The 206,341-nt window shown below is 45.5% G+C and overlaps 8 protein-coding genes across 19 annotated transcripts; 4 read left to right on the top strand and 4 right to left on the bottom strand.

Annotated features, from left to right (window-relative positions):
- Nucleotides 1-5,792: 5,792 nt before the first annotated feature.
- Nucleotides 5,793-8,372, top strand: HASPIN (histone H3 associated protein kinase). Its single transcript, XM_009903362.2, has one exon. It carries the CDS (start codon nucleotides 5,793-5,795, stop codon nucleotides 8,370-8,372), a length of 2,580 nt encoding a protein of 859 aa, XP_009901664.2.
- An 18,085-nt stretch (nucleotides 8,373-26,457) lies between these two features.
- On the bottom strand, nucleotides 26,458-39,660 carry LOC104302735 (transient receptor potential cation channel subfamily V member 2). 5 transcript variants are annotated; one of them, XM_054166625.1, is made up of 17 exons: nucleotides 39,328-39,660; nucleotides 38,566-38,684; nucleotides 37,353-37,648; nucleotides 36,580-36,713; nucleotides 35,349-35,501; nucleotides 34,598-34,738; nucleotides 33,827-34,125; nucleotides 33,109-33,285; nucleotides 32,544-32,702; nucleotides 32,324-32,419; nucleotides 31,717-31,787; nucleotides 30,723-30,888; nucleotides 29,854-29,920; nucleotides 29,459-29,766; nucleotides 28,665-28,783; nucleotides 27,833-27,927; nucleotides 26,458-27,079 (listed from the first exon to the last, which is right to left on the bottom strand). In XM_054166625.1, the coding sequence occupies exons 3-17, from the start codon at nucleotides 37,589-37,591 to the stop codon at nucleotides 26,949-26,951; spliced, it is 2,355 nt and encodes a 784-aa protein (XP_054022600.1). In that variant the 5' UTR covers nucleotides 37,592-37,648; nucleotides 38,566-38,684; nucleotides 39,328-39,660; the 3' UTR covers nucleotides 26,458-26,948. The 5 variants fall into 5 exon arrangements, with proteins under 5 accessions (XP_054022600.1, XP_009901574.1, XP_054022602.1 ...); XM_009903272.2 differs by lacking the exon at nucleotides 38,566-38,684; XM_054166627.1 differs by lacking the exon at nucleotides 38,566-38,684 and having other exon boundaries at nucleotides 39,473-39,660.
- A 5,627-nt stretch (nucleotides 39,661-45,287) lies between these two features.
- On the bottom strand, nucleotides 45,288-49,485 carry UBB (ubiquitin B). Of its 2 annotated transcripts, none has more exons than XM_009903268.2 (2): nucleotides 49,252-49,485; nucleotides 45,288-47,053 (listed from the first exon to the last, which is right to left on the bottom strand). In XM_009903268.2, exons 1-2 carry the CDS (start codon nucleotides 49,468-49,470, stop codon nucleotides 45,446-45,448), a joined length of 1,827 nt encoding a protein of 608 aa, XP_009901570.2. In that variant the 5' UTR covers nucleotides 49,471-49,485; the 3' UTR covers nucleotides 45,288-45,445. The 2 variants fall into 2 exon arrangements, with proteins under 2 accessions (XP_009901570.2, XP_054022463.1); XM_054166488.1 differs by lacking the exon at nucleotides 49,252-49,485 and adding an exon at nucleotides 49,060-49,121.
- A 5,899-nt stretch (nucleotides 49,486-55,384) lies between these two features.
- On the top strand, nucleotides 55,385-58,625 carry CENPV (centromere protein V). Its single transcript, XM_009903363.2, has 5 exons — nucleotides 55,385-55,656; nucleotides 56,568-56,666; nucleotides 57,493-57,562; nucleotides 57,947-58,061; nucleotides 58,349-58,625. Exons 1-5 carry the CDS (start codon nucleotides 55,409-55,411, stop codon nucleotides 58,471-58,473), a joined length of 657 nt encoding a protein of 218 aa, XP_009901665.2. The 5' UTR covers nucleotides 55,385-55,408; the 3' UTR covers nucleotides 58,474-58,625.
- Nucleotides 58,626-59,440: 815 nt separating this feature from the next.
- On the bottom strand, nucleotides 59,441-121,355 carry PIGL (phosphatidylinositol glycan anchor biosynthesis class L). The gene is made up of 8 exons (XM_054167005.1): nucleotides 120,923-121,355; nucleotides 119,040-119,576; nucleotides 114,461-114,560; nucleotides 79,959-80,049; nucleotides 74,051-74,118; nucleotides 66,179-66,210; nucleotides 61,353-61,486; nucleotides 59,441-60,243 (listed from the first exon to the last, which is right to left on the bottom strand). The coding sequence occupies exons 1-8, from the start codon at nucleotides 121,353-121,355 to the stop codon at nucleotides 60,145-60,147; spliced, it is 1,494 nt and encodes a 497-aa protein (XP_054022980.1). The 3' UTR covers nucleotides 59,441-60,144.
- Nucleotides 121,356-121,637: 282 nt separating this feature from the next.
- On the top strand, nucleotides 121,638-183,899 carry NCOR1 (nuclear receptor corepressor 1). Of its 5 annotated transcripts, none has more exons than XM_054167071.1 (47): nucleotides 121,638-121,756; nucleotides 135,820-135,997; nucleotides 136,441-136,580; nucleotides 138,798-138,993; nucleotides 141,035-141,217; nucleotides 143,109-143,222; nucleotides 144,685-144,741; nucleotides 145,181-145,233; nucleotides 146,722-146,788; nucleotides 147,490-147,662; nucleotides 148,963-149,053; nucleotides 149,589-149,767; nucleotides 150,348-150,402; nucleotides 151,183-151,284; nucleotides 157,481-157,611; nucleotides 158,108-158,325; nucleotides 159,941-160,003; nucleotides 160,711-160,850; nucleotides 161,564-161,690; nucleotides 162,216-162,768; nucleotides 163,476-163,605; nucleotides 163,895-164,090; nucleotides 166,005-166,178; nucleotides 167,071-167,231; nucleotides 167,533-167,653; nucleotides 167,744-167,845; nucleotides 168,351-168,448; nucleotides 169,552-169,720; nucleotides 170,266-170,406; nucleotides 171,482-171,565; nucleotides 172,088-172,344; nucleotides 173,209-173,569; nucleotides 174,103-174,327; nucleotides 175,092-175,301; nucleotides 175,465-175,614; nucleotides 176,147-176,320; nucleotides 176,750-176,915; nucleotides 177,186-177,682; nucleotides 178,083-178,211; nucleotides 178,821-178,978; nucleotides 179,223-179,446; nucleotides 179,883-180,020; nucleotides 180,328-180,470; nucleotides 181,018-181,071; nucleotides 182,194-182,382; nucleotides 182,916-183,098; nucleotides 183,670-183,899. In XM_054167071.1, exons 2-47 carry the CDS (start codon nucleotides 135,890-135,892, stop codon nucleotides 183,855-183,857), a joined length of 7,572 nt encoding a protein of 2,523 aa, XP_054023046.1. In that variant the 5' UTR covers nucleotides 121,638-121,756; nucleotides 135,820-135,889; the 3' UTR covers nucleotides 183,858-183,899. The 5 variants fall into 5 exon arrangements, with proteins under 5 accessions (XP_054023046.1, XP_054023044.1, XP_054023045.1 ...); XM_054167069.1 differs by having other exon boundaries at nucleotides 182,161-182,382; XM_054167070.1 differs by having other exon boundaries at nucleotides 121,640-121,688; nucleotides 182,161-182,382.
- A 3,978-nt stretch (nucleotides 183,900-187,877) lies between these two features.
- TTC19 (tetratricopeptide repeat domain 19) lies at nucleotides 187,878-191,826 on the bottom strand. Of its 3 annotated transcripts, none has more exons than XM_054166254.1 (10): nucleotides 191,590-191,826; nucleotides 191,446-191,519; nucleotides 191,243-191,353; nucleotides 190,978-191,016; nucleotides 190,409-190,465; nucleotides 190,083-190,144; nucleotides 189,425-189,519; nucleotides 189,073-189,227; nucleotides 188,630-188,792; nucleotides 187,878-188,164 (listed from the first exon to the last, which is right to left on the bottom strand). In XM_054166254.1, the coding sequence occupies exons 1-10, from the start codon at nucleotides 191,789-191,791 to the stop codon at nucleotides 188,034-188,036; spliced, it is 1,089 nt and encodes a 362-aa protein (XP_054022229.1). In that variant the 5' UTR covers nucleotides 191,792-191,826; the 3' UTR covers nucleotides 187,878-188,033. The 3 variants fall into 3 exon arrangements, with proteins under 3 accessions (XP_054022229.1, XP_054022227.1, XP_054022230.1); XM_054166252.1 differs by having other exon boundaries at nucleotides 187,878-188,167; nucleotides 191,590-191,822; XM_054166255.1 differs by lacking the exon at nucleotides 190,978-191,016 and having other exon boundaries at nucleotides 187,878-188,167; nucleotides 191,590-191,823.
- Nucleotides 191,827-191,844: 18 nt separating this feature from the next.
- ZSWIM7 (zinc finger SWIM-type containing 7) lies at nucleotides 191,845-205,035 on the top strand. Its single transcript, XM_054166256.1, has 6 exons — nucleotides 191,845-191,897; nucleotides 192,323-192,420; nucleotides 194,732-194,753; nucleotides 198,531-198,633; nucleotides 202,887-202,991; nucleotides 203,547-205,035. The coding sequence occupies exons 2-6, from the start codon at nucleotides 192,345-192,347 to the stop codon at nucleotides 203,661-203,663; spliced, it is 423 nt and encodes a 140-aa protein (XP_054022231.1). The 5' UTR covers nucleotides 191,845-191,897; nucleotides 192,323-192,344; the 3' UTR covers nucleotides 203,664-205,035.
- Nucleotides 205,036-206,341: the final 1,306 nt, after the last annotated feature.

The raw sequence follows: 206,341 nt of genomic DNA, 5'->3' as shown, positions 1-206,341 counted from the left end.
GATTTCTCCCCTGGCACCAAGGCTCTCTCTTTTTTGTTATTCCTGACATGTTACACCTACACTTAATCCCTCACACTGTTCACAGTTAGTGTCTTCTCATTACTCACACACAGTCACAGGACACATCCCTGTCTGCCCAGATTGCTCATCTGCATTTCCCCCACCTGTCAGTAGCTCTTCGGTGTTAAGCTGAACTCAGCCCAGTCATAAGCCCATAAATGCCACACAGAGGGACTGTGGACTCTAAACTTTAGCTCCTTGCTCTGACACAGTGGCATTTGAAACACAGCAAGGTCATGTCCCTCTCTGGCACTGTAGCACCGAAGTATTTCAGTATCATCCAAGAGAAAGCAAGTGTCTTCCAGGCAGCAGCACACAGCCCTGGCCAGGACAGACTGCCGGAGGTGCCCATTTCAGACACCTGTCCTGGTCAATTCCAGTTCCAAACAGCCACCCCCAGTGATCCCCACTCCACCCTTTCCTGATCTCAGTGCAACAGAAAGCACCAGCTCCCAAATGCATGGCTGCTGACTCAGAAGATGCTGAGACATTCCCAAAGCACTGGAAATGCTCTTGCAGCAAATGCCTGAGTGCTGCAGATGCATCATCCTTTAGAATTAGGCACCAGACCAGCTACTGAAATAGAAAGGAGACAAGGAGCAGAGGATGTAAATAGGAGGTAAAGGCTTTTGGCAAGGAAATGAACAGTGGAAGAGGCAGAGGTCAGCTCTCTCCATTAGTGCTTTTTCTCACAGTGTCATACTTGTAAGGCAGCATCTAAGAGACCAAGGGGAAGAGCTGGACAAGTTGAAAGAAGTTGCTTTTAGACCTCAGATTGTACACGTGGAAATCAGTATTTGTGCTCCTAAGCAGCACTGCTGCACAGCCAGCCACAATGCTGTTAGAGAAAATACTCAGTTGTTTGGGGGTTTTTTTGTCTAGAAAGGGAATCTGTGAAAAAAGTCTTTCTGTTGTTACCCACAGGAGCATCCAAACCTGTCTGTAAGAGCAAGAGAGGAAGCATGCTGAAGTCCCACAATTTATTCTCTGACTCAGTTCATCATTTCCAGGAGGGCTATTTTCAGCCTTTGAATGAGTTCCAGGTTGCTCCCTCAAGCCCTGAATCTCCTGTACAGGGTACACAAGGTCTTCTTGTCATCAGCCAAGGTTTATCCACTTCCCTCCCTAAACCTAAGAAGTGAAAGTGCCTGAGGAAGGGGACCAGAGAGGAAAGAAAAATGCTGCACATCTAATGAAACAAATCCCTCATGCCCTATTTTGTGAGAGCTGGCACTGAAACAGGTAACAGCAATGAAATTAAAAGGCACATAAAGCACTGCTAAGAGACTGAGTGCAATGGGAGCTGGCACAGTAGCCTCACACAGTGCTGGACCACAACATTTTCACCTTCTGAAGGCAGCCAATAAAAACATCACTGGGGACTGTGAGACCAAAGTCTGAGAGCTGGACAGGGCTATGTTAACCTCAGTGTTCACATGAACCTCTGACTCAAAGGTGAAACCCTGCTCTTGAATAAACCTGACAGATCAGTTTTCTACTTCTTTGTCAGCATTTATCATTCCTGGTCTGGAAAGACATGAAACTGGTCCTGGGTGGATAGCTCTGTCACAGCTTACCTTGCTGTAAGGGCTGAGGAGACACCTCCCTCCTCTTCCTTCACCCTCCTCACTTAGCTGGAAAGAGGCCTCCACCCTTCCCTCCCTAGAATTCCCAATTGGGAACTCTTTCCAGCCACAGGAAAACGTTCATGCTTCCCTAGAGGTGAAGGCTTCATGAACAACACCTGGCAGCTGACTTTGCCTGGGCTCTGTGGGCTGGGGATGCTCTAAGCCACCGGTGAGAGATGGATGTGTCCCAGCTGTGCCACACAGACATAGTGGAGCCAGTTTAGCCAAGCTGGCAGACAGTCCAAGCAGCCTTCTTGCAGCAGCACAGCTCCATTCCAGCTTGCTCATCCTGTTATAATAAGAGAGGAAATTTCTCTTTTGAGCTGCAATCCAATTAGCCTCCAAATTAAGCCACCCCAATGGGCTCTCAAGCCCAGCAAAGCACTTCATGGCTCCTTATCTGATGCTTTTACGTCAGCACCTTGCACTTAATAATGAAGAACTACTTATGTCCTTTTCCTGATTAGCCTTCCAGAGCAGCAGACTTCCACTTCACATTCTCCTGCTAACCACCAGGCTACCACACCCCCCCAGTTCAACACACAAACCCATCAGCTTCTGAACATGCCAAGGGAACTAAAGCCTAAGGCTTGTGAACCTTCCTGGCATATGAAAGACATAAGCAGCTGGTATCAGCCCTGCTTAAAATAGCATCTCAAAAGGCATCCTGGCCTAGCTTCAAGGATACAATTAAAAAGCTATCTCAGATACATCAGCTCTTGTCAGTCACCACCCACCTTCATGCCCCACTCTCCTTGGTCAGATCATGGCAAAAATAGCCAAAATCTACCTGCCCAGGCCAAGCTCACCCACCAGAAACTTACATCCAAACCTGGAGTGAGGAAGCCAAACCAGGACTCAGAGCTGAGGCAGCTGATGGATGATCAGCAGCAGTAAATGGGTAGTGAACAAACATCTGTTCTTGCTCTCCTGGGCTACCAGCAGCACTGAGAGGTGTCTCTCCTAAGCAGAGCAACTCAAGGGCAGAAAAACAGATCCCACCAGCTTAATGAGCAGAGCTGGGAGAACAGACCTGGATGGAAAGGAGCCTAGGATACCATCCACACCAGTCTCTATCTCCTACTCAAGAGCAGAGATCTTCTCTCCTGCAAGAAGCTGTGGGTCTGCAGACACTCTGCCACCTCTGATCAGGAATGAGCCTTAACAGCTCAGAGGCCTCTGGCATATCCGCAGCAGCTTCTCTGTCTGTGACACCTGGACCCCAGACAGCCTGCCAACACGTTAGCCTGGCTGGGGTCAGATGCTTAAGGACTCTGAATGAGCCCTGTGCAGATCTTCTGTCATGCAGGGAGCTGGCATAACTGTGACCCTGCCAGAGAGCACAAAAGTCAGGGCCACACAGCCAGGCCACAGATATTGACAAGGCTTTCTGCACAGGGGATTTGATTCAAAATGCAGACTGCAAATAAATTTAGAAGCAGACACAGCAAGGCTTCCATGGAAACAGCACAGAATCTCAGCTGTGGTTTGGATGACTCTGAGGCTTGGCAGTCTTGACTAATCCCTTAAGTGCCATCCAATTACTGCAAATGTGTTTGGCATCTCCTACAGCAATTGCAAAGAATTAAATGGTCAGATGGCACTCATCGGAAATTACAAATCTCAGAACCCTGTAATGCATCTGAGGAAAAGAAAAAGCATCTAAAAAGGAAAATAGCATTACTCACTGCAAGAGCTGACCTCCTTCAGAGCCATAAGGGACAAGGAAAGGCAGCCAACTGATGAGGAAAACTTAATTCAGAGAAGAAACTAGGGGGGTGGGGGGGAAGGAAAGGAGAGGATAACAAGATGGGCTCCAGGAGATGAGCTTGGTCAGCCTTGAGAAGAGAAAACTCTCCTTGCAACTCCTTATTCTTAGCACAGGCTTCTACAGTTAACACTCCTTCCTGGAGGAAAGTAATGGGAAACCTACCAACAGCTCTTCTGTGCCCAGACTTGCCAAGTATGATCTGGCTGTAGGGATGCCCAGGTGCTTCAGTACAGGTAGGACTTCAGTGTGAAATGGAGGAGGTCTGGGAAAGAGGATGGGCAGCAAGAGCACAGCCACTGGGGAGACCCAAGATCCAGAGTGCTAGAGCTCTACCAGGGAATAAGAATGGTTCTGCATCTTAGCCAGACTTTGGCTCTGCCAAAGAGACACTCTCTCTTTTTTTTTTCCAAACACATGGGGAAGGAATAGAGAGCTTTCTGCTTTGGCCAGCTTAGTCTTCAGGAGGTACCTTCTTGCTCCATCAGAATTCTATGGTTTCTTTTGAAAAAGCCACATGGAGGGAAAATAAATAAAAGAACTTTTTGAGCCTTTGTGCATGCATTAGTTTTCTTAGAACAATGCAAAAGGTACATTTCACCTTTTTCCTTCTCATGGTTGCAGTAAATGAATGAGTGAATGCAGGATGAGGCGTTTACAAGATGCAGAGGTGTGGTGCTGAGGGATATGGTTCAGCACCAGACTGAGTAGAGTTAGATTATGGTAGGACTTATTGATCTTAAAGGTCTTTCCCAACAGAAACAATTCTATGATTCTATGCAACCCAGGTATGTCTCCTGGCAGAGCTGTAAGCTGGAAGGCCTGTGCTGTTCAGAGCTCTTCAGAACGTCTAGAAACACTTCCAAGTGCTCAAATGTTCTGCAAAGCACTTCAATACTGGGCTTGAGAGGTTACACTGCAACAATCAGAACAGCTTAAAATGCCCAGCCGAGTTTTGCAGCAGCAGCAAGCTGCAGATGTCCTTCACTGAATGTCTATCAGTTTTATACTTGGAGAAACATCAGAAGAACTTTAAAATATCTAACAAAAGATGTCTGTTTTGTTGTGTGTGCATCAATGGTACCCACTTCCCAGAGGAGCAGAGCAACCAGTGCCAGCAAGAGAAGTCCACCAACACAGCTTCCTGTGGTAACAGGCAAGAGATCAACCACTTCACCTTTCAGAAAGGCAAGAGTAATCTGGAACAGAACTGAGGCCAACTCAGCATATACTGAAGCTGTTATTTTATCAGCTTTTATCCTATAATCAAAACATGATTTTACTAAATTCAGCGGCAGAACATCCAGAATGGAGCTCTGGGAACTTGCTTGGTTCTCTAGATTCAGCAACAACCTCTGGATGCCTCACTTGTTCCTGCTCCAAGAGTAGGACCAAGCCTTCACGATGCTAACACATCAGTGTTATGATTCTCCTCTTTCAGGCCCAGATACAGTTCTCTGCTGAAGGTGATTTTTCCAGGGACCAGCAGAACAGTTCTGCTTTTTAAGAACCATGGAGAAAAACAAAGGAACAAAATGTCAGTTGCTTTTCAGGGGGAAAAAAAAAAGGTTGCAAAAGCAATCCCTTACTCAGACTGTAAGAAACACCCTGAACTGTGCTGCCACCAAGCTGTGTCTTGTGCTTATAACCTCCCAGTCCTGTTGAATGAATTTTATCAATGACCTAAGCGAGACGATTGAGTAACCCCTCGGTGAATTTGCAGATGACCAAATGGGGTGGAAATGTTGATCTGCTCAAAGGTAGGAAGGCCCTGCAGAGGGATCTGGCCAGGCTGGGTTGACAAGCCAAGGAGAGTCGTGTGAGGTTCAACAAGGTCAAGCTTTGGGTCCCGCACTTGGGTCACAACAACCCCAGGAACGCACCAGGCTTGGAGCAGAGTGCCTGCAAAGGACCCGGGGGTGTTGTTTGACAGCTGGCTGAAGACGATCCAGCAGTGTGCCCAGGCGGCCAAGAAAGCAAACAGCATCCCGGCCTGGATCAGGAACAGCGCGGCCAGCAGGGTGGGGCCTGGGGCGCCCGCGGGCCTGCGCCTCCACCCCGGCACCAGCCGGTGCCAGCACCGCTCACCGCCGGTTCTCCGCCGCCGGAGCACTCCCAGAGGCCCTGCAGCAGGTCCCGGCTGACCCGGCCCCGCGGCCCCCCCTCAAGCACAGCCCCGCTGGCACCGGCACGGCGCGGGGCGGCGCCTGGCGGCGGGGCCGCTCCCCACACCGCCTCCCGTTCCTCAGCGCAGCTATCGCGAGATTTCGTTTGAACGGTGGCGGGAGGCAGGCGCCGCTCTCTTCGGTGGGCCCTGGCCCGAGCCGGCCGCCGCGATGCCGCTCCAGTCTCGCCAGCTCCGCACCTACTCGCGGCGCGGCGGGTACCTCCGCCTGCTGCCGCCTCCCGACCAGTGGGTTTCGCCGCCTCTGGACCGTAAACGGTTCTTCAGCTCCACCTCGGCCAGCTCCAGCACCGCCTCGGCCGGATCCAGCGTCTTCTCGGCCTCCTCAGAAGACTCCGACTTCTCGCCGCCCAAAAAGTACCACCGCCAAGCACGGGGTAAGCTCCCAGCCCACTCCATGCGCCTACGGACCCGCCGCCGCGGCGGCACAACGGAGAAGGAGAACCGCCCGCCAGAGCCGGCGGCCGCGGCCTGCCCCTCGCCCCTTCTCTTGCCCTCCCCGCGCCGCGCCGCCCGCCCCCAGAGGCCCTACAGAGAGCAGCGCCCCCTGCTGTGCAGCACCCCGCACTGCTCGTCCGCGCTCCGCCAGTCCCGATCGGCCAAGCTCGGCTCCCCGGTTCTGCTCGGCACCACCGCGGAGAGCGGCTCGGGGCTGGACTACAGCCTGGAGCTCTACTCCCCGTCGTGCAAGCAGAGCCCCGCCTTGACCGGCAGCGCCCAGCGCTCGCTGGAGCCACCTCATGGAGACTCGAAGCAGGTACCGCTGCCGGCGGAGGCTGACAGCGTGAGGAAGCAGGAGACTGGAGCTGCCCTGCCAGAAAGCAAAGGCAGGAGCCCTAAGACAAGCCCGGTGTTGCAAAAATCCGACAGGATTCTGAGGTCATCAGTAGAGGGTTGCTGCCAGGCGCAATCTCCCTTGTCCCCACAGGAAGGCACAAGCAGTGTTCAAGCAGAGCCATCTCCCTCTCCCATTACCAGGGAGCCACGGCACTCAACTTGGAATAAGAGTGTCACTTCCGAGGAAAGCTGTGAGGATGTAAAGAGAGATCCAACTCCAGGAAGTCTCAGCTGTCAGGGAGGCCAAATCAATAACTTGTGTATGCCAGTGGTGGTGTTGGACCCTCAAGAAGTGTCAGCATGGCTGTCAAGCAGGAAGCTCCGCAAAAAGGCAGGTGTTCAACCTGCCTGCCAGCAGCCAGGATCTCCTGTGGGCCTTCAAGGAATTATGGATAACAGCTATGGAGGTACCAAAATTGTTCCTGGAGGGGGAAGTACCTGCAGGAAAGCTTGCATCAGTGGCTTCAGTGCCAGACGCTGGGGAAGGGGGAAAATAAGGCTCCGGCCAAAGAGGAGGAAAAATAAGAGACTGCAGCAGCCTAATAACTCATTTCTCAGCTCACAAATGAGGAAAAAAGGGATGAAGAAGAGTGCTCTGGAGTTGTCTGTAGAGATGACTAACAATGACAATTCACTCCTCAATAACTCTTACAGCTGGCGTAGAATTCGAGCCTCTTTGTCCTTCCACAAGAAGATGGTTAACAGAGAAGAGATTTCCTACAACAGCATCCCTAGTACCCCTGCTGTGAAATCCCAGCTTGCAGAGCACCAGACAAACCTATCTGCTGCTACAACTCACTGCTCAGTTTGGTCTACTTCCTCCATGCTACTGCTGGCTCCTACAACTTGCTGTTCTGACCTGGAGCTAACAGATGCAGAGAAGGTGTTTGGGGAGTGCCAGCAGGAGGGGCCTATCACCTTTGAGGAATGCATTCCTTTAGATAAAATGAAAGAATGCAAGAAAATTGGGGAAGGGGTGTTTGGAGAGGTCTTCCAGATTGAGAGTGAAAGAGGCCCTGCAGCCTTGAAAATAATTCCCATTGAGGGGTCTGAAAGGGTGAATGGTGAAGTTCAGAAGAGCTTTGGGGAGATTCTGCCTGAGATAATCATTTCAAAAGAGCTCAGTCTTTTGTCTGAGGAGTCTGTGAATAGGACTTTCGGGTTCATCAGCTTGTACTCTGTGCACTGTGTCCAAGGGGCTTATCCTAAGTACCTCCTGGAAGCCTGGGACAAGTACCACAAAGCAGCAGGATCCGAAAACGATCGGCCGGATTTCTTTGGGGACGAGCAGCTCTTTATGGTTCTGGAGTTTGAGTTTGGAGGCAGAGACTTGGAGCACATGAGAAAGAGCCTTAATTCGGTGCTCGCAGCAAAAAGCATTTTGCACCAGGTCACTGCTTCCCTGGCTGTGGCAGAACAGGAGCTGTGCTTTGAGCACAGAGACTTGCACTGGGGGAACGTGCTGGTAAAGCAGACGGCTGCCAAAGAGCTCAGTTATGTGTTGAATGGGGTGAGGTGCACGATCCCCACGGCAGGGGTTCACGTCAACATCATAGATTATACCTTGTCCCGGCTGGAGAAGGATGGGCTGACTGTGTTTTGTGACCTTTCCACCGAAGAAGAACTCTTTCAAGGCACGGGGGACTACCAGTTTGATATCTACAGACAAATGAAAGCAGAAAACTCCAACTGCTGGACTGCCTATCACCCACACAGCAATGTCCTCTGGCTGCACTACTTGTCAGGTAAACTTTTGAAAGACATGACCTACAAGAAAACCAAATTATCCCCTCCCATGAAGAAATTGAAGAAGCAGCTCCTTCAGTTCCACGGAGAACTTCTGACCTTTGAGTCTGCCAATGATGTTTTACAGAACAGCAGCTTCTTCCAGTGAGCAAGGGAGTGCAATGTCTCCAAGGACACAGTCACTGATGCTGCCTTTCTCCTTTGCTGTTTTTTATGTATGATCTTAATAAATGTTGGCACAAGGAAGAAGTGTTGTTGGCTACCAGCATGTAGGATGTGCTATTGAAAATGGCTAGATACATGAAAAACAGAGCCTTCTGGTTTTAGTTGTTTCCAGGTGATGTGGGGAAAGAGAGAGTTGGTGTTTGAGAAGAGCTCAATAATTGAGTTTTTACCTGTTTTAGATTATTAGAAGTGTTTTTCTGGCTATATTGTCTGTCTTGTGGATTCAATAAGGAAAAACAGTGAGGACAAAGGTAAATGCTGTTGTCCCAGTTAGGGGCAGAGGGGAAAACCCCATCTTTTGACTTGAGATTTAAAACTGAACCTGGAATGATGCTACAAAATGCAAAGTTTCTGTAGCTTAGGTTTGAAAAACTCAACTCTGCAATAATACATTTTGGATTTTTTGGTGGGCTTTTTTTTTTCCCCCCCTCTCAAGGGCCAGTGAAGAGGTGTGCAATTATTGGGGTAAAAAAGGAAAAGTACCTGTGTTCCTGCTGTATTTTGGATTGTGGTTATGTTGTGACCTTGTATCCTGACAGGAACCCAAATCTGGAGCTTGATAGTAGCCTTGAAGGGATTTTCTCCATTTATCTGCAAAAGACAATGCAGAAGATAAAACATGCTCCTCAGCCCTGATTGCAGGTGCATCAGAGGTCCTAGTTTTGAAGCTATTCTTACATTAAAACTGAAGTCTTTGTCTTCAAGAAGCCAACCACTAGCATCCATGTACATTAAAGAATCTGGTCTAAAGAGAATGATAAAGCAAACTGCAGTGAAAAGAAATGCATACTAATCTTAAAGCACTAATGCTTTATATCCACCAATGCAGCTGCTGCATGGAGGGGGTAGCACCATCAGGCTTGTCCTAACTGGAATACTGTCTGCAGATGCATCTCTGAACCTATCTTGAAGTCTGCTTCTTAGAAGCTAAGCAGTTAGAGACCCCAGGTACCCCCCTGCCCATGATACGGTTTCATTGTTCTCTCTTCCAGACTCTTTCTGGCTAATGCCACAGAAAGTGACTTGGCAGCCTGCAGTGCTTGGAAATGGCAAGGTGGAAATTGTGTTGGAATCCTACCAAGCATCCTTTCAGTCTTCTTTTTTTTTTACCCCTCTAATTGCCCAAACTGATGCAATATAATTGAATTTTCTGAAAACTTATGCCTTCTTTGTTGTCCTTACCACATATCTGACATCAAGGATGTGCTCTTCAGCCAGAGTGGTGCTATTTTCATTAATGCTTGAAGTGGATGAGACAACATTATCTGCCTGCCCTGGTCCTTTATTTCTGGGGTTTGGGAACTGCCAGTGTTGGGCTGTACAAGAGGGATGGAAGCAGCAGCAGTAAGAGAGCAACTCTAGTTCTGTGTAACCTGTGACTGATACACAGGATGGACAGAGGAGGAATTCTGGTGTTTCCTTTCTAACCCACAGTGTAGTTTGTGGAGAAAACAGCAGCCCTCACTTGCTGATATTCATGCTGATTGCAGGCTTATTTTGGAACATGCTTTCAGCTAATTGCCAAATCACTGCAAACTTTGCCTGTTTGGAGGGAAGAGAAACGCACAACAAAATATTGATTACTCTGTAAATACAGCAAAATACTGCTTACCTTGTAAATACTCTTTAACTCATCAGGCTACTGTTAAAACAGGACAGCTAATGTATTTCCTGCTCAACATTTCCTTCTGGGGAAACTGGACATGAAGTGAAGTGCAGGAATATGAAAATTCTCTCTGGCCTTGAAAATGCAGAGCAGCCATAAGCTGAATTAGAACAAGTAGCATCTCTGGCCCAGTTGAAAAGATAGAGGGGCAAGAGCAGCTACTCAAAGTATCATTTAGAGGTAGGGGGGAAAAGTGGAAATAATGATTTCTACTCACAGCTGTCTTCTTGAGTACTGGATGGCCACTTCTGCAGTTAGAGGATAAGACTGTAGAAGTTCATGGTGTTGGTTGGCCACACTGCACAGCAGGAGGGAATGGCTGCCAACAGAACAGGAATGCTCTTTAATGTTGAATAAAAACAGACTGAGAAATTCAACTCTGTGTCTGCTCTCATAAAACCAATTAGGCACAAATAGCCCAATAAAAGCTTTAGAGTCTTAAATCAGATAAAGGCAGTATTCAGGCTCTAGTCCTAACAGCTGTAATGCTCCTTCCCTTACTTCAAGATTTATTTAGGTAGTAAATTAATAGGAGTCTGGGCTGGGTTTTCTTTCAGCAGTCTGCTGCTAGATGAAGGGTTGTTCTACAGCCTTACCTTAACAGCCACCTTCTTAACATGAAGGGGGTTTAGGACAGTTGAAGACCATAGCTGTCATGTCCTCTGTTCATCAGTGAAACATTCATGGTCACCTGTGTAGTGTGTCCCACCACTAGTTCACTTCTAGAAGCAGACAGAAAAATGAGCTGAGTGGTGTGTCATTCCTAAGGGCTGTTATTAAATAAGAGGCCTGAAGCATCCTGCTTCTGGTAATTACTGCCTCCAAATGCTTTCACACTGAGGATAATGGCAATAGTTCAATTAATTATTTAGTACTTTTTTAGGGTGTGTAGGGAAAAGTTTAATTCTTAATTTCAAAGGCAGTCCAAACTTCAAGTATCATTTTATCATTTCTGATTTACATCAAGATGGACTTTGAAGATTGTTGCACTTGATTAGCTCCTCAGTGACTCTGCAGGGTCAATTCTTACAAAGAAGTGATGCCTTCTCTTTTGTCTAAGGCTTGTAAACTCTGCAGCTCCATGCTGTAGTGCCATGCTGTGCATCAGCCTGAAACAAATCCCTGTGCCCACATGCCAGAACTGATTTGGGGATGGCTACAGGTGCTTAGACCTTGGTCTTTCCTCTGAGATTTCCTAGAGCAGCACAGCAGTGCCCATATGGGCACAGTTGCAGCACTGAATGGATGTGATGGGATGGAAAGGATGAATGGGATGGAAAGGAAAGTCAACAAGGGGACAGCAAATCTTGTCAGAGTGTGACTAATTCACTTTAGGCACAAAGATGGCATTTTGTATGAATGCTAAATGCAAAATCTGGACAATACAACTACTGTGACTCACTGACTCTGACTTGTCAGAGTTAACTGAGCAGTACAGATGGTCTTGTTGCAGTCCTTGAAAGGCAACTGAAAGCAAAGACAGATCAATGCAGATTTTAACAGTCCTGATATTCCTAAGGTAACAGAATCAGCACATCTTTACATACACATTCTCTGAACCCCCAGATTTCCATGACCTCAGTTAGAAGTTGGAAATAAGAGACTCTCTGGTGATAAGTTAGTCTTAAATTGATGTTTTGCAATGTAAGTCCCAGGGGAAAGTCTTCCAGCATCAACCTGAGAAAGTCTTCACTGGGGACAAGGTCTTGTACAAGAAATGCCTGCTGTTCAACCCTGGATTGCCACAGGGCAACAGTATTAATTTCTTTGTCAGAGGTGATACCTTTTTCTTGAATAAATCTGTCCACATGCTGTGCCATCTCCCAGGCACTCTGTCCTGGAGAGATGAGGCTACTTGCTTTAGTAATACTTTTATTCACCAATAAAAATCTGTTTGTGGCTGATGTTTCTGGTGAAGTTCAATGCTAATTAATGATTAGAAGTTGGCTGCCTGAGAACTAAGCAATGTTGACCAACGCTCAAGAATCTCATGAATTATTGTCAGGAAATAAATGCACCATCAACATCATCATCCCTAAGAGTACTGCAGCTATCATCATTAGTGTCCATTACTGCTCAGGGCTCAATGTTGTCCTCTGTTTCATGGACAGCTAATTAAATATTGAATTGTGGTCAAGACTCCTACTGAGTGGCAAAAAAAAAGGCAAGCTGCCTCTTAACAGAGCTTTATGGATTTTTTTTTGTTTCAGAAGCTGTGACTTGGATTTCTGGCTAAGTGTGGAAATAAAAGATGGATTGGAGTGTAGGCATCCTGCTGCTAAACTACAAGGGTGGAGACAGCTTAGTAGCCATCAGTAGACCAAAAGCTTGTCAAGTGTTTTGGGGTCTTCTTTTGGTATCATTTTATACATTTGGCTCCCATGACATCCCCCTGGATAATGTTTGGTGATTGAATTGCAGGCCATGAAAAACAATTTCCTTATGTTTGCTTTAGTCCTGTAGAGCTTCATGACTCTGGGATTCTAGGATTAGAAACACTTTACATAGGCATGAAAGGAGGAGTTTGATTTGTAGCAATGCAAACCAGAATGGCAGATGACACATCTCTAGATGACATGCTCAGCAAAGCTAACAGTGAGAAGCCCCCACCCCACTGGGCTATTTTTGCATTTCAAGACAGACAGGAGCACCATGCAGGTCCTGTTAAAAAATCCTAGCCCCTCAGCCCTTCTTTCTGTAGCAAGTCACAGAATCACAGCATGTTTGGGCTTGGAAGGGACCTCCAGAGATCATCCAAGTCCAATCCCCCTGCCAAAGCAGGATCACCCAGGGCAGGTCATACAGGAACACATCCAGGCAGGTTTTGAAAGTCTCCAGAGAAGACTCCACAACCTCTCTGGGCAGCCTGCTCCAGTGTTCCATCACCCTCACCATGAAGAAGTTTCTCCTCATGTTGAAGTGGAACTTCCTGTGTTCCAGTTTGTATCTGTTGTCCCTTGTCCTGTCACTGGGCACCACCAAGAAGAGCCTGGACTTTCATCTTGACACCCACCCCTCTGATATTTAGAGACATTGATAAGATCTGCCCAGCATCACCTCCCAGAGTGTAAAGCTGCAGCTCAGAGCACATTCCCTGCTGACCAGGAGCTTTCCACTTGTGGTGTTCTGGTCTTCAAACTGAACTCTGCCTTTTGCCATTTTCACATCTAAGTCCACCCTGAAGAGAAGGTACAGCTGGGAAAACCCTGCAAGAGTTTCCAAGTCCTCTGTGAGCTGTACCAGAAACTACTCAGTGCCAAGTTTCTGAGGCCAGCTTAGGGCTATAGATTTCAGTCTGATCACAATTCCCATTCACCACCTTGCTGAGACACTGGCAAAGCTGAGGTCACATCAAAACACAGTTCTGCAGTAACAATGCTGCTGTTATGGAAAACTAAGATTCTCTCAGGGCTGAATCTCATGCTGCTGAGACAGTGGACAGCTGGTCTCGAGCTGGTCAGCGAGGGACAGGTAAGGAACAGAATCAAATAGGGATTTTTGAACTGAAACATCACAGGCAAAATGGTTTCAGAAAGCCTGGCAGCAAGAACAAGACCTGCTGAGTGTTTCCATTGTATTCCACCTGGACCAGGCTGGCCCATTTACAGAAGTTCTAGTTTCTGCTGGGAACACTCAGAAAACACAAAATCCCAAGAGTCTGAAGGCACAGAGAGCCAAAATATGCCAGTGGGGCTGGAGTATCAGAATTAAACATGGTGTTTATGTTTCCATTAGATCAACACATTATCAAGTGGTCCAAATTCTCTCTTTATCTACTGCTTGTTTTCAAATACAAAGCCAAAATCAAATCTGTCTTAGCCTTTGTGAAGTGCATGGGTCACTCAGCTACCAGCTGTCTGACTGGAAATGAAATATGCTTTGGAAGAAAAGGATATTCTTTTTGGTTTTGGTCTAAATGACCTAGATCATCAGTGCTGAATTGCAGACATCAGGATCCTCTTAGGCCTAGAGCTCTGTTAATCAGTTCCCATTCACTATCTCATACCGCTTCGAAGTTTAAGACCTACAAAGGCAAAAGCTTTTGCAACTTGAGCTAAAGGCTTTACACTTTGTATCCTTTCTAGCATGGGGAAAGATTTTTTTTCTATGTCACTCTGATGCCAAATTAAAAATAGAACCACTACAGAGTACTTGGAACACAGATTCTATCTTTGTCTTTGAAGCATTTCCCCAGCACACCAAAAAATAGCACTTAGCACTTACCAGAGCAAGACCACGTTCTCCAATCATCCTATGGTAATATCTTGGAGACCAGCATTAGTGAAATCAAAACCACCAGCAATGGATTGTCCAAAACACTGGAGTCCTGAAGAGATTTCAGAGGCTTTTAACTCTCTGAAATGGGAAGAAACATCAACAAATATGGGCCAGGATCTCTCTCCTGTCCTTGGGGAAATATACTTTCCATGAGGCTGCTGTGAGGATGACTCTGTAATGCTCCTGAGATGGAAAATACTGGCTCTTAACTTGCTGTGATGGAGGCCTTGCAAAAGGCTGTGCTGTTCTATAGGCAGCACCTGAATCCAGCTCCTCTGCCTAAGCAGACAGGTGAATAATTACAGTAAAGGAGCAGATCTGCTGCAGAAACCTGTGGAGTCACATAAGAAATCTGATGCCTGCAGATTTCTCAACCATCAGTGCAAACGAAATGTGGAAGTCCTCCCTCCCAGCCTCTTGCTACAAAAGCACAAAGTTTTCCCTCTCTCCAGGAGGGAGCCGATTCCCAACAAGACACCTTGAGAGAAAGAGCTCCTGATCTTGCCTTTATCACCACTAAAGATGTAAATGCTGCCAAAAGAAGAACCACTTGAAAGCTGACCTTCAAGGGGAGCTCCAACTGCAGTATCTTCATATCCATCCCTATTGATGTGTCCAGTGCTGGCCACAGTAAAACCAAACCTTGCAAAAGGAGAGGTCACCTCCACAGTCAAGTGCTTTTTCAAGGTGAAAGAGCCAGTCTGAAAAACATCCAAGAATCACAGAATGGCTTAGGTTGGGAGAAAGGAAATCTGTTTATAACATGTAGCATGAGTAGCTTCTAAATGAATTAATAAATTAATAAATCTCACTACACACCTAACAGTACTTAAAGGTGAGCAATAAAGCCCTAAACACTACAGTAAGAACTTCAAGATAAAAGTTGACTCTTGGAGCAGAAGTTTGATCTTTCTGCATGGAGAGCATGCAAATTCTCACTCAGAAGCAGTGCCTCTGGACACGGCACTTGGATGGATCTGATCCCCCTCAGCCTGCCATGGCGGAAACCATCGCCCATCTCCTCCTGGCTTTTGCAGGGATGAGCCACAAGAGGGCGCCCTGATGTGGAGTCTAACGTCCCCAGCCTTGCTGCCTGCTTCCAGCCATCCCGTGCGCGCCCTGAGCACGTCTCAGCCGTGCATCAGAGGGTTGTCTGCTGTTCTGTCAAAGCTCACTTCAGATGCAAACCGATGTGATTAACTTACACCCTGTATATAGTGTAACACAGATCCTGCAGCTAGGCCTGGAAAACACTGGGGTTTCTGCAAGTCCCAGGAAGCAAAGTTTGAGCAGCTCCCCGTGTGCAGGTTTATTGCAAGCACTGCACAGAGCACCGCTTGGCAGAGCAAGGTCTGCCCTGACAGACCGCCTGTGTGCAGGCAGGAGGCAGGATTTGATCCCCCTGGGATAAAGGTACACCTCAGGTACAGAAGGGTTTTACTGCCTTTAGTTATTTCTCTTTTGTATTCTAACGGCTCAGGCAGGCTGAAGCCAGCAGTCCTCTACCATACAGGGAGAGCACATCCAGTGAGCACAAAGGAGGAATGTTTTATTTGTCACAAGTTAGGCATGGTTGGAAAATCCCCAACATGGAGTGTTTACGCTACCAGTGTTTTTACCTCTGTCTCCAGGAGATAGACGTAAACCCTTCCCTCTTCCCCCTGCATGTGAAAAAAAAGGGAGCTCCAGCTAGGAGAAGATCTGTCACCCCATCATGGTTCACATCAAGAGGGCAGAGCTCAGCTCCAAAATAAGATCCAACCTGTGCTCCAGAAAAAGACAAGCAGCTCTTTCACTGGAATTCTCTATATATAGCTTTGTAGAATTAGTGTCCTTTGCAGCGGCAAGGCAATTTTTAGAACAAAACATCAGATATCTACTTATATGTGGATCATTTCTTATTATTTATTTCATTACAGCCATCCTCGGGGACAGCTCCTGTAACCACTTTAGCAGAAACAAAACCATTCTTCAACATCTTGACAGAGGGAAAAGAATACCACAGTCAACGACCTCCTTCCCCCTGCGCCAGGAGAACAGGACATAAATAGAGCACACCCCACTTCACCAGAATTTTCCCAGTCTTTTTCCACATTTCATGGTTTCTTCTGCTGTTCCCAAAGCAGTAGGAAGTGAACAAAGACTCTGTAATCCACATCTGGCTACATCAGATGTTTGTGTAAGGCTCTACATGTGTCTGGAGGAGAAAATACCCGTCCTGAGCTGGCTGCTCCTGGGTGGGTGAAGCACAGTGCCCCTTCTCCTGGCAGGGTTTGTTCTAGGTGGCCATCCTGAAACACCAACACCTTCCCTGTTGTGCTGTGCCATGAAGTTCCAGCCATGCACAAAGCTCCATATTCTGTGTGGACCACTGCCACACTGCACCCTGCTGCATTCACACAAGAAGCAGAAGTAGGATACGTGCTCAGCACCATACCCTATACCTCAAGGACAAAGCCCACAGGGTTTGATCTGAGACAAAGACCTACCTGCTCAATGAGATCCAGGGATTCCCACCATGTCTAGGTGCTGTGGCCCATGGTTTTGGTTACAGAGCCTCTCATAACAATATTGATTAGGAAACAGCAAGTAACTTTTGTGACAGAAGAGCCAGCAGAGCTGAGGGTTTCCCCTCTCAGCAGCTTGCAGTGTAACTGCTCTGGAAAATATGCTTGAACTCTTGATGACATCTCTTAGCCTTTGTCACAATTCCTGAGTGGTCTTCCAACATACACACCATTTTCTTTTCAGTTATTATGTCTTCAAGCTGGAAGGTTTATTACCCTCCACAGAAGTGAAGAAAACACTGTAGAGAAACAAACAAACAAACAGAGATCTGTTATGAGACTTCTGTATCAGGGAGGTAATGGGAGAAGGTTTATCTTGACACAATCCACAGCACCTGGTAAGACTTTACCACCAAGGCTACAGCTGGGAGATACAGGGCTCATGAGGCTACAGAGCACTGGGGTGAATAAGCAGGGCTTTATTTGTCACCAAGCCAAGAACAGTATTGATTCACAAGCCATTTCTTTTCCAGGCACTACAACAAGTGAAATATTCCTCCTTATCAGCTCTCCTCATTGCAAGGATTCTTACAGAGTGGAACCAGATGGCATGTGTTAACAGAATAATGCCATGAGGAACCATAACTCAGAGGAGAAAACAAATCCTATTTTCCTCCAAATGAGGAGACAGGGAATGCTTTCAGCAGAATTTCTCTCCCTGCTAGAGAAAATATTGAAAATCCAGTAAGATGCTGCTGGAGGTGGCCCTCTTCAGCTGAATGCTGAAGCAGAACTGCAGTCAGGTTGCCAGCTGATCACAGAGAGGGGTAAGCTGACCACCTAGGTAACTGCATTGTGCATTTTTGACTACTTCTTTAGACTCATTCAGGAAACCATCTGTGGCAGTCACCTCTAACTTCCTGCAGCGCTTCTGGGGCCCACTGCTTGCTGATGAACTCCCCCATCTAGAGAGAAAACTCACCAGACAGAGGCTGATTGAACATGTGGCACAATGAGGCAGAGTCCTTTGGCAGTGCAGCGCAAAAGGACCATCTGTGTGCCAGGGTGGCCACCCACCCATTCTCACAATGTCTCTTAATTAGCTGGATTCCAGTGTGGCTTTCAGCTGAAGCAGCACTTTTTTCTCTCCTACAAATCCCCACCCTTCCCATTATCAGAATAGTGAATCCAGGAAAGATGTCCTAGACCGAGGAAGAGATCTGGAAGTGACTTGCCCATAAAATGCTGAAGATAAAGGGAGGCTGGAAGTGCAGTGAGAAAGTCCAACCACCAAACTAGGAAATGGCTGCACTGCTGCATGAAATGGAGACTGCTCTTTACAGAGTTTCTGCTCAGGGGGTAGAGAAGTTTCTCTTTAACTCTGAAACTTAAAATACTCTGTCTGCCACACAGCCTGGGCAATCTGCTCAGCATGATATAGGTTATCTCTATAGCAACCGCTTGTGGTTGGCTTCTGTTCACCAGCCTAGCCACCCATTTCTCTTCCCTTAGAGACCCAATAGTCAGCATACAGCAGTTTCCAGCTCTTTATGGGCTTCAGACAAAGCTGACAACATAGCTCTTGACAGCTGGTGGGTGCCATGGCTGCTGCAGCCCCAGAAATGATGCTGAATGTCAGCAAGTACTGCAAAACCCTGGCCTCTTGGTTCTGCCATCTGGTTAAATGAACAACATCCCTTCTGTCCAGTGCCACAGCCTAGCAGTGGGTGAGGGGAGAAGCATTATGAAGAATCACAGGCTGACAAGGTACATCTCACACCAGTGAAGCTCAAACACCACTCATCAGCCCCTGAGAACCAAGGAACAATTCCGGGTCCCCAACAAAGGAATCCATACTAATAGTTGTAGAAAGTGAGAAGCTAAATGTCCTCGGGCCACACACATTCAGAAAGACCTGGGAAGGCTGTTTATGTTTTTCTTTCTTCTGTTCCTTACATGGTTGTGTTCCCATCTGAGTGCTGAAGAACTGTGGGCCACAACAAAGAGGTTGTGTGTGGTGTGATCCATGTCTTGCCAGTGTCAGCACTAAAGCTGCTCAAGGACTTGACCACTGAAAACAAATAAATGAGGGAGTGCAGACTTTAATCTGTAGAGTCACAGTCAACAGCCACCCCTGAGCTCTGCCTACCACAACAGCAGCAGCACTTGGGAGGAGGGAAGATGTCAAGCTATGGAGATTTCACTGATTTCAATTAACAGAGGATTTGCTTGCCCAGCCTAATGAAAAGTAAAGTAACACAAGTCCTGCTGTTCTGTTGTGGAAGTCCATCCTGGCTATCACAAAACATTGTCACTAGCTGAAGCTCACCAGCCTGTGCTTAGGCAGGAGAGGAAACAAAACTCCAGGGCTTGTGCAAGTGGTGTGTCACTTCGGGGTGGCACCAGTGGATTTGCTGCTTGTGAAGCTGGTACTCAACAGATCAGGACACTGAGCCCCATTAGATTAAAGAAGCAGCAGTTTAGGTAGCAGCAGGGATTGTTCCCTCCAGTAGCAGCACTGACCTGGTAAGAAGAGGAGAACATGGAATATGTGGGATGGTAACCAAAAGCTCAAAGCTTGGCAGCGAGGGAGACAAATGTGACGGATGCTCTGTTGAGGATGCAGCTTTGCTACAAGTCTAATAACTTCTCAAAATTGATATAAAACAGCCACTAAAAAAAAAAAAAGAAAGAAAAAGGAAAAACTTCTACTCATCACTCCCAGAGCTGCAACTGAATTGGCATCCCAAAGGTTAATTCTTCATTTTTCCCAGGGGTGCACTTGCTGCTTAAAGGAAGCCCCCACAAAAACAGGGCCTGAGATTGGTCTTCTAGCTGTGGAAAGACTCTGTGGCAAGCCAGCCCTTATTGCTGTTCACACCTCAGCTCTTGATTTCTGTATATGTGTTAACACTTCAGTAAAAGCACAAGCTGGGAAGATAAATATACTTGAATGTAAGTGACAGACTGCAAATGTCACAGAGTAGGCTGCACGAAAGGCAAGTGACTATGACAAATGCTGTAAATCCAGGCACTGAGCTGTGCTCTACTGCATCACCAAACCTCTGACAACCAAATTATGAGTTTAACAACTTCACACTGATCTCAGGAGCAAGCCCAAGTGACTCCAATCACAAACTTTGTCTCTCTTGGAAACCAGAACAACAAAACAAGTACAAAATCTTAATCTTATGAGTTACTCCAACCTAAGATCCTTGCTCAGAGTGCCCAGAGTCCAACTTCAGAAGCTGCTAGGTTGAGTCTGTGTCTAAGCACAGAGTCTAGCATTTTTAATATAACCTCTGATGTACTAACAGGAGGTCAAATTCTGCCCTTGTTCCACCCAGAATATTTCCTGACTCTAATTTTTAATGCAATCAATTCCATGTCATGTCCCAGCCTGGCTTGGAAATACTACAACTGGAGCAATGACAGGAAACATGCAAACAGTGTGAGCTTTTGGTCTTTGCTTCTGACTCCTGAAATGTGTCATGCCCCAAGCACAAGGGATGGAGCCTTTGCAGAGTGCAGGCAGCACTGCCTTGCTTTGCAAATCCCAGTTTCCCACTTAAAATGGCCAAATTCACTCAGAGATGCTCTGTGTCTCTCCAGTGTATCTGGCTTACCATAATACATATTTATAATGGCTTCCAGCAAACTCCCTTTGAAACAAAACCAGAATTTCAGATATGTCCAAACAAGCTCCCTGGAAAATTCAGCTGGTTTGGAAGTGAGGGACAGTTCTCAAGCAGGCAGCAAAAAGGCAAGATGCTGGGCAGGGACCTAACCTCGCTCAGGCGCTTGCCCTGGGAACCAGAGGATGCTCAACCCTGCCAGAGTTCCGCTGCTGCCATCCTGCAAAGCCCAGTTAGCTCAACTTTTTGCTCCTGGCTCCCTTCTCACAAGGATTTCCAACAGAGATGACTCAGAGTGCACTTTAGTTATTGAAATTAAGTGCACTCTACTTATACTGAGAGGAGAAATAAACCAAATGGTGTCGAGTAGCCAACAGCCAACCCTATGGGTAAATGCCCTGTTGAGTTCAGATGCTCAGCACAGATCTGCTAGATTCATTCTGAGCATAATCCAGGTCTGCCAGGTCAGCCAGCTACATTTAACTGCACTGCCACTCTCATCAGTGAAACCCACAAAAGCTCTACCGAAGCACAGAAGGAGAGGAGCCTGCATCAAGGATTCCACCTCAGTTCTGCATGAGCCAAATCAAGAGCCATCCAGATTTGGCAAAAATATCAGTAACTCCTGTGGGCATACCTCATTTATTTAGTATTTATTGTTGTCATGTATGTGTTTACAAAGCTGGGGGTTACTCAGTGGCACGACAAACCCGAGAACCGAGATAGAAGCAGAAGTAAGACATCGTCATACATCATGCACAAGTCAAAACCAAATAAGGCAAACAGCAGAGCATAAATCTTGCTGCTAAGCCTAAAACCCCAGCACAGCAAGCTGCAGAGAACTTTGATGGACACCTCATTAAAAGAACAACATTCATAACAATTTCCCCCCCAAACACACTGGAAGCACAAAGCCTGTCAGTGTGTGAGGCTGATCAGGGCGTGAACACCTCAGGGGTAATGCTCTTCCCATGCAGCTGGAGTGAGCACATGGAGCACTGAGTCATTTGAAAGGGGAACCAGGCAAACAGAAATTCTATCATGTGGAATCAAAGTAGCATTTATTTGTAGATACATGGAATAGTTTGGGTTGGAAGGGACCCCATATATCATCCAGTTCCAACCCCCCTGCCATGGGCAGGGCACCTCCCACTAGACCAGGTTGCTCAAGGCTCAAGCCAAGGTGGGTTTGAAATGATGCTAGAAAGGGAAGAACATAAAAGAACCTGACCTGCATTCTACTATCCCCTAACTAGGAGCAAACAGATAAACAAATAGCAAATACAAAAAGCCAAATGCAGCTTGTCACTTTGTGCTTGGGAGTACTTTTGGATTTTCTGGGGGAGTCATTTCACCTGGCAGCCACTTGCCTCCTCCTAAGGTTGAAAACCAAAACTCTCCACACACACAAAGAAAGTAAACCACGAATTTCTCTGAAAGAGTGGGGGAAAAAACAAGCCACATTGCAGACTAAGGATTTCCACACCATCCTGAACTTTCTACATTAAGCAATCTCCAGGAATGATTTTATTTCCAGTCTACAGCTTTTATCTTCTAATATATGTATACAGAGAGCAAAGACTCACTCCTCAGGAAGAGCAGCTACAGCAGCAATCTCATCACTCCCAGCTTCAAGGTGAAGGAAGGAGGAGGACTGGAGGAACCAGGCAAAAGCTGCTCTCTTCCTCTGATAATTCCCCAGGTCTGCACATCTCTCTGTTTGCTGAGACAAAGTGACTCTGCTGTGCATTCCCTAGCTGAGGTTTCAAGGTGAGCACTATGACATTTCAATCAAACTGCAGCTTCAAAGACCTACTGAAAGCTAAACTCTTGCTACTGAAAGGCTTTTTTTAGCAGTGTGTCCATTTCTGTCCATCAACACCTTTAGTGCACCAAGAGCAACAGGAGCTGGCTGGAAAAGCCACTAGGGCCTGAGTTTGCACTGTCCACATTGTCCTTTCGTGCTTGCTCCGTGGACATGGCACATCACACTGAGATGTGCAAACAGCGTGACTCACAGCAACTCACAGCAGGGATTTGAGAGAGATGTCAGCTCTCAGATGCTCCTCATAGTAATGTTTTTATGCAAGAGGTTCTCCTCCTGCCCTCACACACAGGCACACAGAGCACTTGGTGTTCCCCTTTTACTTTGTGCATTGCTGGTGTCAGAAACATTGACATTTTGTGGCAGAATGCCCTGGGTATGTTCAGGGATTCTGCACGTCTCTTCTCCCCTCCACCAACAACTCTTTGGTTTCTGTTGATCCCTTGTTTCTCTGGAATGTTGACCCTAGTCTGGGCCAGCCTAGCACAGGATTACTCCCACATAGTTCATGCTATCAGAGTGCTGTGTAGCAAGTACTCTTTGGATGCAGTGTGGTGTTGTTACAAGTGCTAAATGAGGTGAAATAGCAAATGCTGAGCAATCAGAAGAGTTAATTGCACAGAGAATCCTTCTGGAAGGCGGTGGGGGGAGAGAGAAAGCCATTCCAGAGATGTGATTCTCTGCCTAGAAGTGTCAGTTCCCCAGGCATTCTCAGAAAAGAGTGCAACAAATTACAGACACTTCCTAGCTGCCTGAAACTCGCTTCTTTTAGAGCGTCCCTGTGTTTAACAACACTTGAGAACCATCCTCACAGTCCAGAAGTGGTGTAGCACACCACATATCATGAATTCAAGCTGGAGGGGGGGGGGGGGGAAATTATGTCAAAAGAGGAAGTGAAGAAAGCTGTCATCACACTCAGATTCTACTAACAGTTGGGTGCCAGCCATGAAGCAGCCGCCACAGCCACACCTTACCGAGGCTTTGCGTGGTCCTGTCTGGCCCCACTGCTATTTGAGATGCTGAAGCAGATGTGAGGCTGCAAAGTGGAACAGTTTTATTTTTAAATGCCTTTCTTTCCCCTCAATTTTATATTCATTTGAGTCCCAAAGGGAAAAGAAAAAAAGAAAAAAAAGGAAAGACAAAAGAGGAATCTGATAATACCACAAAGAAGCAGCAAGCTGATGGCTAGCCCCAGAACAGTCCAGCTGAGAAATCTGTTGTCTGGCTGGCTTCAGAAATAGCTCTTTGCAGCTTGTGTGGACTTACATAAAGCATCTGTTCTTTGTCTGAGCCCTTTTGCTTGTCACATTTCAAAGACTCCTTTTGCTAGCTGCAGAGGCAGTGGAAAGTATGCTCAGTTGCAAGTGGGGTCACAAAGAGATGAAGAGAGTTCCCAGGGAATCAAGAGAGACACAGACACACTTCTCATGCTGCCTTCAGCCTCAGAGCATGCTTTGAACAAAGCAGAAGGGAAAAGAACCACCACAATAAAGTGTGCAAAGCATTCAGCAAACAAGAGAGTCTTGCTTCCACCTACAGCCATGATGAAAATGGCCTTGGAGGGGATCTGGAACCACACAAACCAGACATGAAGTTTCTTTTAAGAGAACTGCACAGGTAAGTGGTGAGATAGATCACTGTGCAGCAGGAAGCATTTGGAGGCCAGCAGAGAGGCCACAGGGAGCAATAGCCAAGCAAAGTGTGCTTGAGTAGAGGAGTTTGGAAGCAACAAGGTCTGTATTCATCTCCCAACCCTAATAGGAGCCAAGCAGCTTTGACCCAGCCACAGAGAGGAGGGTTTGAGCATCCATAACACTGCATGGGAAGCAACCAGAACTGCTGCTGTCTTTTCTTCATGGCATGGCTGGGCCTTCAGAGTCTCTGTGGCTCATACTTACAGAGCAGGTAGAGGACAGAAATTGCAGCTGTTCCTTCACTGCCAGTTGTGAGAGGTTTCTGTTCTCTCAGATGAGAGCCCTGCAAAGCCAATCTGCACAGGGTGGGTTCACTTACAGGTGGGTTTACCTGTCACAAGAGGTTCTTGAGTAAATGACTGAAGTGTTCCTTGACAAAACATTAGGATAGTAAGAGTGGATCCCAAAAGTCCTGTTGGGCCTTCAAAGCTATGAACCAGCACCAAAATCTTTTCTCTTGTAAGGAACTGCAGACATCCCTCAGAATAAACCCCAGACCAATGTCCTCTTTGTGACGTGACCAAAATGAGAAGTGGCTCAGATGGGGACACCAAAGGGGAGCTTTGCCTGCATTAAGAGTACAGAAACCTGGGAGGTTACTGCTACAAATCTCCATGGTGCTGACTCACCTCTCACTGCACAGAGGTTTTAACTCTTCAAAAATCTCCAGTTCTCCATAGCACATCAAAGACCTGTCCAACAGCATGGGCACTTCTAAACCTTCTGACCAACCTGACATATCTGTTTGCTGCACGTGCCTGGCCCTGTCTGGTGTCCATCATCCTTTGCTCGTGAGCTTAAAGAGGACTGGAGGTCTGTGCCGTGACTGTGAAGCACCAGGAATGCCACAGCCCTGCTTTACAGCAGACAGGAGATGTTTAAGAACATTTTTTGATGCAGATCAAAAGATAAAACTAATACTGCAAGCTTAAGAGAGGGATTTAAAGAGAAGCAGGTTCAAGGAATGGCTTGAGGCATGTTATCTTGAATGCAAGCTGTCACAGCTATCAAAAACACTTCTGGAAAGCCAGATTTCTCTTTTGCTGGGTATTCCAGGCAGGGATGGCAGATCTGACTCTGCACTTCCTGAGAATCTCAGTGTCCCTACCACAGCAAAGCACCAAGCACAGCAATAGATTACCATATGCCAGATGATCCCTTTGTGCAATATGAGCACCTTGCCAAATCTTGGGAACACTTAGGACAAAGCCATAGATGGAAAAAGCAGCTGAAGGCTTCACAAAGCAGGAAAACAGCAGAAGCTGGAGTGAGAAAAGTTAATTACAATTCAAAGACCCAGTGCAGAGAGGCTGCAGAGGAATTATCCAGCACAGGGGAAGAACCTGTCTGAAGTGACAGGGAATAAGTTTTAAAAGCAGAGCTGTTGCTGCCAGCCATGTGCATGCAGTAGGCAACAGGACTAAGATGATTGTCTCCAAAAGACAAACCTCCCAGCTTCACCTGCTCAGAGCAGAAATGACAGACAGGAGATCTTGAGTTGCAGAATTTATCCTACTGAAGGAAAGGTGCTGCCAACATAGTATCATAGTATCATAATATCAGTCAGGGTTGGAGGGGTCCACAAGGATCATCTAGTTCCAACCCCCCTGCCATGGGCAGGGACACCCCACACTACATCTGTAGCTTGCAGTTTGCTCAGGGTTGTCCCTCACCATTCCCTGCATGCAAGCTGCACCCAGTGCACCATCAGCTGTTACATTTTCAGATGTGGCTGCATAGACTGACATGAGGTCATGAAAAAGCAAAGAGTTAACTTGTACAGCAGTGAGGTCAGCACAGTGCTGGGTGAAATATAATCAGGAATGTGATCTTATATTCCACACTGACCACATCTCTCCCTTTTTGAGGGAGGCTGAAGCTCTGAAAAATATATCCAAGGATGAAGATTTTCAATTAAGTAAACTTGAGGCATTGGCAGTTCAGAGAAATGCTGCATGTTATTATTTTTAAGGAAGGGCTGAAAGGGAGACAGCTCATTTTTATCTTCTTTCCACAAAGGTCAAAGAATGCTCCCTACCCTGCCTGAGGCAGTGTGCACATCACACAAAGCAATGAGCTCCTTGCAATTGTTTACAGCAAGACAGGATGATGCCCACTAAGGCTGACAGGAAACATTAAGCACATTTTGCCCCATCTGCCTCTCAGAAGCCACCTGCAGGATTCTGCTGCTCTTCCCTACAAAGTAACCTGTGAGAGGCAGATGCTTCAGAAGTTCACCACGTGAAGTTACAGGTGGAGGAAATGCCCATCACTAATGTGCTCTTAAGCAAATGTGCCCATTGTGTAAATGACTTCATTGCAACAGTGTAAAATGGGAATTCTGAGGGGGGCTAAACACTCAGCACTGCAGCTGCTGACAGACTCGGTGTGGCTCTTGAAGACTGTTTGTCCACTCCCATCACTCACTGATGTGTTTTGCACAGAAGCCAACTCCATCCTTACCAACTTTTGATGCCTCTACAACACTCTTTATTCCAAGCATTCCAGTGCAGTCTCTTGTGACAAAAGCAACACAGGATGACCCATTCTTAGCTGAATCACTCCATCTTTTGCTTCTCTATGGCAAGCAGCATTGTTTCTGTACAGCTCAAAGCACTGCCTTCTCAAAGACCACTCCCCACTGCCCCTGGGATCTTGCTCCTGTACCTTTAGACATACTAATAAGAAAGTGTCAGGCAGAGAAAGTTGAGTAAAAATAATTTCTTCAGAGGAAATTAAGGATTAAAGTGCATGAAAATATTTAAAGCCACAGGCTGAACCACAGTCTTCAATGAAATGCACTTTAATACTGATAATGCCTTCAAGTCTTCCAGCTGCTATAGGAAGAACTACTCCTTGGAAGATGGAAGCAAGACTGCAATTCAGAAAACCTGCTAAAGACTTCTGGTTTTTCCCTCTAGAGGCATCATCTCAGTTGCTGACAGCTGGGACTGCAATAGTGACTGCTCCTCTGAGGCAGCTGATCTCAGTTGTTTCTGTGGCATCCGTTTCCATGATCTCGTCTCTACAGCAGGAGACAGAAAAACAGCAGCCCTCTGTCAGCAGGAAGCTGACAAAGGGATTCAGTTTTCAGAAGGGTGCAGGTTTTGGGAAAACCCAAGATACAGCAGATAGTATTTCAAGTGTTGCAACTTTCCCACTCCTACAAAACTCCCAGCTAGGATAAACCTATGCTGAAGAACTGGAGGCTGTGGTTAAAGTTGATGAAGCTTCTGCCCAAGCTCTGCCAGGCTGACAAAACAGTTCTCCATTTTCCACAGAGTTGCTTCCCAGGTGTAACAAGGGAAGCAAACACAATTCCCTTAGGCAGGATCTGACAAAGCTGCCAGTGCCCTGGTTGTGCTAGCAAAGCCCTGAGATTTCAAGACTTGCAGTATGAGTTGGCCTCAATTTCACTTTTCCTAGAAAAGCCACCAAGCACTTGGGCTGCTGGGTCCCTGGGAAGCACAGCCCTGGCTTTTCTCAGCAGCTTTTCCTGCCCATTTCTACCAGAGGTAAGTGGGAATAGCATCTCCTTCATTCTCATCAGTGGTTTCCAAACTCTGACCAAGTCCATACCTACTCTGGTTGTTTGTTTTCTCAGCTCACAAGTGCTGCTGTTACCACTGAGGGATGCTGTGTGGAAGCAATTTCATCTGCAAGTTGGCCTGCTTGAAATTTCTGCTATCCAAAGCACAGCAACATGCCAAGAGTAGTTGCTGAGCAGGAAGCTAAAAGGATCCTGACTATCTTTTTCCATCTCCATTATTTAATTTACCTTCTGGATTTATGTCTGAATCATTGGTGTTTCCAGGCTCTTCCTTAAGAACTCCCACATCCTTTGCCCAGTTTGTCCACTTAATTTCTTCTACTCTGGAGAGACAAAATGGAACAAACACTGATGCACAGAGCACAGCATTTCAGGCCATACCTCGCTGTCCTGCAGCATGCCAACCCAGCTCATCCTGCCAACACAACCCTAATGCTCTGGCTGCAGCAACAACATCCTACAGAGCTTTTCTTTGAGTACAGATTTTCAGTGGTCTAAGTATCTTCTCCTCCTGCACATTGTGTGCTGGCTTCTGGTTTTTGTTTTGAAATACTTCAGTTCCTCCCAGAGAACAGGCTCCTAGGTTCTACTTTCTAACATCTTGGAGTTACAGAAGTGATGCCTGCAGCTGGGTTCATTGGCTGGAGAAAGGTTCACCTGCTCTCCTAGCCCCTGTATGTGAGGAGGGGTGCTGCTTCCTCATGCTGCATGTTCTTGAGCATAGCAGCCACCAGCCTGCATCCCTCCCACCACAGCCTGCTCTGGGCACAGCTACATTGGCAGCAGCAAAGAAGGCATCACTGCAGACATCCTGGCACCATAGCCACTTGCACAGGTGTGGGTTGAACAGGACATCTTTTGGTGACAGCATGTCTTGGTGACAATGCCAGTGGCTCAGCCAGTTGCAGTCACCAACCAATCTGCATGTACCCAGGCACACGCAGTTGAGTCACTCTGTTGAGTCACTGCTGAAATTCCTTGGGGTGGTGCAGGGTTACCACCTTGTGAATTCTGGGATTACTAGGTTGGAGCATAAGGGGCAATGGTACCTCCCCCTTACCTGAAACACCACCTCTCATCTTTCTTATTGAGGCCCACTGAAACCAAGCAGCCAGATCTCCTCTTCCCACCTTGGCGCCACAGCCAAGCCTTCTCTATTTCTAGAATAGCAATAGCCCTCTGAAAGAAGAAGCCCATGTCAGGGAGAAAACAAAGCACACACAGCCCAGCCCCTCTGGATTAAATCTGCCCCAGACAGAAACTACTTAGACTTAGGAAATCATGTTGGAACCTAACCTCAAAGTGCTCCTTAGTTTAATAGCACCAATCACTAACCCTCTCAGGTTCCTTATGCATGTGGATCTGGACTGGCTGGTGGCCATGCAAACAGCATCAGTTTTAATAACATCTGAAAATGATGTCAGGATTCACCCCCCAGAGTGGCAAATTTATGTAAAAGAGAAGTGTACAGCTGAGGCTTAGGTTCAAGACAGGCACTCTCTTCTCTGATTAGGACAAGAGGAAATGGCCTCAAGTTGTACTAGGGGAGGTTTAGATTGTACATCAGGAAACAGCTCTTTATTGAAAGGGTGGAACATTGGAACAGGCTGCCCAGGGAAGTGGTGGAGTCACCATCCCTGAAGGTGTTCAAAAAACACATAGGCATGGCACTTTGGGATATGATTTAGTGGGCACAGTGGTGTTGGGTTGGTGGTTGGCCTTGATCTTGGATGTCTTTTCTAACCTTAATGATTCTGTGTTATGAGACTCACTTAGGAGTCTGGGCCATGACCCTGTAAGACTCAGGTAGGAGTCTGGGCCATAACCTAACTGCTGAGCATCTCCATTCCTCACCTGCAGCTTCCAGACACTTTTGCTGTCACCAGAAATGTCTGTGACAGTCTCATTCATCAGCGCGATCAGCATGTTGAGCAGAAGGATGTAAGTGAAGGTCACAAAGAGAAGCAGCAGGAACGTGACAAAGTATCTGAATCTGGTGTGCTCCTGGAAATCCAGGTCACCCATCCCAATGGTGATCTTGAAGAGCTCCAGGGAGACACTCAGCAGCCCACCATACATAGCATGGCTGCCAGAGCTCTCCAGATGAGCAAGTGACTTGTTGTGAGAGACCGAAGGAGCATCCCCCATCAGGGTAACCAGAGCTAGGAGAAAGACAGGATTTGAATCTTCCTCAGAAAAATGCAATTCTTGCAGCCCAGCCTACAATACAATGCTGAGCAGGCCCTTACCTGCAGCAAAGCCAAAGAGGAAGATCATATAAACCAGGAGGAAACGCAGCAGATCTCTCAGGATAATCTGAAACACAGAGGATGAGGAGGAGCTGCCATTCTTTGTCTCACATGAAATCACCAGGAGGATCTCCTGTCATACACATCATAAACCAACCCCCAGCAACAGTATTGAAATGAAGCTGGAATATGCTTTTATCCAGCTTCTTAAACTACTAATATATATGGCAGGGGGGCTGGAACTAGGTGATCCTTGTGGTCCCTTCCAACCCTGACTGATTCTATGATTCTATGTTAAATTGCCTCCTCAGGTAAGTAACATCATTGGTATCTTAATCTGAGACTACTACAAGAACCAGTTTGACATTATGTCTGTATGAATAGGCTCTTGGAAAGAAATAAATATCATCATAAATAGTAGTAGGGCTGGTTTTAAATTGTTTCATCACACCTATCTCCTTCTTTTCCACCTCCATTGGGTTTCACACAAGTGGTGATCAGAATTCTTCCCTGGCGCCTCATTTCACCTCTGCTTTGTCTTGGCTTTCTAGGCCCAGACTCCTCTATGGGCTTGGAAACACAACAACAGAACTGGCACTGATTTTGACTTCCAGATTTGAGTTGGTTTATGACAAACAGGTGTCAGCTGCTGTCACCTGCTGTATTCAAGGACAGCAAACTAGTGGTGTGCCACAACTGCACTTCCTTGAAGACACTGATCTAACATCCTTCTGCAATGTCTTTGCTTCCAGAGTCAGCACATCGATTCCATTTATGGTTTTCACTGTCTTCAGAGAATAAACTGCAGGACTTCTGTCGTTTCCTCACACCCAAAAGCTTTTCATACAAAGTTTGATCCAAGTACTAACCTTCTGTATCATGACACTGTAGATGCCAGTGCGCTGGAAGCCCCGGGTGTAGTACAGCGTGTTCACCCACCCCAAAAGCAGGGAGACCACCATCACCACCAAGTAGTTTTCTGAACTTGCACCATACAGGACCGCTGACAGCAGCAATGAGAAAGCCTGGATGAAGCTGGAGAGAGATAGAATGAGTGACACAGTGCCTCACCTCATCAAAAAGGCCCATTTGCAGATCTGTTTTGCTTTGCAAGGACAAGCGAAGACATTTTACGAGGCTACACGGAGCATATAAAGCAGCAGTTAATCAGACACAGTTTATATAAGCAAATCCTGCTGTAACCAGACACACAAATTGCTGCAGCTTTGTTATGAACAGATTCATCTCACAGCATGGAAACTCTGAGCTGCTTGATGTAACTCACCTAAACTGGTATTACATGGAAAAAATGTTAGCACTTAGGAACACGTGCACACACACAGACATGCACACACACAGACATGCACACACACAGAGACATGCACACAGACACACACACACATGCACAGACACACACATGCATACGCACATAGGCATGCACACAGACATGCACACAGACATGCACACACATGGATCTCTACACACTTCCCCTCAGCAAACTGAGTTCTTGTTTTCCTCTCAACCAGTTCTGAGCCACAGTGGCAGCATGACTAAGAACCTGAGCTCCTTTTCTAACAAGCACATGTTCTTAACTGTGGCATGATTGAGGGTCTGACCTTCACTGTATCCTGCTACAAATCCAAGGACAGACCCTACCCAGCAAACCCAACACAGGGCTAGGACAATATGCAGCAGGTAGGAGAAGCGAGCAGGGAAGGGATGGAAAGAGGAGACAGTGGCAGGGAATCAATCTTTCCTTTCCTGCTCACCACCTCTCTAGCAGTGTTAGGGCAACTTAGCTGCACATAGAGGAGAACCAATTTCACCCATGCTTTGATTGTGTAAAAAGCTCTGGAGACATACATCAAGATCTCAATGCAGCTGTCAGAACACATGGTCTTCAGGGACTGGCGTCTCCGCCGCAAGTACAGACTCTGATAGAGAGAAATCAATGGTAGCCATTCATCAAAACCCAGGGTGTGCCAGAGACTGATTCCTGCCCAGCATAGCCTATTGCTCAGGGGAAAGATTTGCTCCATAAGCTCCTCTTCATGCTTTAATTTTTAAGATCCCAAATTTCAGCCAGCCATCCTTCCAAGATGAAAAAAGGGCCTTAGTTATAATGGGCAAGAATAAACAAAGGCTGAATCATGGCTCAGCCCCATGTCTTTATTAATAGACTGCATTAAATGCCAAGGATGCATTTCAGTACCATAAATCACAGAAGTCTCCCTTAATCATTTGCTGTTGTGAATCTGTTCCTCCTCTTGCCCAGCAACCTAGGCTTGTGCCACCCCCCTGTCACTGCAAGGTCCCGCTGACATTCTCAGTGTCTTAGAGCAGGATTCCCTCCTGTCATCCACTCATGTACATCCTAAGGTCAGGAGAACTGAATTTGTTGCCTCCATGTCAGTGATAGTTTCCTTTTATTCCCTTTCTTAAAATAGAACTAGACAAGAGATCCCCATACCTGAGCAAAGATTAGATAAATGCCTCCCAGCAAGATAATGATCAGTCCAGAGACCCACAGGAAGCCTCCAGCTGTGAACTCCACTGGAAACGAAGGCTGCAAAATACAAGCAGAAAACCCAAATTCACTGTTAGACAGGCAGTGATGAGAACCACCCTGCACCTTTTCAACTCAGCTCCATCCATTCAGGCCTTCCCAGATAAAAGAAGGCTGGCCCTACCTTGACCCGTAAGGGTTGATAGTAGGCAATGGCTGTAAAGATGATCATGAATGACAAGTATGAGACAAAACTGAAGTAGAATCTCTTGGAAGCAAATGTTTCCCATTTTTGCTGAAGCAGTTTGTTCAGTGGCTCCAAAACCACCATCTTGTAGCGATTCTATGGAAAAACAAACAATAAAAACTGTGCCTGTGTGTCAAGCAGAGTGCAGATTCACCAGAGCACTCTCTTTGTCAGGGTTGGAGTCCAGTGGGGTGATTGCTAAGGGTTGATTCAGTCAGGCCTTTCAGCATGAAACAAATCAACCATCCCATAAGAAGCTATTTCTGCTTGGTTTCCTCATGGAATTTGGACACACCCAGGTAAGAACAACAAAAGGATGAGAAATTTCTCTCCTGTTGTCAGAGGCTATAAACAATAAGCTATGCAAATGCTTCCATCATGCTCTTCTCCTCCAGAACAGTCAGGCGAAACACCGCTTTCCTGATTTGCATAATTGCACAGCAACACTACAGAAAGGCAGAAAGAAATGCTGCTGTCTCTGACTTCTAGTAAAAGCACTCACTGGTGTGTCACTGCTGTATGCCAGAATCTCCAGCACAGAGTTCTCCTCAAAGCTGTCTATAGAGGACAAGTCATAGAGAGAGACATGGATGGGTCCATAGGTCCATTCCGTGAACTTGCGCGACAGGTGCCTGTACGCTGGCTCCTTGATCTCTCTTTGGATGATGTGCCTGAAGATCTGCAGAGAAACCAGAAAGATGTGGATGTGATGAAGGTGTAGGGTGACACAAGCACACCCAAATCACAATCTAGCAGAAGACATTTGGCTTTCTGCATTATGCACTTCAACACAGCCAAACACCAGACCATCTGGCTAAAAAGAGGCAACTGAACTACATTTTGTATCAGCAGTTTCAGGAATAGAACCAGTTTTGGTCCAGACCAGCTGTCTTGGCTGTGGGAACACTAACTGGAATGGCCTGGAGAAGGCCTTCTTTATTGTCTCTTGTAGTGCTGCCACTATCAGCAGCACTACTAAGGGTTGGGTGCAAGATTACAGAACACAGAACTAACCAGGTTGGAAAAGACCTTTGAGATCATCGAGTCCAACCTATCACCCAACACCATCTAATCAACTAAACCATGGCACCAAGTGCCTCATCCAGGCTCTTTTTAAACACTTCCACTCCTTTGTCAAACCCCATTGCTATGATGAGAATATACACTACAGTCTTCCTTGTTTCTCAGTGACCCCAGGGACCCCCTCCAGTTGTCTTTACCTCCACTTTGCCTGTCTTGGCCGCGAGCTGCAGCGGATTTAAGCCATCATAATTCACTATCTCCTCCAGTTTACAGGCTGGGTCAACCTTCACGCCTGCCTTCAAGATCTCAACGTATGTTGTGCTCACAAACTTGGTGTTCTCCTCAGTGTCATCTGCAATCATCACCAGGGCGTGGAGGACTGTGTTGCCCTGTGTATCCTGCTCCTGGATCCTGGCTTTCTGGTGGGGATTGTTTAGAAGGTATTCCACCACATCAAACTGGTTGGTACAAGCAGCCAAAGAGAGGGGGAGTTCACCTGAAGAGATTAGGACAGTATTTGGAGGGGAAGCAGAAGGGGGTGGAAGAGAATTACAGGGAGAAAAAGAAAGCAATTCTTGGGAAAGGTATTTAGCCCACAATTTTACCACAAAGTATTTCTCAGTGTCTCTACACTCAGAACGTGTTTTGCAGTAAGCAATTACTCCTTGCTTGTGAGGGCAGCTGAAACACTTTCCAAGACCCCTAACTGAGCTCAACTAACCAAGTATTTGTGGATGAAGCCCCTCAGATGAGGTTAAATACATAAACCCAAAGATGATGGCAAATGCTCACTGAGCACCCTAGTCTGTGAAAGGATGTTGCCCTTCAAATAAGTTAAGAGCCTGATTACAGTACAGTGGAGATGGCAAAACACACACAGAGAGGGGTAAACCCAGCTGAGAGTTAGTGGCATAACACAGTAGTAAGGCAATAAAAAAAGCAAAGGAAGATGTTCCACACTGACTCACCAAAATAAAAGTAAACTCCTTCTTTCTTCTTCCTGAAGAATTCCCCATGGGCTCTGGCATGGACATCAGCTCCATTCTCTACTAGAATTTTCACTAAATCCAGGCTCCTTTTCTCTATGGCAATATGGAGTGCTGTCTGGCCTGGGGAGACAGGCAAAACCCGTCACTCAGTGCCGCTACCAGAGAGGACAGGCAAAGGACTCTGCGATCACTGTAGGCTTTGCAGAGCACTCCTGCAGTCTCTCTCAGTGCTGGGCAGGGAGTGGGTGGCAACTGATGACTTTCCACAACTTTCAGTGGCAAAGCACCTTGCAAACACTGAGTCACAAAACAAGGCTCAAGACTATCAGAAATTGAACACAAGACCAGGCAATTACCCCTGCCTGGCTCAAAGCATCTCTGAGAGGATAAAGACAACTGCTATTAAAAAATAACCCAAACAGCAGAAGTCATTCTTTAATAGCAATATACTATTGCTTTGTCACTTTTAGACATGCTTTTTAAGCTTTCCTGAGCAAACCCTCTCATATTCTTGGCTCATTAAATATGTATAATTTTGGTTTCAAAGTTGCAGAAGTGTGTTAATTCAAGGCTGAAGAAGATGAAGTACCATAATCAGCAATAAAGGGTGAGTAGGCTGTTACTGTAAGTGCACCAGAGCTCTAGATCTAGATCTTCTCCCTTATACCTGCACATTTCACTTGTCTAATGGGGAAGCTGCTCTAACACAGTATCAGAACAGAAAGCTTACCTCCATAGTCACAGTCAGAGCATGACACGTTGACAAGTGGCCTGGGATTCTGTGTCTTTCGGTCTATTTCCAGCAGAAGTGGGATTGTGTCATTCTTCCCATTTTTTAAGTTCAACAGGGCTTTCATTAAGCAGGTCTTGCCAGTCTTTGCATCTAGTGGAAAAAGAGTATTGAGGGTGCTGTGATGCTACAGGCTGGGGTCAGAGTGGCTGGAGAGCTGCCAAACAGAGAGGGCCCTGGGGGTGCTGATTGACACCTGCCTAAACATGAGCCAGCAGTGTGCCCAGGTGGCCAAGAGGGCCAATGGCATCCTGGCCTGTATTAGGAATAGTGTGGCCAGCAGGAGCAGGGAGGTCATTGTGCCTCTGTGCTCTGCATTGGTTAGGCCACACCTTGAGTACTGTGTCCAGTTCTGGGCCCCTCAGTTTAAGAAGGACATCGAGACACTTGAACGTGTCCAGAGAAGGGCAACAAGGCTGGGGAGAGGCCTTGAGCACAGCCCTGTGAGGAGAGGCTGAAGGAGCTGGGATTGTTTAGCCTGGAAAAGAGAAGGATCAGGGGTGACCTCATTGCCCTCTACAACTACCTGAAAGGTGGTTGTAGACAGGAAGGGGTTGGTCTCTTCTCCCAGGCAACCAGCACCAGAACAAGAGGACACAGTCTCAAGCTGTGCCAGGGGAGGTTTAGACTCAAAGTGAGGAAAAAGTTCTTCACTGAGCGAGTCATTCGTCATTGGGATGTGCTGCCCAGGGAGGTGGTGGAGTTGCCATCCCTGGAGGTGTTCAAGGGGAGATTGGATGTGGCACTTGGTGCCATGGTCTAGTCATGAGGTCTGTTGGGACAGGTTGGACTTGATGATCCTTGGGGTCTCTTCCAACCTTAGTTATACTGTGATGCTGTGATACTATTGGACTCGATGATCCTCGAGGTCTCTTCCAACCTTAGTGATACTGTGATACTTTGCACACATCCGTACTACCTGCTTAAGAAACTAACTGTCACAATAATGATTTTAAAGGTCTTTCTTACTTTTAGCCTGTAATAGAGGCAAAAGCCTTAGGGTGTATATAATTATATCAGATAATCCACAGGTGGACACTAGGAAAATAAAAGGATGGGCCAGAATGCTGGAGAAAGCAAAGAACCATGGGCAGGTTGCTCTGCTTCCCTCCTGCATTAACAAACACTGCTTCTGCTAAACCTGTCCATAGAGTGCTGAGCAGGAATCTACCTGTGTACTCAGAATTGGTGAGAAATTTGGAGGTCCTCCTTAGGTACTCAAGTAAACCATCCAGTGCCTCGGGGCTGCCCCTGGAGACTGCGCTGAAGAGCCTGTCCCTGTCAAAGCGGTTTGGGTCCTTTTGGCTACGGAAGAAATGCAAAGCGTTAAGAAGTTCTGGAGAGTGGATGTCAAGAGTGTGCAATAAGTTCCAGTGGGGCAGCATAAAGAAAGGAAGGAAACAGAAATGTTTGTCAGAAAAAAACCCTCAAGACTTTTATTTTGAGTCAAGGGAAAAATAGAGACAGTAATTTCCCAGAGTCCTCTTATGTGTCTGCTCTTTCCATCAGCTGGAGCTCTTCCCAGATCCAGTCTGATGTGTACCCCTGGAACGTATCCAGAGCACAAAGACAGAGAAGCCCAAGATAGCTGCAGGACCAGAGTCAGTCCCATCACATGGTGTAAAGCACTCCATGAGCTGGTTTACACCCCACCCTGGCAAAAACAGTTTGGTTGTGCAGTGCTAAGCTGCTCTTACACACAACTTTGCTTCTTCAGTGTTAATTCAGACATACCCACCACACACAACACACCCTATACACACACCTCCCATGGAAAGAGCTAACACACCTCCTTTCTGCTTTCAGTCACCACCCAACACGTCTGTAATAGTCCTACATGGCCACTTTTAGTCTAAACTTTGTAAAGTCCATAGGTCCCCACCAGCAGGATCAGAACAGGGCAACAGGGATCACACCTCTGACAAATAACCAACAGTTACTTACTTGCTGATGAGTCCTGGCCGATAGTTCAGATTGATCTTGACTTTAGGAGAAAAGTCACTGCTCTCCTTCTGATAAGGTGTCTCCAAGGGTCGTGTCTCTCCTTTCTTTCCATGTCCTGATCTTTCTTCCTTTTTACTAGACTCAGGTTTATCCTCCTGGATACTGTCATCTGTTTCCAGCAACCCCATCAACCTGTTCCTCTGGCCTGGGCTGGGCTGCCCATTTGTGAAGTTAGCCATTTCTAGTAGAGATGGTTTTGCAGACCACCAAAGATGTTCCCCACTGGGAGACTAAACCTGCAAGGGAGAGGAAGAATCTCCATAGTTTGTTCACAAACGTAGGATGTGTTTGGTGTGACACAGAGAGGAAACTGTTTCCAGCTCCAACGTTCCTGCAGTTGACTGTGGCTTCCTTGAGAGAGGTTCAATAAAACTCTGTGCAGCAGGAGTGTTTGAATAAAGGATCAAGGCCTTAAATAAGAAGTTCAGAAGCAGTTCATGAAATACAGGCAACTTGTCTGCAGAACATCTGAAGCCCCTTTGTGAGATGACCTCACCTGTTGGCAGCAGCACAGGTTCCTTACATAAAAGGCAAAGAAAGTGGATCTTTAAGAGGCTATGATCATTGTTCTTGTCTCAGTGCAGCAAGCACAGGCTACCCACCAAGTGGCCAAAAAGATAAGACTAACTGCAGGCCACCTTTGGAACCGTGATAAGTTTGTTCATGTCCTCTGTTAGTAAGCATTATGCTGCTTCTGCAGGGAAAACACATCCACCGACTATGTTCCCCTGCTGCACTCTCACATTTCATCCAGGGGCAAAATGTGTGGCATCTCCCCAGTGTTTGGAGCTGTTGGTCATCTATGTGAGCACAGCCTTTGAACTTCCAGCTCCACAGCCCAGGCAAACACACACCCCAGCTGCCATGTGGACACTCACAGCCCTCAGAGCCTGAACAAGGCACAGCTCTCCCAAGAGCAAATCTGGATGCAGATCTGCATCAGTATTCATCAGTATTCACCAGAGCACCCAGCCAGCCCACTTCTCTCATCTGATCTCTCCTGTGTTCCTTTCTTACTCTCTTCGAGACTTCTTTCCATATCTGCCCGGATGCATCTCAGATCCACACCCAATCCAGATATCTGTATCCAGCACACAACTGCAGACTCACACACAGTTTGTGAGGCAGCAAGGGCACAGCCATGATTACCAACCTGAGGCAGAGCTTTTTAAAATAACTCCATCTTATTCACATGCACTCCCTCCAAATGGTTAACAGGTTTGCTCTGAAGAGAAATCTCCCTTTGCTGGGACTACAGCCAGACTCCATAGCCTGTACCAGCAGAGAGGTAAATTGACAAAGTGTAAGAATTCTGCCTTAGATTGGGATGCAGAGAAACCTTTCCAGGCAGAAAACAGCCAGGAAACCTCTTCCTGCAGCTCACAGCAAGAAACCCAAGGGCTGCTTTCAAAACGAACCATTATGATAATTCAGCCATTCAGTTTAGTCTACATTCTAAAGGCAAACATTCCTCTGCAGACACAGGCACACACCCTGTAATCCCCTTCCAGGCTTATTTCCTCCCCCAAAACACTTACTGGTACATCTGCCGATCCTTTACAGGGCTATTTGTACTTCCACAATAGTTTGTTCCTCCTTGTCTGTCTTCCTTTCCCCAAAATCATTTCTCAGCTGCAGTTTCCATCTCTCCACAGCGCTGAGAGACTTACTTGCTGTCAGCCTCGTGCAGACAGCCCCTCTGGTTTAAAAGCAAAACGGTCTTACAAAAAGGACCCTAAAACCTGCACACCCACTCTGTGTGCCCCTAGCAAACACAGAGAGCACTCTCTGCCAGCTCAACTTCGTGTCTCTACTCAAGAACTGAGTTGTTTCTTCCTGTGACTCTCCCAAGCCGTTTTGAGTAGCGCAGCACAGAAAAGCCCTGCTGTCAAAAGAGGAAGAGCTCAGCACTTACCCCAAGTTGCTGCAAGCTCCACCCAAGAACCGATCTGACAAGGAGTCCCAACAGATCTTTCAGAAGGCAAATAACCTCTCAGTAGAAACCAAGTCAAATACCAACAAGCACCAACAAGCATGAAAGCAGACCCCAAATTATTTACATCCATGGGTGGGAGTCCTCTTCTTCTGCAGAGAAGATCACACTCATAGTAGCAGCCTGTTCATGGCACAACGTTGCACTCCTAGTTGGTGGTGGTCCATGAGAGAATCCAGAAGCGATTCCTGTGAGAAGGAATAACCACAGATTATTGTTATTTACTCAACTGTACAGTTTTTTTGCAAAGTGAAGAAAGGCTTGCACAGGAAATGACTAGATAGATTTCTCAGTAAAAGAGAGAGCCAATGAGTGCAGTGCTCTTATATGGGAAAGCTGGCTGGCTACTGCAAATTCATAATGCTTAACCCCTGCCTGCACAGATAGAGGCAACATCTCATGGCCTCCCACAACAGTTCACTCACACCTCAAGGGAGGCAGCTGATGTGACCCTGACAGGGCTAGAGCCCGTGGTTGAGTTGTGAGGTTTGTCACAAGGCTCCCTCCCTTTGCCCCGGGAGAATCAGGCACTCACGGAAACATCTGCAGTCAACTGTTGCTGTGGGAAGCCAGCTCTCCTCACACAGCTTCACACAGCCAGCTAGGAGGCAGTGCAAAATGTGTGGGACAACAAACTAACCGGAACATTACCTTACAATGTCAACTGCTCATCACAAACACAAAGCAGCCTCAGTTGCAAAACATTTAGGCCACTGGTTGCTTGATTTGCCAACAGTGCCCATTTCATAATGGGCTGGTTCTCCAAGGGGGTGCAAGTCTTGGAGAGGCTGCTTTGGGGAGCCATCCCTAACAACTGACTGTCATTGAGAACATGCACACACACTAACATCACTTACCACTCACAAAACAGGACACCAGGAAACAGGACATCAGCTCACACCAAGCGTCTTAGTTCTTTCTCTTCCACTCCTGACAGAACTGAGGCCTGAGGAGGCAGCATGATCCATTATTTCCCACAGCATCTCTGCAAGATAACATCCAGCACCCATGGTCTCAACAGCCTTCTCCAGCACAAAGCCATTTCTGTCATCCAGAGAACCTAACAAAATCAGAAAGAGCTCTCCTAGTTGACAGCTTGATAGCAGGGACACATTCCATGAGAAATCTCAGATGTTTAGTTAACCATTGGTCCATAAACATCATGAAGGGGTGTCACATCATGACACACTGAACTCTAGCACACTGAACTTCTTCCAAACCTACCAGGAGCCAAAAGAGAGCTTAAAGCAATCCCCATCTGACAGGACCGCAGGATGATGTGAGGCTTCCTGGAATGTGATCGTCACCCATAGAAACATTCCCAGATGGCTTCTACTTTGAGTCAGATGCAGGCTGTGAGATGACCTTCCTATAAATACACCCATTAAATGGCAGGCTGCCTTTTCCTCTTTCATGGTTTTGCATGAGATCACAAACTCATTTCTCACATTCTTATGTTTCAAAATTAAGCTGATCCAGGAACAACACCAAGCTTCTTATTCTTTCCAGGTGTAATGATTTAGCAGGAGCCACAGAACAGCCTACAAACATCTGGAGAGAAATGTAAGACTAGATCTCATCTCTCCTGTCCTTCATCCCAACCTCACACTGATTTGCTTTGCTTTGGTTGTGTTCACTGAATTTGCTGTGGTATGACAGACGCAGACTCAGGCCCAGCAGCTTAGCTCAGATTTGCAGGTTAAATCCTCTTAGGCTTTCCCCCCAGCTTTCATGGGAGCCAGCCCCACCACTCTAGCCATGGAATGAAATCAGCCAGCAGAACTGCATCATAACAGAGCTCCTTCTGAACATCTGGTTTCAATAGCTTACACAGAGGAAGGAGAATGTGCAGCTTGCTGGGAAAGGAACTGCTGCCAGCTGAGAGGTCACCACAGCAAAAGAGAAACACAGAGCTGCTGGGGGAGCACACTGGTATGTGCACACACATGCGCACACGCGTTGCAGCGCACACCAGGGTAAGCACTTGTGCTTCCATCACAGAGAAAGGAGCAGCAAGGCAGGAAAAGGACACAAGAATATGCCCAGATGTGCATTTCCAGTGACAGCACACTGAGGGCAGTGCCAGGATCATGTCACTGCTGTGCACTCGCCAGCTGAGCTGGCTGTGATGCTTAACAAGCATCTTGCCACCCAAACTCAAAACCCTCACAGCCACCCAAAGCAGCATGCAGGGAGAATAAAACCAGCAATTTAATTTCACCTTTCTGCCAGCCTGAGTTTTCAAAAGAAACACGTGATCCTCTTGCTTTTTCATGTGTCTCATGGTGCTAAGCTTCTCTTTATGTGGAAACCTTAAATCGGGGAAGAGAGAAGTCCAACTCTGGTCTATGAAGTGAAATTGAAGTCAAATCATTGAATGATATTATCAAATTTATCCATAATTATGATTATACACGAAGCAGCACAGTCATTGATGGCAGAAAAAGCAGTGACTGAAACCTGCTTAAACAGAAGGCAAAAGGAAGCATGAGGAAGATGGCATTTGGAAAAGACTGACAGAAACACATTTCCTTAAATACATATTCTCTCTTCACTGAAGTGCCCATTTTTACCAAGTACTGAAAAACATAACAGTCTTATGATTAATATCCTGTTTCTCTGTGCTGTAAGTGGAAGATCAAAGCCACTTACACGTGTCTGTAATTAAATTAGAGCATTGATCCGCTCCAAGGAGCAGCAGCTCAAAATCATCTTTGCAGGAGGGAAGCCTGTAATAAGAGCATGCAAGGGTGACCCATTAAAATTCTCTCCAAACCAACAGGTCAGGCCCCAGAAAAGCCACGTGGTTAAGAAAAAACACAAATATTCTAACTCCTTGTCTGATAGCCCTGGGGGCTCAATTAATTTTCATGACTATTTCTGCAGCTACTAGTCCTACATCACAGTATTTAAAGGCTCCTATCTACATACTTCTCAGACCTTTGAAGGAACGATCCAGCTCTCTTATTCCTTAAATGGAAGTCTCTGTCGACTTGATGTCTTTCCCTTTCTGCCGGATTACAGCCTGAAGGAATGCTCCACTGACAATCAAAGAGCAGCAAGATAGGAAACCCAGCGGTCATGGTAGAAAAAAACGCTTCTGTGGACAAACAGTGACATCCAGCGGCCAGGAAATAAACCTGAATTCCTGCTGCCTACGAAAACATCCTCGATAGGAAATGCTTCAAAACCCAGCAGGGCTGCAAGCGAATCCTTGTGAGAATTGCAGCCGTTCACTCACTCACTCACTCTAGCAAAACAGCTAAGAGAAACTTGTCCAATTTAAAAATTCCAAGTAAGGCTGGGTTTGATGATGGAACTGATGTTCCATAAATATGAAACTGGGTAGCCAAGCAGCTGTGATCACAGCTGCCATGTGATGCCTTGGGAATTGGTGACAGATTGCAAAAAACCCTAAAGTATTCCCACAGTTTCACTGCTTTAACCCTCACTTTCCCTCTCTGATTATGTCTGGGGGCAGTGGCTAATGGAGCAAAACATTAAATATATCCAAAGTTAGTGCACTGGTTTAAGCTGACTGGCCCAAATAGGAGGGACAAGGGATGGAGGATGGGGCTACGCCCCTACCAGTGGCACAGAGCACCAGAGCAGGCTGGATTGTTATGGTCTACACCATGCTCACTGCAGGGCAGGAAAGGGTTGGCCAGAGTTTATGGGGCTTGTAATACATTCTGTACCTCATAAAGTTTCCTGTTCTGGGGGGTTTTCTAGTGTTCCTTCCCCAGATGGGGATGCCCACAGACCCGAGAGTCAAGCCACTTAAGAACATCACAACAACCAGCAGGTGGATCAAGCTGCTAAGATTCAAGTGGTTCAGGTGGATCAGGGCCAGCAACATAAAAGTGAATTATTTTTGCCCTGGTGGGCCAATGATACCTTAGGCCATGAAGGAAGAGATGTGACATGCAGATGGGCCTGAGACTGAGGGGTGGTCTTAACTATGGTCACTGTAGCACAGGTTGTCCGTAAGTGTGAAATGTCTGCTGCAACCAAACAGGCCAAGTGGGTAAAGCTGCAACATAAACATGGGGAAGCCTGGCAGCTTAGTTCCATCACCGCCATCAACCTGCCAAGGCAAACTGTGTGCTTACAGTGGTAGAAAGCGACCACTGGATGGCTTGAAACATACCCAGTGCCCCATGCCACTGCTCAGAACACCATCCTGAGCCTTGAAAAACAAGTCCTATGGCGACATAGCACCAAGGAAAGAATTGAGTCAGATAATGGCACTCACCTTCAAAACAGCTTTATAGACACTTGGGCCAAGGTGCACAACATTGAGTGGGTGTATCACACCCCCTATCATGCACCAGCTGCTGAGAAGGTCAAACAACAGCCTACTAAAAACATCCTGAAAGCAATGGGAGGAGGAGTTTAAAAACTGGGATGCACATCTAGCACAAGCCACTTGGCTGGCTAACACCAGTGGATCTACTAATCAAGCTGTCCTTGCCCAGCCCAAACCACCATGCACTGCAGAAGGCAGTAAAAGATTTTCTGTGGTACATATGAACACCTAGGGAGAAAGGTCTGGGTTAGCCATGCTTCAGGGCAAGGCAAACCCACCTGTGGATTGATTTTGCCTGGGGACATGAATGTACTCGGTGGGTAATGCAGGATGGAGTTTGTGTGCCACCAGGTGCTCTCACTTGGGGCGAGGACAGTAAATAATATTGCACGACTTTGAGTGCTGCTGAGCTTGACTTAGTATAGAATAAGGGGTGGAGAACATACTGGTTTAAGCTGAGTGGCCCCACTACAGGGGATGGAGGGACAGGGCTGCTGCCCATACAGTGGTATGGAGCAGGCTGGATCCTATGCTCTAAACCATGCTGTGTGACAGGAAAAGGGGTTGGCTGGGGTGGTTTCCTGTTCCAGGTTTTCCCTTCATCTAATCTGTATCCCTGCACAAGAGTAGGAAATTGTCCTGATCTCAACCAACACTATTTTTTTCCCAGCTTCTTTCCTCCTTTCTCAGGAGGGAGGACAAAACCTCCATTGTAACTGGACTGCCAGGACTCAGCTGACACCTGAGTTAGAACCAGGCATCACAGCTACACATCAAGGCTGTTTAAAAAGTTAAGCAGCTGTCAAACCTGAACGACTACATCCACCTATTAAGCCCCACCACACACACAGCTGACACGCCTCCTCTTCAGGCAGGTTTCCTGAACCCACCCATTGATGACACCCAGGCTTCAGTGGGAAGGCCCCAGCTGTTGGCACCAACTGTGGAAAAAGAGCTCCCCAATTTAAGGCAGTTTTCACTACAGCCCCTGTTTAGGTGCAGTTATCCTACTCATACCTGCATCACCAGGCCTCCACCCATCCATGCCCACTTGTCCCCAACACAGTGTACCCACCCAGACCCTCAACAACCCCTCCAGTAGAATTCATTAGGACAGCAGCTCACTGACTTCACTACAGAGTTGCTCCTCTCTGCATACACAGCCCCTTGAAAGCACCCTGAAGGTGCTTTTAAGTGAAGACCATCACCTTATGGTAGCCAACACTATCCCCACTGACCTCAGGACCAGGAGACTCCCTTAATGCTCAAGTTGAGAAGTTGCAGCAAAGCCCACACCACTGGACTGACAATCCCACCTCCCATTGCTCAGCTTGGGGCTTTCTGGGGTTCTATTAAGAGAACATATTATCCTTCCTAGAATAGAGCAGTAATAAAAGTCAAGGAAGAAATCACAGGGTATTAGTGCTTAAATTAAGACTTTAATCCAGATTTGTTTCATCCACAACAGCCTCATAACGCATGCAAAGAGGCTTAAAATGCAATAGAAGAAGCCCAAGTAATCACATCACTTAAACAGCTTTACTACTTCAAACTGAGAGAGACCAAGCACAGGTTGTGATGTGCAACAGAAAACTTTATTAGCATTTCAACAGAGCTGGTCAGCAGCTGCTCCAGCTTGCAGTAACCTGGCATTTAACTTAAGACATCAAAGAGCTACAGTGCAAACACAAGTGCTGGCGGCATTCTTCTTCTCAAGCAAGACACAGCAACTTAACAGCCACCCCTGAGGCGCAGGACAAGGTGGAGAGTGGACTCCTTCTGGATGTTGTAGTCGGAAAGGGTGCGACCATCCTCCAGCTGCTTGCCAGCAAAGATCAGCCTCTGCTGATCTGGGGGAATGCCTTCCTTGTCCTGGATCTTGGCCTTCACATTCTCAATGGTGTCACTGGGCTCCACCTCCAGGGTGATGGTCTTGCCTGTGAGGGTCTTCACAAAGATCTGCATGCCCCCTCTCAGACGCAGGACAAGGTGGAGAGTGGACTCCTTCTGGATGTTGTAGTCAGAGAGGGTGCGACCATCTTCCAGCTGCTTGCCAGCAAAGATCAGCCTCTGCTGATCTGGGGGAATGCCTTCCTTGTCCTGGATCTTGGCCTTCACATTTTCAATGGTGTCACTGGGCTCCACCTCCAGGGTGATGGTCTTGCCAGTCAGGGTCTTCACAAAGATCTGCATGCCCCCTCTCAGACGCAGCACAAGATGCAGGGTGGACTCCTTCTGGATGTTGTAGTCAGAGAGGGTGCGACCATCCTCCAGCTGCTTGCCAGCAAAGATCAGCCTCTGCTGATCTGGGGGAATGCCTTCCTTGTCCTGAATCTTGGCCTTCACATTCTCAATGGTGTCACTGGGCTCCACCTCCAGAGTGATGGTCTTGCCAGTCAGGGTCTTCACAAAGATCTGCATGCCACCCCTGAGGCGCAGGACAAGGTGGAGAGTAGACTCCTTCTGGATGTTGTAGTCAGAGAGGGTGCGACCATCCTCCAGCTGCTTGCCAGCAAAGATCAGCCTCTGCTGATCTGGGGGAATACCTTCCTTGTCCTGGATCTTGGCCTTCACATTCTCGATGGTGTCACTGGGCTCCACCTCCAGAGTGATGGTCTTGCCTGTGAGGGTCTTCACAAAGATCTGCATGCCACCCCTGAGACGCAGGACAAGGTGGAGAGTGGACTCCTTCTGGATGTTGTAGTCGGAAAGGGTGCGACCATCCTCCAGCTGCTTGCCAGCAAAGATCAGCCTCTGCTGATCTGGGGGAATGCCTTCCTTGTCCTGGATCTTGGCCTTCACATTCTCGATGGTGTCACTGGGCTCCACCTCCAGGGTGATGGTCTTGCCTGTGAGGGTCTTCACAAAGATCTGCATGCCACCTCTCAGACGCAGGACAAGGTGGAGAGTGGACTCCTTCTGGATGTTGTAGTCGGAAAGGGTGCGACCATCTTCCAGCTGCTTGCCAGCAAAGATCAGCCTCTGCTGATCTGGGGGAATGCCTTCCTTGTCCTGGATCTTGGCCTTCACATTTTCAATGGTGTCACTGGGCTCCACCTCCAGGGTAATGGTCTTGCCAGTCAGGGTCTTCACAAAGATCTGCATGCCACCTCTCAGACGCAGGACAAGGTGGAGAGTGGACTCCTTCTGGATGTTGTAGTCAGAGAGGGTGCGACCATCTTCCAGCTGCTTGCCAGCAAAGATCAGCCTCTGCTGATCTGGGGGAATGCCTTCCTTGTCCTGAATCTTGGCCTTCACATTCTCAATGGTGTCACTGGGCTCCACCTCCAGGGTGATGGTCTTGCCAGTCAGGGTCTTCACAAAGATCTGCATGTTGATCTGCAAAACATACAAAGCTTTCAGCTTTAACTGCTTATTGATATATAATTTGTATCAGTTTCTCAAGCAACCTCTTTTTATGCCTCCTGACATTACCTCTCACTAGCCAGTGCCCAGACCACAAACCCCGCCCCCCCCAACTGCAGCCTCTCTTCCACCCAACTGACAATGGGCTTCCTAGTGGCCAGCCGCAGCAATGACAGCAGTACAATTCTGCTGTCACAGCCAGTGACTCAGCAACCTGCTTCTGGGGAAAACAGGCACAGCCTCTGACACTTGTCGTCTTCCCCTCCCACCTCAGTTCTCAAGATCACAATTCACAGATCCTGCACAATTCCTCTCTGACCCCCCTCTCCAAAACAGAAGTCTCCAGCCATTCATTCATCTAGATCTTCCAGCCCAGAACTCTCTCCCCGCCTTCCAACCACCTGCACGCTCCCATTGCTTTGCATCTCTTTGTTGCTCCTCAGCAGTCTCCTCCCTGTTCCACTAGCGACATCAACTGACAGCCCCGCCCACGTTTATGCACTTCCTGCCAAACAAGCCCCAGCCTCAACAGCAAACGCATCCATCTGCTCCCAATAGAGTCCCAAGTAGATCAGTTAAAGACAACTATATCCCTCCTCCACATCCATCCACATCCTCAGACAATTCCAGACTAAGGGTCTGAGGTCCCACACTAGGGCTCCGAAAATGCTTCTGCTGTTTCACAACAGTGATCTGCTACTAGAATCTACTCTGGGAGATAGGTGGACACGGATGTAAGCAGTGGAAGTGATTAGAAAGTTACACTCTGGAAGGGGAAAAGGGAACAGTTTTTCTAGGCTGGAATGTGGAGTTGATGCTTCTCTAGCAGTACTTGGGGAAGAGGGTAGGAAGGCAAAGGGAAAAAAAAAATCGTGGTGAGGCTTTTTACTCTGAACTAAGTCACTCAAGGCAAAAAAAAAAAATCAACCTGCTTCCTAAGGAGGAGAGTGCGTTACGAAGAAGGTGGCTGGCTGCTGAGTCACTTCCCGAGTTAACCACCGGGAAGTCCTGCGGCAGCCTGGCAGGAGGGCGGAGACTGCGGTGGGTCCATCCCACTGCCGCAGTGCTGGGGGGGAGGGGGGATGGGGGCGTCTGTGAGCTGCTCAGAAACAATGTGACTCATCGTAGAAAACCATGGAATACCGAGCCTCAGTCTCAGCGAGTCAAGGGAGGGGGAATGGTTGTAGAAATGACAGCATTAAGAACGTGAAAGCCAAGATACAGAACAAAAAAGGCTTTCCCCCCCCATCAGCAGAGCCTGGGAGCCTGGTATCTGCTGGAAAGCAGCTGCAAGATGGTCGCACCCCGTCTGGCTACAACAACCAGGAGCCGAGCCTCCATCTTGTGCTGCGCCCGAGGGTGCCACCATCTTTCAGAGGAGCTGCACACTAAAGTACGAAACACGCCAAGTTCCAGCTTCGGCTGCTGAGTCACGTACGACCTTGCGCGGTTTATAAATGAAGGGATTACTGCTGCTATTTCTCGTTTTGTAAATAAACGCCAGCTGCAATCTTTATTTTCGCATTGTTTACGTTTTCCACGGCCATTCTCCACCTCTTAACTCGCTTCACTTCTTTTTGAGGCTCCGCATTCTATGGGTCGCCCGTACCTCTCACCAGCCCAGACCCCCGTCCCCGCTGCAGCACTGCGGCGCTGGGGGGCGTCGCCGCAGCCTCCCCCCCTGGCCAACTGCGACACGAACGCGGAGCTGCTTCCCCCAGGCAGGGACTCAGCAACCCTCTTCTGGGGCAGGCAAGCGCAGCCTCCGCGATCGCAACGCTGCGTCCTTTTCCTAAGGGCAGAACGTCCTCTCCCCGCCCGCCTCGTCGGTGTACGCCGAGCCCCTACGCAACCCTTTCTCGCCGTCTCCCAACAAACAACACCACCACCTGCCCAGCGCCCACCCGCGCCCTGCCACCCAGAAACACTGCTGGGCTTTCCCCTTCCAGCCCCCTGAGAGCCCCCGCTGCTCAACTCACGTCCTTCGGCCCTGCGCGTTGCGGATCAAAAAGTCTCCAACGTTTCTACGCCAGCAGAAATCCACCGAGAGAGGCAGCCCCAGCCCTATTTATGCGGTCCCGCGCAGGCTGACCCCGCCCCCGTGACGTAACGTGTCCGTCCGCCTCGCAAAGTAGTTCCAAGTAAAAGATTACAGTTACGCGAATACTCGCCTTTCTCCCTCTCCACTCGCTCTTCCACGGAGCAGAAGGGTCCTGGCGTCTTAGCGTGGGATCGCAGACCCTAAAAATTCTGGAACTCTCTGACGGTGCGGATGGATCTGGAAGTGCGTTAGTGCGGTTACTAGAAAGATCGGGAAGCCCAGCATTGATTGGTGCAGCCGTAAGAAGGGCGGATGTTGATTGGCTGATGAGGGGGAGAAGGCGGAGCATGGCGGAGAGGACGGCTGTGAGGAAAACTCTGGAAGATTCGGTGCTGCTCGGCGCTGATTGGTGCGCGGTGAGGTCAGCGCTGTTGCTAGGGGGGAGCCTCCTTGCGCAGGCAGATTGCTGCGGGGAGGGCTTGTGCGCGTGCGCACTGCGGCGGCAGGCGAAGGTTGGGGGGGCGTAGCGGGGAGGGGAGGGTAGCGGGGAGGGGAGGGTAGCGGTGGGGGGGGGGGGGGGAGACGCACCCCGACCCTATGCATATGAGGGTGACGGTGGGGCTCGGGCACTGCTTGTAGCCTCTGAGCCCCAGGTGATGCCTGACAGCCTGGCACGAGCTAGAGTACCCCGGAGCGGCAGCGATTACCCTCGGTGCCAGCTCGTCGCTGACCCACATGGGTACTGGTGTGCCTGCCTGACCCCCTGCCCTGGGGCGGCCCGAGGCGCTTATGGCAGAGCCTGCAGTCGTCTGCAGGGTTAGTCCTGGCCTGTGTGCAGAAGCCGGGAAGCACAGACCCGAGTTGGCAGAGCTGGAAAGAGATGCCCTTTAGAAAGTGGGCAGGCACTGGTGACTGGTGTGTCACGTTTGCTGCAGGCCCTGGGCGTGCAGCCCATTTCCTGAGCCGCCCTCTGAGCCAATTTCAGCCAGCTGAATTATTTAACGCGAGGCTGAAAAACAACCTCCCTGAACTGCTGATGTTTGAAATTCAAATACCTGTTTACTTGCTTTCAGAAGAGGAAGCTTTGATCAGGTTACAGAGCAGCTTCCTTCTGAGAAGTGCTGCAGAGTTGTGCTTTGTGTTAATTAAACTTTCATTATACTTTCTAGACAGGCTCTTAGCTCACGGATTAATTTAATTCTGTTAATCTGCAGTCACCATCTACAGGCCCATACAGAGCCTACCTCTTATTTGAAGAAGGTGGGCTGAATACAGAGGACTAAACTACCTCTTTCCCTGCCCCTTGCCATTTTCTGTGTGTTAAACTCATGCTCTGAATGTGACACGCTTCACATCTGCACAGATCCTTTATACTACTCCAGTGATAATCATTACCAACTTGAAAGGTGTTTCTTTTAAAAGTCAGAATGCAGTGTTTATGTATTTTGGGCCAGATTCTGTCTCATTGTCACACATCATTTGTGCAGAACTGTCCCCCAAGCTGAAGGTGATGGCCTTGTCACTTCATTTGTCTCAATTTCTGCTTCACCTCAGAATTTGGAAATTATTTGATACAGATCTGTTTATCCTTAGATGGTGTGGTAGCTGCTGTGGTTGTACAGAGCAGATGTGTTTAGCATATATGCTGGTCTTTCTCCAGCAGCTCTTGGTGGAAAAGAACCATCAAGCAGCTGACTGTCAACTGTATATAAATAAATGCAAAGCTGAGAAAAAACAGGAATCTGTCTTGTGACTGGCCTGGTGTGCAGGTGGCTCCAGCCCTTGCCAGGGCACGGGGCCTGCGGTTGGGAACACTTACTTCTTTCCAAGTGGTTTCAAAAGTAGGTCACTGGGCAGTAGTACAAAGCAACCTACTTTTAGAAGAGACGAATCTGGGGTCAGAGAAATGTTTCCAACAGATCTGTACCTTCTCGAACACAAGCTGGGTCTATGCTTTATCCACACTGATGTCCCAGCAACTGCATGTCATTTCTACATGAGCAGTGTCAAATGAAACAATCTGCTTACCCTCAGTGCAAAGGGTTTAACCCGAGACAGCCACTCAGGCAGTTTGTGTACCAAGTTCAGTACTGCCCCTTTGTTCAGATAAAAACAGGGCTGCTAGCCAGAGGGAATCAACAATGTATGTTCCTATCTCATAACACTGCTCACACCTACCTCAGGACTGTCTCACTGCTTATGACACAATTATGTTTACCTGTGTACAGTTGTAGAGATAAACATTTCCTTCTGCAGCCTGTAACACTGCAACCAGGCTAAAGCTCCAGCCACGAGACAGAGCTGTGGCATGTTACTGCTTGTCCTTGTACTGCCAAGCTCAAGGGTTGCAAAAATAGTCACAGTTTAAAGTACTGTGAGATTGGCTGTGATATCATGAGATTACCAAAAAAAGACAACTATCTTGAGGTTTGGTTTTTTTAAAGCCTTATGCTAAAAATACCTTAAGTAAGCACCATGTTTAATAAGCTACCAACCTCAGGAGCTGAAAGCTTAAGAAAAACAAATAGATACCCAGATCTGTAGCCAAAAGAGGAAAATGAGCAATACTCCTTTGTCTCCCTGCTTGTGTGAAGCATATTTTGATCTCTGTGGACACAAGGGACACACCTTTAAGGTCTGTGCTGCCACAATAAACAGGTCTGGGCACGTCTGTCTCTGTAGGTCTAAATGACCTAGAGGAACATGTAGCACTTTGCTGTGCTTCTGATGGAAGGAAGGAGACTTCTAAAGGGCATTTTATAAAGATGCCATCAGCCTGCAATGACAGGTTTGTGCCTGCACATTCTGCCAGTGAAAGCAACAATTAATAACTAGGTCTTAGTCTAAAAATTACTTCTCTGCATCTTTTCAGTCTGCCTCCTGCCTGCGAGTCTTCTGGATGCGATCCAAGCTGCACTGCAGTGAAGGAGCTCTCTTTGTTCACCACCTCTCTGCTGTGTCTGAGCCTGTTTAGCACGTGGTTTCTGGGGTGAGGTTTTTCAGCAGAACAGCAAAGCAGCACCTTGAAAAGCAGAAAGATAGCAGAAATAAGTCTAAAAACGCTGTTAACCATTGTTAAATGTTTTTCAAGAGAACCTTTCCAACAGTGACCAACACCAAATACTGTCACGGCCATTCAGGACAGCCTTCATTCCTTGGCCAGAGGTGATACCTCCTGTGTTTCCAGATCCAGCTTGGATCCCTTGGTGGTGAGGACAATGTCTAGAATGCTTCACCCTCCACAACAGCAACAGTAAAATCCAAGTGCTGACATTTTTCTCCCCTGCACAGACTTTGTGGTTTTAACTACCTTAGTTCTTTTAAGAGTGGTGTTAGCTGTACACTACTTCTAGTGTCATGCTTATGAGATGAAAAGCATCCACAGTTCCTAATTCCCTTTGACCCACAAACATGTAGCTGCTGAGTGCTGCTTTTGCGATGAAAATGTCCTTAACAGACACATTCTCGGTGCGGGCTGCAAGCCAGGGCTGCAGAGCTGAGTCATTGTTATGCAAACAGAGCTGAGATGGCACAAAAGCCACCTTTGTACTGTAACATTGAAACACATCAGCTGTTGAACTTTGAGTATCACAAGACACCTAAACAAACACAAGGAAGCTGATTTACTGGACTTTTTGTCTTGCTGATCCCCTCCTTCTGAATACTTCCTCCTTCTCTATTTTGTCTCAGAAGCTCAAGAGCAAAAACATTCTTCATCAAGCTATTGGTTTCTGCTGAAGCCTGGCAAACATTGCATCAGATTTGGAAGTAATGTACCGGTGAAAGCTGTCAACTCTGCAGTGGGAAACGCCTGCTGGCCAGGTGCTGGCAGTGCAGCAGGCAACCATAGAAAGGCAGGCTTGCAAACCAGAATGCCAGCGAAATTTATCATCAGTCACCATGAAGCTCTCAGATTGGCCATTTGTGTGTCTCAGTTTTGAGCTTGAAGAGTCTTTCATAATAAAATAGGAAATAAATGAAAAAGGAGCAACATTTTCTTTATCCTTCTGAAACCAACCTGCATTTATCTTTATCCTGAATGCCACAGGGGAACAGAATTTAGCTTCTCAAAATGATTTCTACATTTAAATTATGCTGAAGTAATTGTGGAGGGGCACAGAGAGTGATGGATTTGCAGATTTCCATGGGCTGCCTATTTCACTTTGCTCACTGGAACTGCTTTTTAGAATAGAATAGAATAGAATAGGTTAGAATAGAATAGAATAGAATGGAATAGACCAGGTTGGAAGAGACCTTCAAGATCATCATGTCCAACCTATCATCCAACACCACCTAATCAACTAAACCATGCAACCAAGCATCCTATCAAGTCTCCTCCTGAACACCTCCAATGATGGTGACTCCACCACCTCCCCTGGCAGCCCATTCCAATGGGCAATCTCTCTCTCTGCGTAGAACCTCTTCCTAACCTCCAGCCTAAACCTCCCCTGGCACAGCCTGAGACTGTGTCCTCTTGTTCTGGTGCTGGTTGCCTGGGAGACGAGACCAACCTTTGCCTATCTACAACCTCCCTCAAGGTAGTTGTAGAGAGCAATAAGGTCACCCCTGAGTCTCCTCCTCTCCAGGCTAAGCAACCCCAGCTCCCTCAGTCTCTCCTCATAGGGCTTGTGTTCCAAACCCCTCACCAACTTTGTTGCCCTTCTCTGGACACGTTCCACGTTCTCTGGACACGTTTTGAGAGTGTATGAGTGCTAGTGTCTCCTGTCTTGTGGAGGGGAGGTTATTTGTGAGAACTAATCACTAACAAGCTCCTAAAATACATCCCTGTTTTTAGCTTAGTGCAGTAACTGTTTTTAGAAGAGAACAGACCATGTAGGCTGAACCCTGCAACTGCTGCTGGCTGTACCCCACACTGAAGACATGTGAATCCATGCTGCAAACTGCACAGGCTCAGTTTCAGGTCACAATCTCCAGTTTCACCTGAGTGACTTTTCCTCCCAAAATATATGGTGACTAACACAAAATCTAGTGTGACTAAAGGCCTGGGAGTGGCTGTGATCAGGAGCTACAGATGAACATGCTGGCATGGGCCAGAATTCATCACACAGAGTGTATTAAAAAGGCTCCATTAGGATGAGTAACCAGTACAAAGGTCCACATGAAAAATAACAGGAAATTGTAACTCAGTGCCCTTTCCAGAGTCTTCTCCAGAGGCACTGAGCTACAGGATTGTTATGCAAGTTCTGGTATGTGCCATCTCAGGAAGCAGCCCACACACTGTAGTCACATGTGTTAAAAGCTGTTTTCCAGACCAGAGCGTGCTGATAGCAGTTTCATCACTGTCTTGCTGCTTTGCTGTATTCCTGGATGAGGCATGGCCCTTTGGTGCCTCTTCTACCCAACAGGCTGTCAGCTCACTTGTTTACATCTTCCCCTAGTCCCCTGCTTTAACTCCTGTTTAAAATACAAATTCTTGATTATAATTCAGACAAAATAAATCTCCAATCTCCAGTCCTGCAACACTGGGCACAAAGAGTCATCCTTGGAGTGATTTTATCTCAGTCAAATGTGAGCTGGACACCTACAAATTGTGTATTTCTCCCCTGGACTGAATAGTTCTACTTGAAAAACAGCATTGTCTTTCAGATGTCCAAGAATAAGCTTTTTAAAGCTATTTACCATGAGGGGTGATTTCACCTTCTCCTAGCTTTGGGGTTTGTTTTTATTGCGTGGGTTTTTTGTTGTTGTTTGTTTGGGCTTTTTGTTTGGTTGGGTTTTTTGTTTGGTTTTGTTTTCAAAGGTATGTAGTGTGTTGTTTGTTTTCCTCTGTAGGGGTAGGTGCACCCCTGAAGGTGCATCCTGATACACTGTAGTGTTGTTGAACAGCAATCTTGTTTCTCAGGGCGGGTGCATAGCAGAGATGTGAAACAATAAACTTCTAATAGCAGCACCTCGGGTCCGCACAGCACCTTGCCATCCTTGAATGCGTGCGGAGTGATCGGATAATAATTAAAGCAAAGCCCTCACGCTAATGCCGGTGGCTGGCTGGCATGTTTGTCGTCACACGGAACTTCACACGACAGAGGCGAGCCAGCCTCCCCTGGGGACAAGTGGCCAAACAGCCTAGGGCGGGAATTTTGCCTGCGCTACAGTTCTGCTCACCCCGGTTCCCCGTCACGGCTGCCAGACGGGGCCCATGCCGGCAGCGGGGTGTCCTTTGTGGCTCTGCTGTTAACCTTCGGCCGGGCCACCCCCGGGCCACCTGAGCGCCGCCGCGACATTACGGCGCCCCCTGGCGGACACGGCGCAGCACGGCTCGGCGGCGCATGGGGCGAGCTACGGCGGGCAGCGCACGGCGGTCCCGGCGGGGCAGCCCGGCCGCCAGCAGCTCCCCCACGGGCCGGGGGCGCCGGAGCCGACCAAAGAAGGCAGGCGGAGCCCCGGCCGGGCCGGGGGTTCAGGCACAGCCTGCCGGCCCCTTCGACCTAGGGGCGCAGAGCGAGCGCTGGGCCGCCTTCCAGGAGCGGCACCGGCTGAGCTGCGAGGAGGCGGCGCGGCTGCTGCTGGACGCCTAGTGAGTAGCGGGGCCGAGGCGGATCTGCCCCGGGCAGAGCGCTGTCGTGTTGGCAGCGCTCTTACAGCAGCACACACGGGCTTCTGGAGAGCTGCAGAGAACTGGAGGGTGGGGAATGTCCCCTGCATGCACCACGGAGAAAGTGGCTTTCTATGCTAAAGCTTCCTGTGGTTTCGGGCTCTCCCATCAAAAACGCCTTTGGGGGCATCGCACGGGACCTGTGAGGCGCAGCTGCTAAATCTCCACTCATTTTCTGTGCGCTTTCTTTCTAGAGCACAGCACATCATCACGGGGCTGTAATACGTGACTGTCCTTGGGAATGAAAATCTGAAAGGAAAAGGTTTTTCCTCTGCATTTGGCATTTGACCGAGCATGGTGATTCTGCCCCGTTACTACGGAGGCGTCCTGGGGGAGAGGGAGAAGCACAGGCTCTGAAATTCCTTGATCATGAAGTTCCTTGGCAATTACAACACAAAATAAAATGCAATCCAAAAATAATGGAGAAGTCACTTGTCCCTGCTTTCCCCAGGTTTTAAATGGAGGATATTTTTTGGTGGGGAAACGGGGGGAAAATTCCATTCCCAGATCCAATATGGCTGGCTGGTTCTATGGACTGTTATAGCCTGGCTCTGCACTTCGACCTGGGCTGTGGCAGGGGAGTTTATGTTCCCTATTGCATGAGGAATGTACTTGAACTGCTACTCATCTTTCCTTTTCACCATTGTAATGAAACCAGAGGACAAAAGCCAATCTCTACCTCACTCTGGCACATTTTAGTAAAATACATTTCAGTGGACACATTCTCTGGTGTTCTGCAATTGCTCAAAGCAGAACTGAATCATGCAGCACACAGCCTTACTGTTCTAAACCCCTGTATGACCACAAAACCTCTCTGTTGTTTGTCTCTGCAGCGAATACAGAGGTTTAGTCAAACACACAGGAGGCTGTCACTGCGGAGCTGTCCGCTTTGAGGTGTGGGCTTCAGCAGATCTGCATGTTTTTAACTGCAAGTGAGTTGGTTTATTCCCTATCCTCATAGATGAATGTAAACTTGTATGTTTTTGCAGTCTGTACCTTAGAGCTAAAAGAAGATGCTACAACTGCAGAGCATCCTCTGAGCTGTCTCTGTAGGGTATAATTACGTTCTGATCCAGTATGGGAACCTGTGCTGGCGATTTCAGAGGCTGCTTCTTTGGGCAGGATATCAGGTCTCACATCTGTGCTCACACAGAGACTGTCAGGAGAGATCTGATGAGTACAGGTGCTCAGGCATCTGCTTTATGTTTCCTCTGTGTGCAGTGTGCTCAAAGCACATGAGTCCTTTTTAAAGTTGATCTTCTCAGTGACCACTACATCTCTCACCACTTGTGCTTCAAACTACAGCACTGTGTGATTTCAGCAGTGTCCCCTCTTTGCCTGCAACTAGTTTGCTTCTAGCTGATGGCTAAACTTCTGAACCTTAACTTTCTTGTTTGCAAAGTGATTAATGTTGGCAAAACTGGCAAAGTCTGGTCTGAAAGATGACATTAATTTCTTAAGGCAACAGTTTGTACTTTTTATGTCTGTTGAGAGCTGCATATGTGAAGAAAAAAATGGCAGTGTATGTTGTAGGAGAATCCTGTATCAGTATGCCTGCAGGGTCACTCTGTTCCATGGGTGCTTACCCAACCACCACTGATACCACAACTCCCCTCTTGCTGCTTACCTCTGCAATGCTAGCCAGGAGCCATTTCAGCTGTCAGTAGAATTTCTGTTATCAAGAGTTCCATGCTGGATCTCATGGCTGTACTACAACTTGTCCACTGTGTCTCAAAAGGCCTGCTTTTTCTTTCACAGTTGCAGCATTTGCACAAAGAAACAGAACAGACATTTCATTGTCCCAGCGTCGCGTTTCAAGCTGCTGAAGGTAGAGTGAGAACGCAGTAAGAGCATGGCCGTGGCCATGAGCAGAATAATCCAGTGTTACCCTCAGAGATGCAAGTGGCAGCTGGCTTTCTGTCCTATATTTGTCTGGTTGGGGGAGACAGCTGAATTTAATGCCCTCTGGTGAATTTTAGGCTGTGGGTGTCTTAGTGAGCTGCCATTAGAGCTCTGTGCAGTTCTCAGGCTTGACTGGGGTGGACCTGTGTGCAGCGGGGTTCAGAGAAGGAGCATGAATGCAGAACTCTCCATCTCCAGGACAGGCATGAAGATGCTATTTTAAATTTTACATTTCTTAGCCACAGACCCATAGGAAGGAATTAACACATCTGTTTGTGTGGAAAACTGACACTGCTTTTCATTTGCTTAGGGTGCTGAGAATTTGACAACGTACACCTTCAACACACATCGTGCCCAGCACACCTTCTGCAAGACCTGTGGTGTGCAGAGCTTTTATACTCCTCGTTCTAATCCAGATGGCTATGGTAGGTAGAAAGTGGTAACCAAAGTTAAGCACCAAGCAAACCCTGGATGCTAAGAGTTTGTTCAAAAAAGTGCTAAACATCTGAACCTGTACCTCCTTCCTAAGAAACAGTCCAACCTATGAAGCAGGGGCTTCTGTCCATGACAGGTTTCTCATTGAGGCTCCTCAATCTCACAGCAATAGCTGGAGTGAGCATTTACCATGCCCTGAGATGCCCCATCCAGAGTGGTGCAGGCATTTCCCCCATGTTCTGAAAAGCAGGTTTCAAAGTCCTGTGTCTTCCCTCAGGGATAGCCCCCCACTGTCTGGATGATGGCACCGTGCAGACCGTCGTCACAGAGGATATCAATGGCAAGGAATGGGAGAAGGCAGTGAAGGAACATAAGACTATCAGAGACATGTCAAAACCCTGATACACCCTTCCAGCAGCTGACCTTGGAGCACTGCCATGGAACTGCAGTCTGGGCTTTCCTGGGTGAGGGCTGGCAAAATCAGTATCTGTTATATCTGTTCTCTGTTTCTTAAATAAATCTATGCTGTCTGTCTCTTCATTTGTGACTTCAAGTTTTCAAACTACTTCTGTTCCATAAACCACCCCAGGGCTGCTATTTTGGTCCTTTGCCCTTAGCTGTGCCAAAGTATATATCACAGTAAACAGAGCAAAGTACAAAAAAAAGCCAACCCAACAACAAACCTAACCTTTGCTTCTCTGGGTATTTCCTGTGTTCCAAGTCTGGCTTATAAAACTGTCCTGTGAGACAAATCTCTTGCTTAGAAAAGAACATGAATTTACTCTGGTTTTTCTGCATTGACTTCAATGAATTGACCATGGATTTGAAGTTGAAGGGGATTTGAATGGGCTTAGCAGGCTCAAGTTCAGTAAAGATTTACATGGGTGCTTAGCAGTGTGCAGCAGAGGGGCCACTGAAGTTATTCATGTGTTTTGCTTAAGCCTGGGCTTGCTCATGGTCTTAAGGCGGAGCAGACTTATGCTTAGGTGCTGACTCATGGCCAGGGAACTGAGTTCAACACTGCCATACTCTGTTATTGGCACAGACTCCACTGCCACCAGGAACTGGACTGTGGTCTTCAGAAGGAGGATGTGCTCACAGCAGCACATCAGGATCTGGCAGTCTGAGCTCTGATCTTGATGATGCAGTGTAGAGCCAGGAAAGATGAGAGTGCAAAGGTCTACAGAAATGTTGAGTATTGCTGACTTAGCTCCACTGTGACCTCACAGAAACCCAAATCACTAGAAAAATCTCTGTACAGCTAAGAAATTAAACCCTTGAAAGCTGCTTCACTTACCTCTAACATAAAGGGAGAGGATCTTTAACTCTTGCCTTTTACATAAGTGGAACAGCTTTTGAAACATCTCTTGCAATTTTTATCTCCACGTGTTCTATAAAAGATCTAGTGACAGTCTGGGTCTCTTGCAGCTCATTCTTATGTTCTGTGGAGGCACTTGTGAGTTGATCTGGAGCCCCACATTCTGAAGCAGGAAGAAATGCTCATGTTTCATAAGGGATGCTCTACAAAGGTGGAGCCTGCAACATGACATGCATGAAAGAAGCAGCAGCAAAGATCTGTGCAGTCAGAGAAATTTGTGTGATGTTTTATTCATAAGCTTTGGCTTTTTAAAGTTCTGACTAAGACAGGTCTTGTGGTTCTGGTTTTATCTGAGGAGAGAGCATGATCTTTGAAAAGTTATTCCTGATACCTGGATCTTACAAAAGCACCAAGAGATAGTTGCCAAGCACTCCTCACAGCTGTATCCTCCTGGGGAAAACCAGTTTGTGGCATTCTCTAATGCAGAATATTCCTGCATTTGCCTCCTTGTCAGGTTTATTTAGATTTCTTACCCTGTTGAGACAACAGAACAGCTCCCTGCTCATCTCATTGCATCAGGCAGCAAGATACTCGGAAGGAAGTTCATGCAGCCTGGGTTTTGTGGTCTGAAAGAATGGCACACCAAGAGAATCCTGTCCTCTTAAACACATAGCAGGTGTGTTTTCTTTAGTCCTGGGCATGGCAGTCTTTTTCTGCTTGTTCTTTTACTCTTGAAGTTGTGAGTGGCATCTCTTTCACAGAAGTTGGAGTGAATTGATGACCATGTAACGTGAGAAAAGCAGATAGATGTGGCGGAACCAGAGGAGCTGGCTGCCATGACACCACATGGCTCTCTAGAAGGAAAAAGAGTTGAGAAAGCATTAAAAGAACCTTCCAGACCGAATGTGAAGGCAGTTTCCTAGGCCTCCTGTGATGTTCAGTGCCAGTTTGTAGGGAAGCCTGTTTTCAGTGCACAGGGAAGAAGCAGTAGGAAGCAGAAGGCTGCCTGTGCTATGGGACCAAGGGGCAAGGGGAGGCCTATGTGCCCCTTGGTCACTTGGTGGTGTGCTGCCTAATGTTCACAGGGGTCCTGCCAGAAAGGACATTGTCAGGCAAGGGCTATGGCACTTTCTTTGTCACACATGACTCCTCCTCCCTGCGTGATCTCACACCTGGGTGCTCACATGCTGGGGCAGCAGAAACTTGATAGGTGTGCATCTGAGAACACTTTGCACGCTGCTTCCGATCATACATCGCCAGCTGAAACTGCATCTATTTATAGTGCACAGGCTCAGAGAGGTCAGGTTTCAGAAACAACACCCACAGGGCACTAACACCTCCTTTATCAGAGCACTTTCCATACCTAACTCTTATCTTTCAGCAGCCTCAAAAGCAGGAAAGTTTTGTAATCTGTGGATTAACCAGGGCTGTTTGCTGGGCAAATACTGCCATGGAATGGCAGCTAAGCAGATCTGCTATCTGAACCTGGGGACTGAACGCTTCTCATGCAGCAAAACAGGCTAAAAAATACACAATAGAGAAGGGAACTCATAAAGAGCTTTGGATCACAGGCTCAGAAGCTGTCCCCATCTTTAGTTAGAGCTGTGATTGAAGGACTCTGTTCCCAGCAGGCAGTCACACCATTCTTTTGACAGGTCCCACCATATGTTCTGAATATTTGTTGGATCCAGCCTGCTCTGAAATCCACCCCGGACACAGTGCAGAATTCAGTGCCCTGTGACTACTGAAGATCTGTGAGCTGTGCAGCCCTTTCCTGCTGTCCACACAGCACAGGAAGCAACCCATCTTGTCCATTCATGTTTTACAAATCACTCATGAGTGCCACTCACAATCCACGGGTGTAATTAGTTCTCAAGTTTTCTGTGAATATGACACTGTGACTAAAATCTTCCCAGTGGTGATGAGCTATTCAAACAGCTTAAGCAGGCACCATGCATCTCACCTTGGCTTGTTCTGTCTCCTCCTCTGTGAGTATGAAGAGGGCATCTCCAGGCAGGAGGTAGGAAATGGGCACATCCAGGATGGAGAGGTACTTCCGGAAGAGATTTACCGATTGAAGCACAAACACGTGGCACCCTAGAGAAAGGACAAATAGTTCTTGAAGGTGCCCATCCCTCCAGGCTCAGCAGGTCAGGGCAGGCTCCCCTGTAGTGCTGGTGATGAGAATCCTTTTTGTTCTAAAGGGGAGCAGCATCTACTCATGCTTCCACCAGGATCTTTGTGCCCAGCGCACATCTATGACCATTTGTAGTGGTTCTTGTTCTGTGTGTAGCCTGTGCAAAGCAAACACTGAGATGAGCAGGGAGCTGCTCTGTTGTCTCAACAGGGTAAGAATACCACAGGGGTTTGGGTTTTTTGCTTGTAATTTAAGTTATTCTTATGCAGTTAGACTCAAAAGGCACAGATGGCTCTCTGAATGCTGGCACAGTATCTTATAATGGAAATTTAAAACAGCAGTCTCTGCTTCAGCTACAGAAATGAAATTTCCTCTTTCCACTCCAATTCTTAGCTACAGAAAAAATATTTACAGGATTCAGGGATGGCTATGTCAAATATTAACTCAGGCAGGCAGTTACACTGTAACAGAGTTCCAGAATTCCCTGCTCAGATGTTTGTGAGGAAGCAGATGAAGGTAATGTGTAAAAAGATTCTACTGGTGTAGAACTTTTTCTCTGTTTTAAAGAGCCCCTGAAACTCTAAAGTTAATTGCTTTTTTCTTTACCATGGCTAAATTGTCTTCACTGATGAGCTCACAGCTACTGATGGTTCCATTAAGAGCCTCTGGCTCTCACAGGAGCTGCTTTGGGATTTCTCAGGGCTTGGAAGCTGCTGTGATTATGCTCCACACTTCAGACATTGTGTTAAAGTTTGACAGAAGAGCCCAAGGTCACAGTTTACAGAAGTGGTCAGATATGCAATTAGGTTTACAATGAGATTTTCTTCAGTGTGCCCTTAAACAGTGAAATTATCCAAGGGAGCCAAAGAGCAGGACAGGGCAGCCCTGATGGACACCCCCCAGCAAATAGAATAGAATAGAACAGAATAGACTAGAATCCATCTCCAGGATCTTTCAATTCCTTTCAAGAGAAGGATGTACAATTTGTTCCAACTTTTCAGTAGCCTTTTCCAATCACAAAAGCAAAACTGGGAACTTCAGTATTACAGACTCCAGGGCCACACTGCCCATCCAGCTCTCCTCTGCATTGACCCTGGGACACAGTTCCCCAGCAGGGTGGACAGAGCATTCGAAGGAGCTGCTTTCTCCTGCTGTAGGCAGCAATGAGCAGGGTTAGAGACCTCAAGAGAAATCACTGGCACCTCCATTCAGACAAAGGCTGACACGAGTCTCTGCCGTGCCAGGAGCCGGAGGAAAAGCCCTCCTGAAGCTCAGGGCCACCTGCTGCAGGCGCGGCCTGCCAGGAGCTGCCAGCAGATGGCGGTGTCCCACCAGCTGCCGAGGGAGCCGCGACTCACGGCCGCTTCCTGCCCGCACTGCCGTGCCCAGGCTGCCCAGGTGAGGGTCACTCTTGACAGCTCTCTGCCTTGGAGCCCCTCCTGCCTTCACTGTGTCAGCACCGTGTCCCTGATCCGTCCTACTCCATCCAAGCCTGGCAAGGTCACCGTACCCGGCCCTGCAGAGCAGCAGCTGTGCGATGCCATCTGGAAGGAGCAAGGGCTCTGCCAAGCACCCTGCAGCGTGTCCCTCAGCTGTGTGGGCATGCAGACAGCTGTGTGACCAGCATGGCCTGTGCCACCTCCTGATGCCAGCCTGAGCTGAGCCCCAGCCTCGCTCACGCTGCACCCTGACAAGTGACAGACAGCTCAGCTTGTTATGGCAAGGGCTGCTCTGCAGTGACAAGCGTGCAGCTGCACTCACAAGTGCCCTGACAGTTCTTTTACTCCCACTAAAGATATCTCTTGTTTCTAAGTAGCAAATCTGGAAGCAAGCTCGTGATGTGCCATGAGCAGGGGAACCACTTTTCCCCCTTCCCTGCAGAAATCCTCAAGGCTGCTCAGAAAGGCAGAAAGTTAGTACAGTGCTGGACTAGGGCAGAGCAGAGGAAAGGAGCTGACCTGGGTCCCCTTGCTCTTGCAGTCAGCATTCCCACTGGCCACCTGTTTGCTTTTCAGTGCTTACTGGGGAGGACAGGGCCAGAGCAAACATTAGGCAACAGGTTTTCCCTTTCCTGGATGGTTGTTAATGGACCCTGGCAATGCCACGTGAATTCCTGCTCACAGTGATGGGAACAGAGGCTGCTGTAAGGTCACCCACCACCATCTCTGAAGCCTGGGCTGCTCTGCCAACAAAATGTGCTCTCCCTCTCCTCATTGCTTTTTCTCTAAGAAATCTGAATTCATGCAGCAGTGATGCCCTTTTATTCCCCAAAGCTCAGCAGTAAGAGCTCAAAGCAATTGTGATTTCAGTATTGATCAGTCTGACCTCCTGGGTCAGATCAGGCAAGGCAATGACACTCAAGCCTCACAAAATGGAGGGCACTCTAAGAGTCCTCTGTGTTAGTGACCTGACAAGGATCTCCACCTGCTGACAGCAAAGGCTGCTCCACATGGAAACATGAGATGAGATGAAGCAGGGAAGGAATGTACAGTCCTGGGAGAGATGGAAAAGGGTTCAGAGAAACAGGCTGCTCCCTGCCAGGCAGGGTGGGAGAAGTGCTACCATTGATGAGTCTACTCCTGTGACACCAGCAGGTGAAGCTTTTCCGAGCCTGTTGTGACTGTGACCTGGGCAGGATGGGATTAACAGTGTAATACAAGCTCTCTGGGCTGGCAGAAAGGGCAAGATCAATATAGCCACTGGATTAGACCTAGAATAGAAGGGCATGGAGCCCGCAGCCTGTTCAGCTTGGCTTTCTACTTCCACACCACTTATGCAGCAAGTATGCCCAGCATGAGAAGATGATTAGCAGATCTATAGGTGCTAAAAGCTTGCACTGCTCCTGACAGACAGTAGCACACCAGCTCGTTGGGAAGAGCACTGGTTAGAGCTGGCTGTAAGGGCGGACAGATGTCCAGCCACTGTCTCAGCTTCCAGAAGCAAGCCTGCGTGTGCCTGGAGAGCTTGATAACACAGTATAAAAAGCCTGTTGTGTTTGTGCTGGCTAAAGGCATTAGAAAGCAAAGCAGGATATTTAGGGTGCTCATTTGCATACCACTGAGGCAGTGCAAGGCTTAGCTGGTTTTTGCTTTTGCAGGGAGCTTTTCTGTGGATTCCCTGATCACGTGGGCTTACACAGGTTCACCCACAAATAGCTGCCTCTCACCCAGAGGAGAGCAGCACATTGCCATGGCCTGAACGTGCCTTTCAGCTCTGTCCAGACAGCCTCAGTCCCAGCACCACTCTTGTTTCACTAAGCCCCTCTGATGCACAGCCCTGCATGCCTGCCAGATCGAATTATAAATCCTGGGAATTTCAATGAGACTGGAACTATATTTGGAAAGGCTTAGCGTAAGCAGCAGCATGGGAGCTCCCCGTTCCTTTGGTGTTTGTAGGTCACGTCAGATGTGATGTAATCAGAGCAGGAAGGCTTTCACATAGCTTCAGGAGTCTCTTGATGCTGCCAGAAAAATGGAAATGTTGTCCATATGTAGGTCTGTTTCACACCTGAACCAGCCTGAGGCACAGCCCACATTCAGGACCACGGTGTGGCTAAGAAAGCTGCACGGTCAGCACAGGAAGGTGCTTCAGTCTAGACAAGGCCTGACATCTAGCAGTGACATCTACCACTGCAGTCCTTGTTCTTTCTCTGTACTGCACACAGCACACACAGAGCTCTGCTGCATCCCAAAGCTGAACAAAGAGAAGGTCCTAGGAAAGAAGCTGGGAGTGGTACTCCTCTTTCATAGACAAGGGAATTGAGGAGACTAGACACAGAACTCAGGGCATTTGGCCATCTTAGCTCATGCTCTCTCCATCAAATCTTGGTCTGCAACTTGCTGCTAGCAGGGAATTAAAACTGACTTGCTGTGACACATTCAAAGCCTACAATGATTTAGGAATTAGCATTAAAGAAACCCAGTCTGGATAACTGTGGAGTGAGCAGGAGCTTGACTGGGTGGGCCTGGTTTAGCCACTTTCCTATGCTCTGTCCAAGCAGACAGCAGCTTTGTGCTTAAACTAGTTCTACAGACTTGCTAGAGATAAAGGCTCCAGATCTACTCTGGGACAGCAGCTAGAAAATGGGGTCAGGAGCACCCTGCCTCTGTACTTTGCTTCTTTCTTTTCCCTACCTGTACAGAGCAAAAGAAACACACACATACCCCCACCCCTTCCCCAAACAATTTGTTGTGCCAGTGCAGATTTCAGATAGCTTTCCCATACTGACCACATTTTGGTGGAAGCCTAGCTTGGTGCATGCGAGCATGGCTGAGCTGGGAATGGTTTCTGTGGCCCTTTTCACAAAGATGAAGACAAATAAAAGGGAAAAAAGACTTGTAAGTCAAATGTGACTATAAACTCTGTGACTGAACTGAGAGACCTGGAAGTATCACCTACATTCACACAAGACAGCAAGGGGCATAGGCCAGCCACTGAATTGCCACTCAGACAGCACAACCCCAAAGGACAGAAAAGTGACTGTGGAGAAGCCTGAGCTAGTAAAAAATGGAGATAAAAAGGGCAAGGAAGAGTTCAGCTGCAGGTTTCGTTTGCATTGCAAATAGAGGTGAGTTAGGCAGACAAACCCTGGACAGAGCATTCACATAAAGCATTGCCTAATGCCTGCAGGTCTGGGTGCCCAATGTGCCTACCTTCAGGTAACTTCCTCTCGGAGTGCAGGTACCTGTGAAAGGAGAGAGACAAGAGGGTGAGGTGTTCACATCCTGGATTTACAGCTATAAACACTGCTCACTCAATCAACCCTTCTCTCTTCACACACACATTAGCAAAGGCTAATCAGGGGCTGATGCCGGCTGTGCAGGTCAGGCAGAGCCTCATTCCTCACACAGTTCTGCCATTACTTTCCTCATCCTGGCTGTTTGGGCACAGCAGAAATCAGCTCCACAAATCCAACTTGCTCTCAAACCTTCACATTGCACTAAGAGAGAGTGCCAAAGGCTATTCACCTGGAAGAGCACTGGCTCTTTAAAGCCTTGTGTCTGCTGACCAGGGACATTGCCTCAGCAGCAGCTCCTGTTTAGGGACCAGCTTCTTGCTTTCTAACCTATGCTGTCACTGGGACATGCGAGAAGCTGCTTTGACTTTTTGCTCACTAAGACTTTGATCCCTTCATGACTTCGTCCTGGGAATTCTCTGTAGCAAAAATGTGTCCCCTGGAAACAGATTGAGGGGACCAGTGCAGGAGGTGTGAACAGTGATGATCCTCCCCATCAAGAAGCAAAAGCAAATGATCCTGATATGGTGAAGGCATTAGAGGGTATTAGCTTCAATTCCTTTCTAATTCTCTTGTGGTTTTTTTCTGCTCTAGCCTGTGGCTTATGACCTCAGAGCATTTATGCTCACATCACCATTTGTTTTGCCTCCAGATTTGGCCCACCACAGGGATGGGAGGAAGCAGGTTTCCAGCAGATGGCACTCAGAGCTGTCCCACGCTCAGGCTTGCTCTCCCATAAGAGAAAAAAAAAATCTAAACAATGGAACATTTGCCAAAAGGAAAGGGAAAAAAAAAGGAAAAGTTATTTAACCCTGTGTAATATTGAAAGAGATTGTTATCATCATATAGTGGTGTATTTAAGGAGGGACAATGTGCCAGTTCATGTGTAAATCGACCAGGATAAAACATCCATTCTATGTAAACTGTTATGTTTCTCCAGTCACTTTCAAACTGGGATTATCTCTGGCTGTTGGTTAAGTTCAAGGAAAAGGATTAGCTACACAGGCATAGACAAAATAGGAAGCAGGGAGTAATGAATACCCAAAGCAATTCAAAGCAAAAGTCAAGCCAGAAATGCAGGTCATGGCAGAACTCAAACAGCAATCAGAAGACAGATGACTGAAACAGATTCTCCTGCCGGTGGTCTCCTCTTCTCCAGAGCCAAAGATCTGCAAGCAGTACCATTTTCTACTAGACAATGACCCTGTCACACTGACTTGGCCACCTTCTACCCCACCACTGTTCTGACAGAGATTGTTAAACATTACATTGTAAACATTACCAGCATTTTTTTCAGGGGTGGTTGGGCTAGGGAGGTTTAAGTATCTCCATTAATGTCTGCTCTGCTCTTCTGCCAGAAGCTTCTACACCCACCACTAGAATCTGGCCACCCAAAGAAGTGATTCAGCACTTGGTAAAGCTAGCAGGGTGGGAAGTTCTTGAAACAAGCTTAGATAAAGCAGTGAGTGGTTGTGAAATTTGGCTAACTAACCCAAGTCCTAGGATCTGCTCTGGGTGTGCTGCCCCTCCATAGGGGAACCTTCAAAGCACTGACAGCAAATCAAAGAATGTGAAGAGCTGCTCCAAGACTGAACTAAGAATAACCATTCCTGGGCACGAGAAACAGAAGCAAGGAGAGATCCAGTTCAGATGGAAACGTTCCAGCAGAAGCACAGAGCATCTCCAGCAGGGAAGGAGTTTGTGCCTGTGTGAAGGTTCAGGAAGATACAGACCACGTTTTGGTTACTGACAGCTCCTCAAGGCTGCTGCCAGGCAGACCTGAGGCCGATCTGGAAGAACAGGCATGAAGAAATGGCTTCTTTCCTCATCCTTTTTGTCCTGAGCCAAATGCTTCAGTACTCTGCAAGGCTCAGTGCAGAGCTATGGGAATGGGCTCCACCCAGCTGTAATGCTGCAGAGGAATTGCAGCCCTGCTCATTTGTGTTTCTCAGGCAGGAGATGCCAATGAACTGTGGTTGCAGAGAGAGAGAGAGAGAAACATAAAACTCTACCTCCTGCACACGTTAATAAATCTAGCTAATCCTCTCCCCAAAATCAATCCTCTCACTCCCATCTCCACCCTGCTGGGGCTGTCTCTGTGGGACTCTTCCAAGTAGGGGAGAGGTTGCAGTTCTCTGTTGTTGCCATTTTGGGAATGTTGTTTTATAGATTGGACGTGCTGTGGTTTGGGTGAAATGAAAGAGTTTGGCATACAATCTCAAGAAGTCAAACACAAACAGGCTCTTTTTCAGGAGCTTTTCCCATGTGTTTTGGTTGTTGGTTTTTTGTTTTGTTTCCCAGAAAGACTTTTTATAAATTCCTTTTAAGCACAAAGTGATCTAAGGTGGCTTGTTCCCACCCACCAAGTGCCAGGGGACAGCCGATTACAGGGCACATCTCACAGCACCCTCTTTATTATGCCTGGGGTAGGTTCAGATCCACACTTGAAGGAGAGTGAGACTCTCTGCAATGGAGAACTACAAAATGCTGTGAGACACCTGAGGGCATCCACCATTTATTTCTGCAGTGCAAGGCCTCAGCTCTTCCCTCAGAGACCTGCTGCTTTGAAAGCTACTGCTGTCATAGCTATCAGCTACATCTGCTCAGCCGAAAAACTGATGTGGTCCAACAGCCCTCCTCCTGCAAACTGCTAGACTGAGCTAGGTCCCCAATTCCCTGTCTTTATCCAGTGATCCTCAAGGAAAGACGTCAGCAAAGTGAGCAGGATAGCACCTAGGAGGCATTGACCACTGATACTTCCCAACAAGCCAAGATGGAGCTGAAACTTCAATCTTGGGGAACACAGAACTCCTCTGGAGTGGAAGTAGGACTGAGGCCCTGGTGGGTGGATTACATCTTTGGTGATGTTCTGTTTGGTGAGAAATTGTTCACTGACATCAATGACCTCACTCTCCAAACAGCCTCCTGTGCCAAAGGCAAAACCCTTCACTGAACTGTCTGTGCTGGCTGCTGTGGAGCACCTGGGAAATACAATTCTGAAGAGCATGGCAAAGAGTGGAGGTCTTAAAGATGAGTTGGGGCTCCATTTAGGATCCTAACCTCTAATCTGCCCAATTAATCTGATGAAACAGATGTGAAGGAGGAAGAACAACCAGTCTCCTAGGAACCACACAGACATTAGAAGGATAGACTTGCCAGATGTTGAATGTTTGCTATCTGGAATGCCTCCTCCCTCTCTTAACTGGACTTTCTGGCTCCATTTCCATGCACCCTGAACTACACCACATAGCAACATGCAGTCTGTGAAACACTGCTCAGGCACACTCTGCACTCACATGGATTGCAGTGGCAAAAGATGGCTCTGCCAGTCAGAACAAAAGGTGTCAGTTCAGAGATCTTCCAGCTGACAGAGCTGCTCTGAGGCTCTCTGCTTTGGTCTCTGTATTGTCTGGGAGAGGAATGTGCAGTGTCACTGCTCCACTCATGCTCCTACCAGCCCAGTGGTACTGGGAAGGACATTCCTTGGGGCTGTTCCATTGGAAAAAAAAGGCCAGAACTTCTTTAGGGGGGAATCCCTGCAATGCTGATGCCCAGTGCTCAACTTTATCCTAACATCTCTCAACAGTATCATGGAAGGGCACTGGGATGAAGGAACTTAGTCAAATTAAGGAAGGAGAGAGCAGGGGTGAAGCAGTGAGATAGAATCTAGGACAACATACCCAGCTATGGGATATATGCCCAGCATGGGGCAGAGTCCTCTGCAGGGTAGTCTCAAAGGGTAAACAGACAGGGCCAATTCTGTCTTGACCTTATGGGAGCAGCCTGGGTGAAATCACAACATTCCTAAGTTCCCCCTGGGACATTTAAGATCAGTAAAGCAGAACATCAGAAGTGAGCTGGACTGTGAAAGAAGAAGCTGAGATGTAAGACACCAAAACCTGTTATTTCTTCAACACTCTTCATTTTGCAGGGAACCTGGAACTCCAGCAGGGACTAAATAATCCCAAACATACACATCAGTGACACAGGAAATCCTGGTCCAAGATGGAGCAAATAATAACTAGTTTGGAAAAAAGGATTTTCTGGGGAAGGGCAAAGGAAAGACAAACCAGCACCCTGCTTTAAAAACATAAATGAGATGCCACTCATTTGAAGTGCACAGGCTACAGCTGCTGGGAAGGACTCAGAGTCCCATTCCAGCCCCACATTTAAGAAGGCACCAGATAAAAATGGTAGATGGGATACCATCCATTGTCATCAAGCCAAGCATCTCCAAACCAGCTTCCTCCCTGCTCAATACATCCTTAAAGATCTGTCCTGGGAAATACAATACAAGCAGAACTGTGCTTTGTGGGGATTTAATGCAGTTGGTGGCTTTTGAGAACTGTACCCACTGAGGCTGTGGGATTTGGCTGAACAAAGCACTGTTCATTGTTTCAGTACACTTACTTGAGACTGGCATTTAATCAATCCTCCTCTTTCAGGGAGCCTCAGTGCACCCCTTCTGTCCCAGGGCATTCCTAAATGGGGCATTCAGTAGTCAGGCTGTGACATCTAAGTGCAGCAAGGCATTGGTGGCACTCAAGGTACACCAGAATCAACTCAAGAGAGAGAAAGCACCACGCTCCCAAATATTACCTCTGCAGAGTCTCATTTACAACCTACCACCGAGTTGGTGAATGTTAAGAAACATCCTGCAGGACTGAGAGGTGTTTTTCCAAATGGAATTGATGAGAATAGGCTCAGCTAATGATTCTTTGATGTAGCTTTTTATATGGCATCATTGATATAAGTTTTATGGATGCAGTTGCTATAACAACATAATGCACAGTGGTTAAATATAGCAGCTCCTATTTTCCACTCAGTTTGCTCTGCCCTAAGCAGACAAGGACTATTTTTTTTTTCTGTGGTAGGTGGGATGAAATGCATTTGATAGTCCTCTGGAGAAAAGAAGTGGTTCAGTCCTTCCTCCCCCTCAACAGAGACCATTCCTCTCCACCCTAAGCAAGCAAGCAAACAACAAAGCCAGCAGCCCCCTATCTGCCAGGCTGCTGGGCAAGAGGCCTTGTTTAAAATCAAAATGCAGAATGACTCATGCCAAACCAAACCCCCTCGACATTACAGGTGATCACAGTGCAAACACTGCCATTTCAAAGTGCAGGAGAGAGGTTCTCAGATATTCCTGTCAGACAGTATTTACCACGCTCGATACTGCAGTGCCTGGGGACTGCCCACACACTGAGAGGGGAGTGAAGTGACCCCCATGTCACACCAGGCCTGCTTTTCCATGTGGATACATGTAAAGGATCCAGCTTCTCTTGGCCCCAGGGAAAGCTTCTGTTTTGGGGGATAAGAGAGGATGATGCTGCCAAATGAAGGTGATGGGGAAAGAAATAGAGCTACAAAGGATTGCCTCCAGCCCTCCCTTCCTTGCTGCCGTGGGATTTTCTTGGATTTGGGTTGGTTTGGGTTTGTTGGTTTGTATTTTTTTTCCATCTGGAAGCCAGAACTGAAATACTCCCAGAGGAGACTGAAATCAAATAGCAATTTGTGTCCTCTCCCATCCTGTTTTTTCTTATTTTTCCCTTGTAGAAGAACAAACCCACCCTGAAACCTTGGCATTGCACAGTTCCTCCCAGAGCTGAAGCCTAGACACATAGCAGCAGCTGGACTCCCTGCAAGCTGTCAGGAAGAAGGTTGCTGCAAGGAGAAGAGCACATTTCTTCTGAACAGTTCCCACTCCTTTGAACAAAACCTCTGCTCCAGACACTAGAAAGAAAATGTATGCCCTTAGCAGATAAGACTGAGGCCCTGCTCAGCTATGGCCATTCTCTGACCTGTTTTGTTCCTTCAGGATGTTCAATAATTTGCATCTCTTGAAGCAAGGAGCTGTGGATGGGTCACACAGCCTGTTCTACCCCTACTCTTCCAGAAAACAATCTTTTAGGTGGTGGGCACAAGTCTATCTCCTACAGACTGGGAGCATCCAAACCAGCTGAGGATCCCAGCACCAGCCCTCTGCTTCATCCTTTCCACTTACAGCCAGAGTGAAGGCAGAACCCTGCAGACCTCGTGTAAAGATGGTTAATAAATACATTGCACATGATAGCTGGAGAGGAGCTCCTTTGCCTTTTCCTTGCCATGCAGGCCTGGGGCCCCAGGGGCAGTGCAAAGCCCTGCTGCAGGGAGGTACGTGAGCAGGCTCAGCCTGTGCTCCCGGCGCTGCCAGTGTGTGAGAACTCGTCGGGGCACAGGCAATCAGGAGTGATGCACTCATGCTCTACTTCCTCCATGACATGAACTGAGAAACAATGAGGGCAAGCCACTAAAAATAAACTTAACCTTTCAGTGGCCACAGCATCACTCCTGCCACATGCAGATGACTAGGCCACCATGCTTATTTCTGCTGATTCAGGACTGGAAGAGAGACAAGACACAAACCAACCCTCAGCTAATGAAAGGTGTTCACAGTCTGCTGTCCCTATCAGTAGCTATCTCATCAGCCTGGAACAATGTCCTGCTGTAGGCTAAGGACTAATGCAAAGGTTCAAGAGGCTTGCAGATAATGAATACTTCCTAGTAACATACTCTGAGACAAGAACATCCCTACTGCCCATGCAGGGAACCTAAAGCATGAAGGTGGGAAGTGATTTCTGCACAGTCACAAAGTGAGACTGGGTAGAGCTGGGATCAAAATCGAGTTTTCCTTCCCTTTCTCATACATAACTCTGCTAGTAGCTTGTTTTCCCTGTATCTCTTCAGGATGTAGGAGCACACCCAACAATCTGCCCTCCATTCCTATTTGCAGGAATTGCAAATTGAGCAAACAGAGATCCAGGCAGCTGGAAGCTCTCTGGTTCCTCTGTGGCCATGGTGTGAGCATCGGTCAGCCCACTCTGCTCCTCACTCACTGCTCAAAGAACTGTGCCCAAAGCATTTCCCTGCTTAGCCCAAACAAACTCGGTTTGCTTTAACTCCACCCCCTTCCCTTCTCTTGTGCTGTTTCAAAGGCTGCTGGGAAAAGCCATGATCCCCTCTAACACTGAATTCCAGCCATCAGACAGCATCAAAGCCTTTCAGCATCTTCCCAGAGGAGCTCAGTAGGTCACAGCATAGATTCTGTGGCACTGCAGCTTTCTCTGGGCAAGTGAGAAAGGCAAATCCCTGTGATGTTGCTAGCAAGGGGAGCCAGAGTTATTTGAATTGCACAGATGATTCAGAAAACAAGTGTGGGTGCTAAAAATACAAAAAACACTTGCAAAGAGTTCTTCCCATGCCTGGGAAAGGCAGGGGCAGCTCTGAAGGAGATCTCTCTAGGACACTATGAGGTCTGAATGAGCAGAGGGTTAAAACAAAATACAGTACCTGTGTTGCCAGCAAGATTTGGGTTATTTCAATACAAGGGATTTTTGTCTTTCAGCCTTCCCACATCTCAGTACAGAGACAGAGGTACTCAGAATGTGAAGAAGAACAAAGTGGTGAAGGCACAAATTGACTTAGGAAGACTGGTAAATAGGGACAGCTCCAGTGGAAGAGCAACATCCTTGGGGTAGAAGTAAATTCAAATACATGGACAGGGTGGCAACATCCTCTGGAACTTCCCAAAATCCATCCACCACTAGCTCAGGCATCAACTGTTCACACACTCACCTCAAACCAGAAGTGAAAAGTGGTCTGTGGCATATTTTAGTGAAGGACAGGAAGAGCAAAGAGGGCCCACTGCAAGGGACACTGGCAAAGCATCAGCTCTTGGTTTTCCTTACACACAAGTCCATGTTCACTCTAAGACCACAGTGAGGCATTCAGTGAAGCATGCAGGACACTGTACCTTAAAGCAGTGTAAAGAGAAACGTGGTTAGCATGACCGCTCACTCCTCCTGCATCAAAGGTTACCACCTGCAATGACAGCACAGAATAGAAATCATGTTGAAGAAGGAGACTGTGCAGTTACCAGCTTTGACATCTAACACAGCACTGTCCAGCCCACTGTATCTGAAGAGTTGTTTTTGTGTTGCACAATGAAGCCTTGTGTGTGAACCCATGCTACAGAAACACAACTAAACAAACAAGGCACACTGGAACTAGATGACTACACAGTCCAACAGCCTGAGCAACAGACAGATGACAAATAGAATGTTCCCACTGGCAGGATGCACTTGTTACTTATTACTGGACCAAAAGGTTACTTTCAGAGTTCAGAGAGATTCTGTTGCAAACTTGTCCCTGACCCAAGAGGTCCAGCTCTGTGAATCACCCTCTCCTGCACGTGAGAATGCACTCGAATGGCCATGACTACAGGGCAAGACTGCAGTTTGTTGTACTGTGAATCAGCACACACTGCTTTAAGCAAGACCATCATGCACTACAGTGCTGATTGTAACAAGGCTTTGTCACAGGATAACATGGTGATAAAATAATCTGATAGGAGCACAAGCCTTTTAAAGAATCAGCTGTCTGCATTGCTTGTACAACCACAGAATGGTTTAGGTTGGAAAGGACCTCAAAGATCAGCCAGTTCCAACCCCCCTGCCATGGGTAGGGACGCCTTCCACCAGACCAGGTTGCTCCAGGCCTCACCCAGCCTGGCCTTTTTCACTGATTGAGAAGATCATATTGTTTATTACCACTCTGCAGGGAGAAATGGAAACTTCACAATGTGGAAGCAATGTGTGAACATAGCACAAGTCAACATCCACAGCACAGAATACCCTTGGCTCCCTGCCCTCAGACCCAGGGTGCCAAGGGTGAAGGATCCACCCTAGGGGCTCCCTGCACAGTACTGAAAAGGCAAAGACCAAGTGGCAGTGTGAAGTGTAGAGCTGACAGCGTATGCTGCTGGTAGGCTTTCCAGAGGGTCAAAGTGACAGTCCTTGGACAGTCTGAAGTCAGAGTTTTACCCTAGGAGAGCTCTCCACAGCTCCCTTCCCTATGACCAGGAAGAAATTCTAGCCTCCCTACATTCAGTCAGTGTGTGCTTCCTTGCCAGCCTTTCTCTCCTCAGGGAAGGCAATGCTGCTGCCTTGCTTACTCACCACAGCTCCATTCTCAAAGTCTGGTTTATATGCAGGGCCTGCAATACTGAGTTAAAGATCAAGGGAAGATCAAAAGCCACCCTGCCGCTCCTGAAACTTGCTACTCCCCCCTCCAACAGGAGAGGCCCTCTCAAACACAAGGGATATTGTGTAAAGAGGGAGAGGAAACACAGTGATAAGAAACACATCCAAACCCACCAGCTCCAGACAGGGCTGCTTACAAACCCATCCACCCAGTGCAAGTCCACAGTTAGACTTTCCACTTTGCCCAGTGATTGTAATAATGCTGCCACCAAGCAGCAGGGCTGTTCATTGCTGGCAGGAAGTGCTGGGACACAGATTGGTTTCCTTCAGGCTCCAAGAGGCATTTTCTGGTCTACCCCTATTTCATAAGGAGAAAAATGATGTCTTTGGCTGCTTCTGCTGTACATCAGCATTAGCTGAGAGGCTCTGACTGCATGGCCTGGCATGGTGCTAAGCCTTCCCTCAGGGTATCAGCTTTTTGAATAGCTCATCTGGCAAAGACATTATTAAATGCTGTACAGCTCAGGGACTGAGGACAGCACCCTGTATTTTACAGATAAGAGAAAACACTCTCTGAAGTCACTTCTGCCTCGAGTGTGCCCCCCCTCACTGCAGGCACAATGAGTTCCTGTGCAGGTGAATAACTGTGTGAGTGAGTCTGCTCAGGGCTGGGCTTGCAGTAAAACTTTTCACTAAATGGGGACAGAGACAGGATTTGCCTCTCCTGGCTGGTGGTTAACTTTCCTGTATCCTGTACAGACACAACATTTGTAAGACTACTATTGCCCTGCTGTCCACTGTAGCTGAAATTACTCCATGGACTCTGAAGTCTTTGAACACACAGAAGTACAGCTGCATTACTCTTGTTTCCCTAGGAAACCAAGCTCAAAACCCCAGGTGAGCCACAATACACATCTTTCCTTCTGTGGAAGCTACAAGAGAACCAACTAGAAGAGCAAGGTAAGAGACTGGAGTGAGCAGGCCAAGTGTTGTGTGGCCAAAACTGGCTCAGGCCACCTGTGGGAGCACAAGGCTGGGTTAGGAAATAGTCTTGACGTGGAAATTATCTGTTCAGAAACACTTTTGGAGGTGAGCAGAAACTGCTGCTCTTAGTGCTGCTGGGCTTGTGTAAGATCTGAACTAATTAAAGAGGCTGCATGGAGTTAATTTCCAGTCTAATTTACTGCGAGGACATTCCCACCTGACAGTCCTGTCTCTTCAAATCTGCACACAGGATTCCCAGAGGATCTGCACTGCTGGCCTGGCCACAGTGGCATCCACTTTTCTGCAACAACCTTTGAAATATTTGCTCTTCACCTTTAGAGATCCCTCCCAGCACACAGGCTGGCTCTGACACGGCAGTGGCGTCCAACCTCTCCAGCAGCTCCTAGGTCTGTTGTCTAAACAGGGCACTGACTTCACAGCATCACTGCAGTGCTCAAGGCCTAAAGCAGGCAGTGATCCCATGGAAATAGATTCCTCTGGCTTCAGGGATTCCTTTCATTGATAGCAAATCAGAGTCAATGCTGAAGGTGCTCTCACACTGGAGCATTTGCTTCCTCCATGTGGTGCAGCTAGCTGGAATGCTTGCTGTTAACACACAACCTGAACTGGGCTGGTGATGAAATCAAGCAAATAATCAGGGCAGGATGAGAAAACCTGAACATCTTGAAACTGTCTGGGTTAAAAACAGGCTTAGCCAGTTCTGGGAGCAAAAGGCTGGGATAGGAAACATACTTGATGTGGAAATTATTGCTCAATGAAATCTTCAGGGCAAGAGGGAGTTCCCTCCCCACACCTGTTCTGAAATGGGAGCTGCTGCCATTGGTGTTGCTGGGTTTTCTTCTGGGTGACCTTGGTATTCAGGAAATGGAGTTTTCACTAGTGGAAGCCAGAGCAACAGCCAAGACAAACAGGTCCAGAAATCCCTTCAGGAGGGATGAGAGCACAGAGGAAATTACTCCATTACAAGCAGAAGATAAAACTTGTGAGAGGTCTGGAGTCCACACTCCCCCTACACCCCATGTGCACTGGAGATAAAAACCACTGAGAGCTGTGGGGCTCCCTCACTCTGGTGTCATCCAGTGCTTCAGACAGAGCACACATCTGCTCAAGTAGCCTGGTGGGGATAAAAAAGTCTTCTTTAAGAAGGGCCATCCCATAAAATGCCATAGTGAGCAACTCCATTTCTCTGAGCATCATTTCACAGGCTGAATCCTGATCTTGGTCCTGCATCTGCCCTGAGCACAGTCTGAATGTCACCTCCCAAGCCAAGCTCTGCTATCGCCAAACCTGAGATCCTGAAGAATAGGATTTCATACCCCAGAGCCTGCCTGGGGATCACACAATACTGTGCAACTTATTTTTTCACATGCCAAATACTTTCTAAGCTGGATGGAGACAGGCTAGCCTTGGCTGCCTGTCCCAGCTACACTGGCTTTTGCTTGGAAATCCAGCAGGCAGGAAATCATTTCCAAAGTCTATAAATTAGTTTTGGCTTTGAGCACACCAAACCATTAATTTCTGTGTCTGCACTATTTAATGTAGAGCTTAGATGAAATATGTCCTTGTAGCTCTCAAAATGATTGGGTTACTCATGGACTTTCAGAGCAGTTGAGGAAATGAGTGACTATGCAATGGAACAACACTACACATAACATGGTGTAGCTCCTTGCCATGCAATCCTTCCTTTCAGACACGTTAAGACTTGCAGGCTGCTTCTCCACTGCCAGAGGACACACATGCTCTGTAACTGCAAGATACCATTGTCCATGCTGTGACTCCTGGGAGACCCTTCCCAGTGGAACAGCTAGAACAATACATGTCTTCCAATCATGTTAACTCCACTGGCTCAGCTCGTTGTGTTTGAAGCTTACATTTTGACAAGGCTCTTGGAACCTGTCAACTCAGTTAGATCAGTTTCAACACTCCTGAAAAATGGACTCAGTTTACTTGCAAGGCAAGGCCATCATCTTAGGATGCTCCCAAAGTGGCTAACAGATGGCAAGCTCTGAAGCTTCAGAATGCAGAATGTTTGACACAAGTAATTCGGCGCTCGCCTCCCCCTTGCTGGCAGCCCGGCTCTGCTCCTAAACGAACATCTGTGTCATTACTTGGGGCACTTAAAACTATTTAGCTCACAGAGCACTTCATTACCCCCATCCCTGAGAAGCTGCTTCAGTCACTGTTGGTACTGCTGATGGTTCTGCTACAGCAGTTTGTCCTCCCTGGGCTGTGCCCAGCGTTCCATGTGACTCCAGCTGCACCCCACAGCTGCAGCATGGCGGGAGGCTCCCTGTGACTCTGCACTTTATCCTCCAGCTCCTGCTGTGTTACTGCAGGCTCCTGCCTCCCCCAGCTTGAGTGCAATTTTCTCTGAGGCTAAGATCTAACCCATTCTAACCATCTAGAGGAGTTTCAACATCTCTGCTGGGATTCTGGTGCACTTGTCTTAGTGCCCAGGAGAGTCACAAACATGCAATACAAATCCTCTTGTGTCAGGAGCTTTCAGATTAGATTAAAACCTAACTATTCATGGGGCCAAAAGGCACAAAGGGAGCCCAGGAAAACTGCATTTGTCTCTGTGCACAGCAATGAATTTCATGGAAAATTAGCCTCAGAATCAATACAAAGTTGGATGCATGATGCTGGGTTTTGTGCTCATGGGGCTTTCATGCTACAGGAGATGTTTCTTGTTCTGTGAACTGCTGAAAGACTTGAAGAGTTTTGTGATTTTGCTGCTAATCAGTGTGTGACAGTGACATGCCTGATCACAGCAAGGTTCAGCAGAGAAGAACAGAACACAACCTTTTCCTTCCTTAGGCCCTTATTCCTGTTCTGTGGGAAAAAAACCCCAAACTACCCAGTGCTAGGAAGCCTCCATGGTTTAATATTCTTCATTCCTGACCTATAACCCTGCTAATCCAGCTCTCGAACACTTGCCTGCCAACGTACTTCAAATCTAAGCCTAAATCCCAGATGGGCTCTCTCCATCAATGAAGCCTAGCAACAGGGGCAAAATGCTTGCTTTAAAATGTAGAACACATTTGAGGAGTTAGTAAAGAAAAATTCCTCCACAGTTCATTTCTCAATGGGAAGCAAAGAAAGCTCTCCAGAGAGGAAAGCTACATCCAACCTACACCATCCTCCTTTGCCATAGTTTTCAGAGGAGCAACTTCTATTTGCTCTGAACTTCCAGCAGTTGTTTAAAGCTTTTGAAAGGGGATCAGAATGACCACATCTCACCTGTCAAAGACACAGAAGCTGCACAAATACTCACAAAATGCAAAATGCAAAACTGCCTTCAGTTATCATTTTAGACCTTCTAATTCAGCTGGGCTTCCTCACAGAGTCTTCTGCAATTAATGAACCCCAAGATCTGCTACAGTGAAACCTACTGGTTTGCAGGTCTTAACCAATTGGAAGCTCTTACTTCAGTGAAGGTTGGTGACATTACAACCCTAAGATCTGGCTAGAGAAATGAATAAAAAGCTAAAGCAAATATTGCCAAGTGAGTACATATACTCTCCCCCTGTCCTGGACTATTTTACACAGACTCCAGAAGCAAAATCCTGGCTTTAATGACTTCACAGACAGCTTCCAGAGGGTAGGAAAAAGCCTAGGGACACTAGCTCAAAAACAATGTGGAAATGGCTTAGGCTGTAGAAAGTTTCACATTACCAGGTTGATGTTATTGGCTTCTATATGCTTCAGCACAAAGGTGGCGAGGAGCTGCGTGTCCCATTCAACAGCAGGATCATCTGGAAGCTCCCTGGAAAGGGGAAGTGCAATTAGTCACTTCACTGCTGAGAACTCTGTAAAGACCATGCTAGAAAAGAGAGACCTCCTTCTTGGAGAATGAAATCAAGATAACTTTATTTACCATATAAACCCACTGATCCTTACTTAAGAGTCTTACAAGCTCTTATATTGGAGGGTCGAAGGAGAAACAGCAAATCCAACACCCTCCTCATAGATTTGCCAAGATCTCCTGGTTTTCCTACCATTAGGGCAGATTTTTTGACTGCTTTACTTCAAGCATCACCTACTTTGTTCAATAAGTCTTATTCTCTATTCATCCCAATAAAATTTCCTTCTTTATTTGAAACCCCTTTGAAATCACATTTCCCTGACTTTCCAGTCATCATCTACTGGTGAATTACCACTGAAAGGTACCAGAAGCAAACTCATTTAGACAGGAATAACCCATGAACCTCTACCAGAGAACAATACAGCCATCATTACATTGCATGATTTTGATAGTAGTTCTTCATCTGTTTATTTTGTGCTTTGCATACCAACTGGGTATGCCAAGCATACTGCAGCTGAATACTCTGCCTGGGTGTTTTAGATTGCAGGCTTCTAGGGGCAGGGACCATGAGCCAAATGCAAAATAACACCAGACAGCCAAGAGAATGATTCCATATTTACACAACTGAGAGCTGAATGTGGCCCCCCCACACCCCCCAGTCATTATCTCTGAATGATGCCAAGAAAATATTGCTTGCCAAGTTAGAAAGGTTATTAGTGACAACACGATAACTCACAGCTGCTAAAGACCAATAATGACATGTTCAACTGGTCTTATTCTCAGACCTTTTCCCTCCTCTGATTGTCTGATAATTGCTGTGAGGTGGTTTAGCAGAGCAGTGGCTACACAGCCTTCTCACATGGACACAGGGGTTTGGATCTGAACTGATCCAGCTGTTTGCTGCAGAGAGCAGGAGTGCTACCTCCCGACACTCCTCGGGCCTTGCTGACTCCCCAGCCAGCAGGATGATAACATCTGCAACAGAACAACAGGCAAATGTCTTCTTGGCACACTCCAAAATAAAGCTCAGCCTGGGTCTTCATGAGAGGTCTTCTGACCACAAATTTTCCCACTGCTGTTGACAGCAGTAGTAGCAGAAGGAAGGGCCTGAAGTATAAACTGACCATTAGCATTCTACTGGCTGTGGTACACACTCCTGCTCTGCACAGGCCAAAAGAAAAGTGCTGTTAGAAACCCCAGCAACAAGGGAAGGCGTTTCCACCTCGGGATATTCCCTGGAGCAGGATTACCAACAACAGACATTTCTGCTGCTGCTTGCAATTCCCTCTTGTACAGACAGCATCTTTGCCTGATGTATACAAGAAATCTGAATGTCATCAGAGGAAAGATTCTTTGGTACATGCGGTGCCTGTCTCATCAACTCAACAAACCTGCAGCTCATCTGCTCAAGAGAAAAACTTTCACATCTCATGCTTGAAGAAGAGATGGCCCTGCTGACCGTGAAGCTATGACAAGTCCCACCATGTCACAGCAAGCCTTCAAGAAGCACATTTCAAAAATAGGCTTCAGCTAAAACATCCCAAGCAACATGCACACTGAGCAGAGTCCAAGTGCAAGCCTCACGGTGCTTCAGCTGTTCAGATGGCACCTTTGAGGTTGTGTCAAGGCTTAATCTGATAACAGTAAAGCAATAAATGAGTATACAAAGGACACAATGCAAATACCATTTCCCTTTTGGGGCAGGGGTGAAAGGGAGCTGTGGAGGAAGTGAGGAGTCCCATTAAAACAGAACCTGGGCTCCAACAGCGAGAGGTCAGGGAAAAAAAAGTAGGGCTTGGAATTTATGATGTCCAGGAGGCTTTGGTGTCATAGCCACTGCACTCAGCTTTATTGGGCTGTCTCCAAAAAGGCTGCCGGGTAGTAGAGCAGGTTTTAACTAGTTTAGACAGATAAAGATCACCCTCCTTCAATGGAAATGAACAGCTGGAGGCAACGGTTTAGAATCCCTGGAAACAAAACAATCTGAAGGCATGAGCAAATTAACTCCATGAACACTGAACTGATTAAGCAGGATTATTCTGCAAAAAAAATTCTGCTTCTACACCCTGACTCCTGCTCATGGAGAACTCCAGTAAGGAAAAGGAATTCTTGTTGTCAGGCACCAAAGAGAGAGAAACTGATCTGGCCAAACAAGATGCAAAGGTACACAAGCACATTCGTACCTCATTAACAGCCACCCTGGCCCACTGAAGCCCATTCTGCAAACAAGAAGTGACACACAGGTTAAATGACCTGCCCAAAGTCAGCCAGAGAAGTCAGCAGCAGAACTGGCAACACATAAATCCAGATCACTCCAGGAAATTACTTTTTTTTTTCTTTGGTTGGTTTGTATAACACTTTGTAAGAGTCCAAAATTGAAACATTCCCCTGACAGTAAGGACCCCACCGACAGCATGAGTCCAAAAAACTTCTGCCTGTGCTCTGAATATGAATCACTGGGTCCAGGCAAGGATGAAGGTGACTCAAAAAACCAAGTATCCACCATACAGCAATGTACACAAGACATGTTCTCACAGGAGGTCTCTACACACCCTAGGAACTCTCTAGGGCCATTCAGAGTTTGAAAACTGCTGTCGTGCACAAAATCATCTCTTCAGTACAAAATATTTTTCCCTCTGATCAGAAACCAGTCCTCACCAAACCTGGTTAAGTTCCCTGGCTTGCAGCACTACTGCAATAAGTTGAATGGACTTTTTTTATCTTCAGGCCTTTGTGTCACAAACATTTAGCACTTAAATGGTTAACTCCACATTGTCTTTCTGGCTGAGGCTGATAATGCCTCCCAGCTCAAGGTCGAAGGGCTGAGATAAAGGACTCCAAAGGAGCGAAAATTAGCACATTCCCTGGAGCAGACTGGAGCTCATCCCAGGAGACAGGGTTCCCCACCCACTCTCTCCATCCTCTGCCCCAGAGAGCTCCTCGTTGCTGCTGTCAGTCACTGGGACAGATCGTGATATAAATCCTGCACTGGAGGCCTCCCAGGTCACACTGCTGGAGGGCGTTGGTGGGAAGGGTACAGGGGTTTGGTCACTTGGCCTCATTTCCACCAAACTATTAAGAGTCTGGAAGTGATGTTTATGGGCATTCCACATGGCTGATACTGACTGCAGGTGGCTACTTGGATGAGGCCAAGCTGACCATGGAAAAACAGGGAAATGCACAGAGAAAGATTAAAAAGAATAATAATTAAACCAATGGAATAGAGCTCCAGAAGTGTTGCTTTGCCAGCTACGTTCAATGAAAGCCACACTCTGCACTGAGCAGGGAATGTACAGCTGTGCTGAGGGATCCATAGAGGACAGAAAGAGCAGAAGAGAGAGAAATGGAGAATTATGGTGCTGCAGAATGGAGTAGTGTCTGTCTCTGCTCATGGATTTCAGCAGGACCAATCATGAGAAACAGCTTGTTTTGAAAAGCAAAACCTGGACTGTTCTATTCACCTATCCACTGCTGGTAGTGAGAACCAGACAGGAGTCCTGCTTTTCTCTAGCTCACCTCCTTGTTTCCTCCTTACCAAGCTGAGCAGACAGAGCAGACACTGGCATCTCCAGCTCCTCATCCAGTGTTTCATAGGGAGAAGATGGTAGATGTCCTGCATATCCTGGCTGAGGCACCAGAGAGCTACGAGGGGGCACAACAAATCACATCAGCAGTTAACCCAAAATTCGACCTTGTGTAGCTCTTGCCCAGCAATCTTACAGGTGGCTGCAGGAGAGAAATGTCAGCAATCACTGCCTGATGCCAGCTCCTCTCCAGGCCTCCTCCTCCTGCCTGCTGCTGGCTGTGGAGCATGACTCCTCTGATGCCTCAGCCTTGGCCATTCCAGCAGTGCCTGTAACGCTATCCCTGCCAGCAGCCTGGACATTTTGCAGGGTCGTCTTTCTAGGAACATTTGTGCTCAAGATAGCTAGGTTCCTGTTGGTTGGAAGGCCTCTTTTGGCCAAGACAGAGATTTAACAACCTTCACAGATATATACTGCCAAGTTACACCTCTCTTACATGATATACTACTCAATCCCTGTCCAATTTTCCACTGCTCATCTCCCACAGCTCTTTTAACGACAGCCAGTGCATTTGTGTACAATCATCCTTCAAAGCCTTCCGGGGAATTTATGCTGCTTGTGAACTAAGCTCTCATGCTTGCTCTGAAGGTTAGGTTTAAACAGCTAGTCTGTGTGATGTCCATGTGGCTTTAACAAACAGCAAACAGGCTGTCCTATGTGGGACAACTGGCCTTTACAATAACCTTGAGATCTGTCCCTCCTGACATCTGTTGAATTGGGCAATCCTCAGTCCCTGGGAGCATGATGAAGCAGTGCCCCTGGTTTTGTGGCTGTTACCTTGATGGACACCAAGCAAGCAACCTCTCTGCCTTGGCAGGAAGCCTTTATAGGTGGCAACAGGGTGGAGAGTGGCAATAGGGTTCCTTCTAGAAGCTGTTTAGGTCTCCATTAATACATTCTGAGACATGGGAGCAAAACTTTCAAGGTAGTAATGTGATTTTCCATTCCACTACACACCAAAAGAGCCAAGATGAAAGAGCTTTCCCATTTCTTACTGCCCTTTTATCCTGCAGCATGACCTTCATCAATCCAAGCCTAGGGACCAGGAAACATTTTTGCCTAACTTCTCTTCCTTATCCCTCCTCTCCCCAGTGAAGGATTTTACATTAAATCAGCACAGAGGTGGGTAGATTGATGGTGGATTATTACATAGGAAACAGGTGACCTGCCAAGCACTAGGTTCCCAGCTGAGAATAATGACCACAATGTGTTTGTTGGAACAAAGGATGCCCTTTGTATAAAGTTAACTGTATGAAATGAACATCTGGGCAATTGAAACTGGATCAAGAAGGCAAAGATCCCCCAGAACAAAATGACGTGAGCGCACGGTTAGCGGAGCGGCCACGTGATGCCCGGCGGCAGGCGCTGACCTTTGCATCACAGCCACTGAAAAAAGCTCTGTCAACAGAAACCCTTGCCTGCTCTCGAAAGGAGAGCAGAGAATTTTTATTTTTGAGATGCTGCTGAGATAAGGTAAGACAGGTTAGCCCTAGATCTTGAAGCAGAGCCTCTAAATCCTTACCTCAATAACTATTTATAAACGTCTCTTCCTATAACGGCCAGTTGCAGACCGGAGGGCAATGTTTCAGTCAGGCTGCATGTTGAGTCTCGGATTCAAGCGAAAAAAGCCCACTCAGACAAATGATCAGCAGCTTGCAACATCATGTTATACAGAGAACAGATGCTGTGTGCTTATTGGAATGTAACAATCTCCAATTTAGAAGAGAAACGGACTAAACCAGGATGGTAGCTGTCAAATAAAAAGCCACCTACGACAGAGAAGCTCGAGCTGCAATTTTTACAGCAGCAGCTTCCTCCCTCTCCTCATAGTAAAGAAAGCCAAATTATTCTGAAATTTGTATTTTAAGGCAGGAAATGAGAATCACAGGGTTTGGTGTAGGTAGAGGGTAAAGGAAGTGGTGAAAATGTCAATGACTGGAGAATTAAAAATAAAATAATGCTTCCAATATCTCATAAAGGAAAAAAGCAGAATGGCCGTAAGCCTCTTCTCCCATCCCTAACTCCTCTAGGTGTGTACATTTAAGCCTCCTTTATGCAAATTTCAAAGGTAAATTAACTAAGTTTGGATGCCAGCTAAGTGCTGATGTCACTGGTGTGACCATACCAGGCTGAAGTCATGCATAAAGGGAAAGAACACAGAGACAGACAGCAGACTTGCTTCGGCTTGCTCCAAAGTCCAGGCAGACTGCTTGCTTCTTCACCGAGCTGTGTGAAAACACAGAGCACCTCTGACAGATAATGTTCCAAGTACCTCCAAAACTCCCCAAGGTAAATGGTAATTAAGTCTCTAGGGAACAAACCTTCTGACTTGTGCGTGATCCTGTGTTTCTGTTTTGAGAAATAAGCATCCTTTGGGTTTAAATTCGGAGGAATTATTACAGAACACAGGATTGGTTGTTTGCAAAGACCTACCCAAATGTCCCTGTGCTCATTTTTTTTTCCTCTCCTTTTTTTAAATGAATAATTGATGATTTCTCAGCAGAGTTTAATGCCTATTCAGAGAGATGACACAATTGCTTATCATAATTTGAAATCTGGTATTCATTTGACGTCTGTGCCTCAGCGCCGTGTTGATAAATTACAGCACAAAGCTCTGCAGGAACAAGTTCATATTCAACATCTTTGAACAAAAACAAATGATGGTACCTTTCAAGAGCAGAAATGCACAGCAACTGCAGTGGGTAAAGCTGGTTTTAAAAAGTAACTTTAACAAACCACTTTGGAGGGGGCATCAGGCTCTGCTGTGTAAGACAGGAAACCAAACTCAGCTAATTCTGCACAGATCACTGATTCAGTCACAGCTTTCCCCTCTTCTGCTCTTCATGCCAGCAAAATGGAAATAATTATGTGTTCACACCTGCACAAAGAAGCTTGAGATCCTTCTAAGAAAAGCATTAAGTCTGTTCTCTGATTTCTAGATCGAAATCTAAAGCACATGTCTTGGCAGTGCTGGGTACTGGGAACCCCACAAAATTGTCCTTTACTCCCCGCATTTCCATCCCATGGAGTACTAAAACAAGTTCAACACGTTAGTCCTGACTTGGAAGTCTGGGCCAAAATACAAAAGACTGCATAAAAGCTCCAAAATGATGAATATGGTGAACTGTTCTGCCCATATGGTGCAGAGGAGCTCTGCAACAGGGATAATGTCTTCCCAAGCAGTTAGATCTTCCTTAGGGGCTGGTGCCAAGCAGTGATTGATTCCAAAACCAAGCATCATCCCTCCCAAATCAAGTGTCATCTCCAACTGCTTTGCTTTCAGCTGCAAACACCAAATGCTCCTTGGAACATAACCTGTTTAGCAGACACACAGCAATATTAGAGTTTTAAATTCCCCAGACTCTCCAGAGCACGAAGAAAGCTGAGACATCTAGGCCAAATGTTATCTTAACAATGGAGACCCTGTTTGCCAAGCCACATGACAGAGGGTTGGGTGTGTTACCTGCTGGGGACCTTGCTTTGGTCACATAGTGGCCAGGTGTCACCCTGCAACACCACAGCTAAGGAACATGATTTCTTTTCAAGTGACACTGGCAGAGAGTATTTCCAGCATCTGTCTACAGCTCCTTGTCCCATCCTTGGTCTCACACACAGCAAATCACACCTGTGGCTGACATGCACTTAGTACACAGCACTGCCCAACACTGTCTTGTAAACATGAGGAGAAACAAGACCTGGGATTGTCACATGCAAGTGTGACACTCCATGTGTGACACTCATGTTATCACTGTGCTGCTGGAACACACTCAGGAACTCATGTGAAGAACACATCAGAACCTGTGTAGTCATCATCCCTGACCCATCAGCAGAGAAGGCAATAGGCACCAAGTACCTTGCTGTCATGCAGAGCTTTGAATTCAGCTGCCAGAGGGAGGAGGGGCCTCTAGTGCATTTGCTCTAACCCATGCTGAGAAGCCTGAGCTTCAGTTGAAGCAGAGGTCTGCAGTGGGGTGTTTGCAAGAACTATGCAGTGCTGTGGAGTGTTTCTGGATCCCTGGTGAGACCAGGAGCAGCAAAACAAGTTCAAGCCCCTAAAGAGAATTCTTTAAATAACAAAGCAGTCCCCCCTTTCAACCCCAAGCTGGGTGCTACTTTTTACTTCCAACTGTCATTTATGTTTGAGATGCACTCATTTTGCACATCCACTATCTGCCAAGCCAAGGCCAGTTACAGCCTTTGTCCCTGACAGCCATTATGTGACCAGAATATACTAAGTGCCTGTCAGCTGAATGGGGCCCACAGATCTCACATGAGTGACCCATTTTCAATCAGCCACCATTTAGCCTGTTTCCAGCACAACCAGCAGTTTGCAGCACTACAGACTGCCAGCAGGGACTTGCCAAGTGCTGGGCAAGAAGCCTCCCTTTCATTTTATAGAAGCTGGACTTCTGTGTGATCTGTTGGGGGCCATTAACAGAGTTCACTGAAAACAGCAGTCAGAGGCCAGATTTAGTAGTCTCATGAGATTTGGGGCTGCCATGCAGAATAATGAGTCAGCAGTTCCTCCTCTGGCCCATTGACATGTGGTTTGGGCAGCAGACAATAGTTCAGTGTGAAATGAAGTCAGTTCCACTCACATGGAAGGTATGCAGGAAAGTAGACCATTAAAGTCCTTACCTACCTCAGGAAAATGAAAATGCACCAACCTTTTGCTGAGTATCTGCTGACAAAGTGCACTTCTGGTATTTGTCCCAGCTGACTGACAAAGACCAAATCTATCAGCAACATCTGGCAATGTCATCTGCAGATTTCTAATACAAGAAACATCTTCAGACACACCACTGCTGGAGCACAATGCTGGGCAGACTTATACATGGAGCAGCACTTCAAGGCCAAGGTGTTTGATGGAAATGCTCAGTGGAGAGCCTGAACAGTGCATATGGCCTGTAGCAGTTGGTGGCCCATGAGAATTTTGCTCAACATTCCTGGAACAATCTGCTCTTGTCTGTCTGAGTTCTCAGAGGAGGGATAAACTGACCTGAAACCCAAAAAGGTGGACTTGCCTCTACAAACACCCAGCTCCTTGGCCTCACTCCCTACTGTGGGATGTCTCTGGCCTCTCTGATATTTCTGACAGGAGTAGGGGAAGGACATAGACCATGTTTCTCCAAAAGCACCATCTGTACTATAAGGAATGAGCATCATTAGGCCTGTAGGAAATGATTGGGCAGGTCCCAGAGCAGCACAGAGCACTGCTTGCTGCCTCATTGTTATTGCTGGCTTTGCCACAGTGCCCAGGAATTCATCTGGGGCCTGACAGTGAGTCCCTCTGAGTGAGAACAGCAAGCCCAGCAACCCTACAATCCAAATTCATGTTTTAAAACTGAAATACAAATCACCAGCAAAACCAGGTCTCTGAGGAGCAAACCACAGGACTTCACTCCTCCCTTCCTCATTTCTTTTGTTTTGTAAAATGCTTTGAAAAAAAAGGAAAAAAAAAAATGAACAGTGAAGCAGGGCAGGGCTTGGGAGGGGCTGCATTAACCCATGCACCAAGTGAGCCATGTCCAACCAACCTGAGGCCTGGCAGCACTGGTTCAAGAAGGCCCAAGTTTCAGTTTCAAACTGCTGGGCAGGGGGTCTCACTCACCTGGCAGAAAAGCAGCAAGCAGACAGGTGGAAGGGGAACACAGTGTGGTGGAAGGGGAACACAGTGTGGTGGAAGGGGAACACAGTGTGATGGAAGGGGAACACAGTGTGGTGGAAGGGGAACACAGTGTGGTCTTTCCTAGCTAGGGTTTTACTACACTACTAGAACATGAAGCTCCCAACACACATTGTAACATGACCAGGACTCCACAGTGCAAAGGGTACAAACCCAATGACTGAAACACCACAACCTGTATCTGCCAACTAAACCTAGTGCTACTTCATCCCAACCTAAATATTGAATGTGCTGCTGGAATGATAAATACACCACATCATACAGGCAAGACCTGCAGTTCTGACTCTGGCCCAGAGAAGTCATTCAGAACTTTGCCACTGACTTAATGGCATGGGTCAGACCCTCAAAGAGAAGGACAACCAAAAGCATAATCACTCCTACCAAAGAGAAAGATCTTGGTCTGTTCCACATCACAAACTGCAGACAGATTGCTCAGGAGAAAGCTTGATGCCAAATGAGTGCCTCAGCCATTTTAATTAATCATCTAGGAAGAAAAAGCACAGAATAGTTACTTCATGGACATTTATTTCTCATGCCAAAACTCATGGAAATGAAGAAGCAACTTCAGCAGAGATCTCAAGAGGATGGTGAAGTGATTCCAAATGCAGCTTCCCATATCATAGCATTCCAGCTTCCCTGTACCAATTCCATCCAAAATGAGGTTTCCTAACAACTCAGCTTCCTACAACCATCTCCTACAACCCATCTGACCTACACAGTGTTATGGGAGTGGTACATCTGGGAGCCATGGTGTATAACCCTGTCTAATGCTGAGGTTCTGATGCCCTGAGCTCTCTAGCTGGGTGCAGATTTTATTACTACCATCAAAACACTTCCTTTTGTAAGGCAGCTTGTATCACCAAGTTGAACACCTATCTTCACCATGAACTTGGTCCCACAGATTTTACTGACATGCAAAGTATCTTCTCATGCAAACAACGCTCTTGCAGGCACTGTCTTGCCAGCCCCACTCACGTGAGTGCCCCAATTACATGATTACATGAGCAAGCTCTAGGCCAGGCCCTGCTCCGGCTCCGCAGCTGCTGAAAACCCGCAGCACTCCCACAGCAGCCCTGCCAGGAACCACCTTTGGAACTCCATCTGCAGCAGCTAAGTAGGACGCAGCAGTAACAGAGGAGCCCAAACGCAACGACCTTTATTGCTGAGCCCTCCTCTCCTCCGTGCTCCGAGCTCCTGGAGCATTATGCAATGGCTTTGCTATAGCAACAGCCGGGGTGCTCGGCAGTAACCCCGGCGCTGCCGCAGGCCCTGATGCAGCCACTGAACTTTGGCCCACTGGTGAGCCTCCCACTCCCGCAGCGCTGCCGGCCTGTTTACACTGCTCACATGACGGGGGAGAGGGAGGCTCCTGGCAGCCCACAGCATCCAGCCGGATTTCTAGGACCAGGCCAAGACTGCCAAAGGCTGGAAGCGATTAACTCTTGCGAGCAGGGGCTACGCGCTCCGGCTGCCGCCTGCCATGGCCCAGGAGCCGCCGCTCTGGTGGTGTGAGTGGTGCTCCACCTTCCCCGCACCCCTGCGGGAAGCAGAGCAGGACTAAGACACTCAGAAAAGGTGGGGGTGAGGAAATCAATAAGCCTTACAGAAGGAAACTATCTTTTTTTTTTGTCTTAATGAGTGGCAGGTGAGTGAGGATAATGAACTGGAGCTGGGAACATAATAACCTCATCGGGAGCTGCGTGCTGTGAATTGCATGTACCTGGGATACAGGAGGGTGCACAAAACTCCTCCAGTGGCACAGAGCTGTGTTGGTGTAGCATTCCATGGGCTTTGGAGCACCTCACAAGTCCCAAGGGCACAGGAGTACCTTGGAGATGGGGAAGATGTGCTCTACAGGTGCCTTGCTAAAATGGTTACTTAACCTTACAGCACAATCCTGTAGGAAGCAGCTGCAGATCATCAACCTGCAGCCATACCATCGCTGGTGAGCAGGACTAGTAATACCTCAGCACTTCTACAGCATTTATGTCCACCCATTAACAGATGTTCATTAACTAACCCCACTGTGAGGCTGGTATGGGGAAGCAGGCAAGTAATAACCTCCACATTTTATAATGAGACAATTAAGAGCTCAGGTAACTCTCCCTAGAGAGCCCGAGGCAACAGCACTGAGTCAGGGGCAGAGCCTGGAATGGAGCATGTGAGCTCCCGGCACGGCTGCAGCCCAGCGCTACATCACCCACACTCGCTCCAGAAATACATTTTATTGCCTGGGGCAAATAACAACACATTTTTCAACAGGCCTCTTAGAGGTGCTCTGCAGAGCCTCATATATCCCTGGGTACTTGGACTGTGCAGAAAACACGCTAGCAGTTGCAAATTATCCACCATTTCACCAGCATCATAGGAGCTGCTTAAAACACCTCACAAAACCTGTCCACGGCCAAAGTGTTGACCTCTGCATCATCTAATTGGACTGCACTGGTATGACACAGCCCTGGGTGACTGTTTCTGTCAATATTCTTGGCTGCTTTTCCTTATGTACTTGTTACTTAGGAGTGGTCTACATAAACTCAGTCTTACCCTAAAATATTGCATTCTCCAGTAATCCCTCGTTATTCCCAGTAAGAGGTTGTGTGAATTTATGTTCTTTGCTATGAAGACAAGTTCCTTGCAACAAGAATGGACCCTGCAGATACAGCACTGAAAAGCAGGTATGCCTTGGTACCAGAACTAAATTCCCTTGGACAGCTTCACCCACACTTATACCTGCATCCAAATGGAAATGTTTCATACAAAACATGGAAAGGGAATTTGTTATGGCTGCCTGAAAACCCAAGCACTGAAATTAAATCAGTCTCATTTTTGTAGAAACAGGATCACTGCAGTAAACTGTTCCTGGCCCCTTACTGGTCAGACCAGATGAGTTCTCAGGTGTTTGTATGTGAGCTCTCCATCCAGAACCTTGACCTATTAGCACAAGTTCTGTAGACCCCTCACCTTCTCTTCCCCACAGACTAAACCTCTGTCTGCCAGTGTTTTAGCTTGCAATGTTAAACACTGTCTTCTCCAAGGCAAATGATAAACCAGCCTTGGCAGCCCATCATGTGGCTGCTTGCAATAGTAAGAGAAATGCTGAGTATTTGGCTTATGAAACAGAAATACAGGAAGAAAATATTTGTAACAATGCTACTGTTTAAATAAGAGACCATAATTTATTACAGATGTGACCCTTCCTTCCAAAATGAAGGGTTTAAATCTTGCTGATGCTATGTAATGACATGAAGTAGGATGGACTTAATGAAGAATACATCCAACCTAAAATTGTGAACTGCCCCCTTTTATCCCCTGTTATTTTGTACCCCAAAATAAGCACAAATTATGCTGCTTTCAAGCACTGTTTGCCAAACTTTTCAGTGCTCAGAAGATTAAATTCTTTATTTACAGGAAAACATTCATCCTTCATCTGAAACCAGACTGGAGACTTAATGCACTTAATGACATTCAGTTAAATATTAACTGTTAAAGAAGACAGAAGTCACAGTCACAACTGTAGAGAATGCAGAAGGCATGTGCAAGGATAAGGCTCTGTGAGGAATGGGATTATTTAATGCAAACAGTAATTGCAGAGAAGCAGACTGCAGCACTGAAAGCTGACAGCACTGCAGTGCCTGCACAAGGAGGCTGCAGGTACAATGGGAGAGCCAGTGCGTGACTTGTTAGACTAGGGGGCATGACTTGGCATGGGACTGCGATCAAATTGTTTCCATTTAATGCTTCAGTTGGCACAGAAGGATCAGATAACAAAATATTCATCCCAAATCCTATTTGAGTTTCTAAAAGAGTACTTCAGCTTCCTGCACAGCAGGAAATTTTTTATTTATTTTTTTTTTTCCCCTTTAACCAAGACTGACTGAAGAAGCTACAGGAGGCAAAAGATGCTCAATGATGTCCAGCAAAGCCTTTATTTCCCTTGGTCCTCATCTCTCACGCAATAAAACAGAGACTATGGGTCATAAACCACCACCCACATTTGCAAAATCTAGTGTGCCTTTGGAAAAAAGGGTGAATAAGTGACAAATGAAAGCAGACATCTCCTATTTGCTTCATCAAGTTCTCTGATCTCCTTTTAAAAAAGCTGGTGTTGCATCACCAAAACAGCTACATTGCCTACACAACAAATTACCTAAAGAGCTCAAAATTGGCTTCACTATCTCCAACCAAGAGCAGCAGTAAAATTCCATAAGCAAACTAGTAAATCCCAGCCCACTGCTCTGACATAATGAGTATCTTTTGCACAGTTTGAGTCATTAGAATGAAAAGCCCTATCTATTTTCTGTCAGTATTGCTTACCTCCTCCTTCTATTCCTAGCTGTTGTGTGTTGGGAATTCTGGATTGCTGGCACTCTCTGTTGGTGGGATGAGCTCTCTTAAACAAAATGCCTCTTTGGTGGTGGGGTTACAGTAAATATTGTCCCAAACCACCAACTGTCCCTTTAAGGAATTTCTTATTTTCAATAGTTTGCTCTAATCTGAAGCACTGCACCCACCAACCTCTGATTCAAGTTCACACTGGAACTGAAAAACTTTGTAATTTGATGTATCCTGATTGAACTAAGGCCAATGGGAATAAAGCCATTTAGCTTTCATGTGAACTCAAAAGAAGAAAGGCTTCTTTGGCAATATAATTACAGAGCACAGATCTTCTAAGAGGAAATGAACTAGAGGGATTTATATGATTAGATTTCCGTCCCCCCCCCCCTTTCCTTTTCAATGATTGCTAAGGCTCTCCTTCACTCATCCCTTCCAGTCCCAGCATAGAATAAGGAAATTCTTAGCAGGCAGAAAGTAGGACTCTTAGAGGTGTCTCAGTGGGACACTGTTACAGGGTGGACTGGGTCAAGGAATTTTTCATGAGGCCCACCACACTTCTTTACCTACCAGCAGCCTTAACATCTCCCTGAAACTGATCTAAGAAGTAAGTCATGCCTGTAGCCTCTTACTAATGGTTTCTTTTTGTGGCAGGCAACACTCTGGGTTGTGGCAGGCAATACTAAAGGGCAGTGGCTAGTTTACTTAGTTGTCTTGGTAACGTTGTGGTTGACCCAGGTTGACCAGGTCAGTGTGACTTAATCATCATAAGCAGAAGGAAACAGCAGCAACAAGTGGCAGAGCTAATTAATGTAGGTTCCTTCCCTAAATGGACTTTCTCAACCTTGTGGCTCACGTTCACAACCTTTGGCCTGCCTAAGCATTCAAACAATGTGACTGTGTAGATACCTGTGGCAACAAAGATACCTGCAGCTATTTATTATGTCCCATGGAGCTGTATATATTTATTACCCACACACTCTGTATGATTCACAAGAAGCACTCAGGTTATAAACACCCAGGATCTCTGCTGATGGGCTGTTAGTTACAAGGTACAATGTAAAGTGCATGTTTTACCTATTAAGTGTTTAAAGCTATTTACCTTAAAGCCTGTCTTTCTCTCCCTACAACAATGCAGCTGCAGATATCAACTGAGACACTAAAACAAATGGTCCCATGATGTAATCCTAAGAGAGCTGGAGGAAGGGCATTTTCAGCAAGAACCCTGACAGCAGAATCTGCTTCTCTTTAAGTCTGACTGGTTCTCCTAGGAGAAGCAGTATGACAGAATGTTTTGCAGAAGATTTGTATTTATATGCATGGCTGTCAGTCCAAAATCTTGCTCCTTGTCCTTATAATAATTACAGGGAATGCTCAGTGGAGATGTTTTCTAAACTGAAATAAACAGAATCAATACAGACTTGAGTTAACTGCACTGTCACACTGCATGAATAAAACACATCCGTGGATGCTCTTGGCTAGTATTCAAGAGGGATTTGGTCATTGTTATTGCTATGCAAGCTGCATTTTAAATGGTGTGCAAGCAGTTTAAAAAGCTCATTTCTGTCTTTCATCTACTATTGTTACCAGTGACTCTTAGGATTCCTCAAACAGGAAGAGTTGTGTATTTCCCTCTGTCACACAGCACAAAGGGTGAAAAAGAAACATATCAGAAAACAGGTATGTACAGCTGTAAAACCATAACACTGTGCAGGGATCTAGGGGACAGATACATAAAAATTACTCAATATTTAGAAGTAAACTTCAAACCATCTGCATTTCTTGTATGTAATTCTCCACCACCAGACCATCCTTTTTTTCATGCTACCTAATGAACTGCTACAGTAAAACAGACTCCTGGACCTTCAATTGGTTTTGCAGTTTACATATCCTTGAGAGGATCTCACAAAATGATTGCCAAACTTCTGAAGATGGCAACTTCCTTTATCACCCCAAACAGACAAAGGTTGTTTCAGTTCACTACTAAGGCACTGAAGCATGTACAGGTCTCATCTGATTACGAGAGCCTGTAACGCCCCGAGGCAGTAGAGACTGTCAACACAGCTGTCCCTGTGTGCTAAGACAAATGTCCTGCTGGGCAATCCCTGAATCAGAATGGAAACACATCTTCTGAAAAGGATTAGGGGTAAGGACAAGGACTGTAAATAGGCCAGGGAGCCAGGAAAGTTTATAAGGTATTATTAGAGGAGCTTCTATCGAGCTACTAGAAAGTATTCTGACCTCAGTGCTGTTTTGCAAATCCAACTATTCTTCAGCATTTTATTCCTCTTGTCACGTGCAGCTAGCAGAAGTATATCTAGATTAACATCTTCTGAGCCCATCTTGCTTTATACACACAAGCCCACACAGAACGTGCAAAAAGCTCTCAAAGAAGGGAGGTGCAGTGATCTGCAGGCTGACGGCATCACGAGCTCCTGAAGCAAAGCAGCCCTGCTGCCTCAGCACGGAGCAGCTCTCACCCGCATCCACCCAGCCCAGTGGCACAGCCTCTGCTAACACAGCAGAGCGGCTCAGGGGACCCCCAGAAGTGATCCCTGCCCCCCCTCCTTCTCCTCCCAGTGAGGACAATCCTTCCAGAATTTCTCACTGTCTGTGCTGAGTAAGAAATGAATCAGGAATGCTGTAATGGAAATGTGCCACTCCATCAGATCCTTCATCGAAACATCTCCGACTCCTCTCTAAACTCATGACCCAGCAGCCACCTTGTCCTCCCTCTGAGGAGTGACAGATATTATGGCCATCAGTGTATGGGGATAACATGGCATGGAGAGCACAGAAAAACTGCAGGCACTGGCAAAAAAATTCTGATCCTTACCAGAGCTCTGCTTAGAGAATTGTCTCTGCAGCAGAAGCAAACTGGAGCAATCCATCTCAGTCTTTGTAGCCACTGAGCATGACCATCTCCTGAATATAAATCCTGAGGGTTAAACATTCCCAAATAAATTACTGTTCATGCAGATCACTTTAAGGCCAAACTAATCTGGGCTACACTCTTCCAGTTCTGCAGGTTTGCTTCTCTAAACTCTCTTGATTTTTTTTTTCCTTTTTAATGAATTTTCTGGTCATCTGTGGCTTAGAACATGATTGATTCAGTGGGTTTCTACCCCCACAAAGTCACAAAAATGATGAATCTTCTCCTGCATAATACTTTATTGCTTCCTCTATCCATGCTTTTGGTATTTTAATCATAACTAGAGGCTCAGACACTCACATCTTAGCATGTATGAAATACTGGATAAGCCAAAAAAAAAAACCATTTTAAGTTGAAGGCTTGCCCAGAAGTCTAATCTCTTATCACAGACATCTGAAATTTCCTTTTGCTCTGAGTCACTGATGAAAAATTTACTTCATGGAACATCTGAAGAGGGAATTTGTCAAAAAATAAAAAATAAAGAAAAAAGGGGGGGGGGAAAAGGAAAAACAGCCATATAAATCAGGATCTCTCAAACATTTTCTGTTGCTGTGTCTTGTCTCTCTCAATTAGGCTGCTGAAATGGCCAGTGATGGTTTCTGACATTCCAGCAGCGGCTGCCTTACAGGCAGACTCAGACACGGAGCGGGAAGGGCCCGAGGCAGCAATGATCCCTGGCCATGCTGCTTCTCACTTGCAACACATCCACAGATGCTGGGATCAATCTAGCAGTACATAAACAGGGGGAAAAAAAAAAATCCTACCTAGCTCTGTCAGCCCTGCAGGACAGGTTGATTTCAACCCACCCATTTTAAATAAGTGATTTAATTATTTCTGGAACAGCACCATAGCTAAGCAGAGAATTTAATTTGTACAGCTTATTGCATTAACCAGCATGGAGTGATGTATTTTTCCTCACTAAATTAATTTTTATTCATGGTTTGTGCAGCTTGGAACTGAGATGGAAGCTGGAGCTCAAAGAGATGGGAACAGTATTTCATAAGTGCATTCTAACATTAGAATTTCTGGAAGTGTATGGAAAAGCTGACAAAACCAGAACATGAAAACCTAGCAGATCCAGTCAACAAAGAACTAATAGCTGTAGTTCAGGAGATAGAGCAGTTGTTTTTGGATCACATGTGCTCTTCAGGCATCTAAAATATTAGTAGAACAGACTTTCACAGCTATTTTTATTCACAGACCACAAGAGGAGAAAAAGCTTTCCTCCTTCCTTCAGTTTTGAATGAGCTTCTCAACTCCCAGTTACCTACTTTCTGAATTAGGTAAGGCAAGACAGCTAAAATGGAGTCATTCACTCTAAAAAAAAAGTCCACTGCTTAGTCAGAGACTCCATCAATTCAGTGGGTTACTTCCTCTTAAATACTGGCAGGAAAAAGCATTCTGCCTGCCCCTTTGATTTCATGTCAGTTATCCTATTAGGCAACTCGAAGCTCAGTTCTTAGTACAGATGGTCATAAATGTATATTAAATCACAATGGTTTATTTGAAACCATTTAACATAATAAAATATTAATAATTGCAATAATTTTTTATCCATCCTGCTCCAGAGGCTTTTGCTTTTGCAGTGGAAAAATCAGGCTTGCCAGCTAATTAATTCTTATGATTGACTGTAGTTATTATCATTGCCATAGATTTTCAAAGCCAGCAGGGACCACTGTGGTGATTATTCTCATATGAGATGCTATGTAACAGCTCCACAGACTTCATCCAACAAATCTCTTCCCCATGTTGATCCTCCTGTATCACTCTCAAGTCACGTCATGGATAAAACAAAGAGCTCAAGCACCTTGATCATCCATTACTAGGCCTGTTTTCTACACCTTTCCTCATTCCAGTGATTGCTTCCCAAGTATTTTCCAAACACCAACATCTTTTTGGAGATGTAGATTTTATAGCAAGATGCTAAACTAGATCAAGAGACACTATAACGATACATGAAGAGGCAGTAACCTCTCCTTACTTGTATCTGTTATTCCCTTGTTCACAGAGTCTCTGTGTCACAGCTATGGCACTGGGAGCTGGTGCTTAACTGGCTACCTGCAGCTACTCCTTTAGAGGTTTGTGTCATTTCATATGTCTGGGAATGCTTCAGTGAGGAGTGTTTAGCTAAGAATGAATGTCTTTGACTATAAATGGCTATCTACAGTTGTCAATACGGCCACTTTCCCATAATAGCTTTTCCTATTGATGCCTCACTAGGCTGCTGATAGATTCCCACTTCCAAAATCCAGGCAACACAAACTCACAGGTGAAGAGATCTGTTCAAGTGACAGAGTGCTAGGCTTGCCTTAAAACAAAGGAACCTTGGCTCCTGTTTCCAGTTGAGTACACTGCCTCAAGCAAACGAGTGTGTGAAGAACACACTGCCTCAAGCAAACGAGTGTGAGAAGAACACACTGCCTCAAGCAAACGAGTGTGTGAAGAACACACTGCCTCAAACAAGTGTGTGAAGAACACACTGCCTCAAACAAATGAGTGTGTAAAGAACACACTGCCTCAAACAAACGAGTGTGTAAAGACACACTGCCTCAAACAAATGAGTGTGTAAAGAACACACTGCCTCAAACGAGTGTGTGAAGAACACACTGCCTCAAGCAAACGTGTGTGTGAAGAACACACTGCCTCAAGCAAACGAGTGTGTGAAGAACACACTGCCTCAAGCAAACGTGTGAAGAACACACTGCCTCAAACAAACGAGTGTGTGAAGAACACACTGCCTCAAGCAAACGTGTGAAGAACACACTGCCTCAAACAAACGAGTGTGTGAAGAACACACTGCCTCAAGCAAACGAGTGTGTGAAGAACACACTGCCTCAAACAAATGAATGTGTAAAGAACACACTGCCTCAAGCAAGTAACTGTGCAATAATCAGTTCAGCTTCTTGATCTGTCTTGGTGCAGACAAAGAAGAGAAACAGCACAAAGATGCAGCAACAGCAAACTGGAGCAGTACCTACTGCAGCCATAATGTTCACGTTTTACTGGTACAATAAAGAACTGATAGCTTGTGTTTGCCCTCAGGTTCTGCTGAGAGGGCAAAAAGAGCCTTTGGCCATTACCATTCCACTACTGAACCCAAGCATGTGAACCCACTCCTGGATTCACTGTTTGTCCTTGAGCTGGTGTGGGCTGCATTTGGCACTCTGCTTTTAGATCAATATATAACCCAAGTGTAATCTTATCTGGCAGGAACAGGGATACTGGGGGAGGGGAAGGAACAGCCTCTAGAGGTGAGGAGAGCAGCTCTTCTAAATGTTAATGGGTTAAGAATAGAAAGGTCAAATGCCTGCCTTATCAGAAGGCCCCATGTGCAAACAGGCACCAAGCTGCAGCAACCAGAGCACAAGCTGGGTATAAATGTCAGGAGTTGGTTACTGTAGCTGTGAACACCAAAAGCAGAATGGTGGGACTGGGAAACTTCCCAAGACACTTCTGGTTAATACAGGTCACTGGGAAAGTCCAACTGCAAGACTGGCTGGAGGTTACTGGAGTACTACAGCTGCTGTGGAGCCAGGGCTCACTTGTGAGCTGTGTGAAGGCCCCAGCAAGGGTACTGCAGAAGGACACTCCTAGTGTCAACAGAATGAGCCACTGTGGGAGCGGGTATTGAATATGTTGTGTACCAAACATCCTGTGCTGGCAGAGCACTGCTCCAGGTTGCTCTAGTGAGAGCACATCCATTCTCCTTCAATAAGGATATAGGAGGATGGAGTCAAGAAGTCCTTATTTACCTTCCTGTAGATAAAGTGGGCACCAAGCAGGGCAGAATGTGTGAGGGCTCTGTATAGCAGGTCTTGACTGCTCTACAGCATCTCTTTCAGCATAATGCATAAAGGATTGGAATGGAATGAGAGAGAAGGCAGCACAGCAAAAATACCTCTCCCTTAAATACTAATATATTTTTAGCCCTGTTCTAATTAATCTTCTTACTGGCATTCAAGGAAAGAGGCCAAAAGTTGTATCACATTGGACAGTAATCTTCTTGCAGATACAAGCAATCCATTTGAAGCAACAACAAAGTGTGCAGGCATGCACCAGTGTGTAGAGTTACTCTGCTGTGAGTAACACTGTGTGGGACCTGTCTGCTGCTTACCAGTGTCTCAGTCTGGCACCTTTTGCCTGCAGTGAATTGTCAATAAAACTAATCAACCACCTGAGCCCCATTGTCAGAAAAGATGGGCAGTGTGCAGGCATGTTTAACAAGATTGCTGTTCCCTTTTTCCTGGTACAGGGATTGCCCCAGGAGATGGCTACCTGCATTTGGGCAGCAGATACAGGATAGCTCCCTGGCACAGTTCCCTCCTTCCTGCAGAACAAAGAGCACCATTGTTGTCAGCCTGCTCCCTGCTGTAAACAACTATCAAAGGATAGGGTTAATTACTGGTTAAAGCACTAAGAAGGAATAATAACTCCAAATAAAGCAAGACTAAATATATTTTATCCCACAAAATGGATGAACAGGGTTTGTGCTCATAGCTCAGAGATGATATTCTAACCATTAAATAGCTACTTTAATTGGTAAAGATAGGGTTACATTTAGAAAGCAAAAAAAGGAATGCACTGTATGAAGCCCTTGCTTTCTGAAAGATTATTTTAGTGCAGTGCCTTCCTGTTTGTTCTACAGTGACAGCTCTGCAGTAACTGCACTGGCCTCTAACCCCACAGAAGGGGGCTCTGAAATCTGCAGGCTGCAGCCTTTCTGCCGCAGAGCTCCCAAGCGGGCACAAACGGCCGATTCCCTGCACCAGCCCTTCCTCGGCATCTGCTCATCCCGCTGTCCTCCGCCAGCATCTGTTCATTGGCCACCGCACAGGCACCGCTCTGCATCGCCAACCTCGTCTGCAGCCTAGAAGCTCTCCAGTTCATTCATTTAGAAGAGCACAGATACACTGCAGCAGACATTTTTTCATACACATGGCAATGCTGAGTGCTATTTATAGCTGCTGTTTCAGCCTAGAAGCTACTGCATTTCCAGTGACAGCTCCAGTATGCTAATGATCTGTGATGTTCTCTGAACTCTGGTGAGGAAGAAAAAGCCCTTCTGAAAACGTAGGCTTTCACTCTTCTTATTCACATCACGACTGACGAAGCTTATTTATCCTACGAGCCACATCCCAAACTCTTCACATGACTGACAGAGATACAATACACATTCTGGAGAGCCACTATGGGAGGGATGGAGAGAGCCTTAGCCGTCTCATTTCCTGAGTGAAGAGCTTAATTCAACTTACTGCCCAACACAACCCAAGGCTCCCAGCCACACAGGGATGGTTTCTGCGCCGCTATGCATTCGAATGAAATAATTTGTCCTTGCTGAGTGAGGCCATGGAGACTCTCCTCCAAGCCCTTCTGTTTCATTGTGTAGCAGGCACTTTTCAAAACGCTGCCTCAGCTGGGGTGTTTATTGTGTGTACGTGTCTGCCTGCTGCAAATCCTCCCCATGCTCTCACTCTGACATGCCCTGTCATTTTCTTGGCTCTCGGTCAGAGATGCCAACAGTGCAAGAGCACAAGGGTGTTACAGAAACACCAACTTTACCATGTTCAGATTTCAAAAGATGATTATATGAGCACATTTATTGCAACTGAAACTCTTGAAAGATCCAAAGGCATTAGGCAACTAAAATGTGGAGCCTAACACAACATCAAATGCAAGTTCAGAGGAGACCATATGCAATTTTCTGACCTGTATTATTTCAATGCTGTCATCACTTTGAGGCATTTGATATGCTGCAATTTGGTTTAAACCCAAGAATGGCATTTGAATTTCTACCACAATAAACTTTCCCCACAGACTTTGCATTTTCATTACCCTGTCCATGTAAGCCACAGGGATATTTTTCCTCCCTAAATGCCCAATCTGCAAGGAATGGTTGTGAAACTCCATTATTTCCAGGAATTGCTGGCAACCTGCTGCTGTCTGTTCTTGTCAGTCTTGCCTGCATTTCCCTTGTTCAGCTTTGAAAGTCAAACTTGTTTTGCAAAAATGTCTTGATGACAGAACTGAATAAAGACGAGAGCAGGACTGAATGAGATGGTTTTGTTAGGCTGTAAAGCGACTCACCTTAAAGCCTATAAAACAACAAGAGTATAAAACTGGAAATAAAGTCTCAGCCTTAAAATCCTCTTGCTCAAACCATTACCAATGGCCTTTCTGTGCTCCATCTCCCTTACCTGATCCCTACAACTGAAACAAAGTAGATTCTTCTAAAGTTGAAAGTACTTGTCTTTTCATTACCCAGTAAAGTCTAAATCATCTGTTACAAAAGGCAGCCTGAATTCTCCAATGTGCATGGTGTCTGCCACAATTTGGTCTTCACCAGGCAGAGGTAAAGAGCACAGACATCCATTCTCAGTTGCCCAGGAAAGAATGCACTGCAGGGTATATGGAAAACAAAGCTGGAAGGTGTGAAAAAGACTCTGGATTATTCAAATCTTCTATCAGTCATGACGGTTCAAAAGTTATAATGCAAAACTCCCCATCTGAAGGTTATCTGCAGGACCACAATGTGATTGCAGTCACATGTGGCTGCAGCACCAGAGAAACCAAGAGAATTGCCCCAAATTTACTTTAGCTTGCCCAAGATGAGAATCTGACCACGTCCAAACAAAACCCTAACAACACTGCAGGCTATAAGAGCAACCATCAGTGGCTGGAGTGTAACATCCATGAAGATATCTGTGATTCTGATACACTTCAGTGACTGACAAGATTCCAGCCCTATTGTTCCTCCTCTCCAAAATGCCTTGGACTTCAGTCCCCGTTCCTGAGGCACTCCTGACAGCTCTGAAAACATACCTGACACTCAGAACTGGCTGAACTTCTTCAGCTAAGTATTCTCTTGCATTCAATTTGGGAAAGCCATAAGGTATGGAGCGATGGCTGAGGCCTGCTCTCTGGGAAGAGGAAGTCAACCATACACAATGTCAACCAAGTTCATTCCTAAATGCAAACCACATTGGGCTGTGGAGCACGATAATAAAAACCTGCTGACCTAGTTTCCTGCAGAACAAAATCCTCTGTCCTCTCTCCTCCTGTGCCAAACCTAAATCAGATCTCCTTAGGAGAAATAAATTAACCCTTTGACTAGCAAGGAAAACTCTAATAATGATCCTTAGCACTTGGGCAGCATTTCACACCATGAGAGTAGTATGGAAACAGTAATTGGTCCATCCCCACAGCTCTGCAAAAAGGCAGGATTATTAGAGGATGAAAGTAAAACACAAAGGATCTCACAGATCTTAGCAGAGTTCAATAGGGAACTTAAAATTTATTTGCTTCCAAAGGATTCTGAGGTATGAAGCTCTGAGCTTTAACCACTTTGCTTGACAACCTCTCTGCATTTTACTCTATGCAAATACAAAACTTTCATTCATGATGTGGCAAAAAAATAACAGCACAGCTCAGCCTTTTGAACAACTGCATCAAACCACTCAAGAAAAGACTATTGTTCTTCCCAAATTTTGCAATGTCAACTTGCAGTCCATTTCTGGTAGATGAGAGCTGATTGTATTTGCTCCAAGTGTTTGGCAGAAGTAATCACTTCTAATGGCTTCACTTCCTCAGTGATGCAACGTTTCATTTGAAGGGATGCCTGGGGGAACTTCAGAACGGACACAGACTGCAAAAATAACAGGGCATGTCTCAACAAACTCAGCCAAGAAAATCCAAATGGGAATTCTCTTGCTGTAGGATGCTTCAAAAGGCAGCCTTGGATCATGCTGCAGAGCAGCACCCCACTGCAGTCTGTTAGAAGCATCTGGGGAGCCTCAGATTCTAGACTGCTGAGAATGCCTTTGCTGGTTCGCACTCCTACAGTCAGCTGGAGGAGCTTTCAATCATCTGTCAAACAGGGGTTTATTAATGGAAAGAGTGGAGATAACAAATGCTGTCCCTCACTGCCATACAGCTTTGCAAGCAGTCTTTTAGTGTGAAGTGGCCGAAGTGCAGCCTGCAAGTGGAATTGCTAACAAAGCTCTGTGCTGCGGCCAGAGCTTTCACCACTGTTATCAGATGAAGACCCTGCAATGCACTGCTCCCTTAGGAACTGAGAGAGATTTGTCAGCATCCAGACAGTACTCCAGGACCTGAAACCTCTCCATCACCACGTGCTCCATTGGCATCTGTCTCACAGGGTGCAGTACCTAAGTTACTGACAAGCTACCAAATCGAGACCTCTGTAGAGCAGAAGCGGTGAGGCTCTGCTACACAAAGCAGCGTAGCTCAGAACTGCCATGGGTGAGAAAACTGCAAGAGGAAAAAGGTAACAGAGAGAGGCATGCCAGTGCCACTGCTTCACTTGTGAAGAAGCTACAGGCTCTATCACTTTGTCGATCTGCAGGGAAGCTGTTAAGAGGGTACAGGCTTACAGGGCAAAGACAGCACTTAGCACAGTGCACCCTTCAGGGAGATGAAAGTGAAGAACAGAGAACCTGGGTTGGATAGCACTGCAGAGGCCATCTTAACCATGTCTGTTCTCTGGATGCTGCATCTTCACAGGTAAACTCCATAAAAGCTGCTGTTCCAGCTTTGAAATGAGGAAGACAAAAGACTGAGTTCTCACAGACTTATTACTACCATTGGTCAGGGTTAGAAATGTGATGATGGAAAAAGAGCATCTTATTCATCATATCTGGTCCCTGAGGGGTTATGAGTTGTATATGCTTACTTTATTGACACAACCATGTTTTAACTTCTATTGTCTTGCAGAGGAAGAGCAGGCTGAATTCAATTCTGGCTCACACATCATCTACAATTCTAGCCAAATCCCAGCCACACAACTTTTATTACTGGGAGGATGTCAGAGGCAAAAGACACAGCTGGATATTCAGATCCCAGACTGAGTTTTGCTGTGTTGGCAGTCAGACAAACCAGCTTTTGATTTGTATGTAAACAGAGCCAATCTGAACTAGAAGGTCATTAAGAGAAAACACATTTTACACAACAGCCATTGTACAGTTGCTTTTCCAACTTTCCCCATACTAGCTTTTTTTTTTTTTAAAAACAAGACTTTGTCTTCTCATGTTGAGTGTCTCAACAGTTTCTGCTCCCACTGAAGCCAGGGGCCAACCCCCAGTGACTTTGATGGGACCAGAAGATGGAAGGAGAAGGAAGGGGAGGAAGGAGAAGGAAGGGGAGGAAGGAGAAGGAAGGGGAGGAAGGAGAAGGAAGGGGAGGAAGGAGAAGGAAGGGGAGGAAGGAGAAGGAAGGGGAGGAAGGAGAAGGAAGGGGAGGAAGGAGAAGGAAGGGGAGGAAGGAGAAGGAAGGGGAGGAAGGAGAAGGAAGGGGAGGAAGGAGAAGGAAGGGGAGGAAGGAGAAGGAAGGGGAGGAAGGAGAAGGAAGGGGAGGAAGGAGAAGGAAGGGGAGGAAGGAGAAGGAAGGGGAGGAAGGAGAAGGAAGGGGAGGAAGGAGAAGGAAGGGGAGGAAGGAGAAGGAAGGGGAGGAAGGAGAAGGAAGGGGAGGAAGGAGAAGGAAGGGGAGGAAGGAGAAGGAAGGGGAGGAAGGAGAAGGAAGGGGAGGAAGGAAGACTGTCCAAGATTCTACAGCTCCAATTCTACCACCTATGTGGAAGAACTGGGAGAATTGGGTTGATGTAGACCCAAAACACATGTTCTATAAAACCCACAAAATTTGCAAGTCTACACCCTCACAAAAATTCCATGGAGGTTTTACAATGTCTGCAGTCCAAACATGGCTATACTTCAATCAACAGGAAAGCAACCAAGTTCCTTTTATGACTCAGGAGTGATGATCACAGTCAGTACTTCCCCGCTCTCCCCCACCCCTAACCCCCTCCCCCCCATTCTGACATTGTCTTCTATAAATGAGTCAGAAGGGTCCCCACTGAACACCCAGCAATTATTGCAGGGAGAGGCAAATTCTTGGGAATTTCCCTCATCCCATGGTCCTGTCTCAAAGGCCCCAAGGACATCTTATTTCTGTAGCTCCTCAACTCAACCCTTCGAGTCTGCCACAGAAGGGGATGCGTCCCACTCACCCCTCAAGCACCACAGGCACTGCTTTCTACAGTCTCTTACTAGCTGGCAGCACAGGAGATGCCTTCTGACTCCTCAAGAAATGAGGATTATATTGCTGGCATTCAACAAGGCAGCAGCATATCATGGCATTTAAAGTGGTCCAACAGCCTCTGACACTGTGCCTTGTAATTGGAAACATCCTGTCCTTAATGAGCTTAATAAAGGCCTTGCTCCCAAGGCTCAGCTATTGATTATTCCATAAATTTTCTAATGGCTGTCTGAACTAGCTGTTAGATGAAGGGAACAGGAATAAACCAACAGCTGGTTCTAATGTCATGAGACTCCTGCACCCACTGAAACTTCTTGTCTTCCAGAAACTGAGGCAAACTGGGGGAAGTTACTGCAATTATCTCCAACCAAAGTGTGAGTACAGGTACACACTACCTGCAGGAGCTACCTAGTACACCTAGGATCCTGGCTTTTAGGACAACCAGGAATTGATGTAATTGCCCTTCTCTAGACTGAATCCCAAAGGGGAGTTTGACCTAGAGAGGCTGCAAATTCCCTTACTCTGTTTTCTTGTGCAGTAATTGCCAAGCAAGCAGAAAATGCAAGTCCATTGCAGATGGATGATGCTCCCAAAGCCGTGTCTTAGCCTCAGATCTCACAGCTTTATTTTAACTGAGCCACTCAACATCTCCTACTGCAGCTACAACTAAAATAAGACTCCACACAAAGAAACCACACAGCTCTTGAGAACAAGGCATTAACGCCCAAGCCATTACTGGGAGAAGGCTTTTAAAAGTGCTCCCAGTAGAAACAGGAATGTATTTTCCCTGAGTAAGCTGGGAGGAATGCAGATTCAGAAGCTTAAACTGATTCCCTGCTAGATTTCTTCTGTTTGTTCCTCCCCTTCAATTAACTTACAGTGACTGTTTGATAAAACTCTTTCTCTTTAAGGAGAAGAGTTGACCATTTTCTCTTCCTGCATAAAAGACATCAGTTTAGAGCAAGGCCTTTGCAGCTGCAGGTTAAAACGAGTGACTGGCAGAGATGTTGCTGAGCTATCAAAGCAGGAAACCTTCCAGGGGCAAAGAAGGGATGCCTGTCATTCTCCATTAGCTCCTCAGGGTGTCTGCTGGCAAAACATACTGCATTGTTCCAGTGTCTAACTGGCAAAATAAGTAGGTGGTTGTATTTTGTCAGGTTGAAAAGGGGACTCTTGGGTCTAACTGGTGAAAACAGCTCTAATCTAATGCCTGTATCTCTCCATAGCTACTAGAATTGTGACAAAAGTCCATTCAGAACATTCTAATACCAAACCCTGATTTTCATCCTGGAAACCAGCAAACCCAAAGACATTTCCTTCTGCATGGTCACAAGCGGTCTAGTTACAGAACCGCTCCAGTCAGCTTATCTGTTTGTGTTACCAGGAGACAGCAAAGCTGGGACAGGCACCACCCACAAATTCAGGATGGGTCACTGAAGCTTGCTTTGCTCCAAAGAAGATGTCTGTCTTTAACATCTGTGTGGGATTTTTAAAAGCCACTAATGAAAGAGCAGTAAAAAGCATTTCTGAGGGCATGGACTAAGAAATAACAACACACACCCCCCAAATTTTAGTGGATTTTCCTGTTCTGGTGTCTTCAGCCCAAGCCAGTTTCCCAGACTCCTTCCTTTTCTTGCTATCAACTTACCAATACTGATGTTTTTTTAAGTTGAATCAAACTTTCATCAGCTCCAGGGGATGGCTGGGATCCTTATTCTCATCTTTCATGTTTTGAGATCAGTATTTCATAGTTTTTATTCTGCTAAAATAATTTTGAGCCTTGAAAGGCTAAATCTTGGTGCTCAGTATTTTGATTTGATTTCCATCAAGACATTTTGTCCTTTAGCAGTACTCCTCCACTTCCCTCTGTATTTTTTCAGAGCCTTTGGCTTCTCTGGCCAGACTCTTGCTCTTAATCAAACCCTGCTGTGACTTCACTGAAGTGGTTTGACAGGTCTCTGTTGACATCTGAAGGAGAATCTTTGCATGTTTTGAAAAGGACCATTGCTCATTGCTCTGCAGAGGTAATCTGGGGGACATGCCCCTTTAGCACTGAAAGGATCATTTTCCCCTTCACCACAGACCCTTCCCCCTTTTTGTACAGCAAGGAAGTTAATTATGCTGGAAAGCTGAGAAAGGACCTGGTTCACAGAAGCCCCAGGGGGGAAAAAAAAAAAAGGGCAGATTTCCTTATTGAGGAAAATATCTGACTCAGGACAAAACAGCTAAACCTAACTTACTGCAACACAAGCCTTTGTTGCAGAAAGCAGCTTTTCCTGGAGGGCAGGGAGAAATCTCAATCCCCAGAAGAATTTCCTCTTAAATTATTGCATAGAGCAACACTTATAAAAGCAGAAGACAGAAGGCAGACTTTGATATAATCCCTTTTATAAGTGTTCTAATGTCCTAGAATACCAGCAGGAGCTGCCATGTGGTAAGCACTGTGGAAAAGTTACCTGTTTGTTTAGACATGTGAATGAAAATAGGTGGCCAAATATTTTGCTGTCTTCTCAGAGAGGCAAGAATTTCAGCTTCAAGATTTATACTACACAGAAGTGAAAATCTGACTACAGTGATTACATAAACACCAGGATACTGACAAAGGTTTCAAGACTTCTTGTGTTAGTATTCAGGATGGTTCTAAGTATTCCAAAGATGTTAGACTGATTTCCCTGTGTCACACACTGACTGTGTGAGCAGTTTGCAGCTAAGGGTTTCTGGTCCCACAGATGTCATTCTTGCCTAAAGAAAGTTCTGCAAAACCAATAAAGACCCTTACAGCAGTGCTGGGATAAGTGAGATGAGGAGAATCCCACCACTCTCTACTGAAACATGCAGCTCTTCTCAAATAAAGCATGGCAGCAGCTGTCATCAGCACATAGATCTGCTCTTTAGAATTAGCAATAAAATAAAATACCAAACTAGAACAGAACCAGGAACTCAGGGAGACAAAATGTAACTAACTGCCACAAGTATTTCAGCAGATTTAAAACTATTAAATACTCATACCAAAGTATGAAAGATGAGAGCAGGGAAAGCAGAAAACCCAGGGAATGTATCACCCAACTGATCAGGAGCACTAACATAAATAAATCTTTAAGTATTCCATTCACTAAGATGGCAGAGGTCTGTCAATGAGTGAGTCAGAAACTGGTAGGAAATCACTGAAAGCTTTGCCACCAGCCTTGACTGAGGCTTTTATCTCTGCACTTCCCTTGGTGCCCTCAGTTTGAGGCAAGCTTTCTTGCAGCACACATTCTCACTTCGTGCTTGCATCTCCAGCTTTCCTGCACTAAGCACCCTGCACTCAAATCAATAAAGCCATCACTGAACCATCTAACTACAGTCAAACCAAAGTGGAGCAGTGGGATTTACTTCTCAGCTGTTTGTGTAGGTGTTTCTGACTTCCAATACAAAGGTTCCCATTTCCAGGGACACGGTTCATTCTCTGAAGGGTCTGAGCGGGTTTGTGTCATTCTGATCATCACAAGCAGACACACACGGATGATTTATTCAAGGATATATTTTTCCCATGACATTACAAACTCACTTCTCTGCCATGGGGAGCTCATGGAAGGAAGTTAGTCAGGAGTTAAACATGAGGAAGTGCAATAAGCCTATTTACCTTCTAGGGTGAAAAACCAAGCCCAACAGCAAACAATTATTATACAGGGGGGAAAAAAAAACAAACCCAAACACCTGAGTTTGAGCCTCTCTGCAGCCTCATAAAAGCCTTGCATCTAGCCTACGATTCTGCATGGGCAGATGACCTCTCTCCTGAGCATTGTCTAATCAGAGCCCTTTTGGACTTCAGTGAAATCATAATAATAATAAAAAAGAGAATGGAGAGCAATTTCCATGGAAACTTGGAAACAGATGTAACATTATTTGCAGCAAGCCTTTTGTACTGTGAATGGAAAATTTTCCAGTTTACACAAATCTTGGCCATTATTTTCTTTGCAGTGCAAACTTGGGCCAAGTATTTTCTGTCGTATTAATGATGCAAATAGTCAGCTTTACTTTCTGCCCATTAAAACCTTCCACAAAAGCTTCAGAAACTGCAGCAAAATGCCTGATATTTATCTTTCCATGAACCCAAACTAGATATTAGAGTAATTTGGGCTTCTTTTTCGCTTGTTCTGCTCAGAAAGTGAAAAGAGCTTAGAAAACATCTCCTGTTTATATGTAATGTTTCAGACTAGCAGACAGGCAAAGCATTGGCAGATGTGCCCAGTGTTAATGGGAACTAACTCTTCATATTAGATTCTAACTCCTGGTTTCCTCCATACCATGAGAGGCATTTTTCTAGCTCAGGAGCATCTATTCACAGACTCTTTATTTACAGGGAGCTCTCTTAGCTATAAGTAAAGTCCCAATATTTACAAGTCCAAAACCATGGCAATGACTTGTGACCTGATAACTGATTTTAGAGATGAAACTGTAACATTTTTCTCCCTTAAAAGCAGCTGTTCAGTTGAGGCAGTGTTGGAGAGATGGTCATTACATGTCAGCTCATGGGGACACCTCTGCAAATCTGGTTCCTGACCTGTGCTATTCACAAGTAGGAAGAGCCCAGTGCTCTAATTTAAAACCAGGCTGTCTGCATGTCCATCTGCCCACCTACAGTAACAGGGTGCTGCACTCCTGGACATGCCCTCTACAGCAAAGAACTTTTCTGCAGGGGATTTGTGTGGACCTCAGATCTCTAGGACTGCAATGCAGGTACAGTTTGGGGGCCTACTTGTGCACAAGGCCTGAGTTGTCTTTAACTGAGGCAACAAACAGCAGCAAACACCTGCGGAAGGATCAGTGCAGAAGAGTTGTCTGGTGGAGAGTGAACTTGTCCTGCCCTAGGAATTCTGGGTGTGCTTGAGAGAGTCATTGTTTGAGGCAAGGGACTGCTTAATCAGGATTTGGTCTCTAACAGAGATTTCATCACAGGCTGACTGACTGAAGCTTTCTCTTTACAAGTTCACAAGCAATTCAAAATGTCATGTTGATTTTCTACCTGCCCAGCCCAGTGAGATTAAAGAGCAAGTCAATCACCTTGCTTTTCAGATGCATTTCCTCTTGTACATCATGAAAATTCTACTCACTCACTTGTAGATCATGCAAAGAAAGAGGAAGCAGCATGACTCAGCTCCACACTACAATGGTTGGAACAGATCCAGACCTAGCAATCCTTTGGGATTTCCTTACCAAAATACAAGTCTGCAGCTTGGGTAATGTAAAGCATCCAGTGTCTGTGTAAGAAATGTTGGGTGGGCAGTGTGCCAGCTGCAGTCCTTAAGCAATATGCTTAGTTCTTTACTTTCTTGGAGAATTATCTTTCGAAGAGTTAGCAAGGGAACTAAAAAAGTCAAAGGCTCTACAGTACCTACAGAAGACAAAATGCTGAAGAGGAACAGCCTCCTGCACTGTATTCTGTAGACTTCAATTTGCATAGAAATCCAGCAGCAGATAATGTATTTATTCAGCAAGTTTCACATCATGCCATACTGGCAAATATTTTTGTATCATCAGTAAATTACAGGAGGAGTAAATTACAGGAAAACTACTGACCCTGAGGAATCCAGGAACTTTGAGGAAGTTTCAAGAAGCTTGAGCCCTAGTGCTTTGTCTAAACTGCTGAAAAATAGTACCCTAAAATTTATCTACCCTGAAGCTTCAGTCTCCTCTAGAATTTAATCCTGATCCTCACCACTTTGCTAACACCTGACCCACAGATGTTTTTCATAAAGAGCACCCACATGGTGAATTATTGCAGGGTAAACAGTGCATGTGAACACATTTCACTGGGTAAATAACTCTCAGCAAAATTCAGCCTGAACTTTGGTTCAGTTCACTCCCTGGATGCACAGCAGACAATTTGATGGTTCTCTCACAGCAATCTCACCTCACAGATACTGACCTCAAATCTAAACTTGTTTCTTAGCACAATGTTGTAGATCCTAGTCCCAGAGCTCTGGGTGATGAATCTGTCTTTTCAGGCACTACATTCACTGGGGGAAATCACCCATAAGTCATTATTTACATAAATATGTGTAATACTGGTAATGAAAGTAACAAAGAGGCTTGATGCAAGCTGCTTCTCTGAACTGGCCCTCATCTTCACAGTATCACCAAGGTTGGAAGAGACCTCAAAGATCATCAAGTCCAACCTGTCACCACAGACCTCATGACTCGACCATGGCACCAAGTGCCACATCCAATCCCCTCTGGAACACCTGAAGGGACAGTGACTCCAGCACCTCCCTGGGCAGTACATTCCAATAGTTAACAACTCTCTCTGTGAAGAACTTTCTCCTCACCTCCAGCCTAAACTTTCCCTGGCGCAGCTTGAGACTGTGTCCTCTCGTTCTGGTGCTGATTGCCTGAGAGAAGAGACCAACTCCCTCCTGGCTTGTAGCCTCCCTCCTTCAAGTAGTTGTAGACAGCAATTCAGAAAGCATTTCTCTGGCCTGTGTACATGGGGGATGACTGAGAAGTATGGGGAAACTTGCATCACACACTAACCAGCTTTATACTGCATTAGAGGATGAAAGGTGAGCAGGCTTTTGGGCTCAGTTAATTTCAAAAGATGGTTCACTGGGTAGATTTTATGCCTAGCAAAGCTTAGCTGCTTTGTTCCTTATTCCTCCTCAAAATGTTTTGGGCATTGTCATATGATTGTACTACAAAGCTTAAAAGTTATCCAAAACCAGTTCATGTGAAGCGAACAGAAACATCTCTTTTCATGCCAAAGGAAAAACAACTCCTATGCTGTTTTCCTAAGTGAGCTGAAAACTTGGAGAGAAACCTAAAGCTAAAAAAAAAGAGAAGCAAAGAACTCAAGAAGATTCATGTTCTGGACTGTGGTTTCTGCTGCCTTAGCTCAAGGGAAAATATGTTCATGGGAAAAGGGCCTGCCTGAAGTCAGGTTTTTATTTCAACTCTGGCTTTTCTAATTGGCATGGCTCTAAATTAGTATGTTGCCATGAAAGTGATTTCTTCATAAACAAAAATACTCTTTATGGATTAGATGACAGCTGTTTAAAATCAAACAATCACTTGTACCATGTTTCTTAGCAATCAGCATCCAGTTTGGCTCCTATCAACCCTGGGTAGACAGCGATGAGGCGACTTAAAGGAGGCCTTTACAATGTTACTTCGGAGTTGTGCTGATTCAAATTGCTACATCACCTTCCCAGAAATGAGTTCCTAAATTAATCCCAAAGCAAGTGCATCTTTATCTTCTATCTTTGTATCTACACACAGCCAAAGAAAACAGCATGATGCCTTTGAAAACCAGAAACCTAGTATGGCTTCATTTAAGAGACTCAGTTACTGTCAAGCCATTATGGACTGTCTTTAATACTTCTGTCTTTAGCCAAGAGTAACCAGAGTATAACAGAATTCCAGACTAACCTTGTGAAGACCAGCTTACAGACAAACCTGCCACAGTTAATTCAGAGAATTTGTAACTGTAACACTGCAACAAGGGTAACAAAATGTGATCACGCTGCCCAGACACAAAATGCTGACCCCCAGCAAGCACAGCTAACATCAGACTAAAGGCTGAACCAATACACCTTGACTTAGGGATGATCATCCCCATTCCTCACTGCAATTGTCTTCTACATTAATGAGATTTACATTAACAGGTAGCAAAAATATCTAATTTGGTCTTTTTTTCTGAGATTCCTCAAGACTTTTTAGAATGATACAACAAGCTTTCACTGAACTGGAAAGCAGACTTCACCCCCTGTTTAAAACTTCAATGCAATTCTGTTGCAAACGAAACCCAGTTACCGGTGGTCGATGACTGTGACAGCAGAAGCAGGAATCCCCAGAACAGAACAACTCTGCTCCAGTTCCTTCTTACGAACCTCGCCTTGATTGTAGTAATTTCCTGAAAACAGCAAGCACAGCAACACCTCTAACTTAGTGTGGGAACAATTCCTCTTTTCTGCATCAGCATCACATACTGAATAAAGGGACAGCACTTACGTGGCAAGGGGCTAACTCCATAGTTTTATCTGAGAAACACCTGACTTACCACAGTAAAACTTGGAGGCAAAGTCCTGCCCACCTTGACCACATTCCTCATATTTATGCACCAAGTGTGGCTTGCAGCTGTTCATGAGCTGCTTTGGCAAGGACATCGGAAATCACCGTGTCTGATCAGATCAGTGGCCCAAAAAGTCCAGGACCCTCACCCTAAAACTCCCCAAAGTCAAATGCTTCTGCTAAAGACACAGGAGATCTTCCAAATTCTGAAATAACCTGCTTGGGAAACTTTCAACAACCTGTTTGATTGGCAGATGTCTTATTCCTTGTCACACTACAATTTCCAGCTCTTCTGGGCTTTTAGTTTGTGCTTTTTGTTTAACTTTGGTATATGCCTAATCCACTTCTGGACACTGCTTAAGTTTTTAGCAAAGTTTAATATATCTTTGGGTGCATTCCACAGGCCAGCCATGCTTTGTGGGGAGTAAAAAGGGGGTGGGAGGTCTTCTAATGTGTACATGTGGACAAACTGCTTCCACGTTATCTGGATGGACGTCACTAATATACCACAAAACAATTGAGCAAGACCTTCTCATAAACACAGGAGAAACTGCCTCTGCAGTGAGGTGACTGAAAGTTTACCATTGGCAAATTCCCAGGGTGTCTCTGTGGAAGAGGTTAGGGAAATCTGAGTTCACTTTTGAAAAGCCACAATATTCACAACAAATCAGTGATAATTAATCTCCTTAGGAAAGGCCAAAGAGTCTCCTTCCCTATTAGATGCCTTTAACTCCCTCCTGTACTCTAAGCAGCACAAGACCCACAGAGCCAAGCTGAACAGCAAGTCTTAAGTACTCAGAACTGTTGAGATAAAACATGGAAAGCCTGTCACATGGTGTATTCATTAAGGGATTAAAGTTTATAGCATAGCCTGGGCCACTTGTAATGAGCAGTAGCTGTCGTAACACTATGACACTGCAAGAGAATACGGTGACAGAACTAAAAGGACTTGAAGAAACAATCAATTCCATCATGATTTTTCAGAAGTCTGCATCACTCATAGAGGAAATTCAGGCACCAGCTAATACACCAAACTTGCAAAGAGCTTGTAGAACCAAAAGAAATCTAATTTAGATAAGGCATTTGGGGAAAGTTGTGGCAGACTGAAATCAACAACTAGCAGGGCAAAGGGAGTCTTTATCTTGAAACACTGCTTCTTTCTTCAATGAATTATTTTCCTCTTGCCCTGACACTCTCTTATTTTTCCTTGGCATCAGCCATGCAAAGTCCCTGCCAGAGCTGTGATGGCCCCTGTCAGAACAAGGCCCTGCACAGGGCAGTACTTTCCACCCAATTTTAACTCTGAAGCAATAAAATGAAAAAAATAAATAAAAATACAGCTAAGTATGAATGTATGATTCAAGTCTGTAGTCAGCTGTCTTGAATTACACTAGAACTTTTTATTGTTGTGGGTGTGAGTCATCTAAATCTAGCCTTTCTCCCCAGCAATGTTGCAATCACTAGCAAGCTTTGTAAAATTTGCAGAGAGAGAAAAAGAGTAACCAGAAAAAAAATGAATCTGCCTTCTTGCAGGCTGTGAGTGAATGGTTTGGGGAGACTGTAACGATTAGCTGTGGGTTTGCTGAGGAACACATCAGCTTGGCAGTCTGCAGCTGAGATTATATGTTCCAGCTTCAGCAAAAATGAATTTACCCAGTGGATTATGACCTGAGCACTGTGGGACTTAGTCCAGATGGACTTTTTTGCAAAGCCTTCACCTACGCTAGCGTTTTAAGGTTGCAAAGCAGTGCCACAGCTGACTGCAGGTGATGCTTCATCCAAACAGTACCACTCTTCCCAAAATGCCTAACTTCCACTGAACTCAAAGGGACAGATCTATGTTCCACAGCTTGAAAAATGTGTCAGGACATCAGGAATATGCAAATGCTAACAAGAAAAAAATACCGAGAAGCTATTGAGAGCAAAACCAGCTGAACAGTGGATGCTGTTGGACCTCATCCATGGAGCACTCACAATAGAGTCAGCTACTACACAGAGCAAAGCACATTTATACTGAGTTATTATTTCAGTTGAAGATTATTCAGTGGGTAAAAGCCTGGTTGGCTTTTTTTTCCCCCCAGTGCTGCAATGCTAATTCATTTGGAAGTCATTGTGACTGACATCTGAAAACTGCAAGTATGATGGTTTGTCAAGTAATGATTTTGTCTCAGCATTACAATTTGCAGAGTCTTTGATCAACTCTCTTGTCATCATCAGTCACACAAACAATAGCAGGATGAACCATCTGAACCTCCCAAAAGACTAATAAGGGGCACAGAAAAATCTATCAGCTCAGTGACTGTGCTCTATATAGGCTGCTAGTTCTGCTAGAAAGATGTGCAAGAGAGTAGAAAGAAGGCAGCGTAAAACACACTGAATGTGTCATGCCACTGAGTCAGGAGGAAAGAAAAAAGTTAACACAGCACTCCTTTGGAAAGTTCTCCAGCTGTAGGGGTGTATTGGTCCCCAGATCTGAAATGTCAGAGTTGCACTTCAGTACTCTCTCCATAGCTGTGGAAAACCCAACTGGCATCCACTGACCTTTGTCCCTCAGAAAAGTCAACGGAAAGCTTGGCACTAAATCTTGAATGGGAGGTACAGACTGACCAGTAAAGCCATCACACCACCAGACCTCAACAATAGCTTAATCCTCATCTTCTCACCTACATGGCTTGTTTTGACAGAGAGCTTTGGGAACAAAGAACAGAAAAGTTGGCAGTAAACCAGCTGGAGCTTTCAAAACCACACAGGGCCCTTGCCCAAATATAAGTAGCTATCGGTGGAAGGTGTGTTCGGATATTCCTCCCAACACAAAACCCAGTAAGGATCTTTAGTTTTCACTGCAGGCTCCTGAATTCTGGTATAGCAGTATGATCTGAAAGATCAGTTAGAATGAGGTAGTCTCCTAAGGAAAAACAGCTGAACAATGCAGTAACTAAGGGGGAATCAGTTCTGCAGGAAAATAAATAAATCTGGAGCTTCAGTAGATCATATGAAGAGCACAAGCCTGTCATGTGCTGTGGAAAAATCTTGTGCTGTGCAAACAGTGGAGCTTGTGTGAATCTTTACATTCTATTCAACCCCATAAAGGCCTTGGTGGGAATAGTGCTTCCAGTTTTTTGACCACTGAGCTTCAAAAGAGATGGGAACCAACTGAAAAAGTCCAAAGAAGAGCTATGAGAATGCTCAGAGGTTTATAAAACATGATCTATGAGGAAGATTGCATAAAACAGGGTTGTTTAGTCTGGAGAAGATAAGACAGATAAGTCCTAAAATACGCAAGAGGCTGCTACAAGGGGATACTTTGATTTCCACATTCATGGCAGATAGGAAAAATAAACAAACCCAACGGTCCAGGAAAAAAGCCATTTGAAGAAAGGCTAATGCAGCACTGCCACAGACCACACAGGCTGAGGAACCTCCCCGGAGGTTCTGAAGAACAAACTAGACATCTGTCTGCAGCAAATGAAGACACGTTGATGATGCCTTCAGGTCAACTGATGGCCAACATGACCTCGGGTTCCCTTCAGGCTTGTTTTTCCATGACTGGATTGTTATGCAACTGTTATTTTTAGATGTGTTACAGCAAATGTGTCATGATGACATTAAAACTGGATCATCTAAGCAAGTACTCAAGAGATGGCAGAATTACAAGAAGATGCCAACAGGCCATGCTGAACAGCGGTTTTACAGCTTGCTGAGGCTCCTGCGCAGTTGGAAGTACCTTGGTGCTGCAACAGGAGATAGGATTGTGAAACCTCTGTGCAAGGGAGATTTGGCTACTGCAACTCTGCAGGAAGCAACACTTAGAGCAAAGCTGCCCATGCACTGCAGCTCTCTGGAGAGCAGAGATGTTCCAGCTAAGTGCCAGGACCCAAACCATGACATCAAGCTACCCATGGAAGGCACAGCACCACTGCACAGGTATTGCTCAGCGGTGCGATGCTGTCATGGTAGTACAGGCCTGGGAGGCCCTGTTCAGCATATTGTAATGGTTAGCCTCGATGATCTTAAAGGTCTTTTCCAACCAAAACGATTCCGATTCTGCACAGCAATGGCATCATGCGTGGCACCACGGTGGCATCACACGAGACGCCACAGCTGAGCAGGGTCATCCCACAACACAGCCACCGCTCGCTGCTCCGAGGCACCGACACGTCACCACAGCCCGGAGTTCACGTCACAGCGTGAGGCCACACACTGGAAGGCATCATGGTGGCATTCCTACGACGTCACGGGAGGGAAGCCCGCCTCCAGGGGCGGCCGCGACGGCAGCTCGGGGTTTTGTGCCCCGCAGTTCCCGTTGCGTCCCCTCTCTCACCTGAGGAGCAGCACAGCAGAGCCGCGGGAACGCCAGCCCTGCGCAAGCCAAGCACCGTGGGGGCGAAGAACATCGCTTCGTCATCAGGGTGCGCCGTCACCAGCAAGGCGCGGCCGCCACCCGCCCGCGCGGCCGCCGCCACTGCCCTTCCGCCCAGAGAGGCGCGAACCCCGTCCGACGCGTAACGGCGCCGCAGGCAGCGCGAGCCTCCGAGCAGCAGCGCCAGCAGCAGCGCCAGCGCCGCCGGCCCCCAGGCCCACGGCTCCGCTGCCATAGCGACCGGCGCCGCGTGCGCGCCGCGCTGCTCCGGCAGGAAACGGCAGCGCGCCAGCAAGGTTCCGGGCCACCAAAGGGCCTCCCCCACTACCACCCCTTCCCTCTCTTCCCCGCCCCGGGGCGGGGCCACTCGGCTGGTGTCGCGGAAACGTGCCGCGGCTCTGCTGCTCCAGGGCTGCCCAGGAGGAGGGGCATACCGGGTGGCATCCCGCCGCGCTGCCCTCGCCAGGCCTGGCAGGGTCTCAGGCAGGGAGCGATTGCCTGCGGACAGGGTTTGAACGGTAGCCGTGCCCCTGGGGAGAGTTCGTCGTTGCCCGGGCCCTGCAGCGCACCAACCGAGCCGCTGCTACATTAAGAAATAATAACAAATAGTGACAAAACCTAAGCTTTCCAGCGTGTAGTACCTGTTATCCCTGCGCTGTGCTGCTGTGGAAGAGACGCGGGTTAAGGGAGACATCAGAAGCAGGGCAAGAGGTGCTTATCTTCAGAGGTGTTCTGCTATCTGCAGATCTTCGTCTATCCCCGTATGGCTGCAGGGAAAAAAAACGTTTGGATGTGTCTTAGAAGTGAAATCAACCTTTGGAGAAGGCTGCAGAGCAAAAGGAGACAGGAAGTAGTGTAATAACCATGAAAAAGACCATGGGATATGGGATGCTTTGGAAATTTTGCTTTTCAAGATTCAGGCAGTATTTGGGCAGATATTTCAGGCAACATGGAAGACAAACATTAAGTCAGAGCATCGTCCATTTTCTGGAGAAGAGAACCATCACCTGTCCATGATCTGAGTGTCCCTCCAGCTGTCCTTACAGATCATCTGGGACACGAGTTGCCTGTACTTTCCCTGTCAGTGACCCAGCAGCTCACTGGCAAGTGCTGCACCAGATGTAATCCCCCACTCTCTCCATCATTAAAAAAGAGGCACCATGATGGAGTATGTTAGTTGCGTAGGTTAAGAACAAAATGGTGAAAACAGCTCAGAGGAATTCAGTACTGGAAAAGCAGCTAAGACCTCACAAGATGCATGCCTGACTTGTCTTCACAGATTTTCACTTAAACACTTTAACTTCCGGGTGAAGAGATAGTCACTGGCATGTGCTGGGATTAAAGACCATGAATGTTTCACCTGGAGGTGTGTCATGTCACCTTAACACAGCACTTTGTTAACAGAGTGGAACTTGGCTACTGTAATAGCTACAGATTTAGCAAAATACATGTTTTCTAAGTAACTCTGTTTGCTACAGTGTAAGCCCCTGCGTTTTCAAGCTGAATAAACCACTCTGTGGGCACATATCCACAAATGCGGGATGTAACTTCTCGTGTTTATTGAGAATTTTAACAAGGAGATCATTTAATCTTACTAAATTGTATCTCTCTCCCCCCCCCCCCCCCCTCCGCCCTTTAACCAGGTAAGGGACAAATTTGTGGTCTTAGCACATCTGGAATTACGTATCTGCAGGTAAACCACCATGCAGATCTCACTGAAAAAAAATCAGGGAACAATTCGTACTCTTCATGTGGTAGAAGGAATAAAAAGACATTGGAAACCGCAACTGGATGATCTTTAAGGGTCCTTTCCAACCCAAACCACTCCATGTTAAACTTCTCACATTTTTCGGAAGTCATTCGTCGCCAGAGGCAGAGCCACGACGTCACTGACAGCGCGGGAATCTGACGGGCTCCAGCGGAGGTGCCGCAGCCTGCGGGGGGCGGGAAGGGCACGGCGGGGGCCGGGCACCCTCTGGGCGATGTTCCGCACTTGGGACGGCTTCCCGCCCCCCGGCTCCGAGCCGCCCGCATGGCCGTGTCCCGCTGCGTCCGCCGGTGCCCCCCGCGCCCCCCTGCCGGCCCGTTATCAGTTATTATAAATTTACATCGGTTCGCCCGTATTGTGGCGGGGTAGAGGAAGGCGCCGCGGCTCTCCCGTTCCTCTCCTTTCAGTAGAATGACCGGGAGAAGGGCCGGGCCAGGCCCACCGGCAGCGGCTGCCAGCGGTGACGGGACCCCTCGCCTCAGTGCCGCCGCGCCCCGCACTCGCCTCATGGCGGCCGCCCCCGCCCCCCGTGAGCCCCCTCATCGGGGAAGGAGGAGGGAACCCTTCCCCGCCGCACCGGCCAACGGGTCCTGGAAGGAGCATAGCAGCTCGGCCTCTCAACGCCGGGCCCGCCCGCGGCCTTTCACGAGCTGGCGCAGCCTGGCTAGTTGGGCACAGCGGTATGGCAGGAGGAGAGGGCGAGCTCCCGCGGCCGCTACAAACCACCGAGCCGCGGCGTTGCCGTTTGTACAGCAGCTGCCAGGACCTGGCGAGAGGGGGTGGAGCCCACCGAGCCGGGGGAGGGGAGGCAAGATGGCGGTGGCGGTGGCGCTGAGGTTGAGGTGAGACGCTGCGACCGTCCAGCCCCATCAGAACCTGCCGCCCGGCCCGCCCCAGCGCCGCGCCGTCGGTAAGGGCAGGGGGCCCGGCGGGGCGGCGCGGGTGGACGGCGCGGCCCGAGGGGGCAACGGGGCCTACTGCCTCCGCTGTGAGGAGGAGGGGGAAGAGGCGGGGGCCCCGGCCATCCCTTCCTCCTCCCTCCTCACCGGGGAGAGAGCCGCTCTCGTTCTCGGGGGGAGGGCGCTGGAGTTGTGGGGGGGTCCTTGGAGGAACCGTCGGGGCTGGGGGAGGTGGGTGGGTTAGGTGTGGGCTAGGGCGGGGGGTGCCCGGTGCCCGCAGGGCTTTTCCTCCATTGAAGCTGTTTGTGTGCGGGAAGGTCCGGTGGGGCGGGAGGGGGGGGGGGGGGAGGCGGCGTGGGAGATGGCCCTTGCAGGGAAGTTTCAGGAGAAATCCCAGAGAATCGCTGTGTTGGGTGTTGATTCCTGTCTTGTAGGTAGGAGAAGTGCAAGTTAAAAATAAATAAATAAATAAATAAAAATTAAAAGGGGCCAGTTCTGCCAAACCGGCCGCTCGGCCAGGAGCGCGTCAGTCCCGGCCCTGTGCCACTTTCCGAGCTCCCGTGTCCGAGGGACACCGCTGCCGCCGGCTCCACGTTGAGGTTTGTCGGTGGCAGGGTGCTGTTGGTGATGCTGACACTGAATTATTCATATAGGACCTGTAAACATCCCCAGCTTCTGTCATCTCTGAGCTGCTGGAGGGCACAATGGAAGTGGCTTTTTCTAGAATTGTTCTGACTTGATGGTAAAGAACTTTGTACTTGCTGATTGCTTTTGTACTTCAAAAACGTGGGGGTATCAAGTCGGTTGCAGTTAGACGAGGTTCTAGGTGGGCTGATGAATTGTTAGTGTTAGACAGGCTCAAGTAAGGAGCAAGCTAGTAGTACGAACAATCTGTTGTCCAAAACCTTTTTGTTTCATGGGTATGGTCTTCAGTGTATTAGTTACCTTTTTATAACTGTAAATAATGTTATAATCTCAGAATAATCATTAATAAAGGCCAACTTATTACACTGAGAAGGGGAAGATTACACGGAGAAGGGGATGTCTAGTTCTGCAGAGTTGGTTTTGTGGCAGAATTCTTGTATTATGCAGTGTTTTTAGATAGAGCACTATAGTTAAGAACTGATAGAGCTCAAGTAGTGACTTTTATTCTAGGCTGTATGATTTGGGGGGGGGGGAACCCAGTGTTATTTTAAAGAATATTACTGTTGTGGTAAGTAGGATGTCCATGGGCACAGCCTAAGTTCCAGAGTCAGTAAACATATAGCATTGTGTCACTGCACATGAGGACTGTGCAGATCTGTTGCGATTGTGCACTGGAATTTTATTCTGCAGAATGTTGTTATTCCTGATTAACTAAACAACCTTGACATTTGGAAAGGAAGTGTGTAATATTTGAAGTGGATTTCGCGTTAGCTGGAATCTCGTGTCTTGTGTTGGGGGATGAAAAACCTTGCAGATCCCAGGGATTCAAAAGTTCAGAGGAAACAAGCCAGCGACAGTGACCCTTTTTATGGAAGTTAATTTTTTCCTTTGTGATACAGTATAGGCTGCTGAGGAGGAAAAAAGAGTTTTCATGTGCTTTATGTGCAGTATAAGTTTCCTCTTCAAAATATGTATTGGTCACTAAAATACCTAAACTTCATATTCAAACTTGGGAAGGAGCAGTATTTTACATCTTCTCTCTAAGAGTTTTATCTAATGTGCATTTTCTCATGTGTGGAGAGAATATTACAAGTGTTCTCTTCCAAAAGAGCTGCTTCTCTCTAGCTTGTTAGTTATTGTGTGAATCATTTAAAGGTAACTCTCCAGATTGAAATTACATACACAGAATCCAAGCATATTAACTTTTCTACATTGTACTGCTGCTGATTTATGTCAAATATAATTTATCTCCTACAGCCACTTGTTTCAGTTGTTCTTTTGGGACATACATGGTTTTCATTGTGATCTAATGGGGTTTGAAAGATGCTTAAAAACTGCAGTAAAAGTAGGGACAGACTCCAAAGCTTCCTTTCAGTTTCCCCCCTGTAGTCCCTTTTCATTTTTCTAGTGGTTCTCTACCTGCATCTTCTAAGTTACTTCATTTCTCAGTTACAGCATGAGTAGTGAGAGATGCTTGCAGGAAAGGGAAGCTTCAACTACTGCTAAATACATAAATAACTGGAAAATAATTTGTATGAGAGAAATTTGTTTTCCCCTCTATTATGTTCTTAATATTGTCATTTAAGTTACTCTTTCAGAGCTCTCAGCCAGAATTTTTGGTCCCCTTCTTTTATGCTTGCCTGCAAAATGAATGTTTTCTTGCATGATCAGAAATGCTCTTTGGATTTCTAGTGTGTGTAGCTGCTTAAATTGAAGGGTTTAACAATTACTTGAGCTGGAAGGGATCTGTGCCTCGTGCAGGTGCACTGTAACACAGTACTATCTTGAGAACAGACTAGTAACCAGACAGTGGTTTCATAATGCAAACAAACGTTTCCTGGATGCCAGTCTTGAACTCTTCAAGTCATTTATGTTCTTTAGTCAAATCTGAATTCATATTTCAGATAACGAGCTATTCACTGAACATGTTGCCTTGTCTCTACTGTAAGTGTTCCAGATAAGCATTCTGACCTGTGCAGGACTGCTGTCTCTAAATATTTACTTTGTGCTATTTCTAAATTATGCAAATAGCCAGGAACATGCTGAATAAATCTTCCATTTTAGCTTCTCTATCCTTCAGTGGTTCTCCATCTAGTCATGATGATTTGTGATGTTCCCTTTCTCTTCTGTGCTAGTTCAGTGTTTATCCACCATCTGTTAAATGACTACCACAGTCTGGGCCTACTGGGGCTTAAGTTTAGTGAGTTGGTGTTCACACAGAAAGCTCCTTCTTACCTTGGAGCTATGTTTCCTCCCAGCATCCTAAGAGAGATTTCTGTGTCCTTGAATAGCTTCATGTCTAAACTACTCCTGTAATGTTGCCACTCCCAGACTGATATGATAATGCAGTTTTTTCTTCAGGCTTCTTGGTCTGTGTGGTTTTTGAAGTCAGTGCCTTCACCTGCTCATAACTACAAACAGTGTCACAAAACAAAGATGCTGCATTGGTACAAAGATGCTTCAGTAATCTCTGCAAACTCCTATTGTTTGTAACTCTCAGCAGTAAAAAAATGTCAGAAATGAATTTTTGATGCAGACAGATTGCCTGCACAAACTGTTGACCAGGACTGAAAAATTCTGTGCATGTTGCATGAGGAGTCTTGGGTAAAACTGAAAATGAAAATGCATTCACAAAGATGGCAAGGGAAAGAACACCTATAAATGAAAAAGGGTGAGCTAAAATCTATTTAAACTAACAGGATGTTTCATCTCTCCTCTTGTGCCACGCATTCACTTGTGCCTTATGCTGTGCTGCAGGGAAAGGGCACTTGGCTCATTCTCTTTGTAGCCTTCATGAAGTCAGAGGCACACTTGTCCCACTGAGGGTCGAAAACAGCCACAGGAGCTTTCCCTGGCTGCAGGGCACAAGCCACATGGTCTGTGTGAAACATCTGGGTTGTCACTGGTGGATTCCTGGGCAGAAACTGGGGATGTTTTGAAAAGCAGGTGCTCTCCTAAATGGCTTAAAACACAGTCACGTTCCGAGGAAGATGTCTAACAAATGTGAATGCAAATCAGCTAGGAAATGTGCCGAGTCCTGTCCTGCTTGTCAGTGTTAGAAAGTGAAGCCCCTGCAAGTTCATTACAAGTTCAAGTGCTGTTCAGCAAAGTAGATAGGTGTATTATTACGGTTCAGCTGTACTCTTCACCTCATTAGGAGTCGTTTTGGGGAAAAAAGAAAGAGGAGGAATTAGCTTGAATGAAAAAGACAAGTTGTTCGTACTTGCTTATCCACTGTAGAGTTTTATCTCGGGTTCATAGTCTTCAACCCTTCTTTCTGTTTTTAAGCTCTCTGCAATGCTGGACTGGCAGAGAAGGGGTCTTTGAAGGTGGGAATTCTTCCATGTGGCCACTGTAATTTCAGCCTTCTAGGAATGTTGTTCCCCAAACTTTTCTTAATGAATGTGGTCACTTACCTGTTCTATCAGAGCCATTATTTGAACAGGTGCCAGTATTTCGCTATGGTCTCAAAGGTCAAACTTGGGCATTTCTAGAACCTTGAAGTTGTGTGTTTTTTTCACAGCTATCAAAGTTTACTTCCACCACTCATAGTTAAGATCTCTTCCACTCTTTACCTTTTTTTCCATGACCTAGAGGCCGTTGTGAGTCTTGGAGTTATATTTTCATATCTTGTGGCATCGCCTGTGAAGTACAACAGCTCAAACTTAATCCTAAATGTAGTAACCATAAACTTGGTTTCCAGAAGGCCATGGGGCATTTCCTGTGGATTATCTGAATGGACCTAGGCCTTGCTTTTAGACAACACAATTTCATTTTAACCTTCTTGGGAGTTTTAGCTAAAATCTAAACTTGCTTTTATCAGAACACAGTGAACTGAGGATAGTGATGGGGCTGCTACCTAGTTTGTCCTGGACCCCTCTTTGTAGTATGAGGTTTCTGTTACAATACATCATAGTTTGTGCAGCTATGGGTTTAGTCAGTATGGATTAGTCAAGTTGTATTTCCTTTTCCAAACCTAAGCTGCTTTAAAAAGCTGCCACTACAGATATGCTTTCAATCACAAATGAACTACAAGAGGAGGCTGGAATCTTAAAACTGTGGTCACAATTTTTCTTGCTTGTTAGATGATGTGAAAAGCATTTTTTTTTCCCTGCAGACAGATTAGCAGTGGAGGAATACATTCATGCACAGTAGCTGTTTTTAAAGTGCTTGTGCTTTGAATGCAGGGGGGAGAAGCCAAAATTGTACTGAAAGAATATTTTATGCATAGTGTATGATAGAGATGAAATTTGAGATCATCATGGATGGAATGGGAAGAGATAGGTGAATTTAAGTAAACCTCAATGAGTTGTTGGACACTGATTCCTGAGTGAGGATGACTAGCTGAGGAAGGTTGTCCTAGTTCTTATTCCTGCTGTTTATGTAGCATCTCTTCAACTTCTTGCATGTTACAGAATGTTACATTGGAGGATGCTGGAGCTGATTTCAAAGTTTTGTGGGTGAAGCTTGAATGCTGTAGTTGATGTTTCACAACCAGTTGAATTACCCCTATGGCAGGGATGGGGCCCTTCAGAAGGGGTAAGATAGATGTATGGAGTTTGGGAACTGCTTCAGATCTCAGAAGAAAAGCTGTCTCCCCTTGTGAGAGACCTTATCTGTGCAGTGTTTGGACTCTGTAAGGTTTGATTTAAACATTCAGTTCTGTGGATTTGATTTCTGGTCTTCAGCACATGAAAATCTTTTGTGATGTACATTAGCTGCATGTTATTGGCTATGTTGAGACATAGCCAATAACAAGAGCTGTGGTGTGCCTGAAAAACCCAAGCATGCTTTGAATGTCTGTAGGAAATAAACTATCTACTTTTCTATAGTGCACTTATAAATCCAGAATTCTTGGAACGTTTTTACCCTTCTTTGGTTGAAATCATTGCTCATTTCCTTAGTCAAGGAAGTGTCTACATCCTTGATTTCCATTTCTGAATGGAGAACTTCCTCCTGCCTGTTTTGGATAGCTTTGGTGTTATTTTGACCCTCCTTGGCAGAAGACAGCTGTGTAGGCTCCATCACCAAGTGCTATTCCTCAATGAAAACCCAGAAGAGGAGGGTTCCTCCCTCAGGGATTCTCTGTACCCCAGTGTGTCATCCTGCTAGCTGGTGAGTGGATGCTGAAAATCTGTTCTCTAATTTCAAATGTATGTGCTCAGCACCCCTTTGATTTTTTGAGAAGCAAGGAGGCAGCTGATTAGAAACTTCCACAGACGTTAATGTAGTCTTTAGGTTTTGCTGTTGTGAAAAGAATGATAGACCATATAATAGAGCAAAGCTGTGTATGGCCTGGGTCTTGATATCATGTATTAGCAACTTTTCTTTACCCTCATAAATTACAGGAGAGATTAAAATAGAATTTCCTGGAGACGAGTATCTTGTCAGCTGAATTTGATCAACCCCATTTTGGTAGAGCACAAATTCTATTTGTATTTGTAGTTACCTAGCAGGAGAGAGAGAGAGAGAGAGAGAAACTGTTATTTAAAGATGAGGTATAACAGTGTGATCCTGAGATTTGGCAGCAGTTTGGTTGTAAATTACACATGTGAGTATGCAAAGGTGAATACCTTTTGGAATGGCAACAAAAATCCTTGTAAAGTACTCCTTTAATACTTAGCTTTCAGTACATTAAATGTGATTGCTTAAAGGAGTTGGTAGTCTTTTAATGGGAAACGTTTTTCGGTTGACATTCAAAGTAGAAAATCCCATTTTATTTTTTTTCTTTAATCTTATCTTCATGCAGATGGAAGAGTCTTGCTGCTCCAGAGTGAATGTGACATCTTGAATTGCCAGCTGTAATGCTGCTTGGTTTCTGTCACTTCCCTAATTGGCCGAATCAAAATATACTGTGCACGTAGCACATGGCAGACATTGTGTGGCATAAGTGTGAGTTCATGCTTTGGACATTCAGAAACAAGATGTTGTTGTACACTAGTGCAAATTTCAGGGGGTGGAAATGGTCAAATTCAGATGCTTAGGCTTTCCCTGGCATCTTTTCAAACACCTCCTTTGCTTGATTCATATGGCCTTAATAATTAATGGAGAGAATGTTAATGAGTGTTATGAGTAAACCACAACCGTATAGATGTTAATTTTTATTCTCTTCCCCTGTATTTCTAGCAGGGGTAGAAATAGCAATTTTTCCATCAGTAGCCTTGTGAGTAGAGGGAGTGCAACTACAGGGGATGAAAATTCTCAGTGATTTATAGTGTATCTTAAATGTCTGTCATGGAAGAAAAGACATTTGCACAAGCAGAATTCTCATGGAAAATTCAGCAGTTGCTCTCAAGTTGGAGAAAATATGTTACTGTTTCTTTGCATTCTATGCCCATCCGCTTTGGACTGCAAGCTTCAGGTTATTCTACAACATAAAACTGCGTGGAAAAAGATTAAAGAAAGTATGGAAGAGATCCTGAGCTTTGAGGGTGATGTCTGTGCTCTGCAAAAGCGGGCAGCACAGTGTTCTGGAACGTGTTTAAACAGCTGTTGCTTAAATTGTCTTTAATTTCACTGCTGACCTATTAACAATTTTTTGCTTGTAGCATGCAAAGAATCTTTTGCCTTTTAGGGGTATGCCCAACAGATTTTCATGCTTCTAAGCACACCTGTAAGATGGACTAGTCTAGCTGAAATACATTTCCTCCAATTCTCACTTTAAAGCACAGAATCATCTTAAATCTGCTCAGGTATCAACCTTTGGATAGGTTCTTAAATGAAACCCCTGTAACTTTTAGGATGGTCCTGTCTAATGATCCTGTAGCTAATTTTCTCACCATCTCATTCCACAATACTTTGCAGAACTTTGTATACTTGGAGGCTTAACACAGAACAGTTTGAACCCAAATTTACTTGCTTTGCTTCTCCATTTTTCATTGTTTTGTCCTCAATGTCTGTCATATGACTATGCTGATAGTTGACATGAAGGCAGTGACTGAATGACTACTGAAGCTCTTGAATTGTTCAGTGCTTTTGTAGGTAAGACTTCTAGACTGTTAAGTCAGTCCTAGCTTGTAATGGTATCATGAGTACCCTGAGCAGTGGAGTTTTAGATGGCAAGTCACACTTAGCCTTTCACTCTATGGTAGTTTGAGTAAATAACTTTTTATATGGACGTTGGACTCATTAACCTGTTCCAAAAAGTCTGTCAGAAATGGCCATTTTAATATTTTTGTGTGTGAGATTTATCCCCAAGATGCAAATTTGATGTTTTTGCTTGAGTGTTTGACCAGGTTTACGATGATTTGGCGAGTAAAAATACCAGTGGGAAGAGCTGTTTTGCACGTTTAGCAATATACTTGAAGGGCTTTGCATGTGTGACTCCCAACTTGGGATTTTGTGTTACTCTGTCAGCTGGAGGAGTGTTGTGTCTTGAAGGTACAGACACAGATCTGTAATTCAGGAAATCTAATTATTGTTAATAGCTTGGTCCTCAAATGCAACCTGGTTGGGTTCCTTTTTTCTTCTTCTTGAGGTGGTTTCATTACCTTCTATAAAGTAAATTCACAGAAAGAATTATTGACAAGTATTGTTACCACACTTTGGCTAAAGCCTTTCTAACCACTGCTGAAACAGTCCCTTCACAATGCATTTTCTCACCAGAGTAAACTTGCAATAAATATCCCTGAATTAATTCTGTGACTCATTGGAGATGCCCTGGGTAAGGCAGAGCCTTCCTCGTTCTGCCGCAGGGTAGTTACATCAGAGCTCAATTTACTAAGGCTGCTGATTCAAAAGCAAAGTCCCCCAACTCTGTGGAAGCCTTCTCTGGCTGTAATCTAATTCTTTGTGCTCCTGATATCACACTCGGTTTTCTCCAAAACAAGAGGAGGAAAATTCCCCAAAGGATGTGGAATTTGATTAGCAAAGGTTGGTTAAGTACTTCAAGATGGCATGGAAGTTACTCCAAATGCAGGAGTGTTAGCTTTTGGGGTGCATGGGAAGAAAAGTGGAGCCTGTCCGTGGGACTGGCCTTTCATTCATAGAGGTGAATGTGAGAGCAGGAGACGGAGTGTTCCAGCAACAGGACTGTGGCTCCACAAGCAGCGAGGAGGTGACCCCGCAGTCTGTCTGCCCTCTTGACCCCTTCCCTTCTGCTGGCGTAAACATTTGTGTGGCCACGCGTTGAAGGGTTTGGGGGAACTGGCCTGCTAAAAATAGTCACAGTTTTTAACCTGCTGTGTTCTCCTGAGTGAAGAGCTGCCTTTCTCAGGCACTGCTAGCTTCTGCCTGCTAAAAGTGCTGCAAGACTCGAGTCTTGCTTCCGATTCCGTCATTGACTATTTCCTGGGTAGTCTTTGCTTGATTTCTTAACCTGTGAGTCATTTTCCCATGTGTCTGCTGAAGACAGTGTGGACTTCTGCTTCTTTCTGAAGCATTTTGAGATCTGAGGAGCCAGAAATAATTGTTCAAATTGCCGTTGCCTGGTGGAAACCAAATCTGGGCTTGCACTGTGACTGTTGCCATTATAATAGCCAGTTCCAAATGATTTGTGACTTACTCAGAATTCCCCACATCTGACAAATGTAAGTGCAAACAGTAGCTTTTAAGGGGAGCTCTGAATTGGATCTCTCCAGTAGTTGGAGCTAGCCAAAGGGAAAAATATTGTGATACCTTTAAAAATAAACATTGTTAACTCATTTCCTTGCCTGAGAAGCTCAAATTAACACAGGGCCAAGTTTCTCTTCACAGTTCCTGAAACTGTTACTCTTGTCTGCTCTTTCTCAACTACCTTCAGGTTTAACAGTTTCTTTAGGTCTTTGTTTCAACTTCTGTAATTTCTGATTTTTGTTGTTGTTGTTTTAAATATTATCCATTTAACACTCCCAGCTTTCCCCATCCCTTGTGTGTTTCGCCAGAGTCTGGGGAGCATCAGTGAAGTGGGACACTATACAGAGCAGACAGGACTCTGAAACACAAACCAAGAATTACTGCTTTCTGCCCCTTCTAATTGTCAGCATTCAGTGAGACAGACAATTTGCCAGCCTGGTTGGCAGCTGTATGAAAGTATTCATGACCTAACTTTATCTTTCTGAGACATTTAGGGCAGAATTCCAAAGTCTGTAACAGTTCTTGTAAATGTTTATATCGGAAACCTCTGAAATGTGCAGAATAATATGAAAAGGTATGAAAATACTTGTCTGAAAAATAGAATCTTGCTGTCATTGACTGAGCAGAGTTGGAAGCTGATTTCCTGCATTGTAATTTGTCAAGGACACTGAAAATGAAGTTGAGCAGCCTCTGTTCTGGCAGAGAAGAAGGAACCGGTGGAAGGATTGGACAGGAGAACAGAATTGATGGCAAAGAGCTTTAAAGGAGGATTCTGAGTGGATTTGGGTAGAGCAAGATGAAGTTTGTCAACTAATGGAAGGATACAGCAGTGGGGAAAGCCCAGATGAGGTTGTTTGCAGTCTAGGCACACAAGTAACAATTTTACCTGAAAAGATTGCCACATTTAAACATAAACCCAACCTATGGAACTTGGAGAGGTTAACAGCAGGAAGCTGACATTACCCTCACTGACCAAGAAACAGATTGAAGAATAATCTGTGTCTGCTGGGTGCTTGTGAGCAGATGCTGGAGAGAGAGGCAAATGCTTTTAGATGAAAGGTCAGAAGGTTGCCTGCAGAGAAATAAGAGTTGGAGTCAAATACTCGCATCCACAGTTGCAGAACTGAAGCTGAGTATATGTGTCCACAGCTGCAGAATGAAGGTGGGAAGACAGGGAGCAATGAGCAGATTATCAGTGGTAATTCTGATGGCAAATAATGGCAAAAACTCCTCCCCCCCAAAAAATGACAGAGTGTAAACAAGCTCTTACTATAGGAGACTGGGAGATAAGATGGGCTCTGCATGGCATCTGGAGAGGTAAAATTAGGAGAGTGCGCAGGCACATGTAAGTGTCTGTAATGAGAACAGGAGGCTTAGCAGGAGGGGAAATGGTACTTCAATGTCATTTTCCATATTACTGTTCCACAGTGTTGATTTTGTCTTGAAAGAAATTGGATCCTGGGCAGAATCTCCATTCTTCAGTTCCCTCTAACCTTGTGATTGCCCATATTTAACCGTGTATTTTCCTTTACTGTTACCACCCTTGTCTCTTCTCCCTGTTGTGTCAGTTCCCTCTGGGAGCAAGATGAATGTACCCCCATCAGTGATAGCTTCATTTTTGCTTTGCTCTCTTCACTTCCCACCTCTCTTACTGACCCAGTTATAACCTCTCTTAATACCTCTGTGCTGTTTCTGTTGCCTCCTTCTGTTGGCAGCTTTGCTTTGTTTCACTTCTAAAAGACGTTGGTGCCACAAACATGACCATACTTGCAGTTAAGACTGAGCATTTTCATGTGCATTATGTAAAACATGTAGGTTATGAGACAGAGAGTTTGAGTTAATGCTGTTGGATGGTTGAAGGATGTTCATGCTTGTGTGCTATGCTTCCCTCCTCCCCCCTAAGCTTCCACTTCCAGCGCAGAATTTGGAGAGATGGTCAGGACCTCTCAGTGCTGTTGGTTGTGAGAGTTTCTTGTATGAATGAAGACTTGAGGCCTAACAGTCCTAACACAAACTAACCATGTGTACACTGAAATTCTTGTGAATGGACAAACAGCCTCTCTAGCCTTGTACAACGTAAGTGCAACTGAACTTTCAGCACCCAGATCAATGATCAACTTCAGGTTTGACTGACTACTGGGAAAATAAGGATAGAAACTGCAAAGAACTTTGAATCATGCAGTAGTTGGCCTATATTTGTGTGTGATTTTTCATGTCCCTTCTGCATCCCTGTATTCTTCAGATATACCTGACTGTGGTTATGGAAGAGAGTGAGAACAGGATGAGTGTTTAGGGATACTTTCCCAGAGCCTGGTGTGCATTTCTGGCTCCCTGTGCCTCAAAATGGATATCACAGTTGTAGAGAAGGTTTGGAAGTGGTTGACAAGAAACAGCCAAGTAGACTGGAATTCTTCATTGTAGAAAAGATACAGCTGAAGGGATATGCTAAGAGTCTAGAGAATCACGTGTGCAGTGGGGGAAAAGAGAATGTGAAATAGATGTTTGGTTTATTCTAATCTGAACATTGGAGATACCAAAGGAAGGAAAGTGTCCAGAGTGAACAAAACCTGATGGTTTCTCATGGGAAACACCACAGAACTGTAGAAGTTTCTGTAGCAAGCAGTTGTGAATACTGAGAGTTTATACCAGCATAGAAAACAGCTGGAAGAGAGAACCATTAAAAATCTTGACCAGAAAGGCTCTGCCTCAAGGAATCCCTGAGCCACAAGCTGTGTTTTGGGGAGCCACTGGCAGGCTGGAGAGTTTGTTTTGGGGAGCCACTGGCAGGCTGGAGAGTTTGTTGGTAGAGTACTGGTATGTGCTGCCTAAATGCCTGCTGCTGGCCATGGTCAGTCTCAGCATATTGGGCTAAAGGAGCTTTGTTCAGATCCAGTATTACTGTCTTTATTCCTCAGAGAAGTTTTTAAGGTGTAGCAGACATAAAATCCAATTAGTTATCTTCCACATATTTATGAAGGCTGAGTATGGAGCTGCAGGGGAAGCACAAAGTAGGGCATTGGTTCATCAAAGATTTGTACTTCTGTAACCTGAAATAGTTTGAGCATCCTTATACCATGGAGCCAGTTGTTCAGGCTGTGATGGGGGGGAGGAGTTACCACATTTGGCTGAGCTGACAGCTCTATGCCATAGTTTCACGTGGAGCTTCACAGAAACTGAGAGAGATCAGAAGTTTTCTTTTTGCTGTAGCTGGGACCTAGATACACATTTAGAGTGTACAGGTACTGTAGCCTGCAACTGTCACTAGCTAAAGCTGCTTGCTTTCTGACACTGCTGCTTGATTCAGTGTAAAGCATGTGAGTCAGACCTATTAGACCATCACAGAGTTGGTAAAAGATGTACTCTAACGAATGCTGTATGAATGATGAAGTGTAATAAATGTTAATGGTGAAGAACTCATCACTTGGATATGAATTGTAGGTAGTATAATAATATAGATGCTATAAAGCACCCAACTGGTGATCTGTAGTATTGCTTTGAAAGAGAAACTCTTTTTGTCTGAAAATCAGGTTTTAAGAGGTCAATCTAAATTTGTCTCATTATTCTGGTAGTCCAATGTGTAAAGTTTGCTTTGTTTGATGGAGAGGTGGGGGAGAAAGAGCCCCAACCAGAAGAATAATGAAATGTCTGAGAAACTTCAAGATCTGTTTGTATAGCTTGCTGAGTTTGATCCTTTCCTGAGCTGTTTTTGTCTATTGACTGTTAATGGAAAATGCAGTTCAGAAGTGTAACTTTACATGTGATGTTTGTGAAAGGCTGCAGATTAATGTGCTTTGAAATAAAGCCATCTAGGCAGGGATCAGCAGTTACTTTATGTGAAGGTCTGCTATGTCTGCTAGGCTCTGGACCAGCGGTTGAGAATGTGCCACAGGTCTGATAAAATTCTGTATTTAACACATAGGCTCCAAGGGTTACATCTTTTGGGCCATCAGACAGAGAGATATTTTGCATTTAAAATAAATGCCTTGCTCTTTTGGGTACAGCCATAATTTACCTCTCAAAGCACTGATGGGCACAGTGTCTGGGCACAGCATTTAGTGGATGTCTTCTGATCTTCAGGAGCCTGGACTGTGTTAGTGAACTTGTCTGGATTTCTTCAGTATTTAAAATCTTCCCCAGATCACTGCTTTTCAGTGTTCACTGTTGAGCTGGAGAATACAATAGAGGCAAAGTAGTCATCAAATGGCACCTATGCAGGATTGTTTTAAAGCTTCATAGTATGTTCAGTTTCTGGCATCCACCCTATAAGAGACAAACTTTGCCATCAGTTGAAAGTGTTGGGTTTTTGTTTCTTTGCGACTGCCTTTTTTACTAACTACTTCTGTAAAGCTATTGTTAGATGGTAATAAGTATTCTAGGACCTGACTAATACACTGTGCTTAAATGAGCCGTAGGTGGGATTGAGTAAAAAGCCCTAAGATTACCTGAATCTGAAAGTAAGAAACAGTTCACAGGATCCAAGAGCTCTCTGGAAGAAATTAAAGTGAACTTCATGTTGTGTTAAAGAAGTTTACTGCAAACAAAAGAGTCCATCTATAGACTACTGGAAGCTCTCTAACATTTCTTTTGAGTGACCTACTTTTCCTTTTCAAATCCTCCTGCTTCAACTGGGAGGCTGGTACAGCGATGTACTCCAACAATATAATCCTCAAATCTTTGTGTAGACAATGCTGACATGTCTCATTTTGAGCCCATTTAAGACCCGTTAACATGCTTCAGACTAGAGTCACCTATTAAATAAATACATCAGGAAAAAGCTTTTACTGGTAATGGTTGTTTTGCTTAGGTGACTATGGCTGTAATGTATTGTGAGTACATCTGGTACTTCAGTGCTTATCAGCGATCTTTTTTCCTTTAGGCGGTTTCCTGGAAACATGATTGCTTGCTGGTCTTGATCTCACAGCTTTGTGAAGACTTCTTCTCTGATAATGTCAAGTTCAGGCTACCCTCCTAACCAAGGAGCATTCAGCACAGAACAGAGTCGTTATCCTACTCACTCTGTCCAGTACACCTTCCCCAGCACCCGGCACCAGCAGGTAAGGAGACACCGGGGTTGCAAATCTAGCAAGAGTACAGTTCAAGCGTTAGCTGTGCCAAAGGGGCTTGTTTGGGCATTTTGGTTTGTCTTTCAATTTGTTGGCTGGTTTTGGTTTGTTTCTAAGTCTTTGTAATACAAGTCATTCACATCTGCAAACAGTGGAGTTGCAGACCCATATGCCCTGCTGAGAAATGCTGCCAGTATTGCGTAGCTAAATAGTTGTGGGGTGGTTTGGTTTGTCCTCTTTTATTTGGTCCTCTTCTGTTTTGGTTTGGTTTTTTCCTTCCTCTTCCTGTTACTTTTATTCTCCTCCTTTTTTCCCCCTCTGATCTAGTCTTGGTATTTAATATCTTTGGAAATGATCATTCCATGACACTGAACACTTTTGATTCTTTCTTCTGTAGCTTTGCCCTTGCTAACACAGAAGTGTCTTTCATTTAGGAGTTTGCAGTCCCTGATTACCGCTCGTCTCACCTGGAGGTCAGTCAGGCAACACAGCTCCTGCAGCAGCAGCAGCAACAGCAGCAGCAGCTTCGGCGCAGGCCTTCCCTGCTTTCTGAATTCCACCCAGGCTCCGACAGGTGAGGGTGCTGCTTTTGAAGTCTGTGAACATAAGTCTTCTACAAGTTTGTGCTTTCTGTGAAGTTAGTTTGGACTTCTGAATAGGAAGGTTTTGGAGTTTTCACAGTTTGAGTACTTGACTGCATTGATGGGTGCTCCGTTGTCCTAGGTGTCCTCTACTGCATATAAGTGGTGTAGCTATCCTGTAATTCCTCAGCCCCTTAGGCTTAACTAATGTGTTTGTTTCACAGACAGGAAGAGATAGTTTGCTTCACTTTTCCCACACCTCCCTTAACAATTCCTTCAGTAAGCTTCTGAGAATCCATATTGTCTACATCTGAGAACCCAAAGTTTGCATATTGCAAAGTTTTTAATGCTGTTAAAGCTCAAAGTGTGTAAAGTTTGTACTTTTTTGATAATTTCATCTTGCTGAGTACAAGCAACAAGTGCAAGAGTCGTTAGAGTGTGAATATTACCTTTCATATTTCCCAGAGTAGGTTTGTTCAACAGATGGCATCTGTGTGGCTGAGCAAGTAAGAAATGACAGAGCTAATTGGGTATTTTGAGTTGTAAGAATTGTGGAACAGTGAAATGTGGCACAGAATGGACTTCTAGGCACAGAGGACTAAATCAGAGTGTATGCTGCTTTTGGCAAGACACTTGACAGCTTCATATCATTTATTCTAAATACTCTTTTTGTCAGTCTCATATGCCATTCCTGTCTCTGTAAGCAGATGCAACTGATCTGGGTCCAGCAGGTTAACTGAGGACAAGTCCAGTGGACAACTAGAGTGAATCATATGTAGGAACTTGGTTTCAGATTGGGTATGCCTCACTTCTCAGTGGAGTGGTTTCCTTCACAGTGGATAGTGATGAATGTTCAAATGTGTGTTAGTATTGCTCTAAGGCTGATAGGTTCAAGATATTTTTCACAGTATCATCAAGGTTGGAAGAGACTCAAAAATCTTCGATTTCAGACGGTATTAAGCTTTCATTTGACCTGAATATTATTAGATGGACTCTGAACCCCACATTTAGAAACAGAAACCCCACTACAGACCAGAACAAGATAATTGGACTCCAGTAAATTAGCAGGAAAATGCTTCTGTTTAGGGAAAAGATTACTAGATGATTTATGTGCCTCAGTTCCTTCGGGTATTTGGATACTGTTGTGTAGTTGTAAGCAAGTGTTATTGCTTGTAACCACCTCTGTTTTTTCTTAGACTCTTAGTAAGAGTATTTGCTAGGAGCAACTTTATGTGCTGGATTACTGCTAGCAGTTTATTTTGGCTATAACTGAGGTACCTGGTTCTGAACAAATAGCAGTGATGAATGCTAAGTAAATACTGGGCTACCTTAAAATCTCATTAGAATATTCCCAGAAATAACTTGATGATAGTGAAATCTGGGGCTTTTGCACATTGCCTTCATCTTGTGTCACCAAACTGTCAGTGAGGCCGAGAGTCATCGTGGCTTTTAGAGCTCTCAAAGCTTCAGTTTATAGCGGAAGTCAATCCCCGCTCTGCGCTGTACATTTGTAAAAGCTCATTCAGTAGTGCTGGCAAAATGCAGGAAGCTACTGTCATCTCCTCAGTGACACTTCATAGGAAGATGTTGAAGCATATGAGGCTTTTTTATGGACATCCTGTGCATTTCACTGTGAAGAAGCTGGTGACACTGTTCCTTTGCACTTCTCTGAGGAGGAGGAGTTTTTACGTGACTCATGTATTGAATCAATGACTGTTGCTGTCATACAGTGGCATTTTAGTGGAGATCAACTTCCAAATAGACTCATGGCTCATTTCAAGCAATCTGTCTGTATTTCAAGATTATTTGACTGCATAAATGAAATGATGGAGCTGCTGTGGCCATCTGTGTTCAGTGGAATATAGAACTGTATTTATCTCGTGGATTGTATTTGTTTATTATTTGAATCAGAGCTTTGATTTGAACATCATTGTAGCAGTGGTAAGTTTCCTTAAAGGTTTGTATTTAAACAGGGTCTCTTGAAATTCAAGCTAACTTTCTCTTTTTGAATGGATTTAAATTGTGTTGTTGAAGATGATACTTAAATACCTAGGTCTGCCTCACTGTTTAGTAGGAGCCTCACTAAATTGCACCTCTTGGATATTTGTAAAGGGTTAAAGCACACCAAATAGTTTGATTGCATTGAATATGTGTAGGTTTACTGTATGGAAAAATGTGTATTTTAATAGTTTGTCTCTTCTGTATTTTAGGCCTCAGGAAAGGAGAACTGGATATGAACAACAATTTCATCCAGGTCCATCTCAGACAGATCATGATTCTCTGGAATCTAAGCGACCACGTCTTGAACAAGTCTCTGATTCCCATTTTCAGCGTGTCAGTGCAGCTACTGTTTTGCCTTTAGTACATCCTCTGCAGGAAGGGTTGAGATCTGCAGATATTAAGAAGGTAAAGCCATTTTCTATTATGATGCTGAAGGTGTAACTTCCAGTGTTGTGTTGAACTGATCTTTTTTGCTTTTCCTGCTAGGTGTTTTGTTTTATTCATTCTTTAACCCCAGAAAGTTACTTTTGCACGTGACCACAAACTGGCCACAAGTCAGTGTTGCACTTTTGTAAAAGGAAGCTGAATCTGCCTCAAACACAGTAAAGAGATGGGAGTCCTGAGTTCCTACCACACTCTTATGTTACTAAAACCTCAGCTGCGAAGTGATTATAGTATAGTGCCTGAAATATTTTGCTGTTCAGTTGAAAGCTGCTGGCAAATGCTTGCAAGGCCATTTTTGTTCTGTAGTTAATATTTGTAATGAATGGTCAAAGTACTCCCTGCCGCCCCCTTTCCCTTCTAAGCATTCAAAATGAATCTGCTTATTTACAGAACACTAATTACACTTGTCACTGTCTCATTTGGGCTAAATGTAGGACAATCTAGTTTGGTGTGGATGTTTTGCATTGTAGATACTGAATATTGATTAGAGCGATTTGTGTAGAGCAGACAAAAGTCTCTTAAACGAGTATTTCATACCTTCCCTCGTGTACCCACGCAAGCACACCAGCCTCCACACCAAAAGGTGGTGCTAACAGGTGTGACTTCTGAAGGTGAGCATTCAGGTCTCTAAACTCAGGTCACTTAAAGACAAAAGAGTTAATAGGTACCAGATTTTTATAAAGTTGATTACTTGCCTTCTGCCTGCCTCTCCTTTCGTCATGTGAATAAAGTGTGAGGTACAGTACAATTATGATAGCATGGGATTTCTTAGTAACTTACTCCATGGCATAGCAAAAGTAAGATCGAAGGGGGTTGGAGAAGCCAAGCTAAGACAGGCTTGCATGCAGCTGAATTTTTATCTAGGTGCTACATATAGAAATGTGCTGTCTCAATTTAGAAATGCAGCCTAGTGTTATGTGGAGGAGAAGTAGCATTCAGGGACATCATCAGATTAGTTTGCAGAGGGATGTGTTACTGAGCTAGTGTTTGACAGCCAGGTAGTCATGGAGCATGATGGTCTGAGGACATAAATACTTGGTACAACAGTGCTGATGTTAGAACAGGAGGCATGTTGAAATATGTTGATTGGAAACAAACAAAAGACAAGAAAATCAAAGGCAAATGAAAGTGATCTGTCCTTTCCTAAGTCATCATTTCTCTTATGTTCCCTACACAACTAACTCTAGATGTACTTTATCAGGCTGTTCGTAGTTATCTTCAAGAATCTCATCAGTATGTGTGCAGACTATTGAGGATTTCCTTTCAAGTAACCTTTCCTTTAAAGATAAAAGATACTGCTTAGAATTATGGCAATATTTTTTTTTTAAAGGGAGGTGTTTTGATCTTATTTTGGTTTCAAGGTAAACACTGAAGTCTGCTGTGAATTTTAAAGGTGGACTTTGAAATGACAGTATCATAATTAGCTGAGATAGTCGGGGTTATTCAGCCTGGAGGAGGAAGGGCTCTGAGCAGCCTTCGAGTATTTGAAGAGGGCTGCAGGAGAGCTGGAGAGGGGCTTTTTACACAGGTATGGAGTGACAGAATGAGGGATAATGGCTTCAAACTGGAAGTAGCTCAGTTTAGATTAGACATTAGGAAGAAATTCTTCTCCATGAAGGTGGTGAGGATCTGGAACGTTTTGCCCAGAAATGCTGTGGAGGCTTCAGCCCTGGAGGTGTTCAAGGCCAGGTTGGGTGGGGGCTTGAGCAACCTGGTCTAGTAGGAGGTGTCTTTGTCCATGGCTGGAGAGTGGAACTAGGTGATTTTTAAGGTCCCTTTTGACCCAGACCATTCTATGATTCTATGAATGGGCTGTCAGTTAATTTACAATTATTTAGAGCATTAATAAACTCAAATGTTTAACTTAGCTCCTCCACAGAGGTGTAGATAACTGGAAGTTCTGTTTAATTAATGCCTGTTAGTTTGATTACTGAACGCTCATTCACGTCGTACCAAGACGACTGATTTCTCTCAATCTCCTGCCCTCTTGTTCCCATGAAAGGACCCAGCTTTTGGAGGGAAGCATGAGGGACCATCTTCTCCAATTTCTGGTCAGCCTTGTGGGGAGGACCAAAATGCTTCACCATCAAAGCTGTCAAAGGAAGAACTGATCCAGAGCATGGACCGTGTGGATCGTGAGATCGCGAAAGTCGAACAGCAAATCCTCAAACTGAAGAAAAAGCAAGTAAGCACAGCAGGCACTGCTGCTGTTATCTGCCAGGGAAAAAAAGATGTGGGAAAACTTCATTTGGTGGTGGTGAATTTGTTTTGGTTATGTGAACCAAAAGAACAAGTTTAAAAGGGAAGGTCGTGATTCCCTAGAGTGTTTGACTGGCTTGGACATCACATAGTTGTAAACGTTTTGCAGACAGGAGGAGGCCACACAGGAGCACCAACAGGAGATGGCTTTGTGCTTTAAACTTCTGTTAAGTGACTCGTGAAACAAGGGCACTGTGACTGTAATTTCAGCTTTAAAGATGACTGCTGGACAAGAGGAGGCTCTCATCTTTCTTCTTTCACAGTCTGTGCAAGGGGAGAATCCCTTGCGTGTGTCTTCACAACCAGAGCTTGTGCACAAGTCCCTGGATCATCTGCATTCACAAGGGCAGGAGGTCCTTAGCAGGAGCTAAGGTCAGCCTCAGGGAAAGTGGAGGAGGAGTGCAAGTAAACAGAGCAGAGAAATAAAGGAGGAAATTGCACTCTTTTTTTGAGTACAATCCTGGCTATGCTTTGCATCAGAGCTGCACTTCAGCCATTGGAAGCAAAGGAAGTGTTTGCTGGCAGTAGCTGTTGCCTTCCCAGTAGCTGTTGTGGCCAACTAAACCCACCCTTCAATCTAGGCATCTGTTACTCATTGGCAAAAACAAAATCCTTGTCTCTTTTTCCTTTTGTGACATTCAAAGATCCAGATAGAAGCAAGTGTCAGCTTTATGTTTGTTTTTTGGTGGAAACACTTCAGGAAATGAGAGTTAGAGTCTATAGGATTTGTGAACTTGTAGGTCCGGGATAACAAACGGACAACTCTCTGGGGCAGCGTGGAGTTTTGGTTTGGAAGCATTTGATTCCATCAGAATTGTAGTGATCTGTAAAGTGCCCTTGAGCAGAAAACCAAAGAAGGATGTCATTGAGTACCTGGCTGTGTGTTAATGATGCTTATCTTTTCGTGTCTTTGTTCACTTTTCCACACAATCAGCAAGTACTCTGCATGTTGGCTATGAAGGTTCATTTATGCATATTTCTGCTCTGGTCTGACTTTAAAAACAACACAGAATTGCTGTTGCCTGCAGTAATTGAGCATGTTTATCATGGCACCCTGCAAAAATTCTACATTTGGAATTCTTGTGCAGCAATACAGCACATTACAGCCAGTAACAAGAGAGGATGGATCCCTAGCATCAAAAGTTCTTTGTTGTGTGTTTGTGGCAGGCATGGATGAAGGATGTTTAGAATTGGAAAGTGAAGATGTTGCTGAACTAGATGTTTTTTTGATGTGAAAGGGAATAACAGCAGTGTAGTAGCTAGGGAAATATTACAGGGTGGTGTGGTTTTTGTGCTGTTGGTATTTTTTTACTTGTAACAACCTGGAACTGCAAGATGTGGAGTGGTTTATTTCTGCTATGAAGTACCTTTAGAGTGCTGCTGTCTGTGGAGCGTTAGAAGGACTTCTGTACCCTTTTAAAGAATAAGACAATAATAGTGACACTTGGGTATCTACAGTGTAGGAAGGCAGCTCTGTGAGAAGGCAGGTGTGATGGAACTGTTCTCCAAAGTGACTATTTTCTTTAAATAGTGATAAATGACAATGTGACAGTGGCTGCAAATGCCAGGCTGAAACAAGTCTGAATCGATGCAGGTGAGTCTTGTAAACAGTGAATTTGTTTTACCAGTAGTACAAAAAAGAGTCTTGTTATCATCCCTGTTGGTGTTCAAACCATTCCATTCATTCCCTGTCAGTTAAAAGGAGGCATAGCAGGCAGTGCTAACAGTTGATCAGATGCATATTTTATCTCTGGTGACTAATTACTGGTAAGGGGAGCATGGTGCGGATGGCTGATTTTCTTTCTTTCGTCTCTTAGCAACAACTTGAAGAAGAAGCTGCTAAGCCTCCAGAGCCAGAGAGGCCTGTCTCCCCTCCTCCAGTGGAACAGAAACACCGCAGTATTGTCCAAATTATTTATGATGAAAATCGGGTAAGCTGCTCCTCAGTTGGTGAGGGGAGCTGTGAACCTGGCCCCATGTCCTCACAGAGGTGATCCAAGAGCTGGAGCACCTCTGCTGTCAGAGTAGGCTGAGGGAGCTGGGATTGTTCAGCCTAGAGAAGAGAAGACTCTGGGGACACCTTGGAGCTGCCTTCCAATAATGTGAAGGGAACCTACAGGAAGGCTAGAGAGGGACCCCCATAAGGGTGTCTAGCAACAGGACGAGGGAGAGTGGCTTTAAGCTGAGAGAGAGTAGGTTTAGAATGGATCTTAGGAAGAAGTTCTTCAGTAAGAAGGTGGTGAGACTGCATTAGGCTGCCCAGGGAGGCTGTGGATGCTCCCTTCCTAGAGGTGTTCAAGGCCAGGTTGGATGAGCCACCAAGTCTAGTTGAGAGATGTCCCTGCCCATGGCAGGGAGGCTGGAATAGATGACCTCTAAGGTCCTTTCTAACCTAAGCTATTCTATGATCTTCCAGCTGCTTCTGTCTGTGTAGCTGTTTATATCCTTTGTAGAAGTGGAATTACTAAGCTTGATGCATTAAAAAAATGTTTAGGACTTGGTTTGAATTCTCACATCAGGAATCATATGTACTGTGGAGTGGCAGTATAGGGCTAGAGTTCAATTTCAAGTGTTTTGAGACCAGAAAAACCATTCTAGCAGGGCACTACTGTAACATTTCCTTGGTATGTAATTATTTTGTGCAGCTGTGAGTTCCAAAGAATTTCTCAAGATTGAAATTACATGGAAAGATGTTTGAACACTTTCTAATAATAACTGCCTTATGGACTAGCTTCTCCTATATTTTTCTTTGCAGATGTTTAAGGGCTAGTATGTATAATGATTGGAGGGAAAGAAGCAAATTTGAACTAGTCTGTTGAATCACTTCAGGAAGCTTTGTCTGCTGACAAAGGGCTTTGGAAGATTGTACAGGCTCAAAGTGAATTTGTGAAAGCCAGATGTCCTTGCACTGCTGCCTGCTTTAGGGTCAGAATTGGTTTGGGGTCTTTGCCTAGTGTGAGGGAGGGAGGAGCTTTGACATACTTTATGTGTCTGTGTACACATTGATTCATAGTCCCTGACTTGGCAATTGGAGAAGTTTAGTCTATTAATCCCATTTAATTAAGCTAGCTACACTTGGCTTACTGAACACCTTTCTTCCTCTTATTATTTGCTGTATTTAATAAGAGCATGGGATTTTTTGAACTGCAGAGATCAGTTCCTGCTTTTATCCTCTATCACCTTCCAAACATGGAGATTAGAGTGGTAACTACATAATTCAAGTACAGGTTTCCTGATTTGCTGAGGCAGTTTTGCAGCAGTAGGTTAAAAAGGATGCAGTATGGTCAGCCAGGGGTTTAAACACCAGTGAGCATAAGTGAGAGAGCTCAGATATGCTTTTGACACTAGCTTCAGCTGATTTACTTAGACTGTACCAAAAAATCTTCTTTGCAGAAAAAAGCAGAAGAAGCTCACAAGATTTTTGAAGGTCTTGGTCCAAAAGTTGAACTGGTAAGTTGTGGGTTTGAGTTGTTTTGGTTTTCTGGCTTGCTTTTGTTCTATTTTCTGTGTTGCCAGTTGCTGTAATTCTGTTGTGGTAAACAGATGTAGTTCAGTGTTTATGTATAAAAGAAGTGTGTGGTGAAGTGGGGCTTGAGTGAGCTGAGTGGTCACTTAATTCTAATTTTTAAAGTAGATTTGAATCTGTGTGAGAGAACAGTTTGAAATCTGGGGAGGGTAAAAATGAAGTCCTGTTACATACCTAAGTAGTTTTAATGATCTAATTTTACATAATGAAATCTGTGCTTTATCATGAGTATCTTCCAGTCCCTTCAGATTGAGTGCACTGTTGGCAGAATACTAAAATACTGTTAAAGATATTGCATTTTACTTCTGGAATTACATGCACTGGAAAATACTAAAAGTGTGCCTTTCTAATCCAAAATTGTAGCCACTTTACAACCAGCCATCAGACACGAAGGTCTACCATGAAAACATCAAAACGTGAGTGCTTTAATACCTTCTCATCGTGCCATTAGGAAAGACATTGAGGTCCTGGAGTGTGTCCAGAGAAGAGCAGTGAGGCTGGTGAGGAGTTTGGAGGGCATGGCATAGGAGGAGTGGCTGAGGGAGCTGGAGATCTTTAGTCTAGAGAAGAAAAGGCTCAAGGGAGATCTTACTGCTCTCTACATCTGCCTGAAAGGAGGTTGGATCAGTGAGGCTGGTGTTGGTCTCTTCTCCCAAGTAACCAGGGATAGATGAGAGGAAGTGGGATTAGGTTGTGCCAGAGGAGGCTTAGATTGGACATTAAGAAATACTTCTTTAGTGAGAGAGTGGTAAGGTGTTAGAGCAGGTTGCCCAGAGAGGTGGTGGAGTCACCAACCCTGGAGGTGTTCCAAGAAGTGTGTGGATGTGGTGCTTCAGGGCATGGTTTGATGGTCATTGTAGTTGGGTTACAGTTGAACTTGAGTCTTCTCCAGCCTTAGTGATTCTATGGTTCTGTGATTTAAGGGATTTGGACTTAAACATTTGCTCAAATTTTTCATTGCTGTGATTTCCACATAGGATTTGTGCACTTAAACATTAATTAGAAGGTTCCAGTCCATGCAACTTTCCAATTCCTATGTTGTAGAGCAGTGCTGCAAGACATGAGTTAGATGTACTAAAGGCAGAGGGAAAACAGAGCTTTTCATCTTAACTTAAAGACAGGAATAGCTCTCAAAACTGGTAACACTTGTGTTTTGAAAAGTCTAAAATACCAGATTTGGCCTAGATCTGTCTAGTGAGCACTTCCTCAGTGGATGAAGTGTTTCAAAAGTTGCTGCTGTCAATAAACCACAGGAGGATTATTTTTGAAATTATTTTTTCATTATCTGTTAGTTACTGACTTAAGCCAGGTACTCATCTTGTGTCCTGGGCTATGAACAGAGTTACTGCACGCTGCACTTTGGGCAATCCAAATTCGGGGATTTGAAAGAAGCTGGCTGGATGGGCTGAGGCCAAGTGTATGACGTTAAACGAGGCCAAGTGCCAGGTCCTGCACTTTGGTCACAAAAGTCCCATGCAATGCTACAGGCTCAGGGAAGAGTGGTTGGAAAGCTGCCTGGCAGAGAGGGATCTGGGGGTGCTGGTTGACAGCTGACTGAACATGAGCCAGCAGTGTGCTCAGGTAGCCAAGAAGATCAACAGCCAAATACGATCATTTCAGCACATCTCTCCTGTGGCGAAGGACAGCACCTAGCTTGAAACTGGAAGCTTTTGTGTCTCAGTTGCCTATTCCAGCCATCTTCAAGAATCTGGGCTGCAGTACAGTGTTAGATGATTGTTTCATGAAGAATTTTCCCCTCTGTTTTCCACGCTTGAAAGTAACCTTTTTCATAATAAGAATCTGACATCTAAGATCCATATGGGCTTTGAGTTGTTTGAAGTCCTCAATTCTCAGCTAGTCTTATTTTAATTATTTTTTTTTTCCTTCCTAATTTTGTTTTCCAGAAACCAAGTGATGAGAAAAAAGCTAATACTGTTCTTTAAAAGAAGAAACCATGCAAGGAAACAACGGGTAATGCTCACACAGCTTTGTAAACAGAGCACACGGTTGCTTTGCTGTCTGGATCCCAGACCTTGCATTCCCAAATGTGTCATTAGGAAAATAAGATCTTAAGCCATTATTCTGTTGACTTACTGGAAAATAAACTGCAGGTTTATGACTGTGGTTTGTTGAGTATTTGACTGACTACCACCTGAAATACAATAAGGAAAAAGATTCTTTTTTCTTTCTTTCTTGCCTTTTCTGAAAGTGTATGAATGTAAGGCAGACAGTGAAAATCCTTAACTGTCATGACTGGCCTGTCTCTGAGTTTTTCCTCTTGTTTAGTAGCTGTAGTATCTGGGAAACAATAATAAAATGAGGCAGATCTCTGATTTTTGAAGCCTGACAGCATTTTTAATCAAACTTGTGTATGCTGGATGCTAGTAATTAACTTCGTGCTTCTCTTGCCTGCCGTTGTAGCAGGAAAGGCTCTTTTGGGTGGTGTCTGAAAGCTCAGACAAAGCAACAAAATAGTGTGTAATAGTCCAAATTTACACTTACATAGGCACTTCCTCACCTTCCCTCTGCTGAGAGTTTGATAGATGCTGTCTTCCAAACAGAGCCACTAACGCAGGAAAAATGTGTCTGTTGATCCTGGGAGCCCACCCATGTTCTGTGTACTGATGGCTCAGTGTATTCTTAGTTCAAGGTTTACTTTTGGAATTTAACAGGAACAGAAAATCTGCCAACGTTATGATCAGCTGATGGAGGCATGGGAGAAAAAAGTTGACAGGATAGAAAATAATCCACGCAGGAAAGCTAAGGAGAGCAAAACAAGAGAGTACTATGAAAAACAGTTTCCCGAAATCCGGAAGCAAAGAGAGCAGCAAGAACGATTCCAAAGGTATCGACGTGGACCTGAAGTATTCCTACCAAAACCAATCTCTTAAGACTGGAGTTTTAAAATTCTTGATAATAAAATGGGCTCAGCTTAACCTCTAAGTTGTATATTCATCACTTCTTAAAGGAGCAGATTAGTGTATCATACAATCTAAAGTCAAATGTTCTTTCATCTCATGGCATCGAGCTCAAGTTTCACTTCACATCCTAAGGATCTTCATGACTGTTCTTGGAACTGTCCTTGGGTGGCCCCTGTCTTACGCCTCCCCCTTTCCTATCACTCCCTATCAGCTTTGTCAGCAGTGCGAGCCTCATCAGCTTGGTGACCTCTTGGGCTGCTTTCATGACGTTCAAATTGTTCCTTTCCTGTCCTCCTTTTTAGATGTGCCATCAAGCCCCATATTTTCCACAAGAAATACAGAAAATGGGCTAATGAGCAGCAGCTAGTTAGGTTGTGATGCTTGATGAGACTCAGTTAAGCTGCTCAAATGCACAAAAAGGTTTGTGGAGTTGGTCTTAAGATAATTGGAGCATCAGCTTCACATAAGCCTGGGCCTCCACCTTAATTTATACTCAGTATTTTCCTGTCACTGGTGTCTGTGTTACTCCTGTTTCATGATCCTTATATTCATTAGCCTACACACTCAAAAAGCATTTGACTCCTTTAATTAACAATTTGAGTGATCTTTTGTTGTACTTGCCACATAGTTTTATTCCAGATATTACTGCTTTTTGAAGTCTGCAAGCTATGACAATTAAATCCTTATTATTTAAATTGAATCTATCAGACATTTGTTAAATGAGAACTGTACAAAAAGGTCTTAAAAGGAATGAAGTGCAATTCATTTGAGAGTTCACTTTATCTACAGTACTACAGTGCTACAGTGCTTGAAGTCAGAATCAGGTCAGGTTTGATGCAGGTGTGTAGAAATCTGTTTATCTAATGTTTAAAATAATTGTAATGCACCTTTGAGAGTTAAAGCCCCAGAAAAATGTCATCTTTTTACCTTTCTAACCATCTGTCTAAATCACCTTGCTTCCTAAACCATAGGAAATCAGATAGCTTGCAATATGTCATGGGGGCTGCAAGGTCTGGCTTTGTGGAATCAAGAAATGAGGACAAGAAAGTAACCTTAGAATGGGAAGAGCACTCCTAGCTATAAGGAGCTTTTACTTTAAGAATTGCAGCAGTAATTGGTAATAGCATTTTAAGGGAGGTTGAGGTTGTCATTGTTGCATACAAAATCTGAAAGTAAGCTTTTTTTCACTTTATCCTTACAACTTCTGTTTCTCCCTGTTTCTAGAGTTGGCCAAAGAGGGGCTGGACTTTCAGCAACTATTGCTAGAAGTGAACATGAGATTTCTGAAATCATCGATGGGCTTTCGGAGCAGGAGGTGAGGCTGTTGTCTGTATTTTGCTAGAGAGGCACAGCAAATGACTCAATATCTTTTGTCTGGGCAGTGAAAGCTCTCTTTCAGAGCTTTGTTTTCTTGATAAGAGAAACCATTTGGGGCTGGTTTGAAAGAATCCGTGTGAAGTTTGGCTTGAAACAGGTCTTACAAATACTTCTAAGGGTTATGCTTCCTAATTGTATCTGTCCTAGATTTTTCTCATGTGTCTGTGTTCATTGCAAGCTTGCCACAACCTAGTTTTTCACAGCTCTAACAAACATAGGAAAACTCTGCCTTTCAAAATCCCTGCTCCATTTTAGGTTTTCCTTGTTTGTGGCACTGTTTGCTTGGTTGTCTAATTGTTCCTTGGGATAGTGACAACTTCCAGAAGAGTTAAGCGGCCAAAAAAAAAAAGAAGCTTCAGACTGTGAATGTATACTGTGGTGGAGCTTTAAGGAATTGTGTCATGCAAGAACTGTAAAATCAGTAGCAACTTTTTGTATTCTTTACTTTTTTTCCTTTTATTCTTTGCCTGTAGAATAATGAAAAGCAAATGCGTCAGCTCTCTGTCATTCCTCCCATGATGTTTGATGCAGAACAAAGACGAGTGAAGTTTATTAACATGAATGGTCTGATGGAGGATCCCATGAAAGTTTATAAAGACAGACAGTTCATGAATGTCTGGACCGACCATGAGAAAGAGATTTTTAAGGAAAAGTAATGAGCTTTCTTATCTTTCATTTGTATGACATTGCAAATGGCAGTTGAAACACCTGACCCCACAGTAAACATCAGTGACAGGGGGAGTGCTGAAGCCCTTGTGCAGTGCTGTTCGATAATGTTCCTAGCTGGATAAACGAAACATTGCAGAAGAAGGCCTCCATTTGAGGCCTTGAGCAGTTGAGTCTAGTGGAGAGGTGTCCTTGCCCATGGCAGGGAGGTTGGAGTAGATGATCTCTAAGGTCCCTTCCAGCCTAAGCCATTCTAGGATTCTGTGATTCAGCTGAGTAGGCTTGCATGCATTTATTCCTTAGAGAAGAAATGCTCTCCAAAGTACTTTAGTTCCATGCTAAGATTAAGATGAGAAGAGTAGCTTTGTGTTGTCACGATAACAATTAAGAGCTATGTTTTAAGCACAAAGTTCTAAGATTGTATCATTTGAGAAGTGAGCTTTGTAGACTAATTCCAGTTGTATAAATGATGAGTTTGCTGATGGAACACATTGTTTGGAACACTGCTTTGCTTGTTTGACCATGAATTATGTTCTTAAACTTAAATAATTTCTGGTTTATAAAAGGTTTGTCCAACATCCCAAGAACTTTGGTCTAATTGCTTCCTACTTGGAACGAAAGGTAAGATCTTCTTTAATGTAAGTAGAGCCTAGGGTGGGATCCCTAAGTTTCCAAATGTAAGTCCTTTATCCCAGCATCATTTTCTCTTCCTGGGGAAAAAAAAAAAAGAGTCCCAACATAAAAAATAATTCCTGCTTTGACAGGTTTTTGTAATACTTGATCAGTGACACAATCACTGATCACTGTGTGCAGACATCTTAAAAGTTAGTGACGTGGTGCTGTTGACAGCAGTCAAAGAAAATAGCACAGCCTTTAGGTTTGACTTTGGTTTCTTTTTGAAGCAGGTAAGCTTCTTTAACTACCTCACTGCTTAGATAAGGGCATAATTGGCTCTGCTGAGCCACTGTGCTAACTGTCTTGCCACCACCTTTCAAGTCAGTGAGATCCCACTGCTGGCTGAATTACTCTTTAGAAGTGGCTTTGCAGAACTGATGTAAGAAGTAACAGAATTAGGATTTGGTTAAGCCTTACAAGAGAATCTTGAATATATACAGCTATTATGATAAACAGAAACTTTCAAAGTTGCAAGCTGTCTGGTACAGATGAAATTATGCAGACTGAAGTAGCTGAGGGATGTTATAAATACATCAGCCTTGTGTTTAATGCTGCAATTTTATGCGTAGTTGTGTTGTTGTATTTGTGTGTGAATTCACTTCCCTGCTGAGCAAACAAATCCAGAGGGGCTGAGTAGTTTTAAGTGTCGAGAGAAATTAAATACTGAAAACACAGGTTTTTGTAGGAGTAAAACCTAATTATTTTCTATTTGCTTTTCCACTGCAGAATGTTCCTGACTGTGTATTATATTATTATTTGACCAAGAAAAATGAAAATTATAAAGCCCTTGTACGAAGGAATTACGGCAAACGCAGGGGAAGAAACCAGGTAGCTTGCATGTATTAATCAGTTGGATATTGTTGGTTTATTGTTTCATATTTACAGCTGTCTTACTGTCCCATGTAGCAAGCATGAGGAGGGGAGGGAAAGGAAAAATAATCATATTTCCTTTACTGCATTTTTGCCCTTTCAATAATCCTGACCACGAGGGTGTTCGCGGTTACTTTGGTTATAATTCTGTGGGATCTCTTCTTCCTTTGCACATTTGTGACTTTTTATTTCTCCTGTGACAGTTATATTTTATTTGAGGACTCTTCCATAGATACTGAAGTTGGCTCCATTATTAAATCCTATGGTGGAGCCAACAGAAATTAGGTTTAGCATGTGACTTGCAGTGGAAAGTATATAATCGCTTCCTAAGGTCAGTGTTTGTCAAAAAAGCAGAACTTAATAGTGATCTTCATTGGGTGGTCAAACTCAAAGTCAAAGTGGAGCTTCATAGCAAGAAAGAAGAGGCCAATTTAATGCATGCAAATAAAAAAATCTGCTGATTCAGGAAGTATTCTTTGGGAAGTTTTGGAAGTCTTTTTTGGGGGGGAAAAGAAGAGCTTATTATATACAGAATCATATAAATACATTTGCTAGGCTACCAAGGTGAATGTGGGTGTTGGAAAGCAAAGCAAATAATAAATAAACTTTAGACTTTTCTCTTCCAAGAAAGCAGGAGGAGTGCTGTGCATGCACTGAACACATTCCCTGCTCTTCCCATGCTGATTTCCTCTCGCATCTGTCAGGATTTAGGAAGTACTGAAAATAGAACGAAGCATATGTCAGTGAGGAGGTTAGGAAAGAAGGTCATGTATGAAATAAAGAATGTGAACAGGGTACTGGATGGAACAACCAAGCCTGCAAGTAGCTTGAGTTTGTATCCTTAGTGTTAACTTAAAAGCTGGAAACTAGTACAGATACAATGTGCTGAAAAAATTCTCAGTGCTTGCCTGGAACCAAAGATTGATGGGGGTGGGAGGGGAAGGTCCTCTTGAATACAAGGGCTTTTAGTGTTAGGATGAGAGGGAATGGATTGAAGCTTGAGGAGGGGAGATTTAGACAGGAGGTTTACAGTGAGAGGGTGGTGAGACACTGGAACAGATTGCCCAGAGAAGTTGTGGATGCCTCTTTTTTGGAGGTGTTCAAGCTCAGGCTGGATGGACCCTTGGACAGCCTGGTATAGTGGAAGGTGTCCCTGCCTATGGCAGGGAGGTTGAACTAGATGATCTTTAAGGTCCCTTCCAACCCAAACCATTCCATGAATCTATGAATTCAGGGTTTTAGAAATCCACAGACCTTAAAGTGTGAAGAGTTGGGGGTTATTTGGTTTATTCATATTTCAGCAGTGATGTTAAAGAGAAAATTGTTGAGACTTTGAGGCATTGTGACTGCACAAATCTGTGCTAAATCACAAGCTAGCAAGTTAAGTAAATACTGCCCTTCAGGATATGTGAATCCTCTTGTCAAGACATAAATTGTTTGCTTTCCTTAGGTAATGGATATAAACTAGGAAGATTTTAATTGCAGCCCTGTATGCAAGAACATTTGTGGACTTAGCTCACTATAAAAGGAATCCCAAGGTGCTCTGCCTGATGTTGTAACTGCTCCTCTGAATACTGATTTATATGTGAATAACTCAGTATGTGAATAACTCAGTATGTGAATTGAAACACTGAAGGTGCTGTCATTGTTCATTCGACTCAAATTACTTGCTTTGTGGATTTTAGCAGAGTTTTAGGTCTTAATTGCTAGTTAGTGATCTGCTGTAGTTCTTGATATGGATCAACAAACTTTGGGCAGCTGCTAGAGAGGATTCAGTCCTCTATTAAGGGTGTAGCTGTCAGACTTTGTAGATCTGAACAATATTGAAGTGTACTTGCAAACTAAAGGGAAAGCTCTAAACTCTCTAAATGGGGAGATTTATGATTTCTGGAAGTTTATGTTGAGAAGGATTGTGGTTGGTGTGTTTAGTAAAGCTGTAGTAAAGAATGACATGGTACTGAAAATCCTATTTCTTATATTTATTAAGGATTAATTAGCAACACCTCTAACAGGTAGTGAAAAACGAACTTGAGAGTGTTGAACTGCCTTGCTTGCCAGAACTTTTATCTTACAGTTGCAGAATGCAGTTCAGCCTCCTTCTCCCTCCCTCTCCCCAGCTTTGTTTGAAGCTGATATTTTTCTTATCTCCCAGTAGCAACCTGAAACTTCCTCGCTGATTGGCAAACACAGGTCCTGTAAGATTTATGACGTGCTCTGAGGTGTGTGTATGCCAAGAACAGGTGCTTCAGCTTAAACTCTTAATAGTTCATATATTTTTGTAAATTAGAAGGCAAGCAAGTGGGAATATTGCAGTGGAGAAGATATTAATCACTGTAATGATGCTGAAATCCTTCAGAGAATGTAGCGAGTAGAGAGCTTGACTCAGGTTTCAGTGTGGGGGCTTTTACTTTAAAGAAGCCGAATGCTAGATGAAGGCATGTCAAGTTGAGAGGTACAGGGCTTATTACATTCTGGTACATTTTTATCCTCGGATCTAGAAAGGTCTTGTTATAAAATGCTACCTAAACAGAATGCTCCTCAGAGGCAGCCACCCCAGTGTGTCATAAAGCGTGACTTCGCAGATGAAAAGCAAGTTTTTAACATAGCATTTGAAGAACTCATGGCTATTGATGCTTTCACATGGGTGATAGAGAGTCCCTTAAATAACTCCTCAACGGGAGGAGGTTTTGCAGTGGGCGGTGAGGGGCGCTCTGTGGTGTGGCTGCGGGGTCAGCAGAGCCGTGTGCGGTGGCGGCAGGTGGCAGCGGCCGGTGATCTGACTAGACAGAAATTCCCTCTATGGCTGTGGCGGCCAATCAAGCCCAGAGCGCTGGGGATTACCTCTGGTGACTCCGGTGAGATTAGAAGGTTGTATGTGAGATGGGCAACTCTGCTGTAGGCAGCTTAAGTGACAGAATGACACAATTTCCTGGAATAAACACGTTGCTGGGTCAGGCAGGCTCTGCTGAAGGGGCCGTGTGATGTCGGTGCTGGTGTGGGGTTTGTCCTTTTGAATCGTACCCTGAGTTAAAGCCCATCCCATTGCCTGGACAGTAAAAGTTTTACTCAACAGATGAATGTGCAGGTACGTCGCTGACCGAAGCTTCAGCTGTTTTAAGGTTTGTGTTTTAACCTGCACTTGACCTATTGATTGTGCATGTGAAATAAAATCACTCTTAAAATAGAGGAGAGCCCTGTTATTTACAACGGGTAATGTTAAGTTTGCCAGGCAAAAAAAGAAGAAAAAGAGAAGGATTTTCAGTAAATAGATTAGATGTAAAATACAGGGTTTATTTATTTTCATTTTTTACTTCTTTCTTCCTCTTCTTCTGAAAATGTATTTTGTTAACTTCTTGCTTTTTGAGGCTACTCTACCTAGCACGGTGGAACTAATTTCTCTGCCATCTTGCCTGAAGGAAGTTTTTGCATAGCCACATAATGCCAGCGTTTTACATGCTAACAATTTGCAGCAAGATGATAGTGATTAGTGTTTGGGTTTTCTGCTCCAGTTCACCTTACTGAAATGTCAAAAACAAGCCCTTTTTGTGCCTAGATTTCCACTTTCAGTTTTGTCAGTGAAACAGTGACACCTGCTGCTGCATTTATAGGAAGGTCGGTTCCTCTGGGGTGCGGGGGGGAAGTCTGTTTGGAGGAATTTTTCAGTGGACTGTAAAATCTGAGTTAATGAAGTCTTAGAACAGCAGTTTTGTAGTTCCCTGTCCTTGTCTTACCAAGAATTGCCCGGTCTGCTTTGGGCATTTGTTTGAAGGGCAGCTTTATGTATCAATATTACATGAACTTTGCTTGCTGAAGTTGACTTGCAGAGGCTGATCCCAGTGAGGAACAACCAGTAAGGTTGATTCTGCACGAACTGAATTTGAGTGGAGGCTGTCTGGGTGTTGTGGCTCTGCTGAATGGGTGCCTGCTTTGACAGGGGTGGTTTGTTTAACCCATTCGAGCCCCTTCAGTCTAAACTCCCGGCAGTGGTTCTCTCTGGCCATATCCAACTCTCCACCCTCTCTTACATTCGTAGTTTCTTATCAAAACATATTTAAGGCAGAACTTAAACTCTAATCAATCATTTTAAATAAATGAATGTCTTTTCAGAGAGGAGGAAGAGAGCTCTTTCTTCCTCCTTGCTCTCCTCTTGCCTTTAACAGGAGTCCTGCCTGCTGTAACCTCACCGGCAACCTCAGGCTTTCTTTTCTCATTCTTGTCTGGTGTCTAGCACAGAGGGCTTGGATTTTCTGTGGCGCTCAGAAGATCCTCGGCACAGATACTACAAGATTGATGTGGGTTGCTGGCTTTTGTGGCCCATCAGGAGAATTCATTCATTTGCTGGTGGTTTCTGGGAATCTGGGGAGTGGGTTATTAAGTGGCAGGCAACTGCTGCTTGATATTTTAGCCTGGAAGGGAAGGAATTTGCAGATGAACTGTGGACATCGAAATGCAGCAGTGCTGGAAAGAGCTGTTTTGGCCATGGGCAGATATTCATTGTGGGTGGCAAACCCCAATATTTAGGGAGCTACATATATTTAGGGAGGTTAACAACACTGAAAATTAAGTAAATATTTTTTGGAGGTCCATTTAATAGATTAATTTTTTCCCCCCTAATACTTCCTTTATTTTTTTCCCTGTATGAGCAGTGCTATTTTTCTAATGCTTTCTTAAAACATCACAGGACATTGCCCTTCCAACCCACACCATTCTATGATTTCTCTAATGTTTTGCCACCTCTAACAGTAAAATGAGACAGGGAATGCCAAAGCTTTTTTTTTTGTGTGAGTGTGAAATAAAGAACAGCAAAAACAATGCCACAATTTTTTTTCTTACATGTTCTATATTATTAGTTTCATCGTTTGCTTATTTAGTTACTCAGTTCAGCAGCTGTAGGGAACCATGTTGCTAATTCTGTAATTCACATTAAGTAACAAAAATCTCTTCCTTTAACTCCTGTCTGAAGCAGATTGTATCTTCTGGAAAGTTTAAATCAAGTTTATGTGCTTTCTAAATCTTTGCATCTGGATTGCTTTGAAAGGCAAAGAGTGAGAGTCCCTTAATGGGGAATGCAGAAGTAGTGTTTTGTGCTGTCTTCCTTAGGGTAATCATGGGTGATGGTAATTACTTTATGAATGCTTAGTGTGCTTGTAAAACTCATCTCAGTAAAGACTGCAGTTTACACAAAGAAGGAAAGATTCTAGACTGGAGTTTCCCTTCTGTAAATTCACTGCAAACACAAATCTAATATACCTGAGCCAGGTTTGGGTTGGGGTGGGGGTTGTTTTTTGAACAATTATATTTCTAAATGACTATCCAGAGTTTTGAGAAGGTGACTTAAGGTTGGTCACAACTTTTGTGCTACAAGGTCTCTGCTTCCCAGTTGTAAGCTCTCATATTTCACTGGTTTAAAATGGACTGTGTTAAAAATAACACTGGAGAGGACCGGCACCGCTACTACACAAGATGTTGGCCAGACCTCTCTGAGCACTCCTAAAACTGAGCTGTGCATTAAAATGGAGCTGTATATGTGTGTGTACATTGTCATCTCTCTGCTCATGCTGCAACAGCTGCCACCTCCACTGACTTTGTAAGACAAAATGCCATAGCTGAACGGGGCAGCTGACCAGGAAAAATGTAAGAGAAAATAAACTGGGAGGTTTGAGGAGGTAGAGCTAATAATACAGAAACTGCACAGTAAGTTCATGGCAGGGAATGATGCTTGCCATGGTGTTTGCTGAGATTTCAGGGTACAGATAGGAATTAGAGTTTTTAGCAGAGGCACTTTCATAGAATGGTTTGGGTTGGAAGGGACCTTAAAGATCATCCAGGTCCAACCACCTCACCATGGGCAGGGACACCTTCCACTAGACCAGGCTGCTCAAGGCCTCATCCAGCCTGGCTTTGAACCCCTCCATGGAAGGGGCATCCACGACCTCCTTGGGCAACCTGTTCCAGTGTCTCACCACCCTCACTGTAAAGAATTTCTTTTTAATATCCAATCTAAATCTCCCCTGTTCTGTTGACCACTGTGCAGTGACTGTAACTTATTACCAAAAGGGAGATAAGGCAGCTGCCAGTGTTTGTGCTGCTCAGAGCGCAAGTTGCTGCAGCTTTGGTCAGTTTGTTCTAATGTGCAAATGCAATTTCATTTCAGCAACAAATTGCTCGTCCTTCTCAAGAGGAAAAAGTAGAAGAAAAGGTAGAAGAGGAAAAAGCAGAAAAAGCAGAGAAAAAAGAAGAGGAGAAGAAAGATGAGGAGGAAAAGGATGAGAAGGAAGAATCTAAGTAAGTAAATGTCCTGAAAATGCATTAATTCACCCTGGATTGCAGGTTTATGCAAATATCAGAACAGGATTTGCATTAGCCTGGCAGGGAAATCTGGACTGAAACCTGTTTCTATTTAGGTTGGGGTTTGTGCATTTAAACCAATTTTTTGGACATCTGTCTTGCTGGAAAGCTGCTGGGAAAAGCATGGCCTTTTTTTTCCCCTCATATAATAATTTTCATATCTTGTGAGTTTGGGGTGGTTTTTTTTTTTCATATGTTCTATCACAGTGCTCATATTTCCTTTGAAGCTGATAGTATCATGTACCTATGTGAATTCTCCAGCAGCTCTAAATCATGGGCAGTAAGTGAATTCTGTTTCACTAAAGGTGTTTTTTGGGTTTGTGGAAGTTGTTTATTGTTGGGTTTTGGGGGGGAGGTTTGCATTGACATCCGGGAATATCTGCCCATAATGGCTATTTGAAAGTGACTAAATTATGTTTTTAACTGCTCTCAGAGAGAATACCAAAGAAAAGGACAAAACTGAAGTTGCACCAGAGGAAACAGAGGAAAGGGAGCAGGCCACTCCTAGGGGCCGAAAAACTGCCAATAGCCAAGGTCGTCGTAAGGGCAGAATCACCAGATCAATGACAAATGAAGCTGCACAAGCAAATGCTGCTGCAGCTGCAGCCACTGAAGAACCACCCCCACCTCTTCCACCCCCACCAGAACCTTGTGAGTAGCATTTATAGGACGCTTGGGGACCCAGCTGGTCGCAGTCTCTTCACTGACACAAGGCTGTTCTGTAGGTGCAGTGCACTTTGGGTTTTTTTCCTGTTTAGAATTGCACCTTTATTCTTAGGCCTGCTTAGAATTTTGTGTGGTACTGTTAAACTTCACAAGTGTAACTTCATGACTGCTCTATGTGTGATCAGCTAACACTGTTAGAAACATGATGGTGGGGGGGAGCGGATAAAAAAGGGAGTTGAGCCTTTCTGTGACTGCATTTTCTCTCTTTGCAAGGTTAATGTAGAGATCCACATGCCTTTCGCTCAGATTGACTTACAGGTTATAGCTCAGAGAGGTTATTGTTAAATAAGCAGGCATGATACTTGAGCACTTCGGAGAGTTTCATAATCTGAAATAGATCCTGGCAAGTTGTTTTTCTTGTGGTTGTTTCTGCATTAGATGGCAAGAGACCTCTTAAAGTGTTGATTTCCTGCAAGGATGGTTAAAAGAGACATCACTCTATGCATTTCTGAAAAGGCTGGTGCAGAAATACTAGCAAACAGAATACTTTGTGGGTAGTAAATAATTATCCAGGATGGCAGGGAAGGGGTTTTTTTTTCTTTCTTTTTTTTTTTTTCTCACAGTGCTGTGGCAAAGTTTATTGCTCTGAGATCTTAAATAGGACCTTTACAGGCAGCTGCTGTTCTAGAATTTGTAGCAACCCTTTTGCTGCTCAGATATTCTGCATATCCTAAAGAACAGAGTAGCTGAGCAAATTAGTTCTAGCTTGCTCAGACAGCAGTGGTGGGGTTTTGTTGGCAGCTAGAAAAAGGCAATAGTGGGGTGTGCTTTGAGGGGGTTTTGACTGATTCTCTAGAAAACCCAAACCAGCTTTTCAGTGGATCAGACACCTTATAGTGTCCTGCTTTTATTGTTTGTTCATGGAAGCTGTTGAGGGGTCCATGTTGCATGCTGTGCAGAATGGTAGGTTTTATGAAGAGGAAATGGAGGCTGCTGCAGCTTAACGCTGTTCAGAAATTTAATCAGAATGATATCAAATCCAAGGAAGTGAATTAAAAGTATTTTGTATTGACTTATATTTAGCTTCCTGCTTGTCTATACTTACTGGTCTTTTGTGTTCTTTTATTTTTCTCTGTTTGTCCCGTAGGAGACTCAGTGAATACAAGAATAGTAGATTTCTTGATACCCACTACCCACTAAATAACCACTTCAGTCCTTTCCACAGCAGTCAGTGACATAAGATGGAACTAGCTTATAGCATGTTGGATTGCTGCTTTTAGTAGTTGATGGTAATTATTGACAGTTTAAATAAAATTTTAGTGATAAATACATCTAAGTTACTTCAAAGCCTTCCCTGGCAGATAATTACAGTTTTGTAGGCAGAATAGTTTGAACAATTGGCTCTGCTGAGTTTGTGGTGGTTTCTACTATAGCTCTAACTTGGTGTAATGGAGATTGACTACTTCCCACTGACAAGAGCAGCTTTCCCAAGTCACTTGAACAAGCCCTAATGTAAATAGATTAGTTGACTGTGGGATGCATGATTGGTGCCATAACAGTGACTCTTGGTCTTTGATTAGTGTCTTTGTTTCTCTTCCAGCTTCTGCAGAGCCAGTGGAGACATCTCGCTGGACAGAAGAAGAAATGGAAGTTGCTAAGAAAGGTAAACTTTGTGAAACTTTGGAGTTAATTTGTGAATACTTGTGCTTACAAAATTCCAGTACTGAATTCCTGAGCAGGAGTGCTGGGGTTAGTTGCAGCACTACCTTGAATGAACCATTTGAAATTTACTGTTGGTTTATTCGTTATTTAAGGAGTGGGTGGGGGTGAAGGAAGGCAAGAAGCATCTTTAACAGATAAAATAATACTTTTTTTGAGATTTATCCTGACTTTTGTGATATGGGCTGCAGTTGTTTGATGTTGTACTTGGTCCATAGAAGTCTGTGAAGCAGATGTGAAGGTGTATATGTCACATGTAAAATACCCAAAGTAATGCATTAGAAAAAAATCCTTTTGTATAAGACATTCTTTTCTTAGGAAAATTAATGTGGTTTATAACTTGTCTATTCATTTGGCAGATGCTGTTACCTGTAAATTTCATGCATAAAAGCAGCATTTTAGCAGGTATTACATACTAGCAACAGCAAAGAGTAGACTTTAAAGGCTTCATAAGCAGACATTGAGGTTAACACAGCTTTTTTTCCCCCACCTCCATAAGTAGTTCTCAACTGCAGTGTCATAGGAGAGTTCTCTTAAGGACAGCAGGACTTCTGTTTCTTACCTTGCCATAGGCATTGCTGTCCATTTCTTTGGGTTTGGGTAGCTGAATTATTTACCATAGTAAATATTGGTTCTTGTGTGTTTGAACAGGACTGGTGGAACACGGCCGGAACTGGGCAGCGATTGCCAAAATGGTTGGGACGAAAAGCGAAGCTCAGTGTAAGAACTTCTACTTCAACTACAAAAGGAGACACAATCTGGACAGCCTCCTCCAACAGCACAAACAGAAGGTAAGTGGATATTGGGGCACTGGATAATTTGCAGAGGAGAGCTTGGCATCTTTCTGAAGTCATTCATCACACTTCATTAAGACTGTTTTGCAGTTTCCTTTTGTACTTGTTTGTATGTTGTGACATAAATCTAGAAGAGGCGACTGATGCTCACTGACCTGTGATACTAATCACTTCTTGCTTTAAAATGCAATAGAAAATTGCCTACCAGATAGAATATTCAAGCCTGAAGAATTCTTTAATGCTCTGAAAACCATGTTCCTAATCAGGACACCAGCAATTGCTATTGAAGTTCAGGTCATTGCCGTAGAACTGTTACGTCGAAACACAATAAGCACAAAGCTCCAAAAAAAAATCAAAGCCAGGAACTGAAAGTTTTGGGGCATCTAAAGTAGAATCCCGAGTACAAATTCTTTAAGCTGTGGTGTTATCTTAGTCTTCTCTCACTTAAGTGAGGAGAATCAGCGCCTGTGTTTGCTGCAGTAGTTCCGTTGTTCCCCCAACGTATCTTGAGACAGTTCCCAAACTTACTTTTAATCACCAGCAGTGAAAGCTGGCCTGAAGTTGAAAGAGTGTGCCCTTGTGAATGAATCTGTGCTCAGCAGAGATTCTCTGTCTTTTATTTCAACCTTGGATTGGTGAAAGAGCATGCACATAAAAGGAAATAAGACTTGCAAGTTTTCAGTCTGGTGTAAATGCTGTGTCTTTGTCAGTCTTCACGAAGGCCCCGTGAGGAGCGAGATGTGTCGCAGTGTGAGAGTGTAGCCTCGACCGTGTCAGCTCAGGAGGATGAAGATATTGAAGCATCTAATGAAGAAGAGAATCCAGAAGACAGTGAAGGTAACTTTTCTGGGAAGGGAAGTCATCTGTGCACAGAAAGGGACCTATGTTTTGTGCCTGTTGTATGCTCAGAAAGAATGGCAGCTCCCAAAGGAGGTAAATTAGAACTGCTAACTTAGAGCATGTCCATCGGATGGCACTGATTTTTCATGTCATATCAGTGTTTTGCCACTTCTGCCAGTGATGTCTCTAAAAACTGTTAATTTAAATCATTAAAGCTGCACCTTATGTACTGTGAATGTTGACTCTAACCTTCTACTAAAGCTGCATCCTATATGGCCGTACCAAGTGTCTGACATATGGACAGGAGTATACTGGGCTGGCTGTTTAAGATCAGAGCTATTTAAGTGGTCCTACTGCTGTGATTCCAGTCTCCCTCCTTAACCTGTGTCTGATTGCTCTCCCTTCAGGGCAATTGTCTTGTTCTGTCAGATGCATTTGATTATTCTAAAGAAGCAGTTCATTGAAGACTGGTTAGATTTTATTAGCATTGAACCTTTATGCCAAACTTTTTTTTTGCCCCAGGTGCTGAAAATAGTTCTGATACAGAAAGTGCTCCATCTCCAACTCCAGCAGAACCTGCTAAACCAGCTGAAGAAACTCCACCTGAGACTGCTGCTCCAAAAGTAACCACTGAGGCAACAGCAGAACAAGAATCTACCGTTAAACCTGCACCCAGCACACCTCCCTCAACAGCCCAAAGTGTGTCAACAGCTGAAAGTCAGGCCCCTGAGCCACAGGTTAAGGAAGAAATAAATAATGAAGCAGAAGAGCCTATGGAGGTTGACAGTAGAAGCCATCCAGTTGAAGCTAAGCCTGTGATTACTCTTCCAGTGCATACCAAAGTAGAACCTGTAGAGACTGAGATGAGGCTACCAGAGAACATTCAAGTGAAAATAGAGAGTGATGCCAAAGAGAGAGAGATGGAGAAACCCAAGGAGAAGTCTGAACCTGAGGAAATGGACTATAGCTTGTCACAACAAGTTAATACAGCAAGACAAGAGTCCCATTCAGATAATGATTCAAGTGCCACCTGCAGCGCTGATGAAGAAGTTGATGGAGAACCTGACAGACAAGGGTGAGTTTAATTGTTCAGCATCCCACCTATGTTTGGGGTATGGCTGATACCACTGATGGTAACTGAAGTCTTTTCAGTGTGCTGGTGGTGCAGTTCCTGTGTAACCATAGCACAGCATCAGTGGCAGTGCTCCCTCCCTCTCAGTGGGCTTAATATACATGTGGTACGAAGGAGAGATGTTAAATGTCAAAAGTATCCAGTGTCATGGTTCTGCATGTGGACTCCAGAAGGGTGCAGCTGATAATGTTTCTCCACTCTCTTCCCTCTTAGACACTCTTTCCACATCACAAATACATTAGCCCTCTATTGTCTACTGCTGTTTATTTATTCCCCATGGATTAAATCTATCAAATGCTTCTTATTTATCCTTTTGCAAAGCATTCTTTATAAAGAAGGTTCTGTTCTTGCATGTAGAGACTGCATGCAAACACTTCTGGTTCTGGAGATTATGAACACATTTTATTTCTGTGTGTTACCAAAATACAGCAGCATCTGTTGCTTGTTGGACCAGATGTGCTGTGGGCCCAAACACAACATGATTCTGATTTTTCAGCTCTTTGTCCAGAGTGTTTCATTGCGGTGTGTGTTTGGTTTTTTTCTGCAACTGGGAGGCAGACTCTTACCTGTGAATATAAAAAAAAAAAAAAAGTAGTTTATACTTGGTCTTTTTGATGATGTTTTTCTCTTCCTTATATCTCTTTTTGCAGTATCTTCAGCAGGGAGTCAAAGCCCTCACTGTTAAATCCCCCTGGATCAATACTGGTATCATCCACGATAAAGCAAGGGCAGATGGACCTGCAACAGCTTCACCACCGAGCTGCTGTCATTCCACCTATGGTATGGGCTGTTACTGTGATATTTGAAGGAGTATCTGTTGTCTCTAAAACTAGTTGCAGTACTAAAGCAGTAAAAAAAAAATCATGACACAAAGACATTTCTCATTTGCTTTGTTGTCACACTTTTGAGGAGGAAAGTAAGTTAAGTACAAACGAACAACTAATAGCTTAGAAACAGGCACGAGCCATTAAAACAACTGTAGACTGCAGCGGAGACACTGAACATGACAGTTGCTTCAGCAGGTATCTGTGTGGATGTCCCTGATGTTAAAGCCTTCCCATCCTTGCAGGTTTCTTGCAGTCCCTGCACTGTCCCTGTGGGCACACCAGTGAGTGGCTATGCGCTCTATCAGCGGCACATCAAAGCGATGCACGAGTCAGCGCTGCTGGAGGAGCAACGCCAGAGGCAAGAGCAGCTGGATATGGAGTATCGAAGTGCTGTGAGCCCTTGTGGCACTTCCAAGAGCCCTAGTGTTGAGTGGGAAGGTAGGCATGTTGTGGAAATAACCCTGCACTCTTATCGCAGAATGCTAGGGGTTGGAAAGGACCTCGAAAGATAGCCAGTCCAACCCCTCTGCCAGAGCAGGACCACCTAGAGCAGATCACACAGCAACATGTCCAGGAAGGTGCTGAAAGTATCCAGTGAAGGAGACTCCACAACCTCCCTGGGCAGGTTGTTCAGTGCTGTTGTGTTACACTCTTGCTTCATTTGAGAATGAAAAATTTACTCTATTAATCATTAACTATTGTTTTCTGATTGCACTTGATTGAAGCAACCTAGAGAGCTTGAAGTCTACTATAGCAATCTTGCTGCAGCTTCAGTGTTGGAGACCTTGTAGCCTCCTTGGAGAAGTCAGAAAAGCTGGCCAAAAATGAGTTGTTGCTACAGGCCCAGTTCTGTACTAAGTGTGTAACTTCTACCTCAGCTTCCTTTGCTAGAAAAGGAGTAGGTCCACAAACTGTGTTGTAACAGGGAAATAAACTGAGTGAGATGAACGTGCTGGGTGTTACAGTGTTAGAGAAACTATCCCTGCTTCACAGTTCTGCATTTTTAGATCTTAGATTCTTGTGTGTTGTTTCTCTTGCCTCATCAGTATTAACAACATGAACTGTCAAGTTCTTTGAAACCCAAGTGTTCTGTATTTAATATGCATAACAATTTTAATGGTGTTAGGAAAATGCTTCAACTTAATTACTTCTACCCAAAGTAAAATTAAAGGCACACAACCATTTTTTTTCTGCCTGTTAAAATAATGGAAAGGGAGCTTGTAGATTTGTGCAGGGGAGGGTAAGATTGAGGGAGGGGGTCTTGGAAGTTGCTTCTTGAGGTGGAAAGTTTGGAGTTGCTTAAAAGTACCATTAACTGAAATGCTACCTGAAATAACTCTTGGCATTGGCAGTACTGTGTCCTGAAGTGTGGGAAAGCTCTGGGGTGAACTGTGCCAGCAGACATGAATGTGGTTGTTGAGGCAGACAGAGAGGGAGTCATAACGTGGTCAATGTAAATGGGTTCTGCAAGCCTGGACATCTTAATTTGAAAACCAGAAGGGGCTGAGATGTCACCAGATCATTACAGCAGCTACTTCCTAAGATATACTGTGCACACAAAGCTTGTCCACCCACAGCTGTGTGCAGCAGGGAGCCTGCAGACTGGTTCAAAGCCTTGTATTGCATGTATCAGAACACTGCCTGTGTTGTGGGGCACCTTGCCACAATAAAGGACCTGTTGTTAAATTGGTTGATGGTAACCTTGATAATACCATGAAATAAAGTAGTAGAAGTTCCTTTAGAAAGCTATTATGGGATGAATAGAGCCATCTTTCTTTGACTGTGGAGGCTAAAGATACAACTTTGCAGCTGCACTAGACTTGTTCTGGCTTGTAATTTTGAATGCTTAAACTGTCCATTGCCAAAGAAAAGGAATTTCTGAAGTTCTGGTGCTGGATTTTTAATGTTCTGAATTTGATAAGAATTTATTTCTCCTTTAAACACCAGTGATGGGTATTGGTATTTGAAATTTGATTTGTAACTGCTCTGGCTAAGCAAACAAGGAAGGGAGGGTGGGACTGGCAGTTAAGTCTGGCTGAACTTGCTTGTAAACCTGGCTGATGCACAGGTTTTGGAGAGGAGTCTTCTTTAAATGAAATTTTTGTCAATAGTAGACCCTTAAAGGACCTAAGGGATCCAAGACACTGTTTTTCACATAGAGAAAGTATGAGGAAGCTTTGCACAGCTTGGATAAGAACAAATTATAGCTGTACTGTTTAACTGAAATGTTTAGACCTGCTGAGTACCTCTGGCATTGGAGCAGGCCCTTTGTTAAAACTGATGCTATAAACTAGACCTCTTGACTCCCAATTTCTAATCCAGGGTTCTTTCTGATAACTTCAACCTCCCCAGGAAAACCAGTGGCCTACATGCCTTATGCCGAGGTCAAGCGAGCAATAGAACAGGAAGCACAGGTGCAGAACACAGCAACAAGGTCAGCATCACCATACAGGCTGTCTCCAAGAGAAGTCAATAAAGCCTCTCCCCAGCCTGATCTGAATGCAGCTCGCTATAGTGTCCCACCAGGTAAATATTTGTTTACATATCATAGCAATATTGCTCTTTCCTTGGGAGCTGGACTGCTCTGACTTGATGCAAGATCAAATTATTCTCTAAATGCTTCATGAATTAAGAGAAGAAATTGAAAAGGTTTTCTGTGTGTGCATGTAAATAGATGCTCAGGTATTTTTCTAGCTCCTATGAGGTTGGTTGTTTTTTGGTTTTTTTCCCTTGTTGCTGCCTCAACTGCATAATAGAATGATCTGAAAAATGTTAGAACAGCACAGGGACAAAGTCTTCAAGAGGTTTTCAGCTTAATACAAATGCCATCATGTTTATGGGTGGCCTTTCCTCTGAAGGGGGAAGCTGAGGAAAAAAGCAAAGCTATTGCTATCCTGGACATTAGTTTCTGACTGGTGTTGATTCATGTTATAGGCTGAATGTTTTATAAAACAGGGAAATAGCTGGTAAATGTTAATTCTGAAACTGGGATTATTTCTTTTTCCTCCAGAGTATAATGTCAAGCTAAGAAATGACAAAATCAGGGAAGCTCAGGTTATTCTTGACTCAGCTGTATTCCATTTAAAGAATAAGATCTTTCTTTAAAAATTGATTGTACTCTGGGCTGCTGGTTTTAAAAGCTTAGTTATCAGAGGCTGAAATTCTACTGAGCAGCTTTTGTCATTGCTTTTTGGACTTTGATGCCAGGTTAGATATTCTCTGGTTGGTTTCTCTGCATAAGTTCCATGTGGACATAGTGAATTTCAGAGTTGTAAATACAGGTGGATTTTGGCTATTGTGAGGCAATTCCCATCAGAACTTGTCAGAAGAACTATGTTGCTTCTGTTCTTCCTGTCTCTCTAACAACTAGTAGAGCTGAAAAGTGCTGTCGTGTGTAATGCACAATTTCCCCCCCAAGTTCTCCAGCCAGCACCTCACCAAGTAATAACCAACATACCCGAAGGAGTCCGCCTGCCAACAACCAGACCCACCAGACCACCACCACCACTCATTCCGTCCTCCAAAACAAGTGTGCCATCAGAAAAACCTTCCTTCATCATGGGAGGCTCAATCTCACAAGTAAGAGAACTGTTCTTTGAAAAATCTGTGCTTCCATCAGCTCTTTGCCCTTTCACCAACCTTTAGTGTCTTGTACTCAGTTATGTGTTCACATTTTAGATCTGTACATGCCACGTAAAAGTCCAGGAGTTACAGGTGCCTTAGAAAATAGCACACTCTTGCTATCCTGCATTTTGATCCTTCATGGTGGTGGACTGTAGCATTGTAAGACAGATCATAGCAGTATTAGCACCCTTCTTTAAACACAGATGTGAAGCTTCACTCCAGACAACTAATGCGTAATATATATTTGTTGTTTCAGGGAACACCTGGCACTTACTTAACATCCCACAGTCAAGCTTCCTACACCCAAGAAACTGCAAAGCCATCAGTGGGTTCTATATCTCTTGGACTGCCAAGGCAGCAGGAGTCAGCCAAATCTGGTAAGAAAAGAAAAGCTGACATGTTTTGTATGGAAGACTATTTAATTAAACTCATAAAAGAAACCCAAACCTTTTTCTTCTTCTGAATAGCTTCCCTGCCCTATATCAAGCAAGAAGAATTCTCTCCCAGAAGCCAGAATTCCCAGCCTGAGGGACTCCTGGTCAGGGCACAACATGAAAGTGTGGTTCGAGGTAAGGAAAGTCAGATTGATTCATACAGCTTGAGAAACTTTGTCAGAGCAGACAGAGAATGAACTTCTACAGCTCAGCCTGCTGAAGAGTTATTCTTAAGTATTCTGTGGTTAAGCTGCTCCCCACTTTCGGAGGTGCCTTTGTAGCTAGCTCCTCCTGTCTGGCCAATTTGAAAACATTTGTTTCAAGGCATGCCCATCTCAAAAAGGATTTGTTCACTAGAGCATAGGCAGAGCAGTACAGGTGAAATCTCCAAATATGTCAAAAGGAAAGAAACTAAATACCACAGGTTCATGATTCCACATGCTGTAAAAGGCATTTAGTCTGTAAAAGGCTATGCTAAAAGAGGATATGGTTTAACTGCCTCCCATGGGTGCTGTTAAACTGAAGTTTTCCCTGTATTTTAGTGTAAACTCACAGTTCTCTCTAGGGTTTTTAATGATTTCAAATAGAGGAGCCATTTTTTAAATTCTCATATTTATCAGGATGTCTTATTTCAAATCAGGTACCGCAACAATACAGGAGGGAAGTATAACACGAGGAACTCCAACCAGTAAAGTTTCTGTTGAGACCATTCCTTCTTTGAGAGGCTCCATAACTCAGGTACCTTTTTTCCCCTTACCAAAGAGGCTGTAGCAAAGCAGCACATCTAAACTATCACTATGAATGTCTTTGTGTGTCTGAAAAAGTAAATTAATATGACAGAGTAGGAATCACCTTGAAAGAAGCAATTCTAGCACAACCAGGTGCTCAAATCCCGCTACTGAAGTCAGCATTACCATGGTTTCATAGAATGGTTTAGGTTGGAAGGGGCACCCTCAGGATCATTCAGTTCCACCCCCCCTGCCATGGGCAGGGACACCTTCCATTAGATCAGGTTGCTTAAGGCTTCATCCAGCCTGCTCTTGAACACCTCCAGGGAGGGGGCATCTATGACCTTGTTCCAGTGTCTCACCACCCTCACTGTAAAGAATTTCTTTCTAATACCCAGTCTAAATCTTCCCTCTTCAGGCTTAAGCCATTTCTTCTCATCCTATCACTACAAGCCCTTGCAAAAAGTCCTTTCCCAGCATGTATAGGAGTCTTTAAACTTCTTAAAATCCCTAGGGCCTTTGGCATACCAAACTGAAGGTTTATCAGCACCTTCCATGGAAACAGCATCACATCTGATTAAAACATCAAACTCTCCCATAACCAGTCTTGCACAAATGATGTCTGAAGTCAAAGAGGTCACTTAAGCCCTTATAATTTTTTTTAATGCTGCTGGTTTGGTGGGTGTGGGATCTGTAGTTACAGAGAGCAGTGGGTACAATTCTCCTTTGAGAAGAGCAGGTTTCATTCCTTTTGATAGCAATAAAATCTAAAGGCACCATTGTGTGGTATATGCTAGCTTCCCACATGCTGTTGTGGGGTAGGTGTTCTAGGTCATGAATACTTTTGTAATATTCTTGTCCTTCTCTCAATATTTTTTTTAAACAAGATATCAACTTGCCTACAAATAATTTTACTAATATTTAGATGAACTATCTAGTAACAGAGGCAGAAGTGTAAGCCACACTGCGTGAGGCAGTCATTGGTGTTTTCGGCCTAAATGGCGTAGCGGGGGTTGGGGTTTTTTCTGCTGTTTTGGGTTTTCTCCCCTTTCACTGCTCCCTTCTCTCTTCCACACAGATGGTTTGAATTGTATTTGCTTGGTTTCAATGCAGGGTACACCAGCTCTGTCCCAGTCTGGCATAGCAGCTGACGCCTTGCTGAAGGGAACCATCACCAGGCTGGCTACGGAAGACAGCAGCCCGGAGAAGTGCCGAGAGGAAGCTTCAGCCAAAGGCCACGTTATTTATGAAGGCAAAAGTGGGCACATTTTATCTTATGATGGTGAGTATGTGTATTTTCTACATGATCAAAGTCAAGGCTTCAGCAGGCTCTGCTTTTTCATTCCTAGCTGAATTATGTCTGCTTCAGTGGAGAGGTGTTAACCTCAGTCACTGGGGTGCCATCTGGGAGAGCAATTGACCTGTGTATGTTGTTGAGGGTATGAGAATTAATGTGATCCAGAACTTGTGCTTGTGTTCTGAAGAGTCTTCTGTACTGAAAAATAGTTTTACTATTTCATTTCTGTGCCATTTCTTTTCAGTTTCTCATGGAATATTTTGAGTTGAAAGGTTAAACAAGCAAGCTTAAAATGATCTCTATTAAAATCAACATGAACTTCCATTGAATTACTGATAAATAACTGAACAAAAAAGTTCTTAACAGCCCATAAAAGGCCTTTTTAAAGAGGAGATTCAGTGTTACAATGTTGTGCTGAAGTTCTGCTGCAAAACTGTTAATGATCTGTGGTCTCATTAAAAGTAATGCTCAACTGTCTTCTTTTTGTATTGGCCACATTTCCTAACCACACTCTTGTAAATTTTTGCCAGCTATTAAAAATGTTCGTGAAGGAACAAGGAGTCCAAGAACTGCTCATGAAATTAGTTTAAAGAGAAGTTATGATACAATGGAAGGAAATATAAAGCAAGGGATGTCAATGCGGGAGTCTCCGGTGTCTGCGCCACTGGAAGGTAAAACCAGATGGCTCTAAGGTGTTTTGTGTTTTATCTAAACCTTCTGCATTGGTATCAGATGATTTAGAATTATTTTATGGAGCAGACTAAAAGATAAATTGGATTTAAATCTCACACTGCTAACCAAATCCATGTAATAATCGCTACAGTCAAAGCATGCTGGAGCTATGGCTGCAGTAGGTAGTAGATTGCCTTTTGTTTGCTGGTGTGTTACCCTCAGTGTTCAGCTAACACTTACTCCTCTCAGTTGATCTGAGACGTGTAACTGACTCTTCATGGTCCCAGCCTGTTGTCCAGAGCTCAGACACCACTGAGTCATACTCCCTGGGCAAACCCATTAGTGAAACACGGGTCTCGGCCATGGCATGGTAACTTGGTAACACATCAGCGTGACCTTTTGCATTCCTGCAATAAACCTCATTAATTATGTCGAGCAGAGGACTTGCACAGCTGCTGTATCCTGCTTCAGGGCATCCCTGAGGTTATTTTCATTTAATAAACTGTAATAAAAGTAAGCCTGCAGAGGTCAAGTCAGGACAGTCTGTAACTTTTCTGATTGGATTTTAAAAATACAAACACAAGAAAATGTTTCATGCCTGAACCATGGAGTCCAGAGGAGGCCAGAAAGATGATCCAAGGGCTGGAGCACCTCTGCTGTGAAGGAGCTGGGGTTGTTCAGCCTAGAGAAGAGAAGGCGCCAGGGGGATCTTACACCTGCCTTCCAAATACCCAAAGGGAACCTACAGGAAGGCTGGAGAGAGACTTTTCATAAGGGAGTCTGCTTTAGGAACAGGAGTTAAGGTTACTTATTGAAACTCCCTTGTGTTTTTCTAACTATGTTAAAACTTGTGAGAGTGCAATAGCATGAAAACTTGAACTGGAAGAGGTTTTTTTAGGCCAGGGTGGTGTTTATGACATGTTGATACAATGCCTAGCACACTGAGGTTAGGCCCTGTGGGCCCTGCTGTGATTCAGATACTATCTGTAATATGTTTAAGGAAGGTGGGGGGGGAGGGTTGGTTTTAGTTGCACACTTGTTTAATTCTCTAAATGCTGCTCACTTTAATTTTAGGTTTAATATGCCGTGCACTGCCTAGGGGTAGCCCACATGCTGAACTTAAAGAGAGAACAGTGTTGTCTGGCTCTATAATGCAAGGTAAAGCATTGCAAGGATAAAAGGCAAACATTTATGACATCCTCAAAGGCCTGCATTTCTGAACCTTAAAACTTTTACTCTGGTTGTGTTAAAGGTAGAACTTCCTTTATCAAACAGGTTTTAAGAGCTTAAATCAGCAGCTTTCTGATATGCTGTGTACAAAGCTAGTGTGTAAACACTGTGTTTTACTTTCTTGGGGGGAAATAGACTGGGTTTTAGTATGTACACTTGGTAATTAGCACTGTGTTGTTTTTAGTGAACACTCCCAGTTCCTCAGACCTCTGAAATATGCTATTGCTTTTATTTCAGCATTAGAAGGCACTTGGGATGCTTTCAGTAATACATAAAATGTTTGTTCAGTATTAGTTTTGTTCTGATTTGTTTTTTAGTCTTCAGAATGTGTTATTATAGACTATAGCAAACCAAAGTCCCACTATTATGGCATGTAGCTAGTTACTTATGAAAAAAAGAGACTCTGAGTCATGCTTACTGATCTTAATAATGACTTTCTTACTGTAAAAGGCACACCAAGAGCAACAGCTGAAAGTTTTGAAGAAGGCTTGAAGTACCCTAAGCAAATTAAGAGAGAGTCACCTCCCATAAGGACATTTGAAGGAGCCATTACTAAGGGGAAACCATATGATGGAGTCACTACCATAAAAGAAATGGGTCGTTCCATCCATGAGATCCCAAGACAGGACCTGTTGAGCCAGGAGAGTCGCAAGACTCCGGAAATGGTGCAGACGAGCAGGCCGATCATAGAAGGCTCCATATCTCAGGTAAGTACAAGAAGCACAGCTAGGCTTTCCTGCAGCACCTTCCAGACTCAGGAGTGAATCAGGTCAGGATATCTGAATGATGACAGGTGGAGCAGTGCAAGGTCCTGCATCTGGGTCAGGCCAGTCCCAGGCACAGATCCAGGCTGGGTGCAGAGTGGGTTGAGAGTAGCTCTGAAGAGCTGTTGGAGTGAGTCCAGAGGAGGGCCGCAAAGATGATCCAAGGGCTGGAGCACCTCTGGTATGAGGACAGGCTTAAGGAGCTGGGGTTGTTCAGCCTAGAGAAGAGAAGACTCCAGGAGGATCTTACAGCTGTCTTCCAATATCTGAAGGGATCCTACAGGAAGGCTGAGGAGGGACTTTTCATAAGGGTGTCTAGCAATAGAGCAAGGAGGAATGATTTGAAGCTGAGAGAGAGTAGGTTTATACTGGCTCTTAGGAAGCTCTTCAGTAAGAGGGTGGTGAGACTCTGCAATAGGCTGCCCAGGGAGGTTGTAGGTGCCTACTCCCTTAGGAGTATTGAAGACCAAGTTAGATGAGGCCTTGAGCAGCCAAGTCTACTTTAGACTTATCCCTGCCCATGGCAGGGAGGTTGGAGTAGATGATCTCTAAGGTCCCTTCCAACCTAAGCCATTTTACAATTCTGTGACTTTGGCAGCTTTCTTGAAATATTTTATGTGTAATATTACTTCAGCTGTAGAGTGCAAGCAAGTGTGAAACAACTGACAGGTACCAGCCATCAAGATCCAGTTGTATTTCTGTGCTAATGGGACACAAGTGATGAGCTGTGGTATCGGCCATGTGAGTTCTTTAGCAGAATAGAAGTGCTGGCAGGTTAACTTTACTTGACTTTTTTCTCCTTTCCAGGGCACACCCATAAAATATGAAAGCAATTCTGGCCAGTCTGCCATCAAACACAATGTAAAATCTTTAATCACTGGACCAAGTAAGCTACCCCGTGGAATGCCTCAGCTGGAAATGGTGCCAGAAAACGTGAAGGTGGTGGAGCGAGGAAAATACGAAGATGTGAAGACCGGGGATGCCGTGCGTTCCCGGCACACCTCAGTAGTCAGCTCTGGTCCCTCTGTTCTCAGGTCAACTCTTCATGAAACTCCCAAATCACAGCTGAGCCCTGGGATTTATGATGATACCAATGCTCGGAGGACACCTGTGAACTATCAGAGTCCGATGTCCAGGAGCTCGCCTATGATGAATAGAGTTAGTGAGGGTATGTTTCTCCTATCCAGACTAAGACAAGAACTTGGAATCATTTCATCTTAAACTCACTTTTAAACTGGTTTCTGTAATCTGTTCTACTTTCTTTTATTCTAATGACTTCTCTCAATGTGGAGGGTGGCTGGAAGGGATTTTAGAAGGCTGTATGTTGTTCGTAGAGATAAGAAAACTAAACCCTACCCTGTTGTAACCTGGAGTTGGGAAGGAATTCAGTCTCAACTTGGGTTTGATTGTGGATCACATTTCAAGTGTTACTTGCAAGGGTAATAGTTTAAGGGCAGAAGCTCTCCCTGAGTTACAGAGGTATCTAGATGAGGAGACAATATGATGAAGTGCAAGAAATACCAGTTTTAGTGTTTAGATTTTTCAGCAGAAATAGTTTGTGATATAAAATATTGTCTGTAATTTATTGGATCAGATTGCAGAGTTCCCTAGAACATTCCATGGGAGCCAGTGTATGCTTAGAGGGGAAGTCTCCATTGAACAATCTGCATCTTACTGATTTGAGTTTTGTATTGGTTTTAGCTGGAATATCTTCTGGGAAGCCAGCAAATCATGAAAGGAAAAACACACTGACCCCAACACAGAGGGAGAGTGTGCCAGCAAAATCTCCAGTCCCAGGAGTTGATCCTGTAGTGACTCACAGTCCCTTTGACCCTCATCACAGAGGAGCAACTCCTGAAGTCTATAGGAGCCACCTCCCTCCTCATTTAGATCCTGCCATGCCATTTCACAGGGCTCTGGATCCTGGTAAATATGTTTGTGTTATTGTTTTGGTTTAGTATCAGAAATAATGTATGCTTTGCTCAGAAGAGAGACCTTTGAAAGGTAATTTTCAATGGCCAGAGATGATTTATAAGAGGTAATGTTGTGGTTTGATTTCAGTGTAGTGAGGAGTTCAGTGTCTAACCAGGGAACTTAGTAAAATATTATTGTATAATACTGTGACTTGCTTTTAAAAGCTGCCAAATTGCTTCTGCTTTGGTAAAGAAAAAAAAAAGGCAGAATTTTTAGATAAGCATTTGTGAAATACATGAAAAGCTTTCAGAAAAGCTATGCAAGGAAGGATGTGAAAGATGCTGTAGAATTAGTGTAATCAGGACCCCTCTCTTCAGGACTATGATTCATTCTCACTGAGGGATTATCAGGTTCTCCCTGGTGATGTTCAGTACAGCAGATTTCCTTTTAACCTGTTCGTCAGTCCACTTCAGTGTGGTATTTTAACCTTCTGTAGGTAATTCAGCTCTTTACATCTTCAGAACTTCAGGATTTACATTTTTAATCAAATCTCTTCTCCAGTACATGTCTCCAGTCTGGATTACTTGGCTTTTTGTGTCCACATACAGTGCATAAATTAATAATTGGTATTAAAATGTTAATTTAATACATTTGGCACTAGCTAGAGAGACTTGACAGCTCTTCTCTCTGAGGCTCTATAAACATCTGAATCTTCCATTTGATATCACTCATACTGCTTCCTCAATCTGATTGATGTTTCCCTCCTTCACCCTCAGCTGCTGCTGCTTACCTGTTCCAAAGGCAGCTCTCGCCCACCCCAGGCTACCCCAGCCAGTATCAGCTTTATGCGATGGAGAACACGCGGCAGACAATCCTCAATGACTACATTACCTCACAGCAGATGCAAGTCAATTTACGGCCTGATGTAACCAGAGGATTATCTCCCAGAGAGCAAACTTTAGCTCTCCCATATGCAGGAGCAAGAGGTATGCCTGCATTCCCTGGAATATAATATAAAGCACTTGCTTTATTCTGGTGTTTTTTTCCACTAAGCACTTGCTGCTGACCATTATCAATGAACCAGATACAATGTGTGGACCATGAGTTTGTCCTTGAACGGCCGGTCTTACAAGTGTCATCTCCTAACAGGCATTATTGACCTGAACAACATGGCTCCCACTATCTTAGTGCCTCATCCTGGAGGAACAAGCACACCACCCATGGAGAGAATCACCTACATCCCTGGTACCCAGCTTACGTTCCCTCCCAGGCCTTACAATCCTGCTTCTCTGTCACCAGGTAAGAGCTGTTGTGATTTGATGATGTCTTTAACTGTCTGCTGTGCTGAGATAAGTGACCATCTTTCTTTAGCTTTCATTAATGTCCTGTTTTGATGTTTTGTCAGGTGATGCTTTTTGCATGCACTTCTCACTTAGCAAAGGTGTTTTAATGACAGCCTGGATAAGTTAACCTTAACAGCCAAGGGAGCACTGGCAAATTCAGAATTTGCCTCATTCTGTCAGGTCTTTATTTATTATTCTTGGATTATGATTTCACTGACCTCATGCTACATGTGTTGAAGGGTGGATTTGGGTCTATAAGCTGTCTGGTTTCAAATTGTCTAGAAACTACTTTACTAAAGAGCTGTTGAGCCTTCCACTGCCACTGTGTTAAGCTTTGGTCACTGTGTGTTAAGCTTTTGTCTTCCTAGGTAAATGAAATGAAAATGTATTTGGGAAATTCTGCTCTAAGCGGATGGCAGAGTACATTGGCAACTGCTTGCATCAAATGATGCTTTTCGCTACTTAATTTCATCTTGTGCACCTTCCAGGACATCCTACACACCTGGCAGCTTCTGCAGCTGCAAATGCTGAAAGGGAACGGGAAAGGGAGAGGGAGAAGGAACGGGAAAGGGAGCGGGAACGGGAGCGAGAGCGGGAAAGAGAACGAGAGCGAGAGAGGGAGAGGATCGCCTCAGTCCCTGCTGAACTTTACCTTCGACCAGGTGAGTGCACACTGGGATCACTTGTGGACTCTGACATTGTTTTGTAGCCACTGTTAGCAACATGCAGCTCATTAACAACACACTGCACAGTTAGGTGTTAGGAATCTGCTTCAGTGCAGACTGATACCCAGCTGTTGTGGTCCTGACAGCAGCTTCTGCAAGTGCTAGCCTTCTTGATCTTTCTACCCCAGCAATGTAGTACCTGGGGTATGGTGTGAATCCCAGTTAGTGCCAGCACAACCTGCTTGTCATTTAGAGCATTGTAAAAAGAATGCCGCTGCTTGAATCTTTAATACATACATACAGTCACATCTAGAGTGATGGAGACAACATCTAGATGTGAAGGAGAAAGCATCAGCACATAGTTCTGCATTGTTGCAAGAGTGATCTGTATTTAATCTTTTTGCCCCCCTCCACTGTGTTCTGCAGGTACAGAGCAGCCTGGCAGACCTGGCAGTCATGGGTATGTTCGGTCCCCGTCCCCGTCGGTTAGAAGCCAGGAGAACATACTGCAGCAAAGGCCTAGTATTTTCCAAGGAACCAATGGGACAAGTGTCATCACACCTTTGGATCCTGCTGCTCAGCTACGTATCATGTATGTTTTATTAGTTGCTGTTGCAGAGTTGTCTGTTGTGATATTTGAGCTTCTTCAAATGTGTGTTTAGCCTGAGGAACACCCTACAAGATGAGGGTGCACCACTGTCTGATTGCTCTTGGAGTTACTGGAAATGGGCCAGTGCATTTTCACCAGTTCAACTTGGGTAGGAACTGGTGTCACAAAAGCTTTTCTTCCTTGTACACTTGATATGGCTCTGGTTCTTTTTCTCATGTGATGTAATTCAGAATATTCAATGTTTGCCAACAGGCAGCTCACCCCTGGAGCTCCCTCTATTACTCAAGGGTTGCCAGCTTCCCGTTACAATACCGCTGCTGATGCCCTTGCGGCACTGGTAGATGCTGCAGCCTCTGCTCCTCAGATGGAAGTTGCCAAAGCAAAAGAGAACAAGCATGAAGGAACCAGGATAGAAGAGAACATGGGACGCCGGTCAGCTGTGGTAACTGAACAGCAGCAGATGGAACAGAAGACACTGGAGGTAGAAAAGAGGCCTGTCCAGTGCCCCTATACATCTGCAAATTTTTCTGGTGGAAAATCCCAGGGACAGTCTTCAACAGTAGTCTATTCAGAGGCTGGTAAAGAGAAAGGACCTCCTCCTAAATCCAGGTACGAGGAAGAGCTGAGAACTCGAGGAAAGACCACAATTACTGCTGCTAACTTCATAGATGTGATCATCACTCGCCAGATTGCTTCAGACAAGGATGCACGAGATAGGGGCTCTCAAAGTTCAGATTCTTCCAGTAGTTGTACGTATCTTAGTAACTATCTACTTCTTTGCTGTCTGTCTTAGCCTTTTAGGGAAATGATGTGAAATGATTCTGGTGTTTAATGATAAAATATTCAGAAGCACTTCATAGACAATATACAGTTTTGGCATGTAGTGGCTCAAGATGTTTGCTTTGCTTGGATTTCATGCTACAACATGAAACGCAGAGTGATAAGGCTTAACCTTATCAGAAGTCAGGAAACCTAAAATTATGTGGTTTATGTTGGAACACAGTTTTGTGAAGTGTTTGTATCACTATGGTTATTGGGACAAATGTTTTCACTTTCACTGGAATGGAAGCAGTGGTGTTGCTCTGCGTGGGCAACAATAACTCTCTGTGGTACTGACACCTTACTCCACAACCTGTGCTTGATACTCAGTATCCTCCCACCGGTATGAAGCTCCTGGAGATGCCATAGAGGTGATCAGCCCTGCAAATTCACCTGTACCTGCTCAAGAAAAGCTACAGCCCTATCAGCAAGAGACACCTAAGGCCAGCCAGGCAGAGAGTAAGTTGATAGGCATATGCAAATATGATCACATGTTACCTTGCTTGCATATGCCAGTGTTATCTCGTTTATATTAACCAGCTTTGTGAACTCCTAATAAAGTTAAACTGTCTTAGGAGTCTCTAAGTGGCTGCTTCACATATTCTTAGCTTCTCAGAAGCACTTGTTGGGAGTGTGTTGTTGCAGTGATATGTACAATAAACTAGAGCAAATGTGTTGGAACAGACCCTTGGTATTAAGCAGGGCTCCTTTGCGTTGCAGTGTAGCTGATATATTTTCAATATATTGAGTAAAATTACTGCACATTGCTGTTGATGCCTATCATTTTTTACCTATCTGTAAAGCTCAAACTGTTACAGTAGAGTTTGCAGGTGAGAAATGAGCTGAAATTCATCTGCATTGTGGAATGAAGCTTTATTTACCTATTCTAAACTGTCTTTATTTATCTGTTCTGAAGTGTAAAAAGGGGGAAAGGTGATTACCACACAGGATACCTAAAACCTAAGGCAGAAACACCTCTGCTTTTCAATTTGCAAGCACAGAACTTTCAAACCTTGAAGCTTCTTTTAATTCCATCTTAACAGACTTGACCTTTTCTTCTTCAACTAGATGACCCAAACAGGCAGTATGAGGGGACGATTCACCGCTATAGGACGCCACAGGAACCCCCTTCACCCCAGCAACCTCCACCTCCCTCTTCCCAAGCAGAAGGCATGGCACATGTGCCCAGGACCCATCGACTTATCACCCTTGCTGATCACATCTGTGTAGGTTTATTTGCTTGCATCTTTTCAGCCATGAGAAGTTCTGTTTTGATGATGAAAACACGTGTTTGGGAGTGTAACACCAATTCTGTAATTAGTAGTTTGACTTGAGGATGTTACTCAATAATGTTTCTGCATTTATATCATCTCAGTTGTTGCAACTGATCTCTTGTCTAGCTCATGAACATGCACACTCTGGCCAGTAGCTGACCAAGATCTCTTTTCTCTTTTACTTGGCTACCATCAGCAAATTATTACACAAGACTTTGCAAGAAACCAAGCAGCTACTCAGGCCTCTTTGCAGCCTCCCACCACTACATTCCAGAATTCCACCCCTGCTCCAACTCCTGTTTCTACCCGGGCAAAGACATCGAATCGCTACAGCCCTGAGGCACAGTCACCATCTGTCCATCACCAGCGGCCAGGTGCTAGAGTGTCACCTGAAAATCTGTCTGACAAATCCAGGGGAAGGTAATGCATCTGCTGAGTTTAACTGCAAAATTAATGAATATCCAAATAGGATATTTAGGGGGGAAAAAATAGCACAGTTATCTTGCTGTGGATCTGAAGCAGAGTTATCTTTTGGTCTTTTTAGGCAATGTCTGTCTTGTGCTGGGTTTGAGAGTTGCTTGGCTCCCTAACTTAGTTTAGAACTGTTTTCCCTTCACTTCTTGTGCTTTATTTCCAGTCTTTAGGGGGGTGAAGGTGTTTCATTAATATCAGAGTCATGATGGAGAAATCAAAGGCAGCTTTTTTGAGCTCTCCCAGCATACTAAAGCATGTAGCATCTAGAACTAGACATAAACAGCTATAAACAGCTATGTAGCGACTGGAATGCAAAGATATGTGTTAATGACTGCTCTATGTGCATTAAGAGTATTTCTCTGTCTCTGAATTGTGGATGCAGACCTGGAAAATCTCCAGAGAGGAGTCATGTCTCTTCAGAGCCCTATGAGCCAATCTCACCACCTCAGGTTCCAGTTCTGCATGAGAAACAGGAAAATGTTATTTTGCTTTCCCAAAGAACTGAGCCTACGGAACAGAGGTATGTGTAAAGCCAAATTTTAAAACCATTAATCTGTGTCTTTCCATTGCAAAGAGTAGCTTTATTAAACAGCACTTTAAGCCATCTTCCTCTGGTACCACAGCTTTCTGTGAGCTGGAGAATCCCAAACCTTGTTATCTGGATCAAACAGATGTTCTTGGAGAATCACTCATCCAGTCCTCAGAAAACAGGCTGAGGAAAGCTTTAGCTCATATGACTGTTGGTGGTTTCTGCCTGGCTGCTTTTGAAAGATTTAGATGTACATCTTAAAATGTTCTCTCTCTTTGATACATGTTGGTCTTGACAGGACTGACTCTCGCTCTCCAGGTAGTATAAGCTACCTGCCTTCGTTTTTCACCAAACTGGAGAACACTTCACCCATGGTAAAATCCAAGAAACAGGAGATATTTCGAAAGCTGAATTCATCTGGTGGAGGTGACTCTGACATGGGTATGCAGGACTTGTCTTTTCACTGAATGTTTCCACATTAAGCTTTGCATGACTGCCATCCACACAGGTCCTAACCCAGCTAGGTTTCAAATTACATATGAATGAATTTATGGCTATAAGTCAAATATATCATAATTTGTGACCAAAGAACTGGAAGATTGTTAGATTTCCTTGTTTTATTTTTTTACTGCTGGTATATATAGGACTGTCAAATGACATTTTTTAATACTTGAGAGATGAAAATGTTTCCTGAAAACCATGGAAGGTTAGGAGGCTAGAGGCTGAGAGTTAGGAGGCTGAAGGTTGGGAGTTAGGAGGCTGGAGGTTGGGAGTTAGCCTTCTTTGGAAGGTTAGCTATGACCATCTAAGATACTTTCATCCTGGTGTAGATCATTTTCCTGAGCAGACATAGATGCACACTCATCTTAGAAGACTGGTAAAGAAAAGAAGTGAAAATAGTTCACAAGTGATCAGGACTAGCTGTGATCACTGAAGAGTGACCATCAGTAGTGGAAAAACTCAGTGAAATATTGTGTTTTGATTGCAGCAACTGCTCAGCCAGGGACTGAAATATTCAATTTGCCAGCAGTCACTACCTCAGGTAAGTTTTCCAGTAAAAGGAACAACACAATCTTTTAGCAAGTGAAGTAATAGGTTTCATTTATACACAGTTTAAAGGAGGAAGATGATGAACATTTCAAAGGTAATATCCTTCATGAAAATCTGTTTCCTGTATCGTTGGGAAAAGCAAAATGACCAAAGGAAGCATCAGAAAACATGTAAATGGGAACTGAAACAAGAATTATTTATTTCACTGTGCTCTGCAAATCTGACCCAGAGGTAGAAGTCCTGAGGCTGGTTAGCATCTCACTTAAACAGAACTGAAGTACAGCATACTTCAACAAACCCTGGGCTTAGTTACCAGCTGCAGTTTACTTTATAAACTGGAGTATTTAAAATGCTTCCCAATGATTATTGTTTTCCCTTCTGATAAATACATAAAATAAACCTCACCACCCTTCCATGAGATGAGGAGATTACATGTAATCCATACTGGTACTGTGACAAAGAGGCAAGTGAGGCAGAGAATTAAACTGGCATGTGGAGATCAGAAATGCTGTACCTTGGGTTGTACCACAGATTGAGTTTAACATGATTCTGGCCAGCTCCTGCCCCTTCTGGAACAGAGCTTCTGTCTATTGAATGGAGGAAGCACTGATCTCCTTGAATTTAGATGGAATAAATACATGCCATGTGTCACACTTCCATCCTGATTTATCTTATGGTTATTAATGAGAGAAATATTCTTCTGGTCTCTTACAACTGAATAGTAGCTGCAGATTTTACTTAATGTGCCATCACAATCAGCAAGCTCAGCTTCCTTTGCTATTTGAAAACACTAAACAAAAATGCTCTTCTTGCCAAGAAGCTCACATTCAGTGGCACTACCGAAGTAGTTCTTCAGTTTTTGCTGGCATACCTAACTTAGAGCCCTCGTGGAGCACACAGCTTTTCATTTAGACTAAAAAAAATCTCATCTCTTTTTTTTTCCTTCTTTTTTCTTCTTCTTTTCCTTCCCCACTTTCTGCCTCACTCTCTAATCTTTTCCATTACCCCTTTGTCACTTCTCTGAGATCTGTTTTTTGTTTCCCCTCCCACCTTTCCCTGTATGTTTTCTTTTATCTCCCAGGTGCAGTCAGCTCTAGGGGTCATTCCTTTGCAGATCCTGCCAGTAATCTGGGTCTGGAAGACATTATTAGGAAAGCACTGATGGGAAACTTTGATGACAAGAGTGAGGAACACGGAGTCGTCATGCCCCAGTCGATTGCGGTGGCACCTGGCAGTTCCAGTGCTGCAGTGTCAGCAAGTAATGAGCCACGCAGGGAAGAAGCCAACCCATCACCAAATTCAGGTGAGGTATTGTAGCTCTTAAACATTTTGTAGTCTGAAAAAAAAAATAAAATAAAATAAAGGTCTGAATCTTCTTGGTGGTGCTGAAAATCACTGTCTGTCTTCTGGAAGTGATGAGTGGTGTTCCCATCCCTCTAGTGGCCCTGGCTGTCAAAGTGGCACTGGTGACTTGAGGAATATTAGCCAGTGGGAATGACAACACTGAAGAAACAGGGGAGAAAAAACAGGGTGAATTAGGTAGCTACCTAATGGAAGTGTGTTTCTCACACATCCCCTATAAGGAACATGGGACAGTGGGAGCCAGCTTGAGCTGAAAACATCTTTCTTCCTAAAAGTGAAAATCAAACTCCCTTGTGATAAGTTTTCTAGCCATGCTGTGTTAGAAGAGCTGCCCATACAGTCACTAATTGTAGTAAATCAGCATTCCAGAAGGCATTAGTGGGAAGCTACTGTTTGCTGCTATGTGATCATTTATTGAAGGAGAGGGTAAAATGCAGAGACATGTGTCTGTAAAACTGCCCCTTCTGTTCCCAGGAGGAGGGGTCAGCAAGCAGAAGCTAATTGGCAAGTCAAACAGCAGGAAGTCCAAGTCTCCAATTCCTGGGCAAGGATATTTGGGAACTGAAAGACCTTCTTCTGTCTCATCTGTACATTCAGAAGGGGACTACCACAGACAGACTCCAGTATGGGCCTGGGAAGATAGGCCTTCATCAACAGGTGAGATATAGGTTTCTGTCAAACTCACCAAGCCAGATGTGGGATGTGTCGAAAGGCCAGGTGTAGCCACGCTGGTATATAGGTCATGTTTCCAGCATGTGAGGATTTCCTGAAACAAATTTTCTGCTAGTTATCACAACCAAACCAGACTGTCTTTCAGATACAGATTTCTTAGCTCCTGTTTTTCGCTTGGCTGTTCATCTTGGAGAAAAGGCGGCTCTGGGAAGACCTTATGGCAGCCTTTCAGTACCTGAAGGGGGCCTACAAGGGACTTCTTGTAAGGGCTTGTAGTGATAGGACTAGAGGGAATGGATTGAAGCTTGAGGAGGGGAGATTTAGACTGGAGAATAGGATGAAATTCTTTCCAGTGAGGGTGATAAGACACTGGAACAGGTTGCCCAGGGATGTTGTGGATGCCCCCTCCCTGGAGGTGTTCAAGGCCAGGGTGGATGGAGCCTTGAGCAGCGTGGGCTAGTGGGAGTTGTCCATGGTCACAGCAGGGGACTTGGAACTGGATGATCTTTGAGGTCCCTTGCAACCCAAACCATTCTATGAACTGTCTTTGATTCAGGTTCAACACAGTTTCCTTACAACCCGCTGACGATGAGGATGCTCAGCAGTACACCGCCAACGTCCATTGCCTGTGCCCCACCGTCCATGAGCCAAGCAACCACTCACCAACAGAACAGGATATGGGAGCGAGAGCCTGCACCACTGCTTTCAGCACAATATGAGACTTTGTCTGACAGTGATGACTGAACTATGCAGATTTATGTTTTGTTGTTGGTTTGGGGTTGGTTTTTTTTTTTTGGTTGTTGTTGTTGTTTTGTTTTTAATTTGCGGGTCAAAAACAAACAAACAAACAAATCAATCTATTTTTGACTTGTGCCCAGAGAGACTTTCCAAGAGAGCAAGGGCCACACAATGAAGAATGGATGGAGAGTCCGTTAAATGCCTTCTGCACAGGCCTGTGTGTCGGAGGAGCATGATCAAGAAGGTTGACTTTACTAAAGATAAATATGTAAAGAGTTTTTAAACAAAAGAAAAAAAAAAAAAAAAGAAAAGAAAAAATGTGGACTTATTCCTGTTCTACATCTATTTGTAAAGAAAAACCATAATGTCTTTAAATCATTCTTCTGTAAATAGAGAGTACTTTTTGCAGTGGTTTTTTTTTTTTTCCCCTTGCTGTTAGTATCTGGTGTACTTATGTTCAAATCATTGCCTAAACTTTGGGGGTCGTTTTGTTAATTCTTGGTTTGGTTTTGGGTTGTTGGTTGTTTTGGTTTCTTTTTTTTTTTAAAGCATTTTCTCCAGTGTAGAGTTCTCTTCATAACCCTGACCTCCCTTCCAGCCTAGTCTAACCACAAACCCCAACCTCCCCACCAGCCTAGCATCATTGCCCATTTACTGCCATGCCACTTCTTGCAGGCACTGTCCTCTTACAAGATCCACCCCCATCTCTCCAGCCACACTTTCTCAGTGGTGTCCAAGCTCTTGTGAAAATGTTCCTTTGTTTGGGGGGGTGGTGGTGTTATTTTTGGGGGTTTTTTTTTGTTATTTTATGTTTAAGACTGACCCCTTAATGAATTCTGTACATTAACATAGGTCCAGTTGGCTGGAATAAGATGATCTATTTCTCTTTTTGGAATTTGAAATCCTGCCACCGTGTAAATTTTGGGTGCAGTCGGTTTTATTTAGCAACACTGCAGAAATATTATTGCATGGGTATGTTATGGTTCATTTTTAAAAGGAAAAAAAAAGGAAAAAAAAAAAAGAAAAAAAAAAAAAGAAAACCAACCAACCAAACAAGAAAACAGCTTCTGGAGGTATACCTCACTGTTGTGCACACTGGGAATTTTAGCTGTGCCCCAAAAGCCTAATCTTAAGTGTTTTCTGTTTCTGCATTGTATGCAGTCAAAACAGGCTCCTAAACTTTCCTGTCATATTTAACCACAGCTAATGGCTTACCTGCACAGAGGCTCTGGGTGGGTTGATAAGTCCTTCAAGAAGAAAAAGCTCTACATCCCAAGTTTAAATAAAACTAAATGCTTTTCTAGAATAATTGAGTAACACACGAGTCACCTACTTGGCTTCTGTTACAAGCAGTTGGGGATAGGTACTGTGATTTTTACCTTCAAAACCTTATGTAATAATTGAAGTCTGCATCCCAATCCCCAGCCCTGTAAGCAAGCTTTTGGTGGAAGTCCCTACAAATGCTTGGCTTAACTCCTGAAGTGTGCAATACTTGTTAGGGTGATTTTGACTTTTTAAATTGTATATGGTACTAGGAGAGTCTCCTTAATCGTTCATCTATCGATGCCTGCTTGTAGCTCATGTATACATACAGCTGGTTAGTGATACCACAGGGTGTCCTGACATCCATCTTCAAGAGCAACTTACTGTTTTGCTGCACTGACCTCAGGAAGTGAATTTAAATCTGGGGTAGAAGGACTGATTTGCAGGTAGCACTGAGTTGGGGGGGAGGTGGCATGGTCTGCCAGATTCCAAACTGCTTTTGCATCTCCTTGCTGAACAGAGTCTTTGCCTTGAAGTTATTTTCCAAGTCCAAATATTTTTAATTTAACACAGTATTTGCAACACACTATGGAAGGTGTGATGCAGCTGTGTAACCTTATGCTGTGTAAGCTCTTCATCTGATGGAAGGACTGTAATGGTCCAGTTACAAACAGGAAGTATACAAGTACCTATAGTAAATTTATTTAGCTTGAGAGGAAAGCCTTTCTGCACCAAGTGTGGGAAAGACAAAATCCAAAGGAACTCATTTGGAAACCTGACAGAGTGTTGCAAATACAGAGTTGTTTTGCTACTTTTGAAAAACACTGCACCAGAGCAGAGTCTTAAATCTCCTCCTAGTCTTTCTCTAAGAAAGTTTTCCCTCCCTCCCCACCCTTCTTTCTTTACCCTTCTGGCTTAAAGCTTAAAAATCCTGTTTGTAGACCTGTGTTCTTAACTCTCTTGTTCCCACAGCAACACATACTGGAAACAAGTTGATCTGCCCTGTTTTGTAGGTTTCAGTTTGGAGTGGAGAGTTAAGTTCCATTCTAAGCCTCACCTGTTCTCACTTTCTTATTGTAACAAGTACAAGATGAAAGAGGCATGTACAGACACCTGTCTTTAACTGTACAGTAAGTATAGCATGTTCATTGCAAAGCTTCCTGTCCCTGCTGCTGCAGCAGCAAGATACCCAAGGCAGGGTAGTCACTTTCTCCTAAGATGCAGCTGGAGTGGCATTTGCACATAAAATGTTGCTGCTTTTTTTGTTTGTTACCCAAGTTCTAACTCCTCCAGTGTAAAAACAAAACCTCTCCAGAGCCTAAAGGTAGGGTTTACCACAATTCCAGTAATCTCCAAGTATGGAATTACACCTGGCCTGTTTCAGACAGGAGGGTGTTTGTAAATCATGTTTACAAAGTGTAGTTTACTACAGATTTTTAACTGATTTCTGATCAGCGCTTTCCCACTGCTTTCATCTTGCTCTGTTTTGTGATTCTGATATGAAATCATTTAAGACTTGAAAAACCCATGCATCATCAAACTCAACTCTTCTTTTTTTTTTTTCTTCTCTCCACACAATGTCTTCAGTAGACAGTGACTTCTGGATTCAGACCAATCAATAAAGGGGATCAGTTCTCCATTTGCTTTTCCTGTGTCTCCCTCTTGTTTTGCAGCATCAAGCTCTGTTCAAGGAGAACAGGCAAAACACTTCCCTGAGGGGGTGCTGCAGGGTTCCCAGTTAACACTGCTGGAGTGTCAAGGTCTGCAACATAAAAACCAGAACTTGAAAGATTAGCTCTAATCTATTAGAGCCTTTCTGGTAATAAAAGGTGCCTGTAACAGCCATATTTTTACTTCTTCATTTGCTGAGAACAAAGCTGTGTATTGGACTTACAAGTTTTTCCAGCTTCTGTGAATAGCTCTGGAAAACCTCTGTGCCTCTTCTTAGCTCAAAGTTAAGCAGCTGAAGCCACTAATACTACTGTAAGTAAACTAATAATGATTCAATTAATGTTTAAGAGTGTACCAACCAGATGGACTTTTTAGAGAGGTTAAAATAGTGTCTGGTTAGTGAGAGAATTAGTTACTTTTACTGTCCTAGCTCAACAGGGATTTGACAACTTCTGGTTTAATTCTCCTTCAACATGAGGCTTCCCTGCAGGGCAGAACTGGAAGAATGTTTTACAAGCAGGGTCTTAAAAGAGATCCACATGAGGACATGGAGCTTACAAACCTGACAGTTTGGACATACCTTGTGCAACAGGAAGCCTCAGCATTCTAGTACTGTCCTGTCCAAGAAGGGAGGACAGCTTTGGCACTTTGTGTGCTCTTGGCTGGGGTAAGATAGCTGAGTGGTTTGTTTTTGACAACTGCTTTGTTTGGTAACAGTCTCACCCCTGCTGAGAGGGCATCTTCTATCTTTGGATACTAAACGCTTTGAAGTAAAACACTTGATCTTCAGGCAACCTGTTTGAAAAGGACATGGAGCTACAGCTCTGTTACAGTGCATGGAGAGTCTGGGAAGTGCTCTGAAGTGAACACCTACTGACCTGCAGCACTGCCAGCACAGCCCCTGAGCCAGACATGTGAAGGGTTAGATGACAACTGCTTGGTTTTTTTCCATGACTTGGCTTAGTATAGCCACGCTTGGAAAACAGTCAGGAGGAGCAAATGTCCACTCCTGACTTGCACCTTGCTGGCAGTCAAGACAAAGTTACACCACAAGCACAGTGGGTAACCACAGACTACATCACAATTTACATAGTTAAAAACTCCTTCTTTATTTTGGGCTAAATTGCTAGGCAATAGCAGCCCTCCTTGTTAAGCAGTCCTTAAATTCCTCATTGCTGGTCCCAGGCTCTAGCAGTGACCAGCCTGTGCTTCTGTGTCAGCCACCTGAAGGCTGGACTCTGGCCAGACTTATTTAGAGGCTTTTCTCCTCTTGGCCAGCTCAGCCAGTTCTTGCTGGATATGCTGGACAGAAGCAGCATCTCCTTTCTGTTGTGCCTGCTTTAGAGCTTCTTTGTACACCTGTTTTGCTTGTAGAAAATCTTCTGTAGCAAGAGGAAAAAGTGGCATGGCTAGCCAATTACATCACCCATTTTCAGAGGCCCCTCCTGAAGCTGACCACATGCAAAGGACAAGCAAGGACCACTTGGATCACATCAAGAACAAGGGAAGTTCAGACAATGCTCAGCACAGGCTGCCAGCTGAGAGCTAAAACAGAGCAATGATGATAGAACAAGGTGGTGCTTCAGCATTTAAGATCCTATGGAAGTAAGTCTCAAGCTTGTCTTGTATTCTTTTGGAACCAATTACTGCACAGACAGGACAAGGGAAACAAGATCCCCTGGCAACCTTTTGAGTCAGGTGCACCAGTACTGCTTTTATCTTGAACACAACACAAAGTCAACAGAACTGCTGCTTAAACTAAAAATAGTAACAGAAATAAGGTAATACAGGTGACTGAAGTCAGCACAAGCACAGTGACAGAGCCTGGGCATTCATTTACCTACCTTTGTGCATCAGAATTGCTGCCAGGTTGTTCAGCACCATATGCTCCTCAGGGTGCTCAGTCTCCTTTGCCAGCTCGGCTGCTCTCTTCACATAGGAGTAAGCCTCGTCGTAGTGCCCCTGGGCATCCAGCACGGTTGCCAAGTCATTCATCAGGACCACAGTCTGCACCAGGATGGAAAAGGAAACCTCAGAGCAAGACCTGTGGAGAAACCTGGAGCAGCAGGAGCACCACACTGATAACCCTGTCACACTAATGAAAGGGCTGTTTCCCACAGAAGCTGTCAGTGTCATATTTATACATCAACATGCTGCATGCTCCTTATTCCTGGCAGGCAAACAGAACCTAACTTAGTGCTCTGTGTGTTTGGTGCCAGCAAAGCTGCCTCTTTCCCTATATAAGCATCTCTTTCCCTTGTAGTTCAACCATCATTGTACACATCACCTGTGGATGAGTCTCTCCCTGAACATCATTTGATATCTGCAGAGCCTTCTCGTACATTTTTTGGGCCACAGGGAGCCGGTTGATGTTTTGGAGGTAGCGAGCGTAGGAGTCTAGGCTCATCCCAAGCAAGAGTTTAGTGTTGGCCTTTTCTTCAGCTGCAATTAGAGAGGAGTGGAAATGGTCACTTCTACAAGATCCAGCATAAATCTCCATCTTACAAGAGCAGGAAAGTCATGCAGTGTGGAGACAATGGATTGAGATGAAGATGGTGCTTAGGCAACAGAAAGCAGCATCATGGACAGGGGAAAACAGAAGGTAAGAGAGAAGCCTTTGGCAGACAAGGCAGTCTCACCTGGTAAGACATCCTCAGGCAAGTCTTTTTGCTTGGCAACCTTCTCCTCTAAGGTCAGAATGCAGAACTGGTAGCCAGCCAGGGCTAATTTGTCCCTGCAAAATACAACAGCTCAAAGCAAAGCTCCTTCTACCCCTGAAGGCACAGATGTGAACACATTCACTCCCTCACTCCAGAGGGCTGCAAGACAGGTTTTTCCCCTTGATTATAGCATTCTTGCGCTCAGTGCTTTCTTCTTGACCACGGCCTGGACCTTTCTCTTGACCCATGGGCAAAGGGATCCAAGAGGTGGAGAAGGACCCCGTCCCTCCAGACCAGCTAAGGCAACCCATGCTGATGCTCCACTGAAAATGAAGCTTCAAGTTACTAACCACCGGCTGCTTCTAAAGCCTTTTCTCTTGTGTGGTATTGGGTTAAGATTAAAAACCAAAGTCTTCTACAGGACCTGGCCAGCTTAGGGCAGAAGCAGATAGCAGCAATCACTGTGCTGCATGAGAGTGGATAGGCCAATATGATGCCCGTGGGAACCTTGATGTTGATGGTACCTGTCACATAAAAGCTTCCTCAGCCACTCTATTCTTAAAGAGACTCTGCTTGGCCACCACTGCCACTGTGAAGCCAAAACTGAAGCAAAAAATGCCTTTAGCAGAGAACTCACTGTTTCTGAGCAGCATAGATGCTGGCCAGCTTGAGGGACATCTCAAGGATCGCATTGTCGTCCTGCCAGGAGGACACACAATGCAGTTATTCTTCTTACATCTCTCCAGCAGAAGCATTATCAGAGAACACATTTAGACCTTAATATCCCCAGCCTGCTGTCTCCAGAGCTACCATCCATTAAAGGACATTCCTGAGAAGCTGGCAAGCTCAGAGCTAGTATTGCCAGTTTCCAGTAGGAGGTACTGCAGCATGAGAAATGGATCAAAGAGTTCTGCACCACACTGTTCCCACTTCCAGGTGAAAGCCTTTGTCAGAAGAACATACCTCCTTTGTGTCCCCTGCAAGCAAATAGCTCATAGTTGCTTTGTAGAGCTTTTCTGCCTGAAATGAGAATTTTGAAGAGAACACTGAGGAATGGTGGCACAACAACATAAAGATCTCTAACCCTTCAGAGGCAGACTACTGGGAGAAGCCTGTCTCACAGCTTGTGTCATTTGTACTGTTCATAAAGACCAGTCAGAAGTGAAAGGCTAACCAGAGCCCAATGACACTGCCAGCTACTGGGTCCCTTCAGCATCTGCTTTGGGATTGCTACACCAGCCATGAGTTTACCACATCTAAGCACCTTCAAGGCTCTCCCAGATTCTCCATCAGATGGCCATCTAAATGTTTGACAGTATGAAGAATTTCCTCCCTTGCTCACCACACTGGAGCCCCCAGTTCAACTGTGAGAGCAGCCCATGCTCCAGAGGACTGCAGTCTCAAGGCAGATTTTTCTGCTTTATGCTCAGTGTGCAGCTTGTCACAGCATGCCACACCTTCAAGATCTTGCACAAGACCTTACACAAGGTGTCCTCCTTTTAAAGTTCAGAGGGAAAGAAACAGCTACTCACATTTTCCAGCTGTCCCTGCATGAAGGCCACATTTGCCATCTGGAAGAGACAGACAGTGCTGAAGTGAGGACTTGAGGACTACCCCAACACAACTGCTTCTACCGACAGCTCCAGCATTGCCACGATATTGGGCCCTACACCCCTCCCAAGACAGCTGCAGGCCCACGACGACTAGACACACCATGGTGTCCCATGACTGCTGCAGCATAAGGGTGGCCCGGCCAGTCCCGGCCGGTCCCTGGCAGCCCCCACCCTAGAGGCTCACCATGCTGTAGGTGTAGATGATGGCTTTCGTGTTCTCTGACTCGTGCGACAGCCGCAGGGCCTGGTGCAGAAGGTGATCGGCCTTTTCCAGCTCGCCTTTCATGACGCTGAGCTGCGGAGGGAACGGGGAGCGTCGAGGAGCAGGTCACCGGCAGGGCCCGCGCCGAGCTAAACCCCCGCAGCCCGCAGGGGCCCGTGCCTCACCTTAGCTTTCTTCAGCAGCAGGATAATGGCGTCCTCGTCGCTCTCCTCATCGTCCCTGGGGAACAGAGAAAAGGCTGCGGGACGAGGGTGACCGCCCTGTCCTGTCCTGTCCCGCACCGCCCCGCAGCCCGCCGCTCGCCTCACCTCCCAGGAAGCCCAGGGCCGGCCGGGCCCACCGCCGCCTCTCGAACCCCGTCCTGCCGCTGCGCTCCTCCCCGCGGGCCCCACCGCGCCAGGCAGTCCACGGGCACAGGGTCCGGGACGGCAGGGGCGCCGCAGAGCAGCGGCGGGCAGTCCATGGGCACCGGGACCACCGACACAGAACCCGCGGCAGCGCCGCCAGCATCGTCCCCGCGGGCCCTTTAAGAGCGCGGGCTGGCCACGTGAGGCGGACGCGGGTCACGTGGCGCCCGTTGCCATGGGGGCGCGCGCGGATGGCTGCGCCCGCGCAGGTAGGGCCCAGCCCGGCGCCGGGGTCGCCGTCCCGGGACGCGGATCTTGGGCCCTGGGCACAGCCGAGCCCCGCGGCCTCAAGGACAGAGGGTGGGCTGTGCGGCCTCCTCTGCCGGGAACGGCCTTGCCCCAGCGCCGAGACGCGCCAGGTCAGAGCCTCCTCTTTTTGCCGGCTGTATGCCCGGTCCCTGTCCGCTTGGTCGGGGTCCGCCTGTCCGTGGGGGTATCTGGGAGGCGCTTGTGTGGTTTTGAGAAACCCTTTGTTCCGGGAGCGTGAGAAAAACGCATTGCAAAAGTTGCTGAGGATGCCCTTCCTTGGCCCCACCGAGGCAGTACTGCCCAGATAAGCTGCTCCGGTTTAGGGTGTCTGCAGACACCTTAATGGTTCCCCACTGCCTCCTGTTCTCTTCTGTCTTGCTTCCAGTCATGAGGCCACTGCCGATGGGATGGATTGTACCTTGCCAGCGGTAGCAGAAGAGCTTTTAAAGGAGATCAAAAAGGCTTTTCAAGAGACTTCACACGGTAGGTAAAGAAGAGCAGAACCATCCCTGCAGGTGGTGGGCGCTAAAGCGAGGTCTGCCATTCAGGCAGCGATGAGGGCTCTTGGCCTCCCCTTGTTCGCATCTTCTGCAGACTCTTAGCCTTCACTGTCTGGAGTGGCAAGTTGTATTGGATGTTTCCAGCTTTTGTGTCCCCGTCTGGGGACAACACAGGGGTTTAAAGCACAGATAATGAGCAGCCCCCCTCACAAAGTCAGGCTCCTTCAAAAATTAGATCAGGTTGGACAATCCTGCTTGCTCAGAGCCTGTAGTATGAGCGGTTGCACTTGAGGGATGATAATTTGCAGACTTCTAGGCAGGTGTTTTGTTGTGCCTGCTGTACTGCTGCTTTTATAGACTCACTGATTTCAAAACTAAACTAAAGGGAAATCTTCATAAAGACGATCGTGTTTCATCACTGACCAGCAGATGGTGGTGTGATAGTATTCCCAGGGCAAGCAACAGCTTTCTCCTTGCTTGAATGAAGTAAGCCTAAGCCAAGAGTTAAACCTTGGCCAGTTCTATCAGCCAGTTAAGAACAGTTACCTTCCTTGCACTTTGCTTTACTAACATAGTTCTGTAATCTGTGCTGAAAGAATATTTACTCTGTGTGCTTACTTGAGTAAACACTCACTCAGTCTTCCTAAGGAAATTGTTTGTTTGAGCAACATTTTTAACTGCACTGAACTCATGCAAATAAACATTCAGAGAAGTCTGTTGGAGGACTACATTTGAGTGGGAAATGGGCAGAGACTTCATGTCTAAGCTGTCAGAGTGACCACACTGACAGCTTTTTGGCATACTTGCAGTGTGGTTCCCATCAGGTTAGAGGAGATCCAACATCTACTTGTGACTCTTAAAAATATCTTTATGAATGCTGCTGTAAAATGAGGGGGGGAATAGTTTAGCAGTCCTTTTAAGCTATACTTCTCTTAAAGCACCAAAAGAGTACTAAAAAATACACTGAGACATAACTGATTAATCACTTTGGAGAATTAAGCTAGAATAAAGTTGGAAAGATCCAGCCAACAGCCTGAGTCATAAAGAATATTTTGAATTGTTGGAACAAAGGGTTTTAATGTCAAATGTCCTGATCTTCCAGTGGAATACAGAGAGACAGTGCACTGTTTCCATTAGTGGTAACAGAAAGATCAGATGGGCTGAGCAGAGCCCAAGCTGTGATTTTGTGAAGTGTCACTTTCATAGAATCAGTGAGGTTGGAAAAGACCTGAAAGAGCATCAAGTCCAACCTGTCACCCAAGACCTCATGACTACTAAACCATGGCTTCAAGTGCCACGTCCAATCCCCTCTTGAACACCTCCAGGGATGGGGACTCCACCACCTCCCTGGGCAGCACATTCCAATGGCTAACAACTCTCTCGGTGAAGAACTTTCTCCTCACCTCCAGCCTAAACCTCTCCTGGTGCAGTTTGAGAGACTGTCCTCTTGTTCTGGTGCTGGTTGCCTGGGAGAAGAGACCAACCCCCTCCTGGCTATAATCTCCCTTCAGGTAGTTGTAGAGAGCAATGAGGTCTCCCCTGAGCCTCTTCTCCAGGCTAAGCAACCCCAGTTCCCTCAGCCTCTCCTCACAGGGCTGTGCTCAAGGCCTCTCCCCAGCCTCGTTGCCCTTCTCTGGACACGTTCAAGTGTCTCAATGTCCTTCCTAAACTGAGGGGCCCAGAACTGGACACAGTACTCAAGGTGTGGCCTAACCAGTGCTGAGTACAGGGGCAGAATGACTTCCCTGCTCCTGCTGGCCACACTATTTCTGATGCAGGCCAACAAGAAGTTGCAGTGAGTGAAGACATGGTGTTTGTGTGCTGCATTAAAGCTGTAAACCAGTGGCGCCTTGCAAGACTGTGCTGGGAAAAGAACAACACTCTTTTGATGCCAGAATTCTCCACTCATGCCAAGAGACACTCAGGGAAAACAAAATATATATATATATATATATTTTAACCAAGTTCTTAAAGTAGCAGAGTAAGATGTTGAGGCACATGCCTCTTCTGCATGCTCTTAGAAGTAGGATGTTACAGAAGTAAATCTATTTGGGCTTCTGTATTTGTTTTTAAGATGAGCTCCCTGTGGCTCTGATTGCTGTACTTGTAAGTGCCATAGCAGATCATTCTGCGGCTGCTTGTTGCTTTTTGGTGGCTAGAGGGGATGGCCAGAGCACTGCAGAGCTGTGTGGCTCTGGGGGTGCATTAGGGAGACAGGAGCCTCCCTCTGATGTTGAAGTCTCTCACAATGGGGAAGTTCAGCAAATTCACACTTTGTTTTCTTTTTGTTGCAGTCCCTGATGACCTGCTGCTGGGGTAAGTATCTTTGCTTCAGTGCTTACAGAATCACAGAATGATCTGGGTTGGATGGGACCTCCAAAGGTCATCTAGTCTAACCCCCTCTACAGTTAGCAGGGACATCCTCAACCTGACCAGGTTCCTCAATGCCTTATTAAGCCTCACCTTGAATATCTCCAGGGATGGGGCCTCAACTACCTCCCTGGGCAACCTGTTGCAGTGTTCCACTACCTTCATGGTAAAGAACTTGTTCCTAACCTCCTATCTAAATCTGCACCTTTCTAGTTTGTCCTGCTAAAGGGTGGTTGACAATCTGCTCTCATCACAGTACCACTGTTTTCCTCCTGTGTTTGACTGGTGTGTCTCTCATGCAGACTTGCTATGTGCTTTTGCTGCTGGGGGAAATGAAGCTCCAAAGAGACAATCTCAGGTTTTTTTTTTCAGGAGGTTTGTAGAATTATCTCTATCACTGAATCTCCTGTGATGATTTGCTCTAGTTTGGGTGGATTAAACTTGCAGAAAGTCAGACCTGAGCTCAGAGTCCACTCTCAGATAGGAGGAATGAGTTTTCTGTGAGAGTGGACTCTGTTTCAGAGTGATTTGTGCCACTGGAGTGCTGCATCCCTGCTACATTCATATCATTGTGAGCACAGCAGCATCCTGAGATCCCTTCTTTTGTTTGAGCCATGAGCATGTGTGAGCATGTGTGATAGAAACACTCCTCTCTACACGAGGGAGTTGTTAACTTGATTACTTTCTTCTCTTTAGAAGTCATCTCAGGTCAGTTTCATCACCCTTGTGTTGATTGAAGCCTGTGAATGCTTCAGTCATTCCCAAGCGGTTTCCTAAGAGATCCAAGTTTCACAGCTTCTGCAGCCCTCACTAATTAGTGTTGAAGGTAGAGAAGAGACTGCACCACAGTGAGAAAAGCTTTTCAGATTCATCTTTGTCTTCCTGCCTGCCTCTGATATAGCCAGGAGAGATCACCGGAACCCTTCAGGGTTGTTGGGATCTAAGGTTAACTTCCTTGTGAAAGGTGTGTGTGGTGGCTCCCTCCTGTGGGCTCACAAATGGCCTTTGAATGGTGGGATTATATTTTACAAGTCTTTTGGTTTCCTTCTTGTCATAACAGAAAAGAAGAAGAAAGAAATTCCCTTGTTAAGCTTAGTGGCAGTTGGGTGGTAACTCCTGGCCCTCAGAGTTCCATCAGTTCCGTGGGACCAGCAGCTCTGAAGTGTTCTGATTTCATTTGTGAATCTCTTCCTTGAACTTCCTTTGGGCATTCCCATTCCTTATTTCCTGTTGGACTGATAAAATCATATACATGGAAAAAGAATTCCCCAAATTTGAGAGAGTTACTGAAACTCATTAAACTCAGCCCCCTTATAGTCCCAAACCTAATCTGTAAGGAATGTCTTACGTTGAGTGTTTCCCCACCCACCTCCTCTCCATCCTCAGATGAAATCAGTCCTTATTGCCTTGAGTTTGTGCAACTGAAGCTTTGGTCTTCCTGGAATAAGTCTGTGTGCTTGGCTTGTTAGCTGTGAGATTGACTCAGATGTGTTAGGTCAGCCATGCTGCTGGGACTCCAGGCTCTGCTTTGGCTCTTGGTGTACTCACTGGAGCTGGAAACTTCCCTCTGCTTTCTCCTGCTCATGTTTTGTACTATCTTTTCATCACTGATTATTTTCTTGTTGTTTACCCTTGCAACTAATCTGGACTGCACAGATTTTTCTCAGCACATAAAAGGTCTGCACAGTTAACTGGGTTGTCCTTCTGAGCTCTTTGGAACACATTCAGAGCAGTTGGATTTACAGGTCTAGAGTCACTTTGAAGTCTATGAGCTGCCTGGACAATAGGCTGAAGGGACAGATGTCCATATTTGACATACAGCTTATCATATACCCCTGCATGGCCTCAGCAGAAGAGAAAACCCTCCTTGCAGAGGGGCAGGCAGTGAGTGTGTAGATGGCCTTCAGGACTCACAACTCTTTATTCTTCCACTTTCTGGTGTGGAGTTTTACAGCAGCAGCCAGACACCAGCATGTGCTTCTGTGGTGCTGCCTCACAGCACCAAGGCAGAGGAGAGAATTGTGTAGAGGCCATGTCTTGAAGGAATCAAACATGCAGCACCTGAGCAAACCTGACTCACTTCGTCTTTACCCCATGCCAGGCTCTCTCTGATCCATAAATGCTGTGCAGTGGAGCATTACTGCATGGTGATGTGTCTTGCTTGGAAGGAAAGGGAAGGGAAAGAGTTTTTAGGGAGGGTGGGGTGGCATAAGGCATGTGCTGTCCCTGGGTGTTTATCTGGAAGAGATGTGCTGTCTCTGAGCCCTTCTGCTGGCTGGGTTACAGATGTAAAACTGCTGCTATCTGGTGCCTCTGTGTGCAGTGAAGTGTTTTAAGTATTTCCCTGATGGTGTACTGATGCAATTTGGTAGGTAGAGAAACATTTATACCTCAGTTGTGACTGTGTTAGAGGAGATGCAGTTGCTACAAAATGATTCACTAGTTCTGCAGGGTTTAAAGCAGCTTCCTTGGGATGAGGAAGGAGCCCTGCTGCTGCATTTCCTATTGCTCAAGGAGCCATATATCATCCTTGCTCTCTCCTTGCTCTGAGGTCATGACTGTGAGTGGGATTCAACACCAGCTGATCAATAATCTGATCCAGGGCAGCCTGTAGGTACAATTAAGGTGTCTCAGAGCACAAGCCCCTTTTCCCATTAACAAGTCTGCCTCTCTCTGCTCCTTTACCTGCTGCTGCCCTCACTGAAATCCCTCTTTTGTTCATTGTGCTCATGTGGCAGTGTCACAATTCACTGTAACAAGAAGAACTGGGCTGGGTGTGTGACACTGCCTGTTGCATAGCCCCCCAGCACTGTGCATCCCCCAGAATTTCCTTCCTGCATCTTCTTTTTGCCAGCATGTCTTGCTTTTGCTGCTTCCCCTGAACACCTAATGAGTGCACTTAGGGTGCTGGGCAGGAGCACAGTTTCCAGTTTTAGGGCCTAGATGCACTGTGTGATAAACTGGTTAAGTGCCAGTGCTCTGTCTACATGAGATTTGAATCAGAAGAACTAGGGGAACACTAACAAAAAGGCTGTTTGGATCACTGTAAGCACAACCTGTGTCTCCTGCTTCACCTATTCTCTTACTCTGCCACAATCAGGGATCTGTAAAGGGGCATTCAAGCCAGAACTGCTGCTCCAAGGTAACTCCTCACCAGCATGGCTAACACTGACTGAAAAATCTCACATCTGTCTCTGATGCACTTTGCCTCATTTTAGTTCAGGACAGGAACCATTTCATGTCCTGTTTGTGCAGCCAGGATAGTGTCTGGGTCACAGTGCTGAAGAAGAAGCACACAAGCTGTGATGTCCTGTGTAAGAAAAATCTTTTAAAGGCCTTTTAATTAAATCTGAATGGGATCTTGGAAAGAGAGCTTGGGAGCAGCTTGGAAATTTGGAAGTTCTCTTAAGAATATCAAACCCTGTGTAGATGCTTTGAATAGCTGGCAGAGCAGGGGCTGTTGTTAAGAGCTGAGTCCTGGGATTTTCTCAAAGGAACAGGGCAAGGGCTGATGGTGAAAGCCAGCAAAGCAGGGACCAGCAAATGTATTTCCTTGCTTGGTAGCTTGCTTAATGGAACTGTGACGGGTGGGGTTTTGAGAGGCAGTGGGAACCTTTGGCTACAGGCCCTCTGGACTTCGTAGGGCTAAATCCTATGACTTCAGGCTGAGCCAGGTGGCCTCCTTTGGTGGTGTCACCTAAGCAGAGCCACGTTCTCTTTCAGGCTGAAGTTCATATTTGGCCCTTGTGCTGTCCCAGCCTTGGATTTGGTGGATCAGCGTTCGGTCACTCGAGTCGTGGCCCCCAGCGGAAGGTCTGCATACCAGGTACTGCTTCTCTCCTCCTCAGCCTTGCTTTTTGAGGGCTTCCAATGTTAGCCTAGCTTGCAGAACGTGGAAGGACACTTGGATAAACACAGAGAGAATATCAGTGTTGTACAAACTCCTAAAGTGAAGCTGGAGAGCAGTAGCCACAGACTAGAGTTGGAACACTGCTGTCCACTGCCACTGTCTTTGGCTCCCAGCCAGCCAGAGATGATTTCTTACATGTTTGTGGGTATGGTCAGAAGGAAGTTTTCCAGGGATTGCTAATTTTGCTTGATTATTTTCATCCTATCCAGCATAGGCAGTTCTTCCTCTTGACAAACAGTACACAACAGAGTGTTATCTACCATCACTGCATTTCTTTCCCTGTTGCACTCCAAATCCTGTGTCCTGGACACTTTTGACCTCTCCCTGGCAGCAGGATCCTTGCTGCCTGGGAGGAAGCAATGCAGGCCAAGTCCGGGGGTTTTATTGTTGTTTACTGAAGCTAAGTCTGTGAATCACAGAAGCATCTTCAGGAAATGGCATTCTAGAGAGAAGAGCTCACCTTAGCCCCAGGGATCGAACCCCTCACACAGCACAGGCTTGGAGTTGGAGCTCAGGCTCTTCAGGTGAGGTCAGGAGCCACTGGCACTTCTTTCTCAGCTTCCCATGGTGTGGACAGTTCCTTGCTCAGCAGCAGCACTGGTGGCATCTCTGTTTGGGACACTGTCCATTCCATGACCAGATGCATCCAGCCCATGTGGTCACAGAGTCAGAGGCACCATGTACTGTGCAGTGGGACCCTGTGCCCATAAGATTGTGGTGAAGAAGCACCCAGTTCCCCAGCTCCTTGCACTCAGCACTGCTGACCCCCTCAGACAGCACAGCCCCCTCATTGCTGAGCCTGCTGCTGGGCTTTTTCACACCCTAAAGCAGGGGCAATCTCTTTGCTCCCTGTTGCAGCAGCTAAAGGGAACACTTTCAAATATCCTCCTTGCAAAGAGCCTTCTCTCCTTCACTGGAGGTTCTGAGATGCTTTGGGGTCATCTAGGGAGATGCCAGAGCCGTGAAGCCAGGCCTGGGTGATGACCCGAACATCTCTCACATGTTCAGAGCTTGCATTGCACATGGAGTCTTTATTGCTTCTGGGACCTTGGAGAGGCCATCAGCCTCTCCAGAGAGGCATGATTCATAAACATGTAGGGTTCAAGAACACAGCCTTTGATTGGAGCTGAGGGCTTGCCTGGTGATGTTTCCTAAAGCCTGAGCAGCTCTGCTTCAGGACTCTTAGGCAGCAGTTGCCTCACTAATTGAATGCTTAAGGGCTTTTCTTTTTTCACTGTTGCTGGGCTGAATGTGTCACTGGGCAGAGGATGGTCACATTCCCCTCACAGAGCTTTGTCAGGCCATGCAGGCTTGGGCAGAGCTTTGAGGGCTGGGATGCAGGGTCTTCACTGAGCACCTTTTGTGTGAAGGATGATGGGGACTGCTTAAAGCCTCTGATCTTCCAGGGAGGCTTTGAATGTGTGCACACATGCTCACAGCCTCTCTGCAGCATGGTGAAATTACCTGCAGCCTAAGAGGCCCAGCATTTACCTCTTGGATGCAGGAAGCCTCATGAGACATGGAGGAGATCAGAGAAGCATGGTGAGAGGGTTTTGGTGTGCTGGGTGCTGCCCTGCCACCCTGTTCTGGTCTAGGCAGGGTCATTGCTGCTCAGTGCTGCCTCAGGCTGTGTGCTGCAGCAAGGCAGGCACTCTCCACACTGCCCAGCCCTCTCCCCACTTACCTGAGGGGCAAAAAATTCCTGCTGGAGGCCATTCTTTTGCACCAAATGAGGGTTGATTGATTAGTATCTGCTGATGGCCCCACAGCTGGCTCAAGTGGTGCACAGTAGAAAAGAGCATGTGGCAGAGCTGCTTCCTTCTGCCTCTGAAGGTGGAGGGAGCTGCTGGTTCACCTTCAGGGAAGGAACCCCTGGACAGGTGAGTCAGGGCTGATCACCAGGAGTTAATGTGGGACAAGCCCAGCCTTCAGCACACTTCATAGCTGATAGGTAGGATGTGAACAGCCTCCTGCAGCCCCCAGGGCCTGTGCTGTGTCCTTCTAGCTGACAGGCAGCCCACAGGGAGCAGTCCCTGCCTGCAGGTGCCTGCGGGCTTCTGAGCAGCATTCCTCTCTAGTGGAGCCTGATTGCTGATTAAGGCCATGCTGATGAGTTAATTAACAAAGGAATCTGAAGAGAGATTTACTCTGGGGGTGTGAGGCTGGTCCCATTGCACAATTCTTCCTTAGCACAGCTGTCTGAGATGCAGAAACAGAGCAGAGCCTCCCCTGAGGCCGCTGGCTGGAGCAGTGACAGGAGCACAGGCTGGGGCTGTAGGAAGCAGAACTCTGAGGGATCCTGCACTGGGGAGGAGCTGGGTAGTGTCACTGGCCCTTCATTCATTGTGTGTGGTGTGGACACATAGCCCAGCTGTGTGCACATCTCCCTCAGCAGAGAGGCATGTCCAGTGCTCTGGGGAGTGGGGGAGCATCCCTGGCTGCCTGGACACAAGCACAGTCATCCCTTTCACTTATTCCACAGAGTCAGCTCTGCTCTTTGCACCCAGATGTGGTTGAGCTGGAATGTGAGGTGGTGCTTGCCTTTGCAGCTGGATCTGGAGAACATTGAGACAATGAGGCTGGTCCTATTGTGAAACTCCTTTGGGTCATCTTAGCCAAATCTGAGCTGTTGATGCTTCAGAGGTGCAAATGGTGTTTGCATTCCATATCACCCAGCACATCTTGGGCACTGCTTCAGGGGAATATGGCTCTGCTCAGACAGGCCCTAGGACTGCAGCCTCTAGTGTGGGCAGCTCTTGCCCTCAGGGACTGAGAAGAAAGAGCCCTCAGTCAAATGAAAGCTGTGACTTGGCTTTTAATACCCAAGCATTAGTGGCCTTGATACTTAACAGAGGAGTAGCAGCTCTGGGGTGTTCAAGGGCTGCTATTACCTCAGGGTTGGTAGTCGTCCCAGGAGAGCTTGTACAGTACCTGCCCACACTGCAGACTAGAGCCAAGCCTGGTGACTCCAGGGCAGGGCTAAGTCTGGCCTGCTGCAGGGCTGGTGACTGCTGGTGGAGCTGTGCTGGGTTTGTCAGGGTGTGAAGCGGTGAGCAGGCAGCAGCTGGGGCTCCTCTTACCCCTGCCCGAGTCACAGAAGTGCTGTCAGCTGTGGGAGGGAGGCCAGGGGGAGAGGAAGTAACATTTCAACCCTCCTGCCAACTGTCACTTGCATTGCTCACATCCTGCACTTTTATTGGATTCTTCTTTTTTTATGTCTCTTTCAGTTAATTTCCTAGAACTGTGTGGCAGCCTGCCCCACCGTGAGGAAACTGAGGCCCTGGCAGCATCTGTGGTGCTGCCTGGCTGTGTGCTGCTGGCAGCAGTGGCTGCTGTGGTGCCACAGCTGGCCCTCCACGCTGGCAGGGACAGCACCACCAAGGTGATGTTTCCTTTGCTGTGCAGCTAGCCAGAGCCTGTTGGTGAGGGCAGTGGAAGGAAATCTCACAGCATCTCGGGGCCAAGAGAGCATCCTAGGCTTGGCTGCAGCTGGCCAGGAGCAGAGGCACCTTTTCCTCCTGGGCTTTGGGCTTTAGAGTCTGCCTTATTAGGCAGCAGCTGTGTTGGTGCCATTAGGTCAGGACAGGGGCACTCAGCCCACATCCAGCAGCGTCTTGCCCCCCTCCCCAAAGGAAAACACTTCTGAGGGAAAGGCACCATCAGAATACTTCATCTTGGAAAAAAACAATCAAAGGGGCCAGAGGAAAACAAACTTATCACAAATGAAACAAACTCAGCCTGGAGTATAAAGAGAGCCCAGGGTAAAGGCCAGGCTGAAAAAAGAATGTGAGTCCTGTGTCCTGAATGTGCTGGGACTAAGGGGGATTGTGAGGCATGGGTGCTCCTGTGGGAGAGCTGTAGCTTGTGGGTGTTACCTGCTGGGCAAGGTGCCACTGCCCTTTCCCTCTTAGCAGCACAGAAGCCACTGGAGCTGAGCTCTGCTGCAAGCACAGGTGGTGTACAGGAGCATTTCGGGAGAAGGGAGACTGTGGGAATGCTGAGGCTCTTCAAGCTTAGGGTCAGTGCAGTGTCTGGGGACACTTCTGCCTTGTGTCACCTGCTAGCCTGTTGTGAGAGACAGTGGAGAGGACATCAGGCCAGGTACAGGCTGAGCTGGAGAAAGGAAAGGTGAATGTTGCCTCTGACCCCTCCTGCTGCCTTTGCTTCAGGTCCTTGGGAGTTCAGGCAAGCTCTACACCTGCTACAGTTCCTGCCACTTCTGCACATGTCCTGCTTTTGGATTTACTGTCCTGCAGAAGAGTGAAAGCCTCCTGGTGAGTTGTCTGCCTTCACCTGGGACTGGGACAGAGAGCTGGGTGCAGGCTGTGCTCTGCTCCTGCACTGCCAAGGGAGTGTTAAGTTGGCCACAAAGGCTCTGCCTGACCCACCACATCATCTGCCCCCTGGGAGTCAAATGGCATTTGGGTGGAGCTAGGCCTCACAAGGGCTGGGGAGGGCTTTTGTTCCTCATCACAGGTTACTGTGCTGAATTTCAAGAGGTGAAGGATCCCTGGTGTCTTGGAACAAGGGCTGCTGCCACATGGAGTCTGGCAGTTGGTCTGCAATTGTCTAGAGGGCACCAGAAGCCAGTGACACTTTGCTGTGTGTCACATCCCTGTATTACATCATCCTCATGATGCCCCAGAACTGACCTGGGGCAACGAGAGCCTGTGCCAGGAGTTGGCCTGCCAAGAGGGAGCCCTGTTCCTGGGAGGGCTGAGTGCCTCATTGGGCCCATTCTGGCCAGGATAGGTTTTTGTGGCTTTCAGACAGAGCTTGGCATTCCTGTGTTGCTCCTGCTGGTAACTTGGCTGTGCTCTTATTTGCAGTGCAAACATATACTTGCTGTCTACCTCAGTCAGGCCATAGGAGCCTGCCAGGAACTAACTGTCTCTGAGGAGCAGCTCACAAGCATCTTGCTGGCTGAGGAAGAGGAGGAAGGATGAAGGATTTGGATCACATGTGGATGTGCTGTCTGTGTACCCTCCAGGCTGTGCAGCTGGCATTTTTCCTATCCACAAGGCTGTCAAGTGTTCATCAGGGCTGGCAGGTTTCTTCCTGTGCTGCAACCTACTGTGGTGTTAACAACCTTGCACTGGTAGGTTAATTAATACATGTTCAGAAGCCTCTGTTGATTTCAGTTGCATTTATTTAGGCTGTTCTTGGGATTGCTGAAGATGTTTGAACTGATCTGTAACACTGTTTGTGATGTGGGTAGACAAGGAGTCCAGCAGGTCTCTTGGTGACCCATGAAACCTTGCTCACCCTGCTCAGGCTTAGTTTTAACCTCAGCACCCTCCCAGTGCCCTCTGGCTTTGTGGAGCTGGCCTCTGACAGAGTCACACTGCAGTGGCCCTTTGCAGCTGGCTCCTCCCAGCAACTTCTGCTCCCACTGACAAAGCTGTCCCAGGATCTTGCTCTCTACAACTCCCTGAAAGGAGTGAGGTGGGGGTTGGTCTCTTCTCCCTAGAATCAGGTGACAGAATGAGAGGAAATGGCCTGAAATTGTTCCAGGGGAGGTTTAGGTTGAAAAGAGTGGTCAGGCATTGGAACAGGCTCCCCAGGGGGTGGTGGAGTCATCATCCCTGGAGGTGTTCAAGAAACCTGTGGCCATGGTACTTCAGGACATGGTTTAATGACCAGGGTGGTCTTAAGCCAATGGTTGGACTGGATGACCTCAGAGGTCTTTTCCAACCCAAACGATTCCATGATTCCTCAGAGTTCTACACCCCAGCTGCTGAGCTGGGAACCAGCTCTGTGACTCCCTCCCCAGGCTCCCCCTCCCATGATTCACTGTGTGAACACAACACCACAAGAAATAAAGGGGCATGGGCTGAGGCAGGTTGTGTAGGTGGTAAGTGGAGCATTTTGTATGCAAATAACAGGTACTGCAAATACACAATGTGGGCACCAGGAGGAGAACACATCCCCTGTGGCCAGGAGAGCAGCACTGAGTGACAGCTGCACTCTGCAGGAGCTTCCTCAGCCCTTTGGACTTCCCATTTTAATAGGAACTTTGAGAGCTTTTGTTGTGAGGGGGTGAGGGAAGTGCCCTGTTTTTATTTTGCTTGGAAATGACTTTGGTTCAGCTCCACCAAGGCATTTCATGTGCCTGAAGAGCACAGTGACCCCAGGTGTAGTTAAGAAAGGCACAAGCCACACCACAGCTGGCTAGAAGGATTCTGGCTCCTGAGAGGCATGTGAAAGGTAGCAGCCCTGGGTGCCAAGCCTGTGGGTGCCAAGCTGCAGTGCAAGCTGCCACACATGACCCAGTGCTCTGGGGCCTTTTCTCTCTGGATTCCAGTGCTGTGTGTTTCAGTCTGTGCTGTCCCAAGCTTGATTCATTCCCAGCCAGTGGGAGGGGAGAGATTACTTTCTGTGTTGTGAGGATAAATGTGGCTTGCAACCCCTTTGCAACACTGCCAGACCTGCAGGTGAAACCCTGCTTGTTTCCAGCCATGATTAAGAGGAGGAACACAGCCAAAGATAATACAGGAGGGAAGGAATGAAAGGAGGAGAGAGTCAAACCCTGCCCAAATGGCAGGAGGTGGCTACATGTGTGAGCTGGATGGTGACCAAGACAGATGCAGCAAAGCTGAATGGAGCTGTTAAAGGAGAAACACTTGGGACAGTCACTTGAACAATTCAGATTCTCCTTGGAAATGCCAGCATCTGAGATCCTGAGCTGTAGCTAAATTTGGACACTGTATAAACACAAACCCATTCAGAGTCAGTGGTGATTCACCCAAGGTTTGGGGCTGCCTCTCAGAGCTGAGCTGCTGCACACAGGGCAGTGGAATCCACAGCTCCTAGCGAACCATTCTCTGCACAGGGGGCTCTAAGTCATCCCTGCAGCTGCTGCCTGCAGCCCATGCCAGCTGGCACAGCAGCTGCTGCAGGAACAGGATTTCTTCAGCTGATTTTACACCAGATTTGTCATAATAAAGGCCAGAGCAATGAAGTTCTTGGGGATTTGTATTACCCCCTGTTTAGTGCAATGCAGTTAAAAAAATAGGAAGCTGGTTTCTATATGATTCAAGTACAATTTATCAGGGACAGGCTCCTCCAGGCATCAGTCTAGCCCTGGACCTGTTCTTCAGGAGCTGGCTGTGTTTAAACCTTCCCTGCCACCTGGCCCTACAAGGCCTTCTCTCCATCTCCATCTCCCTCCACGAATTACCACCAAACCCCATATTTAATACAGATCCTTGCACTCCAGCTTCTCACCAACACATAGTGCTGCTGCTGGCATTGAGTGATTCAGAGCAGGATGGTCCCAGTTCCACCACACAGGGACCCTCAGGCAAGACTCCCCTTTGTAAGAGGACCACACTGTGACAGCAGGTCTGAGCTCGCTGAGGACAGCCATGGCTCTGGACCACAACCAGCTTTTGGGCATGAAGAAGGGAGGCTGGCTGGAGGTTTTCTGCCTCCCCTCCCTGTTCATCTCAGCCATGGAAGGAAAATGCCCTGATAGACAAAAGTCAGGCCAGGAGCAGGGCTCATTCACAGCTGTGCAGGTGCTGTCACACTCTGGAGAAGAGGAGCTTGTACTTCAGAGGCTAAAGCCCTGCTCTTTCTGCCTTTGTCTAGTTTTGCATATCACAGTTACAGATGAAATGGG

Source organism: Dryobates pubescens, chromosome 13 (genome assembly GCF_014839835.1).
Source record: "Dryobates pubescens isolate bDryPub1 chromosome 13, bDryPub1.pri, whole genome shotgun sequence".
Classification (NCBI taxonomy): Eukaryota; Metazoa; Chordata; class Aves; order Piciformes; family Picidae; genus Dryobates; species Dryobates pubescens.
Note: the sequence above shows the minus strand (reverse complement) of the source record. Positions and strands in the feature narration are given on the sequence as shown.

Excerpts from the sequence above, each read along its gene's own strand:
- NCOR1 (XM_054167069.1), top strand. The coding sequence starts at position 135,890 with ATGTCAAGTTCAGGCTACCCTCCTAACCAAGGAGCATTCAGCACAGAA. Across the intron at positions 149,768-150,347 it reads AAAGAGATTTTTAAGGAAAA|GTTTGTCCAACATCCCAAGA; the intron begins GTAATGAGCTTT and ends GGTTTATAAAAG. Across the intron at positions 170,407-171,481 it reads GGTGTCTGCGCCACTGGAAG|GTTTAATATGCCGTGCACTG; the intron begins GTAAAACCAGAT and ends CTTTAATTTTAG.
- ZSWIM7 (XM_054166256.1), top strand. The coding sequence starts at position 192,345 with ATGGATTGTACCTTGCCAGCGGTAGCAGAAGAGCTTTTAAAGGAGATC. Across the intron at positions 194,754-198,530 it reads CCTGATGACCTGCTGCTGGG|GCTGAAGTTCATATTTGGCC; the intron begins GTAAGTATCTTT and ends GTTCTCTTTCAG. Across the intron at positions 198,634-202,886 it reads GCGGAAGGTCTGCATACCAG|GTCCTTGGGAGTTCAGGCAA; the intron begins GTACTGCTTCTC and ends CCTTTGCTTCAG.
- HASPIN (XM_009903362.2), top strand. The coding sequence starts at position 5,793 with ATGCCGCTCCAGTCTCGCCAGCTCCGCACCTACTCGCGGCGCGGCGGG.
- PIGL (XM_054167005.1), bottom strand. The coding sequence starts at position 121,355 with ATGAGGCGAGTGCGGGGCGCGGCGGCACTGAGGCGAGGGGTCCCGTCA. Across the intron at positions 119,577-120,922 it reads ACGAATGACTTCCGAAAAAT|GCAATCGCTCCCTGCCTGAG; the intron begins GTGAGAAGTTTA and ends CCCTGTCCGCAG. Across the intron at positions 61,487-66,178 it reads CGAGAGGAAGTTACCTGAAG|GGTGCCACGTGTTTGTGCTT; the intron begins GTAGGCACATTG and ends TCCTTTCTCTAG.
- LOC104302735 (XM_054166625.1), bottom strand. The coding sequence starts at position 37,591 with ATGGCTAACTTCACAAATGGGCAGCCCAGCCCAGGCCAGAGGAACAGG. Across the intron at positions 34,126-34,597 it reads AGGAGTTTACTTTTATTTTG|GTGAACTCCCCCTCTCTTTG; the intron begins GTGAGTCAGTGT and ends TAATCTCTTCAG. Across the intron at positions 32,703-33,108 it reads CATACAGCAGTGACACACCA|AATCGCTACAAGATGGTGGT; the intron begins GTGAGTGCTTTT and ends GTTTTTCCATAG.
- TTC19 (XM_054166252.1), bottom strand. The coding sequence starts at position 191,791 with ATGCTGGCGGCGCTGCCGCGGGTTCTGTGTCGGTGGTCCCGGTGCCCA. Across the intron at positions 190,145-190,408 it reads TTGCAGGGGACACAAAGGAG|GACGACAATGCGATCCTTGA; the intron begins GTATGTTCTTCT and ends TCCTCCTGGCAG. Across the intron at positions 189,228-189,424 it reads GCCTGAGGATGTCTTACCAG|CTGAAGAAAAGGCCAACACT; the intron begins GTGAGACTGCCT and ends CTCTAATTGCAG.
- UBB (XM_009903268.2), bottom strand. The coding sequence starts at position 49,470 with ATGCTCCGCCTTCTCCCCCTCATCAGCCAATCAACATCCGCCCTTCTT. Across the intron at positions 47,054-49,251 it reads GCGAGTGGAGAGGGAGAAAG|ATCAACATGCAGATCTTTGT; the intron begins GCGAGTATTCGC and ends TATGTTTTGCAG.
- CENPV (XM_009903363.2), top strand. The coding sequence starts at position 55,409 with ATGGGGCGAGCTACGGCGGGCAGCGCACGGCGGTCCCGGCGGGGCAGC. Across the intron at positions 55,657-56,567 it reads CGGCTGCTGCTGGACGCCTA|CGAATACAGAGGTTTAGTCA; the intron begins GTGAGTAGCGGG and ends TTGTCTCTGCAG. Across the intron at positions 58,062-58,348 it reads TTCTAATCCAGATGGCTATG|GGATAGCCCCCCACTGTCTG; the intron begins GTAGGTAGAAAG and ends GTCTTCCCTCAG.